This window comes from Ascaphus truei, chromosome 7 (assembly GCF_040206685.1).
Source record: "Ascaphus truei isolate aAscTru1 chromosome 7, aAscTru1.hap1, whole genome shotgun sequence".
Taxonomy (NCBI): Eukaryota; Metazoa; Chordata; class Amphibia; order Anura; family Ascaphidae; genus Ascaphus; species Ascaphus truei.
In genome coordinates this window covers 47985384-48217883 of record NC_134489.1, presented here as the reverse complement: position 1 = coordinate 48217883, position 232500 = coordinate 47985384, and the positions used below count along the sequence as shown (strand labels likewise).

The 232500-nt window shown below is 45.8% G+C and overlaps 9 protein-coding genes and 2 long non-coding RNA genes across 22 annotated transcripts in view; 8 read left to right on the top strand and 3 right to left on the bottom strand.

Moving 5' to 3' along the window:
* MAP4K1 (mitogen-activated protein kinase kinase kinase kinase 1) overlaps nucleotides 1-6907 on the bottom strand; it is a 65771-nt gene extending 58864 nt beyond the window's left edge. Inside the window, exon 1 of the mRNA XM_075608316.1 lies at nucleotides 6558-6907. Coding sequence (XP_075464431.1) covers nucleotides 6558-6722 — 165 coding nt within the window. The 5' untranslated portion in view covers nucleotides 6723-6907. The remainder of the gene's footprint in view (nucleotides 1-6557) is intronic.
* A 5591-nt stretch (nucleotides 6908-12498) lies between these two features.
* LOC142499241 (uncharacterized) lies at nucleotides 12499-18979 on the bottom strand. The gene is made up of 3 exons (XR_012802636.1): nucleotides 18243-18979; nucleotides 14716-14777; nucleotides 12499-12800 (listed from the first exon to the last, which is right to left on the bottom strand). It is a non-coding gene; the product is annotated as an uncharacterized LOC142499241 (long non-coding RNA).
* A 5257-nt stretch (nucleotides 18980-24236) lies between these two features.
* TSPAN15 (tetraspanin 15) lies at nucleotides 24237-43385 on the top strand. 3 transcript variants are annotated; one of them, XM_075608315.1, is made up of 9 exons: nucleotides 24237-25381; nucleotides 25623-25735; nucleotides 28941-29126; nucleotides 29401-29475; nucleotides 29822-29917; nucleotides 37521-37637; nucleotides 37909-37956; nucleotides 39676-39792; nucleotides 40417-43385. In XM_075608315.1, exons 3-9 carry the CDS (start codon nucleotides 28944-28946, stop codon nucleotides 40585-40587), a joined length of 807 nt encoding a protein of 268 aa, XP_075464430.1. In that variant the 5' UTR covers nucleotides 24237-25381; nucleotides 25623-25735; nucleotides 28941-28943; the 3' UTR covers nucleotides 40588-43385. The 3 variants fall into 3 exon arrangements, with proteins under 3 accessions (XP_075464430.1, XP_075464428.1, XP_075464429.1); XM_075608313.1 differs by lacking the exon at nucleotides 25623-25735 and having other exon boundaries at nucleotides 24239-25381; XM_075608314.1 differs by lacking the exons at nucleotides 24237-25381; nucleotides 25623-25735 and adding an exon at nucleotides 27360-27781.
* A 1950-nt stretch (nucleotides 43386-45335) lies between these two features.
* EIF3K (eukaryotic translation initiation factor 3 subunit K) lies at nucleotides 45336-53141 on the top strand. Its single transcript, XM_075608311.1, has 8 exons — nucleotides 45336-45490; nucleotides 47810-47908; nucleotides 48929-49049; nucleotides 50213-50287; nucleotides 50780-50846; nucleotides 51430-51507; nucleotides 52751-52876; nucleotides 53030-53141. Exons 1-8 carry the CDS (start codon nucleotides 45432-45434, stop codon nucleotides 53059-53061), a joined length of 657 nt encoding a protein of 218 aa, XP_075464426.1. The 5' UTR covers nucleotides 45336-45431; the 3' UTR covers nucleotides 53062-53141.
* Nucleotides 53142-62748: 9607 nt separating this feature from the next.
* Nucleotides 62749-86085, top strand: CLIP3 (CAP-Gly domain containing linker protein 3). Of its 2 annotated transcripts, none has more exons than XR_012802635.1 (14): nucleotides 62749-63069; nucleotides 65557-65705; nucleotides 66170-66309; nucleotides 66875-66968; nucleotides 67085-67246; nucleotides 72147-72265; nucleotides 72667-72903; nucleotides 77459-77594; nucleotides 80009-80137; nucleotides 80646-80780; nucleotides 82147-82270; nucleotides 82581-82649; nucleotides 82840-82912; nucleotides 83133-86085. XR_012802635.1 is itself a non-coding variant. In XM_075608310.1 (14 exons), the coding sequence occupies exons 2-14, from the start codon at nucleotides 65570-65572 to the stop codon at nucleotides 83185-83187; spliced, it is 1605 nt and encodes a 534-aa protein (XP_075464425.1). In that variant the 5' UTR covers nucleotides 62750-63069; nucleotides 65557-65569; the 3' UTR covers nucleotides 83188-86085. The 2 variants fall into 2 exon arrangements, 1 of the variants encoding a protein (XP_075464425.1); XM_075608310.1 differs by having other exon boundaries at nucleotides 62750-63069; nucleotides 82581-82645.
* Nucleotides 86086-103732: 17647 nt separating this feature from the next.
* Nucleotides 103733-113943, top strand: ALKBH6 (alkB homolog 6). The gene is made up of 7 exons (XM_075608309.1): nucleotides 103733-103839; nucleotides 104715-104775; nucleotides 107625-107693; nucleotides 110205-110265; nucleotides 110631-110782; nucleotides 110855-110971; nucleotides 113283-113943. The coding sequence occupies exons 2-7, from the start codon at nucleotides 104725-104727 to the stop codon at nucleotides 113547-113549; spliced, it is 717 nt and encodes a 238-aa protein (XP_075464424.1). The 5' UTR covers nucleotides 103733-103839; nucleotides 104715-104724; the 3' UTR covers nucleotides 113550-113943.
* Nucleotides 113944-115220: 1277 nt separating this feature from the next.
* On the top strand, nucleotides 115221-142068 carry LOC142499234 (nesprin-1-like). 7 transcript variants are annotated; one of them, XM_075608302.1, is made up of 13 exons: nucleotides 115221-115511; nucleotides 126138-126279; nucleotides 126579-127370; nucleotides 127926-128076; nucleotides 128394-128579; nucleotides 129583-129720; nucleotides 132891-133085; nucleotides 133451-133694; nucleotides 133981-134153; nucleotides 136030-136102; nucleotides 139482-139672; nucleotides 140205-140335; nucleotides 140670-142068. In XM_075608302.1, the coding sequence occupies exons 3-13, from the start codon at nucleotides 126601-126603 to the stop codon at nucleotides 140881-140883; spliced, it is 2466 nt and encodes an 821-aa protein (XP_075464417.1). In that variant the 5' UTR covers nucleotides 115221-115511; nucleotides 126138-126279; nucleotides 126579-126600; the 3' UTR covers nucleotides 140884-142068. The 7 variants fall into 7 exon arrangements, with proteins under 7 accessions (XP_075464417.1, XP_075464418.1, XP_075464422.1 ...); XM_075608303.1 differs by having other exon boundaries at nucleotides 126099-126279; XM_075608307.1 differs by having other exon boundaries at nucleotides 139482-139676; nucleotides 140670-140808.
* On the bottom strand, nucleotides 121192-206989 carry LOC142499235 (uncharacterized). The gene is made up of 3 exons (XR_012802634.1): nucleotides 206568-206989; nucleotides 161317-161457; nucleotides 121192-121314 (listed from the first exon to the last, which is right to left on the bottom strand). It is a non-coding gene; the product is annotated as an uncharacterized LOC142499235 (long non-coding RNA).
* Nucleotides 160595-165153, top strand: LOC142499233 (uncharacterized). Its single transcript, XM_075608301.1, has 2 exons — nucleotides 160595-160695; nucleotides 161456-165153. The coding sequence occupies exon 2, from the start codon at nucleotides 161632-161634 to the stop codon at nucleotides 164980-164982; it is 3351 nt and encodes a 1116-aa protein (XP_075464416.1). The 5' UTR covers nucleotides 160595-160695; nucleotides 161456-161631; the 3' UTR covers nucleotides 164983-165153.
* On the top strand, nucleotides 187333-200699 carry LOC142499232 (ADP-ribosylation factor 6-like). 2 transcript variants are annotated; one of them, XM_075608299.1, is made up of 2 exons: nucleotides 187333-187490; nucleotides 197443-200699. In XM_075608299.1, the coding sequence occupies exon 2, from the start codon at nucleotides 197467-197469 to the stop codon at nucleotides 197992-197994; it is 528 nt and encodes a 175-aa protein (XP_075464414.1). In that variant the 5' UTR covers nucleotides 187333-187490; nucleotides 197443-197466; the 3' UTR covers nucleotides 197995-200699. The 2 variants fall into 2 exon arrangements, with proteins under 2 accessions (XP_075464414.1, XP_075464413.1); XM_075608298.1 differs by having other exon boundaries at nucleotides 187337-187490; nucleotides 197438-200699.
* A 1128-nt stretch (nucleotides 206990-208117) lies between the features above and the next one.
* On the top strand, nucleotides 208118-219817 carry LOC142499231 (heterogeneous nuclear ribonucleoprotein L-like). Of its 2 annotated transcripts, none has more exons than XM_075608297.1 (13): nucleotides 208118-208277; nucleotides 209293-209411; nucleotides 210518-210758; nucleotides 211826-211913; nucleotides 212440-212534; nucleotides 212621-212693; nucleotides 214920-214991; nucleotides 215323-215600; nucleotides 215961-216082; nucleotides 217876-218077; nucleotides 218468-218525; nucleotides 218978-219073; nucleotides 219542-219817. In XM_075608297.1, exons 1-13 carry the CDS (start codon nucleotides 208170-208172, stop codon nucleotides 219598-219600), a joined length of 1611 nt encoding a protein of 536 aa, XP_075464412.1. In that variant the 5' UTR covers nucleotides 208118-208169; the 3' UTR covers nucleotides 219601-219817. The 2 variants fall into 2 exon arrangements, with proteins under 2 accessions (XP_075464412.1, XP_075464411.1); XM_075608296.1 differs by having other exon boundaries at nucleotides 208124-208289.
* Nucleotides 219818-232500: the final 12683 nt, after the last annotated feature.

The window sequence follows — 232500 nt, the reverse complement described above, 5'->3', positions numbered from 1 at the left end:
TCCCATATGGACAGTGTCTTTGCTTGCGTTGAAACTGTTCCACTGTGGAACACTTTGAAAATCGGCATGTCAGAACTTACCCAAAGATTCTTATCTAGAGGATATAATCCTAGAATTATTCAAGAGGCATATTTAAATGCACAAGACAAACCGAGAGAGGACTTGATCAATCCACACCTGTCCAGTTACTGTAACAATTCCAAAAACCATGGAGGGTATGATTGCAACACCTCCAAGAATAACCGTGATCCTCCCTTCTTTATCACACAGTTTAGTAGTCAAGCAACTAATATTAAATCCATTGTTAGAAAATACTGGAACATACTCTCTACTGATGCGTTGTTAAAGGATATGGTTGCATCTGGTCCTAAATTTGTGTTTTAAAAAAAATCACATACACTAGGAAATGTTGTTTTACCAAGTGTACCAAAAAGCATTTAAAGATCGAAACAAAAGATATTTATTCCCTGGTTGGTTGGCTGTTTCCCTCGTGGCAAATATTTTCAGAAAACTAAATATTTTACAAATAAGGAAGTGACGAAAATAAGAATGCTAGAACACATGAGATTAATTACAAAAACAGACCTTACACATCCCATGCCTAAACACTTTAGTCAGTGCCAACAAGGCAGTTACATCAATTTTAGATGTGTGGCCATTTAACCTCACATGCGAGGGGGAGATAGGTCAAACACTTTACACAGAAGAGAAGCCTTTGGGTATTAGTGTATCCATAGTAAATATCGAAAAGGCTTGAATACCAAATGGGATCTAAAATATTTTTGGTAAAGTATTATATTTGGTCCCATAGCCTTTCTATAACAGTTTCATCTATTCAACTAGATGTATACTCTGTTGCATCCAGATACATGTTTACTACAAGTGTGTTGTAACAGGGACTTATCACTGTTTCTTCATATGTATTAATATTTGTTTGTGGTACCTTATTAAAATAATTTTGTATGCTATATATTTCTTTAATTTGAGGAGGTATTTATTTGTTGAGCCTCTCCTCATCTGTGTGAATTGTTAACAACTTTACTTAAGTATCTATTATTTTTTACTTTTATCTCTTGTGTATTTTATGATACATTTTTAGTTGACATTCCAATACCTGTTGATCATATGCATTATATTTATTTTTAATTAGTTTTATATATTTGTGGTCATTCTTTAGACATATGTTATATTATACTAATTAGTTGCTTAGCAACACTTGCCTGTACATTATGCTTATCGGTGAGCTGTTGGACAACCTCTAATGAAGTTGCCCACCTGGTGATGAAACGATGTATAAAACGGGTGAATCTGATTGATTAACCCACCAGGCGCTCAGAAATAAACACAGTCCTGCTTATTGGTAGGATAAAGTAGTAAAGTCTGATCTTGGGACTTAGGCTATGGACAACCCCAGTAAAGTAAGTGTAACATATACTGTCTTTTCCAGCAACCGGCTCACAACGAGCACCATATAGTTGAGATAAAAAAGACTCATGTGATAAACACTGGGGTTGCTGAAACCATGCCTGTCGAGTCCTCCAGTGATTTGACATCTCCTGCTAATAGATCTCTCCTGAAATTTAGATGCGGTGCCCCAGCCTCACGAAATGCTGTCTTCACCGCCAACCCTGCACCCGCTTGACCGGGGTGGGTGGTCACCTGACCGGCGGCAGCAGTGGGACTTCCGGGTTTGATCACGGGAGAACAGAATACCAAAAGCAGCTCGGCGTGCAGGCGGTGATGAACAATGCTGCAGAGATCCTCTCGAGGGGGGAAAAAGCGCCTCTTAGAGGATCCGCTTGCACCTTGTGCAAATAAAGCTTTTTTTACTGCTACACATCAGCCTTCATTGCTTCATTTCGGCTGTGCGGCGCTTTTTCCCCCCTCGAGAGGATCTCTACAGTGGTGACGAAACGAGTTGGGACATACTATACTGGGACATTGCGTGAATCCACATGAGCTACACTGCGTCACGTCCTCGCGTCTCCCAATCCCTCCCTGAAACATACGGAGGTTGAGAGCACAGCACACCTGAGTTTGTTGGCCTTGCTTGTAAGGACAGGAAATTGTGATGCCTCTGGAGCTATGGTAGCTGCTGATGTTTCCTTTCTCTCTCCTTAAGCCGTGATTATACTAGGTGCACCACGCGCCGCCAGAACAACTGAATGAATGCCAATGAAGGTGCACGCGACCAACCGCGCTATTCTCGGCAAGACAAATTAATTTGTCTTTGCCGCGTGACGGCCAAGTGACGTGCGCGGTTCAGCCAATGAGGGCGAACCACTCACGGACACACCTCACTGTCGCCTGAACATCCTCCTGAGCACAGTTTACATTCACGCAAGCGACAGGCGTACGCCACGTGCACGCGCTACATCGTGCGCGCGTGGAGAGTATAACCTCTGCCTTTTATAATTCTGTGATTGGCCCGAGGCAATCACGTGATGCGGCTTTCGTTTGTGAAAAACTAATTCTCAGATCTCTTCAAGAGACAGAAGCTTTGCAGTACGTCGCGGCGCTACCGTCACGATTGGTATGTGCGCTTTCATTGGATTCTATTGCTTTGTTTTGAAGCTGCGCGGAGTCGCCGGCTATTTCTGGTATAATCACGGCCTCAGAAGTCGGCATTTCAACATTAAATAAAGAATTGAAATGATAGTTCAGGGCAAGCCAATAGAGGATATTGAACACAATAATAAAAAACGGATTTCTCACATCCTAACAGCAGCAAGATGTTTGATCTCAGTATATTGTAAGAATCAGAATACGCCCCTAAAACGTTCGATTGTGAGTAGAATAAATGAGGTTATGAGGATGGAGAAGCTGACAGCCCTCCTGCGCCATAGAATGATATCCTTTTTTAAGATTTGGGAACCTTGGATAAATGTTTAATTGTCTGAAGCTCTATGATATCGATGTGAATGTTTTTTTTCTTTCTGGAATGTAACCTAAAAAAATCCAACGAGAAAAGCCAGGTACTGGTTGTTAAAGTGGTCCCCTTAAGCCACTCCTATTTTTATTTTTATGCAAAAGTGTAGATTTAACCAACGTTGTTGACTGGTAGTTGAAGATATTAACAATGCTGTTTTACGTATCTTGAAAAATTAAGCCAGTATTGTTAATGATGTGATGGTTCCCCTTTTTACGTCCCTCCCCCCCCCCTTTTTATTTCTGAACCCCCTACCCTATTAAAAACTCAAAACTATTTGTACAAAAAAAAAAAGAAAGAATTGAATATATAATCGAAGCAGACACTAATGTCATTCGTTAGACTTTAATACAATGGTACTGTGTAACAATTCAACCATTAAAGCAACTGAAACTCTTATCTACCTCTGCTGTTCCCCAACCTGCTCCAGACATATGGGGAACCCATTGTGTAGGAGGGAGTCTCCTGATGGTTATTATTGTGAGTTGGGAGTAAGAAAGGGCAGATACTGAAAAGATGAGTTCTGCAGAACATCACTCTTGCTTGGTCATTACTGTTAGATGAGCAGTGCCCCAAAAACTCTCAAGTGCTAGATAAGATTTGCAAAGCACTTAAATGGAGACCTTATCCAAACGCAATATATATTTTTACACCTACTTACCCTCTGAAATTCAATATAAGCAAGTCTTATAATTAACCAGTCAATTGACAAACACATGGGCCCAGATTCATTATGCTTCTTAAATCGGGACAAATTATGTGATCAAACTAGCACACTGAGGTTATTTTAACAGGTATCCCCTAACCTAATTATATGCAAAAACAACATCTATTATGGTCCTCATTAGAATATGTCTAACGCAGAGGTAACCAGCTAATGCCAGACAATCCTCAATGCTAGCTGCCAGTACCGCATTAGCCATATTCTAATGAAGAAGCCAGGTATACATTGCAATACAATACATACCTGGCATCTGCCTTCACTAAAAAAAATGACTAAACCCCTTTAGCTACTATAGCACCCTGGGCAAGGCCAAAAAAATAGTGCTGAACCGGCATTAGGTGATGAAAGCTCTTAATGCTAGGTTTAGCCACAACCTAAATAAAAACTATTTCCCTTGTTAACTTTAATGGCCTGATGTGGATATGCTTTGAGGTTTTCACATCTCTTGTGCATATCGTTAACACTAACATCCGTTAAAGTTAATGGCATGCCATCTTAGCAGTAAGAGGCTTTTACACAATTTTTGCGAGCTTTGAAGACCGAATTAGCATTTAATGATGTTATAACTTCAATTAGTGCATTGTTTAGTCAAAAATGGAGCTTAATGCATCTGGGCCATGGGACCTGGATATCAAGAAAACCGTAGAGAAACAAAAGTGCGTTTTGACACACGGCTCCATTTTTTTGATGCACATTTGCTTCGAATATAAGAAACAGTTTCTCACATCTGGGGCAGATACAGTATGTTGGAAGACACTAAAGTGTTTTGCGCCTTTAAATTTGGGATACATCATTTTTATTGGTGGCACAAAAAAATATTTGAAGATAGATGATACAGTAAAGAAAGGAAAGTAGCACCTGCTTGTTTCATGGTAGATTAGTAGAAATCAGAAAGTTACTGCCACCTTCAATTTGCCATATTTTATGATGCAGAATGAAGGGAGGAAAAGAGACACCTACTCAAAATGTTATACACATCATAATCTGCATGTCATGTTACTCCTACCTAACTTCTCATTTTAACACTCCAAAAATCACAAACTGATTGGGGCACGAAGTACTTGATACACTGATGCACACAAAAAAATGATGCTTTTTATGTCCATTTTACTTAAAAATTGCTTTAACGCATAGCTCCCATGGATGGAAACGAACAGGATATTCCACATTCCCGTAAATGTGTTTGGGAATCCCCGCATTAACCCCTTCTATTCCAAAGCACATTTAATGCCTGGTGGTGAATGGGTTTTAGCCCATGGTTAAAGGAGGAGCTGAGCTGTAAAGAGCAGCAGTGATACAGGAAGCAGGGGGGATGCTATGCACCTGTTAGAAGCGCAGAACCACAGGAAACCAGCGCTGACACAGTCACATGCAGAACACGGACATGTGGGGGGTGTCCTGCTGGCCGGATTAGATTGCGAGCGGGGGAGGAGGTGAATATGGGACCCCAATAGTAGCAAAATAAATACATTCCCAAAACTGGATTACGAACTGTGCAATGTCCAGGTCACTTCTGGCTACAGTCATCCAATGAGTGAAGCAGCTGAAGATGAGATACTTTGTGGAGCAAGTGACATCAGATGGCTTGATTATGTCACCAGACTAGTCCATCAGCTCTAGCCACGAATTGTTACCCAGCTAAACAGTGGTCAGAATGGTCAGTGAGTCAATATGCTGATGGTCAATAGCCGAGGGGTCAAATCTCTCCTCGGGGGCCAACCAGCCACAGCTGGTTTTACGAATGCCCAACACATTTGCACATAGGCGAACGCATGTGATCTGCATGTGAATGGAATGGTGGGTGATTGCTTCAGGCACCCTATGGTTACAGTACCTCACTAACGTGGTGTGCCTTGCTGAGGGGAGAGCATGTGAGACTTGCTGGAAGGCAGTGTCAATCAATCACACTTATTGGGATGCTGACTAAGATGGAGTGTACCTTACTGAATGTAATGTAAGGCAACGACTATTTCTGTAAAAGTCCCACTACATCCAAGCAGTTTCACTCATTAAGCAGCTGCTTCCTCACAAATTGCAAGCTTGCTTATTAACTCCTTCGCTTGCCAGAGGTGCACTGGAAAACGTTGCATTGAAGGGGTTACATTTTAGAATTGCATTATATTGTCCTTAGTTGGGTTCGTCAACTCCCCCCTGCCCCTACACACAATCTATGTTCCCTGAGCAATGTGATTTCATGATTTCAACCAGTAACGTGAACTATTATGGTATGGAAGTTTACAGTATATCAGATACTTTAATACTAACATTTTTACACATGGACCATGACAAGAATCGCGACTTAATATTCTTACCAAGCTAAAGAACACTGTCAGTTCCAAGAATGCCATACAGTATGTATTCTCACCACACATGCTTGCTAATAATCCCCCCCTATCCTCTTACTGAACCCCCACAGTATTAACCATCCTAAAAATTAGACTACATTAAACATTTTACTGCTGCAGACTCTCACTCCCTTTCAGTTCAAGTGGCAAGTGTCACTCCCCAGGATTACTGGAGTGCACGAAAGCTGCGTCCCTGGAGAGAGTCTCCCGCAGCAGCCTCTGTCCTACTTATTTGTAGCGTCTCATTTATTAGAAGGCAGTCATTCTAATACAAAATTAGACTTGCTCATGAGTGTCGCTCACATGAAGTCTCATCAGGAGCTCACTCGGCGTGGGTCTCCCTTATTATAAATGTGATGTAATATCCGCGCTATTTTAGATCCTTAAGAAATGTTACTGTTCTAAGCCAGTGTTATTGTATTAATCTGTAAACTGCGAGCAAATCCTGCAATGACTGCTTTGCAAAGCAGTGCAGGTCACTGTGTAATTATTCAGTGGCCCATAAGCGTCACTTTTCATTGAGGTTATGAGTGCCCCTGTTCCTCCCTCTCGCTCTCACCTTATAAACTTCCCCATAGCTCCCACTGCCCAATCTGTGGATCAGTTCAAAATCATCCTGGGGGTCCCGGTTAGATATATCCAGTGCGAGCCTGCCCTGTGCATCCATTCCTGCAGGGTCCCTGCATGCGAGTGAGTTACTGTGTGTGAGAGCTGCAGCCTGCATCTCCTTGAATCTTGACACTGATTGGTGCAGATAAAAGTCCCTCGTATTTCCTGACTCTTAAAGAGGTTTACATATCTCAGACTCTTGGTAGTATCCGCTCCCCAGCCTCATGCACTACTGCTCCCCAACTCAAATTCTGCCTGCAGAGATTGTACAGCACGTGTGCCTGCGCTGGCACAGCACTTTACTGTGGCCTCAGTGCTACCCAAGCCACTGTGCATTTGTCATCGCAACTCAATTCCTCAGCCCCCACCACTATTCCTATATCATCCCTTAAAAGAGATTATCTCCATAAACATGCAAAAAAAGTCTATAAAAAACAATATATACTGCAGACCCAATTTTTCAAAGGAATATGAATCAGACAGAACTGACTGTATACATGTCAGGATCAAAAGACACGAACATTGATATGAGAAAAACATACTTCACTATGTGTACCTGATGAAGGTATTGACCCCCCATATGTTGTGTTGTGTTGTGTCATTAAATGTCTCAGCGGAATAAATACAAGATAGGGTAATGCAGGAAAAGGGATACCAAAAAGCGCACCAGCACAAACGGAGCATGAAGGACCCAAAACAAAAAATGATTAAAAGTGCACTTTAATGTGACAAAAGACCCATTTTTGTTTTGGGTCCTTCCTGCTCCGTTTGTGCTGGTGCGCTTTTTGGTCTCCCTTTTCCTGTATTGTATAATTGTAGCTGCACAGCCTGCCTGCCTACCTACTACCAGGATGTGAGTATTGCTTATTTTCAGGGGAACCTGCCGATGAGACTGAGGGTGAGTGGGCTTGTACCATCTACCACCTGTCTTCAGGAGGATAGTACCCATACTATTGCACATTAAGTACTATGTTATTTCATTAGTACCCTGGTTTAGTGGTTTGGCTTATTTTTGTTCATTATACCTGCATTTGAGCGCTTCAGCTACTTTCTACATTGCAAGATAGGGTAATGCCCTGTATCTGGCAATTCTTTTCTGTGCGACAAATGATTATATTTTTTCAGCCCCATTAATATGTACACTAAGTGACTGCCACTCAACTATGCAACATCCTCTAATCCTCCTGCAATGTGTCCCTCACACACATGAAATCTGTAGCACCCACTGCTAATCCTATACAGCCCCCAAGGTACACAGTTGCCATTATGTCAATACTTGGACACCCTATGCCAGGGGCGGGCAACTCCAGTCCTCAAGGGCCACCAACCGGTCAGGTTTTAAGGATATCTCTGCTTCAGTATAGGTGGCTCAGTCATTCTGACTGAGCCACCTGTTCTGAAGCAGCGGTATCCTTAAAACCTGACCTGTTGGTGGCCCTTGAGGACTGGAGTTGGCCTCCCCTGCCCTATGCTATTCTTCAATTGCACCTTAAACTGCATCTTACTGCTGCAGCCCCCATTGTTATTCTGTAAATCCCCCTTAAACACACAGCAGTCCCTTCATCTCATGTCTCCAGCCCCATCCCCCCTAAAAGCATCCAGTTATGTCACTGCATTTCCATCCTGAACTGTATGATATTCTATAATTGCCCAATTGAACTGCAAGCTTCATCACTGCTACTATTTATTTACTACTCCCATTAACATACAGCTGCAACTGCTTTTAACCCCTCGGCATCCCCAGCTATACTTGTGTATCCAGGTCTCCCCTTGGTCCCCCTGCGACCGATGAGGGTGAGGTTGCTGCCCAGCTGCCGCGGCTGCAAGCGGATAACCTAGTCGCTGGAGCTCCGCGGCGGGGCCATCTTGGAAAGTCGCGCATGTGCGATAGATGTCCCGTGCATGCACCGTGTATAGGTAGTGCAGCAGCCATTGGATAGGCTCCACCAGGGGACTACAAGTCCCAACAGCCTCAGAGGCTGTGCATCAGGTGAGGAAATACAGCCAATAGGGCTATAGTATCACCGGCAAGGCAAAGGATACATTTGGTGCGCGAGGAGCACCATGCCAGTCGGAAGGGGAGCAGCAACAGAGCAGGTAGTGTCCAGGGAGCAGTGCTGCCCTGGACTAGGCCTAGAGTTGCCATGCAGGACCATGTTAGGCTCCGATCATCTTTAGCTTGTGGCTACTACAGCTAAGGCACAAGATAGAGACACTTTCCCATAGCAGCACTAGTATCGGGTGCCAGTGACTAGATGCTACACTGTGCGCGAGGCCTGCGGTCTGGGACCAGACCCAGGACTATACCAAGAGACTCTTACGGTGAGACCCTCCAGCGGGAGTTCACCCCATGCAGAGGCGGACGCCTTCGTGGACGGACCGGACCAAATTACAGCAGTGGATCAGACGGACCCTCTGTGTAATTCGGGATACTGGAGTACCTGGGAAGGTATAACATCTAAGTGACCAACGGTTCTCTGGGGTAGCGCTACTCCCGACACTTTGGGTGGGGACTGACATTGTGAGATGGACATTGGGACAAAGTGTGTTGGGCCGTTGGTGCACATGCAGGTAATACCTCCCTGGTCTCAGTCCAGACCAGGTCAATTGAGCATCTGAGTGCGTGGATCCGCAAAGTGGTCCCACGGCACGATCGGACGAATCCTCTTTCGCTCTGATCCGCAGGCGGTTGCCTCTGGAGGGGTTTCCCGCTGGAGTTTGCCCCAATAAAATAGTCTCTGGTGATGTATTCCTGGATCTGGTCCCAGACCGCAGACTATGCTTTACAGTGTGGGGTAATAACTGTGTCCCTGACACTGCACAATACTGGGGAAGCATCCCTGCCAATAGGCTTTCCCTGCAGCAACCACAAGCTGAGTGTGAGTGGGGCCTATCTGTGACCTAAAGGGGATAATCTGCCTAATCTGGGTGCCACTGATACCCAGACCCAACCTACCCCTTCTCTGTCCTGGCTCCAACTGACACTAACTGTCTACAACCGCCTCCTTGCGCTCCAAAAATCTCAATCTCCCCTCAGCAGTGCCGCTGATCCCCCATAGCCACCGGCAGCCAGCCACTCACTCCCGCAGCCGTGAAGCCCCCCCCCCCTCCCCCCTAAACGCGCTACCAACCGAGAGGTAAGGGGGATGGGGAAAGGCCTGGCTACACAGTACAGTCCCTGAACCTAAGTCGCATTAGCCTATAACCCACACTGCTGCTTCCTGCACCAAGCTGGCGCGATTCCTGTAACAGAAGAGACCAACAGCTGACAAACAAGTTTCACTTCTGCTTTCACCCAAACTTCTATACCCATGTTGACTAATAAAATACTTAAAACTGCAAACTCTGCTCTGGTGATACTCTACCCAGCTTAATTGCGCCAATTACCATATAGATATTTTTTTGAAAGTCTGATCGGCTGAAGTTCACTCTCTAAGAGGTGGTGAGTGTCTAATATTAAGGGAACCTTGTTTCTGGCTTTTGCCAGTGTTTACTTGCACTAAATAACAGGTAGCATTATGCTTAATTCATTTAGCCATTTAGGCACTTGAACAAATTTCACTAAGTTCAGTCCACAGGACAATATGAAATACTGTGCCTTTAGTTTAGGGACCTGCTGAAATTGAGTTTACCTTGACAGTGTTAGCAGGTGTGAATCATTTTTTTAATCAAAAGGCCAATTTGCAGGCGAACTTGGGAGGAGCGCAAGGGTGCTCTACCGGATCAAAGTCATGTGATAACACTTCCTCTAAGCTTATATGAGAGGCATCCGTCTGCACAATGAATAGCCTCTAAAAAAAATCAGGACTTTTAAGAGCAGGAGCTTCCAATAAACATTTCTTTATCTCATGAAATGCCCACTGATATTTTTCCAACAAGACTACCTGGGTAGTGACGCTTTATTTGGTGAGGTCCATCAGGGTAACCATAGAATCGTGTGGCATAAACCTACAGTAGTACCCTGCTAAGCCCAGAATAGAGCAAATCTGTGTTTTTGTCCATGAAGTGGGTGCTTCTCTTAGGGCATTTACCTTACAAGCTAATGGTCTTTCTCTACCACCTCCCACGGTATAACCAAGTCATTTTGTTTCCGCCTTTCCCAAGGCGCATTTCTTTGTGTTTGCGGTCAGGCCCGCCTCTCTTAATGACCAGAGGATCACCCTCAGTCTGTTCTTATGGGATCCCCAGTGGTTGCTGAATATTACGATATCCTCATGATATGCAACTGCATAGCACCTAATGGGATGCAACATCCTGTCGATCAACCTCTGGAAAGTTGCTGGTGCCCTTTGTAATCCAAACACACATTTTCACATTTAAACAGGCAAATGGGAGTGGCGAAAGTGGTTTTGGGTCTGGTCTCTTTTTCCAAAGGAATTTGCGAATACCAGAATGGTATCCATATTGGATATCCAGAGTGGTTATGAAGTCCACCTCTCCTAAGGAGTCAAGCAGCTCATCCACTGTGGGCATTGGGTATGCACCAAACTGTGAGACAGCATTAACTTTCCTTAGGTCTACAAACTACCGTACTTTCCCATGTGCCTTGGTACTAGATCAAGTTACTGCTCCAGTCGCTATGGGACTCTTCTATAACAAGTTCCGCTAAGTGAAAGATTGGGTCTGCACTGGTCCTAGGACCTCACAGAAAATATCCCAATATAGTCAATCCTGCTAGAGTGTGTGTGTCAGTCAGTGTGTGTGTATGTGTGTCAGTCAGTGTGTGTGTGTATGTGTGTCAGTCAGTTTGTGTGTGTATGTGTGTCAGTCAGTGTGTGTGTGTATGTGAGTCAGTGTGTGTGTGTGTGTGTATGTGTGTCAGTCAGTTTGTGTGTGTATGTGTGTCAGTCAGTGTGTGTGTGTGTGTGTGTGTGTGTGTGTGTCAGTCAGTGTGTGTGTGTATGTGTGTCAGTCAGTGTGTGTGTGTGTGTGTGTGTATGTGTGTCAGTCAGTGTGGGTGTATGTGTGTCAGTCAGTGTGGGTAAGTCAGTGTGTGTGTGTGGGTCAGTCAGTGTGTGTGTGTCCTGCTACAGCCAGGGGCGGGATGTAACATTGCGCACCACCTCTCTTCCCCCCCCCCCTTCTGCAAATTCTGCACACACACCCCTTACGCAAATTCTTCGCAACCCTCCCCCCCGCGGGGTACATGCGCCCGGCACGGGCATGAGTGACCGGCCGCGGGTGAAAGGCGAGGTTACCCGTTTGCTGTTCCGCCCGCAGGCCCGCAAGAGCCGGCACCGAGCCCCTGTACCGCGCGGGTTGCGCCCGGGTTTGCGCTGTGTGCCACCGCTTCCTGCGGGCACAGGGGGCCCGCGAACGCCCGCGTCAGTGGAGGGCTGAATGGCGCCGCTGCCAATGGGCGTTAGGAGCGTGTGGGGGGAACGACGGCGCTGCCAGCCGCTTCAGCGCATGTGTGGCGTCCGTCAGCGGCGCCATCACAACTGCGCATGCGCGGCATGGCAGCGGGCGGGGAACAGCGGCTGTTAGGAGCGGCGGCGATCGCCGCCGCATATGTCAGCAGCCGGGTGTGTGGGGGGATGTGGGGGTGGGGGATGCGCCGGTGATTAGGAGCGGCACCGGCGGCTATCGCCACCGCCGCCGCATGTGACGGGACGTGTGAGCGGAGCGGCGTCCATTACATGACGTCACTTCCGTTTCACATTTCGCCCCCCATATATCCAGTTTTGTCCCATCAGGACTAGGTGCCACTAAAGAAGTTTCACTTCAAAAACCTGCACTATCTGTGTGTCCTTTCTATTTTTTCATACATGGGAAATCTCTATCTTTGAAAATACCCATCCTGCTCTGATGGACGCTGTCTCGGGAGTATCTGAAGAATCAGACACGAGTTGGTTACTCATTACAACCACACTACCTTTACCACTCATGGAACATGTGAGTGAGATATTTATTATTTTTCACATTTGTATTTATTGTTGAAACATTATTGCACTATATGTGTGTGCCTCTTTTTTTCATATCTGGATTTATTTGTGTTCCTGATTTTCCGTTTCTTGCGTCCTTTATATGGACTGGGATTGAGTCCACTTCTGGAGCAGCATTATTTCCAGTTTTATACATTTATTATTCTATCACTAGTGTGTTCACTGGGTTTAATACAAAAGGTATTTGCGCTTGATTTTTCTTCGCTTCAACATGTTTACTTTCAACTGTTCATTTTCTTAACTTCTGTCTGGAAAAAAAAAATCAAAGTAGCATTCAAAATTATATTTTTGTTATCGCCTGGTCTCGGATTTACTGATAAAGCAAAAATGGCTTTCACACTATAATGTTTTTTATTATTATTACAGCTGAACCCCGTTATAACGTGGTGCTCGGTGTCCACATAATGAGAAGGTGTTATAACCGGGATTGCACAAAAAAAATAGCTGCGGGGGGGAGGCGTCGCCGGAAACAGCAGCAGCACGGACAATCCCAGAAACAAGAGAGGTAGAAGATATCTGTGTGTGTTTGGGGGGGGGGGGGGGAGATAAGTCTGTGACAGTGCAGGAGAAGCTGGTGGAGAGTCTGCGAGAGGGTGGGAGCAGAGGGAGGATCTCACGCAGTCTGAAGAAGCTGGGATGTCAGCTGTCTGTCTGAGTCCCCCGGCCCGGAGCCAGCCCCTCTCCTCCCCCCCCCCCCCAGCGGAGGTACAGTGACTTATCCCTGACGTCAGTGCGATTGTTTCCCCTGTTCTCATTTCCATTCCCTTGTTATGCTTGTTACTAGTGTTTGGCCCTGCTGTACTCTCCTCTAGAATATTTACTAGTGTGAAGGGTGTCCTTTGATGAGACTTTTGTGATAGGCTCTCCCACTAAAGCTCCCCTGTACTCAAGCGTTAGGAGGACCATTGTTAAAGGGCTTTTGTTTTCTTTGTGGAACTGTTTATTTTTTCTTTCTTCCCATAGGGATACCTGGTCTTCCTCTTCCCGCCAAGCCCTCCCTACCAACTCGTTTTCTGCATGAGTGACATTCCCCGGGGCCGCCAGCCCCTTGGTTCTTATAGAGGGATTGATTCCTGTCTCACTGATTAGTCCTCACTCATAGCTGCCCTTACTTAGTAAACTGCCCTCTACTCCTAACCTATAGCCCAAACTACATTTCTTAACCTCATTAGTCTGTAGGGCACTGCCTACATTACCCTCAGTTACATAATACAACAACTCATGCTTATTCATTGCTAGCTATATCAAGTGTGTGTGTTTCTGTCTCTGTGTCTGTCTCCGTTAGCAAAAAAGCTTTGAGAAAAAAAAAATGCAGCCTAGCTTTTTAAAAATGGGAGCCACGCTCAGACCGCGTTATAAGCGGATCCGCGTTGAAGCAGATCGTGCTATAACGGGGTTGAGCTATATTATTATTATTATCATCATCATCATCTATTTGTCAAGTGCCAATTTGGCTTGTCAAGGGATAGAAAAGCAGCCCGCCAGGGAAAGGAGAGGGAGAAAGAGAGACTTGTTGACTAATTTTTCTTATTACATATATACTCTGGTGTACTCAGGACTTTGCCCGTTTGAGCTTTCTAGTTGCATTTTTTTGTGATTATTGAGTGCTGCTCTGGTGGCTGGGGTGTCAGGGTTAAGGGAAGTACCTTGTGGTCTTTATAGACCTGAGGGAACGGGCCTTAAGAAGGGGTCTCCCCCCGAAACGTTGCCCCCTGATTACCCTCCCCCTCCCCCCTTTTGTGTTGTCCCCACTCTCCTTACCTAGTGTCTATCCCACTCCCTGTCCTGTCCCTGTGTATTTTCACCCCTACCACCGTGATTGTAGGATTTTGTTCTGTCATATGCGCCGCATTATTCCAAGATATCTTATCTTGTGCATACATTAAATTACTTACTTGTTTGGCATATACCTAGTTTTTGGACTTTCTCTGAGTCAGAGAGTGCTGGAACTCTAGTTATTTTTTACTATTGGTTGTGGGGGAATTTGGGTCCTCCTGGTTCCGTAAGCACCCTGCACATTTATACTGATTGAGTGAGTGCTGTCTATCCTTTTTGTGTCGGTTTGATGATGCCACTTGCATTCCAAAAGTTGATGCTTAATTCCTTCTCACACGACATACCGATTGATACTGGTCTTAATCAGTGACATTTTTGGTAGCTCACCTGTTCCTCAGACTGATAGGGCAGGGTCCCTTGAAAAGTCTCTGGTTGTGGGCAGAATCCACCTGTCGTGTGAAATTCAAACAATACAACGTTTCGAATACATGCGTTATCTTTATATGCATGCCAGTTGTGAGACTTGTCTGCAGAGCTGGAAGACTAAGGCCAGACCAGAGCAAAAGGTGGTGAGTGCAGTTTATAATGTTTGGATTCTAAGATTTGCATGGCCACATCTTTATAAAATTTCACATGGAGCTACATTTTATTTTCTTACCCAATGATTGTACTACAGCCCATGTGCAACAGAAGCTTTACAGACCAGGTATACACACTGGCCGGGATAATAAAACAGTGTTAAATACCTGGAGAAGCTGACATTTTTAAGGCTGGGATGTGTTTAAATTACACAAGATTTACAATCAGTGCATGGGCACCAACTGAGACTCATTTCAGATGTTTGCTAAACCCACATTGCCCACCAGTGCTAATACCCAATATAATTAGTTTAATAATGTAAGTAATAAGGCTGCTGCTCATCCTTCTGCAGCTGCCTGGCATTCTTAATCCCATTAATCCTCAGTTCCTAATAAAAATAGAGAAAAATGGCCAACATGTAATAAAGTGATGTCATCATTATGCGACCACAGGAATTATTTTAACTATTAACTTTGATCTGTTATTCCTGGAGCTAATAGTTTCATCACTAACTTGAATTGTTATGTGAATTGAACATCTGCCAAAGGATAATTCTGCACACTGCATAATGAGCAAGATATTCTCACTGCATGTGACATTTTTACTTTGGCTACTAATGTCTTGAGGATGCAATTATTTTATATGTATACACGAGGAGACAGGTGGATGATGATGAGGGAATGGACAGCGATGTGCACATTGGGCAAGAGGTCGTGCAAAGAGAGGGGAAGAGAGACAGCAAGGTGATTAGGAGGAGGAAACAGAATGATAGTAAGTATAGGAGGAGACAGATGAGATGAGTAGTAGAGGAGGGAGTGTAGTCTAGTGAGCACAGAGAGGAGCAGACACAGTAAGGCAGGGAGTGCAAAGATAGAAAAGGAGAGTGCAAAGAGGCAGGGTATGATAGAGGATAGAGTAAGATGGGGAGGGGAGGAGAGCCAGAGAGACAGTAAAGAGAGGAGACAGAGAGAAAGACAGACAGCAAGGAGAGGCGGAGACAGGTGGATGATGAGGATGAGGGAATAAGAGAGCAGGAGGGAGTGCAAGATAGGGGAGGAGAGAAAACAAGGTGAGTAGGAGGAAACTGACAGCAAGGAGAGGAGACAGATGAGATTAGTAGGAGAGGAGGGAGTATAGTGAGCACAGAGAGGAGCAGACACAGTAAGGCAGGGAGTGCAAAGAGAGGGGAGGAGAGTGTGTAAAAAGGAGCAGGGCATGATGGAGGAGAGAGTAAAATGGGGACGAGGGGACTAGATAGCAAGGCATTACCGGTAGGGGTGAAAACAAAGAGTATTTAAACTTTATACTTATTACCATATATGTTTTGTCATTTGGATGTAGCATTGGGCACCCCTGTCTTTTGTTGAATACATTTGCCATGCTCAGTAGCTCTCTTTTTGACATAAATATATATTCATGATGTGGTGGGTGTGGGAGTTTGAGCTTGCTGGGAATGTGTGTGTTAATCAATTTCTGACTGGCAACAGTTGTATGGAGGTAGGTGGCACCTCCCCCCAGAGTTCACCCCTCCTCACCTTTTTAACTTGGGAGGTCTTTTCACTTTTGCTGCAAGAACAGGATCTACTATGGTTCTTTCCCCTCGTACAGAGGTAAAGGGAAGGGTTCACAGTGTAGTGTAGGACCTGCATTAATTTGGTTATACCTTGGCGTTGGTATGTAGGCTTATGGCGCTTTGGCCAAAGGGTTTAACTAAATAACCAAGTAATTATTATTATTATTGAAGTATTTCAACTTTATACTTATTACCATATATGTTTTGTCATTTGGATGTAGCATTGGGCACCTGTCTTGTGTTGTATACACTTGCCACGCTCAGTAGCACTCTTTTTGATATAAATATATATTCATGATGTGGTGGGTGTAGGAGTTTGAGCACGCTGGGAATGTGTGTGAAAACAAAGAGTAATGTTTAACTAATAACCTTTAAGCTCTACTTCTGATGGAAGTAATCAAGAATACTTAGCTCCCATGCGATTCCTTGAGGAGCAGCTCTCCTCCTGCCGTGTAACAGTGTCATGTGATGGTGTGTTGTCATGGCAACGCATCAGCATGTGACGTCGGTCAACATGACCGTGCAACGTTGCAGGAGGGGTGCCGCTCCGGGAAAGGAAAAACCTACCTCAAAACACACATGCTCGCACACACACCCCTTACCTCGAGCTGAGAAGCCGTTTAGCTGGTCCAGGGAGCTACATCTGAAGCCCTGCTCTCTGACTAAACAATTGCTGTCCTAGGCTATAGCCTATTCAGCCTTGTGGGAAATCTGCCTCTGGTTCTACATTTCTGATAGACTTGGTTGGCTACTCTTAAATCAATAAACCTTAAGTCTTCGATTGAATGAAGATGATGTTCTTTTTCTGAAGTCAGCTGCCACAAAAAAAATTTTTTACAAAAAGTACAATATTCCATTTTGGAGTGTACACAGAATGTATAGCTGTATGTAACAATAAAAACTATTCTCTTTAGAGCTTAAAATATTTTTGTAGTCTATTTTAGTCTATACAAAATGGCCAATCTTAGGCTGAGTCTATAGAGGGGGTAGCAGGGCTGAGGCGCGTTGACACTGAGGCCCGCCTGCTGAAATCTGCGCGATTTCATGCCCATGCAGGCGAGCCAGCGGGCGCGATCGGGAGGCGGGGGGAGACTGAGGGAGGCGGGGCAGTGACGTCGCTAGGCCAATCGCCCGCGACGCACCGACGTCTCGGCGCCGTGACGTTGACGCTGCTCCGCGCTGATTGGATGTTTTCAGCCGACAGCGCTCTGAAAAACAGCTTGGCTGTCGGCTGAAAAATCCAGCGCCTCAGCACGCGTGCGGACGCTCGCGTGAGCCCCCTCTAAAGTCATCCTCATGGAGGATGCAGGGGCTCAGCGCGGAGCGTCAGCATGGCTCAGCGCGGCCTCCCCTGCTGTGGACTTGGCCTTATATTGACGTGGTGCTTGTCCCAAATCCAGGGGTAACATATGAGATATAATGCAAAAAAAAAAACAGGACTGGCACTTAGGTATAATGGAACTGTGCGTGAAAACACAATAAAACAGTGAAACAGTGACCCGCATTGGTAACAAACAAGACGACAATAAATGACTCAATAGCCCACAAAGACCAATGTCTAAAATGATTAAACACAAATGTGAAGAAATCCCACTCAACCTTCACAAAAAGAAAAGTCTTGGTTTTTCTTGGCTTGCAGTGGATGAATGTAGTGAGGGCGCGGGATACCACATATGTAAGAGAAGAGAAGATGGCAAACAGTGCAGCACAGTATTGGAAATTACTGGTTCAATAATTAGTAATCCGCAACCATTATACTCACATAAGTGTGAGTAAGCAAAGCATATCACACTGAAAGTGTGCAGGAACAGTGGTCCCACGTAGAGGACCCTCTAGGTACAGAAGGAGTGGATTGGATGCACTAGGACAGGAAAACGGAGAAACACCATAGCGCAGACTGTATAAAGATTACATTTAATATGAAAGCACTTCACAAGTGCGCACTTACAATTTCAGCAATAAAAACGAGCAGTAGTAGTAGAAATTAGAAATTGGATACAGAGGATCTTTGACCTCACTATTCCCCCAGATCCATGGCTGTTCCTCTTGAGCAGACCGTTAACGGGTCTATCCAAAGCAAACAATAAATTAATAGCACATTTTGCCATAGCAACGCGGAGCGAGATCGCAGCATTATGGAAACGCCCCGATATTCCAAGCATCCCAAAGATTCGGAATCGCATGTGGTTTATTTGCCAGATGGAAAAGTTGACGAGTTTAGTTAATGACACTGGCACTAATTTCCTAAAAGTCTGGACACCTTGGTTGGCTCAGACAGATATCCCCGGGGTTGAGAGTAACACAATCTGGCTACAATAGGTATAGGTGCGTTCTCTTTTGGGAGTGGAAGCCCAATTCTTACTAGTCAAACAGTGACACAGACATATGTACCTTAGAGCTAGCCTGAATAAGATGCCCTGGGAACTGGGAGAGTCGGCCATTATCGTTCTGCGGGTTGCGCCGGGGCTGACGTCCTCTACCTATCCCTCCCCTCCCCCTTCCCTACCTTTCCTTCCCACCCCTCTTTTTTTTAATTTTATTTTACTTTGATTATTTTGACATTGTTCATCTTTTTATTATTCCACCGTGAATAGCCCGGCTGAGTAGGGCTTGAAAGGCCGGGTGATCTCTCAATGAATGTGTCTTTTCCCAAAGTTGGAATTATTTTCATGATTATATGCACTGTGTAATGTATCTTATGCTTGAAATATTCAATAAAAAATTTAAGTTATAAAAAAAAAACGAGCAGTAGTATAATGGGAGGTGGAGCGAGAGACGTTCTCACCGCTCCTTCTTCTCTGGGAGTCACACCTGATGGGATGCAAACGCTGTGCAGCTGGTGCTCCTGAATGCGGCCGCAAGAAATACCAAGCCAACTGGGTGTCCGTCCACCATGATGTCACTCCGTTCTAGCCTCAATTCAAAGCGTTTCGCTATGTTCAATAGCTTAGTCAGGAATCTCGCACCCTATCCTAAACTAACACTTTATATATCTGTTGTTTGGTCTCCATTGGTTGTGTCCCACGATCTCACATAAGGCATAAATCAAGAGTGCCATGTGTGGACCAATGGCAACACAGTCTCTTCGATACACAGCCAATCAGGAACGTTCATGACTGGGACAAACAGTGGTAAACCCTTTACAGGCATAATATAGCCTTTGTGATGTGTTCCAGGCATTGCGACAAAAGACCTAAAACACCCTATGCCATAGAAATGCAACAAATAGTATATTAAAATCCTAACACATAGTTTGACAGATATATTATATATCACAAAATGGGGGAAAGGGGAAAAGGGAAAGGGGAAAGGGGAAAGGGGAAAGGGGAAAGGGAAGGAAACCCTCGCATCTGCCTCTAATATAACAGGTCAAAAGTATATATAGTGTACAACGGTGCAATAAAGGGGAAGGAGAGCCAACTTAATACTAGGAAACAAAAGCACCCTATTTGACAGCACTCGTTGTATGTGATGATGTAATGGTGAATTACTTAAAATGTAATGTTTTATTAATCTCAATTAAAATAGATGTCAAAACATTGAAACCAGGAACCAACTGACATTGGTGACAACACACAAAACAGACAACAATACGTGATACTAAAACTGTAAACTAGGGGGATACAGGATGTCAAACCAATCTGCTGAATAGCAGACAAGAAACTCACAAATATATAGGAGTTAACCCCCTAGTGCAGCAATGATAGGAATTAAAAAGCCTGTATAATTAAAACAGGTAACGTAGGACTAATCATGCAAATGTATACACCTCAATACAATACCGGGCATATAACTAGTGAATGTTGACTCACTGCCGCATAAGGTTGTATAGACCAGATGGTAGCCAAAAATGGTCTAATAAGTCTGAAGTAGCTAAACCCCTGTAAGGAACATTAAGATGCCTAAAGAAGCTAATAGCTCAGTATATCAATGTCAGAGATATGAATCATGAATAACAGGCACAAGAGCTCACAAAGTGTGATGACTGGCTCTGGGGCACGGATCTAGTCCGTATCCAGTTATAGCCCCCTAATATAATGTGCCATATATACATGCTAAATCTAAGGCAACAGACATATTGCAGTGTGAAAACAGACAAACATGAAAGAGGGGAGGGTTTGACACAAGCAGCAGTTGTAATCAGCTGCTGTAACGGAACAAACAGGGTGGAGTGATAATACACGCACTAGTTAAACACCCTAAATGCAGCAGAGTTATATCTACTAAGCATCCAATACCTTGGTTAAGTTTGTTCTCTGGTGATTAAACATGCAGCGTACCTTAGCAGAATAAACGGGGTGAAGTGGTGATACACACACAAATAAGACACCCTTGGTGCAGCTGAATTATATCCACAAAGCCAGCGTTATGGCTGAGAAAGCACAGTAATGCTACAGCTAGCACAAAACTACTGATAGAGCATACAATACCTTTTGTTAAGTACAGTATATTCTCTAGCAGTTGAATGTTAAGGTACCCACTAACAGTGAAACCGGCACTTAGCAGTGCCTCTCACCCTCTAACCAGCATGTGAACGTCATGACGTCAGTCCTGTAGCCACCTCCCACCTGTCGCACGTTTCGGTGGGGCGCTTTTTCAAAGGTGGTCCCCCTAGTTTACAGTTTTAGTATCACGTATTGTTGTCTGTTTTGTGTGTTGTGTCACCAATGTCAGTTGGTTCATGGTTTCAATGTTTTGACATCTATTTTAATTGAGATTAATAAAACATTACATTTTAAGTAATTCACCATTACATCATCACATACAACGAGTGCTGTCAAATAGAGTGCTTTTGTTTCCTAGTATTATATTATATATCAGACAGATTGCTAACAAATTTACATCCGAAAAATACAAAATACACAAATGATATAAATTGCACATACAATCAATGATTAAAATTTAGTTAAAAAAAACATCCAAACTCGGTGTTATTATAAAAAAAATATGCATATATAGTGGAGCATGTACCAAATCTACTATTCGTTGCATTTCTATGGCATAGAGTGTTTTAGGTCTTTTGTCCCTATGCCTGGAACACATCACAAAGCCTTAGGCTATATTATGCCTGTAAAGGGTTTACCACAATTTGTCCCAGTCATGAACGTTCCTGATTGGCTGCGTATCGAAGAGACTGTGTTGCCATTGGTCCACACATGGCACTCTTGATTTATGCCTTATGTGAGATCGTGGGACACAACCAATGGAGAACAAACAACCGATATATAAAGTGTTAGTTTAGGATAGGGTGCCAGATTCCTGGCGAAGCTATTGAACATATCTATGATATAATAACCATAATGTGACTCCTCCCCCTGAAGAAGCATGCCTAGCACGTGAAACGTACGTCGGGGCATGGTGACGTCGGACGTATGACGTACACCAGGAGAGACGGTTTGGTAAGGGGGAAATACAAACGAGGTAACACAGCGCTGGATACAGCTGATTTTTCCTGTTTTCTTTCTGAATATATTACCATTCAGTTTAGGCACAGCATACGAAACTGTATCAGCTGTTATCCCTGGTAAATACACTTTTGACACAGCGGGACCACCCTATGATATGCGATCTCTTTGACGATTTAGCATGTATTTTTCACCTCGTTATTGCTAGCATTGCAGGCATTCAGGTGTACATTTCCCTTGCTAGGATGTCTCTCACTGGAGATATCTATGTAAGTGTCATCCTGCTTAGATTGGGCAGATAGTGTGTTTATTTCAGCAGGAATTTATTTCTGATATTAATCTTTTCCAGCGGCTATTATGGTTATTATATCATAGATACCTCATACCTAAGTGGACATTAGTCCCTACATTAAGCTACGGTTAGACATATACCTGCTTACCCCGTTTCCACCGTCTCTCCCACCTGAGGATTTTAAATCCTGTGTGTGTGTATATATATATATATGTTGGTTTGTCAAGAATAGTTTTAATAAAATTTTGTTATTTTTGGTTTTAATTTGCATTTGAGTCTGCTGTTATAGGGTACTGGACCCTTCCTTTGGTCCTATTTCATTATCCATTATCCACAGTGTTTGATATGGATACTGTAACTTATGAGTGCAGTCTATAGGGCTTTTGGTGACCCCTGGTGGTCACTTGTTCAAGTGTTATATATTATATTATATTATTCCCTATGCACCAAGTTTTTTATAATCTGTACTATTAGGTGAGCGACTAGTCACTATGTTTATGTGATAATGTAATTTTAAATACATTTACAGACACAAATTATATTTCAACATTTTGCAAACATTTATGACATCTGTATCATATATTTATATTATGTATATATTTACATTACCTTAACTTTGGGTTGCCATATGTCTCACATATACAGGATTGTGGCTTATTTCATTGACTTGTCCTATTGTCCGGAAAGGTCTGTCGAGTCGCATAACTGTTCCATATTTTACAAGTGACGCCATGTGATGTCACATTGGTGACGTCCGCGGTGTCATTTGACACTGCGATTCGGAAGGAGGGAGGCGGCTGCCACATGAAAGTGCCTTCCCACCGGGCTCGATAGGCCCAAGAGTGTGGCATCTGTATATGAGGGCAGACATTTTTGCTATCCCCAAATTTTGCTACCCTAGGCCCGCCACTGTCTATATATGTTGGCCCAGGGATACTTTGAATGTATCAGTGACTTGAGTCGTGCAAATTTCCCAGAATTCCTGGCTGCAGTGGAAGCATTGTATGCTATGGCTGCGGTCCCAGTAACTGCCACAGCGCACGGCGTGCGCTGTGCATGTAAGCACCGCCCCTCAATGGGGAAGGGCCCAGTACGCACCTTCACGCTGAAGGTGCAGCCGCGCCGTACTGCAAGATTTTTTAAACTCAATGAAATTGAGTTTAAACCTTGCGACGGAGGCGTGGCCACGCCCCCACCGGCGGTTCACCCAATGAGGGCGAACCAGCCGCGTGACATAATGGCCACGCCCCCGCAAATCCCCGAAAATGCCCCCTCCCGTCGAAAGCTTCCCTCTCTCTTGGAGACCGCAGATCGCGGTTAGCGCTGTGCACGCGCCGCCCCCCCCCCCCCCCGCCGGGCGCGCGTGTCACAGACATGACTGGGACCGCAGCCTAAGGCCCCAGTGTTTACTGCAGCGCGTGCACAGATAAAGGCCGCGATCTGCGGTCTGTATGGGAGCGATGGGATGCGTGGGAGGGCACGGGCATGACGGGGCATATCTGCCCTTCCATTGGCTGCCTGCCGACCATGTGATCGCGTTGCGGCACGGGAAGACAAAATTCTTGTCTTCCCTTCCAGCGCACACGTGCCATCGCGATACATGACCACCCACACAAGAAGCTACTGGGGCCTGCCTGATAGAGGTGTGTATCTGGTATGCAGCGCGCACACCGTAGCTCCCGCCGCAGCAGCTACTGGGGACCTGGCCTAAGAGATAATGGTGACAGACAGGGTTGCAGACCTGTCTGAGATCTGTGAATGTGCTCACAAGTGGTAGTTTATTTATTTTTGCTCAACTTAACTTATTTGATCTTAGTACACATATACACAAAAATCAGACATCTGTTAACAGACATACAGAAAGGGCAACCAGAATGAATCAGACACACACAAAAAGGCACAGGGCAGAAGCAGGGACACAAAGTGACAGTGTTATAGAGACTGACTCAGCCAGTGACAAAATGACAGGCACAGCTGTGAGCAGATCCAAACCGTGACACAGACTTCCTGGGAGTGCGCAGGACAATAATGTGGGAGACATCCAATCCTGGGACACATCCAGCCCATCGCCTGCAGCAGACTGTCTATCCTGGTTTTAACTACACGGAAACTGGTTCTGCTAGTTCATAAACAAGGAGGTTTAAACCAGCAAGCTCTGCACCACACTCTTCTGATACATCAGCCCGGCAGCACCCTGACCTGCTACACTGCACACTGGCTGCTGATCCCTGATCTTTGCTTCCGGTTTCCTGCTCTGACTCAACCTACACCTGATCTCCGAAGCAGCTCCATTCCTCTGTTGCACTACACACACTATATATACACATTGTATCCACACACACAACGTCTATTTTTCACCGTCTGCCGTACACATAGATATACAGTACTACTCACACACCCAGCTCGCTGCCCTATGTACAACGCACTGCATCCTCCATCTGTTATTTACATACGCACCCTTCTACTAATACATCATCTGCATACACAATATTATCACACACACCCAACTACCTATATTTGTGCCATGACAAACACACTTATGACTAAATGCTAAAACACAGCTTTACACACACGCACGCGCATATACACACAGCCTTTTACACACACAAACATTCTCTTGCCGCACCCACACACATACATATAAACATACCAGTATCACACCCACACACACGTACATATAAACATACCAGTATCACACCCACACACATACATATAAACATACCAGTATCACACACACACACATAAACATACCAGTATCACACACAAGCACACACACACACGCACACACACATAAACATACCAGTATCACACACACACACACACACACACACACACACACATAAACATACCAGTATCACACACACACACACACACACACACACATAAACATACCAGTATCACACACACACAAACATACCAGTATCACACCCACACATATAAACATACCAGTATCACACCCACACACATACATATAAACATACCAGTATCACACACCCACACACATACACGTACATATAAACATACAGTGACACACACACCCACACCCACACATATAAACATACCAGTATCACACACACACCCACTTCCAGGCTCCTGCTGGGCGCACATCTCTGATCAATGGATTCCGGGGAGGTCCGATACTGCGCCAGGTTTTCCTACCTGTTCCTGAAGTTTACTTTGATTGTGTACAGCACCATTTTTTGGGTGAGCGATCCCTCTACTGATCAGATGGTGGTGACTGGGTGGGCGGCTGTCCTGTGTGAGCAAGGAAGCTGGAATTTGTTAAAAATTGTGTATATAGGGGGATTGTGGGATTACCATTGAATACTTGGTTCATACCGGAACAACTGGGGTTATTACAGCATGCTGGGGTCAGTGCGTGTTTTTATATTGTCATTAATATGTTTTATGGGGAAGACTTTACTATAAAATCTCTTGTTTGTAGAGGATCTGGGATTAGTACAGTATACGATACTGTTTGGAAGGCGAAATTGGTAATGCAGGATACTGTGCATTCGAACAGTGTCATCTGGCATTAGTTTGTTGTGCAAGGGGGAGGTATGTATGCAGAACATATTTGCACAGGTTATTGCATCTAATCTTCCATTGAGTTGTTTTATTGGTATGATAACTTGCACACAACACGTACTTGTCTTCTGCATGCTCTGGGGGTCCCCACAAAACGTCATAATTCCATGACCGGTTAAGAACACATTTTTATACATCTAGCATATGAGATTTAACAACCTGAGCTACCTGGAGCTGTCCTTGGAAACTTCCATTTAAAGCTGCAGTTCAGTCTTTTTTTTTTAATTTTTTTTTTTACTTCAATAGTTTCATGTGGGCAATCTCTAATTACCTAAAGAACTGCATAGCTGCCGGTCAATTCATTCTCCGTCTATTGATCGGCAAAGTTTGGCGACATCTTTAAATATGGGGAATTTAAATCGTTGCTATAGCAACAAGCATGCTTGTTAAAATAGAATACAAGAAAATTGGTCTTTCAAAGTTGTTGTTTTTTAAACAGAAAATGCTAAAAGTATTTTTTCTTACTACAGACCTGATTTATTAAAAAAAAAAAAAACAACACATGCAGGATATTGCCTGAACTGCAGCTTTAAGTAGAGGACGTGCAGAGACTCAAACATATACTGTACATAGCTGAAAAATCTTGAAACTGGCCGGACAAGTTCGGGGGATCCGGTAACCAGGTGTCCACCCTTTTTGAGTACACAGCTAAAACGTGGGTGGTGCCCAGTGTCGTTTTCTTTCCCCTGGAGATCATTCCCCATGCAAAATAGTCTATTGAGGTACCTTTTTGGGTTTAGTTGTTTGTTAGTTCTGATACCCACAGCACTTTACAGATATTCATACCTAATCCTGTCCACTACCCCTTCCCCACCATCACAGTTATTCAGACACTACAAAGGGTATGGTTATACAAACACAAAACATTTTAACCTTCAGGAAGTGGGCTGCATATGTGGCCTTTAATTAGGGATGGTAACTGTCAAATTCTTCAGCAACTTGCATGGCTAATCCCTTTTCTGACATAGGGGCCAGCAATGCATTGCCTTGGCAGTGAATGGGTTAAGTACACCTTTCTCTTATCGCCTTTCTGTGACACAATCTGTTTACTTTAAGCTTTTCCTAGCAGTAATAAGGTGTGTCTTATCGGTGATCTCTGTATATTGCGTTAATTGTAATACACACACATTGCACTGCAAATATGAACACCTACAGTATACATGAGCGCGATTAATACGTGTAAATGTCAGACACACATACTAATAGCAATGGTCTGTACACACACTGAAGCGCCATTAAACAAGTAGTTGTAAAATTAGTGTATTCTAATAAATAAACCATGAGTAGTACTTTTTTATTTTTCTACAATCGCATTACTATTTATGCATATACAAAACACATACATATCACAAAAACGCACAAAGGTGATCAGACGTTACACACAAATAGCAACAGATAAAAACCGGAGCACTACTACTGGAACCTTTCTTATGCAATTATTGTGTCTGTATTAGCCCTTAGCACCACACCATTTTTTTTCAATTACACACAAACAGCAGCATACAGTAGCTACATATATGTATGTATCTTTTTGTCTTTGAATCATATGGCACAGATTCCATAACCAACCCCCCCCCCCCCCTCCTCCACCCCACTGGAATTGCACCACAATTACTTTGATACAAATACCCCATGGATTGTATACAGACACAGCAACAAACACAGAGTTCATAAAGCACATAATGTACTGTATATCAGCATACACATAACACACATTTCACAACTATACACACACAGCATTAATTACACCTATATGTAGCTAGTATTACACAACATCACAGACACACCTACTGTAGCAGACATTACACAGCCATGTCTGCCAGTGAATCTTCAGTGCTGATGGCAAATAACTTTGTGAAAATGCCTGCAGTGATCAAGGAGGGAGAACTCCCCCCTCCCCCCCCCAGGCAGCCTGCCCATAGGGGTGAGAGGGGCATGTTCAATCTTGTAAGAGGGTCATGGTGACATTCCAGAAGAGGGGGATGAATGAGGTTGTTGCAGGCAACTGAAGGGGAGGTGAGCATACAGACAAGGTAGATCTTTGTGGTGTAGTCACACACACAGTATATATACACACACATACTGTATGCACTTTTAGGGTAATATCTTGCACGCCTCTCAGAACTGACAATTTATATGACTAAAAAAGCAGATCAAATGAATATTAGTTATCTGTTGAAATTAATCATGACACGTGATTCCCTTCACTGCCGCTAAGGCAGACTTCAGGTACACATAGAGGTAACAATGTCGCTGTGTAATGACCCGTTCTATGACAATGTAACATAATGTAAAGTGACAGAAGAACAGTACAAGGATCCACAGCAAGTCTTATATGGTGCAAAAATGATTTATCAAAAATGGCAAAAAAGAGTCTCATTACAGTCCATACTATGCATAACACACCGTGTTGGTGAAATAAAGCTGAAAGGATACAGGGTATATGCAGGCGTGTGCACTCTATCTACATTTTGAGTGGTCTGTATCTTGCTTTTTATTTTTTATAATGTCATTGACTAATGGCATAAACTCACTGAGGTTACTAATTATATGTAGCCATGTGTATATCTTTGTAATTTGTTTCTCAATCTCACTTTTTGTTCTTTCCTTTCCTCCACACTATCTGTACATGTAATATCTAACACTCTTTCTTTTTTGCTTCCCTCTTTTCCTGCCCCTATCCATTCTCCTCTCTTCTTTTCTTCCCTCTCCCCCTGTCTTTTCACTGCCCCCCCCCCCCCACTTCACCTGTTGCTCTCACCTCTCCTTTCCTTCCCTCTCTCCCTTCCCCTTCCTTCCCTCTCCCTGTCTTTTCCCTACCCCCTTGCTTCTCCTGTTGCTCTCCACTGTCCTTCCCCCTCCCCTTGCCTTGCCTTCCCTCTGCCCCTGTCTTTTCCCTACCCACCCCCCACCCCCCACTTCACCTGTTGCTCTCTTCTCTTCTTCCACCCTTCTCCTCATTCCTTCCTTCTCCTCTCGCTCATCTTCCTCTCTTCCCTCTCCTTGTCTCTTCTTTTCTTGTCCCTCATCCTACCTCATCTCTTCCACTCCCCCGTCCCTCTCTTCTCCCTATCTTCTCTTTCCTCCCTTTGTTCTCTCCCTCTCCTCTTTTCCCTCTGTCTCCTCTTTCTTCTTGTCTGTCTCTCATTTCCCTCTTCCCACTCTACTTACCTAGCTGATGGGGGCCTGTGTCCTCACCATCGGTATATATGCTGAGGTGGAGAGGCAGAAGTACAAGACGCTGCAGGGAGTGTTCCTGGCTCCCGCCATCATCCTCATCCTCCTGGGAGTGATCATGTTTGTGGTGTCCTTCATCGGGGTCCTAGCCTCTCTCAGAGACAACCTGTGCCTGCTGCAGGTGGTAAGAAAGACAAAGGGAGGAAAGGAGAGAGCACTCCATGGAATTCAACTAATTCTGTCTCTTATAGCAACCTCTCATGTCTCTCCTTGTGCTTGCTCAGGTCTTTCACTATTCCCTCTCCCTATAAGACATTGGGTTCAATTACTTGTAAACCAGCCCTACCTAACACTTTGTGTATTACATTTGGGACCCCATATGCTTCCTCTCTTCTTGCCTGTCCTTCTCAGGCCTTTGTCTAAATGTTATAGCAGAGCTGCTGTTTCTGTCCCTTCAGTTTATGTACACACTCGTGGTCTGTCTGCTGCTGGAGCTCACTGGTGGAGTCATCGCCCTGATCTTCAGGAACCAGGTGAGGACCTCCCATACCCGTCCCCTTGTAGCATGTCCTGTGGAATATCTCCACTTACAGTCAGTGACAGTCCTCTATCTTCACAGGAAGATAACCCCTTCAATTTAAATGTGTGCAGGTTTAAAGCTGCACATGACACTTTATATAATTATGCTGGGTATCTTTTATTGCAGCTTCTTAAAAAATCCAGGTCATCTCCATGCCTGAAGTGTTAATTCTAAGCAGTGTGTTTGCTGCCAATACTAACTTAGCATCACAGTCCTTCTGCCGGAAAACACAGCATTCAACAAGGTTGAGGTTTATTTTAAGCAATGATCAGGAACTCCTCCTCTCGTTGTCCCATCAGACAATGGATTTGCTGAACCGCAACATCCGAAGGGGAATCCGCAATTATTACGATGACCTTGACTTCAAAAACATCATGGACTACGTGCAGAAACAGGTTTAATTTATTTATTTATTTTTACATGCAGCAACGTACAACTGCCTGCATCTAACGCTTATACATGTCAAAGCCACATGCCAGTGCTGTGTGTATATGTTCGTGAGTATATATTTACAAGTGGAGTGCAAATATTTGTGATTAAATAGTTTATCGCAGCTGTGTGTAAAGACACGTAAATGTACAGGGGACGTGTCTTGCCTCAGCATTTGCACGTACAATCAATGAATTTAAGGCAACTGCATTACTGGAAGGGTTCAAATTTAGCACTTTAAAATGTTAGCATCACATTGGGAAATCTATTCTCCGCATGTCTCCGTTTATTTCCCTTTTTAGCACTCATTCCCAGCTTGCATATGTACGTATAAAATGGATAGAGATATGCTGCCCCTTTTGCATGACAATTTCTACTACTTATTGAAAACTAAACGATCCTTTTTAGGGTTGCACCCACGAATGTGTCCTGATCTTGTCCAAGACTCTGAGCGTGCATATAAAGCTCATCGCGGTCCTACTGGGAGCAGCTGGACCAACTCGTTATTGATTTTATGCAATCACACATTAATGTTTTCGGGCATGTGTTTCAGCAGGAGAATATTTTGAACACTTTGAACTCGAATTTTATAGTAATCTTAGGGTTTCAGTTTAGATTATAACAGTTTAACACATTTACGAGCTATGAAGGAAAAACTCCTATTTCTTCTATGGCAGCCAAATACTAATGGGATGCTCTTCCTCCTCACAGCTGGTAGAACAAGCACTTCTTGTGACCACAAGGAGGGGGCGTTATCCACTGTTGGTCAGTTATTCTTGTTCTACCTCCGCTGAATAAAGGACGTCAGGCCGGTTCCCTGACCGTTTTATTTTTTCATGTATACTTTTTCTGAGGGCCGCGGTGATGCCGCCCCTAGCGGTGATGAGGTGATTTCCTTATCGTTTCCCAGCTTATCTCAAGAATGGATAGATGAACAAAGTTCAATAATAGTGCTCTAATGACCGTGATGGTTAAACATCTATGATGCAATAAATGCTTGATTGAAGATGGCTAGGTGCAGGTATATAGGTGAGTAATGAGGTATATATGGGTGAGCATGAGTGTCTGTGCCCAAATATAATGTCCTGGTGAGTGTGGGTGATGGAGATATATGAGCCCCACCCCCGCACTACCAATGTGGACAGGGTCTGACAACTGCCTGATAACACCAATAAAATACCCCAAAGTACAATTAAAGTACCAACTCACGTGACCATGCCCTTGTAGCCTTCCAGGGTGCGTGCTTCTGCAGGTAGGAAAGGATATGGTAGCCACAGATGCAGGTGTTGCAGAGCACAGCAAAGCATAGGTACAGGATACACTGGAACAGCAGCAGTAGAATAAAAGTCCTTTATTTTCACTTGCATGGTGCAGACAGGGATGGGTGCAAAAAGCCTCCTTCTCTTACGCGTTTCACGCCTATAAGGCGCTTCGTCAGACTCTCTGCATCTGTGGCTACCATTATCTCAAGAATGGCTGCTTTTATCCTGCCGTGTTAATGCTATTGCCAGCCGCATACAGCGATTTTTCAGCGCTGCCAGGCATCTTCCCCTTGAGGCCGCGGGAGCTGCTTCTCTGTGGAGCGGAGATGCGGGGACGTCACGACGCAGCACTTGAGCGCCGACAGATGACATCATGACAGAGCCCTTTTTTATTTCTTTTTTTTTTGCTCCAATGCATTTGATTTTCCTTCTTATTTTTTCCCTTAGTGATAGAAAGCTAGCAGCATGTCTGTTCCTTCTGTCCAGGGTACCAGAAAACAGAGCAGCCTCAGCAAGAGGTTCAAATTGTCAAAACCAAGAAAAACTAAGGCTAAATATTGTGCAGTGTGATGCCAAACCTTCTGCTACCAACCTCCAAAAGATTTTGCACAGTGTGCATTAAGAATGTGTCTGTGGAAGACCATTCTACTCCATTAACTACTTTAATTGATTAAGTGAAAACCTCACTCCTGCAGGCTGTAAAAGCACTCCAGGGTTTTGAAAAAGGCCCAGCTCACAGACTTTTTATTGGATTTGCAGCTTCACCGTTTCATTGACTATTCAGAACAGCCAAGTACAGTATTTCTGAACTTGTGAAATCCTCGTCGGGGGAGAAAGAGACCCAAGCGGACGCGTTTTTTTTTTAAGATGGATGCTACAGAGAAGCTCATTAACAATATGACCTTGACGATTAATATTGAGGACACCAGAGAAGAGCTTGGGGGTCATGGACCAGGCATTTCTTGGCTTTAAAGAATCGGCGAAAACGTTTTCTATTCACAGTTCTATTAAGGACATAATTATGAAGACGGACTGTTCATCACTGAATAAAAGACCAGCAGTGACTCGAAAATTTGTGAAATTGTACTTCAGTAAAGAGGACCGCAGTAAGTGGGTAATACTGCTAAAGGTGGACACAGCTGTTCAGAAATACAACAATCTTCCTTTTAAGGATCCTATAGATTGAAGAATAGAGGATGTTTTACGCAAACAATACTCTATTGGAATGACGCTGAAACCAACAGCAATAGTCTGTATATCAAGAACAGTCAGGATTTGGATAACCCATCTGGAAGATAGGATTAAAGTAAGAACATCCAGACAAACTCTTAAAGGAGTTTTCAAATCTTAGAAATTCAATGGACTTTTTGTGTTCTATAGACATCAGCAGGCTAGCAGCTAGATACTCCGCATATACTATAGCTGTGAGAAAAGCACTATGGCTTATAACATGGGCGGTGAATGCTGTGTCCAAGAATAGACTAGTGTCTTTACCTTATGACGGTGTATCTCTTCAGAGAATCGCTGGATAATATTATTTCAATGATGACTGGAGGGAGAAATAGATTTTTACCCCAGCACAGAAGTTTACAGCTTTCATCATTTTGTCTGGCCTCAAAGGCAAGTTTTTCAAGATACAAAGTTTTCTAGACGAGGGAGACATTTTAATAATTGGAATTCCTGACAACAGCAAACCTGGGGCCGGACTGCTCTGGTCAACCAGCTACACTGAGGACCATCAAAAAGCAAGACCCCTGAAGGGGACTGGGCTCTGGTACAACGCCAGTTGGGGGCTGTCTGGTTGGGTTTCTAGGCTGCTGGGTCCAAAGAACAGACTCTTGGGTTTAGCAGATTATAGTCATGGGGTATTCCTTGGAGTTCCTGGTAATGCAAAGAGTTCACTTCAAGGAATCGGGCACTCAAACGCTCCAGAGAAAAACCTAGCCTTAAATCAAGTGGTTCACTATCTGTTAGCCAATATGGCAATTCAACCAGTTCCACCTTCTCAGAGTGGCGAAGGTTTTTATTCTATCCTGTTTCTAGTATAAAAAGCATCAGAAGGATACAGAGCCATTCTTAATTTAAAAGAAATTGATGCCTTTCTCAACATCTCGCATTTCAAGATTAGTCCTTGAGTGCAGCCATAACAGTGATGGAAAGCAGAGCATTTCTGGTTTCAATAGACTTAAAGGATGCTTATCTCCATATTCCAATAAAAGAATTGCACTGGCGCTATCTTGCGGCTCCCTGACTGTGAGAACACTGAACTCCAGACAGCTGGTGGTGTATATTTTGAGCGCTGTAGGTTTGCTATTGCTTTATCCCAGGATATCAATTTACATATATACTTGTATTCCTGCAGTGATTACTAGTTATACAAAAATAAACTTTATAAATCGCTCATCGTAATAATTGTTTTGTCTCTTATCTATAATTTCAGGTAAGTAACATGGTGCATGAGGATATATACAATAATACCAGATATGATCAAAGAAGATCCAAATAAAGGATCTTCAACTAGAATGCACTCTGTTTCCATGTGTAATGTTTAGCAAGTGAAACTGTTGGGACAATCTGTCCGAAAAACATTACACATGGAAACATAGAGTGCATTCTAGTGGAGGATTCTTTGTTTGGATCTTCTTTGATCATATCTGGTATTGCAGTGATTACTAGTCACTAGTCATATGAATTGCTGTTTTTGATCAGCACTCATCTTAGTGCATACAAGGGAGCCATCTGATTACCCGTTGACTATGGACTATACTAAGTCAACCGCTAATTGAGTGTGTTACCACCTATGAAGAAAACCAAATGAGACGTCGTACTAAGGAGGACCAATAGTGCCACTACGTGAGAGGCCACCTACCTGAGGGAGAACTACACAGCCCAGGAGCCACTGATTGACATCATAGGCTGCGGTGACGAAGATCTTTCCCGCTCCATCCCGGCGCTTTGTAACCCATGTCTTAGTACATGGAATGCTTGTAATATTTTTACCTGATGTACGCAGATATATTACCCTTTATTAATACATTTATATTTTTTTTGAACATACTTCACGATGTGCGTTGTGCGCTGTTTTTCTTGTCATTTATCTGTTGTGTAGACCGTGTATTGGTTCTTGGGCCAGTGTGTTGGGCTAAACTTTGCCAGCCTGCTCCTAACCTCCAAGAACCCTAAGATTACGAAGGAGGTCCGATTGTTCAGAAGCCTCACAAGACCATCAAGGGCTCAATTCATGCACCTAATAATAGGACTTATAAATTCAGTCACAGACATAGTGCCTTGTCCACTTTCCACCTAAGACCACTTCAAAGAAATTTCCTCAATTGTGGGCGATGTCTAAATCTAACTCCAGAATTCAGACTAGTGTTGTTACCAAGCACAAATCTCAGCCGACATGGTAGACCACAGTCAGCAAATTGGGTTAGGGCAAGTCTTTGATACCTCCGGTCTGGACAGTGGTGAAGACTGACACAAGCTTCTTAGGTTGGGGGGTAGTTTGTCAAGATGAGGTGATCCAAGGACTCTGATCACATCGAGGGAAGTCTGCCAATCAATGTTTTGGAAGTTCAAGTGATATTTCATGCCATTCAACGTCTTCAGGTCTCATTGAAGGGTTACCCATTAAGGATCCTATCCGACAATCTCACTGCAGTAGCATATTTAAACTGACAAGGAGGAACAAGGAGTCCGAGAGTTATTTTAGAAGACACCAGAATCCTACACTGGGCAGAGAAAGATTCCATATATCCCTGCAACCTTCATATCAGGAGTCAGAAATGATGAAGTAGGCATTCCTTTCACCCAGGAGAATGGGAATTAGACCAGACCAGAAAATTTTCCATTGGTCAGTTCGGCCATGGGTCGACCTCACGGCATCAGCTATCGCAAGAAAGCACGGATGTACGTGTCAAGATGGCACAACCCGAAAGCCATAGCCAGGGATGCTTTCTCGATCACTTCCATCTGTTACATTTAGCCCCCCATTCCCCTGCTTCAGGGAGTAATTAACAAAATCGCGAGACAGGACTCTGACTATCCTAGTAGCCCTGTATTGGCCCAGAAAGACATGGTTTGCAGACTTAAAGAACTTGCCAGTGCAGGAACCATGGGTTCTTCCAACAGTTCTCGCATTATTAACTTGGGGTACTCTTTGCTTCCCCAATCTTCAATTGCTCAAATTGACAGTGTGGAACTTGAAAGGATGTCATAAAGGGCACAGGGTTTCTCCAATTAAGTCATATCTACCCTTCAGCTTTCCAGAAAGTTAGTGACTTCTAGAATTTATTACCGCATATGGAGGACATTTTATACATTCATGTAAATTACGAAGGATAATTGCAGCTAGAAGGCCGTAATATACTGAACTTCCTTCAGCAAGGGTTCCAGAAGAGTTTAAAACCAGGATCTGCATTTGGTGCATTCTAAACCGATTGCCTTAGATCCTATGGTCCCTAGATTTACTAAAGCAGTGTCTAGGATTAGGCCTACTTTTAGGATCTCCGTTCCTTCATGGGATCTGAACCTCGTGCTACAGCAATTAACTTCTTCCTTGTTTGAACCAATTCTCGAGCTCCCTATGAGATTACTCACAAAGTAGTTTTCGTAACCACTATTACAACAGCACATAGGGTTGGAGAGCTCCAGGCTTTATCATGTTGCGAACCATTTTTCTTCAGCTACACCAGGATAAGATAGTGTTGAGGATTGTCTCACAGTTTCAAACCAAGGTAGTATCAGACTTTCATATTAATCTGGATATTGTAGCCCCCTCATTTTGACCAAACCTGATTTCTGACAAAGATCTGGATGTAGTTAGGCTCCAACAACATAATTGCAGAGGACTGATAGTATTCGGGAAACTGCTAAGTTTTGTTGTCCTTTTTATGATGGACCCAGGCAGCTTCCATATCTAGGAGTGAGTATATGGTGCTCAAGTACATATCTAGACGGGTTAAGGCAGCTATATTTGAGGCATATAGAATAGCAGGAGAAAATCCTCATGTAGGACTAAAGGCCCACTCTACTAGGACCGTCGCAAACTTCATGGCTGGAAAAAGCTCAAGCCTCTGCTCAGGAAATTTGTAAAGCAGCAACCTGGTCTTCTTTACACAAGTTTGCTAAGCATTACCATCTGGATGTTCACTCATCAGCGGATGTGAAATTTGATAGAAGGGGCTTCAAGCAGTGAAAAGAAATACTCCCTCCCATTAGTCTAGGGTTTGCTCTGGTAAATCGCATTAGTATTTGGCTGCCCAGAGGACGTAGAAGAAAAAGAGGAAATGTACCGTCGGATATTTCTGTTTCTTCAAGTCCTCTAAGGCTGCACAGTTCCCTCTCTCGAGTCTTCTTATATTGGGCATATTAATATGTTTGTGTGCTTCCTTTTTAAGGACAGAACTTAACTGACCTAAGGTGGATAACGCCTCCTCATATAATGGTCGCTAGTAGCTGTGAGGAGGAGCTATCCCATTAGTATTTGGCTGTCATAGAGGACTTGAAGAAACAAATGTGTGAAGGTAAATTTCCTCTTTTCTCGTTTAATGAACCTGAACCTACCGCAGTGTATCTGGTACTTGATGACATAATTACATTGGTTTCACTGTATTATCAGTTGATTGTCTACATTGTGCTTCTTCGGTAGTGTTTGTCTACATAATAGACCTACAATTGTGCACATTTTCCTCGGGATTAAGTGAGAAATATGATATGCTAAACTGAAGAGGTCCCTTTTTCCTGAACACGTGTGTGTGTGTGTGTGTGTGTGTGTGTGTGTGTGTGTGTGTGTGTAGCATTTCGCATAAGGTGACAAAATATGACCACTGTCTATTGCTTTTCGATTTAAATCTTTATTCACCATGTTAAGGATAAATTATGTTATCTTTAAAAATGCAAAAATATAAATGTTTTCTATTATATGAACCGTAATCCTTTGCTATAACATTTACTATTAATGGTACAGAGGGATTCACAGTATGTGTACATAAAGTAAAATACCCTTACTTTTTCAAATGGGAATTTTGGTGGGGGCAGATTTTAGGAAAACAGTTTGGGGTGGATGGGTTCCTAATGTAAAACAGTTGCTAATGGGATGGGGGGTGCAGTATGAAAAGTAACTAACTGTATCGTGGTCCTGTGGGTCACACACTGGGTCACGTTCCTGGTGGTCGCTCCATGTGTCGCGGTTTCTTTGGGTCCTGCTGTCCATTCTGTATGTCAGAGGACATCATTGGCCTAATTGTGTTCGATCTTTGCTGTACACAATCTCATTTATCTCTCTCCGTTTCCCTGGTGCTCTCAGTTTAAATGCTGTGGGGGAGAAGATTACATGGACTGGGGCCGTAACCAATACCACGAGTGCTCTGCCCCTGGACCCCTGGCCTGCGGAGTCCCATATACCTGCTGTATCAGCAACAAGGTGAGGTTCACAGTGATTGTGTTGAGCTGGGAAGGGTTGAAGACAAGTTGCCTTCTTTCTAGTAAGGCAAGGCCGATATACATTAATTGGAGCTACCGCAGCTGATCTTATTGAAACAAATACAAATCCAGCTTTAAAATAAAAAAATTAAAAAATGTTCCCATTTCTAGCATCAGAAGGTAAACCTGGTGCTGTGTTGTTGTTGTTGTTGTTGTTGTTGTTTAAGAGTCTCTGTACCTTTGCATAACCCCTATTCCGCTCTCTGTTTCAGACGGTCGTAATGAACACCATGTGTGGATACAAAGCCTTAGAACTGGATGTACGTATTCATTAAGTGTGATCAGACAGTGTTCTCTGTGCTGATAGGGACACATCACTGCAAGTATCCTTACTCTGTACATAGCTGTCCTGTCTGATCACATTCGGTTTCAGCAGCAGAGGGCTCTCATTTAGGTCTCTATCTATAAATCTCTTCTCTGCATTGGCATGTTACTCTCCTTAAATGGCTGGCATTGAGTGGGACAGTAAAGACAGTGATACTTGGGCACTGGCTGACCAGACCTCGTATGTTTTATATATGTAAACCCCTAATCTACAGTCTGTGTGAGGTGACGACCTGAGCCCTTCCTTCCTTAAAACACCATAATTAGACCCCTTGAATTAAACCAGATGTGACCTGTGCATATATTTACTGGTGATTTTTATGACCCCTGGTTAACCTTCAGCCGATGGCCCTTAAAAAAAATATACATGTATACACACCTCACAATAAATAAAGACGCTGTGCTGTGTCCATTTATACTAGTCCTAATTGTATTGCCAGCACTGCGTTAGAGCTCTGTTATCAAAATGGCATGTAGTCGCGTTGCAGGCCTGTTAAGGGTGACACATTTGTGAGGTGTCTGTATAATACACATAGGATACTCGATAGTTGCAGGAAAAGGCCTCCCGGATGTCTGCTATCCTGTTGCACTTTGACAACCCAGCAAATATCTTGATCTCTCTTGCTCTGGTCTCGTCTCTTCTCGCTTTCTCTGTGTGTAGAGAATGTGTTTCTGCTGCTCTCACTTTCTCTGTCCTTGGCCAGCAGTCTCATACAATCATCCTCTTTCACCTCTGTGAGTGTCAGGCTGTCTCACTGTAGCCCAGCTCACTGTCTCATGGGCAGTCTCTCTGTGTGCCTCTCAGACTGTAACACTGTCACTACCTATATCTGTGTCTCTAAATCAGGATGGCAGTGGGACTCCCTCTCTCTTAAACTGAGTTTGTTTCAACATTGTCCCATGGCTTTCTTATCCAATGCCATATCTCCTGTCGTGTTGCCAGGCAGAACAGGGACAGTGTCTTTTTTTTTTTTAATTCTTCATCGTACCATGTGATATGTAGGGCAGATTAATTATGTATTGTCTACAGTATACATATATTTGTAGCATGGGCAACATTTATATCAACTTTATTTCTCACAATGGGACGCAAAGCGCTTCACAATTACAGTATAGTGCGTGATACACAGCACAAGAATTTTTAGACACCGTCCCTGCCCAGATGCGTTTATAATCTATGATTTTGGTGTCTGAGGCAAAGGGAGATAAAGTGACTGACTTGCCCAAGGTCCCGAGCCGACAACAGGCCAGTACAGGCATGAAGCTATAACCAGGTTAAGTATACCTTGTAAAGATATCATTGATACCTTCACTGAAGTGGTTTGTGACACTCCCAAAATACTGTAGTGAAATATCACAAGGATTTACTAATGTCATCTTACATGTGATACAGCAACTTTTTTTTTTTTAAGCAAAACTAACAAAGTATACATTTCCTGTAAGAAGAATCAGGTTCCCTGATTAAAACTCTGTGCAGTCAGTGTCTTTACTCACTGAGTCACTAAGACAAGGCTTTGCAATTCTCCCTAACACACTTGATTCTCCTCTTACACATGTTGTTCTTCCTTTCTCATACATTCGTTACTCCCGTTGTGCTCTCTGGTCTCCGTTCACTTGCTCTTTCTGTTTTACATGCTGCTCTTCCTCCCTTGCAGCGCGTGGCAGGACAGAAATTTATCTACGTCAGAGGCTGCTCAGATGCCGTGATTATCTGGTTCCTAGATAATTACAGTATAATGGCCGGGGTGCTGCTGGGAATCCTGTTGCCGCAGGTGAGCGAGCTCACAAGGGCAGTGTGTGTGTGTGTGTGTGTGTGTGTGTGTGTGTGTGTGCGCGCACACGCGTAACGCTCTGTATGTTTCCATTAGGATTTTGCATGTGGTTCTCAGCGCAAGTTAATACAGATGCAGCAGCTGTTATTACTCCCATTATCACACAGTAACAAATGACGTAGAGCGATTTGTATAGAAATTGTGTCGCATTACTCGCGGTTCTATTTGTTTGAATGGATCTACAGGATATTATATGCTAAAACTCGCACCCGCACTCAATATTGTGTGATAATGGCTGTGTGTGATGGTCCCCATGTGTCACACACTGTCTGCGAATTATTGCTTATGTTCTACGTTATCTCTGAATCAGCCTTGTATATTACTCTTTTCTATCTCTGTGTCTCAGTCCTGTGTGTCATACTCTCCCTGTCTCGCTGTTTCAGTCCTTTTATGTCACTCTCTCTGTATCCCTGTGTCACAGTCCTGAATGTCAGGGGTGTTTAAACTGGGGGGGGAGGTGGGGTATGTTACTCTCTCTGTATCCCTGTGTCGCAGTCTGTGTGTCACTTTCTCTCTCCCCATGTCACAGTCCTGTTTGTCACCCTCTCTCTCACTCTGTCACAGTTTCTTGGAGTCCTGCTTTGCCTTCTGTACATCTCGCGTGTAGAGGATATCATCAGTGAGTGGAACAGTCCTGCGGCAGTCCTCCTCGAGGAGTCAACAGAAAAACCTGAAATTGAGTTCTCCACCAAGGGCTGCTGCTGGTGCTATCCCGGCACTGAGTCGACTGCTTGAGGGTGGGAATAGGGGAGGGTCCATTCCCACTCATCCCACAACCAGCTCCTGCTCCCCTAATAAGACAACCGCACTAATTAAGACTAAGATGATAACCGTGGAGCTTGTGTGAGACATGGCCAACTCTTCCCTAACACCCTGAATTATAGATGGCTAATGAGGGGGTCGGGGTTTATAAAGCTATGGTGTGTGGCTTCCAGACGCTGTGTTTAAAAACTACATTTGCCAGCATTCTTCAGTAGCAGAAAGTAACAATCTACCTTTTCACTTGTGCCAGGGTGTGTTTTTAGTTATGCGGCACTAAGCAGCTCTCCTGCAGTCTGGAGCCAAGAGACACTCACAACTGTGATTATACTGCAGTTTATATGACTTCCCACATGGAACATAAGCTATATATTTTTTTTTAATATTTTTAGTGCACTCCAAAGACCATTCTGTTGTCAAATGTACAGGCATGAAGCTATAACTTGCTTCAATATACCTTATAAAGATATCATTGATCCCTTCACTGAAGGGGTTTGTGACACTCCCAAAATATTCTAGTGGAATATCACCAGGATATACCAATGTCATGTTATATGTGATATAGCAACTTGTTTTAGGCAAAACTAACAAAGAATTCATTTCCTGCAAGAATTGTAAGCATTACTTGTAGATGTAAATGCATTTTATATTTGGATGTCCCATTGAGGGGAAAAAAAAAAAAAAAGTTTCTAATGCAATAGATGTATCCTGATCACTTAAATTATTATTCTCAGATGGGGAAATGTTGTACAAAGAGACAAATACTTGAATAGAAGGTTTAACCAAAACACAACTGTAACCTCCCAAATCTCCTCTTGGTCTGTTGCCACTACTGCTACTCAATGTGAGGGCAGCTCTAAACTCCATACGTTTAAATTAATTTAAATGGAACTCTGATCTTGACATGGAAAAGCGACTAAATGGCACCTTGAACAGACCTAGGAACTTAAATAAAAAATAATAAAAAATACATTTTGAGGGGCTTAACACATTTCTGAGATCTTTAAGGGTCTTATTTTTTATTTATTTTTTTGAAGCGTACATCTGCAATTCTTTATTTAGAGATCTGCTCGCATACAGAGATCCTCAACTGTATCGATGAATCAGGTCAAATAAAGAGCATTTTTGTTTTTAAAATTAGACTAAATGGGGGGTGGTCATCCTGAATATACTACCAGTAATGTATTGTGTGCATCAGTTTATTTAGGGAGAGTTAATAGATAGAAAAAGGTGTTACATGATGCATATGTTATAATGGGGTGTATCAAATCATGTGTCCCTTTCTAATCATTCTTAATTACTTTTCTTGGTTGTGCTCGGTTTGTGATGATGTAAACCTCCAGGCATTAACTGTAACAAATAAGCCACAAGCAGATTAAATTAATAAAGAAAACCTGCTGTGCCTCTACACACACTCTTCTTTGCCTCTGTCCATAGACTGAAATATCTCTGTAGTCTGCAGCATGTTCATATTTAGAGGAAATCCCTGCAAACTGAACTTGAATTGTACCTGTAAGTGCTGGAGCAGCCACATGCCAGTGCACCCTCCTCAAAAGCTGGTCTCTGGTTTACAGGATACTGTAGGACTGCAGTGGTGTGTGTCAGAAAGCACTGTAAGATCTCACTGAGATAACTTTGACTGTATTAACTTGTTTTGTACTCTGATCTTATGTGACTAATGGTTATAGTAATACTCAGACTGGATGCCCCTCTTTGGCTGTATCTCGCCTCATCCTGTGCCTTCCTCAAGGCTTTTTTTTTTTTTTTTTTTTTTTTTTTAAATGTATGTATGTTTTGACATAGGGGGTCTCCGGAGCTGAACCACGTTGATTTCAGCTTCGGGGACCGTGCTTCCCGAGATTAATACCTGCCATATGGGGTGCCAGTAGGACCCCTTTCTGAGTTTACAATGTGACAGCTTTAAATGTCCCGCATCCTGCAGGCCAATAGAAAGCCGTGACATCATCCCTTATGGCTTCGTTCTGGCCTGTGTTACCGGGGCATTTAAACTGAAGGGGGATACTGCCACCATACGGAGGTAAGTATTTTGGGAAGCAGAAGGTCCTGGAGCTGAAATCAACACAGTTCAGCTCTGGAGACCCTCTGCTTCAAACCCATTACAAAAATAAAAGCTGAAGTCTCCCATATAGTACCCAAAGAATACCTTCAAAAGTATGGAGTATTTCTTAGTTGGTTCATGACTCCTTGTTCTGCAAGGGAAAATTGAGCAATATACTGCAGATTTCTTTAACTAGTTAGGACTATGAAGCATTGCTCCATTAAACTTTCTGTAAAAGAGGTGGGTTGAGTGGAGACACTACAAACATTTATCCTGGAAGCACATTGCTAAATGAATGCGTTTATGCTGAGGGTTATTAAAGACAATAATTAAATGCAGATGTCTCAACAGTTTAGTAGAGCAATACTTTGCAGATATCTATAACATGTACGTTGGGTAATAAACAAACATTTTATAGTATATGAGTGGGTGTATGGGACTAGTTGTCTGCAGAGCTTGGAAGATTTTCAGTTTCCCTCGTGAGGAGAATATGATTTTAAAATTCATCTCATCTACACGCACTGAGTTCTGCTCACTTTGCTACTGTAAAATATTGTATATTGTTTTGTAATCTAAATCTGACTTTGTTTACCAAACTTTGGTTATGCCAGTAACCAAGTGCATTTTTTTTATTTGAATCCTTCCTGTTCTGATTGTGTTATTCTGTTGTTTTAATGAATCTGTTTTTAATGAAATAATAAATAGTTTTGTTTAATTTTGTTTATTTCCTCGTGATTGTATATCCAATTAAAAGTGTAACGGTGTACACGCAGCAAGGCTGAAAAGTACAGTCCTGTCTTGGGAAAGTTTGCCTAACAAAAGGAAGAGTAGAAACAAGATATACACTGTAAGATCCACCCTCTCATATGTGAAAATGGCCTTGTAATTGTAACAGGCTTATACCCAGGGCAGTCTTCAAAATAACATTGTTTATCTTATTTCACACACTGCAGTTAAGCATTTGTACTTTCACAGGCCTTGTGAATCTCTTGTTGGAAGAAAGTCTTTCATTCAAAATCCTGTGTTGGTTTTTTTAAACAAATCAGTGTAGTATTAGATAATACTTACTGCATTTTGTTTAACTCTTTGTGCCTTTCAACAATTGTTAATGCATTAACCATTTGAGGGACAGTTGTATTGTATGTCTTTATTTATATAGCGCCATTAATGTACATAGCGCTTCACAGTAGTAATACATGTGGTAATCGAATAAATAACAGATAATATAAATAACAGATCATGGGAATAAGTGCTTTAGACATAAACATAACATTAAGGAAGAGGAGTCCCTGCCCAGAGGAGCTTACAATCTAATTGGTAGGTAGGGAGAACGTACAGAGACAGTAGGAGGGAGTTCTGGTAAGTGCGTCTGCAGGGGGCCAAGCTTTATGTATCATGTGTTCAGAATGTTCACAGTGCTATTCGTATGCTTCTTTAAGCAAGTGTGTCTTAAGGTGGGTCTTAAAGGTGGATAGAGAGGGTGCTAATCGGGTACTGAGGGGAAGGGCATTCCAGAGGTGTGGGGCAGTCAGTGAAAAAGGTTTAAGGCGGGAGAGGGCTTTAGATAAAAAGGGGGTAGAAAGAAGACATCCTTGAGCAGAACGCAAGAGTCGGGATGGTGCATAGCGAGAAGTTCCGCAGCCCCTCCAACCCTTGTGATTACGCGCTAAAGAGGTCACATGATAGCTCACTGATGATGGAAGGGAGGACTCATCTGTGTTCCGCCTACCATCACTTCAGATCATGCCCTGAGCTCCATAGGAACACAGGATGCGATCTTGCAAGTATTAATTAGGGGACCTAGTTAATACGTCCTGGGACACGTAGGGTGTCAGAACCTATGACATAGGAGCTATGTCCCAGGGCACTCAATGGTTAAGATTCCTGGTGTTGCTATAGGAACCAATTTAGAAAGCCATCAGTTCCTCTTTTGAAATAGAAAGCCATATTGGGTGCTCTGGAAATCAGGATCTTTGCCGATTGATCATGGGAGAGTGGGTCGATTGTCAATTTAGGTAATTTCCAATTTAGGTAATTGCATTGCTATAAATGTACAGCACTGCTGCATTTATTAAAACAAAACACAAATTAAACATTAAAAAAGGGCAAGATGCAATGCCCCTTTATTAGTAGTTGTTCCTGAGCCGAATGCACATTCATGATGAAAACATTATTGCTGCTAATGCTTCTACTGAGCAATACTTTCTGCATTCACTTTATTTTAAACATCACAATCAGTAAAGTCAGTATGTTTGGTGGAATGCCTTTTTAAGGACGATCTTGATCAAAAAGGAAAATGAAAAATATATACCAACATCAGAGATATTCATAGGTGAGCAGTGCATTCCAAACAAATCTACACTACTCCATGACCAATACTGCTAATGGATCAGACAATTACGTGGCCATTAACATTTTGTAATTATATATTATGTCGTGACAATACGCAAATTGCAATCAGTAGTTCTTCCTTCAGTGCCTAGGAACATACTGCACATACATTATCAGACAAATAAATTATCACTACAACAAAACGTCAATCATGATTTTCACAGCATCTCCATGAGTAGCATTAGTGCGCCGCCATCTTGTTTCCTTACAGCGTTCCAAGCCTCCCTCCGACTCTACCATTTGGTACGCACATGCCCGGCCCTTGTAATATGTGACCGCAATTTATGGGCGGAAGCGGGTGAGCAGACTTCGTGCACGGAACGGAAGTGCCTCTCTCTTTCGTCTTCCGCCTTCTTTCTCTCCCGCAGTCATGACTTCGTTCGAACTTATGAAAGCGAATGTGGGGGAGCTGCTGAAAGGGATAGACAGGTATTTGGGGGGGCGGCGGCGGCTGAAGATTGTGTGGTGATATTGGTAATATACAGAGGGAGATGTGTGTCTAGATCTACAATAATTAGTAATATATAGGGTGGTGGGTGTGTTCCCATGTGGTGTGAACTCATCCAGTATAAACAGTAATTGCATATTATTATTTTTTTTTAAATAAACATAAATTACTGGACTGCTGTTTGAGGTGTGACCAAAAAAACAAGATCACATATTCAAAGTTACTAAACCCCAACATTTTATCATTAACCATTTCTGTTAAGTATATAACGCTGCATAAAAGCAGCACATCTTTTACTAATGCAAATATTTAATTTAAAATTGGGGGTTTGGTTAAGTAGTTCGACCAAAGTATACGTTTGCCTGTTATAACAAAGTAACCCCAGATCAGGCATGTCTTAACATAATATATATTTATTTTTTTGACCATGTCATCTGAATTTCCCCTGCGACTCTCCTTTATTTTCAAGGAGGAAGACTCTTTCTCTCTCTCTGTGTGTGTGTGTGTGTGTGTGTGTGTGTGTGTGTGTGTGTGTGTGTGTGTGTGTATACACATAGGCAGACAGACACCTCGAGGCAAAAGTGATATTTAATGACTCGTAGACTATACTTTCTCAAGAGCTTGTGTGAGCTGAAACATTGTCATTAAATAGCACTTTTTTTTGCCTTGGAGTGCCTGTCCTTTTTTTTTTTTTTATGGATATCCCTCTAAATGGTTTTGCCCCCATTATTATTATTATTATTAATATATATATATTTATTTTTATATATATATATATATATATATATATATATATACAGAAAGTAGCCGTGTTAGTCCAGTTGCGATAGTGCAGAATAAATTAGTTCTTCAGTATTAGGTGATACCTTTTTTATTGGACTAACAATTTATGTCATAGGACAAGCTTTCGAGAGTTCTCCTCTCTTCTTCAGGTCAGCAATAGCAATGTTAGTCCAATAAAAAAGGTATCACCTAATACTGAAGAACTAATTTATTCTGCACTATATATATAAACATTTTTATTTTAATAGCTCTATCTGGACTATATAAAGGATAAGGCAATTAGTGAGTGTACTGGGATAGATGTCTAATATAGGGGAAATATCTAAACGGGGGTGTTATTAAAGACTGGGTATTGTATGGCTGAAGGCTTAAATCCTGCAGTGCCCTAATGACATACAGTGTACATCACGGAAAGTGCCACCTCCGAGACCCCTATGACACGCTGGTCACATGATCCATCAGTCCTGGATGGTCTGGTCATGGAGGTGGCAGGACTGGCACTCAAGGGGTTAATGTGAAGAGCAGTGGGTAACCTGGGCTCAGTATATAAAATACAGCATTAATAGTACTATATCATCAACTGTAAAGGAAAAGGACATGCATGTAATAATTTCAGCTGACGTCAGCATACGCAGGCAATGGGGAAAGCCAGCAGGATCTTAGCTTGTCTATAGAGAGGTATTCCAGCAGGAATAAAGGGGGGTAGTCACTGGGAAGACCTCACCTAGAGTACAGTGTTCAGTTCTGGAGACCATATCTATTCATATTTCTAATAAATTTGTGTGCAAAGAAGGGCTACTGCAATTGTGCATAAGCGTTACAGCATAAGACATCAGAAAAGACTAAAGGACCTTAATATGTTCAGCTTGGGGGATAGAAGGAAGAGGAGGGATGTGATTAAAACTTTCAGATACCTAAGGGATTTCAGCATTACAAGTACAATAGGGAAGCATATTTCAGAGAAAGTAGTGCTAGAAGGAGAAGTTATGCTCTGAAGATGGAGGATGGGAGGCTCAGGGGAAATGTGAGGGAGCACTTCACAGGGTGGTAGATTCATGGAATAGTCTCCCAACAGAGGTGGTAAGGGCAGTCAGACATGCTTGGGATAGACATAAGGCTATCCTAAATATAAAAGAAAGCCAAGGAACAAATAGGGTCTGAGCTTTTACAGCCGACAGGAAAATGGGCAGATGGGGTGGCCAAGTTGTTCTTCCCTGCCGTCAAATTTGGGTGACGGAAAAAATATAGGTAATAGGGGTTTCTATAGGGAAAAGACTTGTGGTGGGTAAATTATAGGTAATATGGGACAAACAATATGCCTGATATAGAACGTGTACTGGTGTGGTGAAGCAGAGGGGTCAGTTTCTGCTGTACACCGTTACTGAGCACCTAGTGAGATCTTTATCATGCTGAGCGTCACTTTAGCTCTGTATACTTGTGAGAAGTGTGGGACTGAGGCAGATCCCGCGCCATGTTCTGGAGGTCTGCTTGCTGATGATCATCTCTTTTTGCCATAGGTACAACCCAGAGAATTTGGCTACTGTGGAGCGCTATGTAGAGACACAGGCAAAAGAGAATGCATACGATCTAGAGGCAAACCTGGCTGTACTTAAACTGTAAGTATGTATGTCTTTACATAGCGCCATTAATGCACATAGTGCTTCACAGCAGTAACATACGTGACAATCATATAAATAACACATAAAGGGGAGAAGTGCTTCAGACATAAAAGTATCATTTAGGAAAAGGAGTCCCTGCTCCGAAGAGCTTACAATCTAATTTGTTGGTAGGAAGAATGTACAGAGACAGGAGGGCGTTCTGGTAAGTGTGTCTGCAAGGGGCCAAGTTTAATGTGAGGTTAATTATCAGCCATGGAGCTACTCGTATGCTTCCTTAAGCAGGTGGGTCTTAAAGGTGGATAGAGAGGGTGGTAGTCAAATATTGAGGGGAAGGGCATTCCAGAGGTGTGGGGCAGTCAGTGAGAAGGGTTTAAGACTGGAGAGGGTTTTAGTGCTTCATACCTCGCCCTGTTAATACCCGACATGCATTGTCACAATAAATTCTTGATTATATTAAGAATACTTGGATTTCCTTCATATACTTGTACAGCATCATAATGCTGCATCATGTAGTCACAAGGATATGTACACAAAACATTATCTGATATATACAAGCCAAACAAAGACACTACAAGCATTGTGGATTTTTAACCAACATTGACCAATTAATAATTATTTGGAAGATCTCAAATATTAACCTTTTTTGTGCATTGTTGAAATGCCATATTGATTCTAACATCTGTAGGACAGGGATTTGTTTTTCTTGTGCGTTTGATGCATTTGATTGTATTGTAACTACATGTGTGCTATTGTCTATTTTGCAAAGCTCTTAACACACTGTTGAAACCATATAAATAAATCTACATTGTTATCACCCCTTAAATCTTTGCTTTAGAGATGTATTTGTACTGTGTTCCCTGGCAGAAATGCAATATGTAGTGGCCTCTGGCAGTGAGAAGCTTAACTGACTGAAGATAGTGGAATGATCTGCATACACATATTGGAGTAATGTGAGCTAACAGGTAATAAGCTTGAGAGGACCCATTTCTGATGACCATTTCCTTTCTTTCCCTGCAGCTACCAGTTTAACCCAGCTTTCTTCCAGACCACAGTAACAGCTCAGATCCTACTGAAAGCCCTCACCAACCTCCCTCACACAGACTTCACACTCTGCAAGTGTATGATCGACCAGACTCATGTATCCTTTGTGCTCACCTTTAACACTTTCATATCTCACCTGACATGGGCTATAACACCTTCCCTGCTAGAGGGGACTGCAATGCATTATAAATTTGTGTTCAGAGCACTATATACAGATGTAGCAGACATTATTATCCCCCTCAATGTGCACTAATGCACCAAATGAGTTAGATAGCATGATTTGTCTCCTTAACCACTGTGTTAATAGCATTAGGCTACGCTTATAGTGACAGCGACGGTGACGTCAGGCTGCGGTCGCTGGAAAGATCAAATTGAGATGACTTCCAGCGATAGCGACCAAGCCGTGGCTTACTATAAGCGCACGCAACAACGGCAATGCATTTGTTTTGCCACGTCGCTGTCGCCGGCACTATAAGAGCAGCCTTACTGTTGCATTAATGTAGAACACAGTGTTAACAGGTGCAATGACATCTGCTATATCTGTATCCGTGTGCAGAGTAATGCATTACAGAGCTATATATGTATGCATATATACGCGTGCAGAGCAATATGTAGCAATATATAGCAGTGTATGTATTAAAAAAAATAATCAGTGTGCAGAACAATGCATTGCATGCTCCTTGCAGTTTAATGTGCAGTTGCTTAAAAAAAACGCAGGAAAGCCAAACCATTGAAATATTCAACTCTTGTTTGAAATTTTATAATACACACTACTCTGGATTCACTAATCTGTAATATCCGCACAGCGATCCCGCGTTATTGGTCATTGACTTGCTAATTCTCAAGTTAGTAAATCTCCACGATTGAGTCACTGTCCCATTTATTTATTTATCAAATGTTTTACCAGAAAGTAATACATTAAGAGTTACCTCGTTTTCAAGTATGTCCTGGGCACAGAGTTATAATGACAAATACATGGTTACAAATACATAGTAACATTAAGTGAAAAGGGTTGCACATTATATACAAGACACTGCATGCACAGTTAAAGATAATATATATATTATAGGCGTATATAACGGTTACAGACCAGATTAAAAATGTGAGACGGCTTTAGTTTTGAAAGAACTTAGACTGTTTTGAGATCGGGTTTAAACTTGTGAAGATTGAATGTACATGTTAGAGCAGTACTGAAACTGCACAACAAGGACTAGTTCACATGTCTTCTCTGCAAAGTTTCCTTAACAGGTGAACTTTCAGCAAGAGGAGCGTCCAATCAGACAGATCCTGTACCTGGGCGACCTGCTGGAAACATGCCACTTCCAGTCCTTCTGGGTGAGTATCGACCGCCCTCCTCTTTACCTTCTGAGCACCAATCTATATCCTAAACTCTCCTGGTTTATACACTTAAGTACTGGGGGCTCCTGCCGTGATTTGCTCTGCTTCTTACAAATATATTTCCCTGAAATGTGTTGCTAGCTTGTTTTCCACAGACAGATACTCTATTTTAGAGAGCAGCTCTATTATTACAATCAACAGGAGTGTGCAGTTCTGTCATGTAACCACTAGAGGTTTTAGATACTGTAAGCTCCCTAACTTTCTTGGTGAAAGGTGTATATATGAGGGTGGATGAAGGAAAGATGACTTGTCACCATTACAACTTTATCTTGTTTGGTGCAGCGTGTTAATGTATATCCAGAGTAGGGAGAAGATTTCAGAAATGTCTTTACCATTGGGCTTAATCTATGAAGATAACGTTGTGAATATGATATCTGCTAATTGAATTGCGTCCCCACTCTCTCCTTTCTTTCTCCGTCCTCTCCACAGCAAGCACTAGATGATAACATGGAGCTCTTGGACGGGATCACAGGCTTTGAAGACTCTGTTAGGAAATGTACGTGTGTTGGCTGTGGGGGATTCTGATGACATTTTAGAGTCATGTTAGTAAGCCAGATATTAGTTTGCCACACCCACCATCATAGGAGATCTCTATCCACACAAACATGAATTCCAGTAATAATATATAATATTTTCTCTCAATAGGTTTCAAAGCGCTTTACAATTACAGTATAGTGTGCGGTATGCAGCACAAGAATTTTATAGGCACTGTGTTGCTTTATTTAAAAGTAGTACCAATTCATCATATATCAAACTAATTGTAGTTCTCAAATTTGTGATATGCGTCCCTCGCAGCCCTTTATAATTACACTTCACTATCATTTGTATTCTTAAAGAGGTTTCCTGGCATATTTTTGGAATTTAAAAGGGGAACAGCCAAGGGCAACATTGATATTAAGGTTACTCCATATACAGGTGTATTACTGAGATGCATGCAGTAAATTGAAGCAGGTGAGATCCTACAGTGTCCATAGCTAAAGTACTCGCCCACATGACAACGTCTAATCCTATCAGCTACACACTATCTTCTTGCCTGCACTGTATTGTGTCTATGCTGACAAGTCCAGTCTCTCTTGCAGTTATTTGCCATGTGGTTGGCATCACATACCAGCACATTGACCGCTGGCTTCTGGCAGAGATGCTGGGAGATCTATCAGGTAAGAGCAGGAAACACCCCGCTCAGATGACAGTAAGATTTTCATATTTTTATTGTATTTTGGTATGTATATAGCGCCAATTATCTATTCAGCGCTATAGACAAACAAAAAGAACGATTCCTGCACTCCTACCAATTAGGCTAAGATAAAATAATAATCTCTTGAAAAAGGGTATTTTGTTAAACCCTTTGGCCAAAGCATTTGTAAGCCTGCATGCGACGTCAAGGCATACCCATAATGCAGGTACCTACACTGTGCGTGCGTGCGTGCGTGCGTGCGTGTGTGTGTGTGCGTGTGTGTGTGCGTGTGTGTGTGTGTGTGTGTGTGTGTGTGTGTGTGTGTGTGTGTGCGTGTGTGTGTGTGTGTGTGTGTGTGTGTGTAATATATAATTGGTGAAAAAAGTGTGTGAAAGCCCTGAAGGAGTTAAATAAAGCATGAGCGTATGTGAGTAGTGCAATTAAAATCTGGCTAAAGCCAGTATCATAGTTACATTTACTATAGAGGCAAACTGGGTGCACAAATTCCCTGGTGTGAATGTAATAAAACGTACACATTTCTCTCTGTCAGCCTTATACATTCCCCTACCATTCAATGGCGGGTGATGTCCAGACTGACATTGGGGTGCTATATAGGGGAGATTAATACATAGAAGTAAACAATGGGTGAAATGAATTGATGCTGCAAAAAGCTTACAGTCTAACTGTTATATATGAAATCACCCAGATAATACTGCACAAGATGATACCACAGGTTATCTTGGGTGCCATGATGTCTTTCTAAGATTGTTCATCTTTGATAAAGTCGCAAGACGAAACGGGTCAGAGGATATCTAAGTTTTTTTTAACCTGGCTGTCATGCCGTAATAAAAGTTTTTTTCTACTGCATATTGCCTTCAGCCTGATTTCCACCAGCAGTGCTCTGAGCCCTTTCACCCTTCTAAGATTGTTCATCCACACATCCTACTGAACACTGTGTGGAGATTAGGTTAATTCATATAAATGCTGTTTTTAGTATTTTTCTCGTTTAATTCTCCCCTCTCTGTCACAAGTATTCCTTATCCTTTCTGCAACTGAATAGTTAAGGTTAGAAAATGTGTCCTCCCATTTGCTCCTGCCATTGGGAAAATGAATTCTCTGTTATATTTATTATACTTCAACTTGATTAGATGGTGCGAAAAGACAAGGTTCTTTGTCACTCTTATCATTGATTCTTCCTTTTCCCCCTCTTCCCACATCCACGGCAGAGCCCCAACTCAGAGTCTGGATGAGCAAATACGGTTGGACGGAAAGCGACAACGGCAAGATCTTCGTCTGCAACCAGGAGGAAAACATCAAACCCAAGAACATTGTGGAGAAGATTGACTTTGACAGTGAGTTTCCCACCTGCTTGGTGTATATCAGAGCTGACCACACAGAAGGGGTCATTTAAATACTGTGATTACCGATAAATGGACATTTCTAGCATCTCCAGAGCACTGTTTTACAGAGGAGCTTAAACACCACGTCTTCTCTCTGTTTTGCAGGTGTATCTGGAATCATGGCGTCTTCTCAGTGAGCCTTTCCATGAAGAAGTGCAGCTGTTGATCTGTAGACCAAATGTTAAATTGCTAAAAATAAAAAATAAATTAAACCACATGTCTTCCACACTCGTCTGTGTTTACAAAACACATGTAGCTTGTGCATTTTATTCAGAAGGTTGAAGCCTTTGTAAGGTAATTCAGTGAATGTGAATAAATTGTGGACACATGCGGTGAATGCTCTTAAAACCCATAATTGTGTAAGATTTGTGGATGCTTCTTTTTCACTGCAAGCCCTGTCTTTTACCTCCTTCCATCAGTAGATTTTTACCATTAAATTGCCAATAAGGCATTTCCCCAAATGCCAGGGTAATAATTTACTCCAATTTTGGCCATTGCCATTTGTGTATGTGGAAAAATAAGAAGTTTGGTGGGCTTTTATATCACATGCCACATATGTTTCTTTCGTTGGTTTTTGTTCGATTTCTCAGTTCTGAGATGGACCAAACCTTTTTAATAATCTATATCGTGTGCAAGAAATGTCACTCCTCAGCTTCAATGTGTGAAATAGTGACCTACTTATTACTAGGATTGAAATGTTGGTATTTAGATTAATAACTTAGTGCTGATAACTGATTGTTACTGCTCGCATAAAAAGACCCTGCTTTATTACATCAAAATATAATGTGAAATTAGACACACTGTTACAACATGCAACAATAGTTCTTACTTATTGTGACTTTGTATTAAGCCGTTGACTTTCCAAACATCTCTGTGCACTAATAGATGAGCTTCACACTTCTATACTGTGATACAGGTAATACATTTATTCCTACAGTACATCTCAAGGTTCCAGGCCCCTTTAAGATGCACACTTGTATATAATGTTCCAGTAACATGGCCGTATTATTCGGTACTTCACCATCACCAAATGCACTTCCCCTAATTTACTCACGCCCCAGTATATTTGCCAGTGTACTACTTAGATTGTAAATACTTTCAGACAGGGCTTCCCATATAAACAGACAAGTGTCCTACCGCTCAACCTAATAATTGTAGATAGCAAGGTATATATGAAAAGCTGAGGTGCAAACGGGAATATAAATCAATGTAGAGTACATAAATGTTTTCCCAAAAATGGGAAGACAAAAAAGATTCCCTTATACTGCACTCATTCAGCTAAGTGAATGGTTTATAGAGAGGACTCGGTGGTCTCAGTGTATTTTACTCATGTCGCCTTTTGGTAACAGAACTCCCAATGTACTCAAAAATAATAAAATGTTATCATATATACAAAAACGTGAATATATACAATGTGTGTATACAATCCCCAATGGTGGGTGTAGGGTCAGTATAGATGTAATAGATCCAAGATGTGTGGATACTATCATCTATAATGTGTAGTATTGTATGTCTTTATATAGCGCCATTAATGTACATAGCGCTTCACAATAGTAATACACATGACAATCGTAAATAACAAATACAGATAACGGGTTATGGGAATAAGTGCTTCAGACATAAACGTAACATTTAGGAAGAGGAGTCCCTGCTCCGAGGAGCTTACAATCTAATTGATATGTAGGAGGACCGTACAGAGACAATAGGAGGGCATTTTGGTAAGTGCTTCTGCAGGGGCCAAGCTTTATGTATCATGTGCCTAGTAATTCTACGGTGCTATTCATATGCTTCTTTAAGCAAGTGGGTCTTAAAGGAGGATAGAGAGGGTGCTAGTGGGGTACTGAGGGGAAGGGCATTCCAGGAGGTGTGGGGCAGTCAGTGAGAAATGTTTAAGACGGGAGAGGGCTTTAGATACAAAGGGTAGAGAGAAGACAGCCTTGATCAGAACACAAGAGTCGGGATGGTGCATAGTGAGAAATTAGGGCTGATATGTAAGGAGGGACAGAAGAGTAAAGCTTTAAAAGTGAGGAGGAGAATTGAGTGCAAGATGCAGGATTTGATAGGAAGCCAGGAGAGTGATTTCAGCAGGGGAGACAGACGGATTTAGGAAAGAGTAGAGTGATTCTGGCAGCAGCGTTTAGGATAGATTGTAGGGGAGACAGGTGAGAGGCAGGAAGGCCGGACAGCAGGAGATTACAGTAATCAAGATGGGAGAGAATGAGGGCCTGAGTCAGAGTTTTAGCAGTTGAGCAACAGAGGAATGGGCGTATCTTTGTGATATTGCGGAGGAAAAAGCGACAGGTTTTAGAAACGTTTTCAATGTGAAAGGAGTCGAGTGTGACCCCTAGGCAGCGTGCTTGGGCTACTGGGTGAATGATCGTACTTCCAACAGTAATGTGGAAGGAGGTAGTAGGGCTAGGTTTGGGAGGAAGTATGAGGAGCTCAGGTAGGGTCAAGCTTGCTGTCTTGGAGTAATGGTATAACGGTTGCATGCTTGAAGGAGGGGGGAAAGGTACCAGAGTAGAGGGAGGTATTAACTATCTGTGTGAGCGTAGGGGTTATAGTAGGAACAAGATGTTTTAGGAGATGGGAGGGAATGGGGTAAAGAGGGCAAGTGGTAGAGGGAGAAGAGGAGATCAGCAGTGACAGATCCTCTGTGACAGCGGAAAAAGAGTCAAGGAAGGCAGGAGGAGAGTTAGGATGCAGTGTAGGATGGAAGGAGGAAACAGGAGATGTTCTGACGAATGGATTCCACCTTTTCCTTGAAATAGTCAGCAAAGTCCTGAGTTGAAATAGAGGAAGAAGCAGCAACTGGGGGTGGTTTGAGTTGAGTCAAAGACAGAAGAGTCGGCGTGGGTTACATAGTTACATAGTAGATGAGGTTGAAAAAATACGTACGTCCATCAAGTTCAACCTATGCTATATTTAGACAACAGATACTTTATACTTATTGATCCAGAGGAAGGCAAACAAAAAAACCCCAGAGTCATATCATCCAATGATATCTCATAAGGGGAAAAATAAATGAATTCCTGATTCCAAGAACATTTGTGTGTGTTGATTAGTGAAGAAAAGTAGGCTTGTTTAGCCTGAGAGGGCAGAGTTGAAACAGGATAGCATAAATTTGTAGTGAAGGAAGTCTGCAAAAGTGTGAGGTTTCCTCCAGAGGCGTTCAGAGGAACGAGTGGAGGAGCGCAGCAAGCGTGTGTGGAAATTTAGCCAGTGTCTGGGGTTAAAAGGGCGAGGGCGGCAAAGAGAAAGCGGGGCATGTAGATCAAGAGAGGAGGATAAGGCAGAGTTGTAGTTTCTGAACAGGTTGTCAGGGTCTGGAGTAGAACTGAGCGAGGAGCGTAAAGTGGAATCAAAGGCTGGTAGGTTAATAGAGCGCAGGTTTCGGCAGAAGCGACTCTCAAACTATATAGGCGCAGTTGGAGAAATCAGCCCCCATCTATACTCCTTATAACAAAAAGACCCATAATTAAGTCTTGATACTTAAACAAGGTATCTTCTGCTGCAATCAGCTCTGCGTCGTATCCTCACTGCGACCTCTTTCTCCAGTTGGTGAATGACGATCCTGCGCACGCCTCTGATCACGCTCCTCTCGACTGTCTTCAATATCGTTGTGGTGCTCACGAGTGTACTTTTCAGCTTCTCTGGCCTCAGTGAAGAGTTTCACTCCATTCGCCGTAAAAAGTCACAGACTGGCTGGAAACCCCAAAGTAAATCTCTTGTTTTGTTGAAACAAAGAGCTAGAAAGTTTTTCAAACTCTCTCCTTATGTTAGCGACGCCACCGAATAGTCCTGGAAAATTAATATCTTGGATCCCTCGTATACAATTCCTCCTGAGTCCTTGTAAGCTCGCAGAGGTCTGGTTTTTACACTAAAGTCCAGCAATTTAGCCATCACTGCTCTTGGTCTTTCTCCTTGATGTTTTGCTGGACCCAGCCTATGGGCTCTTTCTAGTTTGGTGGTCGCCAGATCCAAAGGTAACCCCCAAATCTCCGGCAGCCATTTTGAGCAGAAATCCATAAGTTGATAGGGTTTTACAGACTCCGATATCCTAATAATTCTTATATTGCTCCTCCTGGATCTATTTTCAAGATCGTCTACCTTTTCCTGCAAGGCTTGAATTTTCTTTTTTAGTTCCTGGTCTTCTGACTGAGTTTCACCCAGATCATCTTGCAAATCTCCCACTCTGGTTTCCACCTCCCCCGAGCTTACATTTTGCAAGGCGAGTTCCTCTTTAAAATCTTCAAGGGACTTTAGCAGGGAGTCAACCCTCTTATCTACTGCAGGCATTAACTCTTTTGCAAGCGCTTTAGGCCTCGGCCATATTCCCTGCTGGCGCGCTGAGGCGCAGGGAAAGCGGGTGCTTTCCCTGGCCTTGCGGTTGCTTAACGCACGCACTGTCAGCAGCCATCAGGGGGCCGTCAGGGGGCGGGCGCGTCACTGGCCGGGGGCGGGCCAGTGACATCACAGAGCTGGTTCGCCCTCATTGGGCGAACCGCTCACGTGACCGGCCTGTCGTGCCGGCAAGTGGGGGAATTTAAAATTCCCCTAAGACTTGCGCTTCCGTGACCGGCCTGTCGTGCGGCGGAAGCGCAGGTGAGCCCCTACTAAAGCCGCTCTAATCGCGACTGTAGGGGCTCAGTGCTGAGCGGGAGCGCGCGTCAGCACGCTTCCGCCAGCAAGCAGTAAACATGGCCAAGGCCTTAGCCATAGCAGCATATTCAGAGTCTGTCTCTTTAAGGGCTGTATCCTGTTGTTGTTCCCCTGTCTCTCCCTCCTGCCTTGTAAGGGCTGTTATATACAGCGTGCGGCCCTATGCGAACGCGCGTGCACGTGCCGCATGCTTTTCGTGAGTGTGTGTGTGTGTGTGTGTGTGTGTGTGTGTGTGTGTGTGTGTGTGTGTGTGTGTGTGTGTGTGTGTGTGTGTGTGTTTATGTGTAATTTATTATTTATTAAAAAAAAAACATTAGTAAAAAGAAAAAATGTATTAGACTTGTGCAGACAAATATATACACATACATAAATACATACATACACACACATACATACACATGCATACATACACATGCATACATACACATGCATACATACACATGCATACATACACACACATACATACACATGCATACATACACACACATACATACACATGCATACACACACACACACACACACACATACATACACATGCATACATACACACACATACACACACACACACACACACACACACACACACACACATACATACACATGCATACATACACATGCATACATATACACACACACACACACACACACACATACACACACACACATACATACACATGCATACATACACACATTCACACACATACATTTGAGCGCAGGCAGTGGCGTGAAAAGATTATTTTCCTCATCTTCGCCGCTGTCTGTCGGCTCCCATCTCCCTGCCGCGCGCGCTCGCGGCCCTTGTATAGAAAGGCTGACAGACGTCAGCCAACTAAACATCCGCACGCACGGCGTAGCACGCGCCCGGCACTATAGAATGGGCCTAACTCCTGTGACAGGGACCATCTTAGAAGACTGTTTTCTTCTCACTTTTCTCAGCTCACTTCTGCTTAGCTGTTCCAGCCAATTTGCTTCCCAGAAAGGTGTTCCTGGTGCTCCATGGTCTGCACTGTGGATCACTGTGTTTTTTTTCTCTTTTTTAATTGATTTTTTTACAGCACAATTTTGCGTTGCAGTGTGAGGCTCACTGGAGCTCAGCAATCTGTGTCTATTCTCACTGGTGCCACACCAGGACATCAATGCCTTTTTTCTAATGTAAACCAATCTAATTTAGCTAGCCTCTTCTCATAAATCAGATAATCCATCCCCTTTATTAATTTGGTGGCTCTTCTCTGCACTCTCTCTAGTTCCATAATGTCTTTTCTTTGGAGTGGTGCCCAAAATTGTACTCCATATTCAAGGTGTGGTCTTACTAATGCTTTGTAAAGGGGCATAATTATGTTTACTTCCCTTCCATCCATTGCCCGTTTGATGCAAGATAATATCTTGTTTGCCTTTGCAGCTACTGCATGACTTTGGGCACTATTGCTAAGTCTGCTGTCTACAAGCACTACTAAATCCTTCCCCATCAAGACTTGGGAAACACCTACAAAGGTTAATGCTGCGATTACCAGGATAGCGATGAGAACGACACTTCCGGTTGATAACACCATTTTGTTTAAGGACATAATGGAAAGAAGATTAGCGAATGTCCTAAGGAAAGCATTTGTGACAGGGACAGTCTGTAAGCCAGCAGTGGCCACGGGTTCTGTATCCAGATCTATGCAAGTCTGGGTCGCAAATATTGAAGATGCACTGAAAAAGGTGGTTAAGAGAACTGCAATCCTAAAATCATTGGCTGAGATAAAATTAGCCACAGATTATATGGCATAGGCATCATTTGACGCTATTCGTCTTCAGGATCCATGGCTTTTCAGTAGCAGCAAGTAAATCCCCGTGGTTAAATACATGGATGGCAGATGCAGCCCCCAAAATAACTTACTGTATGTATATTACCTTTTGAAGGGGAATTCTTGTTTGGTAAAAAGTTAGGCAACATAATTTCAAGGGGCTCTTTCAAGGTCCAGATGTCAGCATCGAAGGCTTCCATTGTTCATTGGATCACAACCTGTATCCGTGACACAAACAGACAGAAAAGTTCTTGAAGGGTTAAAAGCTCACTCAACTAAAGCGATAGCTACATCATTGGCTCTCAGAACACACGCATCTCCTGCAGAATTATGTAAAGCAGCAGTGTAGTCATCTCTCCCCACATTTATAAAGCATTATAGACTTGACATTCATCCTTGGCTGATGCAAGCTTTGGGAGCAGTGTTACAAGTGTGATAAAATAAAATTGGTACAAAAAGAAACTGGGTATCTGTGTTTCTTTTGTCCTTATATTTTGAGTATCATATTAATTTTTTCCACCCTCAACATGACTGCTTGGGTATGTCCCATACGTGTGACACTGTCATGAATGTTGAACGGGGAAATAAAAAATGTATTCCATACCGTAATTTTCTTTTGCCGAAATAAGTTCATGGCAGTGAGTATTTTCCCGTCCCTATTAATAGTAAATTGCAAGAGAAGATTAGCTTGGGGAAATCCTAAAACTGACTACAGGTGAGAGGAGTGGCATTTTATGGCACACCTGTAGTAATGTTTTCTGTCCTACTTGAGACTGATGGACTAGGCTACCCATACGTGTCCCTGCCATGAACTTATTGCGGGAAAAGAAAATTACGTGAAGGAATACATTTTCTATTTTATCCCAAAACAGTCTTTGCTCATCTCCTCCTCCTTAAATCCCTCTCCTGACTTTCCATCCAATTTTGGATCACCAAGGATGTCCACTGATCTGCTCATTCCCACATATCAGCCTTGATCTCCTGTTATGCACCTGCTCATCTCCTGTGCTCTTCCCATAACGGTCTCAACTCCACCTCTTTCACCTCTACTGCTCCCTCTCACCGTAAACACTTTTCCCTCACTGCCCCTTACCTGTGGAACTCCCTCACACTCCGTACATGCCAAGAACTTTCTCTCCCCACCTTTAAGACAAACCTTGAAACTCACCTTTTAAATGAACCATTTCAATAGCCTAAACTCACGGCTACTGTCCCACACCCATAATCGCTACTACCAACCATTGTGGCCAAACACTACCATTTACTGCACTTATTCCCTCACCTGCTGTCTGTAAGGATGAGTCCATGGTGACTCCAGCAGTGCGGAGGCGCGCTGAGGCTGAGGGAAAGTGGGTGCTTTCCCTGGCCTTAGTTCACGCGTCATCCGGGGGCGTGTCAGGGGGCGGAACAGTGACGTCACAGAGCTGTGAGGCCAATGAGGGCGAACCGCTCACATGACCGGCCCTGCGCTCCCGTGAGCGCAAAAACAAAAAAAAATTTAAGAGCTACGCCTCCGCACGCCTGCGGAAGCGTGCGCGAGCCCCTGCTAAAGCCGCTCTCATTGCGGCTGCAGGGGCTCACTGACAAGCGTCAGCGCGCCTCAGCACGGGTCAGCGCCTAAGCGCTGACCATGGACTCAGCCTAAATCTCCCAACATATCACTTGAATTGTAAGCTCTCCGGGGCAGGGATTGTCTTCCCTGCACTTATTGTACTATAATTCCCTGTACTGTTTCTGTGTCTTTTGTAAAGTGCTAAGTACACTATGGGTGACATATAAATAAAGATATACATACATGATGTATGTTTCTATGCAAAGAGCTACAATAATGATGAACAATCCCTTACTCCTCTGTTTACCCTTATCCTATTTATTTTTTAATCACTGCCTCATATTAATTTCTAATATCTTCACAGTCAGGATAAAGGTTTTAGATCTTACCAAACAGGGCCTCATGCAGAGAGCATCGTTATTTCAAAACTCGCCATTTTTTGTTCAATTTCGCGCAGAAAACGGCAGAAAATGGCGAGTTACGAAAAACGCGCCAATTTTTTTTTCCTATGTCTAAAACTCGCCTCGCGGCTGGCGAGAACCTCCATCTCGCCATTTTTAAAACTCTCCGAATGCAGAGAGGTGCGAACGGCATGTAGCGGCTGTTCGCGCCAAGAAAATGGCGCGATTTTCGCATTTTTGCCACGCCAGGAAAAGATGGCAAGATGGCGCTCGCCGCCTATAGTAAAGGGGAAAAAAAAGGCGCGAATTTGTTTTTACACGTTTCTGAAGCGCGCATCTTTCCCATTTAAACTCGCCACACGCATCCATGTTAAACATAGCAGAATTCGCACTTTTCTGCATATGGAGAATAAAACTCTCCAAAAAAGCTACTTTTTATGAAATTCGCCAATTTTAAAATTCTATGCTCTCTGCATGAGGCCCTTTGTTTTGATAATTGTAGTTGGTGTAGTTTTTCTCCATAAGCTGCAGGCAGTTGAGTAGTGGCCAGTATCCCACTTGTGTCACGTAGCTGGATATCTTCAGTTGTCGCACTACTCTAATAAAGGAATTTTTGCATAATTAACTATTTATTTGCAGGTTGGAAACGCACAACGTTTCAGGAATCTCCCTTCCTCAGGTGCAATATTTACATAAATCTGAGACATAGTGAATACACTTATATACCTCTGATCCTGTCTCAGTTCTTTTTGGCCCCATTTGTTCATTGAATGGCTTCACTCGTGACACAAAGCTCATGATAGCTCAACTGAGACAGGAACAGGGTATATAAACATATTCCCTTTGTCACCGATTTATGTAAATATTTCACCTGAGGAAGGGAGAGTCCCGAGACGTTGTGCATTTGTACTCCTTGATAAAGTGTACCGGTGTACACGAAATACGTAGGAGAGTGATTACCTCCGTTTGTTTTATGGATTAAAAAAAGGATTATTCTTCATCAACCTTGGGACCCACTTCTTTGACTCTGCGCCAGTTCTCCTCTCTCTACATTGCATTTGTAACCTGCAAATAAACAGTTTATTATGCTAAAATGTCTTATATAAGACTTTATTATAATAGTGCGGCAACCAAAGATATCCAACTCCAAATTTCTAATATCTCTTAACGCCTAAAATATTTTCCGCTCTATACTATTTACCTTTCTGGACTGTGCATGCATCTGTTTTCTCTTTTGAGCTATCATGCTTATCCCAACAGTTTTCGCTCTCCTCTCTCTTCTCTCTCTTTCCTCCCTTTAAAACTATGTGTCCTCCCTTCTCCACCTCTCTAGCTTTTCTAGTCAATGTCTCTGTCATGATGCCCATCCTTCTGCCTCTTTCCCTTCTATTTATTCCATATCCCTCCTCTTTCTCGTCTACCTCCTTGTGTGCATGTTTTTTTGTCCTCCCCTCTCCTCTGTCTGCGTGTCACACTCCCTCCCTCCCTGTCTGTCTCTCCCTCTCCCTCTCCCCTCCTCCCTTCTCTCCTCCCTCTCATTAGCTCCGCAGTGTTTTCAGCATCCGTGTGACGCAGGAAGGCTGAGGGGAAAAAAATAGGAGCAAGGACCAGCATCAAGACCGAAATCCACCTGAACAGAACCGGGGTCAGCATCATAGCAGGAGGCTTTATCACCCGACAACAAGGAGCTGAACATCATCAGCACCAAGGACAGTGACCTCTTCCAGCACAAAAGCAGATCGGGTGAGTGGGGTATATCCACACAAACAGGAGGGCTATATACTGTACCAGGGCTGATAGGATACAGAGGAAGATGGATGACAAATCTAGATTATATTAATATGATTCATGTAAAAATAGACAGATATAAGACACACAGGTGCGTAATATACATTACATTATGTCGAGTGCTATATATATATATATATATATATATTTTTTTTTTTTTGTAAAAATAGATAAGTAATTATAAGAACTACATCTAACTATACATACATCTATAGTAAATCAAGAATGCACAGATGCTTAATATAATACATCATGGGTCAGGTACAGAGAACGATATACAAATATCCGGATAGAGAAATGGGCATGAATATATATATTATATATATATAGAGAGAGAGAGAGCATAGAGAGTGATATAGAAATATTCAGATGATGTAGGCAGATTAGATGCATGTGTTTTATAAAAGTGGGTTGACTGCTATAGGGAACAATGCATTATATCCCAAAACATCAATGACGCAGGCTATGTAAATTATGATGTGACTGTTTTCAGTGATAAATTGGGGCACACTATGGTTTTGCGTGCCAGTGGGGTTTGTTGCTGATAGTACATGATGGTTTCAGCCTGGGACGTTGATTAATGGAAGACATGAAAGGTCCATGTTTTATGGCACAAAATTTACATCCACTCTCCTAATTCCTCACTCATTGATTCTCTCCCATCTCTCCCTTCCCTCCTCCCTGCACTCTTGGGATCCTTTCCCATGTAATTGCTCTCTTTATTTTCTGTGCTTCCTCTCTGACTGCGTCTCTCTCTTTGTTTCTTCTTTAAATTCTCCAGTACACTCATCAATGTTTATATTCAGTGTCTGTGATCCTCCTTGTGTTTCTCTCTTTGCATCTACTTCAGTCCATGTGTCTCTGCTCCCAGCTCTCTCCTGATTGGGGACGCGCTGTGTCTCTACTTGGAGATATTTTAAGCACATTGTATCTCTTAATAATCAGGACATTCTGGAACAGTCTCTAGACTGAGAATGATTTGGCTCTGACTGTGAAATGGTCTTTGTCCCTGGCCGGCAGTCTGGCTCAGTCCCAGGAACAACTTTGCGTGGAGCTAGGGAGGTGCCCAGCACAATGGGGATGAGCCTCACAATGTGTGTGTTTATGCAGATGTCTGTGTGTATGAGTGATGTATGAAAGCAGAAGGGTTTGGTACTGTATCTGGATTCTGTGCACATATTACTATTCAATTATTGTATCTTCGATTGTAAACTCTTCAAGGTAGGGACTGAGGAAAAGATAAAGGTAGTTTGTACTATAGTTGACTTTTGTATCTTAGATTGCAAGTTGTTCAGGACATAAGTTCCCTCTCACGCTGCTAATATATGTACTCCGTTCCTGTATACTCTGTTTATCAAATGTATCTCCCTGTAAGATGCAAAGTACATGGTCATCATCAATCAATTTTTATATCAATCATATGATATCGCCAATTCGTGTGGTTATACTGTATAATATAGCACAATTAATCTCTACAGAGCTTACTAATGTAGCATCTGTGTAACTTGTTGAAGTTCACACACAGCTGGCAGTGGGGATTTAGAATTCCCACTGACCACTTCAGAGGTCAGTATATGAGTGTTCAGATTTCTCTTTATGATCTTTTATCGATTTCACATAATGATTCTATACTGGTGTTATGAGGTTTGGACACATTTTGCTGCCTGAAGACCCTGTAAGCAATACGTATTAGTATGCAGAGCCCTGGATGCTCTGGCAGTTGATTCTTCTGTCTGAGATAAAATGCTGGGATTCTTTGGGATACACAGATCCTTTCAGCGAGAGTCCACTCCTGGTTTTCATCATCCTCTTCTGCTGCCGACACTGTGACGTGGGTCACTGTTGACGTTAGTCATTCCCAGAATGGCACTGGTGTGTTTTTTTTTTAACATCTGCAGCTCCTAAGTACAGCTCTCTGACTGGATTAATTTACCAATATCTCTGTAACTGGAACGATGTTCTTCACTGCATGTAATGCTGTCAGTACTGGAACAATGCTCTGCCGTTAAATATTCAGATTATTACACTAAAGGCTATTTACTGTGGATAATACATCAATAGCCCAGCATCTTGTTAACCTGTAACATTTTATTGCAGTATCCCAGCTTTGATGTAATTTCATGCTCCAGCAGTGACATCTTTTAAATGCCTTATTGCTCTTGCAGTGATCATAAAACATCTCATTACAGTAGCATAGATCCCGAGCTTCTTATTGCTATGGAGGTAATCATGCAACCAGGCTGCACAGTGCATTACTGCTCCTGTTACATTGCATTGCAGTAACCCAGCTCCTCAATGCCTTATTGCCCTAGCAGGGACCATGTAACATCGTAGTATAATATGTCAGATCCTTATTGCATTGGCACTGGTCCCATTGTATTACCAAATGTCTGAGTGCCTTATTGCAACCCTGTAACATCATCTTATCTTAATTATTAATAGGAAAACACTAACCATGACCAGAGAGGACCCCCCAGATTCCACCCCACAGGATATTCCGCACCCCCTGGAGTTCCCGAGCCCCCTGCAGGAGAGGAGGAAGAGACCAATGGTTCACACCTCGGCCCCAGCCCCTCTACCCAAGGACTATGGTAATAATCTTTATAATATCTCTGTTCCTCACTTTATATGTGTCACTGCAGAATACAAAGTGTGCCATTAGCTTGTACATGACCATAATCATTTGTATTCAACCAGGATACTCTTGGATTGTACTGGCAATCCTAACCTCTGCAAAGTCAGAAGGGCTTGCAACAAATTGCACAAGATTTTCTGGCACTGCAGGGGTTAACTTCCTAAGGTTGCTGTGAGTTAGTGTCTTCACTCAGGAGAAGGAGTTTACAAGAATCAATAGATTTATATGGCTTTTTATAGTAAACCATATTGTTAATCATTTCTGGCCTTTTTGTCCCCATTTCTCTTCTCCAACTTGCCCTTTGACCCTCTTGATCCTCTTTTACCCCTCTCTACCTCCATTGAATTGTCACTTCCTATCTCTGTCTCTAACACACTGTATCTTTCCCAATATCTCTTTCTTTTCACTCCCATCTCTCAGCCTACACATTCTTTGACCCCAATGACCCTGCCTGCCAGGAAATTATGTTTGACCCTCAGACAAGTGTCCCTGAGCTCTTTGCGATCATCCGCCAGTGGGTTCCTCAGGTGCAGCACAAGATTGATATCATCGGCAGTGAGGTGAGAGGGGTCATGGTGCTAAGATGCAGAGCCTGGCATCCCTGGTGCTGGGTGCTAAGATGCAGAGCTTGACATCCCTGTGGTTGGGTGCTAAGATGTAGAGTCTAGCATCCATGGGGCTGGGTGCTAAGATGCAGAGCATGGCACCGCTATGGCTGAGTGCTATGATGCAGTGCCTGGCATGTCTAGGGCTGGGTGCTAAGGTGCAGGGCCTGAGACCTCCAGGGCTGGGTGATTGTTTTCAGAGCCTGATGGCTCCAGGGCTGGGTGCTTGGTTACAGAACCTGGCAGCTCTAGGGCTGGGTGCTGAAATAAAGAGACTGGCCCCTCTAGGGCCATGTACTAGAGCTGGATACAAAGCATGGTATCTCTAGGGCTGGGTGCAGGGATTCATAACCTGGAACCTCTAGGGGTAGGGTGCTTGGATACAGAGCCTGACACCTCTAGGGCTGTGTCTCAGTCTGGAGTTTGTACTGGGAGAGATTCTTTTCTGAAGCCATTCTGGGCAGATGTGAGGCATGTTTTGGGTCCTGTTTCCATGCAATGACACAGGTCTCTCTCCTAGATCCTGAAGAGGGGGTGTCATGTGAATGACCGGGACGGACTGACCGATATGACCTTGTTACATTATGCCTGCAAAGCCGGAGCCCATGGAGTAGGTAATGTATCAGTTGCTAATGGTACCACTGCACCCAACCTTCCTTATAACCTGCACCATATGCATACAAGTGTACCCTGTGATTGCGTATGACCGCCACCTATCCTCTGACCCCAGGTGACCCCACAGCCGCTGTGAGACTGACCAATCAGCTTCTCCTGCTCGGAGCGGATATCACCCTGCGCAGCCGCTGGACCAACATGAACGCCTTGCACTACGCAGCGTATTTTGACGTTCCTGAACTTCTGTGTATTCTGCTCAAAGCCTCTAAGCCCAAAGGTGAGTGAAGGAGTAAAGAAAAGTGGGGGTCAAAATCGGTATATATGAAGAAAATTTGGAAGCTGAACTGTTGCGAAGTATTTTCATCCTGTCCCTCTTTGCATTAATGTATTAAGATTCTTTGCTTCTGTGTGTCAGCTTGGGATTTAGGGAGCGTCAGTAGAAGGAGTTAATTGGGAGGGATTATATGGAGCCATAGGAGGAGTTCTAAGGAAGCGATAATATTGAGCATTAGGAGGAGATATAGAAAGTGGTTATATGGAGCAAAAGGAGGAGGTATAGGGAACAATTATATAGAGTAATAGGAGAAGTTATAGGGACCGGTTATATAAAGAAATATGACACGTTACAGGGAACAGTTATATGGAGCAATAGGAGGAGTTATAGGGAGCTGTTATATGGAGCAGTTATATGGAGCAATAGGAGGAGTTATAGGGAGCTGTTATATGGAGCAATAGGAGGAGTTATATGGAGGTTACATAAAGCAATAGGAGTCATAGGGAGCTATGTGAAGCCATTTGAGGAGTAATTGGGAGCAGTTATATGAAACAATAGGAGGAAGGCAGAGTACAAGGCAGCGGTCACAAACAAGATCATTAGCAAGGATGAGCAGCACACCCAGTATACTAATAGTTTGCACAGGCACTGGCTAGGAGCAACTGGCTGCTATTTAAAGCCCTGGAACAGGTGCAGACAATTGGAGTCAAAGAGAGGATGGCTTCCTGTTTCCGCAGATATCTTAGTTGGGCCGAAAGCATCCTGGTCTGTAGGCCATGATGGCTGCAAAGCGGATCCTCACACTGGGGCTATGTGAAGAAGTTGGAGAAATTAAAGGATGCAGTTCTTTGTAGGAGAAGTTATAAGGAGCGGTTACATGGAACAATAAGAGGAGTTATAAGGAGCAGTAATAGAGAGCAATAGTAGCAGTTATAGGGAGCTGTTATATGGGGAAATAGTTGTTAAAGGGAGCAGTAGCTTGGTTGAAATGTAAGGAGTTGTAGGGAGCATTTATATGGGGCAATAGGAGGAGTTATATGGAGCATTTATATGGGGCAACAGGAGGAGAGTTATGGGGAGACGTTATAAAGAGGTATTGTAAGGCAGGGAAGCAGAAACTTTTGCTGCTGCGCCCCCCTGTCTTTCCTGCCTCGATGCTCGCGCCCCCCAGCCCTACCTTAGAGCTGCGTCAAATGACGCTGTGCGGCCATGTCACATCACATGACCTGTGGCATCATTTGACGCATGTGACATCACGTCACATGATCCCGTGGCGTCATTTGATGTGGCGTTGCTGCCAAGGTGACACATCACAGAGCATCTGAATCTTGGTAAGTATAGAGTTGCAGAGGCCACACGCGATCCCCCGGCATTAATTTAAATGCCTTGGGGAAGAGTGCGGGGCCTCTGAAACTGCCCGCACCTCCCCCAGTTTGCGCATCCCTGTTATAAGGAACAACATGACTTCTAGGGAGCAGTTATATGGAGGAACAGGAGAGTAATTGGAAGATGTAACATGAAGAAATATGAGGAGTTATAGAGAGCAATAGGAATTAAAAGAAGCACAATAGGAGGAATTGTAGGGAGCATTTATATCAAGCAATAGGAGGCGTTATAGGGAGTCGCAGGGCCGCCGACAGGGGGGGGAAAGCCGGGACTGCTGTCCCAGGTCCTGAGATGCAGGAAGCACAGAGGGGAACTCCTTTCCTCTGCAGAGACTCTGTATCTGGGCATGGCATAGGCCAGGTGCCGGGCCTCAAGTAGAGCAGCATTGGGCTGGGGATGAAGCTACAGGCTGGGAAAGATGAGAGGGAAAGGTCAGAAGCGGGAAATACAAACATGAAAGGGAAGAAGACAGAAAGGAAGAGAGAAAAAACACAAAGAGAAAATAAATTACATGAGATCAATTGTGTAAGATACAGTAGTAGAATCAGCAAAGATGGAGACTTCGATCAAGGTCATTAATAAATACATTAAAAAGCAGGAGTCCCAGTACCAATCCTTGAGGTACTCCACTCACAACTTTAGCCCAAACTTGAAAAGTTCAATTTATTACAGCTCTCTGTTGTTTGTCCTTCAACAAGTTTTCAATCCAGGTGCAAATATTTTTATCGAGTCCAAATTGCTTTATTTTGTACACTAACCTCTTGTGTGGAACCGTATCAAAAGCCTTTGCAAAATCTAAATAGACCACATCAACTGCATTACCCTGGTCTAAATTCCTACTTACCTCCTCAAAGAAACAAATAAGATTAGTTTGGCCTGATCTATCCTTCATAAATCCATGCTGACTATTGCTAATAATTTTATTTTTTATTAGGTATTCCCAAATATTATCCCGTACTAAACCTTAAAGAAGTTTCCCCAGTATTGATGTCAGGCTTACAAGTCTGTAATTTCCTGGTTGTGATCTGCTCCCTTTTTAAATACTGGCACCACGGCTGCTTTACGCCAATCTTGTGGTACTGAACCTGTAAAAATAGAGTCCTTGAATATTACACGTAATGGTTTGGCTATTACTGAACTTAACTCATTAAGAACTCATGAATGTATGCCATCGGAGCCAGGTGCCTTATTTACTTTAATTTTATCAAGCTGCCTATGAACTTTTTCATCGGTTAACCAAATGTTTGTTACTATAGAGGTTGTGGCTTCCTCCTGCGGCACTACTATTGCAATTGATTCTTCCCTGGTAAATGCAGAGGCAAAGAATTTATTTAATACCTTTGCTTTTTCCATATTTCCAATCATTTGCATGCCCATCTCACACTGAAAGGGTCCTATATTTTATTTTCTGTTTTTTTTTTTTACGGTACTTAAAGAACTTTATAGGGTTGATCTTACTTTCTATTGCAATCTTTTTTCATTATCCATTTTTGCTATTTTGAGTGCCCTTTCACAACTTTTGTTACATTTCTTATCATTCTGATACGATGCCTCCGTCCCTTCTGACTTTAATAATCCAAGTGCCTGCCTCTTCTTTTCCATTTCCTCCCCTGCCTGTTTAATTAGCCACATTGGTTTAGATTTGTTTCTTTTATATTTATCACCCATGGGTATACACTGATAAGTGTGCTTTCCTAACAATGTTTTAAAGACTGCCCATTTATCATCCACATTTTTCCCTACAAAAACATAATCCCAGTGTATTACTTGTAGATTAGACCTCAGTTTATTCAAATGTGCCTTTCTAAAGTTTAAAATCTTTGTTAAACTCAAAGTAATATGTTTTTTTATTTATTTCAAATGAGACCATGTTGTGATCACTGTTACCCAAATATTCCAGGACTTGAATATTTGTTTTTACTTCTACATTGTTTGATATTACCAAATCCATTATTGCCTCTCTCCATGTTGGTTCCTCGATAATTTGAGTCATGTACTTGTCTTTAAGCACCCCTAAAAACCTGTTTCCTTTTGTTGTAATGCTAATCTCATTTCCCCTGTCTGTCTGGATAATTAAAATCGCCCATTATGCAAACATGACCTAGTTTTGAGGCCTTGTCCATTTGCAAAATTATTTTAGCTTCCTCAATCTCACAAATATTTGGTGGTTTATAGCGTATCCCTACAAACATTTTCTTTGTACTTTTACCACCACTGCTAATTTCTATCCACAAGGTCTCTACATTTTCAACATTTTACCTTGTAATAGGTTTTAGATCCGGTTTAACATATGAACATACTCCACCTCCTCTTCTATTTGCTTGATCCTTCCAAAAAGGGAATAACCCTCTAAATTAACCGCCCCGTTTACCCCCTGTTTCAGTAATGCCTACTGTATCACACTGGTCCCTTGTAGCTATTAATTCAAGCTCCCCATTTTATCTTTCAGGCTTCTTGCATTAGCAAGCATGCATTTAAGGTTTTTTTTCCCCCGTCTGTACTATTATCTTATCTACTCCTGCCTTTCTACTCAAATAGAATTTAGTCTTTAGAAGTTTTCTAGTATTATCTGTATTTAATATGGGTGTCTCTCTGCTTGCCAAACTCCAACTTCCCCCATTGTACCTCAATGACCCCTTGCTATTTTCCCATCCCCATCTATTCTATTTAGTTTGTTATCTGTCTGTCGTCCCTCCCCCTTCCATCCTTGTTCAAAATCTCCTCCAAACTTTTTAACATGCCCTCTTCATTGAGGTGTAATCCGTCCTTACCATAAAGATAGCACCTCTTAAAAAAGGAGTCCCAGTGCTCTAAAAACCCCAAACCCTCCTTCCTACACCACTTTCTTAGCTATGCATTGACCTCCCTAATCTCTGACTGTCTCCCTGCGGTAGCACATGGCACTGGTAGTATTTCAGAAAATACTACCTTGGGGGTCCTTGCCTTAAACTTACGGCCTAGATCCCTGGAATCATTTTTTAAGACCCTCCATCTTTCTCTAACTTTGTCATTGATGCCAACGTGTACCAAGACTGCCGGGTCAGTCCCAGCCCCTCCCAACAATGTCTACCTGCCCCCGGGAGACAACAAACTGTTTGGTTCATGTGGTCATGACAACAGATTGCCCTATCTACATTCCTAATAATGAAGTCCTCTAACACCACAAACCACATGAAAGGGAAGAAGAGAGAAACAACACAAAGAGAAAAAAAGTACAAGACAGAAATTCATGAGGAGAAGAGAGAGAGAGAGAGACACACGAGGGGGAGAAAAGAGAGAAACATGAGGGGGAAAGAGGGAGAAAGGGGAAGGAAAGTAGAAAGATACATCAGATTGTTAGAGAGAGGATGACATAGGGGAACATTTCAAGTTATGCTGATATATTTTTTGTAGCCACATGGAATGTGTAATGGTGAATAGATAGTGAGCAGATGTAAGAGTAACGTTTCTGCGCAGAGTAAGGAGGAGGCGGCTCGCTGCTCTTGCCTGTTGTAGCTGTCCCCATCTCTTCTTGCAGTGCTGAACTCCACCTGCAGTGACTTTAACCACGGCACCGCCCTGCACATCGCAGCCTCTAACCTGTGCCTGGGAGCTGTAAAATGTCTGCTGGAACATGGGGCCAACCCCTCTGTCAGGGTGAGAGGAACTTCTTTAATTGGGTGCAAGTTTGGCGGTAACATTCGCTGCCTCGTGTGTTGTTTTGTGTAATGCCCTCAAAAGTAGTTGTACTGGGCTTTTTAGGCACTATTTGTAAAGGGATTCCAGTGTGTTTGTTTTATAAGTATAGATGCAGGTTGTGATACCTTCTAAAGTACTGAAGTGAACTTTTTTCATAGACTAAATTATAGTGTACAGGGTTTGTCAAACCACACAAGTCTCTTCTTCATAAGTACAGAGCTTATGTTTCTCTGTACCCCCTTCTGTCCATCACACTCCCTGGCAATGGTTTAATAGCCCTGCAGTGACTGAACCCCCCACAGTGTGGCGATACAGTGGGAGTTTTCAGCATTACCCCCTCTGTGCTTTCAAATCCACAGAACAGTAAAGGTCAAGTCGCTGCTGATGTGGTCCCAGACCCCATGGACATGAGTCTGGACAAGGCAGAGTCTGCTATGATCGCCAAAGAGCTGAAGCAGGTGCTTCTGGATATGGTACCCCTGAGCTGCAACCTTCCCAAGGTCACACTTCCCAACTACGACAACATCCCTGGAAACCTCATGCTAACATCGCTGGGGCTCCGGCTGGGAGACAGGGTGCTGGTGGATGGAGAGAAGGTATGTATGTATGTATGTATGTATGTATGTATGTATGTATGTATGTATACATACATCTAGCAAACCAGAAATAGGTTGAGCTCAGACCTACCCCCATGACAAAATGCATCAGTAATACTATATAACTTTCAATACCTTATGGCGTATGCTGCTAGGGATAGGGAATTGGCCATACATTTATGGAAAACAAATACAAAAACCCTGCCCTCCCAAATTGGCTTGCAATTTATTAGTAAAAAAATAAAAGACAGAAATGCCCAATGCTACATCCAATGTGACAGAAATACATAGTAAAATACTTAAATATTCTCGTGAGTAAGGGTCATTTGGACAAAGCGTTATAAGCCTGCAAGCCACGTCCTGGCATGACCAGGTCCTAACACTACCTATGCAAATTCTCATTTACCTCTGCTGGAGGGAGAATTGGGGTTCTGAGCTTGCTGGGATTGTGTGTTGCAATTTATTAGTGATAAATTACATATTGATCCAAAATATTTTAACAAAGGTGTCATTTAGTTCCATCGTTTGATAAAAAAAAAAAAATATTTAAGCCTGCGATCCCTGTCCAGGTAAACTCCATGTATGCAGGTACCTACACTAAATGTTATAATATTTCTTATTGTCCTATGGATTCAAAATCTTCTATTTGAGGCTGAGACCGAACAACAAGAGATCATGTGAAATATTTGAAAATGCCTAAAAGTTTAAATAAATGAAGCATTTATGTGAGCTGCGATTCAGTGCAATTAAAACTGGCAAAAAAATGTAATAAAATTCCCTTAGCATTATGAAGGAGAAATTGTGAGTGGACAAGTTCCTTAGTGAAAAGTAATAATATCTGTATATACACACTTCTCCCGTTTATGTCTATCACATACACTTACCACTGTCTCCTGTATTGTATTGTGTTGTATTGTATGTCTTTATTTATATAGCGCAATTAATGTACATAGCGCTTCACAGTAGTAATACACATGGTAATCATATAAATAACAAATAATATAAATAACCGGTCATGAGAATAAGTGCTTCAGACATAGAAGTAACATTAAGGAAGAGGAGTCCCTGCTCCGAGGAGCTTACAATCTAATTGGTAGGTAGGGAGAACGTACAGAGACAGTAGGAGGGAGTTCTGGTAAGTGTGTCTGCAGGGGGCCAAGCTTTATGTATCATGTGTCCAGTATTATCCACAATGGTATTCATATGCCTCTTTAAGCAAGTGTGTCTTAAGGTGGGTCTTAAAGGTGGATAGAGAGGGCGCTAGTCGGGTATTGAGGGAAAGGGCATTCCAGAGGTGCAGGGCAGTCAGTGAGAAAGGTTTAAGGTGGGAGAGGGCTTTAGATACAAAGGGGGTAGAAAGAAGACATCCTTGAGAAGAATGCAAGAGTCGGGATGGTGCATAGCGAGAAATTAGGGCTGAGATGTAATGAGGGGCAGAAGAGTCTAAAGCTTTAAAAGTGAGGAGGAGAATTGAGTGTGAGATGCGGGATTTGATCGGAAGCCTGGAGAGGGGTTTCAGGAGGGGAGACGCGGAGACAGATTTAGGAAAGAGTAGTGCGATTCTGGCAGCAGCGTTTAGGATAGATTGTAGGGGAGACAGGTGAGAGGCAGGAAGGCCGGACAGCAGGAGGTTACAGTAATCAAGACGGGAGAGAATGAGGGCCTGAGTCAGAGTTTTTGCAGTCGAGGAACAGAGGAATGGGCGTATCTTTGTGATATTGCGGAGGAAAAAGCGACAGGTTTTAGAAACGTTTTGAATGTGAGAGGAGAACTTGAGAGAGGAGTCGATTGTGACCCCTAAGTAGCGTGCTTGGGCTACTGGGTGAATGATCGTACTTCCAACAGTAATGTGGAAGGAGGTAGTAGGGCCAGGTTTGGGAGGAAGTATGAGGAGCTCTGTTTTTGCCATGTTAAGTTTAAGGCGGCGGAGGGCCATCCAGGATGATATTGCAGAGAGACATTCAGAAACTTTGGTTTATACAGCAGGTGTAAGGTCGTGGGTTGAAAAGTAAATTTGTGTGTCGTCAGCATAGAGGTGATATTTAAACCCAAGAGATGTTATTAGGTCACCTAGAGAGAGTGTGTACAGAGAAAAGAGAAGAGGTCCCAGGAGAGAGCCCTGGGGTACCCCCACAGAGAGATCAATAGAGGAGGAGAAGGTGTTAGCAGAAGAGACACTGAAAGTACGATGGGAGAGGTAAGAGGAGATCCAGGATAGAGCTTTGTTCCGAATACCAAGAGTATGGAGAATGTGAAGGAGAAGAGGGTGGTCCATGGTGTCAAATGCTGCAGAGAGTAATATAAGCAGAGTGTAATGACCTCTGTCTTTGGCAGCATGGAGGTCATTAGTTATTTTAGTGAGGGCTGTTTCAGTGGAGTGAGCAGTGTGGAAGCCAGATTGTAGAGGGTCTAGGAGAGAATAGGTTTTGAGAAAATGGAGCAAGCGAGAGAATATAAGAAGTTCAAGGAGTTTAGAGGCAAAAGGCAGGAGGGAGACAGGTCGCTAGTTGGAAAGACAGGTAGGGTCAAGCTTGCTGTTTTTGAGTAATGGTATGACTGTTGCATGCTTGAAGGAGGATGGAAAGATACCAGAGTAGATGGAGGAGTTAAAATGTGTGTGAGCATAGGGATTATAGTAGGACCAAGAGATTTTAGGAGATGGGAGGGAATGGGGTCAAGATAGCAAGTGGTAGAGGGAGAAGAGGAGATCAACAGTGACACATTCTCCTCTGAGACAGTGGGAAAAGAGTCAAGGAAGGCAGGAGGAGAGTTAGGAAGCGGTGTAGGATGGGAGGAGGAAACAGAGAGGGTATGTTCTGACGTATGGATTCCACCTTTTTCTTAAAATAGTCAGCAAAGTCCTGAGGTGAGATTAAGGAAGAAGAGGCAGCTGAGGGTGGTTTGAGTAGAGAGTCAAAGACAGAAGAGTCAGCATGGGTTAGATTTGTGTGTGTTGATTAGTGAAGAAAAGTAGATTTGTTTAGCTTGAGAGAGGGCAGAGTTGAAACAGTGTAGCATAAATTTGTAGTGAAGGAAGTCTGCGAGAGTGTGAGATTTTCTCCAGAGGCATTCAGAGGAACGAGTAGAGGAACGCAGCATGCGTGCGTGGGAATTTAGCCAGGGTCTGGGGTTAGAAGGGTGAGGACAGCAGAGAGAAAGCGGGGCATGTAGATCAAGAGAGGAGGATAAGGCAGAGTTGTAGTTCCTGACCAGGTTGTCAGGGTCTGTAGCAGAGCTGAGAGAGGAGAGGGAGGAGCGTAAAGAGGACTCAAAGGCTGGTAGGTTAATAGAGTGCAGGTTTCTGCAGAACCGAGGGGTAGATGGAAGGGGAGAAGCGAGATAGAGAGAATGAGATGAGGTGATGGTCAGAGAGAGGAAAAGGGGAAATGGAGAAATCAGAGAGAGAAAAGTTTTTAGTTAAAACCAGAACTAGGTAGTGGCCATCCTTGTGGGTGCTGGCTGCAGTCCACTGTTGAAGGCCAAAATAAGAGGTTAGAGAGAGAAAGCGGGAAGCCCAAGGAAGAGAGGGGTCATCAATGTGGCAATTGAAGTCCCCAAGGAGAAGAACAAGGGAGTCTGATGACAGAAAGAAAGAGAGCCAGGATTCAAAGTGAGAGAGAAAGGCAGAAGGGGGTGAGTAGAGGTTGGTGGGCGATAGATTACCGTGATGTGGACAGGGAGAGGAGACAAGATTTGGACAGTGTGAGCCTCAAAGGAGGGAAAAACAAGAGAGGGAGGAATAGGAAGGGTTTGTTAATGGGAGAGAGAAGAGGAGCCCAACACCTCCACCCCTGCCACCAAGGTGAGGAGTGTGTGAGAAAGAATGGCCACCATAAGAGAGCGCAGCTTCCAGTGCAGAGTCAGACTGAGTGAGACAGTTCTCAGTTATAGCAAATAGGAGCAGAGAGTGAGAGAGAAAGAAGTCATGTACAGAGAGGAACTTGTTAGAAAGGGAGTGAGCATTCCAAAGGGCACAGGAGAAAGGGAGAGAGGAGGGAGGGTGGCAGGGGATGGGTATGAGGTTAGAGGGGTTGACACCAGAAGGAGTAGAGGTTGCATTTGTCAGGCGAGGACGAGAGCATGTAGAAATAAGGCAGGGACCAAGATTGGGAGAGATATCCCCAGAAGCAAGGAGGAGAAGCATGGATAGAAAGAGAATGTGTGAGGATGATTTGTAGGGGTGTGATTTAGTGCAGGCGATATAGCTATGTAGTGTCAGAGGGCGCATGTAAGAAAGTAGTTCATGTGAACATGGAAGTGGTGAAGAAAGGAGAGATGGAGATATATGAACAGCGTTAGAGACATACTGAGGCTGGTAGAAAGAAGTGCATAATTTGAGAAGAACTACTATAATATTTATATATATATATAGTTTTCAAAGAAAGCCAATCATGTCATGATGCCTGTCCCCAAGATGTAGTGATTGAAGGATTCTGCACACAGTGTGTGCACATAATGTGAAGCCTGGGATTGGGCCGGTCTTGGGTACCACTAGTTCCCCAGCTGTGAGGTCCATATCTGCTCTGCCTCTTACCTTACACCTGTCTCCGGGCAGGCAGGTACGCTGCGTTTCTGTGGCACCACAGAGTTTGCCAGCGGTCAGTGGGTCGGAGTGGAACTGGATGAGCCAGAGGGAAAGAACGACGGCAACGTGGGGGGGATCCGGTACTTTATCTGTCCCCCCAAACATGGTGAGTGCGGCGCTCCTCGCTTTTGTGTGCCCTGCTCCTGAAATGTGAGAGATAGAGCTTTTTATTGGAAACATGATTTTCGAAGAGCAATGATTATCTTATGGATTGAACAAAACCCCTGGCAGAAATGAGCCTCCTTCCCAAGCAGAGGTTTAGACCTAAGGCTATAATGTATGCTCTTATGCAGCTTTCAATCCCTGCTCTAGAGATCTTACAGTTTAATGCAATGTTTCCCAACTCAAGTCCTCAGGGAACCCCAACAGGTCAGATCTTAAGGATATCCCTGCTCCAGCACAGGTGGGTGTCACAGGAGACCAGGCTTATCAACACCTTTTTATACCGGGATCATTTGATTGAGCAAAGCAAGGAGGTAAAATAAATTGTAATTTATTTCAGGAAAAGACATACACACAATGTAACACAATTTACACAGTTACCACACTTACTGGGAACGGGGCTAAAGAATAAACTTGACCTTTAAACAAAATGCACAAAAATGACCTCTCTAGGAGCCCTTTCCAATGACCGGGAGGTACTCACGATAGTCCTGGAACTGATTTCGGCACGCAATGCCAGCCGCAACCGCTACTTTCTCAAAAAGCGGGACAGAAATTTTTCTCACTCAAAATCTTTGAAGCCGGCTCGCGTCTATTCAGCACAGAGGATCTTTGAATTTGCCGCTGTTGGTTTGTCGCTTGGAATCTGCCCTCCTGATTGGCTGCAAGGCTCCTTATGGGTTTCAGTGTCCCATTCACAAACCTCTACAGCCTATTAGAGTGTGGGAATTCTCCTGCCAGCCAATCACCGATTTTCCGGTATTGTAAAGCCGGGTGGGCAACTTTTTTCATTCTGAAAAGGGACATACGCCAACCTGGCACTTCTGCCTCTTTGCATACTGAGCCCCCCCTGGCTTCAGACTCCACAGAGTCTGGGTTCTGGCAAATGGTGGCTGGATAGCCCTGTGTTAGCCCAGGATGCGGGTACTCAAGCAGAACTGCAGTACCCCGTCTGTTCTAAGACCTTGGCAACCCTAAGGCTTTCAAGTACGAACTCCGAACAGATCCATAGGCACCAAGCTTGGTAGCCATCTGGTCCCTCGGAATCCATGACTTGGAAATCCCACAGTTCATTCACAGGTTATCAGCATATATACCTATTAAATATAACTCTTTAATAAAATCCACTGTGTTGTGTATCTCGTGTTATACAAAAGTCCCGTTCTGGTGTCAGGGACGGAGTAAGGGTATATACTGTCTACACTCACTAGCCTCATCCTTGGCACACTCTAGAAATAACTTTTAAACTTTTTACACACAAGAGATCACTCTCAGCTTTATTATATAGCTGTAGCATCCCCTGAACCCCTATACTAGGTTCATGGTACCTGGGCATGTATCTGGGCATCCCTCCTTATACTAGGGACCGCTCTTTATACTAGGGACCCCCTGTATGGTTGCAGGTATACATTAACCCCTTCATGCCCGTTTACCTTGTCTGGATTTTGCTGCAGCAGGAATCCTATCGGTGAGTCGTAAGAACGTTTTCAGAGTCAGAGTTTGCCCGGAGCAATGTGCTTGGCTGTATCCGAGAATCTCACTCGATTCCTGGATCCAAATATTGGGGTATCCCAGAACTCCGGAACCCCGATACATAGACACATTCTGTAAAGAGTTTCTCTGGCAAACCCACCCTGAAACTTACATCCTAGAAATCTCCCGGTCCCAGCACCCCAGGAATGGCAAAACACAAATAAATCTTTAATGTCGCATAATTTGCACACAGTCACAGTAATGCATTTCTGACATCTGGGTCCAAGAGCTGTCACTCTAGGACCTCAACACACGGATCAGGGGTAACCAAGTGGGCTTAACCTTTATTAGTGAGCCTGGTTAACCTCTTCACCGTCACAGTGGGTCAATCAGCGGCTCTGTCATTTTGACTGAGCCACCTGTGCTGGAGCAGGAATATCCTTAGGATTTGACCTGTTGGGGTTCCCTGAGGCCTGGCGTTGGGAAACACTGGTCTAATGTGTCAAATAAAGGGCCACATATAAGTAAACAATCTTCTGCCATAAGACATCTTCTGACACTGGATTCACTTCCCCCTTTTCTAATTGTTTCCCACTCATCCTGCCTCTTGTATCCTTGGAATATTAACCCATTCCTTGTTAGTTTGCACTGGACCAGTCTCATGACAAACACAATCTCCTTTTACCCTCTTAGGGAAAAGTCCAGGGGTCAGGTCCAACTTAGGCTATACAAGCATCCTTCTGTGTGCATGGTTGGTGGGTCTGTATTGGTACTATGTGTACCAGTGTCTGTGTACCTGCCTCGGGAAGCGTAGGAAGGTAAAATGGTCTGCTCTAAAAAATATCTGACTTTTCTGACCCCCTACCTGACCACTTTGTCTTCCAGGAATGTTTGCCTCAGTGTCCAAAATCAGCAAAGCCCCTGACCAGACCCCCTCCTCTGTCACTTCAACTCCGAAAACCCCTCGCATGGATTTTTCCCGGGTCACTGGTAAGGGGAGAAAGCAGAAAAAAGGTAAGAAGATGAGAAACACTGCTGGTCTCCTGGGCTTGTTATTTAACTAGTTAGAATAAATATTATAATAGACTGCTGTTACAAATATTATCTGGGTCTGAGTTTACTGTGATAATTTTAAAGTTAGTTAGTCACAGGACTAGTAAACATTTAATGAAATATTGCCACAGGACTAACTAGCAGCAATAGTTGTGGCTCTAGATAGTTGTCGTGTCAGCACAGGACTAGTAATGTTTTCTCACATTGTTCATAGTTAGGTACGGTATTAATAAAAGGTTAGTTAACAGCACTGGTTAACAGTAGTGAGTGTAAGGTTAATTATATCTAATTAAAGGACTGGTTAGCAGCACTAGTTAATAATAATGTAAGTTAGTGATGCTGTTGTCAAAGGACATGTTATGAATATTATTGCAGGATTTTGCCCTAGTTGTAAATAGTGTGCAGTGCTAGGTAGCAGATCAGCACGACTGTAAGACATCTCTTTGCTCTCATTCTGGTCTCACCTCAGCTGTGCAGAAGAAGTCTCTGAGTGTAGGAAGCCTGGACAGAGAGGGGCTAAAGATTGACGTTGGGGACCAAGTGCTGGTGGCTGGGCAGAAGCAGGGGGTTGTGCGCTTCTATGGCAAGACAGACTTTGCTCCCGGTAAGTCATAAATGAATACACTGTCTGTAAAAATACTCCAGCACTAATTTTAGTCCCATGTAAAGAATAGAAATGCTACACGGCTTTTTTTTTACGGCAATGCAATCTCCTATGGCCGCTGTTCTTAAAAAGTATGTTGGGTCACGTTTACTCCAGTATTTTATGTGCAAAGTACACTCCTCAATGAAAACGTATTAATCTTTGTTTCAGATGCTATTTTTGGTGCTAAAATTGTTGCTTACGAAATGTATTTTTACTTGTACAGCAAAAGAACAGAACCCTATGTAGTGCACTCGAAAGAGGGCCTCCTCGTATTAGACTCGAAATAATAAAATGTTATTACATATCAAACAACTCAATCTAAAAACATGATACAAATACTAAGTAGATGTATACTGCTGTAGTGGGTACAAGTGTCCAACCCCAAAATTGACACACAAGTTCTAAACCAGGTTGAGTGTACATAGCTAGTTGCTACATTGCATGATAATGATACTATATACACAGAGTAACACCGGTTAAACTCTATAGGATAGCGTTCCTTTCTGGCTAGGGGGGACTTCACCACTAGACCATCGCGGATACCACTACCTTAGAGAGACACATGTAGGCGGTTCACAACAATGAACTGAACTTGTCATACCATTCAGAGACTACACAGGCTTATTATACACCACCGAATACAGGGTCCGCATCTACTTGTTTTTTTTAATCGTGTTTTTAGTTTGAGATGTTTGCTATGTAATAAAATGTTTTTAATTTGAGCCTAATACGAAGAGGCCCTCCTGAGTGCACTACATAGGGTTCTGTTCTTTGGCTGTACATGTTCTAATTCTCCCTTAGATGCACCCCTCCCTTTTATAGCATTAGAGACATTACGTGGAGCAGGGTATTTTGTTCAATGAATAGAAATCTATTTGTATCCTGCTTCTCTTGGCATGAATGTATTAAGCATTTGCTTCAACTTGTGTGTGTCCGTTTGTAATTTAGGGAGCGTTTATAGGGTGCAATGGGAGGAGTAATAGGGAACAACTATACGGGGGAAAAAGCAATGTTATAGTGAAATATTTTATGAAGAAATAGGAGACGCTAGAGAGGTTATATGGAGCAATAGGAGGAGTTATATGGAGTGGTTATACAGTATGGAGCAATAGGACAAGTTATAATGGAACAATATAAGGAGTTACATGGAGCAGTTATATTGTTTAATAGCAGTTATAGAGTGCTTATTAGGTTCAATAGGAGTGTAAGCAACACACATTATAATGGAATGTATCAAATTCTGTATCTCCATGGGACGCATTTCTTAGTTCTGATTTTGAGGTCTTACTCTCTCCTCCGTCCCTCCTCTCTTGCGCACCCAAAGGGTACTGGTTTGGCATTGAGCTGGATAAGACCACGGGGAAACATGATGGCTCGGTTTTTGGGGTTCGCTATTTCACCTGCTCCCCCAAACAAGGTGTTTTCGCTCCTCCCTCCAGGGTCCAGAGGTGAGTTCTTCTGGGATATAACTTATAAGGGGGGGACACAGCAGGGCAATGGGGCACCAGCCCCACTCAGAATGCTATGGCGAGGCTGCAGTGACATGAGAGCACTAAGCCATATGAGCAACTCTGTCCTCTTTGTGTGTTTCCTGTCTTATTACGTTGTGTTCATGAGGTGCTTTACCCCTTCAGTGCCAGCAACACATTACAAAGTACTGGATGTTTGTCAGACGGTTTTCCCTTGAAAACCAGTGACCAGACCTCCAAAGAGAATTGTGGGAAGTTTAATCTAATCAGAATCTCTACTCTGTTTCAGGATTGGGGGTCCCAAAGACCCTCAGACAGATGGCAATGGAGTGAAGAAGGTGCATCAAGTTACTAGTAGGTACACAGTATTTGCATCTCTTGTAATATGTGTATATGTATGTATGTATGTATGTATGTATAAATGTATGTATGTATGTTCAGTGGATTTCTGTATCAATCCAGATGGGACACTGTATTACTGTGTGTATCTCTGTTGCTGAGGCCCTGTGTGTGTGGAGTCAAATTCTGCTTCTCGTTTCTCCTCCCAGTAACACAACCAAAGCGTAACTTTACTACAGTCAGGACTCCGAAAGACATCACGTCAGAAAACTCCATCTCTAGGTAAAGTGCTTAGCTCTGGTATGAGCATATGCACAGCTATCTCTCACTGTGCTCCTCTGGTGTTATAATATGCACAGCTATCGTTCTCTCTGCTCCTCCCTTGTGTTATAATATACACAGCTACCTATCACTCTGTTCCTCTCTCTTGTGCACAGCTATCTCTCACTACTCCTCTGTCTTCTATTATCTCTCACCATTCTATATAATGTCTCTCTCCCAGATTACTCTTCTGCTGCTGGTTTCCCTGGCTCCTGCGTACGGAGATGCAGTCTTAAATCCCTCCCCGTCTTCCCTCCACCTCTCTCTCCACTCCTGTCCGATCAAAGACTGCTCTCCCCATCTCTGTCTGCCATCCTAGTGACCCTCCCAGTGCCTTGCTCTGCAGACCGAGTCCCCATGTCCTCCTGGTTGTCACTGCTCACTGTCCCACCTGCTGAAGAACCACAGGATGGACCTTTTGGGACCCTAAGCAGGGATGAGTGTGAGTGGAACCCTACTCTCTGCCTGGGTCAGAATTGTCCCAGTTCTAGGAGTAAAAAAAAAAAAAACAAGACTGTCTTAACCTGCCCTTTTAACTCCTTCAGTGCTAGAGGATCCTTCAATGCGTTGCAGAGTAATACCTCCTTGGCAGGGAAGGGGTTATAGCAGCATAACACATTCCAAACATACAATGGACATGTGGCAGTAAAAAGCAATACCGAGTACAGCTACTCTCTCCCTCTTCCTTAAAGCTTCTTCCATATGGAAAGCAGAGGCAGGAATCATTGTTGAATTTACCTAGTTATTATTTCAGGTTTCCGCCGCTGCCTGTCATCCATTGGCGGTGGCGCTCTCACTTATATTTATTATGAGAGGTTCTGTAGATTTTAATTGCGATCTACCACTCTCTTCATTCAAATTACACATTTTCAGGGGCCGAGAACAACTGCACCTTCCTTATTTCTGCCCTGCCTGCTCTATGTAATCATACAGTAAAATGACATGTCAGGAGCGGTGCATTCCCAGCATTCAGGATAAGTGTGCAGGTGCTTTGGGGGGGCTGGATGTTTGTTTGCCTCATCCTTTGGGATAATGAAGCAGCCTGGAAGATTGTGTGCAGTAACAGGGGACGAGCTTCATGCACATCTTGTAACAAGAGGCCTGCTTGTTGTTCTGTGCCAGTCTGTGACCTATATAACGTAGGCACCAAGTGACAAGCAGAGTCTTTCTGTTGAGCAAATGTGACAGAGCCTCCCCTACCAGCTTCATATCCGCCCCACCCTCGTGAACGCGCAGGAGTATACAGGAGCACTGAGCACGACTGTGTATATGGCTTTAATGGTTCATGTACTGTACATGTACTTTTGTTGCTGCCTCAGTAATTTAATCCCTTGAGCGCTTGTTAAACATTTGCTGCCAATTGGTGTGTCGCTGTGTTAACAGCTGTGATATCTGATGAAGTGGCATTGAATGAAATTAGTAGTATAAACCCATGCTAAATTATATATGTGTGTATAACTACAATCTTGCTGTTAAACTGACAATAGCAGAGACATTTTCACCTACTGTAGTATCTCTCAGCATCAATGTAACAAGATGCTTGGCTCCAATTTTGCCCCCCTTTTGTGTGTGTCATCTTGTATTTTGGGGCGTTAGGGAGAAGTTACACATCACAGATTATAGTGGGGTGCATGTTTCATTCATTTCCTTCAAAAACCCTTCCAGGTCTGGATGGACGAGAGCCTAACAATTCATATCAAATGTAAGAAACTCTATCAACCTGCTTCTAGGACCTTGTGTAGCCACAAGTAGAACATTAGTAGCAGCATTTCTACACTGACCACACACATATTCTGCTCACTTCTTGTAATTCAATCATCTGGACAGAGCAGCATCTTTTTCATCCTCCTCTTTAAAAATTCGTTATACTCATGCAGGTGGGACATAGTACATGAGATGATACTGCAATATACATATACTGGTGAGATACATCCCTCCAAACATGATACTTTTGTATGCTCTCTCTGCCCCCATCCCCCCACTCACTGACTCTCAATTACTCTGCAGTTTGAGGACTGGTTTGTTAAAGTAAACTCCAGTTTGTATTAAGCCCTGAAAGAGTTAAGCAATGTATTTAACTTTTCCTTTGCCATGTAATTGCAGCAACCACTGTAGAGGAGATAAACCATTCAGTGGGTTGGTGAACAGTAATGAAACCCTTCTGTTGTAAAGTGTATGTCAGTCAGACACTGCAGGCTGCCCCTGTATGTGCTCTTTGCAGCCCCTGCTTACGATCCTGCTCTTTGCATACACGGTTATTGCATGCCCCCTCCCTCTCCGTACATAGCATGCAGTGTTCAGTGTGCTGTGATTATTGAGTATCTCTGTGCATTGTGCTAAAGTAACACGCTCCCCTGGGTTTGGTTTGTCTGCAAATCCATAGTAAAAAAGAAAAACGTGCAGGACAGGTTAGGCTTTGAGCTAATAAAAGGGGCCTGCAAAGCACTGCTCTATAGTCAATAAAGGTGCTCTACATAATACATTGTTCTAGTATACAAATATACAGTGCTCTGCATATACATTGTTCTGTATTACAGATGTTTTGTTGTACAACATTTATTGTTTTTTTTCTATACCACTGGTGTGCAGAACATACTGTATAATGTAGATATACATGAAATAAATACAATAACCACAGTTATAAAGGTCACAATAGTAGGCATACACACAAAATATATATATCTACTTGTACTGTATATAATGTCCATGTTACTTTGTTCTCCAAAAAACAGTGCATTATCTAAATACATCACAGGTACATTGCTTTGCAAACTTTCACAAGTAAAAAGGTTGAGTTGTACAGAAGATTGTCCACAGACATTTGCTTGTAACCAGCTAGTTGTTGATATGACCCTAGGGAGCGTTGGTATAACAGAAAATAAAATGTCTCTGATATAGTGTATCTACAGAGCTTTTACTATAACCGTGTCTTGGGCTAACAGTGATACTAACTAACAGGTCTTTCCAGTGCTACTTATTAACAGGTGTCACAGATCCGTCAGGTAACCCTATGTAAATATATTGTGATGGTCTCAGCCTGAATCCTGAAACCCATCTGTAAAATGTGATCTTTTACTAATCATATATAGTTTAATGTATGTATATCTCTCAAAATAAAAAGATTTACATATTAACCGTTGTGAGATCTGGATTTTATTTGACCTGATGTGTAATTATATTTTACTTTTTTAATATTGAAGGTTAAAATATTTTCAGCTAGCCCTATTTAGCAGTGCTCCTCATCTCTATTCACATACCTTTAAAGAATGGGGTGTGAAAACTCTGGGGAGCAAAATTTTCTGAGGGGGGGGGGCGCTTACAGAAGCCCCGTCCTCTTTCCCAAAGCATTAAAACGAAATGCCGGGGAGCACGCGTGAGGCCTCTGTAAGGTCTCTTACCTCCACTCAGGCAACTTCTGGCAACGCCATGGTCGCGGGATCACATGACATTATGACATCAGAACGCCGGAGACAAGGTAAGGAGGGGGCGCGAGCGCAGGCGGGGGAGCGCACTAGAAAACGTTTGTGCACCCATGCCTTAAAGCAGCAGTCCAAGCTGCTGTTTAAAACAATAAAACAAAAAAATGTTCCCTCTAACATGTGCATCAATACAATCCACACAATGATAAGTAATTAGCTAAATTGCAGATCGATCCATTCTCCTGTGATTGCTCGGCAAAGATTCGGCTTGGGGGTTCACTAAATGTCTGTCAGTGCAGCAGAAGAGGACCAAAGATGCAAAGTTTTGTGGGGAGATCATGTGACCAGGCAGTCACTAGATACAAATGGTGCACTGCTTGAGAGAGGGCAGGGCTCAAAAAGGGGTGTGCCAGAGCCTGTTTCAGAAGAGGAAGGGGGTGTAACTTTGTAAATGGTTGCTATAGAAACACATAAAGCTTTTACATTATAATACATTAAACATTTAATTCCCAGTTGTTTAAAACAAATCTACAAGTATTTTCTCATAGTACAGAACATATTTATTAAATAAAAAAAGCATGTAGGATATTGCCTGGTCTGTAGCTTTAACAGAAGTTTGATTAAAAAACATCAGTATTTAAAACATGATCTATTCCTTTTCCTTTTTTTTTTGTCACTTGAATGCTGTTTGTGTTAAGAAAGGACATTGGTTTTCGTATTTTACCCCGTCCCTTTTCATGCAAAATAAATGCAAAATGAGGGCAGGAAGCTGACAAGACATTATTCCTGGTTGTCTTAGGGGCCAGCAACCCATAGCAAAGCAAAATAACATGCAAAACGATGTGCTGCAGCTCTCCTAGTAGATTAATAATAACTTGAAACACTTTATTTCATATAGCGCATTTCTTCCAATGGAACTCAAGGCGCTGCACAATCACAGTACAGTGTGCAGGACGCAGCACATAAGAATGTTACAGACAGTCCCTGCCCAGATGAGCTTACAATCTCTATTTTTGGTGCCTGAGGCACAGGGAGATAAAGTGACTTGCCTAAGGTCATAAGGAGCTGATACCGGGAATTTAACCAGTCTCCCCTGATTCAAACTCAGTCACCCTTTACAGTCAGTGTCTTTACTCACTGAGCCAACATTTATGCCAAAGAATAATAGAATGTATTTTGAAAGTAAAATCACTAAGTTTTATTTCCCTACTTACAGAAGGAAACAGAACTTGCTGTTGGAGACTTATTTGTGATGTGTGTGTGTGCAATGCATTCATAGTGCAAACAAAAAAACAGACAAGAGTTAGGAAGCAACTTTATTTAACATGCATTTTACCACCTCACTTCCCTGGCTGCAGAGTCCGGATCTAGATAATGAGGGGATACCAAAGTGTTGGGGAAGGAGAAGCTGAGGGAAATAATGATAAAAATGCAATATAGGCAAAGAAGTGGCATGCAAGTAATATATAGGCAGTGACTTGAAATGTACCCCTCTCCACTTACTCCCCACACCCCCCAACAAGAGAAGGCTTTACAATATAAGAAGTGTGGGTAACGGTGCATCAGACGTTGAAAAGTCCCATGTATTACTGTACACCTTGATAAAGGGCACATGGCCCGAAACGCGTAGGTGTGTTACCTGCTGTTGCTTTGAGGGGTCATGTTTGATCCACTTATGGAATAAAGTCGTTTTTATGCAGCTGTGAGCCTCCTCCTGCTTTTTTAGGCAGTGCACTTCATTTTTTTCACCTCTATCTTACAATATAACGAACCTGATGACCCGGCTTCATATCCCTCTTAAATTTAGATTATGAAACCTTTACCAAGATACTTGCAGACAGATTGAAGCTCCTGGTCCCTGGTGTGGTTCATCCCAATCAGATTTTGTTATGGGGACATTCTGTCACCAATATTAGGAATCTTCCCACTGCAATTAAATATTATGGACGGCTGCGTTCTGAGCTTTGATACAGAAAAGGCTTTCGATAAGATCGCATGGCCTAACTTGTTCCAGACATTATACTATTATATATACTCAATGTAGCCAGGGTCACGTGTGATGTGTGAATAGCCCCAGATAGCATTAACTCAGCCCCCTTTCCAAATCACGCCAAGTCCTATAATATTTCCTTCACTTTATTGGAAAAGCAGCAGTGAATACAGGTTCTTGTGGATGTTGTGTAGTTGTGAGTTTGTAGTTAAGGGCAGGTAGAAAGAGATGGCCTTGCCATAGGAGTGTGACAGGAAGGTACTCACTCAGCCAAGTCAGGAATGAAAGGTAGTGTGGGGGGATCTGGGTAAAAGGAATAGTCTTGGGACAGACTATCTGTCAGCAAAACAGGGAGGAGGGCAGAATAGCCCATTCTAGGAGAGATTTCAGAGGCTGCTGTAGCAACTCACTGATTATATGCCCAGAGGCAGGGAAGGCAACATAGTAACATATCACACAGGCACAGTGCATGTGTGTGGAGCAAACTACATGCAGCTGAAAATAAGAAACTGACAGGCAGAAGCTGCAAACAAGGGGGTCGGGGGTGAACAGAGAGAGCAAAAGGGGGAATACTTGTTCCATGACACTCCCCGTCTGGTATCTGGAGATACCACTATATTGAATTATGTGGAACATATGTAAAATGCAAACAAAACATAACGTAATAATGCAAAGTTCATGTCCACATAACGAGGTGATACCGGCCAGTATCACTGGCTCCAAAGTCCTTTGGCAAAGTCTTTTAGCAAAGGATGTAGGCTGGTTGCACCACAATGTCTTTGTGCAAAAGACTTTGGCACTGTTAAGTGTTTATTTGTAATCCTTCATGCGCCCGAACGAAATTGGTTCCGCAGTCGGAGCGTATTTGTTTGACTGGTCCTCTGATGGCAAAGAATCTTCTGAGGGCGTTTCTGGGCCGTATATTCGCGAGTAGCACAGATACCTGAGGCCTTATCTCCATGTTCCTCTCGGGATCCATGAGTTCAAAGTCGTCAACTGGAGTTGATGGCGTTTCCGCGGGCTGCGTCAAAAACGTTTGTCCCGTGAGCCACAACGTGTTCTGTAGTTGTGCTGCGGGCACTGATCTGGTGGCATGATCTGCAAGATTTTGGTCTGTGGACACATGGTACCATTGCTCTGGTTGGGTTGACTTTCTGATTCTTTCTACACGGTTGGCCACGTATACATAGAATCTTCTTTTCTTGTTACATATGTAACCCAGTACCACCTTGCTATCTGTGTAGACCCTTACAGTATCTGGTTTGCAGTCCATTTAGTTTTTGATGAGTTCTGCCAGTTCTACCATTGATACTGTGCCACATAGCTCAAGTCTGGGTATAGTGTGGTCACGTTGTGGCACCACCTTAGCCTTGTCCTTCGATGGACACCTGGATTGTGAATGCGTCTGTTTTGAGATTCCAGCTTATTCCCAGACTCCGCTGTATGGGAGACGTGTCGGTCCCCGGATCCAAGTTCCTAAGGTCGCTTCCGTGTCATCTCTTGTTGTCTGGAACGCTGTGTCATCAGTGCATTCCTCTTGCACGAGAACGTCTCCACGTATTTTGGTGATACGCCTTTCTGTCTCTTTGTTAACTGCCCTCAGGAGGTTGTTTTCTCCCTGGACATGATGAAGAACAGTCTCTTTTGTCCTTGTAAATCCTTTTGTGAAATGTCTCTGCGACTGTCTCTTTTTAGGCGTGCGAGAGGACAGTCTTCTTGCCCCTGTAGTTTCACCTGCAGGGCACAATCTTTTGCGGCTATGCCAGCTGTGGCGGTTGGCTGCTTTGCCACTTGGTATTCTGCGGAGAGGAATGACTGTACGTCTTAGCTGTGCCATTGCTCGCAGGAGGACCGTCCGATTGTTTCCTTTCCTTTGGACGATCCCTTTGTCGGTCACCGTCAAGAGGTTACTTTCTTCCTTCGGTGGAGTCGACTCATCATCCTCAGTTGTCTGGACTGCTGAGCATCCTAGGCCATCGTCACATCCCCCTGATGCGAAGATGTTTTTGTTGTTCTCAGGGGTATGACCTTGTCTCTCCTCCTTGCTTCCTGTCACTTAGATATGACCAAAACATGGATCGGAGAGTGATGTGTCCACATTCTGTTATCGCTGTTCTGCGGGCGTTAACATAGTCTGGTTCGTGCCCTTTGTCAATGCACACGTTGCCCACTATCACCCATCCTAGGTCAAGCCTTTGGACGAATGGAGCGTTGTGGGGTCCGTTGCGCTGTTTACGGACTTTGTGCACCCTCAGGATGTTGCTACCGAGCAGCAGCAAGATCTTGGCGCCTTGTTCTACCGGCGGGATGTAGTTGGCTATTCCTCAGAGGTGTGGGTGATGGCGTGCCACGTCTGGTGTAGGAATCTTGTCCCTGTTTGCAGCCATGTAGTTGCACTCGATGAGTGTGGGCAGAGCTATCTTTACTCTGTTGTCCACTGAGTGTATAATGTAGCCATTTGCTCTTCTCCCTATTGTCTCAGTTAAAGCTGCAGTTCAGTCAATATCCTGCATGTTTGTTTTTTTTAATAAATCAGTTCTGTAGTAAGAAAAAATACTTTTAGCATTTTCTGTTTTTAAAAAAACCACTTTGAAAGACCAATTTTCTTGTATTCTATTTTAACAGCCATTTGCTAAGGCACTGCCCCTTCATGTCCTGTCACAAGCTCTGGCACACCCCTTTGTCAGCCCTGCCCTCCCTCTAGCACTTGTCAGTGCAGGAATGCTCAAGAATATTCATGAGCTTCCACTGCCAGTCAAGCAGATTATAAACAAATGCCACCTTTTAATATGTCACCAAATTTTGACCTATCAACACATGGAAAACGAATTGACCTGCAGCTATACTGTTCTTTAGGTAATTAGAGATTGCCCACATAAAACTATTGAAGTAAAAAAATAAATGTAAAAAAAAAAAAAAAAAAAAAGACTGAACTGCAGCTTTAACCCTGCACAGTGTCAGGAATCAGCGTTCTCCGCGCTCCTCACACAGAGCACTCTCTCCCCTCAGGGAGTCCCTGGACACACAACTCAACCCTACCTTACCGCTCTCCGCGGCTCCCCACCCCTGCCACCATTGCGGGATCACTCCCCTCGGCGATTCCTCTGCTCAGCGCCAGGCGCGCCCACGGCCTCCCACGCGCACGCCTGCACCCTCCTCTGGCGCATTGCACACGCGTACATGCATTACGGAGCGCGCTCATTCTGCACACTCTTCTTCCTTTCCCCCGGACCTCAGGCTCCGCCCCCACACACTGCACAGGCATACTCAGGTTACCAACAAGACTCACCTGGCTTGTTATGCCTGCACCATTCTGCAGTGTCTTCCTGTAGCTCTTCCTGTCCCGCTTCCGTTCCTGATTGGATCTCCCTGCTTTATCTAGCTCCTCTCAGTCTTTGCTCGACATAGTCTCTGTATGGAAGTACTTCTGGATTCTCTCAGTGTTTTCACAGGTTCTGACGCGGCTTGTACGACTACCCCCTCTGGCTCTCGATCTAGGCACTCCTTGGACAACGCTCACTCTGTTAACCCCTTGAACACAGCTTGGACTACGACCTATCTCCACTCTCCACTCCCTGACCTCGGCAAGGCATTCTTCACTCTATCTCTACAACCGGTACCGGCAAGTATTGTCTACCTTACTACACCTGGCCTGGCAACACTTTATACCACACTCCGGACACGCTCCCTTTGCTGCGGGTGCGTGTATTACCACTTTCCCCTTCAGCTCAGGGGACGGGTCTGATCTGCGGGCAGCACCGGCGTAACATTATGTCGAGCCCACAAGACGCAGACCGAACTTCAACAGTTTCTCTCCAATCTGCTTCATCAAAACCAGGCCATGGCAGATCAAATTGTGGCACTTACACGCCAGGTCGCAGTACTCTCAGACCGAGTACCGACCGCGACCTCGCCAGATGTAAGCCCCCATTCCGCAAGCGCAGTTAGCAGCTCCGATGTAAAGATTCCACCCCCCAAGCCTTATGCAGGTGAACCGCAAGAATGTAGGGGTTTCCTAAACCAGTGTGAGGTGCAGTTTGAAATGGCCCCCCATCTCTACAACACTGGTCGCAAGAAGGTAGTCTACATTTATAACCTCCTCACTGGCAGCGCCCTTGCTTGGGCTTCCCCGGTTTGGGAGCGACGTTCTGACCTTACCCAAGATTATCCGGCATTTAAAGCCGAGTTCCAACAAGTATTCGATTTCCCCAATCGTCGGGAGATGGCATCTGTTTCTCTTCTCCAGATCACTCAGGGACGGCGAATGGGGACACAGTATGCTGTGGAATTCTGGACTCTAGCAGCCGAGACTAACTGGGGACAAGAGGCTCTCGTCTCCGTATTCTGGCAAGGCCTGGCAGATCCCATCAAGGATGAACTCTCTCGCCAATCCAGGCCGGATCAATTGGAGGTCCTCATTGATTTGGCCGTCTGAGTGGATCAACGTATCCAGGTATGCCGCTCAGAGCATCAGCGCACTCGCTTACATAACTTTCAAGTTCCGTTCTCCAGGACTCCCAGCAGCATTCCTGCTCCCCCAAGTGCTAACACACCTCTTTGTCTTGCACTGGAGTTGCCAGAGCCAATGCAATTGGGGGTACAATGCATCCGCACACCGATACGGCAGTTCCGCCATGCCGGGGGATTGTGTTTCTACTGCGGATCCATGGAGCATCTGGCTCGGGAGTGTCCACTGCATCCGGGAAACGGGAACATCCAGTGAGTACAGAGGGGCTCTCTCTGGGTGTAATGTCTCCACGTCCCCTTCATAAAGGTGGACTCCCTAAGAAACTTACATTTCCAGTCTCCCTTTCAGGCGATAAGTTCCAGACTTCTACCGCCGCTTTCATTGACTTAGGAGCTGGAGGAAATTTCGTGGACCTTGAATTCGCCAGGTTAAACCGCATACCGCTCGTGAGGAAAAAGGTTCCCATCGCACTCGTCGGTATCGATGGACGTCCTCTTACCACGGCCCACATCTCCTTAGAGATGGCTCCCTTGCTTCTGTCCTCACATCTGCACAAGGAGATCTTAGTTCTCGATGCCATTCACGCTCCTGGGATACCCATCACCATTGGTCTTCCTTGGCTACAGCTTAACAATCCTCTCATTGACTGGACTTCCTCTGCTCCCATCTCCTGGAGGCCGAGGTCAGGCGAGACTCATCAATTGCTGGCCAATACCTCTGTTCCCGAGGTTATTCTACCTTCTGTTTACCACCAATTCCGGGACATTTTCAATAAGGTACAGTCAGACCTTTTGCCGCCACACAGGACTTACGATTGTCCTATCGATCTGGTTCCAGGTTACTCCCTACCCAAGTCCAAGACCTACCCCTTGTCGTTACCAGAATCTCACGCTATGGATGAATATATCCAGGAGAATCTTGAGAAAGGCTTTATTCGTCACTCCAATTCCCCAGCAGGGGCTGGGTTTTTCTTCGTCAAGAAAAAGGATGGGTCGTTGAGGCCTTGCATCGATTACAGGGGTTTGAACCACATAACTATTAAAAATTGTTACCCCCTTCCCCTTATTACCGAATTGTTCGATAAATTACAGGGGGCCAAGATTTTTTCCAAGTTGGATCTACGTGGTGCCTATAACCTGGTGCGCATCAGGAAGGGGGATAAATGGAAAACGACCTTCAACACGCGTAGTGGACACTACAAGTATCTTGTAATGCCTTTCGGCTTGTGTAATGCTCCCGCTGTCTTCCAGGATTGCATCAACGACGTCTTTCGTAAGGTACTCAATATCTTTGTAATAGTATACTTGGATGATATCCTGATTTTTTCCAAAGATCTCCAGGACCATATACGTCACACCTCCTACGTCCTTTCCCGTCTCCGTGAACACCATTTGTACGCCAAGCTGGAGAAATGCACCTTTCATCAGACCTCTACTCCGTTCCTGGGGTACATCATTTCCGATGAAGGTTTTATGATGGATTCCAGTAAACTTCAAGCAGTTACTGAGTGGCTAAGACCCAATTCTCTCAAGGCCATACAACGTTTTTTAGGGTTCGCTAATTACTATCGTAAGTTTATACGTAATTTTTCTACCATTGTGGAACCTCTCACTGCGCTCACCAAAAAAGGAGCTGATCCCTCTGCTTGATCATCTGAGGCCCTCTCCACCTTCGAGACACTCAAGGAAGCTTTTATATCCGCACCTATTCTCCGTCATCCCAACATTGAACTTCCCTTCATCCTGGAGGTCGACGCTTCTGATTGCGGCGCTGGAGCCGTTCTTTCTCAGAGACCCACGCCTCAAGATAAGCTACATCCCTGTGCATATTTTCCCAAGAAATTCTCATCCGCCGAGAGGAACTATGACGTGGGTAACAGGGAACTTCTGGCCGTGAAGATGGCTCTTCAAGAGTGGAGACACCTGCTGGAGGGGTTGAAAGAGCAGTTTACTATTCTCACGGACCACAAGAACCTTCTTTACATAGAAAACGCTCGACGCCTTGGTCCACGACAGGCTCGTTGGGCTTTTTTTTCTCGATTCGATTTTCACCTTTCCTATATCCCCGGGACCAAGAACGTAAAGGCAGACGCACTCTCCCGAATACATTCTTCTGAAGAGACCATCCTTACACAGGAGAGGATCCTCGCCACGTCTTCTTGACAAGATTTTGCACTCCCAGAGACGCATTCCCAAGGACTTGGTCGTTCCTGACAACAAACTCTTCGTACCTTCTAAATTTGTTCCAGAGGTCCTGTTTTGGGGTCTCTCCTCTAAATCTGCAGGTCATCCTGGATTTAAGAAGACTTCTGATCTCATTTGTCGGAATTTCTGGTGGCCAATGATGTCTCAAGATATTCTGGAGTTTACTCGCGCCTGCCCCACGTGCGCTCAAAGCAAGACTCTTCATCAAAAGCCTCAGGGTTTTCTGTTACCTCTCCCAGTTCCCAACCGCCCCTGGTCCCACATTTCGATGGACTTCATCGTGGACTTGCTCAGGTCCAGAGGAATGAACACTATATTGGTGGTCGTGGACAGGTTCTCAAAGATGTCTTATTTTATTCCACTTAAGGGATTACCCACCTCCCCCACCCTTGCTGATATCTTTACGGAGCAGATTTTCCAGATTCATGGGATCCCTTCGTCCATTGTTTCTGACAGAGGTTCTCAGTTCGTATCCAAATTTTGGAGAGCTTTCACGAAAGATTGGGCATCTCTTCTTCTTTCTCTTCCGCCTACCATCCTCAGTCCAATGGACAAACGGAGAGAATCAATCAATCCCTGGAGACGTACCTGAGATGTTTCATATCTGATTTCCAGGATGATTGGGCTCAACTCCTTTCTTGGGCAGAGTACGCCGTCAATTCTGCCAAAAACGAGGCCACCCCCGGGAGTCGCCCTTCTTTATAAATTATGGGTTCCACCCCATGCATGGGGGAAGGACTGAGTGAGGGTGGGGTTATTGGAGGGGGGGAGAGAGGGGTAGGGTGACCAGTTGTCCCGGTTTAGCCGGGACAGTCCCGGTTTTTCTTGTGCTGTCCCAGTTTCCAATTAATTCTCAAAATGTCCTGGTTTTTACTAGGGGTCACGGCTTTTGGGGCTGCGGGGAGCGGAGGATGTTGGCTGCCCTCCCAAGTTGGCGAAGGGGGGGGCGCGGAGAAGGAGAATGCTGGCTGTGATTGGAAGATGTGGGGGGCGGAGTTTTGACGAGGTGCTGCAAGCACTGCCCCCCTCCCTTCTCTCCAGTAATGCCGGGTCCTCCCCTTCCTTAGGCTCCACCCCTCTGTCCCTCCCTTTAGGCCCCACGGGCCTGCCAGTCTCTCATCTGTTGATTCTATCAGATACATCCTGAAGCATAATTATTTTATGTTTCTTGATGAATTTTTCTGACAGGTTTGCGGAACTGCAATGGGCACGAGATTTGCCCCCAGTTTCGCAAACCTGTATATGGGAAGATGGGAAGAGTAATACATTTATAATAACAACCCTTTCAAGGCAAATATCATTGTGTGGCGCCAGTTCATAGATGACATCCTGTGCATATGGGACGGCGACCAGTGTTCAATTGGCCAATTCCTACAGTACTTAAATAACAATAACAAAAACCTCACTTTTACACATGTAGAGCATGAGACAGAAGTACACTTCCTAGATCTCAATCTTATGACGTCAGCAGAGGGGACTGTGGTAACAAAAACTCATTTCAAGGAGGTTGATTGCAACAACCTCCTTGTTGCCACAAGCAACCACAAAAAAACGTGGATATCAAACATCCCCAGTGGCCAATATTATAGGTTGAAGAAGAATTGTAGTACGGAAGTTGACTTTGAGGAACAAGCTGAAAAATTGACCTTAAGATTTTTAGAGAGGGGCTATCGTCTAGAGAAACTAAATAAAGATCTGGAGAAAATAAGAAAACTTGATAGAAAGACGATGTTATTAACAAAACATAAAAAAAGTAAAACCCCCCAGGAAGATGAGGGTAAATGTAACGTTTCTTTTATCACTAATTTCAATTCAATGACGGGGCAAATTGAGAAAATCATAAGAAAACATTGGTCTATTTTATCAAATGATTTGCTGCTGGGTGCTCACCTCTCGGAATTCCCAAAATTTATTTACAGAAGAGCTAAAAATCTAAAAAATACACTATCCCCAAGTGATATAAAGTTAACTGAACATCCTAGTGTGGATAGTAAATGGTTAAGTACTAAACCAATTGGGAATTTCAAGTGTGGGAAGTGCTCAGTTTGCAAGCATTTGCACCCCGATAGAAAAACTTTTAAATATACAAATGGAGAAGTACACAATATTAATGATTTTATATATTGCAATACTGACCATGTGGTTTACTTATTGGAGTGTCCGTGTGGCCTTTTCTATGTGGGACGCACTAAACGCCCTTTGAAAGTGCGCATTCAAGAACACTTGCGCAACATTAAAATAGGGTTCATGAAGCATAGCATCTCAAAGCATTATGCACAATTCCACAATTGTGATCCCTCCTCTTTACTATTTAAAGGGATTAAGTTTATACCCAAAAATAGGAGAGGGGGTGACAGAGTAAAAGAACTTTCAAGGCAGGAAACCTTCTGGATACACAAATTAAACACCTTGTATCCGGGGGGTTTAAATGAAGATATAGACATTTGGTCCCTGTATTAAAGTTCCTATATACTACCTTCTATATACTACCTCATAAAGCTTTTAACTTAATTTTATTAGTTTAGTATTTTTTAACTTTTGTCTCTTTGTCTTTTTAGCCTATTTATCATGAGATGCCCTTTTATTATGAATCATGGCTGCTCAGAATCATCTTGCTGCTCTTTAGTTACAAATCGGCTTTGTTTACTTTTCATTTTCTTTTTTCACTTTATTTGTGGTATATATTGCATTTTAGGATAGCCATCCTAGTCTGCCTGGCCACTGATGCATTCGTGCACTATGGTTTTTATCATGTTTAACACTGTTTCCTTTTGTTTTAGTTTCATCAATCGCGTGTGTTAAGATATTGTCGTTGTTAATAAAGTTTATTCTATGTATATGTCCTGTTGCCATTGACAATCAGTGACGCGCGAAACCGGGACTTTTGACCCGCCTCTACTACTTCCCCATTGGCTGTGAGTGTAGATAGCTTAGCCAATGAGGTACGATCGTGTAGTATTTAGAATCCATCCGGAACCACTTTATTTCATTCCCTGATGAAGAAACCCACGGGTTTCGAAACGCGTTGGATGATTGGTCAAGAACTTTACCTCTAACTACTACCCCACCACGCGAGCTGATCGAGTTTGCACGGCGCCTGTACCAGCCATCTCCCCCGCGGTGACGTCATCGACCCGGAAGTGCTTTGCACGGAGGGGAGTGAGAGAACCCAGCCGGTGTGGAGCTTTGCTCTGGCAAAGAACTGTATGCGACAGCAGCAGACGTTTGACTCGTGCTCTGGGGATAAAGAATTTCGTAGAGGCTTCCTACTTACCTTTCTACTACTAGGATCCTGCATCCGAGATATCAGCGCCAAAACCCTTGTGAGGACACTTGTTCCGGTTTCCTGAGGCGTTGGGTAACATTATCCCTAACTGCATATGTTTAATTATTTTGATGTACGCATATTACTCACCTTACCTTATTGTTGATATCAATATATTGTTTAATGCACTATGAGCGTTGTGCGCTGTGTTTTTTCTGTTTTTATCTCATCTGCACTGGCTACCTATGCTGCTCCAGCAGCCCATCCACGGGCCCCAGGTAACCCACATGCCCTCTTATGCCCCCCCTCCCAGGCACCTTATCCACCCCAAGGGGGAAGAGGCCTTATTTTTGAGTGTGTTTGCAGAGGTGGGCTTATTGTGTGTGTGTCACTGTGTGTGTGTCACTGTGTGTGTCACTGTGTGTGTGTGTGTCACTGTGTGTGTCACTGTCTGTGTGTGTTTGTCACTGTGTGTGTGTGTGTGTGTGTGTGTCACTGTGTGTGTGTGTCACTGTGTGTGTGCCACTGTCTTTGCGTGTGTTTGTCGTCACTGTGTGTGTGTGTGTGTGTGTGTGTGTGTGTGTCACCGTGTGTGTCACAGTCTGTGTGTGTGTCTGTCACTGTCACTGTGAGTGTGTGTGTGTGTGTGTGTGTGTGTGTGTGTGTGTGTGTGTGTGTGTGTGTGTGTGTGTGTGTGTGTGTGTGTGTGTGTGTGTGTGTCACTGTCACTGTGTGTGTGTGTGTCTCACTGTGTGTGTGTGTGTGTGTGTGTGTGTGTGTGTGTGTGTGTGTGTGTGTGTGTGTGTGTGTGTGTGTGTGTGTGTGTGTGTGTGTGTGTGTGTGTGTGTGTGTCACTGTGTGTCACTGTGTGTGTGTGTGTGTGTGTGTGTGTGTCACTGTGTGTGTCACTGTCTGTGTCACTGTGTTTGTGTGCCACTGTCTATGTGTCTGTGTGTGTCTGTATCCTCCCATCCAAATTCCGTTAACGTGCCTGCGCGACGTCACGTAATGCACATTGCTATAACAACGAGACACTCCATGACGTCACGCAGCATCAAGTTGATATGACAACGGGACGTATTATGGCGCCGAGGCATCACATGATGCCACATTGCCATGGCAATATGTCACTGTCTGACGTCAGTGTCTCGTTGTCATGGCAATGGGGTGCGTCACGTGATGTAATTTGTTTAATAAATAATTTTTTAATGTGTCCTGGTTTTTCATTTTGAAAATCTGGTCACCCTAGCTACTCTCCAATCCCGAACTTGGCTACGCACCCCGACGATCCGCAACTCTCCACTCCTGACCTGGCAAGTACTTACAACTATTCTCCCATCTATAATCCTGAGAAAAACTGACCATTCACAGCTCACAAGACAGATGATGCTGTGAGTAAATATACACACGAGAAAGCACTACAGCAGCGTGAAACGCGTGGGAGGAGAACCCCCCCCCCCCCGCCTTTTTTGTTTTCTGTTCCTCTTATGTCCAACATGTTTTTTATGTAGCTTTAATAAACTTTTTTACATGTCCCCCACCCGGTGAGTTGTGAGTGCTTCCAGGCATTTTTGGCTGTCCGCCAATACTCTCTGCTGTTTTCATCTATAATCCTGACCTGGCTTGCACGACTACTCTACATCCTAGGTGCGCCCACGTGGCTGTGGGTCGGCATTAACCAATTCCCTACCTCAGCACCGCGGTCACGCTTCGTTTTGGTGAGCTACACGTTACAGCTGGCAGGAATCTTTAGGTTCATAGAGACCTGTTTGCACGGTGCGTACCGAGTTTAGGCACTTCCACCATTCTTTGGGTGTTTTGTGGGTGTGACTCGGTTCGGGTTCCCCATAAGAGATATCTTCATCCTTATCCATATCCTCATAGGACCGGAAGAGCCACTCTTCCGTGGGGTAGGATTCATTACAGGAACGCCACATCTCCTCCATTTTGGGGCGTATTTTTCTTCCTGACCTCAGAAGGCACTATTGTAGCTGTTTTCACTGCATTCGCAAAACCCCAGCTGGTAGTCCTACAGGTGAGCAGACATTGCTTGCAGAGTTTGTATCTCTCACCGGCATCTCTGTAGACTTTTTATTTTTCTTCTTCTTTACTTTAGCAGATTCTGAGACATCAGTAGTACTGTGCACACATTCTTTCTCATCAGTGATACTGAAAAACTTCTGCATTTTCCTTGTGACCACAGCGCATTGCTTGCTGCTGCAGTTCCTTGGCACATTGAAAAAAAATATTCCTCTGACTGCTGCCCTTTTTCTGGAGTCACATAGGCATCATCCTCATCATCCGAATAAGGGCCTGAAGGAACACTGCTCCATGTGGCTACATTTGACCTCAGCTGGGCGGCCATTTTAAAATCAGAGATGTGTAACTGTCATGCGCTCTTAGGCTGGCGCTGGGTAATGAAAGCACACTGAAAGTGTGCAGGGCTGGAGGGAAAGTGCAGAGAATGTGTGAAGACCACTATAAAGGTTGGGACTCAGGGGCAAAACAGCAATCTTACCCCTGTCAGCTCATCCGTCCTGGGTCCAACGATTCTTCAATGGTTAATCCCACAGCGTGCATCCAGCAATATGTTCATGTGGAGAGAGAGAGGTGAATCCGGAGCGACAACACACAGCCCAATGACGTCAGGTTCCTGGTTTGAACATCAAAGCTTTATTAGCAACGCACAGATGGAACAGCAGGCTGCAACACAGCCTCCTCCTCTACGCGTTTCACGCCCTACTGGCGCTTCGTCTAGGAGTAAGGAGGGTGCCTGCAAGCCCTATATTTAAAGCACAAACCCCGCGAACAGGGAGTTAATTAAAATCGTAACAGCTGTGGACCTCAAGTGAAAAAAACGTATCTGTCTCAATGGTTGCATAATAACATATAGCAACCATATGGATTAAACATAGCAGATAGTGTTCTAATTTTCTTAGTGCTTATTAAAGAACAGTTTCAAACAATCTCTTGATGGTACTTATTAGCTGAAAACATTAATAAAATGAAAATAAAAACATATAAAGTTGATAAATGTTGCAAAAAAGTTGGGTCTGTTGAAACATGATCCTTCAATTTGTACTTTATAATTATATGGTACTAGTAGAATAAGATCTTAAATGCATCACAAAACCCAAAGAAAATGGATGAAAAGAGGGGGCTTGGAGGAAGGAGGGGAGGGAGGGGGGAAGGGGAGGGAGTGAAGGGGAGGGGGGAAGGATGGAAGGGGAGGGGGGAGGGGGAAGGGGAGAGGAGGAAGGGGAGGGGGGAGGAAGGGGAGGGGGGGGAAGGGGAGTGGGGAAGGGGGAAGGGGAGGGGGGAGGGAAGGGGAGGGGGAAGGAGGGGAAGGGGAGGGGGGAGGAAGGGGAGGGGGAGGGGGGAGGAAGGGGAGGGGGAGGGGGGAGGAAGGGGAGGGGGAGGGAGGGGAAGGGGAGGGGGGAGGGAGGGGAAGGGGGGGAGGGAGGGGAAGGGGAGGGAGGGGAAGGGGGGGGAGGGAGGGGAAGGGGGGGAGGGAAGGGGAGGGGAGGAAGGGGGGAGGAAGGGAAGGGGAGGAGGGAAGGGGAGGAGGGAAGGGGAGGGGGAAGGGGGAAGGGGAGGGGGAGGAAGGGGAGGGGGGAAGGGGAGGGGGGGAAGGGGAGGGGGAGGGGTGGGGGGAAGGGTAGGGGTGGGGGGAAAGGGAGGGGTGGGGGGGGGACAATGCTAACAATGCAGAGGAATATACACCGTCTAGCACAACACGTATGATGGCGGAAGGGCCTACCCAACTGTAAGCATCCAATGGTGGGTTTTCATCGTTGGGGCTTGATTCAGGAGAGGCTTCGGAGGGATTGGTCTCTGCCGTCGGTACACGGCAGGTCATGGACCGAGCAGAGCTCATTCTATTTGGAGTTTTTTTTTCTTGTTCGTCCTTCTCTGGGCATTCCTTGGAGAAATGGCCCTTCTGTCTGCAGCCGTAACCGATGCGGTCACAGAGATCAGACCGACCTTTGTACGTGGGGGAGGCTCGTCCAGATGATCGGGCCTTGGTGGAGGGTGATTTGGGTGGAGCCACCTCCCTGCTATACTGTTTCTTGACCTTTGGAGAGGGGGTTCCCTGAGTGTCACCCTTGGGGAGTTCTTTGGTGTTTTTGGGGTCATGGAAATGCAGCTGTACCTAGTGTCTTCTGATGCGGCGCATTAAGTCCATGGAGCTGGGAGACACTGTAGTGGCCGGAGCGGCCCGCATCACCAGAGCTACCGGGTGGGAAGGTAGCGACCCCTTCAGTAGCTGTTTGCACCGGTACCGATCCACTTCTGCGGCTGATACAATGTTCTTGGATAGGAGAGTCCCCGGGGACAGCTGGATCCGGCGGCCGAAGACAGACAAATCTTCCCCCTCCTTTTGACGGAGAGCCTTGAACTGGGCTATTAGCTTAGCAAATGCCTGAGCAGAGGCAGAAGCAGAGATATGTTTCCTCGGGGAGTCCTGAGAATTGTGCTGTGAAAAAACATGTGCAAAAACCCTTGTAATAAAGTGACAGAGGTGAATGGGGGAGACAAAACATAGCATGTAACACATGATGATGCTGGAAAAGACAGTTTGCTACAAAGTCCAATAAAAGTACATAAATCCAAGAACTGGGAGGATACTGGTGAAAGAGATAGTCATGATGTAGGCCATCTCCAATGGGCGGCATGGGTGAGCTCCGTGTGGGTAGATCTGTCCATTGATCTGGAGTCCCAGTGGAATCCTTTATTGCACAGTTACTACCAAATCACTGTTACCGTAAGTGCATCCAAGAGGAGTGTCCCCCTCTTTGATTGTATTCCAAATGGCCACATCTGGTTGTGACATTTTAGGGTCAGGTGTATCTCAGCATGTCCAAAGACCATGGGGCATGCTACATTGTGTCGTAGATTTGTGTTCATTTGGACACTATCATTTGGACTTTTACAGCCTGGTTTGTTTCAATATTACTACTGTTTTTTATATTTAATTTTCCTCTTATCACATATTGTGTATTAATTGAATGTGTTTATTACACCCACACATTCCTTACATTGATATTGATATTCACACTGATTTGGGTATATCCAGCGAGCGCTGTTATCCTATTATCTAACTCCATTATGTTATGTGATAGTTAACACTTTAGGGAAATTATTTTAGTGTGTGTCTCTCTCTCTCTCTGTTCTTTCTGAATAAATCTATCATAAACCTTATGAAAATGGAGTATATCTTTATTACTTTGTCTTCCATCCTGCTTTTCACTTAGGACTCCTAACTCATACACCTTTTTCTGTCTTTCTGTGTGACCTCACTGTCTCTAATTCACCTCTATTATAACTCCTGCGCATCGTAACCGGCCATCTAGTCTCAGGGCAGCAGAGTCCTTCGTGTCTTCTGATTGGTGCAGCGATGGAGTTGATTTTTCCCTTTCGCTGATTGGTTAGGTTTGCAGTCACTCATCTTAACTCAGAACCAGGAAGTGAGAGGAGTCCTGTGCAGGACCACGTGAGAGAGCAGAGTAGACAGCTACTACTGCAAAGGACTCTGGGAGAGGTAATATCCCACAATTAATTGCACTTTTCTTTAAGGCTACATGGCCCTGAATGCATTGCATGTATATTGACCATGTACCACCATGTAAACAGATTGCTTGTCCCAGAATGCATTGTGTGTATATTCTTTGTTTGCCATAAATCCTTTTACCAGCAGCATACATCACAAGGGAGGAGCACAAGTTTATATATATATAGATATATATATATATCTATATATATATGTGGTGATTTTATATATATATATATAAATATATTTATATATATATAAATATATTTTATATATATATATATATATATATATATATATATATATATATATATATATAAAAATGAATAGACAATACCATTCTGTGGCTAACAAAATGCTTTTATGTGTGCAAGCTTTCGAGATCCACTGATCTCTTCTTCCAGCGGTGTTACAATGAATAAAGCAATAAAGGTTTAACTTACAAACAGTGCGTCTTGGAATGTTAAATGTAACTGAAACCTATCCCTCCCCCCTATGCAATTTATGACTTGAGGTGTTAAATAGTCCCTGAATGTTAGTGATGTATGTATGTATGTATGTATGTATGTATGTATGTATGTATGTATGTGAATATAAATTTATACAGCGCCTTACATAATGTATGTGTGGAGTGGGAGTGTATACCAATGGTGTGGGTACATGCTCATCATAGCCTTAATATACACAAATTACATGTCCAGACATGGAGAATAAAATGAATGTATGTTTATCACTTCTTTATGGCAGGGATCAGGATCACATGTCCCAGAATGTTTTGTGTGACAACTGTCATTTGTACTATGGGAATGTGTGTCACCTCTCAGCTCATAAGACCCAATAAGTGAAAGGATTGTGTTTCTTCTTAGGTGGGGGGAAATGGAGACCTGTGACAGTGTCCCTGACTTGGAGCCTTTCCTTGTGCAGCAGGTACAGAGCGTTCTGGTTTGCAGACTGTTCATGTGATTAACAGGGAAACAAAGGAACAATTACCTCTGGAGGGGCAAGTGAGGGCTGACAAAAAGGGTACAAAAGGTGCAGTTTAGTGATCAACAAGCAGAATTATTATACTACTTTGTAAATCTCCCTACAGTCACTTAGATGGGGGGGGGCGCAAAATTTTCTCGGGGGCACTGCGCTTACAGAGGCCTCGCACTCTTCCCCAACGCATTTAAATGAAATGCTGGGGAGCGCGCGTGTGGCCTCTGTAAGTTATCTTACCTGGTCTCTGGCGGCTTCTGGCGACGCGTCATCGTTTGCGCACCCCTGACTTAGATTGTAAGCTTTTCAGGGCAGGACCTGTTTTCTCCCAATGTATCATTCTATTGCATTCCCTTCTTCCCTTATTTTCTTGGTATTCCTGTACCAACATGAGTGTTCCACATTAGTGCATTGTACAGCAAATAAAAATACCACCTGTGAGCACATTGAGGTCTCAGACAGATCTGCAACCCTGCATTTTGCTGTTATCTCTTAGCATACAATGATGTTGTTCTATGATGATCATTAGTACATGAATGTTTCCTCTTCGGTTGAGCAGTTGAAGTCACGGATGGAGTCAGAAATAACCACGTGGGTGTGGTACTGTAGGGATTAGCGCTGGGCAGTTATTTAGAAGATGGAGGTGGTGAGGGGTTTCTAGTAAATTAACCAAATCGCAGTGCTGAATGTGTCAGGAGATTAGTGAACCGATTTAGTTGGGGAGTTCACAAAATCGGGATATGTATCATAGTTCGCCATCATTTATCTAACACTGTGATTCAGTCCCTTTATGTGTTAACACCATTAGATGAATATTTGCTTTTATTTTATTTTTTTAATGTTGCATTTCCCACAAAGTATAGTTTTGTCCCAGCTGCTTTTACACCCCTTTCCTATACCAATCACACACTTTGGTGTGAAACACTTGAGATCCAGCAACGTATTGCAGCGCTGACACTTTATAACTTTATAACTCAATCCTGACCACGGCATCATTGAAATCATTGCAGTATTCCTTTCTACATCATGCACAAGCCCATACAACTAGCAGAATGCATTGTGTATTCCGGGATCTGTATCATCTTTTTCAGCTTCTGAGCCTAAATTTGCAGGCCTATGTAACGAGTCTGAAACTCTAAACCAACCACAATGTATGTTCAATAACAATAGGTGTAATCACTCCACTTCTTATGAGGCATTGAAAGCTTCAGTGGGTCTTCTTAAAATTATTATGTTTCCTTGACGAAACAACAAAGAGTGGGGAGTGATCACAGGACCATACTAATTGAATGAAGTGTTTATATTCATAAGTGAGGTAATCATATAGATCGTAATGGAAATATTTCTAAGTCCCTACGCATGCGCTGTACCAATGGATGGCAAGTGTGGCGATTTCTATGTTGCCACGCATGCGCGATAGAAACGGACTTAAAATTGTATCTTTTATAAGTCCAGACGCATGCGCGACAATAATGGGCAGAATCCCAAGTCCCAGCGCTTGTGCAATGTGCATGGGACTGGATAAGTCAATCTTTAAGTTCTCGCGCATGCGCAATGAATACAGGCAATAATGGAATTACTCCTAAGTCCCCGCGCATGCGCAGTCTACATCTAGATCATTTCAAGCTATCCCCAAGTTTCCGCACATGCGTTATAAGCATGGGAAACAACTGGAATATTTTCTAAGTCCCCACGCATGCGCAGTGAACGCAATCGACCTGAATTGTTTCTAAGGTCCCGCGCATGCGCAGTATGTATGTATGGACTCCCAGAACTGGTTTAAAGTCCCCGCGCATGCGCATTAGATACTTTATTCGGCGCGGATGTTTTAAGTCTCTACAAGCTCTAAAAATTAACAGAAAACAATGAGAATATGATAAAATGAAGGCACAACACTGCGGTTTACAAATAAAACTGTATTTATGAACTTGTGAGTAGTTTATTGAGTCAGTTTGGAGGGGACCTCAGTGCGCATGTGCAACAGCTGTTATTCATTGATTTTGTAATTAGGGTGCTGTAAGGGTATAAAAGGGTCTAGACCTCATTCCCCCAGTAATACTTGTCCCTGAAGAAGCTCCTTTGCTGGAGGGAAACGCGCGTTGGACGCGCAATGTTGTCAGTCTCCTACTTGGAGCTGTTTTTAATGTAGTGTTTGCAGTATCCTGGGTGTAACTGTGAAGACCATATGAGTTAACTATTCATTAATCAATTCATGGTCAGCGTGCCTGCTATCCCTGCACCTTATGTGAGGCGTCTTCATATCACACTGCTGTGTATTCAAGCCAACACTGCTGTATTTGGAAGCTCTATAATACAGCTATTATACCATCACATACCAGCGTTATTATCTCTATGTAAATATGCAGGGGAGCTATATTTAGCAGTAATAGGATATTCAATCCTGTGGCCACCTACCTGAATATATTTATATACAACTCTACATTTGGTCTCATCGTTGCCCCAGAGGGGTTAATACCCTACTCATAGCAGTCCCTGTCTTTAACATCCCATCATATCAATTGGTACTGGGATAGTAAGAATAACTAACGACACGGTTGCTTGATAGCTATGATTTAATACATTTTTAATTCACATCACACGTTACTTTGGTAATATATGTTTTATGTATTTATTAAAAGTTAATTTTTACACTTGGGTGGTGTGCATTTAAGTGAATTCTTTTGGGGGCACATCCATTTTGTGTTTTCCCTTCCCCTTTTCTTTTTATGTTTCCTGGCTGAAAAACTGCAGCACAAAAATGATCCCACAATGTTTTCAAACACTCTCTCCACTTCCAGGCTCCTCGCGCTGCATATTACATCCCAGACTACATCACTGAGTCGGAAGAGGAGTATCTCTTGCGTCAGGTATGATGTCAGAGTGGGGGGAGACACCGGGGAGAGAGGGGCAAAGAGAGATGGTAAATGCAGGACACCCTGCTCACCCGCTCCCATGGGTTGGACGATATAAAAATTCTCACCACGATAACGATATTAAGAAATGTATCGCAAAAACGATATATATTGCGATTCATTTATTAAAATAAAAGTCAGAAAATGTTCGAGTAAATCTAAATAAAATGTGTTCTCAAAATAAATACATTTTCTTTAGATTTACTAGAACAAAGACATTAATTCCCAGACCCTTTCCATGTCTGCACTTCAAATTTTCTCACCTACACTGCTCCCATCACTCTAAAATCCCCCCTCATCCCATCACTCTCACTCAGAGATAAACCCTCCAATTAATAACAGTTTTCACTTATAAAATTTTAAAATTGTACATTAGTTTCAGATAAGATCCAAGAGGGATCAAAAAAGAATCCCCAAAATAAGCACTCAATGCCAGGAACAATGTAGTTAGATAACAATGATCCAACAGGGTCAAAATGCCTGTATAGGGTATGTATAGGAATTAAATACCCCTTTAAGTCTCACCAAGTCCAAAAGAAAAATAATAAATTTTTATTAGTTATTACTTGTTAAAAACATAAACATTTCAATCATACTATTAAAAATACCTCTATCTAGAGGTGGTAAATGCGGTCAGTATTTCAGGAGTATATCTATATTAGTATCACTCTTATTGACTCACATGCATCCCAATCGGTGATCACAATTATAAACCGAATAATTATGTAAGGTGATCCTGTGAACTCTGGAGTCTGAGTACCAGACTATACACACATGTGTGGGTTAAGTGCAGTGTTGTTCAAGATAAATATTTCTCAAATTCAAGAGGTGTAACAGTGCTACTGATTTATATCCACACATATATACACACAATAATCGTCTGTGTCACTCAGTTAATAAACAGGCTGCATTAGGATCGTGTCTGTGTTGGGTGTCATACACCTCCGACCAAACTTGGTATAGTATACAGACAAGCAGTCACATTAGGTGTTTATCCAAGACTTGTATCACAGTCCTATAGCACAGAGTGTATTTATATATCGTTAACATATGACGTGGGTCTATGGTAGCCTCAATGGCTGACAGGGCCATTGTGGCTACCATAGACCCACGTCATATGGTTAACGATATATAAATACACTGTGTGCTATAGGACTGTGATACAAGTCTTGGATAAATACGTAATGTGACTGCTTGTCTGTATACTATACCAAGTCTGGTCGGAGGTGTATGACACCCAACACAGACACGATCCTAATGCAGCCTGTTTATTAACTGAGTGACACAGACGATTATTGTGTGTATATATGTGTGGATATAAATCAGTAGCACTGTTACACCTCTTGAATTTGAGAAATATTTATCTTGAACAACACTGCACTTAACCCACACATGTGTGTATAGTCTGGTACTCAGACTCCAGAGTTCACAGGATCACCTTACATAATTATTCGGTTTATAATTGTGATCACCGATTGGGATGCATGTGAGTCAATAAGAGTGATACTAATATAGATATACTCCTGAAATACTGACCGCATTTACCACCTCTAGATAGAGGTATTTTTAATAGTATGATTGAAATGTTTATGTTTTTAACAAGTAATAACTAATAAAAATGTATTATTTTTCTTTTGGACTTGGTGAGATTTAAAGGGTTATTTAATCCCTATACATACCCTATACAGGCATTTTGACCCTGTTGGATCATTGTTATCTAACTACATTGTTCCTGGCATTGAGTGCTTATTTTGGGGATTCTTTTTTGATCCCTCCTGGATCTTATCTGAAACTATATGACTATTTGTCCCTTAAGCACCTGCCATTTCTACTTGATTACATTATTAAAGGATGAGCGGTCTCATTCCCTTTAGATTAAAATTGTACATTAAACAGATTTTTCGGCAATCAAAAGAATTGTCAAAAAATCTGTTTTTAATACATTTTTCACATATGCATAAAAGGTGAGAGTGATGGAAGCAGTATAGATGAGAAAGGGTGAATTACAGGCATTGAAGGAGGGGGGGGTTAAGGGTCCCAGTGGAGATTGAGGATGGGTTAAGTGCCCCAGGGGGGAGAGAAGAGGTCAAAAGTCCCAAGGGGAGGGTGGGGATGGGGTTAAGTGCCCCGGAGAGGGGTTACGTATCCCAGGAATGGGGGGGGGGGGGCGGGGGAGGGAGTGAAGAAAGAGTTATGGGTCCCAGGGGAAAGAGGAAGGGGTTAAGGGTCCCAGGGGAGAGGGGAAAGCTTTTAGGGTCCCTCTGAGTCTCAGCGTTCAGAAGTAGGGAGAGGGGAGAGAGGCAGAGAAACAGCACAGCGGCAGCTTAAAAACTGCTGTCATTGCACTGGTATCCCGAAATATCACGATAATGAGCAATCTCCCATGTCAGCACAGCGAGAGATTCTGTTATCGCGAAATATCGTAGATCATGACACCCTACCGCTCCCTGTCTTTCTGTCCCTTAGGTCTATAATGCTCCCAAGCCAAAGTGGACACAACTTTCCGGAAGAAAGTTACAAAATTGGGGTGAATAGTTTTGACTTTTGATGAATTCCCCCCTCGCAGGATTTACTGTTCTCACTTCTTTCATCCTAATGATTCCTCTCTTCATCTGTTTCTCTCACTTTTTCTGTGTGTGTATATCTATCTATTTATCTATATATATCCTTTTTTCCCCTTTATCTACTCTTGTACTCTCTTTTTCTCTCCTATTTCTTTTTCTCCTTCGTGATCTTTCTTTGTTGCTTTCGTGCAATAACTCCCTCCCCCTTTCACCATCTCTCATTTCTCTATCTCTCTTTGTATGTGTGTCTCTCTCTGTCACCCACTTCACTTCCCTCACTCTGTTTCTCTCTCTGTGTCTCTCCCCCTCTCCTTTCCCTTTTATACAGGGGGTTTCCCTCATCCCCGTGGCATGGTGCAGGAGAAGCTCCCAGCCTGGCTTCAAACGTACTCGGAGAAGATTTCCTCCTTGGGAGTATTTGGGGGCAAAGCTGCCAACCACGTGCTGGTGAATGAGTACCACGCGGGTGAGGGGATCATGGTGAGTCAGACCACGCGTGGTTTACTGGGGGTTCCAAATGCAGCTCCTTACTTTGGGCCTTCTTTCTTCCAGCCACATGAGGATGGTCCCTTGTACTATCCCACAGTCACCACCATCAGCCTTGGGTCTCACACTCTGCTGGACTTCTATCTACCGGTCAGCAGAGGGCAGCCGGGGGACCTGGAGCAGGTAAAGAGGATGCGGCACATGTTAAATGTGACAGTGTGTAATTCAGAACTCCCAGTCCTAGGGGTGTCATGCTCTATATTCTTGATACTAAAGCTGTCCAGTCCTAGAGAAACAAAAAAAAACTGAATTTGATGACAAATAAGAACCACTTGGACCACCTAGTCTGCCAATTTTCCTATCTGCTGTAAAATCCCAGACTTTCAATAATCCCTGGTTTTCTTTTATGTGTAGGATAACCCCCTGTCTAGTGGGAGCATTCTTGAATTCCCTTACCGTATTAGCCTCTACCAGCTCTGCTGGGAGAATATTCCATGACTCCACCACACTTTTCATGAAAAAATACTTCCTTACATTTTCAGCCATGGCCTCTTGTTCTAGGGTTTCTTTGAAATATGCTTCCGCCCTGTCCTTTGTTGGAACCCTTTATAAGTTTCTAGCCCATCCCCCTCTCCATTTTCTCCGACAAGCTGTACATATTAAGGTCCTTTAGTTTTTCCTGATCCATTTTATGGTGTATACCATGCACTATTTTGGTAGCCCTTCTCTAATTTGTGTATGTCTTTGTGGAGATATGGTCTCCAGAACGGAACAGATCACAGTACTATATAATAGGTGAGGTTTTACCTATGATCTATATCAGAGGTGCTCAACTCTAGTCCTCAAGTCCCCCAACAGGTCAGGTTTTCAGGATATCCCAGCTTCAATCTGATTGAGCCACCTTGCTGAAGCAGGGACTGATTGAGCCACCTTTGCTGAAGCTGTGATATCCTGAAAACCTGACCTCTTGGGGGCTTTAGGACTGGAGTTGAGCAACACCGATCTATATAGTGGCTTCACTGCCTCCTGCTGTTAATACCTCTCCATATACTGTACAACCTAATATCCTGCTGGCTTTCTCATTGCCATGTTGTATTGCTTGGCTACTTTTTTTAAGTCAGCTGAACTAATGACTCCCATGTCCCTTTCTTGTGTAGTAGTTGACATAATAGTGCCATCAATTCTGTAATATGCCTTAGAAGTTTTGTGTCCCAATTGTATGATTTTGCACTTTTTGGCTTTAAATTGTAGTTGCCATACTCGACCATTCCTCTAATATGCTTAAAACAAATGTACCCTCTTGGAGTGTCAGCCTTGTTGCAGATCTTTGTGTCATCTGCAAAAAGACAGACTTTCCCTTCCAGACCAGTTCTAACGTCGCTATTAAAGAGCAGCGGTCCTATTACAGATCCCTGAACTACCCCACTGGTCACCTTTCTTCTTCCATACTCCATTTACCCCCACTCTCTATCACCTCTTCCAATCAATGTCATTCACGCACCTTAGGCTTGGTCCCCGCTGGCTGCTGCAGCGCTCGCTATGACGGACAAGAGCCGCCCTTCAACGGGGCCGGGCCCGCTGCGAGGGGCGGCCGCCGCGCTGAGCCGACAGTTTTTCAGGGATACATGAAAATTGAGTTCAGACCTAACGACGCAGCGCTAGGCCACGCCCCCCAGCGGTTCAGACAATGAGGGCGGACCTGCTGGGTGACGTCATGGCCACTCCCCCGTCACGCCCGCCCGTCTTCCCCCTGCAGCTCACTGCAGACCGGGGAACTCGGCTGAACGCGACGCCAGCCTCGCAGGCGCGCGTGGAGCGCAGGCAGCAGGGCTGTAGCCTTAGAGAAAATTCCAAGCCTTGCAACTTATCAGTCATCTAAAATCTAGATAAGCTGCTGCTCCGTCCTGATCTAAGTCATCCTTTCAGAAAAATCATTTCGGTTTGTTTGACATGATCTCCTCCCCAGTAAATCCATGCTGTCTGAGGTCACAGGCTCAGTACTCCTAACACTGTAACCTGTCCAGTCCTATAGATCAGAGGTCCTCAACTCCAGTGCTCAATCCCCCACTCCCCCCCAACCCTCAACTGGTCAGGTTTTCAGGATATCCGAGCTTCAGCACAGGTGGCTCACCCGTGCTGAAGCAGGAATATCCTGAAAACCTGACCTGTTGGGGGGGCTTGAGGACTGGAGTTGAGCACCCCTACTATAGATGACAAGCTCTGTATTTCTGGTTCTGAAAGCGGTCTGGTCCTTGAGGTGACGGCCTCTGTAGTTCTGTCTCTGTAAGCTGTCCAGTCCTAGAAGTAACAGACTCTGTATTCTTCATACTAAAAGCTGTCCAGTCTTAGTTGTGTCAGGTTATGCATCTCTGCATCTCAGGTATGCCGGGCTCCCTGTCTATGCATCCTCTCATGTCGTGCTCTTTATCTGTGCACAGTAGAAGTGTTGCAGTGTCCTAGAAGTGTCACCATGCCCCCTTGTTCTCTGCTTCAGGCCCCTCAGACGGAGGACCAGCGACACCTCCTGTCGTTCCTGCTGGAGCCGCGGAGCTTGCTCGTGCTGCGCGAGGACATGTTCACAAGTCACCTGCATGGCATCTGCCCAGTCACCTGTGACACCCTGACCCAGACCACAGCCAACCTGGGGCACTGCACAGCGAGGGAAGGGGACACGCTGCAGAGGGGAACACGCGTGTCACTCACCATCCGATACGTCCCCAAAGTGCTGAAGACCTCATTGCTGCTGGGGAGGGGGAAGTGAGGGGTCACACACACACAGCCTTGCAGGTGCCACAAGTCGAGCATCCCAGGTTTGCACACACCCTAGAAGTGCAGTGGCTCGAGGAGGAAGCTAATACTAATGTGTAGCAGTGCTGTATAAATCTGCACTGTGTTTGTGTGTGTATATACAGAGCATTGTAATTTAGTGCTATGTGCAGTGCAGTGTGTATCTGCATGCAGAGAAATAAGCAGTGTGAATGGACGCGGTATGCAGAACATTGTGTATCTGTAATATATGCAGAGCAGTGTGTATATGTACTGTATGCAGTGCGCTGTGTGTACTGTGCAGAGCACTGAATATTATGCACACTACCCTTCATTGGGACTATTGAGAAAACGGCAGCATAACACAACTAATGTTGCAGCACTCTCTGACTATTAAGCAAAACCGTAAACCAGGGTAAATGCCAGAATGATAATTTTAATGCATGTACACAACAATAATAAACTTGGAGAAATGTCACACAAGCGGGTAATGTGTCAGATGACCCTAACAAATAGTGTCGGGAAAACAGGGACAGGGGGTGCACAAAACAAAAAAAAGGGGAGAAGGGGGGGAAAAATCGGGGAAACCCCCAAACAATGTAGCAAACAACAATCAATGTACCAGAGAATATGCTCAGTAGCAAAAGTCCAGTAGCCAGCAAGAGAACAAATAGAATGAAAAATCAAACCGTCTCTCTTTCAATCCTACTCCTGCTGAGTGGGGCAGCCCCACATTTTTGGGGGTTACTCGGCTGGTTGGGGATACAGGGTGCAGGGAAGTACCTTGTGATCCATTTGGACCTGAGGGAACGGGCATGAGGAAGGGGTCTTCTCCCCGAAACGTTGCCCCCCTACTACCCTCCCCCCCCCCCAACTTTTATTTTCCCATGATTTTTTTTTCCGTTCTCCCCTTTTTTTGGTTTTGTGCACCCCCTGTCCCTGTTTTTCCCACACTATTTGTTAGGGTCATCTGACGCATTACCCGCTTGTGTGACATTTCTCCAAGTTTATTATTGTCGTGTAATTGCATTTAAATTATCAGTTTGGCATTTACCCTGGTTTACGGTTTTGCTCAATAGTCAGAGAGTGCTGGAACAATAGTTGTGTTATGTTATTGTTCTAGGGGGAGCCTGGGTCCTCCTTATTCCGGTTGCACCCTGCACATAGCTATTTACTATTGCTCTGGAGTGCTGTCTATCACTATTTTTGTTCTAGAAAATGGCAGCAATTCCAAGGCTGGGACATTCAGGCCAAACAGCGACCATCTTTTCAAGAGGCCTCCGCAATTCTCTTGAGATGGAAAATGAATGAGGTTTTTCACAGCAAAGAGATTAATTGGGGGCGGGGGGGGGGGACATGAAAGAAAATGCAGTATGTACAAAAAATAAATAATTTGAACTGAGTAAATCTGAGGTGCAACTTGTTATGAGGGAGGCTTCACGTGCTGCAGGGTCACTGGTTCAAGTCCCAAGTAGCTCCACGTGCACTTTAACCTGTGCAAGATAACAAGGTCAGATATACCTGTCTAATAATAGCAGCTATTATCTTGTTGTGCCTAAAGGTGTCAGAGGAAAAGTGCACAGGTATTTTTTCTCTCTGTACTGAGCAGCAGATTAAAACTCCAGCATGATGTGCAAGCAGAACGATTTCCAGCTTCTCGAGCTCTGAAGCGGTTAACTGTTGTTTACCTGTGCTTGGTATGAGCTGCAAGGGCTGAGCAGTTGCTGGCGTGTGAGGGAAGGCGGTGGGAGGGACCTGAGTCTCTTGTCACCTCGGGTCAGGTTACCTGACTGTACATCCTCCCTGGGTGTGCCTGCAGTTGTCCCACCTGCTCAGCAGGAGGGCATGGTGACAGCCCTGGGACACGCCAGAGATGTCAGCCTGACGTTCTGCTCACTGACCAGACTAGTCCTCAAGACATCAACCACAGAGATTCCCCTCGCCTTCTGATCCTAAGGTAGGGTAATGCATCTGTTACTTGGGGAAATGTAGCACTGATTTCTTATGAGAAGGTCAGCGCTGCTATGGCCAGAAACAGGACAACACAGAAGTATGCAGGTACACACATGGTACCACACTCCTGTGCTATATATTGTACTAGCTACTGTACAGTTACCAACTCCTGTAAGGAATACGGAACTAGGTACAGGAAACCTACCTACTGGTCTAGGGTGACTAGGTGTTGTGTTATCAGGAGTGAGGATGGCCCAGTTGGATGCAGAAACATTGCTTGATTTGCTTCCATAGTTTCCATATACATATTAAGATAGTCTGATAACTATCATCCTTTGCTTGGAGACTTCCAGTGTCTGTTTTGCTACTGGAGAAGTGTAGATTCACCACCAGATGTAATACTTTTTAATGGGCCAACATCAGAGCTATTCATAGATAGTAACCGTGGAAACATGTCAAGAAGAGACGTGTGATGTCCACCAAGCTCCTGTAATTACTACATCTTACTAACTCGTGTGTTTGTTCAGTAACCCTACAAAGCTATAAAGGCCAGCAATGCGGTGTCACATTTATAACAAACGTTGCTCAACCCAGTGAGTATATATGTTCATCCTGGTTACTAGGAATGGTGGGAAGTGAATCCTGGTTTAAAACCTCTTATTTAAATAGCTTACGGTGCAAATAGCTCAGAGCTGTACAGCAAATGAGCTCTTTATAAAACACTAATCCAACCCGGTGGTCACATCACATTGAACAATCGGCTTGCAATACATTTGCAAGTGTCATCTGGCAACAAAGGGGTTAACCAGTAATCCTCCCCAATCTCTAATATACTGTAACGGCATATTTCCTCACCTATTCTGAAACAGCTAAAATTAAATTCAAATATTTAGTGGCCCATCCAGGACTGCTGGAGAGATCGCTCTGATATGAAACGGTGATAACAGATTTAGCAAGCTGCTTCTTATCGATGTTTATTTAACAGCGAAACCGCCGCTACTGGGCAGGCAGAATTAAAAACTGTGGGGTCTGGGTATTAAGGCAAAGAGACATTTCCTTTAATGTGCAGCACATATTCTTGTTCACAGTTGTATGGAATATAAGACGTTTTATTGGGGGGGAAAATCCTGTGTAATAGCAGAATTTGCTGATCTAAAATGTGAACTCCCTAGTACCATCACACTGGGTTAAAGTAGCACTGCAGACCTCAGCGCTATTTACTCCACACCATTGGGTGTCTATACATACGGATCTTGATGCAGAATGTTTTTGTTTCTTTTTGTGTCACGTGTAATAAGTTTGTTTATCACATTTGTTACGTATAGTTCTGATCATACACCACCTCACACCTGGCAGGGCTGTGGGCTATCACGTGCTAGATCCCAAAGAAAACAGTAAATACTCTAATAGAGTGCATGCTTTTGTGCCCCTGAAACTTTATGCAGGCGGCTTATGAGGGGCATATAAATGTCCCAAGGAAAATAAACAGTAAAATACTTGCATAGAGACTATGTGCACACATAAAAATAGCAAAATTAGAGAATCTGTCTGGTTTGTATTTTGCTTATCTATTGTAATGTTTTTTGATACTACAGTATATAAATATGTTTTGTAATGTTGCAATTTTTTAATGCAGCGTCTCTATTGGAGTATTTTACTCTTTTCTTTTGGATATACAGTAGGTTTTAGGAGGTATCTATCGCTCCTCTATTTATTTGGGACATTTGTATGCACCTCTTAATTCTATATCACTGTTCATTATTTATTATTTTGCTCCCTGTGCATGTTTGTTGTCGTCACTAAGGGCTAGAATAGATCTACAAAGCTGCATTAAATTAGGGCTCATAACGTGATGTTACCTAAAACAGGTATATAGGCTTAACTTTCCATTATTGTAGCATAGTGTTATATCGGCGTCCGATAACATGACGTCTTGGCGTTACTCCTACCCAGACCCTTTTGCTGGACTGGAGAGGTAAATAATGCCAGGAAATAACGTTATTTAAATTATTCCCAACTGTGGCGTTGCAACCAATTAGACACTGCAAAACCCTATTTCAGGGTCTGGATAGGAGTAACTCCAAGTTTAGATATAATTTAAACAAAGTAGTGTTATTTCCCGTTAGGGTAACACCACATTAGTTGGCATAATGTAGCTTTGTGGATCTAGGACTACAAAAAGGACAGAAATGATGTAAAGTTTGTTACATCCCACACCAATCTGTGCATAATATAACTCAATAACTCCTCCTATTGACACTCCAAATCCAAAACTGACATGCAGAGGGACAAAATAGGTGCGAAGTTCATTGATACATTGAAGCAAGTTAAAAATGCATTCACTAACTTCAGTTATGTTACAAATTTGCCTTCATTAGGCTGGGGTCCCAGTGTGCACTGTAGCACGCGGGGGGGGGGGGGCGGCGCATGCACAGCGCTTCACTGCGATCTGAGGTCTGTGGGCAGAGTCAAAGATTGCGACGGGGGCGTGACCATGACCTCACGCGGCTGGTTCGCCCTCATTGGCTGAACCGCCGGCAGGGGCGTGGCCACGTCTCCGTCGCAAGTTGTAAACACAATTTGCTTGTCTTTTGAAAAAATGATAGTACAGTGCGGCTGCCAAATACGCACAAAGGTACTTACTGGGCCCAGCCCCATTGAGCCGCGCCGTGCGCTGCAGAACACGCTGGGGCCGCAGCCTAAGAGAATTAGTCGCATCTATTTTTTTTTCATAGTGCGAGCACAAAATAGCACCAGATTTATACAAAAAAAGATCTAGTAATTTTTGGCACCATGCAAATGTGGTGCTTCATCCTACGTAGTTTTAAATAGAATTGTGTTATTTCAGATAGTGAAATAAGTGAGCCATAGCGTGTTCCTGACTGGAGAGCTTGCAGTCTGAAGGGTCTGTGTATCATCCTACACAAACGTTTGTTTTGACACAATGTTCCGTCTTTTGGAGCAGTTATTTACATCTGATGCAGAATTTTAGACTTACGTCACTTTAAATATGGATAATTTTGTTGGGAAAATAAAAGGAAGTCCTCCTATTGACACTCCCTAAATTGCAAGCTATGGTAGAAAATTGGAGCACAATAGTGTTGTTACAGGGGCAGGATAAAAAATTACCTGGCTTTGCACCAAAAGTGTCTTGATACATAGATACCTATGTTTGTAAATGAGAGGCAAAGTTACTCAAGTTAGGGTGAGGGGTGGGGGGGTGAGATGAAATATCCACAGGACCACTGCTGCATTTCAACAACTAATATAATTAATAACAATTTGTCCTGCATCTATGGTTATTCCAAACAGTTATCATTTTAAGATTAATCAATAAATTAATCAATAAATATTAAGTTTTAGTTTGGGTGCACTCTCTAAGTGCCACAATATAGGGATTCTTTCTTTCCTCTCACTTAGTCTATTATTTATTCCCTGTGAGCACCACCCTTCCCTTATACTGTTTGGGGTATCAATCCCTCTTCATTCGCTTGAGCAGGGTATATCTGCCAATACTATAATCTGCAGATGATACTTGGTTTATATATATGCATTTCAACAACCCCTGATCTCCTATACTGCAGTGGTAGTATGGGTATGGTCTATCTATTATGTGATAAGAGCGTCTTTCAGGCCTGGGACATAGTTGTTGTATCCGGGCGGAGGCGCGCTGAGGCTCAGGGAGAGCGGTGCTTTCCCTGGCCTTACACAGCGCGCCGTCCGTGGGCGGGCCGGTGACGTCACGGAGCTGGTTCGCCCTCATTGGGCGAACCGCTCACGTGACCGGCCCTGCGCTCCGGCGAGCGCCAAATCTGAAGACTCGGTGAGACACGCGCTTCCGCAAGTGTGCGCGAGCCCCTGCTAAAGACGCTCTCATTGCGGCTGCAGGGGCTCAGTGCCGAGCAGCAGCACGCCTCAGCACGGGTCAGCGCATAAGCGCTGACCATGCCCGAGGCCTAAGTCGGAACCTGTCTCTATTCTAGGAACCACATAGCCAAAGACCCTCTTATCTCACAAGAGGTAGTTGTCACTAACCTGATTTATTTATCATAAGTCAGAGCCTCATTTTATTCAACTGTAAACTGTTCTCCCATATAAATCAAGGAGGATTTGAACCTTGTAAATGCTGATTTGAAAGCTACAAGAGCCTCATAAAGAATAAAGCTGTGGATAAGATGAAAAGGGGGTGGAAGTGTACCTGTAATTTATTTAGAAAGCACATAAAAAGAAGAATGCGATAAAAATAGTTACAGAAACTCACCCATACGCTGTCACACCCCAATCCCCAAACAAGGCTCGTATTCCAGGGAAAAAAGCAAACACTGCTATTAAATAACCTTTTGTTTGTTTTTTGTGGGGGAAAAAAATGCATATATTCGTGGTAGATGGCAAAACCACAAAATAGCTGCTTGGGAACAGATGGAAAGAATACTAAACACCCCAAACATCATAAAAAGTTTAATGCGAATACAGTGAGAATGTTTGCAAAAAAAACAGCATCAGATTTATTATCAGAGGTAAAATATATCTGCTTTTTGCTGTTTTGACTCCATGTTTGTCGCCCTTTCGATTAAATATCCCTGATGTCACTGCTGTGGAGTTTCATGAAGACTTCTCATGTTCTCCTTTAGTAATAGATTTTGAAAATATGCTTTAGGAATTACACCAGGTGTAAAGGCTGAACCAATAAGAATCCAGTGCAGAATTTCAGTGGATATGACTGGGCCCCATCTTTAAAATCCCCACTAAAAATGAAACGGTAGAAGGCACTTTGGCAAATGTGCAGACATTGGGCGTGTGAGAAGCGTGTGCTTTTTGAAGGACCATAGTTTTTTAAACCCTTACCTCCCACTCGTTTGTATAATTACTGTTATTATTTGTATTGAGGATTGCTGATTATCATTAGTGGATCACACACAGTGTCTGACTCAGCTGGCACATGTTGATTCTGTACACAGAGAGGCATCGCTTCTGTTACACCACAGCCTGCAATGATTTGGTTTCTGCCTTGGAGGATCAATTCTTGCAGTATTTTCCCTCCTGAGGAATGCTGTTACATAGCCCGGATTTTCCCTGGGGATACCTGCCTTTCACAGACTCTTATGCTATATACAGCAATACAGCTGTGAAAGAGATAAGCTCTATTAACAAGAATGGGACTGTGATCTTCAGCAAAGGGAAGTGTAATGATTCAAGGCCAGCGTCTCTTTAGTGCAGCAGTTATTTTGCAGCATCCCTGGCGGCACTTTTTTTGTTTTAATATATGCAGCATTTGATTACCTTTAATAAAAACTAATTACTTAGGCTGCCAATTGATCTGGCCTCCCTTTATCAATTGGTAAAGATGCTGCTTACCAAGGTTCACTCAATTGCTGCCTTTAACTTTCAATCGATCCTTCAGTTTGTGCTACTCAGCAGCTAAAATCTAATCTTGTATTACTAAGGTAACATTGTCTATTGTTACAGCTTGCAGTCTCCTGCTGGGAACACTGCAACACTTTCCTGTTTTGTAATCATTTGCTGCCAAATATCTTGCAAGGGAAGTGTGCTTAAACCTGCTATATCAACCAGAGGATGCTCAGTATAGTAAAACTCACAAAAGTGGCATTGAGTTGTTTTTTGTTGTTGTTTTTTAATGCAATATGTATTATTTAATACTACAGAACTGATACGTGTGTAGGATATTGAATGTTTTGCTGCTTTAAGACAAGCTCTTCCTATGATGGGTCAAAGTCTCTTTACCTGCACAATATCGCAATTTCGTGTGAATATAGCGCCTGTGTTGTCTTTGCGTATGTCCTCATCTCCTGCAACAGATTAAGTTGAATCTGTAAGTAGTACAGTATTTTCTGCTAGCCGCTGCATCAAATATCAGAGACTGGTTAAAGCAGCAATACTACATTTTCCCCCACCCCCCTTTTTTTCCCCTTATTTGAATCTGTAAAGCATGTGACAATATATAATTGTACATTTTTACCTAAGCTGGCAATCGTTTGGTGCTCCTGTTATGAATCTGTCAAAATCCTGATTGTGTGCCTAACATAATGGCCACCTTTTAGTTTCAATAAATTCTTCAGTCTTACCCACGAGCTACAATGTATCCTTATTTTACTAAGGTAACATTATTTATTGTTACAGTTTACAGCTCAAACTGCTGGGAATATTGGCAACACATTATCACAAACAGGAAAGTGTGGCAAAGATCTTGCACTGCTTGGGAGGTGGGCTAAAACCTGCTATAGAAATCAAAGGATGCTTTAAAACTAATTAAAAATGGCATTAAGATTTGAATAATAATTTAAAAAAAATGTATCTACTGTAATACTACAGAACTGATGTCTTTAATAAAAACATAAAATGTCACATTTTTGCTGCTTTAATCCAATTTCTTATGTTGATTTGATTCAGATTGTAACCAGTTAGCAACAACCCCAAACCTTAGAAAACTAAATAGAGAAACAGACCGAGGAACAGAAGATGATACATTGCAGCAGACAGCGAGAGACGTTAAAACAGCAATTCCCCAGTCACGTATAAGTCATAAAGTTATGATCCTGCCTCCTGAGAAATTGCGATCAGCACAAACTGCTGCTTTAAGTGACACACATTTTGTAATGGGATGTATAATTTATTCCCCCTTTTTTTTTTTTTTTTTTTTAGCCTTGAGAAATCCGCCAGCTATAACTAATGACCTGTATTTAAACGCATATAATGTGATTAACAGATTTCTTATACTTGATGCTAGCGGAAGAAGAATGTTTGTTCTTGATGTGTTATGATACACACATCACAGGATTTATGTATAGACCCAAATGCAGTGAATACACTAGTGATAATCTACAATGCTACTCATCCCCTGTTTGAGGATTAGAACAGATGGCAGGAGATCACTTAGTATTCTCCGTTTGTGTCCGCTAGTGTGGAGATAAACTGCAGCATACTGTGTTTGCTTTGACTTTGTGTGAGGGGTAGGCCAAGATGAACTTTGGACATGGCTTTTTAAGAGCTCTCTAAGTGAAACCTGCACGTGCGATAGAAATGGCTTCATGGGTGCCCTTCCACTGCCAGGTATTACTGAGCTGTAGCAGGTGGAATGGACACTACAGTTAGGCTACCAACCCCTCTCAGGTATGTGAAGGGTATGATAGCGCCGAAGGGAGAAATCTGCCCTGGGTCACATTTATAGTGGGGGGTCTCAATGTAGAAATCATATCATGTATCCAGTGATTGAAATATGATGTACCCAGGGGCAAAATGATAAAGTATCTTTGCTTTTTTACATTTTCCTACCCTGAGTATCCCCTTTGGTGTTTTATTTTTTATAAAGCGTACAATTATTTATTTGTAAGGTATACATTTTAGAAAGTCTCTCCCCTTCTAGTTTCCAGCCTAAATGTTGCTTACATTTTTCTTATATCCATTCCTGAGAGCTGTGCCCCAGTACCACTAGTTTTTCTTGTGCACTTCGACCAGTGCATATATATCTCAACAGAATTACCATGAACTCCTCCAAGGTCGGCAATGGCATATTGAGATTATACGGCTTCCCTGCTCTTACTGTATATACTTCTTCAGGATGCAAAGATCTATATTAAGCTACAATTTAAGTGTGAGCTGTAAACCTTTGCAGGTTTTTGAACAAAATGTTATTTGCAGATGGATATTCGCACAGTAGAGTGAGAGAGAGAGACAAACCTATTTTAGTATAGTCCCAAGTGTATAGTTGTGTGTGTGTGTGTGTGTGTGTGTGTGTGTGTGTGTGTGTGTGTGTGTGTGTGTGTTTTGAGGTATCGGTAACACCTCGTCATAAATCGTGTGTGTGTGTGTGTGTGTGTGTGTGTGTGTGTGTGTGTGTGTGTGTGTTTTGAGGTATCGGTAACACCTCAAGTCATAAATCGCATACTACACAGTATTTTTAAGTAAACCCTTGCCTGCTTTATTCAATGTACCATCGCCGGAAGAAGAGATCAGTGTATCTTGAAAGCTCACACAAATAAAAGCATTTCGTTAGCCACAGAACGGTATCATCTATTATATATATATATATATATATATATATATATATATATATATATATATATACATATATATACATGTAGAGGTATCAGTACCGTGTTAGCCGAGCTTCAATAATCAAAAAATAAATAGATTATATATATATATATATATATATATATATATAGTTATACGTTACCGTTCCAAGGATTGGTAAACAAGAGACAGCACTCAAAGTTGAAAATCAAAGTGTATTAGTGAAAGCAAAAATACATCCAGAAACCCAACGTTTCGGTCCTACAGAATGGGACCTTCCTCAGGGGGATACAAAGATCCCCTTTGTATCCCCCTGAGGAAGGTCCCATTCTGTAGGACCGAAACGTTGGGTTTCTGGATGTATTTTTGCTTTCACTAATACACTTTGATTTTCAACTTTGAGTGCTGTCTCTTGTTTACCAATCCTTGGAACGGTAACGTATAACTACATTCTCTATATGGGACGTGCACCTGTGGCTTACCAGCACCTATTGGAGTGCCAACTGCCTTATCTGACTATATATATATATATATATATATATATATATATATATATATATATATATATATATATATATATATATATATATCCACTCAAAGCAACCTGGACACAACACCTGTGCTTAAAAAAAATAAGAGCAAACCTGGGATATATGCTAATTGGATATGCAAAGTATATTGTAATGACTCTGTCACGGGAGACCAGGCAATTTACACCTTTTTAACCAGGATCATTCCCTGAGCAAAACAAGGTAATTAAATAAATTGAAGTTAATTCACTTACACAGAATGGAACACAAAATACAGACACAATGACACACTTACTAGGGGTCTGGGGTCGAAAACTAGACTTTCCTTTGTGCAGGGAACTCTAAATAAATAGTTTTAACCCTACCGAGACTTAGCCCGGAATCTCCTGTTTCCCAGATTGGCATGAAGTTCCACATGCCACCACTCCCTTCTCTTCTGAGAACTTGGACTTCCTTGACCGCGAGTTACTGCTAATCCTCTGAGAACTTGGGCGCAAAAGTCGGGACTTAGAATCTGGCAGGAAGGCTTTTCTGGCTTGAAAGCCGGTTGCTCTGCTATTCATACAAGAGCAACTTTGAAAAGCCCGCCCGCGCTCTTTCTATTGGAGAACCCGAATCTCATTGGCTCACAGGTTCTTTATAGTATTCTGAGTTTCATTCATGAAACTCAGCAGCCAATCATCGCGTGGGAAAATTCCCAGCAACCAATCAGAGCCGTCGGTAAGAAAAATCGGGTCAGCGGGAAATATGAAATAGCCAGGAGACATGTGCAAGTCTGGCACCTCACTCGATGAATATCTCAATGCCACGAGCTAGGACAGGCTCCTCCAGGTATGACAGAGCAAGTGGCGTCCTAGATGACTGCGATTGTTCTCCGGACCTGGGTACTCAGCTCTTCCCTGCTAACCAAATGCTTTTCTCACCTTTGGCATCCTCTGGTTTCTTTGCACTCCGATGTCCAGCAGACTTACCAGCGCCTATGGGTAAGCCTGGGTAGCCTGGCTGAACATGGGTTCCGAATGTAAAATCACATTACATACAGTACATTAATAAAGTGTGGTTTTAATACACTCCTAAGTCTCTGGGTATGGGGAATAGAATAAAAAAGATGTATTTTTGTTCCTATCAGCCTTATTCACTGTACACTACCTTTTGGGATTTAATCTGGACTCTGAGTCACCCCTCAACCTTATATACGGATGGGGCACCCACAAACCCAATACAGGTTCTGAGTCACCTGGGCACTAGCTGGGGTACCCCCTTAACCTCCTAGGTATCCCCTCAGCTACGGGACACTTGTTCATCCATGTGCCCCATTCAACTTTCTGGGCTATGCTGAAGCAGGGTACCCTAGTGGTGAGTCGCGCTTGCGTTTTCAAGAGGAGATATTGCCAGGACAATGTGTCTACATGTATCCGGGAATCAGGCATGATTACAGGGTACATTTTTAGGGGAACCGACAACTCCAGACCCCAACTATCTAGACCCATTCTGACCACAATTCCTCCGCAAAATCCCCCTTGAAACTCGTCCCCCAGCAATCCCTGCTCGCTGGCATGTCCGGAAAGGTAAAAACACAAAAAATACTTTTATTACATACAGCATGTGGAAACGGTACACTCTTACTAGGCCCCAGAGCTAACTCTCTTGGACCCTTATACACAGATCAGGGGTAACCAAAACGGGCTTAACCTTTATTTGAGAGCCTAGTTACCCCTTACCTTCACAGACTCCTCTTAGCATATGTCCCATTTCCCTCTCACACAAAACCCATATTACAGGGTCTGGAACTTCTGGGCTACTCAAATGTCACAACATTCACCAACACACCTTCTGTGGTATTCAAAGGAAGAAGGCGAATGTCACTTTTTAAACCCAAGCTGCAAATATCCGTGGCTGCGGGAAAACGCCACATTTACAACGAATTTGTCCATCTGCAGCGAGCTGCATCAGCTGTATTTTTTGTGATGGGAAGTTCTACAAGACAATGTCCCAGTGTGGTATGTGCTTATTGTAACTCTGTCTTCTAGAATGTCATGTATCAACCACAGCATGTATCACATCTCCAGGTGACACTGGTAACAGTGTGTCTCTGTCCCTGCTGTGCCTGGGGACAAATGGGTGCCAGACAGAGACAATGTGAATGCAGCTGTTCATCGTTCCTCCTTCTTTCTTCTGGTGGATTTCAGTTCTTGGAAGAAGATAGGCCTGGTAATTTTTCTTTTATAGTTCTTACAAAAATAAATTGTTACATAAGATTTCCCCGGAGGGGGATTCATTATCACTTTGCAACGTCCTCCCATGAACATGAACAAAACAGCCAAATAAAGCGATACTGAGCTTGACTGCACATTTATCAGCAGGGTTGGGGTAATGTCGGTGTCCAAAGCAGTGACATCTGAGGGGAAGTAAGACTGACGGGGTCACAAATAATTCACTGCATGATGGTTCTTAGTATATTGTTGGACACCTGGAACTCTGTTTAACTGTCATTCTGCCTTCTGCCACAGGAACATCACATACCATGCAGTGATGCGAGAACAAGACACCATCACTATGAGCTGCTCCTCTGTTCCTTCTAGCTGCGATCCTCCCATCGAATCCGAAATTTCACCTGCTCCCCTTTCTAGCTGCTGTCCTAATAACTGTTCCCACACTAGCTGCTCTCCTCTCCGCTCCCATAATATCTTTCTGTTCCCCCCCTATAACACCCCCACTCACCCACCTTCTAACAGCACTCCTGTAACACCATCTAACTTGTCCACTGTTAACCTCTGTCCTGAACCACCTCTTCACTTTTACCCTACCCTTGTTAACTTGTTTCCTGCTCCCTGTCTTAACATTCCTCCTGAGCCAAATCAATGTATCCCTTCCCCCTGCTCTCTTTCTCCCTCTCCTAAACTCTCTCCTACCTCTTTCCTTATCTCTCCTGAACCCACTTTCAGTCTCTCTACTTCCTCCTCTGATAAACTCTCTCCTGTTCCCTTTCCTATCAACTGTCCACCTAACACCTATGCTGTTCCTTCTCCCAATAGTTCTCTACTTCCCTGTGCATTCTTTCCTCCTCCCGCTTTTAACAACTCCCCTGTCCTTCATTCAATCTCCACTTTTTCCCTTCCTACCCCTACAGACCTTCCTCTAGGTACCAATGTATCCAAACTCTCCCCTGCTCCCCTTCTTTGCTGCGTCCATGCCATAGAGCCTGGCACAGCCCCCCATTATTTCAACTTCCCTGAAGAACACAGCCAAGAGGAGGTGTCTGGATGCAAACTCTGCACCTTGTCCGTGGAGAAGCGCATACAGTGAGTGATACAACGAAGCTGCCCAGGTCTAGGTATAAGCTCAAGGGCCTTTGTCCAGATCAGGAAAAATGGGCAGTGTTTTTACAAGAGTTATAAGCAGAACATAATAACTCTCCCATTCCTCCTTTCTACCCTTCCCTTTCCCTCCTTTCTCTCTCTCCCACTTCTATCTCATGCCCTCTCACACTTCCATTCTCCACCTCCTCTTCTCTCCCCTCTTTACCTCTACTCTTTCTCCCCCCATCCTCCTCTCTATCTCACTCTCCTCTCTCTTCCCTTCTTTTTCCTTTCTCTCCCACTCATCTCTCTCCTTTCCCATCTACTCTTTCCCCTCTCCTCACCTCCTCTCTCTACCCTTCTCGTTCCCTCCTCTCTACTCCCCTCTTAACTGCTCCTCTCTTAAACCCTCACTTTTCTGCCCCCTCTTCTCCCCTCTCTTCTCTCGTCCCTCTTCCCTCACTCCCCTACTTGTTCTCCCTCTCCCCACCTTTTACTGTCCCCCTCTTTCTCTCCCCTCCTCTCTTTCTCCCTTCAACTTTGTCTCCCTCACCTCAGGATGGAGCATCACAGACAGCTCTGTGCCGAGTTCCTTGACTCCCTCTCTCGCTTTGAGGACTGGCTACAAGGGGCACAAGTTACGGCTGCTTTCCCAAACTCTTCCAAAACCCTGTATAGTGAGGCCAAGGCAGCAGTGAGGAGATATGAGGTTAGAGGAGACCAGGCTTATGGTTATACAGATCCTTAATAAACACTCTCATTGTTCCCTCATCAATCAATCTTCCTCCCTAACAATACCTCTTTATTTCTTACTTCTCCATCTTTCCCTCCCTCCTTCTCTCGCTCACCTTTTCTCTTCCCTTTTTTCTTTCCTGCCTCTTTTTCACACTTTCTCCCAGACCCCTTTTCTCTCCCCTTACAGTATATACTGTATCTTTCATTCTCTTTCTAACACGACCACTCAATCTGTTTCTCTCTTCCTCTCTCACACACTCTTCCCTTTCACAATCGTGTTCTCTCTCCAAGGTTCTACTGCGGGACATGAGGGAGAAGCTGCTGGATCTGGAGTCACTGAACAGACAGTACTGGCGTCTCATGCAGGCTCCTCACAGGGCATTGCTACCGAGTGTACTTAGGAGCAGAATGCATGAGGTGAACCAGTGCTGGGATAAGCTGCAGAGAGAGACAGAAGCCATGCAGAGAAGGCTGAAGGTAGAGACTACAGACACTCCCAATCCGCAATAAGGCACATACAGACAAATGAAAATAGGCAGAGCCCATGCAGAAGAAGCTGAAAGTAAACAGGCTTCACAATTCACCACCCTGCAAACACACAGAGTAACAGGCAGAGGCCGTGCAGGGGAGACTGAAGGTAGAGAGGCTTTATTATATTCCTCCTGACAGAGACTCTTAAAAAAAACAATGGGGACAAAGACAGAAGATGGACACAGGAATAAGGGGCGGTCACGGTAAGAAGGAAGCAGTGAGGCAGATAAGAGAGATACTAAATGGGGTTAAAGAAGCAATCCAAGCAATATCCTACATGTGTATTTTTTTTTAAATAAATCAGTTTTGTAGTATTAGATAATACTTACTACCTTTTTTCAACTTCAACAATTAAACTTAATGCCATTTGAATGTGTTTTAATATTCTGATAATCCTTTGCTTTCTATAGAGGATTTTAAACACTTTAAGCAGTGGAGGAAGTTGTAATGCTTTACTGTTTGTGATAGTTTGTTGCCAATATTCCTAGCAGTTTGAGCTGCAAAGTGTAACAATAAACAATGTTACCTTAGTGATATAAGAATACATTGTACCCGCTGAGTTACACTGACTGAAGGATTGATTTGAAACAGAAAGGCAGCCATTTAATTAACCCTGGGAAGCAGGATTTTGCTAATCAGTAACAGGAGAATAAATCGATAGGCAGCTTAGGTAATTAGTTTTCATTAAAGGTAATCAAACACTGCATATATTAAAATATATATTGTTTATTTAAATAGCTTGGATTGCCTCTTATGTTTTGGGGTGACATATTATTGGCCATGTACTGTGTATATATCAAGTACCACATATTTGATTGTAAGCTCTCCAGAGAATGAACCATTGTAAGTGTGTTGTATCATGTATATACACAGCCAGCACTGCAAAAGAATACGAGAGATAGGTTAGTACTGTCCATGTATACTGTATCATGTGTCTATTTTCCTTCAGCTTAAGGTCAGGCAGAGAGAGGAATTTGAGTCAGACAAGGAGGAGATCAGGCTGTGGCTGACAGAAATGGACCTGGGACTCTCTAACGTGGAGCATTTCTACAGTGGCACCTCCACCGAAAAGATACTACAGTTGCAGGTAAGAATGTTACAGCCCTACATAATCCATCCTGTCATATACACAGCTCTGATACTGCAGCATCTCTCAGGGCTGATACAACACGCTGCAGCATCTCCCAGTGCTGATACTACACACACTGCAGCATCTCCCAGTGCTGATACTACACACACTGCAGCATCTCCCAGTGCTGATACTACACACACTGCAGCATCTCCGAGTGCTGATACTACACACGCTGCAGCATCTCCCAGTGCTGATACTACACACACTGCAGCATCTCCGAGTGCTGATACTACACACGCTGCAGAACCTCCCAGTGCTGATACTACACACACTGCAGCATCTCCGAGTGCTGATACTACACACGCTGCAGCATCTCCCAGTGCTGATACTACACACACTGCAGACTCTCTGAGTGCTGATACTACACACACTGCAGAATCTCCCAGTGCTGATACTACACACGCTGCAGACTCTCTGAGTGCTGATACTACACACACTGCAGAATCTCCCAGTGCTGATATTACACACGCTGCAGCATCTCCCAGTGCTGATACTACACACACTGCAGCATCTCCCAGTGCTGATACTACACACACTGCAGCATCTCCGAGTGCTGATACTACACACGCTGCAGAACCTCCCAGTGCTGATACTACACACACTGCAGCATCTCCGAGTGCTGATACTACACACGCTGCAGCATCTCCCAGTGCTGATACTACACACACTGCAAACTCTCTGAGTGCTGATACTACACACACTGCAGAATCTCCCAGTGCTGATACTACACACACTGCAGACTCTCTGAGTGCTGATACTACACACACTGCAGAATCTCCCAGTGCTGATACTACACACACTGCAGACTCTCTGAGTGCTGATACTACACACACTGCAGAATCTCCCAGTGCTGATACTACACACGCTGCAGAATCTCCCAGTGCTGATACTACACACACTGCAGCATCTCCGAGTGCTGATATTACACACGCTGCAGCATCTCCCACTGCTGATACTACACACACTGCAGACTCTCTGAGTGCTGATACTACACACGCTGCAGAATCTCCCACTGCTGATACTACACACGCTGCAGAATCTCCCAGTGCTGATACTACACACACTGCAGACTCTCTGAGTGCTGATACTACACACGCTGCAGAATCTCCCACTGCTGATACTACACACGCTGCAGAATCTCCCAGTGCTGATACTACACACACTGCAGACTCTCTGAGTGCTGATACTACACACACTGCAGCATCTCCCACTGCTGATACTACATACACTGCAGCATCTCCCAGTGCTGTTACTACACACACTGCAGCATCTCCCAGTGCTGATACTACATACACTGCAGCATCTCCCAGTGCTGATACTACACACGCTGCAGCATCTCCCAGTGCTGATACTACATACACTGCAGACTCTCTGAGTGCTGATACTACACATGCTGCAGCATCTCCCAGTGCTGATACTACATACAGTGCAGACTCTCTGAGTGCTGATACTACACATGCTGCAGCATCTCCCAGTGCTGATACTACATACACTGCAGCATCTCCCAGTGCTGATACTACACATGCTGCAGCATCTCCCAGTGCTGATACTACACACACTGCAGACTCTCTGAGTGCTGATACTACACATGCTGCAGCATCTCCCAGTGCTGATACTACACACGCTGCAGCATCTCCCAGTGCTGATACTACACACGCTGCAGCATCTCCCAGTGCTGATACTACATACACTGCAGCATCTCCCAGTGCTGATACTACACATGCTGCAGCATCTCCCAGTGCTGATACTACATACACTGCAGCATCACCCAGTGCTGATACTACACACACTGCAGCATCTCCCACTGCTGATACTACACATGCTGCAGCATCTCCCACTGCTGATACTACATACACTGCAGCATCTCCCACTGCTGATACTACACACACTGCAGCATCTCCCAGTGCTGATACTACACACACTGCAGCATCTCCCACTGCTGATACTACACACGCTGCAGCATCTCCCACTGCTGATACTACATACACTGCAGAATCTCCCATTGCTGATACTACACACGCTGCAGCATCTCCCACTGCTGATACTATATACACTGCAGCATCTCCCAGTGCTGATACTACACACACTGCAGCATCTCCCACTGCTGATACTACATGCAACGCAGCAATGGGGAATGCCAACTAGGAGAAGGTTGCAGTAGTCAAGGCGGGACAAGATGAGCGAGTGACAGGATTTTAGTTGCATCATGAGTGAGAAAAGGTTGTATCTTGGCGATATTTCGCAGGTGGAGGTGGCAGGACTTCGCGAGAGACTGAATTGTGAGGATTGAAGGAGAGATTAGATTCAAAGATGACCCCTAGACATCGTGCTTGAGGTGTTGAGGAGATTGTGGTATTAGTGACAGTGAGGGAGAGTTTGGGCGTAGAGGTGGCAGTGGAAAGAGGAAAGTTCTTCTGTTTTGGACATGTTAATCTTCAGGTAACGGTGGAGGAGATTGCAGAGAAACAGTTGGTAACATGGGACAGGAGAGAGGGGAGATGTCAGGGGAGGAGAGGAACATTTGGTTGTCATCAGCATAGACATGATACTGAAAGCCAAAATGTTGTGTTGGTTCACCAAGGAAGATGTGTAGAGTGAGAAGAGCAGAGGACAAAGGACAGAGCCTAGTGGGACCCCAACAGCGAAAAAGTGAAGATGAGGAGACACAGGAGAAGGAAACACTGTTGTATAGGTAGGATGTAGAGCAGGAGAAGGCTGTGGAGTTAGGCCACTACTCATAGTACTGTCTCTGTAATGTAGAGGACAGTAACCAGATTGCAAAGTGTCAAGCAGGGAGTTGGAGTAGAGAAAGTAAGTCAGGCGGTTGGGTCGCTCAAGTAATTTGGAGGAGAAGAGAGATAGGGCGGTAGGTAGAGATGGAGGCTGGGTGAAGAGAGGGTTTCTTTGAATGGTTGTGATGAGTGCATGTTTAAAAGAAGATGGGAATGTATGCAGCATCTCCCCGTGATGATACTACAAACAATGCAGCATCTACCAGTTCTGTTACTACACACATTGTAGGATCCTACAATACTGACACTACACACACTGCAGTATCTCCCAGTGCTGATACTACATGCCGCAGTATATCCCACTACTGTCACTGCACCTCTGCCCATTCCCAGGCATTTCAGGAGGATGTGAAGAGTAACATGGAGCGGATGGAAGGTCTTTTCGTGTGTGGGGAGCAATTGATGGAGGGCAGTGAAGCTCTGGATTCAGAGACCCTAGAAATGGAGCTGACAGAGCTGGGCTGCTACTGTCAGGGGATATTCTCTCGCCTCTCTCACTTCCAGAAACGTCTTGTGAGCACCAAGTTGGTGAGAGTCACACACCCCTCATGTCTGTGTCACTGTGCTACTTGGCGGGGGAGACAGACTCCATGGGAAACAAACCTCTCCTGCTGCTGGCACCCTTCAGTAGAAGGGGCAGGCTATATGTCCCTATAGGTCTCTCCTGCCATTATGTCACTGCAGTATGAGGGACATATTTAAAGCCCCATCAGTCTCTGCTGTCACTGTACCACCCCGCAGTGAGAGGGACAGACTGTATGTCCCGAAAAGTCTTTCCTATCACTGTTTAACTTAGTGGGACGGATAGATGACATGTTCCATTACTCTCTCATATAACTGAGCTTGTCACTTGACTATGGTTGGTTAATGTATCTGTGATGCTTTCCTTGGAGGTGTTTGAAGATGACACACTGTTTGATGGAGAGATGGAAGTGATGTCAGACGGCTCTTCCGATGTCTTTTTGGAGATGGATAGTGAAGGGGGGGCAGCACAGTCTCCATTTTCCGCACCCTGTCCCCCTCTGTGCTCACAGACATCTTCTGCGCAGTCAGTAACCCTGGATCTGGAGTGGGATCCTTTAGGTGATGTTGGAAGATCCACTTCTAATGATGAAGATGAGTTGTTCTACACACCTGGTGGGCACCCTGAGCTTTGACCCATCTGAAAATACTTATGCCCCCTCTATAACTTGCGGTTTCTACCTGCCTCTTATTCCTTCTCCTCCCTACTTTCTCCATCCGGGCCCATAGCATTTCCCTTCTGCCCCTAACACCGCCTTACTCCCTTTTTCTAGCTCTTCTACATTTACCTTCTTCCCCCTTATTCTTCTTTCCTCCCCCCTAACCCCTATCTCTGTCTTTAGTTATTATATACAGACCTGTCCTGTGTGTCACTATGTTTGTATCTCTCCCCTTTGGACAGGGTCCTGGAAGGGATTGCAGTGGGAGGGGTCTCAAACCAGTGACGGCTCCATAACTTGGACAGGAGGCTCCAGAGCTGAGACCCGAAGGGACACAGAGCATCTGAGGGGCATTCTGAAGACACTCGCTCCATCTCATGACACCCTGGTGGACACAAGAGGGGACAGTGACAGTGTATATATATCTGTCTATCCTATCTATATATCTATCTATTTGTTTATCTGTTTTTGTCCATTAATTGTTTCTTTAGAAAAATGGTTTCTGGTATACAAAAAAGAAATGATGGGAGAGAGGGGGTAGGTTGGCGGGAAAGGGAGGCGGGGGGGATTGTGCAGACTTTTCTAGATTTGGGTAGATAACCAGCAATGTACTGTACATACATCCATACATTCTATATTGCATGTCTACAGACCACCGATCACAAACAACATCAGCTAAGTGTTTACTATCATGGCTTCATCAAACATTATAATGCCGCATAGTGGACCTGTCAAATGTCTAGTGCTCCCATTTTCTAACCCAGGGGTCCCAAGTTCTCATACATTTAGCAGAAGAGTCATTGATATACCAAACTTTATTAATAATGGCAGGGAGATTAGGGGCCGGGCCTTTGCCATAGCGCACCTTCTTGCTGAAAAAAAATAATGTTTATCAGTTTAATCTGTCTGCTATTAGTCTTAGGGAGCTTTCTATGTAGAAGAGCTTTCAATGGAGAGAGCGTCAGAGATGTACTTAGCATATTGTTGAGGAGTGTGAACACCTCAGACCTCAGTTCTTTAATTACCGGACATTGCAATCATATATGGAAAAGGTGCCTTTCTGGCCACATCCCCAGAAAGACATGAGAGAGGTCGGCTTGTGAGATTTGCATATTTGGTTCAGAACCATATTCCACCTACTACCACCTAAAATGTATAACTATTCTCTTTTACTAACGTGTTCAAGGAAATCCTAGATATAGTGTCCCAAATTTCCACCCATTCCTCCATCTCCAACTGCTCACCAATATCCTCCCATTGCCTAATATTCAAACGTTCGCAATCAACCCTGTACTGGGAAGAATATATATAGAGAGAAATGTAACACGCTGTTTGCAAAAGGAGTGGTGGAGCATATCCTCTCAAAAAACGTGCTTTGTGGTATAAGCCCCTTGGAGAACCAGTTAGAGAGATGGTGCCTAATGTGGGCATATTTGAGAAACTGTATCCGGGATCTGTTTGGTATCTTTAAGGTTTGCAAATGATCTGAGTTTAGAATTTATTATTAAGTCTTGAGCCCTAGAAAGTCCATGTCTGGTCCACTAGGAAAACTGTTCTGCACCAAGACCAGGGGGAAAACGAAGGTTTCCACAGATAGGTAGCATTCCCGTGTGAGTGTTAGAGAGACCTCTCTCAAGGCCCACCCTGTCCAAATGTTCAAGTAATGAGAGACTGTTGGTAATTTCTAATTTGTAATTATTCTAGCCTTTTTATGAAGCCATAGCAAGGCTGAGCTATGTAGGGGTTTCAGGAGGGAGTTCTCTATTTCAAACCATCTCATTTGGTGGGCAAGGCATGCCAGGCTAGCAATTGGGCTACTTGTGATGCTAGATAGTAGGTTTTCAAGCAGAGGGCCGCTATGGTTTATCTTTTGTGTGTGTGTGTGTGTGTGTGTGTGTTTGACTTTCCCTTTGACTTTCACAGATGCTCTAAAGTTATTAGAAATGTCATATTAATAGCTAAACAGATTTCCTCTTTTTTAATCTAGTACTAAGACGTGAAGGCATTAGGAGTTTTTGATGTTTTATCTCATATCTAATGCATACATATATAAGATACAATGTATAGGTCTGATGAATACACATATAATACACCATGTGTAGAGGTCTAATCTGTATATAGATATCATGTACAGATATCAAATGAACACAGATTTAAATTAACAGGCGCAGAGAGCAAATTGCTTCTATTAATGTCACAATCCTGTGCTAGTGCCCCTATTACATAGCAGGGCACATAGACAGCACTGTGTCTTTGTAGGTGTAATAAGAGAGGTTTCTTTTGCCCTACAGGGGCTGCACAGCTCAGTGGGAGAGGATGTAATAATAGAGGGAGAAGGTGTCTACTCAGCATCACACAGCACCGGTGAGTTCCCCTTACACTGCCTGCTTACTGGCGAGGGCAGTGATCAGGTATGTGGTTAAGATATGCAGTTATACAGGTAACGTGGTTTAGGTGGCTGGTACTTCTAGGGCAAGATGATGCAGACAATAGTATCATCTCTTGTTGGCTCAGTAGACCGACACGGGTATATAAACTGACACATTGGGGCCTATGCACTAAAGGTTCATTAAAAAAATCGCCGGGCCATTTATATCGCCGTTTTTTGGAGCGTTGCTATCACGGGATTCAGAAAGCCTCGATTACCTGTCATAGCAAAATTCCCAAAACAGGCGAGTTGCCGCCAGCGATAGGATCGACCCTCTGAAAAAGCCTAACCCGGCGATTCATTTCTGCTGCAGATAGAGCTTGTCAAAGAGAGCCGCCTCTCCCAGCGAAAATCTCGCCCGAAATTTATGATTTTTAATATAGATGTTCATCCTAGTGTAGATGAGCAGGGAGTCTCCGGAGCAGAACCGCGTTGGTTTGAAGTCCGGGGACCCCCTACTTCCCGCAATACAGGCCCCGTTATGGGGTGCCGGTATCTCCTATGCATTTAAATGCCCCGGTTACATGACGCGGGAATGCATAGGAGATACTGGCACCCCATAACGGGGCATATATCTTGGGAAGTAGGGGGTCCTCGGACATCAAACCAACGTGGTTCTGCTCCGGAGACCCCCTGCTCATCTATACTAGGATGAAAATGTATATTAAAAAATATTTAGTAAACACCAATACACCACCCACTCCCCTATGCCCTCTAATACTGTAAACCCATGATTTATTTTTTAACTTACAGGATTAATACCCCAGGCCTATGGGGGTCACCGGTGGGCCCAACGGGAGTCCACAGGCCCCACAGTGCACCCCAGGGGGTGCCCACGGTTGTCTGGGGGTCTCCGGGTAGTCCCCGCTAGGCACCGTGGGCCTCTAGGTGGTACCTGCGGGTCCCCGCAGGCCCTATTGGGATCCACAGGTGGACACACGGGTGTCTGGGGGTCTCTGGGTCATCCCCACAGGTGTCTGGGGCCCTCGGGAGGTCCCTGCAGGTCTGCAAGGCCCCCACAGCTGTGGGGCCCCCGGATCTTCCCCGCAGGTGTACCTCGTGGGTCCGCAGATGGTACTCATGGGCGTCTGGGGGTCCTCGGGTGGTTTCCACCGGGGTCTGGGGCCCTCGGGTGATCCCTGCGGGTCCGTGGGGCCCCCACAGCTGTGAGGCCCCCGGTTCTTCCCCACAGATGTCCCCCGTGGGTCTCAGGTGGTACCCGTGGGCGTCCAGAGGTCCTTGGGTGGTATCCGTGGACGTCCAGGAATCCCCAGGTGGTCTCCATGGGTCCCCGCAGGACTGCGGTACTAATTCTGTATGTAAAAAATAAAACATGGGCTAAATTTAAATAAATCCCCCCACCAACACCACCACCACCACCACCACCAAACATATACAGTAATGTGCAAAATAACAATTATCCAGATATGGATAATAGATTATTTGCCCATTATTAAACACAACATTAGCCAGCATAAATAAAGTAAATAAGTACAGTTCTAATTACCACAGCCAATATGAAGGGTGTCCTCGTCAGGATATGCAGGTCCCTGTTCTCCATTGCCAGAAAGCATACATACATAATAAATACAATCAAATGTCTCCTAACCCCTTAATCACCTTAGCGGTTAATAACCGCTATTGTAATTAAGGGGTTAACCCACCCTGCCCCGCTACCCACCCGGGAGGCCTAAGCACCCACCCCGGACCCACTATACCCACTGCGTATTATAGTGGTACATCATACCCATATAATAATATAGCCATGATAAGCCACTATAGCACTCAATGGGCACCCTAATCAAAATACATTAATGCACAAAAGACACAATAATAAAACATTAAAAACCACGGAAACACCACCATTTAATAAATAAAAACACTAGCCAGCTAATGCAATTAATAAAAGCACTAACCAGCTCAACAATTAATTAATTAAAGCATTATCCAATCAAAGCAATTAATTAATAAAACAACAATGAATTACTTGTACCAGTAACCAATTAAACCAATTAATTAATTAAACAACAATTAATTAATTCTGGGACCCGCAGGGACCACTCGGACCCCCGTGGGAACCACCCAAGAGCCACAGACACCTGTGGGGATGACCCAGGGAACCCCAGACACCCGCGGGACCACCCGTGGACCACATTGTGGTCCGCGGGTACCACCTGGAGGCCCATGGTGCCTAGCGGGAACCACCAGGAGACCCACAGACACCCATGGGCACCTCCCGGGGTGCACTGTGGTGCCTGCGGACACCCATCAGGCCCACAGGGGACCCCCATCAGCCTGGAGTATTAATCCTGTATGTTAAAAAAGAAATCATGGTTTTACAGTATGGGGGGGCATGGGGGGTGGGTGGTGTATTGGTGTTTTATTAGATTTTGTAATGGTTTATTGGGGTATACGCCCCAAGGATGGGTGTTTAGGCCTTGTGGGGGGGTAGCGGAAGGGGTTTACCCCTTTATTACCATAGCGGCATTAACCGTTAAGGTAATGAAGAGGTTAAGTCCCCCCGCAAGGCCTAAACACCCACCAAGGGCCAAATACCCTTCACCCACTCCCGCTACCCACAATAAGCCTGGCACGGGTGGTTAACCCATTCATTGCCTTAGCGGTTAGCCGCTAAGGTAATGAAGTGGGCTGCAAATGCATTTTTAATGCATCTGATTCATGCCGGGGGTCTCCGGTGCTGGTATTAATGGATATCTGCTCCGGAGACCCCCGGCATCAATCTGATGCATTAAAACTGCCTGATTTTTTCTAAGTCCCGTCTCTCCGCTTATCTCCGCTCATCACCAGCTTCTCCCCACCAACTTGCCAACTTTTCCTGGCGTTTGGATTTGGGGAGAAAATCGCCATTCTAAAGCGTTGATAGGCGTCGATAACCTACTCGCTGCTACTAGAATTGTGCGAAAATTATGAACATTTCGAAAAGCGTCCATAAGTGGCTTATTGCCGCTCACTCGGCGATTCATTTTTGAACAAATTTTTTTTGACGATTCTAACCTTTATCGCCCACTTATCGATGCTTACTGAATTGCAGTAGGCATTTTGGGTGATAAGTGGTCGATAAGTGGCTTATGAACGCTTACTGCATAGGCCCCATTGAGTTCTGGATGTTTCAAGAAATTAGTTCAGGTATGAATGAACATATAGATCTTGGCACATCTGGCTGGCACCCCTACAGCTGGTTGGTTTGAGGGGGGGGAGATCCTTGCACCTCTGCTGCTAAATTGTTGAAGGGTGGGTGCAGGGATACTGAGCCTGGTATCTTTCTCTTACCTCCCCTTACCCTCCTCCCCACAGGGCTGCTCGACTCTAGACAGAAGGCAGACTACTTCATTCCTGCAGAAGGACACTGGCCGGTCAGCAGGTTCCCTGGTGATATGGAGCTAGTGACCCCTGACTCCCAGGTCATTAGTGGCTGTTTAAAGCCAACCAGTGTGAGACAACAGCGCAGACGCTATGGACACAAGTCCCAGCTGAAGCTGACACGAGTATGTGAGCAGTATATAGAGATCTAATGTATAGAGATATAATGTATATAGATTTAATGTATACAGATACAAATCATGGAGACATAATGTACACATATATGATGACAATATATATATATATATACAGTGGTTGACAAATCACCAAAAAATCTACTCTCCACCTAGTACCAAACGTGTGCTGCTTGGGCCAATATTTACTCGCCCGGGGGTTAAATCCACTCGCCCAGGGCGAGCAAATGTATAGGTTTGTCGAACACTGTATATATATATTATGTATGTATATATATATATATATATATATATATATATATATATATATATATATATATATATATATATATATATATATATATATATATATATATATATATGATACATTGTATAGAGATCTAATTTATACACACTATATAATAAATGGAGATTGGATGTATACAGATAAAATTGAATGTATAGAGATAAGTTACAGTGTATATAGAGACATTAGATACAATGTATATAGCATACAGTGTTTATAGACACCAATCACTTACAGGGCAGACACAGACACGTGATGGAGGTACAGTACATGGCAGCGTTGCTGAAGGTTTATCCATCACTATTACAGGGTCTGACAAGAAAACCACAGAACCTAAACCTCGAAGTCTCTATCCCCATCGAGAAAGGGTAAGACCCCCTCTGCTGTCTGTGTATAAGTGGAGGATGTGAGTAGGAGGACAGCATCATGCTCTTTCTGTGCTGTGTATACTGTACATGTCATGGCATAGTAGTATGTTTGTGAGGGGGAGGCTGGCACTTCCTCTACCTGTACTGTATCTGAGCTATGTATACATGTAATGGTGTAATAAGTGTGTGTGAAGGAGAGGCTGGAATTGCCACTACTTGCATTGTGTGGTGTATATATGTCATGGTGTAGTAGTGTGTATGTGTGTAGGGGAATTATGTAATCACTTATGTATATAGTTATGCACATCTCCAGCATTCTTCATTTCTTGCATAGAGTTGACAAGTCCCTGAACTCCGCTCAAAAAACGTTGCATGGCTCTGTGACATCGCTGTGGGGTTGGACCAAGCGCTTAGCTTCTCTCTCCATCCTGGTGCTACTCCTGGGAGGATCTGTCCTCATTCTCCCTCTGAACCATCCTGTTTGCAGCTCCCACCACTACGCTTGGTCCCTGATGCTCACCTATGTAAATGGTCCTCCCCCCACGTAGACTTGGACTTACTACTGACTGGTCCAGGAACATGCTGAGTCTTGTTTGGGCTTCTCCGCTTACCAAGCCCTGACTGTGTCTATCAGCATTAAGAGGGCACACGCCAGAGAGAGTGAACTTGGTGATAAAGGATTTGCATGGGGGACGTCAGCAGCCGCAGCAATGCCAGGGAGAGAAAACCTTCCTGCGTGTTATCCCATATATGGACTGAGAGAGACAGAAGGGGTCTGTTTGTCTGAGAGATGAAGGGATATATTTATGCTTACTCCTCCATGATCTACTGTGTTACAGACTTCCAGTAGTTGTATTGGTCCTGGGGAAGTGCAGGTTTGTTGTAGGCTGTGATAGCTTTTAGTGGATGACGTGGTAGGAGGAAGTACCAGAGTCTGGGAGTTGATATAGAGCAAAGTGGTCTAACAGCTCAAAGGCTTCTTTGTCTATTGTTGAATGACTCAAGACATAAACACTTTAATTAAATGGCAAATGCAATTTGCTTTCTAAATATATTCCACTGCGGTACTGAATACCGACACTTTACAGAATGTGGAGTAACTAAAACTATTTTATTCACTCTGGGTTGGCATTATTACTTTTAACTTTGCAAAGCGCATAACAATGACATCCTTCCATACCAATGCAGATCTGTAGAGGGATGTGCAAAGAGATTACTCATTACATATGTATTATTTGTAATATCTTTATATAGCGCCCACTGTGTACTTTGACAAAAGAGACAATACAATACAGGGAATTATAATACCAAATGTGCAGCAAACAAAATCAGACAATAATAGGTAAGGAAATCCCTGCTCCCAAGAGCTTACAATCTAAGTGGCATGTTATACTGCGGTTGCAAGCCTCTGCTCCAAGTTGCGCCAGCAAATTTTCTAGTTTCCTCCTGCCATCTTACTTTTATCCTTTATAATCCAGTCAACTACCATCTTTTCCAAACAATAGTCTCTTTCTTGCAACAAGTCTCACCCATTGCCATGTGCGTGTTTTCACCCTTTGTGGTGATGTCATGGATTTTTGTTTACTTTCAAACCCATTCATTTTTTTCTGTCTCTTCGGGTAATACCCAGCATGCATCTCTCCATACTTCTTTGAGTTGTCTGAAATTTCTGATTATTATTTTATAAAGGCTGACAGAGTTGAAATAAAATATTAATCGATGTGTTTATTGTACATTGGATGCAATGTGACAATTTATTAACTGCTATAATATACTGTTCAAATAGTCCATGGTACTTCCCTAAATAATACACCTCCACCCAGAACACCTCTCAAATAACAAAACGATGACAAAGACTGCTTAAGCAGTCCTATACCAGCTCCAACCCAGTGTTAAACAATCAGAATAAACATCAATGTATGAAGAGTTCAAAGATACATGAATAAAGCCTGGATAAACGGATTGTGACAGTGAAGGGGTACCCAGGCTCACTAATAAAGGTTCAACCCACTTGGGTACCCCTGATCCATGTGTTGAGGTCATAGAGTGTCAGCTCTTGGACCTAGATGTCAGAAATGCATTACTGTGACTGTGTGCAAATTATACGACATTAAAGATTTTTGTGTGTTTTGCCTTTCCTGGGGTGCTGGGATCAGGAGATTTCTAAGCTGTACGTTTCAGTTTGGTTTTGCCAGACAAAGTCTTCACAGAATGTGTCTATGTATCGGGGTTCCAGAGTTACAGGATACCCCAAACGTTGAATCCGGGAATCAAGTGAGATTCTCGGATACAGCCAAGCACATTGCTCCGGTCAAACTCCTACCCTGAAAACGTTCTTGCGACTCACCGCCAGGATTCCTGCTGCAGAATAATCCAAACAAGGTAAACGGGGCACGAGGGAGTTCAGGGGATGCTCCAGCTATATGATAAAGCTGTGAGTGGTTTTTGTGTGTAAAAAGTTCAAAGTCATTTCTAGAGTGTGGCAAGGATGAGGCTAGTAAGTGTAGACAGTATATCACCTTACTCCATCCCTGACACCAGAACAGTGACTTACACATTTTATTCACACAAGGTACAGGACACAGTACATTTTATATGTATATACTGATAACCTGTAAATGAACTGTGGGATTTCCAAGCCTTGGATTCCGAGGGACCAGATGGCTACCAAGCTTGGTGCCTATGGATCTGTGTGGAGTCCGGACTTAAAAGCCTCAGCGATGCCAAGGTGTTAGAACAGGAGGAGTACTGCAGTTATACTTGAGTAACTCTGTCCTGGGCTAACACAGGGCTATCTGGCCACCATTTGCACAAACCTAGACTGTGGAGCCTGGACACCGGGTGGGCTAAGTATGCTATGGGGCAGAGGTGCCAGGTTGGCGCATGCCCCGTGGCAGAATGAGAAAAGGTACCCACCCAGATTTACAATACTGGCAAATTGGTGACAATATAGGACCTCATCACACAGATCAGGGATAACCCAGTGGGCTTAACCTTTATTAGTGAGCCTTGGTACCCCTTCACCATCACACCTACCCCCTTAAGATGAAGGCTCTGTTACGACTGTCATGGGAGAGGAGGTTTGGCCCGTTATTAAAGGGGTTACACCCCATTTGGCCACCCCCTGCTCTCACCTGGGAGGTGAGGGGTTAACTGGAATGATGTCCAGTACGGTAGTTATGCCCCTGCTTCAGCACCAACTGTGTATCCCCCTGTAAATATGTATTGTTCCCATTCCAGTGTCTGCACCAACACATACACTGGGATCTATGCGGGAGGGAAAGGGTTAATGTTAATTCTGTGTTTATAGCCCTTTGTTCCATTTTCCCGCCTTTGCAGGCTCCATTTTGCAGCTCTCCATAGGTCGCCATTGCAGCTCCATGCAATCCAATGGCAAATCCGGCGATTTGGGCCTGTTTCAGTAGAGGACCTGCAGGTGGCGCTCGAGAGGAGGAGCGGCGGTTCCCCATTGAAAGTGCATGGAGTAATGTATTTCAATGGGGATTCCTGGAAGCCGACCTCCGGAGACGAGCTGGCAGCCTGCCAGACCGCAAAACCGCAAGAGCGGCAACATTGTCAAAAAAAGAGCTTTGATCATGCAATTGGCGGGGGAACTAGGGCCTCGGTCAAGTTCACGGACAATTGGCGTGGGAACTTTTGTTCTAGGACACCCAGAAATAAAATTCCTTTTGCCCCTAGATGTTAGGAACCCCCTCACTTGACCCCAACAGGGTCCGACAATTAATGGCGACGAGAAAGGGTCGCGCCGGCCAGGAGGGTCCTACCATTGAATCCTATGGCGGCGCCGGTCCATGCATTTCCTATGGAGGCACCAGCCCTATTGATTTTAATGGAGGGAAACCGCGTGAAAAAACGGCTGTCAGAATGAGCAGAAACCTGGAACCTATAACTCCGGTTCTGTTCAACCTAGAGGGCTGAGATTCGGTCACCATGTAGTCCTAGTTCCGTACTTTCTTTGATAAAGTCCTCTTCTGGATGAAACGCGTCAGAGTATCTCTTTTTGCTGATGTTCACTTTCTGATTCAATAAAGTTTTTTACTTTTTCAATGCGTCTGGCTGTTTGGAGGAGCTGTGACCGCTGAGTCACTTGTTTTTTCTTCCCCTAGTCCTAGTTCTGGCAGGATTGCATGGCAAATAGCGACCCTCTCGGGGCAACAGAACAGAGTCAGGGTAATGGTAAAGTTTAGGTTTCTGCCATTGACGTGCATGGCAGAAAAAAGCCACTTTTGTAATGTGCTTTTAAACTGTGTTTTTTGTATCTCCGGTTCTGGGGGTCATGGAAGGATGATATGTGGCCACTATGGCAAGGGTCCTCCGGCATGAGGACCTGGCAAATTTCAGCCCGCTCAGACCCACAGAACGGATTATTTTAATATGTGTAGATAAAGAATGTAATGTATTTTGGGTCCATGGTAAAAGCCCGGAGAGGCTAGAGCCCATATGGTATGTTAATGCTCAGGGGGGAGACAAGTGGTCTACAATAAACCCCCTTATCAAAGGCTCCCCCGCCCTGCTTGTGTATGCTAGCATAAAAGGAAGCAGGACGTGGGTACTTGGGATAAGTGTTGTGTTTCACACCTTGGGTCAAAAGTTTTCCTGTCCCAAGCAGACTTTCAGACGCCGGTCTTGTGGGAGGGGGGCTAGGAAAATGAGCCCCTGATTAGAATAATGTCCACCCCTGTGGGCAGGTATGAATTTGCCTCTCAAGGGAGGTGGCAAAGGGTCATTGGTTGGAGGTAATTGATGTCCAATGCCTGACACCCTCTGTGAACGTATAGGGCTGGAATCCCATATAAACCAGTGTAAGCCCTATACACGGTGTCTTTTTCATTTCTTTCGTGATGTCTTCATTGGAACCTGTATTGCTGAATGAATTGCCAATCCTGTACCTGATTGCTTCATTGTCCAACCCCTAAGTAAGTGTCTATACCTTGTCTGTTATGTGTACCATCTTGTGTGTTCTCCTTCTTTAAGGAATAAACTATATTTATTATATCTAAGTCGTGTTCAATTCAACCCAGATATTTGGTGTATATTATAACCTATCACAAGTTACCGTGACAACGACCGCCTCATCCGGCGGTTTAACTGGCCTGACACTTCTTGAGGTTCGTGGCTCACTGGGACTGTCCTGGCTGGAATGTCCATCGGCATTTCCATGTTCAATTCCTTTTTTGTGCTGAATGAAAAGTCAAATTCTTGCAGGGCAAGGCTCCAACGAAGGAGCTTGCCATATTACCCAGACACCCATTGTAGCCCACTCAAGGGGTTGTGATCAGTGATCACAGTGAAGGTCCAGCCATACAGATAGGGCTGCAGCTTGCGTAAAGCCCATACAATGGGCAAACATTCTTTTTCAATTATGGCATAAGCCTCCTACCTGGGCAGCAGCTTTCTGCTCAGGTATACCACAGGATGCTCTCCCCCCTCCTCCCCCACTTGACTGAGTACAGTACCGATACCATAATCGAAGGCATCGGTCTGCACCAATTTTTTTTTAATAGTCTGGGGAATTCAGGATGGGTGCACTGGCCAGCGCTGTCTTGAGTGCCTGAAAAGCTGTTTCACAACTGGGAGTTGCTTCTGTGTCAGGTCTGTCAAGGGTTTAGCCACGGTGCTGTACTGTGAGACAAACACCCTATAATACCCTGCAGTGCCTAAAAAACATAACCTGCTTCTTAGTCTTGGGGACTGGTCACTGCACTATAGCCTCAACCTTAGCTGGTTCAGGCTTCAGGTGCCCTCTGTCCACCCGTTGCCCTAGGTACAAGATCTCTGCCATACCTCCTAAACACTTGGTGGGTTTCAATGTGAGCCCTGCTTCCCTAATTCTGCTCAGCACCGCTGCTACCTGAACTAGGTGACTGTCCCACGACCCGCTAAACACTGCAATGTCGTCCAGGTATGCCCTTGCAAAACCCTGCATCCCTTCAAGTAACCTATTGACCAGGTGTTGGAAGGTAGCCGGGGAATTCTTCATCCCAAATGGCATCACTAAAAATTCATAGAGGCCACTTGGAGTAATGAATGCTGACCTCCCTAGCCCCCTGGGTCAGCTTGATCTGCCAATATAATTTGCTCAGATCCATGGTGGGGAGTAGGGTAGAGATAGAACCCAATTGCAGCACTCAGGTTCACGCTCTGTATGATGAGTGAATGATTTAAAACATAACTTTATTAGTGTACCAATGAAATAAAATAATGGGTATTAAAAACAGACGACCTGAAGGTAATCTGACCTTCAATACTCGAACCGTATAGGTTCAGGGTCTATGATAGCTGTGTGTACCTTGATATTCAGGTTACACACTAAACACCATTCCTTGTAGGGATCTGATGTAAAAGGCAATTCTTACAGGGTGGCTCTAGGGTAAGTATTGGGGTGCAATTCACTAGTGGCAGAGTATAATGAACCGAATAGTAATGTATAATCGTAGTGGATAAACTATGATTGCATGAAATCTGAACAGTTCCAGCATACAATGAGTCTCAATAGAATGTTTCTAAGGTAAGTAGGATATTGAGTCTGGTTGACCTAGGGTAACCTCCTTCTGTGTGCGGTGGTAGGGAGGATATGACCTCTAATAACCTTATGACACTAATGAAAAAGCTATTTGCACAGTGTGCATAGTGACACAGAAAAACTCATTCTCCCATGTATCAGAGACTGTCTCGACCACATGGTAGTGTAACACAATTATAAAATAGTGGTACTGGTTCATACAGTATAAAAACACCCAATAGTGATTGCTGCCTAAATAATGTTCTCAGCTCACTCCTACTGTGATTTGGATAGTATAATGTGTATTACATTGTGTCACTTTGCCTTTGTAGACCTGAGAGTTAACGCTGACAAATACCCAGATGTAGAGGTCTGTATAAACTGGGTCATGTACTAACACACCTTGTGATATTTCGCCTTGAGAAAGCTCTCGCGAAACGCGTGCGTCGGCGGCTTGGTCTTCACACGTGCACGCGCAGGGGTCTGATTCCCTCCGCATCCACAGTCTCTAACCGCGAGTTGATGCGGTTCCCTGCCTGCACGATCAATACAGGCTTTCAGAGTGCCCCTAAGGACACTCTGAGCCTCGTTGCAATTTGATACAGGCAACTGTTGCTCTTATGTGGCTAAAGTATCTAGTTTAGTTCCCCTCCTACTGCGGTTATTCAGGGATCTCCTGACAGCAGCTATAAGGGGATACTTCACTTCCAACACACAGTCTGTTTCACTCAGCCTACCTACATGTGATTACTAGTGTGTCACGATTCCCCTGAGCAGTACTATCACAAGGTGTGTTAGTACATGACCCAGTTTATACAGACCTCTACATCTGGGTATTTGTCAGCGTTAACTCTCAGGTCTACAAAGGCAAAGTGACACAATGTAATACACATTATACTATCCAAATCACAGTAGGAGTGAGCTGAGAACATTATTTAGGCAGCAATCACTATTGGGTGTTTTTATACTGTATGAACCAGTACCACTATTTTATAATTGTGTTACACTACCACGTGGTCGAGACAGTCTCTGATACATGGGAGAATGAGTTTTTCTGTGTCACTATGCACACTGTGCAAATAGCTTTTTCATTAGTGTCATAAGGTTATTAGAGGTCATATCCTCCCTACCACCGCACACAGAAGGAGGTTACCCTAGGTCAACCAGACTCAATATCCTACTTACCTTAGAAACATTCTATTGAGACTCATTGTATGCTGGAACTGTTCAGATTTCATGCAATCATAGTTTATCCACTACGATTATACATTACTATTCGGTTCATTATACTCTGCCACTAGTGAATTGCACCCCAATACTTACCCTAGAGCCACCCTGTAAGAATTGCCTTTTACATCAGATCCCTACAAGGAATGGTGTTTAGTGTGTAACCTGAATATCAAGGTACACACAGCTATCATAGACCCTGAACCTATACGGTTCGATTATTGAAGGTCAGATTACCTTCAGGTCGTCTGTTTTTAATACCCATTATTTTATTTCATTGGTACACTAATAAAGTTATGTTTTAAATCATTCACTCATCATACAGAGCGTGAACCTGAGTGCTGCAATTGGGTTCTATCTCTACCCTACGCCCCTCCATTTATACACCCAAAGCACCGTTCACTCATCATTTGTTGAGGCAGCAGCAGGGGCTTCCCTATCAGTCTACACCAGATCCATGGTGGTCAGATACTTTGGCTCCACAAGCTCATCTAATAGCTCGTCCATGTGGGGCATGGGATAAGCATCTGACACAGTTCCCGCATTGAGCTGCTGGTAGTCCACACAGAACCGGATGGTTCCGTCCTTCTTAGGCACTAGGAATACCGGACAAGCCCAAAGGCTCTGGGACGGTACAATTACCCCTAGGGCCAGCATCTCCTCTACTTCCCTCTCTATACAGCCCTTCACCTCTGCTGATACCCGATAGGCATGCTTATGCAGAGGTATCAGCTCACTGGTGAGCACTGGGTGATCAGTGATATGTGTTCTGTCCGGCTTGTCCGTGAACAGAACCCTATACTGCTCTAGCATAGCTCTCACCTGTACCTTCTGCTGTGCGCTGAGCTGGGACCCTATTTCAACCTGCACTACGGTGGCCCTCTGCCTAGATTCCCCTAGGAGGTCAGGCAGAGCATTGCTCGCTGGGTCCCCCATCGATGGGCTGCAAATAGCCAGCACGGATGCCACACTCGGTGCAAAATACTCCTTAAGCATATTGATGTGATTGGTCCTATTTCTTCCTGTCTCTCCATCTAACTGTACAGCATAGTGGCACTCATTCATCTTTCTGAGAACCGTGTACGGTCCAGCCAGGCAGCCATTAATTTGTTCTGCCGAGTGGGCTTTAGAACAAGTACTTGCTGTCCTGGGATGAATGATCTGCCTCGGGCATTCTGGTCATATCAAGCTTTCTGCTTGTCAAAACTAACTAAAGTTTCAGCACTCTCTGACTTCTAGAAAAAGGGACAAAACTGGGTAATGCCAAAAAAGTAGATGATTTAATGTAAGCACAAGATAATATAACAAAACTTGGAATGATGTGTCACAAGCGGGTAAACAAAGAACCCTATAGGCAAGGTGGAGGGGGTGAAAAAACACAGGGAGAGGGAATGGGATAGACAATAGACAATGAGAAGGCGGTGAAAACAAAATTAAGGGGGGGAGGGTAATCAGGGGGGCAAAGTTTCGGGGAGAGACCCCTTCCTCAGGCCCGTTCCCTCAGGTCTGTAAGGACCACAAAGCACTTCCCTGCACCCTGACACCCCAACCACCAGAGCAGCAATCAGTAATCACACAGTAAAAATCAATGCAAATTGAAAGCTCAAACGGGCAAAGTCCAGAGTACACAGGAGTATACAAGTAATACGAATAAAGAATCAAACTGTAAGGTTCACTGTCAAAAAGTCTTTCTTTGTCTCTCTCCTGTCCCTGGCCGGCTGCTTTCTGCTTGGTCTCAGCCTCCCTTATATTAGCCTGTGCCAACCCCATAAGTATTTCCAGCCGGTCTCTGAGATCTACCACATACTGAAGCACAGAATCATCAGTATTAATAGTCTCTCCTTCCCATTCCTCACGGAATAAGTCAAGAGGTCCCTGTACCCTGCGACCATATAGCAACTCAAAGGGAGAGACCCCGGTAGATTCTTGCGGTACCTCTTGGTATGCAAACAGCAAATGCTGTAGGTGAATCTCCCAGTCCTTCCCTTCAGCTTCTATAAAAGCTCGCAGCATCTGCTTCAGACTACCATTGAACCTCTCACATAAACCATTGGTCTGGGGGTGGTAAGGAGTCGTGGTCTGGTGCTTCACCCTGCACGCGTCCCAGAAACACTGTAGCAATTCCCTCATGAATTGTGACCCTTGATCGGTTAGAATCTCACTAGGGAAACCTACTCTAGTGAAAATAACTAGCAATGCCTTTGCTACTGCCCTAACATCAATGGTGGCAAGGGCTACAGCATCAGGGGGTACCTGGTGGCAAAGTTCAACACCGTGAGTATGTAACACTTGCCAGACCAACTGGGGATCATGAAGGGTCCCACTATGTAAAACAAATATATAATTGCCGCGCTTCTCCATGTAAGGAGCATGCAGCTGGCGAAGAGATTGGCCATACAAATGTGAGAAACAGAAAGTGAATCCCTGCGCTTCTCCCTTAGGGATAGCAATAAATGGGGAATATATATATGGTATGGAAATCTATAAGATAAATGTCCATAGCTACCCTCTGGAAAGGTTCCCCAATTACTGGTACGGGGTTCAGGGGTACCCTCACACGATCACCCGCCTTACCCACTTGCTGGCAGGCATCACAGGAGCGGCAGAAATCTGCCATAGACCCTGATGCCCCCGGCTAGTAGTAACGCTGCAACAGCCGGGCTCTCGTCTGAGTGAACCCCTGATGCCCCGCTTGTAGTATGGAGTGGGCTACCTGCAACAACTGTTGCCTATACTCCCTAGGTACCACTAACTGTTCCCTACCGGTTCAGACCCTCTCTAGACCCATAGCCATCAGCTCTCTTTATAAGTGCCCGCGGTGCCATGAGAAACGTTATGAACCACTGCCTGAGTTAGACTCGGACGCCCGGAGGCTCATGAGCTCCAAGCTGGGATCAGACCTCACCGCATCCCTAAACTGTGTCCCTTATTCTGCCCACCCATCCTTAGTCTCTGAGTCACGGGTAAAGGAAACAGGTAAAGGAGAAGTTAAGTCAGCACACTGTCACGACTCTGTCTGGCTTACGTGCCTGGTCTCCTCAGAGACCCCGGGAACTGTTGGTCCCAAATGCAGAGGGATGGTGGATCCTTCAGGTGCAACTCCTGATGACTGACTCCTGGTATTTGCTACAACAGGAGCCAGCTCTGCCATGAAAACGCATGTTACATGCCCCAGGTCATTGCCAAGTAGAACAACAGTATCTAACCCGGGCAATACCCCCACCTCCCTCATGCCACGTCCAGCACCCCAATCAAGAAAGACCTGGGCAACCTGGATGGACCGCGGTCCACCGTCTGGCATGGTCTCTGACCGGACCATATCAGGTCGGTCCGTGGCACCAGAGTCGAGCAAGCCGGCTGCTTGGCGATCTCCGATGGTCATTGGTCGCAGATGTTTCTGCCGGACATCGTTGGACTACATCCCGACTGGTGCAATCTGATGTCCTGCTGTCTCCGCTGCTGGTTCCTGGGTGAAAAGTGCAGATTTATCCGTGGAAGTCCCTCTCTGGCTGGTTCGATGGCTGTTCTTGGCTCCTGTGTGTGTGCCAGTCGCACATGGGTGACAGGCCTCGCAGCTGGAGAGCGTTGCCTCGGTTGGGGTGCACCGGACCTCGGATGGTCTGGACAGTCTGGTTTGATGTGCCCAGTCTTTTTGCACTGGTAGCATCTACTTTCATGTCGGAACTCTGCAGTTTTGGGTGCACTTCCATCTGCTGCAGGTTTACTCTTCCACTGAGGGGTGCTTTTGGTTCCCTTGGCTGAAGTTGCTGTGTCATGGGCAGCCCCTTTCTTTCGCAACACTACATGACTAGTGACAAACTCATCGGCCAGTTTTTCAGCATCTGTATAAGTCTTTGGCTTGCGGTCAAAGATCCATTCCCGCACATCTGCGGGGCAATTAGTACTTAGTAGCAGCATACCCCTCCAACCACTGACTGTCCCACATGAAAAGCCATGCAGGAGGCAAACAGCGTGTAGGACTCTCGGGCCATTTTTCCTTGGACCGGAACATGCACCGGTTCGCTTTTGGGGTGAGAGAATACTGGGTGAGCAGGAGGGCATTCACATGTCCATAGTCATTGCCATCCTCGTGCGCGATGGCCTGGAGAGTCTCCTTGGCCGCACTGGACAGTAAAGGGTAGAGCCGTAAAACCCAGTCCCGCTCTGGTACCTTGTATCGGTGACATTGGCCTTCAAAGTTCCTGAGAAACCTGTCAATCTTATCTGTGTCATCCACGAACTTCCCAAAGCTGTGATAGTCCACTCTGGGATTTCTTGCTCCCTGTCGACAAGGTGGGAGTGGGGGGCGGCTGTTCCTTGGGCTGCTGCAAGCAGCCGGATCCATTGGTCCATGGTAGCCCCCTCTCCCCATGAGGCAAGAAGTGGGGCGATTCCAGGAGTGGCAAATCCAGTAGCCACTGGGGCTATCATAGCCGCATTCCCCCAAACCGGTTCCCCAACAAAGTCACTGCTGGTACCTGCTCCCTCCCCATGTTCTTCTTCCACCACCGGGGCTGGATTAACCTCATGTGCCCCTGGCTGAAGTGTGATCACTGCAACTGCAGCTGAGAACATGTCCCCTTCTGGTGAAGCCATACGGGCTTTGTGAGCTTCCAAGTCCTCCTCCAGTAAAGCATTTGACTAACCGTCTGTCGGCAATCTTTGGCTTTCACAATGGGCAGCAATCTTGGTTTGGTCCCATGACCGGTACCAACCTGATCGCTTGTCCATGTTCGCCTGAGGGCGCTAAGCTAAGGGGCAAAGAGAACATGAGCTTCCGGTGCACGGTGAACTGTGTGTATGCTACCGCTTGTCTTTGGAGCTCGCAATATATGAGTTTCCCGCTATGTTATAGGACCCCCGCAGGATTTTATAATATAGGTTCAATCGATCCCACCTCTGCCACCAGTTAAATAAGCCTGTCACGGGAGACCAGGGTTATCAACACCTTTGAATACCGGGTTCAGTTGATTGAACAAGACACAGCAGTAAAATAAATTGTAATTATTATTGACAAGTATTGGTATTCGGAACAAAGCTCTATCCTGGATCTCCTCTTACCTCTCCCATAGTACTTTCAGCGTCTCTTCTGCTAACACCTCCTCCTCTATCGATCTCTCTGTGGGGGTACCCCAGGGATCTGTCCTGGGACCTCTTCTCTTTTCTCTGTACACACTCTCTCTAGGTGACTTAATAACATCTCTTGGGTTTAAATATCACCGCACAAGCCACCTCATAAAGGGGGGTGTAAGCTTTAGTATTAGGGTATAAATATGTCTTGCAGGCCATATACCTGCAGAGAGCTTTTATATAGAAGCTTTCTCCTGTGTGCAGCTGTTATATCAATAAACTCATTTGTCATTCTGCAATTGTATTTTTTATTCACGTTTTTCATAGAGGTTAGTGGCCCCTCCTTCCCAGGTTTTAAGCTCACTCCTCTCCACTTCCCAAGTCAGCAGGTCTTTTTCATTCTACTGGATATAGATCCAATGTTGGTCTTTCTCCCTCCTTACAATGATGTAAGAATTAGGCAAACAATGAGTAATTAAGAGTCTGAGTATGTGTAAAAGTAAGTAAAACCCTGGTTTTATCACTAAATTAAAGGGAATAATTGGAATTAGGTAGATCTTCAGGGGTGAGTTTGGGAGGCCCCACCCTATATAAAAGATCACAAACTTTGTGAGTTTGGTCTTCACCTTACAAGTGTGTGGAAGCACGTCATGCCACGATCAAAAGAAATCTATGTGGACCTCAGAAAAGCACTTATTGATGCGCATCAGTCTAGAAAGGGTTACAAAACCATTTCTAAGGATTTGGGGCTCCAGCAATCTAGTGTCAGACATATAGTATACAAATAGAGAAAGTTCAAGACCACAGTCACGCTACCCAGGAGCAGTTGTCTTACCAAAATCTCTCCAAGAATCAACCAGTAAATCATCCAGAAAATCACAAAGAACCCCAGAGTAACATCAGAGGATCTGCAGGCTACTCTCACTTTGACTAATGAGTGTTCATGACTCAACTATAAGAACAAGACATAACAATAATGGTGTTCATGGAAGGATAGCCAGAAGGAAACCACTGCTCTCTAAAAAGGGCACTGCTGCCCATCTGACGATCGCCAAAGAGCACATACAGTTGATGATCCACAAAACTTCTGGAACAATGTTCTCTGGGCAGACGAGTAAAAGGTAGAACTTTTGGCCTCGCTGATAAACGATGTTTGGTGAAAATGAAACACTGCTTTGGAACAGAAAAACCTAATCTCAACTGCCACGCATGGTGGTGGGAGTGTGATGGTTTGGAGCTGCTTTGCTGCTTCGGGACCTGGACGGCTTGCCATCATTGATACAACAATGAATTCTGCATTGTATCAGAAGATTCCAGAAGAGAATGTCGGGCATCTGTCCGTGAGCTGATGCTGAACCAAAAGTGGGTCATGAGTTGAAGCAGTTCTGAAAGGAGGACTGGGCTAAAATTCATCAAAACCTATGTGAGAGACTGACCAGCAGTTACAGGAAATTAAGTTATTGCTGCTCAAGGGGGTGCCACCAGTTACTGAATCTAAAGGTTCACATACTTTTTCACACATGGATATTAAATGTTGAATAATTTGTGAATAAATAAATGTTGTAAAAGTGTTTATGTGTCATGTTTGATCAGGTTATCTTTATCTATTAATAGGACTTAGATTAAGATCTAATAACATTTTAGGTTTGAAATATGTGAAAATCCTAAAGTGTTCACAAATTTGTTCTCGCCACTGTAGATACAGTACCATATGGTGGGCGTATAAGTTGAATAGTGAGGCACCATGGTGAAAATACAGCAGGGAGTTTCTCCAAGAAATGGTGGTGCAAATCAGTTACGGTGGGACGCGTAGGAGATAGATTTGTGGGTGTCTTAAATGATATCACAAAACCCATCGCCCTTTCAATCCAGGGTTGGCGGTTACAAGTACTTGGGCCAATAGGAGAGTTTTAGGAAAGGTGTATGCTGGCAGTTTAATGAGAGCCAGTGTATGTGGGGAATTGGCTGTCGATTCCAGCACACGTGTAATAATTGTGGGAGTAATGCGGCAAGCAAGTGCTTTAAAAGAGGAATAGGGTGGGGAGGAATAGGGTGGGGAGCACGTTCACATTTCAAGCTCATGGTGTAGATTGTGAATGGGGATCTTGTGGCTTGTATGTTCAATTTATTTTAAATCTCCATTATTATTGTCCCATCTTTTCTCTGCTGTTGGACGCGAATCTTAATAAGCGCCTTCTTTCTGATAGTATCAAACCCTTTTCACGTCCTGTGTTCTTATTCATTGTCTTTACTGGAGTATTGTATACAAACACTTTTTTTTTACCGCAGATAAGAGCCACTTGGCCTATCTTTTCTACCTGTTTTGAAATCTCCCACCCAATTAGATCCTTATCTATTCAACGCCGTTTTTAATTTCTTTACTGTGTGATGTAGTCACTGTAAATTTGGCTACTGAGACAAAACTACTAGGGAACAGGTATTTGGAATACATGAGTAGATGTTTGGAAATACATTTCTCAGCACCCATCAACTACCACATAGGTGGAAAAACAGACTTGACTGGTTGTGAAATCTGCATCTTCAAAACGTTAGGCAACAAAGGAAACTTTCATGATGCTATGTGTACAGTCTGTCTGTTCCAATATGCCATTCTTTACAGTTTGCATCATATTTTTATCTGTCAAATGTATGATTTTTAGGTTTTCTCCTATTTTGAAAATAATTCCCTACTCTAAATGAAAGTCAATACGTTATTCCAAATCCCTCATCAAGTGTGAATACGTTACTGGCAGTGCAGGGGGCACACTTCATGCATAAAAAAGTGAAAATGGTATAAGACACAATACAATTGTTACATCATATTATCCTGTGTGAAATAACTCCTGTTGCTTCCTCGTACTGTATCACTCCCCTTGTTTTGTTGCATGTTTTATTGATAAGTAGGTTTATTTGAGGGCTATTTTAGGGATCTTGTTAGTCTTTTGTGTGTGTGTATATATATATATATATATATATATATATATATATAAAAAAAAAATATATATATATATATATATATATATATATATATATATATATATATATATATATATATATATGTAGCCCTGGTAAGAAATGGGGCTATATGTCTTTTCACCTACTGGTATAAGCCCTGTTAAGGGCAGGCTGCCAGTAGTTATCATGGGTTTCCCCCACTTCAAGCGCTGTTCTGAGTGGTGGAGGTGGGCCACCTGACTCTGTGTCTAAGGCAAGAGACACAGGGGAGGGGCCTGCCAAAGTCATAAAGGGCAGTGCACAGCCTATTTAGTGTGTTCCTGTACTGTGTGCAGTAGTGATGGAGTGTCTGACTGGACAGTCAGAGTGTGTGAGCTAGCTAGGTTCCTGAGGAGTAGGGCCTAGTGAGCCTCTCACCCTGCCTAGAGGGTGAGGGAAGAGCTAGCCCCACCCTGAGTGCCTGTGACTTGGGGTGGAGGCAGGGAACAAAGAGCCCCAGAGACCATCCTGAGGGTGTGCAGTCTGGTGAGAGAGAAGACCCTGTACATTGAAGGCAACTGTGTTGCTGTTGTCACTGCTACGCTGCTGTGTGCTGTGAATAAAGGGCTGCTGCTACTTCTTAAGTAAGAGACTGTGTGAGACTGAAATCTCTCACCCCTGAGTGGGGCTCTCTGGAAGGATTTCACCCTACTCTGCTAGGGCTTACCAGAGATGGAGGCGTTGCACCACTAAGTAAAGACGGAGGCATCCACCCCAGTAACATGGTCCTGTTATCCCCCATACCATCGCGGGAGACTCAGGCCCTCCTGTTGCCAGCAGGTATGCACCACCCAGACACACGTAGCCAGACCCTAGTACAGAGGGGGGCACAATCTGCGATTGGCCCCGGGAAGAGGGGCTACATATATATATATATGTTTATATATATAAACTCACTGTTTATACTGTGGGCTCTCCATTCATTCTTATTCACACTGATACACATACACACTCTTTCTTCACTTGCTTTCAGTAACACTTTGACACCTCTAGCCATAAAACACATCCACATCGGGGGAAGGACCAGCACAGATAACATTCCAAGAGACACTGTTTTTAAGTAATCCTTGCTTCATTCATTGTAACATCGCCGGAAGAAGAGATCAGTGTATCTCGAAAGCTCGCACAAATAAAAGCATTTCGTTAGCCACAGAACGGTATCATCTATTTATTTTTTGATTATTGAAGCTCGGCTAACACGGTACTGATACCTCTACATATATATATATATATATATATATATATATATATATATATATATACTTAAATGGGCTTCATATATATATATATATATAAATGCTCCATATATATATATAAATGTATAATAGCGAAGCACTACTGCTTGTGTCCTCCTGTGGTGAATTAGGAGTATTACATATGTACTTGCTATAACAGTGGATAGATGTATCTAATGAGGGTGTTATGCACGTGATGACACAGCACTCTTTTCTGGTGTAAAGTGTATTGGTAAAAATGTTTTAGAAGAGGTATGTGTCCTCATGTCTCTGTATTAGGAGTGGATGAGAGCTATGTGTCCTTGATGTCTTGTGTATTAGGAGGTGGTGAAAGATATGCGTCCCTGATATCTATTTCTTAGGATTGAGAGGTGTGTGTTTCTGTTATCTGAGTATTAGGAGAAAGTGAAATGTATGTGTTCCTGCGTGTGTATTAGCAGGAGGTGAGAGGTATGTATGTATTATAAGAGGGCATCCCTGAGGTAAGTGTCCTTGATTTCTGTGTAATACCTCTATCCCCAGCCAAGAGAAGAGGGGCCACACCAAAATGTCCTAATGTCTCTATAGTGGTGTAGGTGATGCTCAGCGGTTCTCTTACCTTGTTATCAGGGTGCTGGAATCTGTGCAGGGCTGGTATGGTGAGCAATAAATAGAGGCCACCAGAAACGTTTCTGTTACTTTATTTGCAGGAACACATATAACATAGTCTTCAGGGATGCTCCTGCAGCAGTCCCCAAAGAGGTACATATCTTCCACTTTGTAGTGTGGTAAAGTTACACTCCATCACTTGAATGATGAGAGGTTCCCACCTCACTGGAACTCTTAGGCAGGGTGCCCTCTGGCATGAGAGCTTACACCCTTATCACGCCTGACAGAACAACAAAGGAGTCTCTTACCCCTGAGTGATTCTAAGGCCATACTCCCAGCCCTTGCTCACAGAACCTTCTTAGGAGTACCTGTCAATTCCCTCTTATGGGTGGAACACAGGCAGAGCAATATAGAGCGGCCCTATCCTTAGGAGTGATACTTCCCTAGCTGGAAAACAACAAAGTGGTCTTAGCACAAGCAGTTATAGACTGACATAACGTACTTGATGAGTTTTCCCTCACTCTGGATCCCCTAAGATCTGAACTAGAATCTTCCATCCCCAGCTTATATACCCCATAGTGACATCATTAATCACTATGACTAATAGGGAAGAGTTACCTTTCTACAAAGTATCCATCTCTAGTGACATACTAGGCACCTTCTTGTCACAGTGTGCTCGCCACAAACAAGGCGGACTCGCGGTGCTGAGGTGGGGAATGGATATAACGCCACCCACAGCCACAAGGGCGCATCTGGATTGTAGGTTTCGTAAAGGTAGCCGGGTCGGGATTGGAGAGGTATGGATAGTCTGTATACTTGCCAGGGGTTGGTGCAGGAGAGATACGGATCGTTGCGGGTATTTTAGCCGAGGTCGGGTTTGGAGAGAGGAGAGTTGTCGTGGCCCGGGTGCCGAGGTTGACATTGGAGAGGGTAGCGTAGTCATAGTCTGGGTGCCGAGGTCAGGGTTGGAGAAGAGCGGATGGTCGAGAAAAGCCAGGTCGGTACACAAAGCAAGGGACAGGAAGGCAAGACTGTGGAGGCAAGGATAGGTAAGCACAACGCAACTGGTACTATGATCAACCAAAGTGCCAGTGGCACAACTGAGCATATTGTATATATGTGAGAGCGTCCAATGAGAAAACTGCAGCATGGAGGTAAGTGTGGAGTGAGGGCTGTGATAGGAGGAATAATCAGCAAGGCTCGGGTGAGTTGGATGAGAGACAGCCTGTGTGTGCTGCGCGCGCGTTGTGCGTGCCCCACGTCGGCACGAGGCGATGGCCTCAAAAGGCTGGAGCGGGTGCACGTGCGCGCCAGTGGCCAGATGGCCACCGGAGGAACCGGCGGAGCCAGCGGAGGCAGGAGCGGGCCTCAAGGGGACACCGGCCGCCGGAAGAGGTAAGTGGGGAGCACGCCGAGGGCGGCGTGGCTCTCTGAGCCTCATACTTCTAGAACAGGGGTGGGAAACCTATTTTTCAATGTAGCCACAGGTGTGGCGAATTAGAAGTGAAAATAGCCCCCCGCCTCATCTTCATTTCATTCCCCCCTCATCATCTCCTCACTACCCTCATCATCATCTCATTTCCCCCCCATCATCATCATATCATCTCATTTCATCCCCCTCATCATCATCATCTCATTTCCCCTCCCCTCATCATCTCCTCACCACCCTCATCATCAACTCATTTCACCCCCTTCATCATCTCATTTCACCCCCCCTCATCATCTCATTTCACCCCCCCTCATCATCTCATTTCCCATCATCCCCCCCCCACCCCAATATCATGATCATCTCGAGCCAAATTCTTGCTTCTTACCTTGCCTGGCACAGCACCGGGACAGGAGTCTGTGGCGTGGTCACCGCCGGGATGTGTGCTCCGTCCCCACCGTTCTCTCATTGGTTCTTTCTCCTCCACTCGCCTCCTGGCCACCATCCGCCTCCTCAGCACTAGCGTCGTCTCTGCCGGCGTGCTCGCGATTGCTGGCGTACTCGCGCTTGCCGGGGGGACTCGCGCTTGCCGGGGGGACACGCAATTGCCCACCACTCTTCCCATTACACTGGGAAACTACAATTCGCCACACATTGATTGACAATTTGCCACAAGTGGCGAATGGCGACAGGGTTGCCCACCTCGGTTCTGGAAGGTAGGTGTGGCTAAACAACGGCCTTAATAATTTGCAACATATACGTAGACTAACTGCAACATTTGTCTAAGGGCCATTACCAGGATTAACCCCTTAACGCCCTGTAGGAACCATGAACCTAATGAAGTAACAAAGCATTCCCCTAAGGGTGCTACATTTTTATTAGGAAGAGGTGAGAAGGATGTGTCCCTAATGTCTCTGTATTCCGAGGGACTGAGAGATATGTGTCCCTAATGTCTGAGAATTAGGAGGGGGTGAGAGGTCGGTGTCCCTGGTGCCCATACTGATGTGAGGTTGGATTGAGCTGTTAAGCAGAACAGTGTGTGTATGTGTGTACGTATATATGTGAGTGTTATATCTCAGGGTCAGGTTAGTGCGTTCTCTCGTAAGGACCCTGAATGGTTTTTGCAGAGGAGTTGCTATAGAAACCAGTCTGAGATGTGTGTGTGTGTGGGGGGGACTATTTGCACAGACACAATCCTGCATCTCTCGCTTCCAGAGACAGCGGAGAGTGTAAGGAAGCAGAGGCAGCCAGCTGCAAGGTTCCCTTAAACACAGCACCCCGGGGGACACAGCAGAGGGTAAGCATAGGGCAGGGAGGGGGCTGCTCACACGGAAGCAAAAGGGGTAGGAAAGCCCTTTAAACTCATTGCACTGGATGTGTGTTCAGGACAATAACCTGAGTGAGGACAAGGTCTTATAGCCTGAGCAAACAGGATCAGTGATGGAAGCAATGGCTCTGTACAAGGAAGGAGAAGTTTGCTAGGAGGAATGCTCTACAGATACTAAGAGAGCTCACTTGAAGCAATGTTCCTCAAGGAGAGGTAGGGAGGCATTAGATGTTGTGTCAGTGTGGAGTACACAGGCTCTGTGAGCATCACTGAAAGAGGAAGAGCTGCTGTTAGTAGAGGTCAGAAGTTGGAGGTAGGGGAGTGTGTGCAGAAGCACTCAGAACACAGAGAGAGGCACAGGGACTGCACAACATTGCTCAGCCAATGGGACAGGTGCATGAATACAAAGCTTGGTGTAATAAATATACAGGGCTGAAGGGGGAAGAGTACACAGCATGGCACATATAGAACTGGACAGATCAGGGGGCAGACTCAGGAATACAGAGAATGCAGTGAGAATTATAAATATGTGCTATCTAGATATACCTCTAGGACAGGATGGTGCAGGAGATGCAAATAGCAGACACATACCTCTAGGGCTGAATGGCTCTATTAAATCACTTAGCCTCATTCAGCATCAGCTCTGAGTCTTTCCATGAAATGCAGAGAAATCCCCAGGGTCAGGAGACACAGACTTAAATGCAGCGTGTTCCTCTTGTATTTTATCCAGATCTGAAAGAGAAGACACAGGATTGTTGCAAGGAGCAGTCAGCAGGCTAACCCCCCATCCTTCCCCTTACTAACTACCCCTCCAGGGGGCAAACAATATCAAGGAACACCCCACCCTTCTAATTACCACTCCAAGGAAGCTGGAAATTTGCATGCCAGTGACCAGAGAGAGCTAAGATGGGAGTGACGCAGGTTGGAGAACTGTGGACCTCTGGAAATGGCATCACAAAAAGAGAAGAGACCCCGTCCCACAGCTCTGGGGGAGACATCTACACATCAAAGAGGTCCCCTGAGGCAGCTCAGCGATCTTGTCTTAGGGGGAACTTCGTGCGTCTCTTCCTGAGGAGGAAGGGGCAAGGGGACAACTGGACAGAAGACCTGGCTTTGCCCACTGGTGTCACAGAGGTCCCCCTCCTCACTGCAGTCACCAGCCAGGCTCCAGAAGGAGAGGAAGAAGCTGAGGGGAGGAAGAGGAGGGAGTGTAGAGGGAACTACTTCAGGCTGCCCTGTTTTAGACCCCCAGAGAGAAGAGACCGAGACAACAGCCTAATAGAGGAGGCTGGGGGTGAGAGGAACCTTCATCAGCAGGGGAAGAGGGGCAGGAGGGAGCAGAGCTGCAGTGAGAATACAGGGAGGGGAGACGTGACGCCCCTTGGAGGGGGAGAGGGGTTAAAACCATATTCCAAAAGGTCGCTGCTGAGGAAGATCACAGGGTACAGGCTGAGGGGGTACGGAGAAAGAGCGCCTGGTGGGGCAGAGGGAGAAGTGAGGAGAGACTGCCAGGGACAAGGGAGACAGGCTGGTAGGGAAGGAGAGATACAAATAAATTGCCAGGTACAGGAGAGACAAACTTGGAGGGAGGAAAAGATGGAGACAGACTGCAAGGTACAGCAGAGACAGACTGGAAGAGAGGGAGAGATAGGGAGATGCTGCCAGGAACAAGGGAGACAGGCTTTAAATGTGGAAGACACCCAGAAAGAACATCAGGAAGAGGAGAGACAGTATGAGAGTGGGGGGGACACCAACAGAGAACATCAGGAAGAGGAGAGACAGTATGAGAGTGGGGGGGACAACCAGAGAGAACACCTGGAAGATGAGAGTGGGGAACACACTCAGAAAGAACATCAGGAAGGGGAGAGACAGTATGAGAGTGGGGGAGACACCCAAAGAGAACATCGGGAAGAGGAGAGACAGGATGAAAATGGTAGAGACACACAGAGAGAACATGAGGAAGATGAGAATTGGAGAGACACCCAGATAGAACATCAGGTGGAGAAGAGACCGTATGAGAATAGAGGAGACACCCAGAGAGAACATCAAGAAGAGGAGAGGCAGGATGAAAGTGGTGGAGACACCCAGAGAGAACATCAGGAAGATGAGAGTGGGACAGACACCCAGAGAGAACATCAGGAAGAGCAGAGACAGGATAAGAGTGTGGAAGACACCCAGAGAGAACATCAGGATGAGGAAAGAAAGGATGAAAGTGGGGGAGGCACCCATAGAGAACATCAGGAAGAGGAGGGACAGGATAAGAGTGTGGAAGACACCCAGAGAGAACATCAGGATGAGGAAATAAAGGATGAAAGTGGGGGAGGCACCCAGAGAGAACATCAGGAAGAGGAGAGACAGTATGAGAGTGGGGGGGACACCAACAGAGAACATCAGGAAGAGGAGAGACAGTATGAGAGTGGGGGAGACACCCAAAGAGAACATCGGGAAGAGGAGAGACAGGATGAAAATGGTAGAGACACACAGAGAGAACATGAGGAAGATGAGAATTTGGGAGACACCCAGATAGAATATCAGGTGGAGAAGAGACCGTATGAGAATAGAGGAGACACCCACAGAGAACATCAGGAAGAGGAGAGGCAGGATGAAAGTGGTGGAGACACCCAGAGAGAACATCAGGAAGATAACAGTGGGGCAGACACCCAGAGAGAACATCAGGAAGAGGAGAGACAGTATGAGAGTGGGGGAGACACCCAAAGAGAACATCAGGAAGAGGAGGGACAGGATAAGAGTGTGGAGGACACCCAGAGAGAACATCAGGATGAGGAAAGAAAGGATGAAAGTGGGGGAGGCACCAAGAGAGAACATCAGGAAGAGGAGGGAAAGGATAAGAGTGTGGAAGACACCCAGAGAGAACATCAGGATGAGGAAATAAAGGATGAAAGTGGGGGAGGCACCCAGAGAGAACATCAGGAAGAGGAGAGACAGTATGAGAGTGGGGGAGACACCCAGAGAGAACATCAGGAAGATGAGAGTGAGAGAAACACCCAGAGAGAACATCAGGTAGAGGAGAGACAGTATGAGAATGGGGGAGACACCCAGAAAGAACATCAGGAAGAGGGGAGACAGAATGAGAGGGGGGGAGACATGCCGAGATGTTGCCAGGAAGAGAACACATGTCTGTCAGAGAGACAGCTGGAGAATGGGGGGTATGCCAAGAGAGACCACCAGCGACAGGAGACATATCCAGAGGGAGATACAGAGTGTGAGAAAGACAGGCAGGAGACTATAATGTATATATCAGAAAGACAGAGTGAGGGTATGAGAGACAGCAGAAGAGATGCTCTGGAGCAAGAGATATGTCCAGAAGGCAAGAAACAGATAAAAACAGACCTCCTGGATTATTTGAAAAACCCTAAGACACAAGAAACAGAACAACCACCTGACAGTCAGAGAGTATCTCTGGAAAATTGGTCATGTCTAGCAGAGAGACAGGCAGATGCTGTGAGAATGATTAATGAAGAAGAGACGTGTCCAGAGGGAGCAGCTGAGAGTGAGAGAGACAGCCAGAGGGAGTACCTGGCAGAAAGGGCATATCTAACAGAGAAACAGGCTGAATATGCTAGAGACTCCAAAGAACAAGAGACAAGTTCAGTGGAACAAGCTCAGAGTGAAAGAGACTGTGTGAGGATATGTCCAGAGACAGCTCTGAGACCTCAGGAGACAGAGAGTGTGGTGGAGCAGAGAAATACAAAGACCCCCAAAGGTGAAGAACAGCTTGGGAAGGAGATCATTTGTCATTTTCAAGAGGCTGCAACCAGCTCTGGAGGGTGGGACCAGCCAAACACTTTCATTAAGGAGACCTCTGTATTATGGGTGAGGGGGAAAGAAGAGGGTGGGCTGAAGGCAGCTGGCAGGGCAGGGCTGGAATACCCTTCTCTTTTCCGTGATACTCACTGTGTTGCAAGGTTTGAGGAGCCTTGCTCAGGATTCAGTAGGGGAGGAGAGGAGGGAACCCCAGCACCTATTTCTAAGAGGGAGTTGGTCGGTGATGAGGGGCACAGTGATGGCACCATGTCCCCTGTGTTCTTGCAAGAAGAAGGGAGCAACACGGACCTGCAACACTGGAGGGAGAGTGGGGAGGAAGCCTCCGGCTGTGAGAGAGCAGCCTCTGAGGTCAATGGGTGGGGGGTAGTCAGGGAGGAGGTGGAGAGTATGGTGCAGTGGATGGTGCAGGAGGCAGTACACAGATTGACCTGCTACGTCCAGGACACCCAGGAATCACATAACACAGGATAACTCGCACTGCGCTCAACTGCTGGCTGTCATAGGATGCACCTATCGGGCGCTTGTATGTCTGACGCACTTATTACATTATAACTCCCTCTATAATTGTGGCTATTTTGTAACGCACTATGTACGTTATTGGCACTGTAGAAATAAAAAATATACATAAATACAATAGACTGAAAATCCCTTCTCCGGTTGCTTGATATATATATATATATATATATATATATATATATATATATATATATATATATATATATATATTTACACACTGTATATAAAAATAGAAATGTCCACGGCACTCCAGAATTAGAAAAATATGAAGATACATTTATTTAACACGTCATGAGATACAAACAATAAAATCTGAGCTACGTATCGAGCCAAAAAACAACCCTTTCTCAAGCTCCTGCAGCTTTGTATTGTTTTGATTTGGAGAGGACCTATTCTACAGCTAAGTTTCTATTCTTATTCTATTTATCTCCATGAGGGATTTCACCAAATGTTATATATATATATATATATATATATATATATATATATATATATACATACACACACACAGTATATATAACATTTTGGACACATTTTGCTACAACAGATTTCTGTGTATTAAGTTCATAGTTTTTTGTTAATATACAGGGACCTGAGACCCTAGCAGATAGATATAGATTTAGTAGTGAAGAAAAGTGCAGCGCACAAATTGATTTAGGTTATTAGAATTAGATCAAACAGTGGAAAGTAATATAAAGTGAAAGTGGTGGTGAAAAAAATTTGATTGAACTTCAAGTGATAAGTGTTCCAAAAAGTTATTAAATAAAATAACGTGACCCTATGTGAGAGATTTAGTAGAATCGGCTGCTATCCACAGGAGTTGGATCAGCATCTCATCATCTACCGAGATAAGAGGTCATCCCAGAGAAGCTCCGTAGCCGTTGGATCCGAAGGCCGGTGACACCGTTCCCTGTGGTAGATGCGAATCAACTGTGGTAAACCCATGCCAGTTGTTGCATGACATACTCAAAATAACTGATTTTTTTTGTACGTGCATTACTTATCCTTGATGTCTTCACCCAATATATATTTTTATACTACACAATGAGTTGTGCGCTTGTCCCCTTTTTTTCCTTCTGCAAATATAGATTTAGATAAGATATAGATTTTATTTGCATATTTCTTGGGTGGTGGAAGTGGATAGATATTGCAATCTAGTAAGGGGTAAATATTAACTCATTGAAAGAACCTTGTGCAGGAAAAAGGTGAGTAAGCTGGAGTAGCCTTGTGTATTAATGCTGGTTTCATATATAATTCACATGCTCACGTATGTTGTACGTGTGATGGTATATTGGGACAGATTGAGGGGAGATATTGTTAATTTGAGGGACATTTGCTGAAGGTGAAAAGTGGGCCCGCTAGGTCATGTGCTCACACAGGTGTGCCGTACGTGGAAAAAAAAAAAATATATATATATATATATATTTTGTGGGGAAAAAAATATATATATATATATGAGTAACAACACAAAATGGTCACGCTAACACTGGAAATAAAAAAAAGCGTCAAGAAAACCAGGCACAAAATACAAATCTTAAAGATATATAAATAAATCTATAATATAATGCCTGGCGGTGCTAAAGGAAATAGAAATATAAAGACACAACAGAAAACAGAATCCTTATTGAAGCACTCAAAAATAATCGCAAATACACAATGTATGAAAATAATCAAATAATTGGTTTTAATTTAACACATTAAATACACAAACAATTTAAAAAAACATAAGAGAGAACACACTGAAAAAAAAGCCAAAATAAAGGGAACTGGCTATTGGCTGTAGATGACTAGTATATACAGTTAGGTCCGGAAATAATTGGACACTGACCCAATTTTCATAATTTTGACTCTGTACGTCACCACAATGGATTTGAAATGAAACAACCGAGATGCAATAGAAGTGCAGACTTTAATTCAAGGGGTTGAACAAAAATAGCGTATGAAACATTTAGGAATTGCAACCATTTTCATACACAGTCCCCTTATTTCAGGGGCTCAAATGTAATTGGACAAATGAACACAATCATAAATACATTTTTAATTTTTAATACTTTGTTGAGAATCCTTTGCCGCAATGACTGCTTGAAGTCTGGAACGCATGGACATCACCAAACATAGAGTTTCCTCCTTTGTGATGCTTTGCCAGACCTTTACGGCAGCTGTCTTCAGTTGTTGTTTGTTCGTGGGTCTTTCTGCCTTAAGTTTTGTCTTCAGCACGTGAAATGCATGCTCGATTGGGTTGAGATCAGGTGATTGACTCGGCCATTGCAGAATATTCCACTTCTTTGCCTTAAAAAACTCCTGGGTTGCTTTCGCAGTATGTTTTGGGTCATTGTCCATCTGTAAAGTGAAGCGCCGTCTAATCAACTTCGCTGAATTTGGCTGAATCTGAGCAGACAATATATCCCTATACACTTCAGAATTCATCTGGCTGCTTCTGTCTTCTGTCACATCATCAATAAACACTAGTGACCCAGTGCCATTGGAAGCCATGCATGCCCATGCCATCACACTGCCTCCACTGTGTTTTACAGATGATGTGGTAAGCTTCGGATCATGAGCCGTTTCAAGCCTTCTCCATACTTTTTTCTTCCCATCATTCTGGTACAGGTTGATCTTAGTTTCATCTGTCCAAAGAATGCTGTTCCAAAACTGGGCTGGCTTTTTTAGATATTGTTTGGCAAAGTCTAATCTGGCCTTTCTATTATTGAGGTTTATGAATGGTTTGCACCTTGTGGTGAACCCTCTGTATTTGCTCTCGTGAAGTCTTCTCTTTATGGTAAACTTGGATAATGATAAGCCTACCTCCTGGAGAGTGTTCTTCACTTGGCTGGATGTTGTAAAGGGGTTTTTCTTTAAAATGGAAAGGATCCTACAATCATCCACCACTGTTGTCTTCCGTGGACATCCAGGCCTTTTTGTGTTGCAGAGCCCACAGTGTGTTCTTTTTTTCTCAGAATGTACCAAACTGTTGATTTGCCCACTCCTAATGTTCCTGCTATCTCTCTGATGGATTTTCTTTTTTTTTTTGCAGCCTAAGGATGCCCTGTTTCACTTGCATTGAGAGCTCCTTTGACCGCAAGTTGTGGGTTCACAGCAACAGCTTCCAAATGCGAATGCCACAACTGGAATCAACTCCAGACCTTTTACCTGCTTAATTGATGCTGAAATAACGAAGGAATAGCCCACACCTGTCCATGAAACAGTTTTTGAGTCAATTGTCCAATTACTTTTGGTCCCTTGACAAAGAGGGGGCTACATATTAAAGAGATGTAATTCCTAAACCCTTCCTCCAATTTGGATGTGAATACCCTCAAATTAAAGCTGATAGACTGCACTTTAAACCCATATTCATTATTTAACTGTAACTTGAATTTATTTTGGTACACAGCCGAAATAACAAAACTTGTATCAGTGTCCAATTATTTCCGGACCTAACTGTAGTTTGCAAATACTCACAAAAATAATAAAGAAAATAAGGCAAAAGAAAATGCCCCTAGCTGACTAAATACATTAAATGATAAACCCACAAAAGGCTACACTAAGCAAAGCAAACAAAATAAGTTTAACCCTTCCAAAATAAACAAATCCATAATAATGCTATGACCAAAATCAAAAGTCTAATAACACTAAAACTAAATAAGCTTATCCACACATATACTGTAACAAATAATAATGTGCGGGGGAGATACATTATTATTTTTTATATGCAACGCTGCATGTCATCAGAGCATCGCGGGAGGTGGAGCTTAGATGCCAGGTGACTCTGTATGAGAGGGAGCGGGAAAAGGTCCAGAAACTGGAGCAAGAGCTGGAGAGGCAGAGAGGCTGTTCCATCCCCACGAGTCAGTACGCCAAGGAGAAAGAGGCCTGGAAAACAGAAGAAACGGCGATCCTAGCGACAAAACCTGCAGGGCTCCGCGGTATGATGGAGGATACGTTGAGGCAAACTCAGTGCGACCACATTGAAGAGATGGAGGCCCTAGGAGGAGAATTGCAAGATGTTTTCAAGGCAGCAGTTTCCGCTGAAGCACTAAATTTGCTGCAGGCCAGAAATGGAAAAAAGGAAACAGATTTAAATCTTGCTCTGAATCTCCTGGCAGATGTGGAATCGCGACTCAATCCCAAAGAAACGGAACTAGCAGCTGCACTGAGTGGAAAAAGAAGTGCAGGATAGCTTCATTTTTGGTCGCCCAAAATTGACCCGGCAACCACCCACGACGCTGCTCTGATGGGAACCCCCAGCTCACCTGCTCCAGCACCCATCCCTGACACTGCTCTACTGGGAACCCCCAGCTCACCTGCTCCAGCACCCATCCCCGATGCTGCTCTGCTGGGAACCCCCAGCTCAACTGCTCCAGCACCCATCACTGATGCTGCTCTGCTGGGAACCCCCAGCTCATCTGCTCCAGCACTCATCCACGCAGATTTCAACAGCACTCCTCGCACCAAATCCCGCTCGTTCACCCGCATGCTGAATGGTTTAAGTTCTGTCGAAATCCATGACAACTCAACGATGCAAAAGAGTGATCTTCTTTTGGAGACCATGTTGAATATGGATAGGCGTATGGATAAGATGGAGAGGGACATCGCAGGGATCTATTCTTTGCTTGGAGTCCCTGCCCCTGTATGTCCAACGCAGGAGCAGGAGGGTGGCCTGGAGGCGCCTTATTCTACCTTCACGGTTCCAACACCAAGCACACAACAGGACCCCCCTCGCTCACCCCCTCCACCTGCAGAATACATGCATGCCCTTCTGGTGGAGGAGATAACACCGGTAAGGCCACGACAAGGGCCGACAACCCCGGTAATGCCACGACAAGAGATGACAACCCCGGTAAGGCCACGACAGGAAGAAAGCATCCTCCCAGACCACCTACCCTCGCCCACTGCCAGAAGCACACCCGCTCCAGCACCCAGGATTGTTACACTCCCAGACATCATCTTGAGAGAACTGCCTAAGCACGTCCGGGAGAAACACAAGATCGGAAGTGCTGGTCTAGCCCAGAAATATGCCCTGTTCATCTTTAAACACCACGTCAGTTTTGAGATGTACAGCGAGTGGACCCACAATGTAAATTATGAAGGGAATAAAACCAAGAAGGCTCTGCCGGAAAATTTAAGGGACACAATTTTTTAAGAAGTGCAGCGTTATTTTATTGTTAACACTCATGTTATGAGAACCGTGAGAGACACCATCAATGGCTTTTTGACGCATACAAGGGCTGTTCCCTGGAAGGCCAGCCAATTTCTGAATGACTTTTCTGTTTGATTGTAGTATACTGTAGTTCAAAATGTATAGAAAAATGTTTTTAACAAAAAAAAAAACTATGTCATAACATCCAATCAGGGGAATTGAGTGCCCATAACTGGGTTTACTTGTTTTGTTGTAGTTCCTTGTATACCCCTCTACCCAGCGGAGCACCTTCCCCTGCCCTCCCTCGTAGTTTGTGAGCTCTCAAAACAAGTGGTGCCTAACGCACGTTACACAAAAGCTAAGAAAGCACAGGTTCTATTTGTCACTTAGTTTAGTTCCACCAGGTGAACATGGACAGACGGTCAGGATGGTACCAGTCATGGGACTGTCCCTGGATTGTTGCCCGGTGTGAGGGATATGGACTTACTACTGACGGTCTGTCAAAAACAGTGCTTGAGGAGGATCTCGAGAAGTATGAAGCCAGCATTGCTTCACCTGAGGTGGTTCAACCTCAACTGCAGTTGCAGTGTCCACTAGTCGACCCATGGTGCCAGAGGTCATTCCAGCCCTGGTGGTAGTGGAGGATCAAGGGGAGGAAGGTGGTGGGATCAATATGGACATGGACATTGTTGGTGGGCAGGAGGCAATGTAGACCCAGTAGCTAACAGTCTCCCTACGCTTGGAATCGCCACGCTTCTCGCCTCTTGGCGGAGGGGGCCACATTTGAGCAGAAGCTCCAACTACTTGCAGCTTCACAAGGTGTTCAGTCCCCATGTCCAAACCAGATACTTTGTGAGCAACCCGTTCCTCGAGTGGATCATCACAGCTTTAGCAAATTCGTGGATGGCACAGACAAAATTGATGGGTACCTGAAGATTTTTGAAACGATGTGTCTTTGGTTCCGGGTGCCCGAACACGGGACTGGGGTTTGTGTTTGTCGCCGCTATTGTCCGGAGCTGCCCTGGAGACCCTCCAAGCCATTCCGGCCATGGACAGTAACAACTATTGGCGCGTTAAAGCTTTGTTGTTAACACGGTATGCCCTCAAACTGGAGGCATACTGTGGCATGTTTAGGATGGAGCAGAAGCGCCACCGGGAATCCTACATGCGGTTTGCCTCACACATGATATTGCATGGGACTCAGTGGGTGGAGGGATGTGATGCCACCAAGTATCACAGTTTGCTGGACTTAATGTTCAAGGAACATTTTTTGCAGCAGTTTTTTAAGAGACTGGGTCTTTGACCGCAAACCAAAGACTTGCCTGGATGCTGCTAACATGGCTGATGAGTTCATCACCAGCCTGTCCTGCAAGAAGGGGTCTGCCCCAGAAGGAGGCACTCCAGCTCGGGGGCGACCAAGAGCACTCCACAGTGGAAAAATAAAATAGCTGCCGAAGGAGGTGCACCCAAGCCTGAGAAGTTTAAAAATAAGAGGAGGTGCTATCAATGCAACAAGACTGGTCATTTAAATCCAGATTGTCCGGACCAGTCAAGGTCTGGAGAACCCCATCAGGGGCAACGTTCTCAAGCTGTGAGGCCAGTCGCCAGCGTGCAAGTGGCACACACAGGAGCAGAATGCAGCCGTCCAACCAGCCCAGCGAGGAACTTCGACGGAAGAATCTACACCTGCAGCCAGCGGAACAGCAGTGGAGATGGGGGGACGTCAGATTGCACCGGTCAGGTTGCAATCCAACAATGTCCAGCAAAAGCATTTGCGGCAAGTAACCATCGGGGATCGCCGAGCAGCCGGCTTGCTAAACTCCGGGGCCACTGTTACTCTGGTCTGACCTGATATGGTGAGATCAGAGGATCTGCTCCTGGGAACAGGGATGCAGGTGACTATGCCAGATGGAGGACCGCAGTCCATTCAAGTTGCCCGGGTATTCCTGGATAGGGGTGCTAGGCGTGGCATGAGGAAGGTGGGGGTTTTGCCCGGGTTGTATACTGAGGTGCTACTCGGTAAAGACCTGGGGCATCTTACATGTGTATTTATGGCAGAATTGGCTCCGGCTGCAGCAATTAGCAGGAGCCAGAGCAGGGCACTTACCCATGAGGATTTCGCTGCCCCCTGCATTTGAGACCAAGGGCTCCAGGAGTCTCCAAGGAGACCAGGCAGGTAAGCTAGACTGAGTCATGACAGTGTGCTGACTTACCTCCCCCTTTACCTGTTCCCTAGCACCTGACTTAGAGACTAAGGGTGGATGGACAGAATTAGGGACATAGTTTAGGGAAGCGGTGCGGTCTGATCCCAGCTTGGAGAGCATGAGAATCCGAGCGTCCCTCGGACAGTGGGTCAGAACGGTTCTTATGGCATTGCGTGCTCTTGTATAGAGAACAGGGTTCTACCGCTCTAGATAGAGTATGGACTGGTAGACGACAGTTTGTGGTACCGGGGGAGTATAGGCAGCAATTATTTCAGGTAGCTCACTCCATACCACTAGCGGGGCATCAGGGGGTCACACAGACAAAAGCCCGGCTGTTGCAGCGTTACTATTGGCTGGGAGCATCAGTGGCAGTGGCAGAGTTCTGCTGGTCCTGTGATGCCTGCCAGCGAGTAGGTGAGGGGTGATCGTGTGAAGGCACCCCTGAACCCACTACCGGTAATAAGGAAACCCTTCCAGAGAGTAGCTATGGATATAGTGGGAACTCTCATGATCCCCAGTTGGCCTGGCAAGCATTACATTCTCACGGTGGTGGATTTTGCCACCAGGTATCCTGAGGCTGTAACACTAGCCACCATCGACGAGAGGGCAGTAGCCAAAGCATTAATAGTCATTTTCACTAGATTAGGTTTCCCAAGTGAGATTCTGACTGATCAAGGGTAGCAATTCATGAGTGAATTGCTACAGTGTCTCTCGGATTCGTACGTGGTGAAGCACCAGCGCACAACCCCTTACCACCCCCAGACAAATGGTTTATCTGAGAGGTTCAATGGGACCCTGAAGCAGATGCTTTGAACTTTTATAGAGGCTGAAGGGAAAGATTGGGAGATTCATTTGCATCATTTGCTGTTTGCTGTTACCGAGAGGTACCACAAGAATCCACTGGGTTCTCTCCTTTCGAGCTCCTATATGGTCGCAGGGTCCGGGCACCTGGTTTATTCCGCGAAGGATGGGAAGGGGAGACTACCAATACTGATGCTTCTGTGCTTCAGTATGTGGTGGAGCTCAGGGATCGGTTGGAAATGCTTATGGGGTTGGCACAGGCTAACCTCAGGAAGGCTCAGACCAAGCAGAAGACTTGGCACGATCGGAATGCCCGTAGCAGAGAATTCATTCCTGGGCATCAAGTGCTTGTTCTGAAGCCCACTCATCAGAGCAAATTAATGGCTGCCTGATCTGGACCGTACACAGTACTCAGGAGGATGAATGAGTGCAACTACGTTGTACAGTTAGATGGAGAGACCGGAAGAAATAGGACTTATCATGTAAATATGCTTAAGGAATATTTTAAACAGTGTGGCATCAGTGATGGCTATCTGTAGGCCACCGATGGGGGACCCGGCGAGCAATGCTCTGCCTGACCTCCTAGGGTAATCTAGACATGTGGGCACACTAGAGCAGGTGGAGATAGGGTCCCAGCTCATTGCACAGCAGAGGGTGCAGGCAAAGGCTATGTTAGAGCAGCATAGGGTCCTGTTCACAGTTAAACCGGGCAGGACACATATTACTGACCATCCAGTGGACTCTGGTGATCAGAGACCTCTGCATAAGCATTCCTATTGTGTATATGTGACGGTGAAGGGGTCCCCAGGCCATTAATAAAGGCATTTGGCCCGGCTAGGTGCCCCTGAACCAAGTTGGGAATTGTAGAGTGTCAGCTCTGCAACCCAACCAGGGTAATAATACTGTAAATGTCTGTGAAATGCCTGTGTCTCTTCCCCAGGAATAAGGAGTGGAGATTAATACCCTGTAACAACTGCATAAACCATGAAACAGGGTCCTCGGAGTCATAGTGGGTAAAGGTAGAGTGTCAGCTCTGTAGCCCACAGATGCTGGCAACCCTGTAATTATCTTAGAACAGTCTGTGTGTATCCCGTCAGGTATTAGGGGCACACAAGTATAACTCATGTGACAAGGTTCCCAGTAATATGTATTAATATGTCTAAAATGCGCCCGCTAGGAATAAGGGGCCTCTAGCGCTGTTTAAAGAGTTAATTGGATAAGCGTGTCTGTGGTTTTGTGGTCGAGCCAGGCATTACAACACTGTATCACTGTGTAACCGCAGACAAGCAAGGGAAGCCTTAACCGCAAGTTAAGTTGGTTAAGTGGTCTGTGGTCAGGAAAGGACGCTGGATTGCAACAGTGTATAATGTGGCTTCCCCATTAAATTAAGGTCAATTGGTAAAATACGTCAGCGGTTATCGATTGAGGCCGGGGATTGCAACATTGCATCCCGACCTCAAACCCGCAGACAGAGGAAAATTTTAACCACAAACCACATCATAGCCCTCACCTAATTAAGCAGCTAGCTTTAGATAGGAAGGTCCTAGCTTTCTAATTTTTGGTGTGCCGAGTGCTAGGGAGTAGACATATAATCTAGTATAGTTATAAGAACTGTAACATTTATTTAAAAGCATAAATGAGAAGTAGCTTGGAGTTTAGTACTTTAAAGTTATAGGAACCGGGACATTTATATATCAGTCAGACAGGACAGCGGATACATTAAGCATTCACCATTGTCATTTATGGTCAGGGATGAGTCATGTATAATGTCAGTCAGGACTTCTGAGACCCCCTGTGGAGCTGGCTCCAGAGTGTCTGCAAAAGTCTGTGGCTTCAAAAGACACGACCTGGGTAAAGTGCTAAATGTCAGGAAATGTATGTAAACAGTTTGCCTAGCAGATGTCCGGGCATCCTGGAGAAAGGTAGACTTTCTGCCGCCGTGCAAGGGGGCTTGGTCAGGTATGCTAAGCGGGTTAAGTGTGAAGTTAGCGCATGACCCTTAGCATGCCGTGAAGCCCTTTGCTCGGTTGCAGGAACTACTGGCAAACTTGGCATTGGGTGGGAATTTGCTTCCCACGCCAAGATTGGCTGTGTATTACCCAGATAGACTTGGGATGGTGTTATAAGCCTGTGCAGGCTATCGGGTGTGTGTTCTACATCATTCATCTGTGTGTCATCGAAAAGGACAGCGTGCGGTACAAAGATGTTTCATCGCAACCAAGGATTGTACCCCGCTGTAAAAGTTCGTTAGAACTAAGGACTTGGAAACGAATTCTGCAAGCGCAGAACAAAGATACTTCTTTCGGCGGAGAAACAGGGGCTGCAAGTGGCGCCCCTAGCCAAAGACGGTTTCGAGTCTCTTGTTCACGTATTAACCCCGCTCCTGGGAATTAATACCTAGAGACTGCAATTATTTCGTTTTACCTCATTCCCAAAAGTGTTATTTCGTGTTATCTTGTAAATCAAGCTGTGTGTTTCTCGTGTGAATAAATACAATTTATTTTATCTCACGTTTTGTCAATCAAAGGATCCAGGTATATTACCTTCGTAAGGTAAGCACTGGTCTCTTGTGACAGGCTTATTTACTGGTGGCAGAGGTGGGATCTGATTGACCCTATGATATAGTATCTTGCAGGGTACTGTAGCATAGAGCGAAGGTTCTCGGTTAAGAGCTCCCAAAGTGTGTGACAGCACACACATGATTTGCAAGAGAAGCGAAAAACACAGTTCCCCTTTGCGCCCTCTCTTGTTGCTTGTGGGTGAATCTTGGACAGACGAGCGGGACGGTTCCGGTACTGGGATCGTGCCAGGCTTGTTGCCCGTTGTGAAGAGTACAGGTTACCGACGGCTGGTCGGGCAAAGACACAGCTAGAAGAGGAATTGGAGAAGCATGAAGCAAGCCTTTCAGCACTTTGAAACACGGCTCCTGTGACTGCAGCCGCAGTAGATTCCCTCCAGCACAGGGTGGGCAAGATGATGCCACCCCAGGAGGAAGATGAACAAGGGGAGGGAGTGGGTGCTCACCGGGATATTGGTGAAAGATGGGTTTGGGGGTTGCGGGGGACATTATTGTGCCAGCAGTGCCAGTTGTTCCTGTACTTGAGGAGACCCCTAATTCTGGACTAACAGCACTCCTTGACTCATGGGGGGCAAACGCTACAGCTGATGAGCAGATTCGCATGCTGGCAGCGGTTCACCGACTAGTGACCCCTCCTGCGCCCCTAGTGAACGGAGAACAGCCTGTGCCCCAGGTAAACCATCACAGCTTCAATAAGTTTGTCTGTGGCATGGACAAGATTGATGGCTTTTTATCAGACATTGAGACGCAGGTTCTGAGTATCTCAATGGGACTGGGTGCTGTGGTTACAACCCTTGCTGTCGGGCAAGGCAAAGGAAACCCTGCAGTCCACACCACTAGCAGACCGGGATGACTATGAGCACCTCAAGGCATTACTGCTGTTGCGGTATACCCTCGCCCCAGAAGCGTACAGAGGCAAGTTCAGGATGGAGGAACGCCATCCTCAGGAGTCATATGTGAACTATGGTGCCCGCATGGCATGCCAGGGTACTAAGTGGGTGGAGGGTTGTGGTGCCACAAAGTACCACATGCTGCTGGACTTGATATTCCAAGAGCAGTTACTACAGCAGTGCCCCTCGGACGTGAGGGCATGGGTCTTTGACAAAAAACCTAAGACCCATGAAGAGGCTGCCCGGCTGGCAGATGAATACCTGTGCAGTCGTGCCCTGAGAGAGGGAAAAGGTGGTTCCAGATGACCGGCTGTGCCAGCCCGGTGATCCCAGCAGACTCCTCAGGGGGGTACAGAAGCCTGCAGCAGCACCTAGCAGTTCTAAGCCTTCGGAACTCAGGCATGCGAAAAGGTGCTACCAGTGTCCGTGTGCGACTGGCACACACGGAGGAACCAAGGCCAGACGAGGATTCAGCCCACAGAGGGACGTCCCCAGAGAGATCTGCCCTTGCTTTCCAGGGACCAGCAGCAGAGATGGAGGGACATCAAGTTGCATCGGTCAGGATGCAGACCAGTGATGTCCGGCAGAAGCATCTGCGGAGGGTGACCATCGGGAACCGGCAAGCAGATGGCTTGTTGGATTCCGGTGCCACCATTACCCAGGTCAGACCGGACATGGTCCGACCAGGGGATTTGCTCCCGGGCACCGGGATGCGTGTGACCATGCCAGATGGATTGGGGTGCCGGTCTTGGCATGAGGGAGGTGGGGGTATTGCCTGGGTTAGATGCCGCAGTTTTGCTCGGGGAGGAGATGGGGGGGAGAGAGAGAGGGGGGGAGAGAGAGAGGGGTAGGGAGAGAGAGGGGGGTGAGAGAGAGAGGGGGGAGAGAGAGGGGGGAGAGATAGAGGGGGGGGGAGTGTCATGAGAGAGGGGATTTGGCCCGGGATTAAAGGGGTTACACCCCATTTGGCCACCCCCTACTCTCACCTGGGAAGCAAGGGGTTAACTGGACTGGGGTCCAGTAATGTGTTTTTGCCTTGCTTCAGCCATCCAACTGTTTATTCCCTGTATAAATGTATTGTCTCATTCTAGTGATTGCACCAACACATACACTAGGGTTGATGCGGGAGGGAAGGGGTTAATGTTAATTTAGTGATTATAGCCCTTTGTTCCCTTTTCCCGCCTTTTCAGGCTCCATTTTGCAGCCTTCCATAGGTCGCCATTGAGACTCCATGCATTCTAATGGCAGAAGTAGCGGTTTTGGACCTGTTTTCCAGCGACGACCAGCAGGTGGCGTCCGAGAGGAGGAGCGGCGGTTTCCCATTGTAAGTCAATGGGGCCATTGACTTCAATGGAGATTCCTCGACGCCGGCCTCGAGGAAAAGGTTGGCAGCCATCCAAACCGCAGACCGCAATAGTGGATACAATGTCTTTGAAAAGAGTTTAATCACTTCGGTCAAGTTCAATGACAATTGGCGTGGGAATCTTAGGTTCTAGGGCACCTGGGAATAAAATTCTGGTTGCACCTAGCCCCTAGGAACCCCCACACACGACCCCCACTGGGTCCAAGAATGAGAGACCCCCGTAAGGGGTCGAGCGGAGAAGGAGGGTCGCGCCATTGACTTTAAAGGCGGAGCGGAGGTCCCATTGAATCCAATGGCGGCATGCGCCCATGCATTGTCTATGGCGGCGCCGGCCATTGATTTCATTGGGGAAAAGCCGCGTGGCGTAAAAACGGCAAAGTGTGAAATGGTGAAAAATGTAAGTCCATATCTCCGGTTCTGGAATGACCAGAGGGATGGGATTTGGGTGGCATGTAGCCAAGGTTCTGGCTTTAATGCATGGCCATTCCCAGCCCTCTCCGATTAACCAGACGGAGTGTGGGCGATTGTAAAGATTTGTGGTTTTTCCCATAGACTTCAATGGCGGCGGTTTCCCCATTGAAAGTCTATGGCGGGGAACTCCATTGACTGCAACGACGGAGTTGCTCCATTGAAACCCATGGCGGCAGAGCCCGTTGTTTTCAATGGGGAAAGAGTGAAAAGCAAAGATTCATTTTTAGGCCCGGGCCATAGACGTGTGGGGAGAGCGGAGGCGCGCTAACGCTGAGGCTCGCCTGCTTCAGTCAGCGCGATTGCACGGACTTGCAGGCGAGCCAGTGTGCGTGGGGGAGCCGGGGGGAGGTGGTTGGAGGCGAGGCAGTGACGTCACTGGGCCAATCGCCCGCGACGCACTGACGTCAATGTCACGGCGCCGACGTCACGGCGCCGTGACGTTGACGCTGCTGTGCTGTGATTGGAGGTTTTCAGCCGACAGCGCGCTGAAAACCAGCTTGGCGCTCGGCTGAAACCTCCAACTCTTCAGCACGCCTGCGGACACTCGCGTGAGCCCCCTCTCAAGGCATCCTCATTGAGGATGCAGGGGCTCAGCGTGGAGCGTCCGCACGCCTCAGCACGGCTGGTCCATCTATGGACGCAGCCTTAAAGGGACGAATCCTGTATTTTAAAAATGTTTTAAAGTGCATTTATGTATCTCCGGTTCTGGAGGTCGCAGAGAGTTGAAATTTGGCCACTATGTAGAGTCACTGTAGCCATTAATAACTGGCAATTTTCGACCCACTGAGCCCACCAGAACAGAACCTATTAATATGTGAAGATATTAAACTGTATATGGTATTTTGGATCTGCTCTGAAAATGCAGACCCCATCTGCTATGCTAATAGGTCAGGAAGGGCAGCCGGATGGTTTAGCATAAGCCCTCTGATCAAAGGTTAACCGCCCTGATTGTTTACACTAGGGCCAGGAGCAAAGAAGTTGAGTGGTTTGCAAGTGTCCTAGTTCACACTTGCAGGGGAAGAAGAATCTACTTCAAATAGATTTTGCTAGCCAGCTCGGCGCCTAGGGTTAAAGAGATGGGTTTGAGATGGTATAAAAATGAGGCCCAGCCTATGCTCTATGTCTTTGTGATTTTGAAGATTGCTGTATGAACCGCCAGTCCAGATTTGACCGTTTCATCATTCCATCTTAAGTAAGTGTCTATATTTTGTCTGTTATTTGTATATCTTGTGTGTTCACCTTTTTCAAGGAATAAATTATATTTTATCATATCTCAGCTGTGTTCAGTTCAACCCAGGTATTTTTGGTGTAAATTATATCTTGTCATAAAGTTACCGTGACAGGGAGAGAGAGAAGGGGAGAGAGAGAAGGGGGGAGAAAGAGGGGGAAGAGAGAAGGGGAGAGAGAAGGGGAGAGAGAGAAGGGTAGAGAGAGAAGGGGAGAGAGAGAAGGGGAGAGAGAGGGAGGAGAGAGAGGGTGGAGAGAGAGGGCAGGAGAGAGAGGGGGGAGAGAGAGGGGGGGAGAGAGCGAGGGGGGAGAGAGATGGGGGAGAGAGGGTGGGGAGAAAGAGGGAGAGAGGGAGAGAGGGGGGGTCGGGAGAGAGGGGGGGTCGGGAGAGAGGGGGGGCGTCGGAGAGAGGGGGGGTCGGGAGACAAAAGGGGGGGTCGGGAGAGAGAAGGGGGGGTCGGGAGACAGAAAGGTGGGTCGGGACACAAAAGGCGCACGAAAAGTACGAAACTGACATTGAAGCGCACCGCGCTAAATTAGAGAAGGCCTGGGAAGCAACCACACTCGGAATACGCAATGTCGCCGGCGCTGGCAATTATGTACAACAGCTCGATCAGGCAATAACTCAATTAAAGATAGATCACTCATGCTACCAAGAGCTGTCAGAGGCATACGTCACTTACTTAGCCAGGGTTAACACCGGCGAAAGTCTGCAAGAAAGGGACTTACAGCATAATATTGACTTGACCCGTGACAGCCGCGTGCGAACCTCTATCACGGAAGCCGAGAGTTAGAGAAAAGACCTTTTGCTGGAGACCGCATCACAACGCTCCAGCACAGCCAGGCCCTCATCAAGGTCAGCCAAGTCAGTGCAATATAACGCATCCAATGCAAGCGCAAGCGCGACCAAGGCACGAGCCACCGCAGAGGCCGCACGTGCCAGGGTCGAATATGGTCGGAGAGAGGCAGCCGTAAGGGCAGAAAGAGCACGCATAGAAGAGGAGGAGCAGAACACCGCCGCTGTCACCGCCGCTGCCGCTGCCACCGCCGCTGCCAACACCGCCGCCGCTGGCAATGCAGCCGCTGCCGCCACCGCCAATGCCGCTGCGCATAGAAAGGCCAAATTGGACGCGGAACTAGAGGCCCTAAATCAAGAGAGGGAAGCCGCTGCCGCCATAGCCCAAGCTGAAGTCCTAGAAGCAGCTGAGCAATTGGACGGCGGGGAGCAACCGTACAGACGGATAGCCTTAGAGGATCCAGTCCAACGCATTGAAGACTATGTGAGGAGCCTCTTCAGCATAAATACCAGCGCTCCATCTCAACACGACTGGAGTGATACCACAGACACCGAAGACTTGCTAGGTCCACCTGGAGAAGGCGCTGTTCCTTTAAGGGTGCACGCTACCTGGGATAGCCACAGCCGCAACAGTGATTCACACGCCAGCGCGCACACGGATGCACTACAACAGGCTCGCAGCCCAGGTACACCCACACGGGAAAACACAGCCCCTCACACTGACCAGCAGTCATCACGCGTCCATGCCAAGGAAGAGGCGACCGCATAACCCTCACAGCAACTACCTCAGAATGTGACCAACACGCCGATGCCTCAGGCCTGACAGACATGGCCAAGTACATGATCCGGCGCGACATGGTGCAAACAGGATTTACCAACTTTGACGACCGTCCTGAGAACTACCGTATGTGGAAGTTTACGTTCAAGGATGCAATCAAGAGCCTGGACTTCTCAGCAAGGGAAGAGCTCAACCTGCTATCCAAATGGCTGGGAAAAGAATCCAAGGAGGACGCGAAGACACTCGGGACGGCAAACGCGAACCACCCCCAAGTAGATCTCGACCTACTATGGGAAAGGCTAGAAGAATGCTACGGTAGCCCCGAAGCAGTCGAAGATTCGCTCTTCAAGAGAGTCGACAGCTTTCCCAGGATCACAGCTAAAGACTACTCGAAGTTACGAGAGCTCGGAGACCTGCTGCAAGAGCTGGAATTTGTAAGGAAAGACCATTCCTTAACAGGTCTCAACGTCCTAGACTCAGCTCGCGGAGTGAGACCCATCTTGGAGAAGCTACCCTACAACCTCCAAGAAAGATGGATTTTACAAGGCTCCAAATACAAAAGGGAGAAGCAAGTCGCCTTCCCTCCCTTCTCATTCTTCTTGAGCTTCATCCGCAAAGTGGCAAGGTAAGATCCCAGTTTCATCTTGGGTGCACAGACCACACACAGTGCAAGCGACCTGAGGAATGAGAAACCAGTTTCGAGATACGGTAACACTCGAACACCCATCTCGGTCCCCCACTACCCAAACTACTCCCGATCAGTCGGTCGCCGGAGACGAGAAACCAAGGGACCCAAACAGGGAATGTCCCTTACACTAGAAGCCACACCCACTTAACAGATGCTTTGGGTTCAGGATGAAGTCCCTAGAGGAACGCAAGAAGTTACTTGGAGAATTCGGCGTTTACTTCAGGTGCAGGGATTCCACAACCCACCTAGCCGGAGACTGTAAAGAAGACATCAAATGTGTAATGTGCAAAAGTGACAAGCACGTAACATCTCTACATCCAGAGGCGCTGACACTCCACCAACTCAACAACCCATGCTCCATAACGGAGCATGGCGGGGAGGAAGGAGAAGGAGAGCCAACATCTGTCACGTCTCAGTGCACCGAGGTTTGCGGAAAAGGAAGTGACAAAATATCCTGCTCCAAAATATGCCTTGTCACGGTGCACCCCCAGGGACAACCTGAGAGGGCTATCCGGATGTATGCAATCCTCAACGATCAAAGTAACAGATCATTGGCGAAGACGGAATTCTTCAACTTATTCAACTCACAAGACAATGCCTCACCCTACACCCTCAGAACCTGTGCAGGGTCAACTGAGACAACAGGGAGAAGAGCAAGCGGCTATGTCATACGTTCAGTGGGTAACAGAGTGAAGATAGCTCTCCCCACCCTCATCGAGTGCAACTACATGGCTGCAAACAGGAACGAGATTCCCACACCAGACGTGACACGTCATCACCCGCACCTCAGAGGAATAGCCAACTACATCCCGCTGGTAGAACAAGGCGCCATGATCTTGCTGCTGCTCGGTAGTGACATCTTGAGGGTGCACAAAGTCCATAAAAAGCATAACGGACCCCACAAAGCACCATTCGCCCAAAGACTTGACCTAGGATGGGTGATAGTGGGCAACATGTGTACTGATAAAGGAAATGAACCAGACTATGTCAACGCCCGCAGAAAGGTGATAACAGAATGCGGACACACATCTCTCTCCGAACCATGTCTTGGCCATCTCCAAGTGACAGGAAGGCCAAGTGAAGAGAAGAGACAAGGTCATACTCCCGAGACCAACAAAAACATCTTCGCATCAGAGGGTTGTGACAATGGCCTAGGATGCTTAGTAGTCCAGACAACTAAGGATGACAAGGCAATTCCACCGAAGGAAGAAAGTAACCTCCTGAAGGTGACCGACAAAGGGATCTCCCAAAAGAAAATAAACAATCGGATGGTCCTCCTGCGAGCAATGGTTAAAAGTCAAGGAGCTCTTCAAAGACGGACCGGGCAGTTGGGTGACTCCGCTACCACTCCGTTCACCAAAAGGACGCCTCCCGAACAATAGAGAACATGCCAACTCTAGGCTCACTTCGCTCCGCCGCAACCCACAAAGGGAGCCGGAGACCAAGAATCAAATTGTCGTCTTCACGCGGAAGAGATTCCTTAGCGGACACGCAGAGCCAGCGCCTTCACTGAAGGAAGGTAAAAAATGCCGGCACCTCCCATCATCTGGTATCCACCACCGTCAGAAACCCAGCCAGATCTGTGTAACGTTCAGCTCCAATGCTCAGGACCAGGAACCCTCTCCAAACGGCGCCCTACTCACTGGATCAGACTTGACAACCAGTCTTCCAGGGGCGTTGATCCGCTTCTGCAAAGAGCCAAAGGTCATCTCCTTCCACCAAACCCCAGGTGATAGGGTGACAGACTACCACGACTGGCATATCCACGAGGTGATTGTGATGGTAACTTTGTGACAGGCTATTAATAATACACACCAAAAATATAACTGGGTTGAACTGAACGAGGCTTAGATATGATAAAATATAATTTATTCCTTGAAAAAAGGTGAACACACGAGATTATACAAATAACAGACAAAATATAGGCACTTACTTAAAGGTTAGGACAAGAAAACCATCAGGATACAGGATGGGCCATTTCTTCCATAATTCAGGTTCAGATGTGGACATCACGACAATACATGAAGACAATTGAGTAAGGGTTGACTCTGACTTATATACCATATCAGCCCTTTACTCTTAACCCTAGGCGCTGAGCTGGCTAGGAAAATCTCTTTGAAGTAGATTTTAAGTGTGAAGCATGACACTCACAAACCACCCAACTTCCTTTGTTCCTGACCCTAGTATAAACAATCAGGGCAGTTAACTTTTGATCACCGCGCTATGCTAAATCTTCAGGATGCTCTTCCTGCCCTATTAGCATAGCAGATGGAGTCTGCATTTTCAGAGCAGATCCAAAATCCCATATACACTTTAATATCTTCACATATTAATAAGTTCCGTTCTGGTGGGTCCAGTGGGTCGAAATCTGTCAGTTTTTAATGCCTACAGTGACCCTACATATTGGCCAAATTTCAACTCTCTGTGACCTCCCGAACCGGAGATACATAAATGCACTTTAACACATTTTTAAAATACAGGATTCTTCCCTTTAAAAAAATGAATCTCTGCTTTTCACTCGTTCCCCATTGAAAACAACGGGCTCCGCCATCATGGGCTTCAATGGAGCAACTCCGCCGTTGCAGTCAATGGGGTTCCTTGCCATAGGCATTCAATGGGGTAACCGCCGCCATTGAAGCCTATGGGAAAAACCACAAATCTTTACATTCGTCCATACTCCGTCTGGTTGATCGAAGGGGGCTGGGAATGGCCATGCATTAAAGCCGGAACCTTGGCTACATGCCACCCAAATCCCATCCCTCTGGTCATTTCAGAACCGGAGATATGGACTTACATTTTTCAGCATTTCACACTTAGTCGTTTTTACGCCACGCGGCTTTTCCCCATTGGAATCAATGGCCGGCGTCGCCATTTACAATGCATGGCGCACGCTGCCATTAGATTCAATGGGACCTCCGCTCCGCCATTGAAGTCAATGGCGCGACCCTCCTTCTCCGCTCGACCCCTTACGGGGGTCTCTCATTCCTGGACCCGGTGTGGATTGTGTGTGGGGGTTCCTAGGAGCTAGGGGCAAAAAGAACTTTATTCCCAGGGGCCCTAGAACCTAAGATTCCCACGCCAATTGTCTTTGAACTTGACCGAAGTGATTAAACTCTTTTCAAAGACATTGTATCCGCTTTTGCGGTCTGCGGTTTGGATGGCTGCCAACCTGTTCCTCGTGGCCGGCGTTAAGGAATCTCCATTGAAATCAATGAGCCCATTGACTTTAAATTTGGAATCCACCGCTCCTCCTCTCGGACGCCACCTGCGGGTCGTCGCTGGAAAACAGGTCCAAAACCGCTACTTCTGCCATTAGAACGCATGGAGGCTCAATGGCGACCTATGGAAGGCTGCAAAATGGAGTCTGAAAAGGCGAGGAAAGGGAACAACGGGCTATAATCACTAAATTAACATTAACCCCTTCCCTCCCGCATCAACCCTAGTGTATGTGTGAGTGCAAATACCAGGATCAGACACTACATTTATACAGGGGAATAAACATTTGGATACTGAAGCAAGGTAAAAAACACATTACTGGACCTCAGTCCAGTTAACCCCTTGCTTCCCAGGTGAGAGTAGAGGGGGGCCAAATGGGGTGTAACCCCTTTAATCCCGGGCCAAATCCCCTCTCTCTTGACAGTGATGCACTCTGTAGAGAAAACTACAGAGACAAAGGACTGTTCTCTCACAAAGTTAAAAGAAAACAGTGCAAGAGACCTTTACACAAAGACATTGTGATGCAACCAGTTAACCTGGGGCTGTGCATCCACCTGGCCTCCCTTACCAGAAGGTTTTGGCCAAAGGACTTTGATGCCAGTGGTACCAGCCGGTATCACCTCGCTATGTGGACATGGATCTTTGCATTGTTATGTTATGTTTGCATTGCACATATGTTCCACATATTCTGTTATATAGTGGTATCTCCAGATACCAGACTGGGAGTGTCATGAAACAGACATACCCATTTCTGCCTTCTCTGTTTCACCCCCTTTCCTTGGCAGTTCTGCCTGCTAGCTGTATTTGGATGTTACTTTCCTAGCAGGTTCACTCCCAGTGCAGATGGAATGGATACATTATGTTGTCTTTTTTCCTTCCTGTCTGTCACACCCCTGGTTGCCCTGGCAACATCTCCAGTCCTCCAAGTTAATGGGCTTTCCCATTCCCCCCTGTCCCTACTGACAATCCCTGTGTCACAAGCAGTACCCACTGTCTTTTACTTCCTGACATTGGCAGAGTGAGTACATTTATGTTACACCCCTATGGCAAGGCCAATTCTTTTCACCTGCCCTTAACTACAAAGCATCCACAGAGATACACCTTTCCAACACTAACATCTTATCCACAAGTGCCTGTTTTTATTGCTGCTTTCCTAAATAAAGTGAAGAAAATATACAGGACTTGTTGTGCTTTGGAAAGAGGGCTGAGTTGAAGCTAGCTGGGTTCATTCATACATACCCTAGATATGACCCTGGATCCAGAATAGAGAGAGAAAATGGAGACAGACACAGAGACACACAGACAGCCCTGATCAAGCCAATGAAACGCCCCCCCTCCCGTAATAGCCACGCCCCCGCTCTTGCTCAAGGACAGCGATCGCTCTCCAAGCATGAGCGCGGTCAGCGGCACAGGGGACTCAGCTTTATCTTGGGTCATGTGGTTCGGTGCCAATATGAAGCTCCCTCCTCCTGTCAGCCAGAAGTTGAACACTATTTCCAGTGCCGACAGGAGCAGGGAGAGGAAGGATCACAGTCAACCGGTGGCTGTTGCTGAGCTGGGGAGCCACCTTATTACTGGTATGTGGGGTGCCACCGCACCTGGGACAATTGTTCCAGCTCTCCCCCAGCCGCATAAGATAGATATCATGTTGGTATGCAACAGGCAGTGTGTAAAATATATAATATACACGTTGGCACAATGCAGCCTACTTATTGATATATTACTACACAAAGGTCAGAAAGTATAGAACTTTCACAATCGTATAACCAACTATCGTACCCAAAAAAAAGCACACTATACCCTCTATTTCTTCCACCAACTAACAATAACATGCTAGGGATGTGCTCCTTTTACACTGTGTAGGAGGTGACCTAACTGCATTCCCCTCTGGATTGGGGTGAGTGCAGAGACGTTTGGCAAAGGACATGCGCATTGAAGAAAAGGGAAAGTGTGGGCAGACGGATACGCCTGCGCAATAGGTAGTAACAGTCTGACTATGCGTAGAGCACAATGAAGCTGTGGGAGAGCGGTAAGCATGCGCAGTAAGTGAAGTAAAGCGTGATGGGCAGTAGGCGTGCGCATTAAGCACACTGAAGTCGTGAAATGGAAAAACGCATGCGCAGTTACAGGAAGGCGTGGTCATTGCTTTTACGCATGCGCTGTTGATAATGGTGAGTAAAGTAAAGGTGTGGGCAGGGCGCCGCGCATGCGCGGTGGTCGTCGGTGTGGTCCTACTGCCCGCGCCCTTCCGATTCCGGGATCCGGAGACAGAAAGACCGACAGAGCCAGCCCGGGACCAGGACCTAAACCAGCTGTGAGTGTGAAGACAACAGGGCTTGTTACTAGGAGAGAAATATGGGCCTGGGAGTATCTTTGTTGTGGAAATGTCAGTGTGGGGAACCTTAAGACCTCTGGGGAGGAGGGAGGGGGGGTATGTATGTACCTGGTGATATATTTTGGGGTTGGGGCATTATTTTGTCTATGGAGGGGCAACACTTGTTACTGGGACATTAGGAGATAATTAGCTGTCTTATCACAGGACCCCAGTGAGCAAGGGTTGCCAGACCAGCTCAGGTGCTTAGTGTCACGCGTTAGTGGCTAATGAATGCCTCTTAACTTGACACAGACTAACACACCTTTGTAATGTATGCCAGAGTGCCCGGGCCCAAGAGGAGGGCGCAAGAGGGGCGATGGCGTGAGAGTCCCCTGTGCGGGGGCAAGAGGGGTGATGTGAGAGTCCCCTGTGCGGGGGCAAGAGGGGTGATGTGAGAGTCCCCTGTGCGGGGGCAAGAGGGGTGATGTGAGAGTCCCCTGTGCGGGGGCAAGAGGGGTGATGTGAGAGTCCCCTGTGCGGGGGCAAGAGGGGTGATGTGAGAGTCCCCTGTGCCAGGGCAAGAGGGGTGATGTGAGAGTCCCCTGTGCCAGGGCAAGAGGGGTGCTAAAGACCTGTGCTGGGGCAAGAGGGGCGCTGGAGCCCTTGTGCCCCCTGCACCGAGGCAAGTGTGGGAGAGTGCCCTGTGGGGGGGGCATGTGGGGGAGAGTGCACAAGAGTACCCTTCGCCGGGGAGAGGGAGTGCATGAGGGTGCCCTGTGCCGGAACAAGTGGGGGAAGGGGAGTGCATGTGATTGCCCGGTGCAGGGACAAGTGGGGGAGAGTGCACGAGGGTGCCCTGCGCCAGGGCGAGTGGGGGAGAGTGCACGAGGGTGCCCTGCGCCAGGGCGAGTGGGGGAGGGTGCCCTGCGCCAGGGCGAGTGGGGGAGAGTGCACGAGGGTGCTCTGCACCGACCGGGGCAAGTGGGGGAGAGTGTCCTGTGCGGGAGCAAGTGGGGGAGAGTGTCCTGTGCGGGAGCAAGTGGGGGAGAGTGTCCTGTGCTGGGGCAAGTGGGGGAGAGTGTCCTGTGCGGGGGCAAGTGGGGGAGAGTGCACAAGGGTACCCTTCGCCGGGGCAAGTGGAGGGAGGGGGAGTGCATGAGGGTGCCCTGTGCCGTAACAAGTGGGGGAAGGGGGAGTGCACATGATTGCCCGGTGTAGGGGCAAGGGGAGAGGGGGTGGTTGCACGAGAGTGCCCTTCCAGGGGTGGGGTGTGAAAGTGCCCTCCTGACCTGAGGCAAAAGTGTTGGGGGGGACGCCAGATTACCCTCCTACCCTGGGGCAAAAGTTGGGGGGGGAATGAGAGTGCCCTGCCCAGTGAACGCCCATGTGAGAGTATCAGCCTTAATGAGTAAGACTAGTCAGACCTGTAGTGAGGCATTGTACACCACGCCTCGTCGGTGCCTCGTCGGCGCCTCTTCTCCACACTCCTATCTCCCTTTCCTATGGAGGTTATACATTAAAGTTTCTGGCTGTAAAAGTTGTGCAATGGTTTTAACAAACAGAAAATATGTTGCTTCCTTTGATAAAGTATTTAATATTTAGCCGTTAACTGCCTTTTCAGTGCACTTGTGACACTGTATAATATGACCCTCTAGTGTCTTGCAGATTCTGTAACGTGCTGCATACATTTGGCGCTATATAAATAGAAGTTAACATGTTTGGCTGTTTTGGTTTTTTTGACGCCAGGAGACTTTAACACAGCTCTCCCCCTCTGCGGCCCTCCCTCCCGGCTCTCCCCCCTCTGTGGCCGTCTCTCGCTCCCTCTGCGGCCGTCTCTCCCTCCCGTCACTCTCCCCCTCTGCGGCCGTCTCTCCCTCCCGTCACTCTCCCCCTCTGCGGCCGTCTCTCCCTCCCGTCGCTCTCCCCCCCGTCGCTCTCCCCCTCTGCGGCCGTCTCTCCCCCCCCGTCGCTCTCCCCCTCTGCGGCCGTCTCTCCCCCCCCGTCGCTCTCCCCCCTCTGCGGCCGTCTCTCCCTCCCGTCGCTCTCCCCTCTGCGGCTCTCCCCTCTGCGGCCCTCCTTCTGCGGCCGTGTCTCTCCCCCCTCTGCGGCCGTCTCTCCCTCCCGTCTCTCCCCCCTCTGCGGCCGTCTCTCCCCCCTCTGCGCCGTCTCTCCCTCCCGTCTCTCCCCCTCTGCGCCGTCTCTCCCTCCCGTCTCTCCCCCCTCTGCGGCCGTCTCTCCCTCCCGTCTCTCCCCCCTCTGCGGCCGTCTCTCCCTCCCGTCTCTCCCCCCTCTGCGGCCGTCTCTCCCTCCCGTCTCTTCCCCCCTCTGCGGCCGTCTCTCCCTCCCGTCTCTTCCCCCCTCTGCGGCCGTCTCTCCCTCCCGTCTCTTCCCCCTCTGCGGCCGTCTCTCCCTCCCGTCTCTTCCCCCTCTGCGGCCGTCTCTCCCTCCGTCTCTTCCCCCTCTGCGCCGTCTCTCCCTCCGTCTCTTCCCCCCTCTGCGGCCGTCTCTCCCTCCCGTCTCTTCCCCCCTCTGCGGCCGTCTCTCCCTCCCGTCTCTTCCCCCCTCTGCGGCCGTCTCTCCCTCCCGTCTCTTCCCCCTCTGCGGCCGTCTCTCCCTCCCGTCTCTTCCCCCCTCTGCGGCCGTCTCTCCCTCCCGTCTCTTCCCCCCTCTGCGGCCGTCTCTCCCTCCCGTCTCTTCCCCCCTCTGCGGCCGTCTCTCCCTCCCGTCTCTTCCCCCCTCTGCGGCCGTCTCTCCCTCCCGTCTCTTCCCCCCTCTGCGGCCGTCTCTCCCTCCCGTCTCTTCCCCCCTCTGCGGCCGTCTCTCCCTCCCGTCTCTTCCCCCCGTCTCTTCCCCCCTCTGCGGCCGTCTCTCCCTCCCGTCTCTTCCCCCCGTCTCTCCCCCCCTCTGCGGCCGTCTCTCCCTCCCGTCTCTCCCCCCCTCTGCGGCCGTCTCTCCCTCCCGTCTCTCCCCCCCTCTGCGGCCGTCTCTCCCTCCCGTCTCTCCCCCCCTCTGCGGCCGTCTCTCCCTCCCGTCTCTCCCCCCCTCTGCGGCCGTCTCTCCCTCCCGTCTCTCCCCCCCTCTGCGGCCGTCTCTCTCTCCCGTCTCTCCCCCCTCTGCGGCCGTCTCTCCCTCCCGTCTCTCCCCCCTCTGCGGCCGTCTCTCCCTCCCGTCTCTCCCCCCCTCTGCGGCCGTCTCTCCTCCCGTCTCTCCCCCCTCTGCGGCCGTCTCTCCTCCCGTCTCTCCCCCCCTCTGCGGCCGTCTCTCCCTCCCGTCTCTCCCCCCCTCTGCGGCCGTCTCTCCCTCCCGTCTCTCCCCCCCTCTGCGGCCGTCTCTCCCTCCCGTCTCTCCCCCCCTCTGCGGCCGTCTCTCCCTCCCGTCTCTCCCCCCCTCTGCGGCCGTCTCTCCCTCCCGTCTCTCCCCCCCTCTGCGGCCGTCTCTCCCTCCCGTCTCTCCTCACCGTCTCTCCTTCCCGTCTCTCCCCCCTCTGCGACCGTCTCTCCCCCCCTGCGGCCGTCTCTCCCTCCCGTCTCTCCCCCCTCTGCGGCCGTCTCTCCTCCCGTCTCTCCTCGCCGTCTCTCCTTCCCGTCTCTCCCCCCTCTGCGACCGTCTCTCCCCCCTGCGGCCGTCTCTCCTCCCGTCTCTCCCCCCTCTGCGGCCGTCTCTCCCTCCCGTCTCTCCCCCCTCTGCGGCCGTCTCTCCCTCCCGTCTCTCCCACCGTCTCTCCTTCCCGTCTCTCCCCCCTCTGCGGCCGTCTCTCCCTCCCGTCTCTCCCCCCTCTGCGTCCGTCTCTCCCTCCCGTCTCTCCCCTCTCTGCGGCCGTCTCTCCCTCCCGTCTCTCCCCCTCTGCGGCCGTCTCTCCCCCCTCTGCGGCCGTCTCTCCCTCCCGTCTCTCCCCCCTCTGCGGCCGTCTCTCCCTCCCGTCTCTCCCCCCTCTGCGCCGTCTCTCCCTCCCGTCTCTCCCCCCCGTCTGTCCCCCCTCTGCGGCCGTCTCTCCCTCCCGTCTCTCCCCCCTCTGCGGCCGTCTCTCCCTCCCGTCTCTCCCCCCTCTGCGGCCGTCTCTCCCTCCCGTCTCTCCCCCCTCTGCGGCCGTCTCTCCCTCCCGTATCTCCCCCCGTCTCTCCCCTCTCTGCGGCCGGCTCTCCCTCCCGTCTCGCCCCCCTCTGCGGCCGGCTCTCCCTCCCCCCTCTACGGCCGGCTCTCCCTCCCGTCTCTGCCGCCCTCACTCCCTCCCGTCTTTGCCGCCCACACTCCCTCCCGTCTCTGCCGCCCTCACTCCCTCCCGTCTCTGCCGCCCTCACTCCCTCCGTCTCTGCCGCCCTCACTCCCTCCCGTCTCTGCCGCCCTCACTCCCTCCCGTCTCTGCCGCCCTCACTCCCTCCCGTCTCTGCCGCCCTCACTCCCTCCCGTCTCTGCCGCCCTCACTCCCTCCCATCTCTGCCGCCCTCACTCCCTCCCGTCTCTGCCGCCCTCACTCCCTCCCGTCTCTGCCGCCCTCACTCCCTCCCGTCTCTGCCGCCCTCATTCCCTCCCGTCTCTGCCGCCCTCACTCCCTCCCGTCTCTGCCGCCCTCACTCCCTCCCGTCTCTGCCGCCCTCACTCCCTCCCGTCTCTGCCGCCCTCACTCCCTCCCGTCTCTGCCGCCCTCACTCCCTCCCGTCTCTGCCGCCGTCTCTCCCTTCTCTGCCGCCCTCCCTCCCGTCTCTCCCTTCTCTGCCGCCCTCCCTACCGTCTCTGCCGCCCTCCCTACCGTCTCTGCCGCCCTCCTCCCGTCTCTCCCTTCTCTGCCGCCCTCCCTCCCGTCTCTCCCTTCTCTGCCGCCCTCCCTCCCGTCTCTCCCTTCTCTGCCGCCCTCCCTCCGTCTCTCCCTTCTCTGCCGCCCTCCCTCCCGTCTCTCCCTTCTCTGCCGCCCTCCCTCCCGTCTCTCCCTTCTCTGCCGCCCCTCCGTCTCTGACGCCCTCCCTCCCGTCTCTGACGCCCTCCCCCCGTCTCTGACGCCCTCCCTCCCGTCTCTGACGCCCTCCCTCCCGTCTCTGACGCCCTCCCTCCCGTCTCTGACGCCCTCCCTCCCGTCTCTGACGCCCTCCCTCCCGTCTCTGACGCCCTCCCTCCAGTCTCTGACGCCCTCCCCGTCTCTGACGCCCTCTGCGGCCCTTCCTCCCGTCCCTTCCCCCCCCTCTGCGGCCCTCCCTCCCGTCTCTCCCCCCTCTGCGGCCCTCCCTCCCGTCTCTCCCCAGTCTGCGGCCCTCCCTCCCGTCTCTCCCCCCCTCTGCGGCCCTCCCTCCCGTCTCCCCCCTCTCTGCGGCCCTCCCTCCCGTCTCTCCCCCCCCCTCTGCGGCCCTCCCTCCCGTCTCTCCCCCCCCTCTGCGGCCCTCCCTCCCGTCTCTCCCCCCCTCTGCGGCCCTCCCTCCCGTCTCTCCCCCCCTCTGCGGCCCTCCCTCCCGTCTCTCCCCCCCTCTGCGGCCCTCCCTCCCGTCTCTCCCCCCTCTGCGGCCCTCCCTCCCGTCTCTCCCCCTCTGCGGCCCCCCTGCCGTCTCTCCCCCTCTTCCCCCCCCCCCTGCCGTCTCTCCCCCTCTTCCCCCCCCCCTGCCGTCTCTCCCCTCTGCCCCCCCCCTGCCGTCTCTCCCCTCTGCCCCCCCCCTGCCGTCTCTCCCCTCTGCCCCCCCCCCTGCCGTCTCTCCCCCTCTGCGCCCCCCCTGCCGTCTCTCCCCCTCTGCGGGCCCCCCCCCCTGCCGTCTCTCCCCCTCTGCGGGCCCCCCCCTGCCGTCTCTCCCCCTCTGCGCCCCCCCGCCGTCTCTCCCCCTCTGCCCCCCTGCCGTCTCTCCCTCTCTGCCGCCCCCCTGCCGTCTCTCCCCCTCTGCGGGCCCCCCCTTGCCGTCTCTCCTCCTCTGCCCCCCTGCCATCTCTCCCCCTCTGCCCCCCCCCCCCTGCCGTCTCTCCCCCTCTGCCCCCCCCCCTGCCGTCTCTCCCCCTCTGCGGGCCCCCCTGCCGTCTCCCCCTCTGCGCCCCCCCCTGCCGTCTCTCCCCCTCTGCGGGTCCCCCCTGCCGTCTCTCCCCCTCTGCCGTCTCTCTCCCCCCCTGCCGTCTCTCCCCCTCTGCGCCCCCTGCCGTCTCTCCCCCTCAGCGCCCCCCCCTGCCGTCTCTCCCCCTCTGCGCCCCTCCCCTGCCGTCTCTCCCCCTCTGCGCCCCCCCTTGCCCTCTCTCCCCCTCTGTGAGCCCCCCCTGCCGTCTCTCCCCCTCTGCGGGCCCCCCCTGCCGTCTCTCCCCCTCTGCGGGTCCCCCCCTGCCGTCTCTCCCCCTCTGCGGGTCCCCCCCTGCCGTCTCTCCCCCTGTGCCATCTCTCCCCTCTGCGGGCCCCCACTGCCGTCTCTCCCCCTCTGCCCCCCACTGCCGTCTCTCCCCCTCTGCGGGCCCCCCACTGCCGTCTCTCCCATTCTGCGGGCCCCCCCTGCCGTCTCTCCCCTTCTGCGGGCCCCCCCTGCCGTCTCTCCCCCTCTGCGGGCCCCCCAAGCCGTCTCTCCCACTCTGCGGGTCCCCCCTGCCGTCTCGCCCCCTCTGCCATCTCTCCCCCTCTGCCGTCTCTCCCCCTCTGCGGGCCCCCCCTGCGCTCTTTCCCCCCCCCCTGCGCTCTCTTTCCCCCCCCCCCTGCGCTCTCTTTCCCCCCTGCGCTCTCTTTCCCCCCCTGCGCTCTCTTTCCCCCCCTGCGCTCTCTTTCCCCCCCTGCGCTCTCTTTCCCCCCTGCGCTCGCGTTCCCCCCCTGCGCTCGCTTTCCCCCCCTGCGCTCTCTGTCCCCCCCTGCGCGCTCTTTCCCCCCTGCGCGCTCTGTCCCCCCTGCGCTCTCTTTCCCCCCCTGCGCTCTCTTTCCCCCCTGCGCTCTCTTTCCCCCCCTGCGCTCTCGTTCCCCCCCTGGCGCTCTCTTTCCCCCCTGCGCTCTCTTTCCCCCCTGCGCTCTCTTTCCCCCCCTGCGCTCTCGTTCCCCCCCTGCGCTCTCTTTCCCCCCCTGCGCTCTCTTTCCCCCCCTGCGCTCTCTGTCCCCCCTGCGCTCTCTTTCCCCCCTGCGCTCTCTTTCCCCCCCTGCGCGTCTCTGTCCCCCCCCTGCGCTCTCTTCCCCCCCTGCGCTCTCTTCCCCCCCCCTGCGCTCTCTTCCCCCCCCCTGCGCTCTCTTCCCCCCCCCTGCGCTCTCTTCCCCCCCCCCGGCGCTCTCTTCCCCCCCCCCCGCGCTCTCTTCCCCCCCCCGCGCTCTCTTCCCCCCCCCCCGCGCTCTCTTCCCCCCCCCCTGCGCGCTCTTCCCCCCCCCTGCGCTCTCTTCCCCCCCCTGCGCTCTGCTTCCCCCCCTGCGCTCTCTTCCCCCCCCTGCGCTCTCTTCCCCCCCCCTGCGCTCTCTTCCCCCCCCCCTGCGCTCTCTGGTCCCCCCCCCCGGCCCTGCGCTCTCTTCCCCCCCCCCTGCGCTCTCTTCCCCCCCCCTGCGCTCTCTTCCCCCCCCTGCGCTCTCTTCCCCCCCTGCGCTCTCTTCCCCCCCTGCGCTCTCTTCCCCCCCTGCGCTCTCTTCCCCCCCCCTGCGCTCTCTTCCCCCCCCCTGCGCTCTCTTCCCCCCCCCCTGCGCTCTCTTCCCCCCCCTGCGCTCTCTTCCCCCCCTGCGCTCTCTTCCCCCCCCTGCGCTCTCTTCCCCCCCTGCGCTCTCTTCCCCCCCTGCGCTCTCTTCCCCCCCCTGCGCTCTCTTCCCCCCCCTGCGCTCTCTTCCCCCCCTGCGCTCTCTTCCCCCCCCTGCGCTCTCTTCCCCCCCCTGCGCTCTCTTCCCCCCCTGCGCTCTCTTCCCCCCCTGCGCTCTCTTCCCCCCCCTGCGCTCTCTTCCCCCCCTGCGCTCTCTTCCCCCCCCTGCGCTCTCTTCCCCCCCCTGCGCTCTCTTCCCCCCCCTGCGCTCTCTTCCCCCCCCTGCGCTCTCTACCCCCCCTGCGCTCTCTTCCCCCCCCTGCGCTCTCTTCCCCCCCCCTGCGCTCTCTTCCCCCCCCCTGCGCTCTCTTCCCCCCCCTGCGCGCTCTTCCCCCCCCCTGCGCTCTCTTCCCCCCCCCTGCGCTCTCTTCCCCCCCCCTGCGCTCTCTTCCCCCCCCCTGCGCTCTCTTCCCCCCCCTGCGCTCTCTTCCCCCCCCCTGCGCTCTCTTCCCCCCCCCCTGCGCTCTCGTCCCCCCCCCGGCGCTCTCTTCCCCCCCCCCCTGCGCTCTCTTCCCCCCCCTGCGCTCTCTTCCCCCCCCCCCTGCGCTCTCTTCCCCCCCCCCCCCTGCGCTCTCTTCCCCCCCCCCTGCGCTCTCTGCCCCCCCCCCTGCGCTCTCTTCCCCCCCCCCCTGCGCTCTCTTCCCCCCCCCCCTGCGCTCTCTTCCCCCCCCTGCGCTCTCTTCCCCCCCCTGCGCTCTCTTCCCCCCCCTGCGCTCTCTTTCCCCCCCTGCGCGCTCTTTCCCCCCCCTGCGCTCTCTTTCCCCCCCCTGCGCTCTCTTTCCCCCCCCTGCGCTCTCTTTCCCCCCCCTGCGCTCTCTTTCCCCCCCCTGCGCTCTCTTTCCCCCCCTGCGCTCTCTTTCCCCCCCCTGCGCTCTCTTTCCCCCCCCTGCGCTCTCTTTCCCCCCCCTGCGCTCTCTTTCCCCCCCCTGCGCTCTCTTTCCCCCCCTGCGCTCTCTTTCCCCCCCTGCGCTCTCTTTCCCCCCCCTGCGCTCTCTTTCCCCCCCCTGCGCTCTCTTTCCCCCCCCTGCGCTCTCTTTCCCCCCCCTGCGCTCTCTTTCCCCCCCCTGCGCTCTCTTCCCCCCCTGCGCTGTCTTTCCCCCCCCTGCGCTCTCTTTCCCCCCCTGCGCTGTCTTCCCCCCCTGCGCTGTCTTCCCCCCCCTGCGCTGTCTTTCCCCCCCTGCGCTCTCTTCCCCCCCCCCTGCGCTCTCTTCCCCCCCCCCTGCGCTCTCTTCCCCCCCCCCTGCGCTCTCTTCCCCCCCCCCCTGCGCTCTCTTCCCCCCCCCCCTGCGCTCTCTTCCCCCCCCCCCCTGCGCTCTCTTTCCCCCCCCTGCGCTCTCTTTCCCCCCCCCTGCGCTCTCTTTCCCCCCCCTGCGCTCTCTTTCCCCCCCCTGCGCTCTCTTTCCCCCCCCTGCGCTCTCTTTCCCCCCCTGCGCTCTCTTTCCCCCCCTGCGCTCTCTTTCCCCCCCCTGCGCTCTCTTCCCCCCCCTGCGCTCTCTTCCCCCCCTGCGCTCTCTTCCCCCCCCTGCGCTCTCTTCCCCCCCTGCGCTCTCTTCCCCCCCCTGCGCTCTCTTCCCCCCCCTGCGCTCTCTTCCCCCCCCTGCGCTCTCTTCCCCCCCTGCGCTCTCTTCCCCCCCTGCGCTCTCTTCCCCCCCCCTGCGCTCTCTTCCCCCCCCTGCGCTCTCTTCCCCCCCCTGCGCTCTCTTCCCCCCCCTGCGCTCTCTTCCCCCCCCTGCGCTCTCTTCCCCCCCCTGCGCTCTCTTCCCCCCCCCTGCGCTCTCTTCCCCCCCCTGCGCTCTCTTCCCCCCCCTGCGCTCTCTTCCCCCCCCTGCGCTCTCTTCCCCCTCCCCCCCCTGCGCTCTCTTCCACCTCCCCCCCCTGCGCTCTCTTCCCCCTCCCCCCCCTGCGCTCTCTTCCCCCTCCCCCCCCCTGCGCTCTCTTCCCCCTCCCCCCCCCTGCGCTCTCTTCCCCCTCCCCCCCCCTGCGCTCTCTTCCCCTCCCCCCCCCTGCGCTCTCTTCCCCCTCCCCCCCCCTGCGCTCTCTTCCCCCTCCCCCCCCCTGCGCTCTCTTCCCCCTCCCCCCCCCTGCGCTCTCTTCCCCCTCCCCCCCCCTGCACCAGATACGTGTGTATCTGGGTGGGCAGGTATATAGGGGGCTTGGAATGCCTATTTTACAGATTAATCATGTCTTTGTTCCCTTTCCCCCTCCCCCCTTCCCTGCCCCCATCTCACCCCTATCATCAGCACAGCTGTATGGACTCTGAGCAGCCAACATGGGGAAGATGCTGTCGAAGGTTTTTGGGAACAAGGAGATGCGGATTCTGATGTTGGGCCTTGACGCCGCGGGAAAGACCACCATCCTATACAAGTTGAAGCTGGGCCAGTCAGTCACCACAATCCCCACTGTGGGCTTCAACGTGGAGACCGTCACCTACAAGAACGTAAAGTTCAACGTATGGGACGTAGGCGGGCAGGACAAGATTCGTCCGCTCTGGAGGCACTACTACACAGGCACCCAGGGGCTCATCTTTGTGGTGGACTGTGCCGACCGCGACCGTATTGACGAGGCGAGGCAGGAGCTCCACCGCATTATCAATGACCGAGAAATGCGAGATGCCATCATTCTCATCTTCGCCAACAAGCAGGACCTGCTGGACGCCATGAAACCCCACGAGATCCAGGAGAAGTTGGGACTGACACGCATCAGAGACAGGAACTGGTACGTTCAGCCGTCTTGTGCCAACACCGGAGAGGGACTTTACGAGGGCCTCATGTGGCTGACATCAAACTACAAATCCTAAACTTCTCACTTTTATTTTAATTTGTTTTATAATTATATTTTTTTGTTTTTCTACATTTTGTTTATGAAACTGTGGAGGGACTAACCAATGCCGCTGATTGTCTGTTCTTATGCCTCTGGGGAAGAGTATTAAGATGGGCCTGCGTTTGGTGCCACCAGCAAATAGTTCTGGCCCAGCCACTAACGACTTCATTCAAATGTTGTTTTTTTCTTATTATTGAAGTGAGAGGGGGGGACTGTCAGAGAAGGAAATGGCATTGGGCAACGATCCGCTTTGGCATATCTGCTGCTTTTTTGCAAGGCTACAGGGGCCTTGCGACTGATCTGTTTAGATTGAGAACCTCTGCAGTATCTGCCTTAATTCACACTGGAGGATTCCTGGTTATTCCACCTCAGAGCATCATCTCTTACTTCAAATCTCAGCGAGAGGACCCGGTGTCTCTGCTATCTCTCACAGGGTTGGGCAGAATTTATGTAGCTTCCTGTTCCCTGCCCTTTATAAAGTGACAGTGCTTTATCATTGAAGGGCAAATAAAGTGACAATACCTCTCTCATAAGCAATCTACCACAGTGGCAATCAAAGCAGCGCTGCATGATTAGACCATCTAATTTAACGCCATACCATATTAAAAGACTAGCTTTTGTACTGCAACCCATCACTGGGCATATGGATCAATATTGCATTGAAGGCTTCTTTGGCAGGGATAGGGTCATATACATTCCCCCAATTGCACAGGTGCTCTTTTATAACTGGTGAAATATTTCTGTAATTTAAATGACACGTAACATCAGACAGATGATCCAAGTCCCTCTGTGAAAAGCCATCTTCTGCTCTGTTTTTCCGAAGCACAGTGTCGAATTGAAAATGATGCGGGCAGTACGCAGTGTGAAAATCCTTCAACCCACTTTCTAACTTGAAACTATTCACGGCAAAAAAAATGTGTGTATTTGTAGTAGAAAAGGCAAGCGAGACTTGATGCCGCTTTAATTTTGATTAGACCTTCAGCGCTGCTTTCACACCTATGTCTGGCTCCGTGGTATGAGATTCAGAGCAAAGCGTTGATTTGTTTGTGGTTGAAATGTTCATTACATTCCCCTTTCCAATCCCCAACCTCTGGTGTGCCAGTACCTGTGTAAAACAGACGTTCCATTGTATTCTCTTGTAAACCTAATATTGACATTATTGTCAGCCTTTGGATGCCTGTGAGACTAAAAATTCATATTACATCAGAGGTTAAAGCTTTGGTGTATTAAAGGTGCAGTTCAACTTTACTCCAGGTGTCATCCCTTTTTAAACCTGGCTGCATATTTAGTTTCACTTCTATTTTTAATTTATAAAAGGAAAAAAATACTCCTTGATTTCCCACAGCTCTTTAAAAATTGCAGTGTTTTTTTTTTAAATTATTATTATTGTAAACCCTGCTTGATCACCGCTTGACTACTTTGTAATCCTCCAGTTTCTCTGCTGAACAGATCTTGAATAATGTAACAACCTATCAAAATGGAGTTGTGACACGACTGAGCACTTTCACTTTGCTGCAGGTGTATTACAAGTGGGACTGCACCTTTTAAAGAGACTTGGGGCCTTAAATGGGGGTGGCCAACTCCAGTCCTCAAGGGCCACCAACAGGCCAGGTATTCGGGATATCCCTGCTTCAGCACAGATGTCTGTCATTCTCACTGAGCCACCTGTACTGAAGCAGGGATATCCTTAATACCTGACCTGTTGGTGGCCCTTGAGGACTGGAGTTTGCCATCCCCACACTGTGTTATTGTCCTAGGTATTTCTGTACACATACTAATGCTCCTTTTTTTTCTGGTCTGCAACACTTTTTGAAATCTCTTTGCAGCATCTGAGGGGTGCAAAGTTCTTTTGCCAACAGATGAATGTTTAAAAATTAAAAAAAAAAGTTAATTATTAGCAAGTTTGTATTCTCTAACCCAGCTGGAAAATGGGTTTTATGCACATTAAGGGTTTCTCTCCTCCGCTATAAATCGAAGCATGTTTTATTCAAAGAAGCAAGGACCAATTTTCTGCTTTGATAAATGAACTGCTGTCTTTTAGTCAAGGTTTGCAGCAAGGAAACATGGATAAATAGCAACCTCTTATTTTAAGAGGGGGAGGGGCTGCTATGAACCAGAAAATTGCCCATTTCTGTGCTGAACAGAAGAAGCTTTAGTTGGTATTGTCGTCAAATTGTTGTTTTACATTGCAGTGTATTGATTTTCAGGGTGGGTGTCCATATTATGAACAGCTGATCGATCACCACAGATATCTCCTGTCGCCTCACAAAACTGCTTTCCTTGCCTCGTTCTGGGGCAACTGTCCTGCTCAGTCTTCCAGCCCTACGGACTTTGCTCTCAGCTGATGCTTCAATATTAGCACTGGTCTATATTAAACTTTTGCTCTTCCTGGCCACCTCCGTTGCAGTGAAAGGCTCAAGTCCGGGAATATTGGGACATGAAACCTCTGCTGTGCTGCCAGAGGTCCCAGCACTGCTTTAAATACTGACATACGTTGCTTTGCTATGATGACCAGCCCCCTCTGACCGTAAACGGTTTAACGCTTTTTGTTTCTGAAATTGTCCCAGGTAAAAACTATGAAGCATCAAAGAAAGTTATTCTCTTTATTTCAAATTAGATTTTCCTTTAACATTGTATGATTAAAGCTGCAGCCAATCAATAAAATGTCAACAATGCTCAAAAGCTTTTGTACTGTCACTGACTTGGTCTGTGAGAAGGGGGGGGCGGGGAGTGTTATATATATACACACACATAAATATATGCGCGCACAGAGAGATAGATATATACTCTTCTATATGTACTCTTCCTATCCTCCAATAACTGGTAAGTCTCTCCTGTATTTCACTATGCCGTCCTTATTGCTTTTTCTGTTTACTGTTTCCTCACTCCCTGGTGAATGTCCCTGTTCTCTCCAACTTCCCCACTGCACAATTATTTATACACCTCTCTCCCAACAACCCTCAGTAAAAATCACCCCCACAAATCCTTTATTCACACCCTCTATCTACTCCTTCCTGCTGCTGGGGATCTCCCCTAAGCCTGAAGCCAAACATACACACCTGATCTCACCCACGGCTCCCTGACATCTCTTTCCCTGTAAATGGTGTTAACCTTTTCATTTAACACTGACTAACCTTAAAACTTGCCCCACAAATCAAGCATTCCAATAGGCTACACTCATGGCTATTGTCCCACAGTCACTTATACCACCCATTGTTGCCAAGCACACCCATCTACAGAACTTATTCCCTCACCTGCTGTCTCTGTAAATTTTCCCCCAAACCTCTTAGATTATAAGCTCTTCGGGGCCGGGATTTCATTTCCCATTGTCTGATTTTTACTGCACTTATTGTATTATAATTCCCTGTACTGTATTCTTTGTGAAGCGCTGAGTACACTTTTGGCGCTATATCAATAAAGACATACAATATATATTTTAAAAAAAAATCTCAAATGAATAGACGATAACGTTCTGTGGCTAACAAAATGCTTTTATTTGTGCGAGCTTTCGAGATAAACTGATCTCTTTCGGTGGTGTTACAATGAATAAAGCAAGCCAGGTTTAACTTAAACAGTGCATCTTCCCACAGAACGGTATCGTCTATTCATTTTTTATTACGTTCGGCTAACACGGTACAGAGGTGTGTATACATGTATATGTGCGCACATGCATGCGTGCATACACAAACATACACACACACATTCACACATACAGTGGTGTGAAATAGAAGGTACACCCTCTGGATTCTATGGTTTTACATATCGGGACATAATAACAATCTGTTCCTTAGCAGGTCTTAAAATTAGGTAAATAAAACCTCAGATGAACAACACATGACATATTACACCAAAAATAAAGCCAAAATTGAGAAGCCGTATGAAAAACGAAGTATACCTTATGATTCAATAGCTTGTAGAACCACCTTTAGCAGCAATAACTTGAAGTAGTCGTTTTCTGTATCACTTTATCAGTCTCTCACATCGTTGTGGAGGAATTTTGGCCCACTTTTCTTTACAACGTTGCTTCAGTTCAATGAGGTTTGTGGGCATTTGTTTGTGCACAGCTCTCTTAAGGTCCAGCCACAGAATTTCAATCAGGTTGAGGTCTGGACTTTGACTGGGCCATTGCAACACCTTGATTCTTTTCTTTTTCATCCATTCTGTTGTAGATTTGCTGGTGTGCTTGGGATCATTGTCCTGTTGCATGACCCAATTTCGGCCAAGCTTTAGCTGTCAGACAGATGGCCGCACATTTGACTCTAGAATACTTTGGTATACAGAGGAGTTCATGGTTGACTCAATGACTGCAAGGTTCCCAGATCCTGTGCCAGCAAAACAAGCCCAAATCATCACCCCTCCACCACCGTGCTTGACAGTTGGTATGAGGTGTTTGTGCTGATATGCTGTGTTTGGTTTTCGCCAAACGTGGCACTGTGCATTATGGCCAAACATCTCCACTTTGGTCTCGTCTGTCCAAAGGACATTGTTCCAGAAGTCTTGTGGTTTGTTCAGATGCAACTTTGCAAGCCTAAGCCGTGCTGCCATGTTCTTTTTAGAGAGAAGAGGCTTTCTCCTGGCAACCCTTCCAAACAGACCATACTTGTTCAGTCTTTTTCTAATTGTACTGTCATGAATTTTAACATTTAACATGCTAACTGAGGCCTGTAGAGTCTGAGATGTAACTCTTGGGTTTTTTGCCATTTCTCTGAGCATTGCATGGTCTGAACTTGGGGTGAATTTGCTGGGACGTCCACTCCTGGGAAGATTTGCAACTGTCTTGAATGTTTTCCACTTTTGAATAATCTTTCTCACTGTAGACTGAAGGACTTTAAATTGTTTGGAAATGGCCTTATAACCCTTCCCAGATTGATGGGCAGCAACAATTTCTTCTCTAAGATCATTGCTGATGTCTTTCCTCCTTGGCATTGTGTTAACACACTCCTGAATGCTCCAGACCAGCAAACTGCTAAAACTTCGGCTTTTATAGAGGTGGTCACACTTGCTGATGATCAATTAATCAAGGTCATTTGATTAGCAGCACCTGTCTGTCACTTAGCATCTTAATTCCTATGGAAGCAGTAAGGGTGTACTTAGTTTTTCACACATAGCTTCTTCATTTTGGCCTTTTTTTTTGTTGAACAACCGTGTCATGATTTATTTATCTGAGGTTGTATTTACCTAATTTTAAGATCTGCTAAGGAACAGGTGATTATGTCCTGATATGTAAAACCATAGAATTCAAAGAGGGTGTACTTTCTTTTTCACACACATGTATGTATACACACACACACACACACACACATATATATACACACATACATACTGTGTGTGTGTGTATGTGTGTGTGTGTGTGTGTATGTGTAAATATATATATATATATATATATATATATATATATATATATATATATTGTATACACACACATATCATTCATGCATACACACAGGCGTAACTAGAGCCTGGGGGCCCGCTCAGGGTCCCCGACGGGGGGGGGGGGGGGGAGCTGAGACATATGGCCCAGCAGTCTAGCCGACGACCACAGAAGTCAGGGCCCTCTTCCTCATTACCCCAGAGGAAGTGAAGTGTCACGAAACGCGTAGAGTGGAGCTTGTTTTGCGTCAATCCGTTAGCAGTGAGAGAGCAGTCAGCGAGGTGGTGATGTCATCGGGGGAGACAAACCTGAATCGCGACTGCGAGGAGGAGAGAGGAGTGTGGATCCGACCCCAGCTGCCTGCACTGTGCTCTGAACACTCAATCTGCGGACGGCACTTTGAAATTACGCGCCAAGACATTATACAATGTGAGTGCATATTTGTGGTCTTGCACTTTTTAATTAAACGTTATCCCTGGTACCATACTATGTTTATTTTTAAAATGTTATGGGTACTGTGATTTGGAGGCTATGTGGGAACCAGAGATTCAGTTCTTCAGTTTAAAGACAGGCATAATCCATTGCCTGTGTACCACTTATTTGTTGTAAGTAGGCATCTGTAAAGTGCAGTGATCTGTTTTATAGAGGTTACTGCACAATGGTTTGTTTTTCCTTTTATATCACAGAAGTATCCATTTTTGAAGAGACTAAGTGGGACTAGCGACTACAAGATTAGGACTGATTCCATTGTCCTGATCCAGGACTGGTATTATTTACTCTTATTGCGCCAAGGACTTTTTATTTTGTTTATTATTATTATTTGTTCAAGTCATTGGATAGACTTGATTTTGTTTTTTGGCTGCCATTCTGAATTGCACTTTTTTGTTACATTTAGAATTTCACATAAATATATACTTACAACTAAACTGCTCAACCCTTGTGCCAATTAATATAAACTTAGGTGCATAGGGACATAAACATCGACATGATCAAACAGTTTATGGAGTAAAGAGTACCCCACACGAGTCCCTATTACTTGTACTCAAAGTACATAGACAGATATGATGATCTTTAGTAACCCATCAGATTCTAATATCTAGAATAAGAGAACTAATGTTATGATATAAATATCCTCTTATGTACCACTAATACTTAAGAAAAAGAATAAAGTTTTATTAAACATATGACGTTGACGATTCGTGAAAAGTTATTTACAGTGCAATAAAATTCCCCAATAGGAGGCTGCATGTGTCAATTAACACTTGTAGATATCCTGATAATATGGATTAATTATGTAATGTCTGTCCACAATAAAACACTGATATTTGGAATATCCTTATAAAGTGTAAATAGATTTAAAGGTATATTTTAGATTCCTAGTTTGACATAGTAATCTCACATCTTTTAACTCCTCATGGATGTATTATGTCCGTGGAGATCTAAATAATGGATCATTGGTCTAATATTCGACTTGTAGTGTATATACAAGATATGCCTACAAAGTATATGTAAATGACACACTTAGTAAAGTAAGCCGATACATGAGTAGCTAAGTCAAGCACTTCTTGGTAACATTATATAAAGAGGAGCTTATTGCATCAACACAGCTTTCATTAATTATTATTGGCAGATATATCTGTGTGGCAAACCAAACCGGCTGTTCGTCTAATCCAGACCAAAAAATACAGTTATAGCCTCGTATTTAGTGTTTACATGTGTAGTTGATGCGTTCGATATTCAAAATAATCCTACACATTGTTAGACAACATTGTAACCAATGAAACGCATTGCCACAAACGAGCCTCACCCTGCAGGTTAATCTTAAACATACATTGGCCAGTTCATCTACGTGTTAGTCTGGAACGGCGATCAATCGTGATCCAAGCATTATAATTCCTGCGGTACATCTCCTCCCATTCACGCATACAGACCATGTCACGATCTTTATGCATATTGCAGATACCAATACTGCACACTAAAACCTTTCGGAATGAAGTTATACGACCTTTCTTTGTATATGCCCCAACTGTCTCTTTCCTTCTGAAGAAGGATATCCACACTCCCTGGAACATTTCCCACAGGGTACCCCCAAACATAGTCTTTATCTTTGGTAAGGGTCTAGGCAACCCCCTCCCTGGTGTGGCCTCTGAGAGAGGTTCCCCCCTTCCTTACAAAAAGGGGAATTAGGGAGTGATCAACTAAACCATACTGATTGAATGAATAAATGATAAATCAACTAATCCAATAGGTAATTATAAAGTGGGTGCAAACTGTGAACTGAAAAGTGATTGTACCCCAAGGAAATTCACTTAAATGCACACCACTAGTTAAAATATAACTTTTATTTAGTTTTGTTACTTAAAACATATATTACCAGATGTGTGTGTAACTGTTTTAAAAAGAAGTTAAATGACAAATGCACCAAATGTCACCTCACATACATAAATACTCCTACACCATAAATAATGGTAGGGTGATGGGGACTAGATGTGCAAACAGCCAAGGCAGAGTAACCCACCAAAACAACGTCTGCGATGGTAAGGGAAAACCGGACAGGCTTTTGGTGACTGGAGACAGTCCCCACTATGACAGTCTTCTCTCATACTTCTACCCAATAGACTGTTACTTAGGCAGAAATATATAAAAATTATTCTTTATTGAAGCAGCCATTGCAGTTGGTATTACAGTGCATGCATCATATTTTGGAATGGGTCCCAGACCTCGGGATGGTGCTGACCTTCTTGCAATATTGAGGCCTTGTGCACTGCACATATCTTGGGCTGCACTCAGTCTCAACCCCAGGAGGAGCTGAGTTGGACTGATTATAATTTGGACACTTCCTCCTTGAAGCACAGGGTCTGCACCATGATTGGCTGTACACAGACTCCAGTTCACCACCACCCCCGTCACTCAGGCAGCATGAGGAGGGGAAAACCCACAGGATAGCCTGTCACTGCCTCTAGCTACTAGGGCTTACGTGACAGGGAGGCGGAAAGATAGCCAGGACCAACCATGGCTATACATATCACACCATACAATAACACAACACAGGATGAGTGTCCCTCAAAGTAAATAGGGTGCTTGGCACCAATATCCCTGGTGTCCTTCCCCAAATTAGAGTCAGTCCCACCCAAGTGTAGGGAGTAGCACTACCCCTGTGAACCGTTGGTGCACTTTACCTCCCTGGGCACTCCAGTACCCGGGTACCACTGAATGCCACAAGAGACCCGTCTGATCCCACGACGAAAGTCTCCACGAAGCCGTAGCTCCTGATGTGTCCGGTCCACCTCTGAGGGGGCTCCAGCAGGAGTGTGTCCCTGTAATAGTCTATTGATGTACCTTTGGTCTTATCCCAAACTGCAGGCCGTGCACACCGCACGGCTCCTTTCACCAGCGCAGCAACACACTATCTTATACTGAGGGAAGTGTCCCTATCTGGGGCCTTCCCTAGAGCAGCTACAAACGTAGAAGGGCTAAGAGCCTATTTGGGGCCTGGGGGAATATCTTCCCTAGTCCAGGAGCCACCCACTGGCACACTACCGTTCCCTTCTGTCTCCTGGCTCCAACTGCCAGTAACTGCTCCCGCGCGCGCTCCTTCGCGGCAAACTGTATCCACATTATTTTCTCCCTGTCCCTAAGGCTCCTGGGACATGTACTCCCTGGCGGAGCCTTTTCTAAAATGGCCACCGCTACTTCTATGTATTGCGCATGTGCAAATCTCAAAATGGCTACTGTGACTCTCGGGCTCTCTACGAATGCGTTTACCCTCGATGGCACACACGCAGGAACCAACATGGTGGCGCCCACAACCTGGCACTCCCGCTGAGCTCCGGCAGCACCTGGGCACTGCTGCAACCTCCCCTCCCTGCTTCCGTACCCTCCACAGACATAAACGGGGCCGTAGCTACATATGCATTGATGCATTTTATTAAGTTGAGGCATATACGGAATTTCTCAATTCAGTGACAAAGGTCATGTTTTAATACATTTCATATATTTGTATTTGCTGCTCTTTATATTTCTATAAAGTTCCCCCACTGTTATTTTCCTTTTTTCCACTGTCCTTGGGGGTTTGGATAACCCTTTTCTTGTTGGCTGCAGGAGTGTATGGCTATTTGATCCATTTTTATATTTAATTATACACCTAGTAGTACACATTAACGCCTTCCTCCCTTTTTGCCAGTGTGTGAGAATGCCCTTCTGAGTGTGACCTTAACATCTTTGTTTTTTATTAAATTATTTCAAAGTGTTCATGTTTTTTTCATCATAATAACATTATTTTTACAATAGGTCAGTATTTATTACTCTGTGATGGGTGCCACTCTATGAGGGTGTAACACAACCATGACGCATTGTTTCAGCCTTTTTCACTCTCCTTCATTCGGTCATCTTGCATAAAGAGGTTAGTATTCTCCGTATGAAAACCATTATCTCAAGGCTGTGACTCCACAAAAGATGGCGCCTCTCGCCAACTCTTCGTCATGCGTTTTCTTTTCCCCACGAATAAGCCAATCAGTACAAGAGGGCCGACTGATTGTGCCAATGGGAGCACTGCAGATGCGGGGCAGGGCTTTGACCGACGTGCTCTCCAACTAATCATCGCACTGACCGTTCCCAGGTTCGACTGCCTTTCGTGAAGTCATAGCCACTGCGCCAATGAACTGGGGCGTTGCGCGATTGGCAGCCCGCTTGGCCTATCCCATGGCCGGAGCAGGGCGGAGCTACCTGGTTTTTCCTGGGCGCCATGTTACAACACGGTCACTCCCGGCGGATCTCTGAAGATGGCAGCAGCTGCAGCGGTGGCAGGAAGATATTACGGGACTGAGGGCGGCAGGGCCCCGAAGAGGCAGAAAACCGACGGCACAGACGACAACGTGGCGGCCTCCGCGGTAAGAAACCAGGTACAGGATATATTCGGGGAGCCGGTGACGCCGCCCCCTCAAACGATGCGGGTGCGGCATGGGCGCGTGAGGAGGGGGAGTAGAAGCCATATGTAAGGGTATATTTACACACACACACACACACACACACACACACACACACACACACACACACACACACACACACACACACACACACACACACTAACTATATATATATATATATATATATATATATATATATATATATACACACACACACGAGATGACTTTATAATATGCTCTTAACGTGTGTGTTAAGGGTTACATATGTATATTCATACTCGTTTGTTGCTGCAAGTGTGCACGTGGTAATATTTAGGTTATCCTTCTGTGCAAGTGTTTAATTTATCTGTGCACATCTATAATTACACCTCAAACTATATATATATATATATATATATATATATATATAACACAGATGTTTTTGTTCGAGGCCCACTTCCTATGCAAAGAAAGTGTGTGTGTGTGTGTGTGTGTGTGTGTGTGTGAGAGACCTGGAATGCTGTATACCTTCGATGGGGACTTCACTACGGTTGAGATTGTATCTCTCAAATGCTTTTTTATTCTGTCCAACAATGTGAGTACATGTCCAAGTTGTGGTTTTTTTTAATGTAAAATGTATAATTACAATATTACGCTATGGTGCTTGTGCGTTTTATTTATAGATCTCAAAATCCTGTTGCATATGTATACAGATACAAAAATTGCACTTCTCTGGTATTTCTTCAGAGAATGATGGTCAAATATATATTCAGAGGGCGTTGTTAAAGGTGGCAGCAACAGGAATGCTACTTTTTTAGTGTCTGTATACCATGCATCTATTTATTCACAACACATTTTACATGACAAGATATGTTGACATGGAAATCTTACTCTGACGTCTAAAACTTAATGCCAATATTGTGTGCCAACATAGCACAGCTATTGCAAGGTCATTTATACTGTCTTGTTATTCACCAATAATTTCCCCATTCTGTTTAAGGAAGGATACGAGGACCCCCACAAGACACCGGCATCCCCGGTTGTCCATGTGCGGGGGCTGATCGATGGTGTGGTGGAGTCAGATCTCGTTGAGGCTCTGCAGGAGTTTGGAGTTATCAGGTACTGTATACAGAGATGCATCTAATTGGTGGGCTATGAATAGTGTAATTTATATCAAAATATTACCCAGGCTACCTGTGTGATGCAGCTACCTCTGGGGTGGGATTTGGTCTCTTTCTGGCATTTGGAAGAAAGCGGTCTTAATAATTTGAATATTGTTACATGTAAGTAGTGGCTATACACCCGGAGTGACAATGTAGGCATAACAATGAGTATTAAACAAAAACACCTTAAGAACCACAACATAGAAGTGATGTAAGCCTGTGGCTAGAAGTTGTACACAACTGTAGCAATGCATTGCTGGTACTGCAGTTGTTTACCTCTTCACTGTCAACAGTGCAGCTATTGTACTGATGGGCTTAGTCCTACAAGGCTGTAGGCTGCTGGCTCCCTGACATCAGTCTAGTGCAGGGGTCTGTAATCTTTCAAAAAAGAGCCATTTTATAAAAAAAAAAAAGGTGTCAATATTCAGAGCTGCAACACATGGATGAATATTATACCCCCATAAAAGCATACACATACTGTACACACACATAGGTATACTTTATAAGCATTCATATACGACAAACTTACTTTAATCAGAATTGGGGTAAAGAGAATTTTTTTTTGTTCCCCGTGCTAAAACACAATACATGCATACACACTTACATGGGGCATACCTCTCTCCTCACTGTCCCGGATTGCCACTCCCCGGCTGCTGCCTCTCTCACTGTGCTGCTCTTGGTTGTGGGATTGTGGAGGGGAGAGGGGGTCGGCACGGTGGTGCTGGTCAGGCCTCTTGTTGCCGTTTGGCATCTCCACATCTACTGACATGACTCTTGCACTGTTCCACGCCGGGCCCCTGTTGGCGTGTGCCGGAAGTGGCGACGCACACTTCGTCATCAGAAAAATCTGGCATGGGACAGTGTAGGAGGCAGGCCAACAGCTGGGGAGATGCCGGGCGGCAACAAGAGGCCCAACCAGCGCCGGGCCGCAGCCGAGCACAGTGAGGAGAGTCGCATGTGGGTGCTGGAAGAGCCGAAGGTTGTCAACCCCTAGTGTAGTCCAGGATGTTTAAAGCCAGAGTTTCTTTACCCTTTGTCTGAACTCTTCTCCCTTCTCTTCAGTTATGTGGTAGTGATGCCCAAGAAGAGACAGGCCCTGGTGGAGTACGAGGACGTCCTGGGCGCCTGCAATGCTGTTAACTATGCGGCAGACAATCAGATCTATGTGGCGGGTCACCCAGGATTTGTGAACTATTCCACCAGCCAGAAAATTTCCCGCCCTATGGATTCTGGTGACGACTCACGAGGTGTCAACAATGTGCTCCTCTTCACCATTCTCAACCCCATTTACTCAATCACCACGGTATGCTCTGCTTCACACGTTGCCATATGCAGTTTCTTGTAGAGAATCAGTAACGGCTGTTCAGTTGAATATACCATTGTGAAGAGAGAAATGTAACATGAAGTTTCTTAAGATTTTGAGCTAATCTGTTTTATTTTAACTGAGCCACTTCAATCTTTTGAACAAACTGCATTTTGTGAATTACCTGGATTCCTGATTGTCAGGCCCTTGCTATCAGGGTGGCCTGCAATGCTTTCTGAGGCACTGTCTGCAAACAAGGTAATTGCTGCTCAACAATCAATGGTTTTATAACTTGCTTTCATTTGAAAAAACCAAAGTGGTTTTGAGTGGGAATGTTTTTCCTTCAGAGAACATATCTACATATTTAAAGAAATGAACTACAAATTGTTATGCCTATTAAGCGTACGAGCATTAATGTGACTGAGAAAATATGGCCTTTCCCATTTGGAATTCATGCTTGTTTCCATATCTGATTGAATGCACTTAGCCTGCCTGCAGTGTTGCTGACCTCCGTATTTGTATGATTAAGAAACATGCATGCGTTGATGGTTATTAGCTCGGTGGTTATACCAGACATGAGCAGTGTGCCCAAACTTCAATCCTAATAATAATAGCATGTTCTTGTATAGCACTGCTATTTTCCGTAGCACTTTACAGACATTTTGCAGACACAGGTCCCTGCCCTGTGGAACTTACCATCTGTTTTTTGGTGCCTGAGGCACAGGGAGGTCCTTGACATTTTGTTTGTCTAATTGCTCACTGCGCCTGTGTTTAGGTTACAGCAGGGTGTGCAAACTGGGGTGTGAGATTTTTTGGGGGTGAGGCACGGCGCTTGGAGGTCCAATGCTCTTCCCGAAAGCATTTAACATAAAGGCGTCGCGCAGTCCCCAGGCATTTAAGTTCTTACCATCTGTAACGGCGTTGCGTGAAATTATGCTTTGGGGCAATGGTGCAAGGGAAAGTTTGTGCACACCTGGGTTACAGTACTGTTTTAGCAGCTGCTCACAATGTAATTGCTGCACATATGATGGCAGCCTTCTAATCCTCTTAATACCTCCCTTCTGCAGGATGTGCTGTACACCATCTGTAATCCATGCGGGCCTGTCCAGAGGATTGTCATCTTTAGGAAGAATGGAGTCCAGTCCATGGTGGAATATCCTTTCAAAGTGGCATGTTTATGTAGTTGCCTTTCAATTCTTTACAGATCAGCACCATTGATGCCACCTACCCTGTTTACCTTGTGCATACTATAAATCTTAAGACCCCTCTTTAATATATCCACTACCGTTTCAGTGCAATAGCATGTCATTTACTTTTGGCCAACCCTGCCCATCAATGTCTAAAGATTAATATCAAATGTCCTAGTTTACTTGCAAAGTTGCCAGTGTAGCTTTCTGAACATTTAGAGGGATGTCCAGGAGGAAGCTGCAAAGTCACTATTGGCCAGTGGTGCTATCAAGTTTTATATATTAAAAAAAAAAAAAAAGGTGCATGGAAACTGACAACTAAACAAGTAAAAATCGGGAGCCTAAAATAGTGCAGTACAGCTCCAGTGGAGGCCGTTGGCTCATTCTTTGGGAGAAGAGTGGATGGGATGTATCCATCGCCAGAGAAAGTTGTAGGCTGGATTTTAATATACTACGTTCAAGCCCAAATGTTTTTTCCTTGACTCCTCACACATTTGATTCTGTGCAAAGCGCCCAGCGTGCAAAGGCCTCCCTGAACGGAGCAGACGTCTACTCTGGATGTTGCACCCTTAAGATCGAATATGCCAAGGTAAGCGTATGGTATGCTCGCTGTGCTGCGGTCTTGTTATACCCTGCTTGGATTTTGACTCACACTTCCTCTTGTCTGTCCCGCAGCCCACACGACTGAATGTGTTCAAGAACGATCAGGACACCTGTGATTACACTAACCCCACGCTGAGCGGACAAGGTAACCTGCCCCAGTCTGTACTTATGTTGTGTATACATGCGCTTTCCATTAGCCTCTGATAAAATGCACAGGTGGCAGTCCACGCTCTGTAATGCCATTGCTTTGACGCCTGGATTCATTCAGGAAACTGTTCGCTACTTTGGGGGGTGGGGGTGTGCACGCATCAGTCTTCTATCCCTTAACAGCCCATGGCTGCATGACATCTGAACAGTATCACTTAGTAAATGTTTTTTATGGGTATTTTGTATTCAGTCCACTCTTGGTTTTTCTCTTGATACTGTTGCTAAGCAGTGTCAAAGTATTTCCCTGTTTTTAGCAAGCATAATCTGCATTCCACCAAAAATGTGGGTCTGTTTTGAGGCAATACCACCCTTTTTAGAAAAGTTGGTGATTTTTTGAAATGGAGCTCTGGATTTGATAGTTGTACAGTAATCCTCAAACTGGTTTGTAAAATGCAGTTATGACACTGCTGTCCTGTACTTTGGCAGCTTTGCAGGATCGGTACATTATTCTGCAGATATTAGATGCAGTTTCCCCCAGATCAAGCAATGGCATTACACGACCAGCCTTTAACACATGACAAATTTCTTTTCCAAGGTACATACTAGAATCTATGTGCAGGGGCCAGCTCAGTGCTGCGCACTTTTTTTGGGGGAGGAGTGCCTAAGATGAGTGCAATGTCTCAAACTGACCTCAGTGGTGGCGGTTTGGTTTTCAGGGGTCTCCCACTAATGGGACATTTACCGTCCCTCTTGGGGTCCAGAACTGACAGGCCCATCTCTGCACATTGCTTTCTAAACACTCAGTGTAGAGAGACAGCACTAGTTCCTCTGCCCCGGAGAGACACATCGCAGCAATACCAGGCCATCTGCAGATGTCACACACGGAGAACATCACACGGTGACCAAGAACTTGCTGAAATGGGGCTCCAACACGCTACAGCAGTCATGCAACAAGCACAGAGAAACCAACACGCTGCAGGCATGTTACAAATACAGAAACTGATTACAAAAGGCATGTTAACAAGTACAGAGGAAAGGGTGCAACATGCCACAGTATTTACAGAGAAACTGAACTTTACACGCCATAGGCTTGTAATAACAAAGAACACAGTCGCGTAACAGGCACAGAAAAATGGGGCTCACTATGCCATGGCAGACAGAGAAACTGGGCTCTACATGCTACAACATAAACACTATAAGAGGCTCAGAACCCCACAACAAACAGAGGAAAGTCTCCTCACGAACACCAGATCATAAAGTGTCTCAAGTCAAGAAGAGCTGAACACACCTCACAGTCCCTTCAAGATTCAGGACGTGCCTCCCTGTGTGGCAGATGTCAGCTAGCAACATTCCTCTGTGACAGGAGGCACACAGAGCGTGCAACTTCTCACGTGCGCACACTACAAGAGAAACACGCACATGGCGTACACAGAACACGGAGACACGTTAGTGACACGTGAGCCTTTTTCAGAATGCCAATTGTTGTTTGACTTTCGTGTTCTCATGACTATAAAACCATGTGATGCAGGGTCGCTGCGTGTGTTTGGAGCGCCATCTTTCAGAGCTCTGCTTACTCTCGCTTGAGGTGTCCAATGGTAAGAGAAATACAGATATGTTTTTGTGCCAGTGGAACGTTGTACTCTTTGCAGCTTCTGTAAGTAACCTTTATTATCTTTGTGATCAATACCCTTTAATGAAGTGCTTCTAAATGTATTGTTCATATTCGGGGTTGGAGTGCATTCTCGCTTGGGTGGGGGTTGGCAGCTATGTATAAAGGTGGTTTTGTAGAAAAGATGCAAACTTTCTATTGTGCATCAGCTTGTAAGGTGCTGTAGTTTCCACCCGTGCCCTCATTTTTTAATTTTGGTGTGTAGTCGGGCCAGTTACGTGCATCCCATATGATGGAATGTAGAATTCTGTATTCCCTCAAACTTCACTGGTTGTGTGACGAACCTCTAAAACGCTAGGTTTAAGGAACTTGGAAAACATGTTTCTTATACTTGACATAATCATGAGCAAATGTGCTTTTGCCTTGATACAGAGCCCGTAATCTGCAACAGGACAGCAAATGACATCTCCCCTTATGTCTGAGTGCCCTTAATTCCAGTGTTGGACATCACTGATTTTGACTGTGGAGTTTTGTTAGGTAGTCAGTCCTGACTAGTTGCTACTTTTTAAAGTGGGGGGGAAACTGTCTGTCTGATCACCTTCTTCTTCCTCACAGGTGATCCAGCTAGCAATCCCAACAAACGCCAGAGGAATCCCCCGCTACTGGGTGACCACCCTGCTGATTATGGTAAGAGCTTTCCCTGTGACCTGGCAACAAGGTGCATTATACACACAGCTGCCTGATATATGGAGAATGTTTTAGAACAGTCTCTGACCTCTTAAATGAGGAATGCCAAGCTGTAGATCGGGCACATCAGTCGGCTTCTAATATTGTATTTACGGCATTTTTGCACCATATAAAATCTTGACAATTGAGGGCCGCAGTTGAAATTGACCCATCTCGGACACTTCCCTTTGCTTTTTATACACGTTTTAATTTCTCTTCTAATTGCTGACAAACTCGTACATTAAACAATTTATCTCCTTGGCGCCCCAGTGATATCAATGTTTCTCTTCAGGAGGTCCTCACGGAGGGTATCACAGTCACTATGACGAGACGTATGGGCCACCACCACCCCACTATGAGGGGAGAAGGATGGGCGGGGGCCCCCCTCCTGTTGGAGCCCCCCGCAGGGCCCCAAGCCGCTACACGCCTCAGTATGGACAGCCACCCCCACCCCAAGAATACGGTCCCCAGGCTGATAGCCCTGTGTTGATGGTGTACGGGCTTGATCCCAGCAAGATGAATTGCGACCGTGTTTTCAACGTCTTCTGCCTGTATGGCAATGTGGAAAAGGTAGGTGGACAGTGACATACTTTGAATGTTTGTTGATTGGGGCCTTCTCTAGGAGAGGGTCTATCTCTGCAAATGTTTTCTTTACCTCCGTGTAAGAAGTCTTAATAGACTCGTCATTCATAGCTCGGCTTCAGGACTTGCTATTTAAAGGTAGACTGGGGCAAACTTGGAAAAGAACCCAACTGACCCTCACAAGAAATATTTAACTATAGTGTGTTGTGGTTTGAGCTTACAGGGGTTGTCAATATTGAACAGGGCCAATGTTATTAGTTTTACTTGTGTCCTAGGAGTGACGACCCTTTAAAGAACATCAGGTTATTGTCAGATGTGATGTGTAATACTACAATGTGAACCCTACAGGTGAAATTTATGAAGAGTAAGCCAGGTGCGGCCATGGTGGAAATGGCAGATGGATACTCTGTGGATCGTGCGCTCTCTCACCTGAACAATAACTTCATGTTTGGGCAGAAGCTGAGTGTCTGGTGAGTTGCTTGGTTAGAAGGCTGAACATATGCAGTGCCACTTACAGGTGCTCTTGGAAAAGTGTTGTCTTGTGACCTTTCTCTATCTGCTTATGAGGTGCGGCCACACTTGCTAGCAGTAGATTAAGAAGATCATGCTCCATTCAAGGAGGGTGGCTTGGCAATAACGTTTACATTTCTATTATGAAGACCTTTTTTTTTTATATATATATATATATCTATATCTAATAAAAAAATAAATAGATGATACCGTTCTGTGGCTAACGAAATGCTTTTATTTGTGCGAGCTTTCGAGATACACTGATCTCTTCTTCCGGCGATGTTACAATGAATGAAGCAAGGATAACTTGAAAACAGTGTCTCTTGGAATGTTATCTGTGCTTGTCCTTCCCCCGATGTGGATGTGTTTTATGGCTAGAGGTGTCAAAGGGTAACTGAAAGCAAGTGAAGAAAGAGTGTATGTGTATCAGTGTGAATAAAAATGAATGGAGAGCCCACAGTATAAACAGTGCTCTACACAAGGTGTGTGTGGAGTGAGAGGGATATAAATGGTGTGGGTGGGTGTGGAAATGTGAGAGTTTATAGCACAACTAAAAGTGTGTGTGGATACTATGTGGTCCCTATTGGTGTATATGGATGGAGAAATAAGGAGTATTGGTATGTGTGAGAGACAGCTGTGTGTGCATACATATAGCACAGTATGTACAGACATGGCCTTTAGCGCTCATGGGAAGAGAGTTCGCTAGTGTCAGTAATGACTCATAAAATTTCGATCTCTGTTTAGGCCACTGCTAAGTGTCCCGAACAGTTGCATACATTTGTATTCATGCAACCGTCTCTCTTTCGGGGATTTAAGATTACCTTTGAGTATGGCAATCTTAAATCCCCGAAAGAGAGACGGTTGCATGAATACAAATGTATGCAACTGTTCGGGACACTTAGCAGTGGCCTAAACAGAGATCGAAATTTTATGAGTCATTACTGACACTAGCGAACTCTCTTCCCATGAGCGCTAAAGGCCATGTGTGTACATACTGTGCTATATGTATGCACACACAGCTGTCTCTCACACATACTAATACTCCTTATTTCTCCATCCATATACACCAATAGGGACCACATAGTATCCACACACACTTTTAGTTGTGCTACAAACTCTCACATTTCCACACCCACCCACACCATTTATATCCCTCTCACTCCACACACACCTTGTGTAGAGCACTGTTTATACTGTGGGCTCTCCATTCATTTTTATTCACACTGATACACATACACACTCTTCACTTGCTTTCAGTTACCCTTTGACACCTCTAGCCATAAAACACATCCACATCGGGGGAAGGACAAGCACAGATAACATTCCAAGAGACACTGTTTTAAAGTTATCCTTGCTTCATTCATTGTAACATCGCCGGAAGAAGAGATCTGTGTATGTCGAAAGCTCGCACAAATAAAAGCATTTCGTTAGCCACAGAACGGTATCATCTATTTATTTGTTGATTATTGAAGCTCGGCTAACACGGTACTGATACACACACACACACACACACACACACACTTTTTTGGGGGGGGTTCCTTCCCCACTCTTTCTCTTTAAATGGCACATCTAGGTGACTCGGTAGGTGCTGAATAGGACTTTGACAATATATAATGCCCCATTTTTATTTACGCTAATATAAACTTGGTGGGTTTGAGGTCTGAAATATATTATAATCCCCACTTGGTAGCAATCCAGATGCTTGAAGAATGTGTATGTTTAGTAACTCACATCTGCTTTCCCCCTCCGGCAGCGTGTCGAAGCAGCAGTCTATCGTGCCTGGCCAGTCATATGGTCTGGAAGATGGGTCCTGCAGCTTCAAAGTGTTCAGCGGCTCTCGCAACAACAGGTTCTCCTCCCCCGAGCAGGCCGCAAAGAACAGGATTCAGCACCCAAGCAATGTGTTGCATTTCTTCAATGCGCCTTCAGAGGTGACAGAGCAGAACTTCCTGGAGGTAAGTAACATCCTCTGTGTCACCTGCCAAGGCGTTTGGTCTGTAAAATAATTAAGAAGCCATTACCTTTAGCTATTTTTTTTGCATGTTCACAGGATGTTATAGTTAATGTAGCAACAGTGTTCAAAACAGCTGTCTGACCAGGTTTTCTAATTCTGCCTTTTGCTGTAGAATGCAGCACGCAAATGTTCTGTAAACTTCCCTGTTAAGGTTTCTGCCATCATAGCCCAGAATCCTGCTTCGTAAATGCTGAACGACAAGTGAGGGTGGAGCAGGCTTGACTATGTGAATGCACTCATCAGTTCTCTGAAACAGGTTGCAGCTAATATGAAGCAGCTGCTACACTTGTTTCACATCTTTTTGTCTCTCTTTTTTTTAAATTATATATAGATTTGTGAAGAGTTGGGTGGGAAGAAGCCGGCTTCAGTCAAGGTCTTTTCCGGGAAGAGTAAGTATTGTCCAGAGAGCCTTTGCTACTTCCTTGCTTTGTGATATTTAAAAGTAGCAATAGGTTTCCCAAGGAAACGCATGTTTATTTCTTTTTGCTACCTTCTAGAATGCTAGCGGTTTTCAGAATATTTTTACAAACTCCAACTGAGAGCTATAGAAACCGCAAAAGCCAAAGCAGGACAACTTCAATTTAAGGATTTTTTTATAAGAGTGGATTATGCTCCGAAATTATCTTGGGTTGTGCGGGTACATTAGTAGTAACATTTTTCTAATTATTTAGAATCCATCTGGATTAAGTTGCAGTTCTTGACACCACTGCTCTATCAGCCTTCAGCAATTTAGGCTTTATTGATGCAGTGCCTCCATAATTACTTGCGTCACCCTTCTGGGTTGTCCCCCACTTATATTCTAGCAATGCGGTGTAGTATACATGTCCTATTTTACGTCTAGGTGACAGGAGCTCCTCTGGATTGCTGGAGTGGGAGGCAAAGAGTGATGCGTTGGAGACCCTCAGCCTTCTAAATCATTACCAGATGAAGAATCCAAGTGAGTAACCTTTTCATTATTTTATTTTTGACTTGTGCAGTAGGCAGGTGTCAGCACTAAATGGGATGGATGGGTCACCAATGCAGTCAGAACTGTTCAGCGCTTGGTTACGTTGGGTAGTAGAGTATCTTTTGTTCCATGTCAAATGTATAACATTTGTCACATTCTAGTATTGAATCTTTGAGACGCTAAATCTTCTTTTGCATTAGATTAAAGTGGGTTGTCTTGGCTTGTATCAAACTAGAACCTATTTTCTACTTGGCCATGATTAAAGTCAAGGATATCTATCAAATTTAACCGTGTATGGTGCCAAGAACAAACATTTGAGATGCATCCAAACATCTCCTGAGGTTTTTTTACCACAGAATCTGCATAGAAATAGTATCATTTTAATTTAAACAACCTTTATTACTGCTTACTATTCCTTACATTTGTTGCCGCTTTTAAAAGTCTTCTCCTCCTTTGCAGATGGCCCATATCCCTACACACTGAAGCTGTGCTTCTCCACCGCTCAGCATGCATCATAACTGCCAGCAGACACCACTGGCTCCCTGCCACTCCCACACGTATTCCCGAGCAAATGTTTATTACAGTTGGGCTTCCAGTCCACAGGGCCACTTTTATGTTGAAACAGAGCAGATTTCTTTGTGACACTTTGTTCTTTTTTTTTTTTTTATAAAAAAACTTATCGTTTTGTGTTTGTACTTAGAAGCACATCTCAATAAAAGCTGTTTGAGGATATAATGCATGTGATGTGACTTTTTAATTCTAGTCTGTCACGGTAGTGAGATTACAAGTAATTGATCCATTGCTGGTTACAATTTGTATGTAACTTGCACCCCCTTCAGTGCTTTGAGGTATGTTTCAAGCCCCATTGGTACTGAAAGGATTATTGTAAAGAATGTTTCTGATAGGCCAAAAAACCATCTCTAATATTTGCATCACATGGGGATAGAAAACATGGTGCCTAATATTCTAAAGATATGGGATGTCCTCCATTATCTTCTTAAAAAATCCATTTGAAGCATGGGAGAAATGCAAAACTAGTGATAGAAGGAACACAGGGCACAACGTATTTGAAATCCAAACTCCTTTATTGAGCCAAACGCACAACGTTTCGACCTCAGAGGTATTTATCAAGTGACAGTGGCATAACATGCAATCCCAATAACAGCATTTAAATAGCACCACAATCCCCATAATGCAATATGTCCAATTAGCAAATGATAGAAAACGTGATGCATATCTCCATTCCTCCAATGTCCTTCCTTCTGATGTAATCATTAGCTTCCTTTCAGCTGCCTCATGAGTCCTTCAATCTATAATCACAATGCTGCGTCCACATCCGATGTCATCCTCTTGGGTCCTGTGTATTAAAACACCTTCATCCTGTGTCGCGTCTCAGTGAATTGCGCATGCGCGGTCCTTCCGGCGTCCATCTTTAATGTAATCGTTCTGGGCCTTTAGCATTGGAACACATGCCATGCGGTGCGTTTCACTGTCACACAGTCCATCCAAAAATGCCAATTTCAGCCTGTTGAACTCTCCACAGGATACACAGCGATTCTGGCTGCATCGCAATCACTGCGTACGTGTGGTGTGTGTGTCTCCAGGGCAATCACATCATCCTCATTGAGGTCATCTTCTTTTATGTCCCTCGTAGCATCAGAGTATTGTCTTCATAGTTCCTGCAGCATTATTGATGTCTTTGTCATGAGGCAATATAGTGGGGAAGAAGAGAAGGGTATGTAAGCACAACTAATAATGGACATACTGCAGAATATAAACCCTACCGTTTCAAGTAAAATACTAATAAAGATGAAGGAAGCTAATGATTACATCAGAAGGAAGGACTTTGGAGGAATGGAGATATGTATCACATGGTTTCTATCATTTGCTAATTGGACATATTGAATTATGGGGATTGTGGTGCTATTTAAATGCTGTTATTGGGATTGCATGTTATGCCACTTGATAAAGACCTGAGGTCGAAACGTTGTTTGGCCCAATAGAGTTTGGATTTCAAATCCGTTTTGCCCTGTGTTCCTTCTATCACTGATTCAGGACTGGAAACAGGCTTTCGTTCAATCACAGGAGCACCGGTAATTGTATCATTTATAACAAAAAAATTCTTACGGTGTGCAGCATTCACTTCATTTGTCAGAAATGCAAAACTAACCAGAAGAAAAAAAACTGTTAAGTGCAGGTGTTTTAATCATAGGTGATAGGTGATAGGTGACAAATAAATAGGTGATTTATTTGTAGCTTGACTCATGTAATTCCTACTCACAAAATAGTGGTATAATCAGGCCAAATCAAACGTGGTTGTATCCTAAGGGGCAGATTACAAGTGTGGCAGTTTTTTCTCAGGTGTATCAGGAAGTTGGAACCTTGGTGAAAGAATAGGGCAGATTATAATGTATTATATATAAAACAGATAGGAAATGCACTTGCGCTTTTAATTCACGCACATCACGTAACACAATGTGTAAAAATGCTTGGCGTCACAACTCTCGCTGCCTCCGCTCCGTGGTGTTGCTGATACTGTACTGGGTCCCCAGGGGCTCTGGCGGCTCTATGGATGACCCCTGGTTATTCTCGCTGGTATCGGGCTACCTCCGTCTAGAAATGATTTTGTGTTCAATTCTGCTCACCTATTTATACATAGCATTTTTTTTCATTTGAAATCATGGTGCAAAACAGAGGGAAAATTCATATATGGACAAATTTGATCCAAGGATCAAAGAAAGACCCTCTAAACATGCACTCATAGTTAGTAATGATTAGTAATTTAACAAATATCTTGGACAGCTAGCTGATAGTTTCTCTTTAAGTAGGGTCTATGTTAAAATCACAAAAAATAAAAAAAACTTTATTACATCCAAAAAACAATGTCACATTATATTAAAATCCCCGTAACAAAGTAGTAGAATTGTCCTTTGTATATAATTATTATTTAACAGGTTCTACTGTGACAACCAGTTACATGTATCAACAATAAAAGTATTGTTTTGACTCTTCAGAATATATAGCTCTTTGGCTGTAATACTCTTATGTAAGGAGCTATAAGATGATATATTAGCTTAGAATGTTTTAAACCGTTAGGTATCAAAAGCTATGATTTCCTAACGGTTACAAACATTCTTGATACAATATATACCATAAGTGTAACAGATAAATATTACATCAGAACTCATAACATTAGACAACTTTACTGAAGAAACCTGTCAGAATATGATACACCAATATTTGTTTAATATTGAGATAAATATGAATACTCTGAGCCTCTCACATGAAATTATTTCAGAGTTCAATTTCTAGGTTGAGACCCTCTGGAGCCAAAGTTTTAACCTGTCCTGCTCAGCTCTTTAGGCCAAGTCTCCACTGCTCGCGCCGATGCGCCCGCATTGCGTCCTGGTGGCGCGTGTATGGCACTTCACCGTGATCTGCTGTGTGCAGGGATAATTTTTAGGCGCAGAGTGTGTGGCCGTGACAGGTGGAGACGGTTTAAATACTTTACAAGATACTGTAATCTAATACCAGTGTTACCCGAGGCTAATAAAACGCATGTGTTTTATAGTTCTAAATTTCACCAGTGAAAGTGTCATTTGTGGCACTGCATCTTGGGATGAACATCTTTGAATATCAATTCTGCTAACACGGGTGTCCAGTAAAGAAAGGGGAGGTCCATGTGTGAGAAAATGAAACATACCTGGCCTTTGATTGGCTCCCTGGTGCACCATGTGAAGCGTTGCTGCACGGGATCACAATCCTGTTGTAGCCCCTGCTGGCTGATGTGTCGCAGGGTGGAAGTGGGCCCTGGTGACATCTAGGGAGGCGGTAATGGGCTGGTGGCAGGCGTGCGCCGCCAGCTTCAGCGGGGACCTGGTCTTACTTCTATCCCATCCTACAGTGTTTCACTTGCTCTATAGTTGTAACTTTAAGACCTTTACAGTCTCCTTGGTGGCAAAGTGAAAAATGTGATATACTGTGGCTATTCTCGATGTTACTCCAGTGTTCAATCACTCTTGTTCTGATAGGCCTGCAGGAACATTCCAGTAAATAAATTATAAATGAGAAATAAGAACTTGAAGCAGCTCTGCTACCAAATAAATGTACAAGCAACACTATAACTAGTAAAATACTAAGTGGTGCTCCCTTGGAGTACAATAGTTATACACACAAAGAAAAAGGTGCAAATCCCAGTAGACAGGATGAGCAGAAACGCCATTACGGGGCACTCATGGTGGGTACAAAATATATCAAATGTATTGAATGTACAATTGATATGAACTAACAAGACAGACTACCATTAAAAACACAAACATAAGTGAATCGTCCCCAAATTGTTAAATATATTTAAATGGGGATTTACCATTGTTTAATATGTATTCTAATACTTTTCTGCAAATTATTTTTCACGTGTATGCCTTCCCCACTCGGATTGGAGTGACGTCATACGTTCAGGACATAAGGTCAATTGATGGAGGACGCATACACACGCCCCTGACAAAGCCAGTTTGGTGAAACGCTGTGTTGGGGTTTCCTTCTGAGCGTCCCCCCTTCTTATACACAGTCAGCTGTGTGACTAGCAGTTACTTGGTGTACGTTAGATATAGAAAAAAAGGAATGAGCGCTGCTGGCTTGAAGATAGGCTGGAGGCAGGTATAATTCAATTAGTTTATTTAGGCATAATAGCCAAAAAAGTAAAAACACAACTGAATCCTCTGACGCGTTTCCTGCTCTTAAGGCGCTTTATCAAAGAGTGATCCTGGTTCGAAATACGCTATTAGCCTCCTACCCGCAACACAGGTGCACCACATCCCGCCCTAATCAACACAAACCAATGGTAACCAAATACCCCCAGGTAAGTAAGAGCCAATGAGGATACACCAGTCTACGGAGGAGGTAATATAGATGCACCATATTGAAAAACATAGACTGTATCATCTATTTACACACAATCTAAATGACTAGGTCTATAGATACTCTGAAAGCACACTTATACATTGACTGCAACTTTCCTCCTAAGAGGTAATAACCATTAGATGATGAAGCCCATCTTACACCATACAACTATTTATATATACAGCCTCGATTTAGATGGCAACAAAAAGATACAAAAAAAAGTAACAATGATAATATGACCGTAGTACATGGAACCATAATGATTAAAACCGAACCATTCAAAAAACCTATAACACAGAAAGAACAAAAGGAATAATCAAATATACATCTTATTATTAATAAAAAAAAGGTGAAAATAATAGAATTTGAGAAATCCCAGAAAGAGACTGAAAAACACTAACTAATTACACAGCACTAAAAACATATAAAAAAAAAGTATATATGTAAAGAAATGTGTATACACAAAACATAAAAACAAATCAAACTTACTAATATGCTAAGGAAAATAATAACAAGTTATTTGTTAAACCTTGATTATTAAACAAATATATATATTACATACACATGATGGATGAGACAAAACAAAGAGTATAAAGTTTCATAAATGACCTGAACCTACTATGGTAAAAAATGCAACTCAATATCGATAAACCTTGTAATGTACACAACTAGCTTATTAGTACATTTTTTATCATACTAGGTCCTCTATTAGGGATGTGTCAGCGATTTGTGGATCTTTGGGAGATGGTAAAAGATGGGTACCATTGGATGGACTGGATACAGAAAACCCAACTCTTTGGTGTTAAGGACATATAATACCTGCCTGACCAGTTCTCAGTTCTTATTGAAAAGCCTGGGTAGGGTCTGAAGTCAATTTCTTGTATGATAGAATATCAGTTAATTGTCTGCATGCCTCGATTTTATAATCTTCAGAGGACTGAACAACGATTGCTCCTCCCTTGTCTGCATTTTTTATGACAAGGCATTTACCTTGTTGGAGACTAAGTAATTCACGTCGTTCATCCTCTGTCAGATTATTAATCTTTGGGGTGCCAAATCTGAACCCTTTGGCCAATATTCTCAGGTCCCTCTCTGCCAACTTCTCAAAGGTGGCAATAAAGGGTCCCTTAGAAGCATTGGCACAAAAGACCGATTTCTTCCTGAAATGTGTATGCTGGTGGCTAAAGAAACCAGATGAAATGTCTTCTATTGATTCTACATCGGATTGTTCCCTAAGTTATCCCTCCATGTCGGATAACATACAATGTTCCTTAAAGGTAAGATAACGATTTAGGGGGCCTGGGTCCAAGTCACTCTCCCCCAAAATATTTTGGGGCGGTTGAGTGGGTTCCAACATGGCTTCCCCTACTGTATTCTTATCTGCAAAGAATTTCTTTAGGCCAAGTTTGCCGGTAAAACGTTGCAGGTCTATAATGGTGTCAAAGAGGCAGAAATTGCTTTGTCGGGCAAAATTGAGACCCTTATTCAGGAGTGTCAATTGATCTTTTGTGAGTAAATTTTTTGAAATATTAATCACATTATTCCCCACAAGGTTTATGAATATTTATTTTCGTGGCCCCCCTTTGCTGTTCTCTTCTTCCTCTTGGACCTCCACGTCCTAAAAAAAAGGCCTTGATTCCCAATCTTTCTGTATCTGCGCAGAGGGTCACGTCCAACCTGGAGTGGAAGAGTCTCTGTGTACTCCCCCTGTGTTGTTCCTTGTTCACAAAATGTCCTCACTATGGTCAAATGATAATGAGGGGCCCCTATTCTCCCCATCTGATCCATCTGATTCAAAGCTAGATGTATCTGCATAGCGATGTATAGTGGTAAAGTGAACACAGGCGCAAACAAATAAAAAGTGGACACTAATAATAAGTGACTAATCAAAAACTTAAATAAGTGAAAAATGTGATAAAATTTAAGTAAATACAGTTTCACCCCCTGCTCTGGAACCCACTGGAAGGGGTAGTCTTCACTCTTCCCCCACAGTAACAGCAAAACACACAAAATCCACGGGGAGCATGGGGAGGAAACAAAAATAAATTTAAGTGCAGCAAAAATGACAATGTGACACTCCTGAGGAAGAAAGCAGTCGCTTTCGAAACGCGTAGAGTGGGAGTCTTATTCAGAGAGGAGCATACAGCAGAGGAGTTGCAGGAGGATCCAGCCCTCACCGAGCGGCGAAACCGGAAGTGACGTCACACGCCAGTCGGAGCAGTCTAAACAGCTGACCGGAGGCTGAGGCGGAGGAGTGGGGGAACGTTGGGGGACGGTGAGCCAGCTGGCTAAAATCTTCCTACACTAATGCAGTGTGATATGCCCGTTTTTTATTGTTAGAATGTGAGTATAATATTTTATTGTTATAAAGCTATTTTTATCTTGAGTGATCTGCGCTATGCCAGTTTTTCTCTCTACATTGGGGTACGTGATCCTGGGGACCTGATCCACTTTGATGACAACTGCATCATCCACTTACCTCTGACCGTTTGAGTCAACCCTGCCTGTTTGACTCTTACATCTTGTAAGTAATCAATTCATTAGAGCCAAGTCAATTGAAGGCTTTTTTCACATTGTCATTTTTGCTGCACTTAAATTTATTTTTGTTTCCTCCCCATGCTCCCCGTGAATTCTGCATAGCGATGTTTCAAAATAGATTTTTTGGGGTTGCTTGTTCTATCCCTCTCGTTTTGTGATTGGTGGGGGGGATTTGGCTCTATTTTTGTTCATAATGGGAATGGATGTTTTTTTGCCAAATATAGACCTGGTTCTTGATGTAATCCTGCTGGTCTCTCTCAAACTTATTTTGCTTTTTATCCATTATCACTTTCTCCACCTCGTCTATATTTTGTGATAGTATAAGATCATTATTAGTGAAGTGTTCCATCTTATCAAAGGATTTAAGTTTGGTCTGTAACCCCTTTATTTCTTTTTCCAATGTTGACTTCTCTTCACTCTTGTGTTCAATAATGATTTTAATTAGTTTGAAAGAGCATTCATCAAAAACTGATCTCCGCTTATTCTCAAATTCTTTATCATTAAATCCAAATGTGGGGGATTTTTTTATTCTCAAACCCCTTGGTATTCTATTAACCCTTGTGTAGTTCTCCAAGGTAATGTCCCACAACAGTCTCACATTGATTGTGAGTAATTTCTCAAGTTTTTGAAAATATGCGATCAAGTCGGATGGTTCTTCACAGAAAACACCCCCACTTTCGTCAAATACATGTTCAGTCCGCGTACTGTGCCTAGTATGATCACTGCACTTATGTACATAGGCCCTATAGGCACGGGCCCAGGGCGGCAAAATATTGCTGCAGCAATTATAAACATATTGTGTTCTCGGCCTATCAGGCTTGATGGGAAGTTCCTTACCTGCTGCCGCCTCTGCCTTCAGTCTGCAGCGTCAAATGATACAGCGACGTCACATGGAGTCATGTGGCAACACAACGTCACAGCATCAAATTACGTTCCGTTGCCATGGCACATCACGTTGGAGACACTGCAATTTCGAAGAAAATGGAGGGCGGCAGCACAGAGGAGGCACCAGGTAAGTGCCATGGGGCAGTGGATCTGGAAATCCACTGCTGATTATATTTAAAGACATTAACTGTTCATGCAAAGATATGTTATAGGCGTATATGACAGATCGAGATTACACACACTATATATATATATATATATATATATATATATATCTTATACTATATTAGTGAAAGCACTGTATGTTTGCCTGCCTGCCTGGATGTCCGGTGTCCCTAGGGGAAATCTCATTGGTCCCTTGGCCCGCCCGCCCCCGCACACCTCTCATTGGCCTGAGGCGGAGTGACGGGCCAAAGGACACACAGGGACACACACACACAGGGACACACACACACACAGGGACACACACACACACACACACAGGGGGGGACACACACACACAGGGGGACACACACACACACAGACACACACACACACACACACACAGGGGGACACACACACACACACACACAGGGGGACACACACACACACACAGGGGGACACACACAGACACAGTGACACACACAGACACAGTGACACACACAGACACAGTGACACACACACACACACACACACACACACACACACACACACAGGGACACACACACACAGTGACACACACACTGTTACATACATTAGCGGGGCTCACAGTGTTAGCAGCACCCGCGCGCACCTCCTCCTCTCCCCGTGTCTCCCGCGCTTTCACCCTGCCCCCCCCTCCCCCGGCGCCGCTACAGTCAGCGGACACACACACTATTATTACCCCTTCAGCGCCCCCCCCCCCCCCCACCCAGTGTCAGCGGCCGTGCGAGACCCCCCCTCTATATCTCCCACCTCTCCCCCCCCCACACATATACATGCCCCCCCCCCTCCCCGGCGCTACAACTCACCCCTCCCCGGCGGGGAACAGCCAGTGGCCAGGCAGGCTGCCTCGCGGCGCCGAGTGCCCAAGATGGCGGCGCCCGGGACACAGCGGGGGAGCGGCCACAACACGCTGCCTCCCGCCTCCGCCTCAGATCCACGTGGGACCTGCCGGATGGGTGAGTGAGCGGCCTTCACCTCCCCTCCACCCCCCCTTCACCTCCCCTCCACCCCCCCCCTCCCCTCCAGTGTCAGTGTCTCCCCGATACCCCCTCCCCCCCCCCGGCGCCGCTACAGTCAGCGGGGAGCGAGCGAGCGCCCGGGACACAGCGGGAGACTGGCCACAACACGCTGCCTCCCGCCTCAGATCCACGTGGGACCTGCCGGACGGGTGAGTGAGCGGCCTTCACCTCCCCTCACCCACCCCCTTTCACCTCCCCTCACTCCACTTCTCCCTTCCACCCCCCTTCACCTCCCCATTTACCTCCCCCCCTCCACCTCCCCTCCACCCCCCCTTCACCCCCCCCCCTTCACCTCCCCTCCACCCCCCCCTTCACCACCCCCCCTTCACCTCCCCTCCACCCCCCCCCTTCACCTCCCCTTCACCTCCCTTCCACCCCTCCCTTCCACCCCCCCCCCTTCACCTCCCTTCCACTCCCCCCCTTCACCTCCCCTCCACCCCCCCTTCACCTCCCCTCCACCCCCCCACCTTCACCTCCCCTTCACCTCCCCTCCACCCCCCTTCCCACCGCCTCCCCCCCCCTTCCCACTGCCTCCCCCCCCTTCCCACCGCCTCCCCCCCCTTCCCACCGCCTCCCCCCCCTTCCCTCCACCTTCCCACCGCCTCCCCCCCCTTCCCACCGCCCCCCCCCTTCCCACCGCCTCCCCCCCTTCCCACTGCCTCCCCCCTTCCCCCCCTTCCCACCGCCTCCCAGCCCCCCTTCCCACCGCCTCCCAGCCCCCCTTCCCACCGCCTCCCCCCACCCCTTCCCACCGCCTCCCCCCACCCCTTCCCACCGCCTCCCCCCACCCCTTCCCACCGCCTCCCCCCACCCCTTCCCACCGCCTCCCCCCACCCCCTTCCCACCGCCTCCCCCCACCCCTTCCCACCGCCTCCCCCCCCCCTTCCCACCGCCTCCCACCCCCCCTTCCCACCGCCTCCCCCCCCCTTCCCACCGCCTCCCCCCCCCCTTCCCACCGCCTCCCCCCCCCTTCCCACCGCCTCCCACCCCCCTTCCCACCGCCTCCCCCCCCCTTCCCACCGCCTCCCCCCCCCCCTTCCCACCGCCTCCCACCCCCCTTCCCACCGCCATCCCACCACCTCCCACCCCCCGCCTTCCCACTTCCTCCCACCCCCTTCCCACCTCCTCCCACCCCCCTGCCTCCCACCCCCCGCCTTCCCTCCGCCTCCCCCTTCCCACCTCCTCCCCCTTCCCACCACCTCACCCCTCCCCCCCTTCCCACCACCTCCCCCCCCTTTCCACCACCGCCCCCCCTTCCCACCACCTCCCCCCCCTTCCCACCACCTCCCCCCCTTCCCACCACCTCCACCCTCCCCCCCTTCCCACCACCTCCCCCCCTCCTCCCCCTTCCCACCACCTTCCCCCTCCTCCCCCTAATATTTGCTAAATTATGAGGGAATGGCTCAAAGGGACGTGTATATATGGACAGAGTGGAAGTTCGCCAACAAGCGGGTGCCCCTAAGGTATACTCTGTTTGGGTGGAGGACTTCGAGGAACGGCCTGTTAAGAAGCCAGATCCTAAGTATTATAAATAGTCTATATACTCTGTCAGTTAAGAATAATAATGTATATCATCGCTGTAGTCAGTGGATGATTTGGGTTTTTGTAATTATGATCTGTATGGTATATGTAAATTTTGTGTTATCTTTCTGGTCTTGGACTGACAGATGGTGCATCAAATTTGGACCCCAAGCGAGATCGTTGGGAATTTCACCCATGGGAGAGTGTAACAGGGTATGTCTTTTCTACTTGTCTTTCCCCCTGTTATCCCTGTTATGTATGTAGCCAGGTTCCCCTCTGCCTTTCGCCCCCCCTCACCTTGCTGGCGATCGCGGGTTCCGTCGAGCCCCATGGCGGACCCGTCGGCGGTTGCAGGAGGGGGGGGGGTGGATAGGGAAGGAGTGCGGAGGTTGCCGGGGACGCGTGCGGCCGGTTGTTAGGGCCGCGTTCGCATTGTTAGGGCTCCCGGCGGCTCCCGTGCAGGGCTCCCGGCGGCTCCCGTGCAGGGCGCCCCATCTTGAATAGTTGGCACATGCGCAGTAGGCTCCGGCGGCCACGACGAATTGCGCATGCGCAGTGGCAGCCCGCAAAACCCTAGCCTACCAGGGAAGGCTCTTGGACGGGACTACGAGTCCCATGAGCCTTAGGGGACACCACGTGACGCCAGGGAGCCAATAGGGCTTAGAATCTCCCTGCTGAGGAGATTTTGATACATTTTGTGCGCTGAAAGAGCCCACATTAGTCAGGACCAGGAAGAGTTAGGGGAAGGAGGTGAGTGCAGGGGTCTGTGACTGTGACGGTAGGGAGGGTTTGGCCCGGGGTTAACGGGGTTACACCCCAAGGGCCCCCCTCTAACCTCGCCAGGGAGACAAGGGGTTAACTGGGCTGAGGCCCAGAAATGTGATTTTACCCTTGTTATAACCTGTAAATGTATTCTCCCCTGTTTCCCTGTCCCATTGTAATGTCTGGGTTAATCAGTGTTTGCATAACACACACACTGGATCATCAGGGGTTAATAAGCTACAGTTTAAGGAAATTCCATTGTATCTTGTCTTTTCAGGAAAGTTGGACTTCAAAGGGCTTAATTGAAGTTGAGTGTGAAAAGAGAAGGTTTTAGAACCCCACATGATAGATGCAGATGGGGGAATGCAAGCTTTTGCCTAAATATTGGTTCTCTGTGTTTTAAAACTGCAATGCATTTGGTTTGTCCTGGGATTTAAACCCAGGTTGGTGACAAAAGGCAGTGCTGAATAAACAGTTACCTGAAAACTGGTATTTTGGTAACGGAGTAAGCCAGGACCCTGAGCCTTGGGTACAGCCTCCGGGTCACCCCCCAAGTACACACATATTAAAAATATAACTTTGTGAGGGGACTTCCGGTGACGTCAGCTGACATGGACGGCTAGTTTGGGAGCTCAGCAGACTCTCCCGCATAATCGTTAATTTTAGCACCCTTACAGCTAAAAATCCACTTCAATTTGTACTTCCCTGAGAGGGGCACGACCGCTAGCATGTCCAGGCAATCGAAGAAGCCGGCAACACAGGCGATCGCGAAGTTATTCTCCCCGCAGCAGAAAAGCCCTGAAACACAGCCAGGGATCCAAGATGGCGGAGGCGCACGCGGAGACCGAGCTCCACAGAGCAAAGAGGCCCGACCCAGAGAGGCCTTGGCACAAGAACAGCCGATCACCAGAGCGTTCATGGAGGAGTTGATGGCGCTACAACATACAAAGCTACATGCCTCCCTCCAGGCGGAGATCAAAACGGCCGTCCACGACCTGACCCAGCAAATAAATGGCCTAACCGACAAAACAGCAGCGCTGGAGGGCGAAATGGAGAAGTGCCAGCGGCGCCAGTCAGCAGCAAAGAGGGAGATCATTCTACTCCGGGAAGAAATCGGCCTAATCAGGGAAGCGCAGGAGGACCAGGAGAACAGGGACAGGAGGCAAAACCTCCGCATTCGCAACGTCCCCGAAACGGTTCTCCCTGGCCTCCTCCGCCCTTACCTAGTGGACCTCTTTGGGTCAATATGCGACTCCCTCCAGAACTGTGACCTGGAAATAGACAGAGCCCACAGGGCCCTGGGGCCCAGATCGGAAGACCCGAATAGGCGCCGGGACGTAATTGTGCGCCTGCACAGTTATACCACAAAAGAAAAAATACTGATGGCAAGCAGAGGGAAAGAGGAACTTACCTTTCAAAACGAACAAATCCAAATCTTCTCCGACTTGTCCAGAATAACGGTGCTGAGAAGAAAAGAGATGAAGCCCCGGACGGCCTTCCTGAGGGAGAATGAGATTAGGTACCGATGGGGGTTTCCCTTTAAGCTAACCGCGAGCAACAAAGGCAAATATCTCACCATAAGATCCCCGGAAGACATGTCCCAGTATGTCC

Coding starts and splice junctions, on each gene's coding strand:
- TSPAN15 (XM_075608313.1), top strand. CDS start 25,295: ATGGATTCCGGGGAGGTCCGATACTGCGCCAGGTTTTCCTACCTGTTC. Junction 25,382..28,940: donor TGTACAGCACCATTTTTTGG/GTGAGCGATCCC, acceptor CTACTTACCTAG/CTGATGGGGGCCTGTGTCCT. Junction 29,918..37,520: donor TGGACTACGTGCAGAAACAG/GTTTAATTTATT, acceptor TGGTGCTCTCAG/TTTAAATGCTGTGGGGGAGA.
- EIF3K (XM_075608311.1), top strand. CDS start 45,432: ATGACTTCGTTCGAACTTATGAAAGCGAATGTGGGGGAGCTGCTGAAA. Junction 47,909..48,928: donor AACCTGGCTGTACTTAAACT/GTAAGTATGTAT, acceptor CTTTCCCTGCAG/CTACCAGTTTAACCCAGCTT. Junction 50,847..51,429: donor TGAAGACTCTGTTAGGAAAT/GTACGTGTGTTG, acceptor TCTCTCTTGCAG/TTATTTGCCATGTGGTTGGC.
- CLIP3 (XM_075608310.1), top strand. CDS start 65,570: ATGACCAGAGAGGACCCCCCAGATTCCACCCCACAGGATATTCCGCAC. Junction 80,138..80,645: donor GGGGAGAAAGCAGAAAAAAG/GTAAGAAGATGA, acceptor GTCTCACCTCAG/CTGTGCAGAAGAAGTCTCTG. Junction 82,913..83,132: donor TCAGAAAACTCCATCTCTAG/GTAAAGTGCTTA, acceptor TCTCTCTCCCAG/ATTACTCTTCTGCTGCTGGT.
- ALKBH6 (XM_075608309.1), top strand. CDS start 104,725: ATGGAGACCTGTGACAGTGTCCCTGACTTGGAGCCTTTCCTTGTGCAG. Junction 107,694..110,204: donor AGGAGTATCTCTTGCGTCAG/GTATGATGTCAG, acceptor TCTGTCCCTTAG/GTCTATAATGCTCCCAAGCC. Junction 110,972..113,282: donor AGCCGGGGGACCTGGAGCAG/GTAAAGAGGATG, acceptor TCTCTGCTTCAG/GCCCCTCAGACGGAGGACCA.
- LOC142499234 (XM_075608302.1), top strand. CDS start 126,601: ATGCGAGAACAAGACACCATCACTATGAGCTGCTCCTCTGTTCCTTCT. Junction 133,086..133,450: donor GTCTTGTGAGCACCAAGTTG/GTGAGAGTCACA, acceptor CTTTCCTTGGAG/GTGTTTGAAGATGACACACT. Junction 134,154..136,029: donor CAAGAGGGGACAGTGACAGT/GTATATATATCT, acceptor TTTGCCCTACAG/GGGCTGCACAGCTCAGTGGG.
- LOC142499233 (XM_075608301.1), top strand. CDS start 161,632: ATGGGAGTGACGCAGGTTGGAGAACTGTGGACCTCTGGAAATGGCATC.
- LOC142499232 (XM_075608299.1), top strand. CDS start 197,467: ATGGGGAAGATGCTGTCGAAGGTTTTTGGGAACAAGGAGATGCGGATT.
- LOC142499231 (XM_075608296.1), top strand. CDS start 208,170: ATGGCAGCAGCTGCAGCGGTGGCAGGAAGATATTACGGGACTGAGGGC. Junction 209,412..210,517: donor CAGGAGTTTGGAGTTATCAG/GTACTGTATACA, acceptor CCTTCTCTTCAG/TTATGTGGTAGTGATGCCCA. Junction 218,526..218,977: donor CAAGGTCTTTTCCGGGAAGA/GTAAGTATTGTC, acceptor TTTTACGTCTAG/GTGACAGGAGCTCCTCTGGA.